General features: G+C 44.9%; 4 protein-coding genes and 1 long non-coding RNA gene across 15 annotated transcripts; 4 read left to right on the top strand and 1 right to left on the bottom strand.

Moving 5' to 3' along the window:
• Positions 1 to 54,415: 54,415 nt before the first annotated feature.
• On the top strand, positions 54,416 to 93,268 carry uevld (UEV and lactate/malate dehyrogenase domains). The gene is made up of 12 exons (XM_068046121.1): positions 54,416 to 54,564; positions 55,760 to 55,844; positions 68,480 to 68,545; positions 72,508 to 72,671; positions 73,363 to 73,498; positions 81,225 to 81,343; positions 85,464 to 85,569; positions 86,180 to 86,350; positions 86,761 to 86,931; positions 88,841 to 88,934; positions 89,544 to 89,667; positions 91,449 to 93,268. Exons 1-12 carry the CDS (start codon positions 54,523 to 54,525, stop codon positions 91,611 to 91,613), a joined length of 1,443 nt encoding a protein of 480 aa, XP_067902222.1. The 5' UTR covers positions 54,416 to 54,522; the 3' UTR covers positions 91,614 to 93,268.
• Positions 93,269 to 101,116: 7,848 nt separating this feature from the next.
• On the top strand, positions 101,117 to 151,933 carry tsg101a (tumor susceptibility 101a). Of its 2 annotated transcripts, XM_068046117.1 has the most exons (11): positions 101,117 to 101,266; positions 103,665 to 103,749; positions 112,819 to 112,884; positions 114,692 to 114,855; positions 115,840 to 115,966; positions 133,449 to 133,512; positions 138,081 to 138,184; positions 140,315 to 140,517; positions 141,217 to 141,456; positions 149,496 to 150,661; positions 151,584 to 151,671. In XM_068046117.1, the coding sequence occupies exons 1-10, from the start codon at positions 101,225 to 101,227 to the stop codon at positions 149,562 to 149,564; spliced, it is 1,164 nt and encodes a 387-aa protein (XP_067902218.1). In that variant the 5' UTR covers positions 101,117 to 101,224; the 3' UTR covers positions 149,565 to 150,661; positions 151,584 to 151,671. The 2 variants fall into 2 exon arrangements, with proteins under 2 accessions (XP_067902218.1, XP_067902217.1); XM_068046116.1 differs by lacking the exon at positions 149,496 to 150,661 and having other exon boundaries at positions 101,119 to 101,266; positions 151,584 to 151,933.
• A 4,383-nt stretch (positions 151,934 to 156,316) lies between these two features.
• On the bottom strand, positions 156,317 to 181,806 carry LOC137377006 (L-lactate dehydrogenase A chain). 2 transcript variants are annotated; one of them, XM_068046120.1, is made up of 8 exons: positions 181,722 to 181,806; positions 164,700 to 164,833; positions 163,142 to 163,259; positions 162,436 to 162,609; positions 160,125 to 160,298; positions 158,139 to 158,256; positions 157,026 to 157,149; positions 156,317 to 156,796 (listed from the first exon to the last, which is right to left on the bottom strand). In XM_068046120.1, exons 2-8 carry the CDS (start codon positions 164,826 to 164,828, stop codon positions 156,632 to 156,634), a joined length of 1,002 nt encoding a protein of 333 aa, XP_067902221.1. In that variant the 5' UTR covers positions 164,829 to 164,833; positions 181,722 to 181,806; the 3' UTR covers positions 156,317 to 156,631. The 2 variants fall into 2 exon arrangements, with proteins under 2 accessions (XP_067902221.1, XP_067902220.1); XM_068046119.1 differs by lacking the exon at positions 181,722 to 181,806 and adding an exon at positions 181,626 to 181,715.
• Positions 181,014 to 194,645, top strand: LOC137377007 (uncharacterized). Of its 2 annotated transcripts, none has more exons than XR_010976341.1 (3): positions 181,014 to 181,308; positions 183,191 to 183,426; positions 194,120 to 194,645. It is a non-coding gene; the product is annotated as an uncharacterized lncRNA (long non-coding RNA). The 2 variants fall into 2 exon arrangements; XR_010976340.1 differs by lacking the exon at positions 181,014 to 181,308 and adding an exon at positions 181,892 to 182,012.
• Positions 194,646 to 197,501: 2,856 nt separating this feature from the next.
• Positions 197,502 to 273,905, top strand: gtf2h1 (general transcription factor IIH, polypeptide 1). 8 transcript variants are annotated; one of them, XM_068046115.1, is made up of 16 exons: positions 197,502 to 197,554; positions 209,898 to 209,972; positions 212,300 to 212,476; positions 218,028 to 218,229; positions 218,719 to 218,881; positions 220,515 to 220,608; positions 221,337 to 221,486; positions 224,613 to 224,692; positions 232,990 to 233,111; positions 237,312 to 237,399; positions 239,303 to 239,391; positions 241,870 to 241,987; positions 260,558 to 260,648; positions 267,371 to 267,486; positions 270,329 to 270,421; positions 273,349 to 273,905. In XM_068046115.1, the coding sequence occupies exons 3-16, from the start codon at positions 212,323 to 212,325 to the stop codon at positions 273,433 to 273,435; spliced, it is 1,647 nt and encodes a 548-aa protein (XP_067902216.1). In that variant the 5' UTR covers positions 197,502 to 197,554; positions 209,898 to 209,972; positions 212,300 to 212,322; the 3' UTR covers positions 273,436 to 273,905. The 8 variants fall into 8 exon arrangements, with proteins under 8 accessions (XP_067902216.1, XP_067902212.1, XP_067902209.1 ...); XM_068046111.1 differs by lacking the exons at positions 197,502 to 197,554; positions 209,898 to 209,972 and adding exons at positions 197,561 to 197,654; positions 210,002 to 210,068; XM_068046108.1 differs by lacking the exon at positions 197,502 to 197,554 and adding an exon at positions 197,561 to 197,654.
• Positions 273,906 to 288,358: the final 14,453 nt, after the last annotated feature.

The raw sequence follows: 288,358 nt of genomic DNA, 5'->3' as shown, positions 1-288,358 counted from the left end.
AAACATGAAAAAAAAGTGGGTAAGTAAACTGAACAAACTAAGATGAAATAAAATAAAATAAACACAAAAAAAAAATTTTTTTAAGGAAAAAGAAAAAAAATAACTAAAAATAAAAGTAAAATGGGGGGTCCGTCATGCTCTGAAATTATTGAACTCAATGTTCAGTCCGGCAGGCTGTAGTGTGCCTAATTGGTAAATGAGATGCTGTTCCTCGAGCTTGCGTTGGTGTTCACTGGAACACTGCAGCAATCCCAGGACAGAGATGTGAGCATGAGAGCAGGGGGAGTGTTGAAATGGCAAGCAACCGGAAGCTCGGGGTCCTGCTTGCGGACCGAGCTACATTGGGGAGACCGAATGCAGACTGGGTGACCGCTTTGCGGAACACCTCCACTCATTCCACAAGCAGGACCCCGAGCTTCCGGTTGCCTGCTATTTCAACGCTCCCCCCTGCTCTCATGCTCACATCTCTGTCCTGGGATTACTGCAGTGTTCCAGTGAACACCAACGCAAGCTCGAGGAACAGCATCTCATTTAACAATTAGGCACACTACAGCCTGTCGGACTGAACATTGAGTTCAATAATTTCAGAGCATGACGGGCCCCCCCATTTTACTTTTACATTTTTTTTTGTGTTTATTTTATTTCATCTTAGTTTGTTCAGTTTGCTTACCCACTGTTTTTTTTTCATGTTTGTACTTGCGGCTGTTCAATTTTCAGTCCGTTAACACCCTAACTGTACTAATGCTTTGTCTTTCAACACACCATTAACATATTGTTTGCCTTTGCTCCACAACCTTCTGGTCAGCTATTCTGTGACCTTGTCCTATCTACACCTTCTCCTTTGTTATCTCTTGCCCCACCCCCACTTTACTTGCTTATAACCTTTTACATTTCTAATATTTGCCAGTTCTGAAGAAGGGTCACTAACCTGAAACGTTAACTCTGTATCTCTCTCCACAGATGCTGCCAGACCTCCTGAGTATTTCCAGCACTTCTTGTTTTTATTTCAGATTTCCTGCATCCACAGTATTTTGCTTTTATTAACATAAAAATAGGAGCAGGAGTGGATCAACAGCCCCTCAAACCTGCTCCACCATTCAATCCAATCATGGCTGATATTCTACCTCAGTTAAACCTTCCCATCTTATCCACATATGCTTTGGTTCCCTTAGTATTCAAAAATCTATCTATCTCAGCTGTGAAAGTACTCAACGATATAGCATCCACAATCCTTTGTGGAAAAAAATTCCAAAGATTCATGACCCTCTGAATGAAGACATTTCTCCTCATAGCATTCCTAAATGATCAACCATTAATCCTGAATCTGTGCCCCCCCCCCCCACCACCACCCACCACCCCCACATTCTCAATTTCCCAGCCAGGGGAAACAACCTCTCATTGTCTACCCTGTCAAGCTCCTTTAGAATCTTGTATGTTCCAGTAAGATCACCTCTCATTCTTCTAAACTCCAGAGAGCACAGGCCCAAGTTGCTCAGCCTCTCATCATAGGACAACCATCTCATGCCAGGAACCAATATAGTGAACCTTCGCTATACCGCCTCCAAGGCAAGTATATCCTACCTTAGATATGGAGACCAAAACTGCATAGAGTACTCCAGGTGTGGTCGCACCAAAGTTCAATACAATTGTCGCAAGACTTCCTTATTGCATATAAATTATTTCATGTAAATACTGTGGCTACAAGAGCAGATCAGAGGCTGGGAATTCTGCTACAAGTATCTCATGTCCTGACTCCTTAAAGCCTGTCCGCCATCTACAGGGCACAAGTCAAGATTATGATGGAATACTGTCCACTTACCTGGATGTTTGCAGCTCCAACAACACTCAAGAAGCTTGACACCATCCAGTACAAAGTAGCACACTTGATCAGCACCTCATCTATCATCTTAAACAGTCAATCCCTCCACCACCAGCACACAGTGGCAACAGTGTGTACCATCTACAAGATGCACTGCAGCAACTCATCAAGCCACCTTTGATAGCAGCTTTCAAACTCATGACCTCTACCACCTAGGACAAGGGCAGCAGATGCATGGGAACATCACCACCTACAAGTTCCCTTCCAAGACACACCCATCTTGACTTGGAACTATATCACAATTTCTTCACTGTCACTGATTAAAAATCCTGGAACTCCCTTCTTAACAGCACTGTGGGTGTGCCTTCACCACATGGACTGCACCAGTTCAAGAAGGCAGCTCACCACCACCTTCACAAGAGCAATTATGGATGGGCAACAAATGCTGGCCTTGCTAGCGACACTGATATCCCATGAACGAATAAAAAAAATCCCTTGCAATAATCTTGATCCCAGGAAAGGCCTTCTGGTGGCCTCTCAAGTGCCTGATTGACTCATCATTCAATGGGCCTTCCCCAAAGGAGGCAACGTGAGTCTCACGCTGGCTGTCTGTAAAATTCCTCTTGATATGGATTTCAGTTGTATTATGATCACTTTTTCCCAGAGGACCTTTTAATATGAGAGTACTAATTAAACCTGCCTCATTACACATTACAAGATCTAAAATAGTTTTATGCCTAGTTGGTTCCACAATGTATTGTTCTAGGAAACTGTCATGAAAGCCATTCGATAAATTCATATTCTGGATTATCTTTGCAAATTTGATTTCTCCAATCTATATGAAGTCCCCCGTGATTATTACATTGACTTTGTTGCAAACTCCAATTATTTTTTGCTTAACATTCTGTCCAAGAGTATAACTACTGTTAGGGGGTCTATAAATTACTCTCACCAGCATTTCCATCCACACTGATACCACTCCCTGATCTTCTGGGCCAAGATCCTTTTTTTACTACAGTCCTCATGTCATCCTTTATTATCATGGCTACTCTTCCATTCTGCTTGTCTTTTCAAAATGCTAAGTACCCTGGAAAATTTGTTTCCCAACCTTGGTCATCTTGCAACCATGTCTCAGTAATGATGATTAGATCAAACCCATTTATCTCTATTTGTGCAGTTAGTTCATCTATCTTGTTATGAATGTTTTGTGATTCAGATAAAGAGCCTTTTAGTTTGTTATCTACCACTATTCTTTACATGGACCTCATTTGTTGATGCACTGTTGCCACTAAACTCTGCCCCTTTCTTTCCCACTTTGCTTGTCTTTACCCAAATCAAGACACTGCTCTATTGTCTCCTTTTCTCCTTATTTCTCTAAGTTTCCCTTCACGTGACGTCTACATCCCCTCTCTTTTAGTTTAAAGCCCTGTCTACTGCACTTCTCCAGCTGAATTTATCTAGCAGTGGGGGTGGGCCTCGCCACAAGGGGAAGTCACCCAGTAAAACAAGGCGACCTTCCTGTGGTATTGGTGGGGAGGGGGGTGCACTCCTCCATGGGCAATCTCTGGTCCCTGGTGGGCTCCTGCCGGGAAAAAGTCTACTCCTGTAAAACCCCCTTCTCCTGCACTGAATGTCCACCCTTTCCCCACTGCCTTGCCAGGACCTGCTGGCCTGGCCCCATTGACCTTGTCTCACCTACCTTGGATCCAGGCTCCAGCGCTAGGCCTGGGTCCAAAGTCGCTTGCAGTACCAGCAGTGGCTACCATTCCGGGTAGCACTGTCGATACTACTGAGCTGCCAACTTTGCTATTGGCCAGCAGCTCTTGGAGGCGAGATCTCCATCTTTAAAGGGTTGGGGATTTCAGTGCCGGGCTGTTAAATGGCCCAGTGCCAAAAAATTGCTCCAGTGGGGCTCCAATTGGCTGAGGCAGGATTCCCCCCTCCTTTTCAGCCCAGTGCTGGGAACTTCACTGTGGGCACACGTTTGTGAAGCACTCAGTTCTGTGATCAGCCTGTGATGCACACATCGCCCCTTTAGCCTAAAAGAGCAGGAAATCACAGTGCAGTATAGACCTCTCAACATCCATGTCACCAAGATTGGGGCCTTCTAGCTGACACTTCTGATCATCCTGGGGGAGTAATAAAATTTAAATTAAAAAATCTCCTTACTGTTTCCAGCCTTCATGTGGAATCCCCTCAGAATATCTATTCAGCGGGGTCTTGGCATGCATATCTTAGCAATAGATTTTCACAGATAACCTGTAGTGAAATACCCAAAAAGTGAAACTCAAGAAAAAAGTAATAGGAGGCTGAGAATGCTTCCACCTGCCTCATACTGTCAATGTTAGTCCTGTGCCTACTACAGGACCATTTGTGTCCCCCAGGAAATCCTGGGCAGCACAATGAGATAGAGAATTGACATAATAGGTCTCTCCCCTTTTTTCATCTGACTTACGCCTGAGAACCGCTGAATCTCAGGCACAGGGCAGAGAAAAATCTGTTTTTAATTCATCTTTAGGATATGGGCACCACTGGCAAGACCAATATTTATTGCCCATTCTTAATTGCCTTTGAGAAGGTGGTAGTGGGCCTTCTTGAACCGCATAATCCATTTAGGATTTTGATCCAGCAGCAATGTTGCTAAATGCCCTAACTCATTTGTCATAATGGTGCAGTTCATGGTGTTGAGACCACACAAACATTGAACAGACTACATCCCTTAAACATTGTTGCCCTGTTTCGATATAAAATTGGTGTAAATCGAAAGTAACAGAAAAAAGAGCACTTTAATCTATCAAACTTAATTCTGAAATTATTATTGCACCAACAATGAATAGCCCATCCCTAACACTATTTCTATTGCTGTCAAATAAACTCTGAAATTGGTGAACAGTTAAAGTATAATTCAGATAATTTTTATACAACCAATGGTGTATACCTAGCAAAAAACAAAAGCAAAGGTTTTTATGATTTTACTAGACCTAGCAGAGAGTAAATCTTCCCACTGGTTTTGTCATACTCCGAGTAAAGCAAATACTTTCAAAGAGAGAAAACAGGTAAAAGTAAAGTTTATGTCGACAATGATATATACAGTCTTTAGCATTCAAATCTTGTCATTAGAAGAATTTTGTTTTCAGTGACTTCCCTCCCTCTGATTTATTATTCCACAAGAAAGTTGAAAAGAAAACAATAATGAAGTTGACAGTCAAGATTAAAAATCATTCCTTACGTTATAACAGGAGACCTGGTTTTCAGAAAAATAATGGATAATTTTTTTTTGTACCGCCACTTCTTCTTGGTCACATTTTGTAATTTTTTATTCCTTTTCAGACTTGCTACATCTCAATTGATGACCTCTTTGAAGCTTTTGATGTTTTCTCTGAATTTCCTTCTCTTGAGTATAAAATCTGGCTGGCACTAGGAATTCGTATTGCTATTACTATCATGATGGAAGATATAACATATCAGGTAACTATATTCTCATTCGTTGGAACTACAGGGTAAATATTCTGAACCTGAACTTCAGGCAAGGAACTCCCCTCAAAGGAAATGTGCATCAGAATTGGGGCAATGACACTAGCATTGATTCTTCAAATTCTCTTCCTTTCATAGAATCAATGAATTTACTCTTATGGGAACTAGGTGAACTCTTCCATTCTCGCATATATCTGGAGCAAGACAGTAAACTTGGCTAAAAAAGAAAAAAAACTACCACCTTAATATTTCAGAAGCAAATTTACAAATGATTGAATTACACTGAAGTACAATTATCCTCTATCACTAACCTATATTGGCTCCTGGTCAAGCAACTTCATGATTCTAAAATTCTCAACCTTGTTTTCAAATACATCTACATAAAGGCCTGCTCAGGTCAGGGAAAAAAAACCCAACCTGAACCCGACAGGACCACATCGGACCCGAGCCCGACCCGACCCGACCCAAGCCCAACCCCGACCCAGCCCGACCTGAGCCCAACCCGACCACCGGAATGTTCCCTTTACCCACCTTACGATCCCGAATCTTCAGGAAGCTGCAGCATGAGCGTGATGACATCGTAAAGACGCCCACTCACTCACTGCGCAGACTCAGAGTTTCCCTCTTTGACGTCCCGGACTCCCAGCTCAGGTAGGTTTTTTACTTTTAACACTTACCTGAAATTCTTGCTGTGTGTGTCTGACCCGGACCTGGCCTGACCCGACCCGAGCCCGAAAGCCAGACCCGGAAGAGCGACCTGACCCAACCCGAACCTGTCACATGTCGTCGGGTCCCGTCGGGCTTGGGTCAGGTAGCAGACCTTTACCTCTATGGCCTCGTCCTTCCATATCTCTGTCATCTCCTCCAGCCCTTCAACCCTGCAAGATATCTACTCTCATCTAATTCTGGCCTCTTGTGCATCCCTGATATTAATTGCTCCAATGTTGGTGGCTGCGCCTTCAGTTGCCTCGGCCCCAAGCTCTGGAATATTGTCCCTGTACCACTCTGCCTCTCCACCTTGCTTTCCCCCTTTAAGATACTCCTTAAAACCTACCTCTTTGACCAAGTTTTTGATCACCTGACCTAATATCTCCTTTTGTGGTTTGGTGTCATACATTGTTTTATAATGTTCCTGTGAATGCCTTGGGACGCTTTATTACATTTAAAGGGGTCAAATAAATATAAGCTGTTGTTGTACAAGTGAACACCATAGTCATTTTATACACAGCAAGATCATGTAACACGTATGAGATGAATGGCCATTAAGTCTGTTTTTTGCTGGTGCTGGTTGAGAGAGGAATGCTGCTTAAGACATCAAGAGAACTTACTGCTTTACTCTGAGTAGCAGCACTCCCTTGGTACTGCAGTACAGGGTCAGTTTAATTTAGGTGCTGAAGTCCTGGAGATTGGCCTGAACCCATAATCTTCTGACTTATGGATAATAGTGCTACCAACTGAGCTAAACTGACATTAAAGTGTGGTAAGGAAGTCTTCTAAGGTATTTGCAATATTAGCCAATAGTTATTTCACAATTGAAAAATATTTGAAATGCCTTTTAACCAGTCTGGCATCTTAGGAGTCGAGAATTTTAAGTACAAGGAACAGCTTGGCAATTTTACTGCAGGGCCTCCTGATTAGCCGCCTGTGGGCCTGCTGTCCAATTAGTGATGGCAGGCGTGTTCCTGATGCTGCTGGCCTAATCAGAGGGCCATCTGCTCTGAAGCCTCAGCAGCACCACCAGGCAAGGTGGGTGCTGCTGAGGCATTTGGAAACCTGGAGGCACCTCAAAATGGAGACGCCCTCCGAGGTATTTGAAAATTAAATTTAAGATGGTCAAGGATGGTAGACCCCGCAGGACAGAGAGGAGACTACTTTGGGGGCATTGTTGGGGCCACAGAGGCTTCCTATCATGCCGGCGGCCCCCTTTTTGTGTTATGGAGCCTCCAGCTCCGATTGCCTCCTGGGCTGCAACAGGAAGGCGCCACCATGAAGCTGGCAGCCTCCCCATGTGGTGGGAGTGGGGAGGGGCACTCCACCATTGGAAAAATGCTGGAAACCCTGTTGAATGGCCCAAAATTGGGCCCTTACATATGTCAATTCGGTGTCTGCCTGCGTGGAGTGGACAGCCGATCCAGCTTGCAATCTGCTTCCTGTCTGCCACTGGGAAACGTCCCCAGCAATGGGACAATGACAGGGAGCTGTCCCACTGTGGCTCCCCACTATTTTACCAACCCTCCCTGTCCCGCCTCTGTTCCTGCCACCCAGGGGCCAGTAAAATTCAGCTCAACTGGTCATACATACAAATTAAAAGTTTCAAAAAGTTTCTTGTCAACAAATAGGACTCAGGGTTATTAGAGATCATATCAAGGGAATATTGTGGACAAGTGGGCTATGTGGACTAAAGGTCTTCTCCTGCTTGAAACTACAACAATCTTACACATTAACATTACAGCTCAAGGCCTATATAACAGCAGTCTCAGCATTCAGGAGAAATGCACAGACTAGGTCAATGCCTTCTTCTAGGAGGACCTCCACTGTAAATGGCCTTGGAGCTGAGCTGAGTCAAGGCACTTGAACCCCATTCGTGTGGATTATTGAATCCACCATGCTAGCTGCCATGTATTGAAGGCTCCCTGGCAAGTTCCCCAATTACTTCAATAATCTCTTATTCTTCAAAAGTATTGTTCTTTTAAAAAGCTGGGTTCTGGGGATCAGGATCACTGCTCAGCTGTAAGAAGAAATCACACCCTTTCGCCAGGTCCTTCCTTGTCCTCCTGGACCACCTCCACCAGCTCCTGCTCACGTGCTCTGTGATTCACCCTTTATGTTCCCTTTAAAATGCTGTATCAATTTCCCAGGATGGATAGATCTGTGCTGGTGCTTGCCAGAGTGTAGTTGAGTGAAGTGGTACCAGGTCAGGTGTTGGATGAGTACTCCACAATACCTTCTGCCATATCTGCAGATAGGAAAAAAAAGTATTAGGAACATCTCTTAACAATGAAGTTGCACAGTAACCTTTGCCAAGCAGCCAGCATAGAGCTGCTGATATATGCAAGTGTGTGTGTGTCAGCTCATATGTGAGTAAATAGAATGGAGTGTAAAAGAAGGATGAGCGTTGCATAAAATTGAGCTGGAGCCATGCTGCCTGTTTCCATCCCTGAATTTGAGGGCCTGTTCCTTAAATGGGGTCAGAGAATGGCATGTTGGTGCTCCCCCTGTAATTGTGGCCATCTGTCTCCTTTACAATTCTGATCTTCTACGGGAACAGAAGCATGTGTTGATTATGTGACACTGTAGGCATGTAATCCCCCAACTTTATGAAGCCAATATGGCATAGTATGCAGGTAGTGGTCATGGAATTGTGATGTCCTTGGGACATCCTTCTGTCCTGCTACCTTAGACGGACTGGCCTGTAATTATTCGGTCTATCCTTCGCTCCCTTTTTAAACAGAGGTACAACGTTAGCAATTCTCCAATCCTCCAGCACCATACCTGTATCCAGTGAAGACTGGAAAATGATGGTCAGACTCTCTGCTATTTCCTCTCTTGCTTCTTTTAACAGCCTCGGATACATTTCATCTGGCCCTAGTGATTTATCAACTTTCAAGGATGCTAATCCTATTAATACTTCCTCTCTCCCTATGTTTATCACATCTAATACTTCACTCTCATCCTCCTTGAAGGTAGCAGGACAGGTTGATAAGGTGGTTAAGAAGGCATATGGAATCCTTTCCTTTATTAGCCGAGATATAGAATATAAGAGCCGGGAGGTTATGCTGGAACTGTATAACTTACTGGTTAGGCCACAACTTGAGTACTGTGCGTAGTTCTGGTCACTTCATTACAGAAAGTATGTAATTGCACTGGAGAGGGTACAAAGGAGATTTACAAGGATTTTGCTAGGACTGGAAAAATACAGCTATGAGGAAAGATTGGATAGGCTGGGGTTGTTCTCCTTGGAACAGAGAAGGCTGAGGGGAGATCTGATTGAAATGTACAAAATTTTGAGGGTGTGGATAGAGTGGAGGTGAAGTGTCTATTCACCTTAGCAGAGAGGCCAGTGACAAGGAAGCATAGGTTTAAAATGATTGGTAGAAAGATTAGAGGGGAGATGAGGAAAAACTTTTTCACCGAGAGGGTAGTGATGGTCTGAAACTCACTGCCTGAAAGGGAAGTTGAAGCAGAGACCCTCAACTCATTCAGAAGGAGTCTGGATATGCACGTCAAGTGCTGTAAGCTGCAGGGCTACTGACCAAATGCTGGAAGGTGGGATTAGAATAGGTGGATCATTTTCCAGTCGGCACAGACACGATGGCCAAGTGGCCTCTTTCTGTGCCTTAAACTTTCTATGATTCTAAGATATGAGGCAAAGATAGAGAGACAAAGACTGCAGCAGCTGAACATAAAGGCTTCTCCATTTATTTTGTCTTAGTTTCACTTTCTCTTTGCTAGAATGTGTTCTCCAGCAGCATCTAGAGTACATAATGCAATTGCAATTTCAAAACATTACAACACTATATCCCTCTCCTTCTTAGTAAATGAGAGACATAGCGTGTTTCAAAGGTTTGTTTCTAAATGATGAACTTACATATAAATTGTTCATTTTGCAACATAGTCACTTAAGTATGGCGTGCATTTTCTCTCATGGGTAGGATATTGTCTGACATCAGATGTAGTCCCATTTGACTCATGTTCTTCATCTGAGGTGTCGATGTCGGAATCAGATTCAATGCTTACGAATGGTATTTTCAGTGTTTTGAAGAATGACGCTTTTCTTGTGATGATTTATGAACTGAACTTAGAGGTGATCACTGATCCTTTTGTGTTGGTCACAACAAATGGTTGGATGTCATTAGAGGTTGTTTGTTTTCCAATGTGACCATCACTTTTCACAAGTACTTTTTCTGTAGCTTAAGTGGTATAGCTCTAAGTTTCATGTTTCACTACGCATGTACTTTAATTCAATCCTTCTGTTCTTGATCGTGTTGTGTCCATGTTGGTCATTAGCTCCGCAGGGTAGCTCAAGTAGACACATGCGCATAGGATGTGCAAAGGTGAGTGTAGCAGGAGGTTTTCCAGTAGTCAAGTGAGGTCTCGCTCTGTAATTACCAAGAAGGTGATACAGCTCTTGCTTCCATGACTTGTTCTCAGCTGTAGCTGTACATATCATTTTTTCCAAGGTTCACATAAATCTCTCAACTTCACCATTAGCTCTTGGCCAACAAGGTGTGATTTTCCTATAAGTGAATCCTGGGTAGTTTGCAAATTTGCTGAACTCATCACAGTTGAATGGGGGTCCATTGTCAGTTCTTACCGTTTAAAGGATTCCAAACAAGGCGAGGATCTGGTCTAGCTTTGGGATGACTGCTTTTGTTGAAGTTGATGTAAGTAATTTCACGATTGGGAATCCACTGTAATCTTCAAATCTGCAAAATCAACGCTGCCTTCAATCCATGGTCCTGGAGGTAGTCTGGACATCTTGAGAGGATCATGAAGATTTGACATTGTAGTTGCTTGACATGGGAAACATTGATTGATTTTGTGCTCTACCATACAGTCGATTCCTGGGAACCATACCTTTTCTCTAAGGAGTTGTTTGGTTTTGACAATTCCCTGGTGTCCTTCATGTGCAACACATTCCTTCAATGAGTGTGGAATGACAATACTGTTGTTGCTTAATGCAAGATCAGATATAGTTGTAATGGTTAACTTATTTAGCACATTCTGAAGACTTTGTAGTATGTGAACGATTTCGTTTACAGACGCCTTCTCGGTCACGTCCTTCTGGTTTCTTGGTTCTATAACTTCCACACATAGTTGCAAAACTTCATCTTGTTTGGTTGCTTCTTTGATGTCGGCTAGTTTTAGCAACTTTGGCACCGCATTTAGGCTTATGTCGTTAAGATGTTATTCAGCAACCTTTTCCTCACAACTAGTCAGACCGACTGTCAGCAATAGATGTTGCGAAAGATAGTCCACTGGGTTGAGCTTGCCTGGCTGATACTCAACCTGGACCTCGAACTCTTGTAGTTTGAGTATCCAACATTCTATTGAGTGGGTGGTTTGCTATGTGGATTGTTGAACAGCCTCACTAGTGGTCTACGATCAGTTATTACTTAAAACTCACTTGCATATAAGTAGAGATGAAAGTGTCAGATACCCATGTGATTGAGTCATAGAGATACAGCACTGAACCAGGCCCTTCAGCCCACCAAGTGTGCCAACCATCAACCACCCATTTATACTAATCCTACATTAATCCCATTTCCCTCTCACATCCCTACCTTCCCTTAATTCTCCTACTACCTACCTACACTAGGGGCAATTTACAATGGCCAATTTACCTATCAACCTGCAAGTCTTTGGCATGTGGGAGGAAACCCATGCAGGTCACAGGGAGAACCTGCAAACTCCACACAGGCAGTACCCAGAACCGAACCCGGGTCGCTGGAGCTGTGAGGCTGTGGTGCTAACCGCTGCGCACTTCTCTCTCTGTTTGTGAATAACGTTACTCTATGAGTGTTAGTGATCTGCTCCCCATCGCAGTGATTGATGGGTAACCTGTCTTGCCTTTCTGTATGAGAACTGCACCTAAGCCAACTGGGCTTCCATCCAATGACTAGCTGGGTGGTTTTCTCAGGGTTGAAACAGGCATTTGAGCAACTTGCTGACAAACGTTGTTTGATCTGGTATACTGCCTGTTTGTGTGATTTAGTCCATTCCCAATTTGTGGTCTGTTTTGTCAGATCCCATATGGAGGCACATAGTGTCATGAGATCAGGAACGAAGTGACTGCCGTACGTGATGAGGCAAACATCTTGCACATTTGTAGGATCTGCAGCGTTTGCAATGGCTGCAACTTTCATGCAATTGGTGATCACATGACTGAAGAATTAAATTTTTCTTTAATTGAACAAGCACTTGTCTTTGTTCGGGGTGAGGTTACATTCTCTGAGATATTGTAAACATGCATGAAGGTGTGTCTCAAGTTCCTTTTCGGTGAGGCCATAGATGAGAATGTCATCACTGAGGTTCAGCGTGCCTTCAAGTCCTTGAAGTGCAGATTGAATAAAGTGCTGAAAGTCCGATGTAAGTAGAGAATACAGTAAGATATCTTGATTCTTCTGCAAGCTTGATTTGATGATAGCTTGCATTGAGGTCACGTTTAGCACCATTCACTTTCTCTATGATATCTTCGATTTTCTGTGTCAAGTATCTTTCCCGTTGTATGGCTTGGTTTTGTGATTGCATAACAACACAGATTCTAATCTGATTCTCGTTCTTGGGTATCTTGGCGACTTGTATGGGTGAGACCCTAGAGGTAGACTCATCCCCAACTTTCTCAATAATGTCAAGGTCAAGTAGGCATTGAAGTTCCTTCTCTGTCTGCTTCCTGACATGAAATGTTATTCGTCGCCATTGATGCACAACTGGGGCACATTAGGGTCTACATGCGGCTTGCATGTGACACCTTTCAGCTTCCCGATACCAGTGAAGTGATCAGTATAGTTCGAGAATGTTTTTGTTATGCGAAGGAATCACGTAAATGACTGCAATCATGTGCAGATCTGTTGCTGTGTGGAAACTGATAAGCGTGTCACATTCTCCAGATATGACATAGAATACAGATTTTGTTATAGTACCTTTGAATGAGTCTGGTGTTTCAAAAGTTCTGAGGATTTTCAGCGGTTTGTCACTTGTTGTAAGAGAAAATTTTCATATTCCCTGGTTTGCAGAAAACGGGGCAATCCTGAAGTTGGTTGTCTCCCATGACATTGACATACGCACCTGTGTCTATGAGAGCATCTACGTTTGAGCAGCCAATGGTCACTGTCACACATGGTTGTTTACTGTGTCTGAGAGAGAGCTCAAAAGTATGTTCAGGATCATTTGCCTCTTCTTTGGCTACATTCTCTTGCCTTTTTGCTGTGGTACGCATATATGGCACCCTTCTGTCAGTATTGGTCTTAGTAGCTGATTTTGCTGAGGAGCGACACGAGCAAAGTGGTTGAGTTTTCCACAGGCTGTTTACCAGTAACAGGACATTCTGTCTGGTGTGGGTAAGCATAGCCACAGTGGAAAAATTCTTTGGAATAAGTCACAAATCTGTTTGTGAGACGGCTGGTGTTGCTTTGCAGGTGGTTTCCTGGCACATGAGCGATGAACAGTGTTCACAGGAGTTGAATTTGGAGTTAAAGGCCAGCTTGGGTCTGCAAATGAAACCCAACCCGAGCCCATCAGAACCACATCCGACCCGAGCCTGACTCGGCCCGAGTCCTTTCATTTTTTCCCACGCCCGACCCGACCCGACCCGACCATCAGTTAACCTACCTTCCGTTTTTCACTTTGTTGCTTATCTGCTCAAGCTTAAAATAACTGTAACAAAACCACCTTTCAAGTCTAAAAAGTACATTAACATTGGAGCCACTTACTGGAGGTGGCGATAGAGCGTGTCCGACCTGGCCCGACCTGACCCGAGCCCGAATGCTGGACCCGGAAGTGCAACCCAACCTGACCCAAATCCGACACATGTCGTCGGGTCCTGTCGGGTTCGGGTCAGGTAGCCGGCCAATACTTGGAGTATGGTAGTTACTGTTATCAGTCTCAACTTCAGGCTCGGAACTCTGAGAGCGACAGTGATTTTGCTAACTCCAGCAGCTCTAACAGCTTTCTATCTATCTCGAGTGCTTTTCGGCATAGTCGACTGGAGAGACAGCCTTTGACTATTTGTGTTTTGATTTCTCATTCGACATGTTCAGCATCACTAAAGTCACATTTGGTTGCTAGTTTCCTGAAATGCATGCAATTTTGGTCAATTGTCTCGCTTGCTTCTTGCTTAGAGCGTTGGAAGGCAATGGTTTCGTACATGGTGTTTTTCTTGGGTGTGAAGTAGGTTGTCAGCACATTTTTTGCTGAGCTGTAGTCATTTTGCTGAGGCGTAAGTGTCTCAAAGATATATTCTAATTCTTCACCTCCATAGTGTTGAAGCAAGGCCTTTATCCTTGTTTTGTCTGTGATTGCGAAACCTATAATCACGCCTTTGAAACGTCGCAGCTGCTTTTGCCAATGTGGGCATACGGATGATGGCTCTGAAAGTACATCAAAAGGTGTTAGACAATGCCATACTGACCAGCAATGCAGTGATGAGGGATTTGGGATCACACTCCTTTCAGAGGAAACTTCTCTATCGTGATCAGAGATGATATATTTTTGTATTGGATGGTTATTTTGGGGAGATCAGTGTGTGAATATACACTGTACAAAGTTCGGGCTGGATTTTAAGCAGGGTGAGCGGCGGCAGGCACAAAATGGCGGCTCAAACATGCCGGCGTGCACCGCTGAGCCACTGCATGGTAGCTCATTAAAATACCTGGGTCGGCCTGCCCTCCCCAATTACATGAATGGGGCGGGCTCTCCAAAGCCAGCAATGGTGTCAGCTGCCTCTGTGCAGGCACGGGCACCATTTTTAAAGGTCAGCCAACCCTGCCAGTTGATTTAAATTTTTAAAGACATACCCCACTTCCCCCCACCCCCCACCGTTGCAATAAAAATTCTATCGCCCCTTTCCCACCCCCCCCCAATAACAATAACATTACGTATATGCCCTTCGCCTCCCCAAACTAAGGGTCCTTAGACAGCATTTTCCAAACCCGCGACCTCTACCAACTAGAAGGACAAGGGTAGCAAATGCCTGGGAACACCGCCATCTGCAAGTTTCCCTCCAAGTCACGCACTATCCTGACTTGGAACTATATCTCCGTTCCATCACTGTGGCTGGGTCAAATTCCTGGAATTCCCTTCCTAACGGCACTGTGGGTGTACCTACCTCACATGGACTGCAGCGGTTCAAGAAGGCAGCTCACCACCACCTTCTCAAGGGCAATTAGGGATGGGCAATAAAGGCCAGCGACCCCCACATGCCATGAATGAATAAAAAAAAACTTGCCTTTGAACTTCCCGCCCACCAGACTGTACAAAGTTCACAGTTTACCCCTTCCCACCATCCCCTATACTGATGACGATAATTTGACCGTGTCTCCCTCCCCAGCACTAAAAATCTTATGTTCCCCCGCTCCCCGATCAGTGTTGCACCTGCTTTCCCCAGACAGGCAAATGAAGGTGCAGGAGTGCCGGCCGCCGCTTTGAATATCAGGCCCGTATGATGACAGTTAAGTCTATTTTAATGTATTCATTTTATTCATTAACATATTTAAATGCAGGTCCCGTCGCCCAGTGGCAGGGGGGCTGCCACAGAGCGTCACTGCCGCCTGGAGGATCGGGCCCGGCCCTCCAGGCATCGGGCTGTGTGGCGGACCACTGCCAGAATGATCTTCCGATGTCGGGGCCCTGTAAAATCCAGCCCTTCCTGTGGGTGTCTAACACAGTCTCTAAGTTAAAATGCTCATGCGAATGTAGATAAAAGCCTTCCAAACTTTTCATAACTGAAAGCAATGTTTCCATTTTTTCATCCTTTTTCTGTTTCCTACTTCACCATTGTGATGTCCTCGGGACTTGGGTGAGGTTTAGCCGCGTTAGTATAAGTTATAAGGCAGAGAACAAAGACTGCAGCTATTGAACATCAAGGCTTCTCCATTTATTCTGTTTTAGTTTCACTTTCTGTTTGCTAGCATGTGTGTTCTACAGCAACCTCTAGAGTACACAATGCACATTGCAGTTGCAATGTCAAAACACTGCAATAATACAGAATGATTTGGCATCAGGTTGCCCTGGACATTCTTGTGCTGAAGGAGATAGTGCTGGGCAAGGGAGGTGCTAAAAAGTGCAACATGTACATCATGGGTATCCATAAGAAAGTGAAAGACTGTGTGACTAGGAGAGAAAAGCTCATGATAGTAATAGTTCATGCACTACATAAATAGAATTTTTTCTTCACCACTGCAGCCACATCTTCTACCTAATGTTGCTGATATTGATGTAAAGAACTACCTCCTGTCACACTCTTTTAGTACTGGTTTTTGAGGGGTTTTTTTCTCCTTTTTAAATTTTTGTTGATTTTAGTTTAGAAATTTTTTGCTATTAGAATTGAAAGAATTCTTAATTTCTAATACCCCCGTGTGAAAAAGTGCTTCTTAATTTCCTTCTTAAAGAGGCTAGTGCTAATTTTAAGATTATGGTCCCTCGTTCTGGATTCCCCCATCAGATGAAATAGTTTCTCTATATTTAACCATTCAAATCTTTTAGATTGCATAAGCAGAAAACATGTGTGCCATCATAATATCAGAATCATCAAAAGATATAGAGGAGAGTTGAAGAGTGATTTTATTTCACCCAGAGGCTGGTGGGGGTCTGGAACTCACTGCCTTAAAGGGTGGTAGAGGCAGAAACTCTCATTGCATTTAAAAACCACTTGGATATGCACCTGAAGTGCCGTAACATACAGGGCTATAGACCAAGCGGTGAAAAGGTGGGATTAGGCTGGATTACTCCTTTTTACCTGGCACTGACACTATGGCTGAATGGCCTCCTTCTGTGCTATAAGTTTTTAAATGTTTTGATTCCTCTATTGCATCATTTTCCCATTGACAGCTTGAATTATCCACTGATGCTTATTCTTTAAATATAGGATGTTTTCATTTGACGAATAATTGACACATTACAAATGGTAAACTATTTCTTTCTAAATCCAATGACTAATTTTATTCTAGGGTTGGTCATACAACAGCATCTGTGCTTATCTGGCTCGTTCTTATGTAGTGGATATAGAAAAAAACAACAGATTTGATCTTTATGATGGGACAGTAGAGGATGCATTTCTTGTTTATGGAAGTGCCGAGGATGTACAGTCACAGAAACAATATGATGCTCCCTGTTATATTTCAAAAACTACACACCAGGTATGAGAGCCACTTTCAAATTGTTGATAAAAATGACAAAAATACTGCTGCATATGTACTGTATACATGCAAATGCATATGAAGAATCTTTACTTTTAGTAACGTTATACAAGTTTTCAGCGAATTCCAAAAAATACATGATCCACAGAGTGGTAAGGAAGTAGCACAATCCTGGACACTTCTGAGGATTCCAGCTGTGTTGCAGTTACTGTTGCTTAGTATGAAACTAGGATACTTTGGCTGCAAAATTCGGCTGCATAGCGCCCATAGCCTTTTTGATTCTGAAATGGTGTCCGTGCTGTGCGTACACACTTTCAGAGTGATCCAGACCAGATGCCATTTTAGGAAGGTCAGTAGCATGAATGTTAGGAGCTTGTGCCAAAAGTATGCAGCGTAGGCAGATCATGACGTCAGTCAGCGTGTAACGCTGATTTGACGCCAGTGCTGCCGTTTTTGATCTCACTGCTCCAGCTACAGTCCTTTCTTAAACACACACAACTGAATACGCATTTGGTAGCAGGAAGGATCCCCCACCAGCGCTGATTAAAGGAATCATCAATCACACTCAGGTTAGTTGTTGATTAAATTCTACTGGCTCTATCTAAGTTTGTAGAAGTGCTTGGTGGTTTCCGGATTTGTTTCAAGTTGGTAAATTCAGCTGGAGTGGTGCTGCATGTGGAGAAGGCCTTGATTCTGACTTCAAGGATTCTGGACAGACCACTTGCTTCCAGTCATGGGTGCTGTTGTTATCATTCCCTTTGACTTGTAACCTGATAGGAAAATTAAGCAGAGGCGGCACAGAAGAGGACAAGCTGTTCACGGAGGGAGGAGGAGGAGAAGGCCTCTCAGCAGGAGGCTTTATCCACCTAGGGTTTTCTGGAAGCATTTCACTTACCTCAACCTAAGTCAGGAACAGTGTGTGCGTCTTCTCCATTTTACGGAAATCTGCCAGCTCTACAGGCGACTTGCAGACTCAGAGCATGGCAAGGATGGCTGTGCCAGCGACTGTGAAGGTGACCATGTCCATGCATTTTTGCAACAGGATCCTTCCAGGCTGGAGCAGGTGACATCTGTAACATCCTGCAGTTCGCTGTCCACTGCTGCATAAGGAAGGTAATTGATGCTCTTTATGCCAGGAAAGGGGAGTACATTGTGTTCTCACTAACCAGAGCGATATGGGCACATGGCTTTTCCAGGATAGCAAGCTTCTCCATGGTGCAGGTATCATCGACTGCACAGACATGTGGCTTCGTGGGCGCCGGATCTAAATGCAGAGATATACCACAACTGCAAAGAGTTCCACTGCCTGAGTGTGCAGTTGGTGTGCTACCATGCTCAGCACATCATACAGATGAATTCTCACTATCCTGACAGCAGTGATAATGCATTTGTTTTGGACCAGTTTGCTGTTCCCTCAGAATTTGAGCCACCACATTAAACCAGAGGATAGCTGCTGGGCAGCAAGGACTATCCGCTTAACACTAAAATAAAAGCAAAATACTGCAGATGCTGGAAATCTGAAATAAAAACAGGAAATGCTGGAAATATTCAGCAGGTCTGGCAGCATCTGTGCAGAGAGAAGCAGAGTTAACGTTTCAGGTCAGAGACCCTTCTTCAGAACTGGCAAATATTAGAAATGTAAAAGGTTTTAAGCAAGTAAAGCAGGGGTGGGGCAATAGATAACAAAGGTGAAGATGTTGATAGGACAAGGTCACAGAGAATAACTGAGCAGAAGGTCATGGAACAAAGGCGAACGGTATGTTAATGCTGTCCTGAAAGACAAAGCGTTAGTACAGATAGGGTGTGAATGACTGTAAAGCACCGAGCACTCCAAGCACAAACATAAAAAAAAATTTTTTTAAACCAAAACTGTGGGTAAGCACTCTGAAAACAAACTGAAAAACCTAAAATAAGCAGGACCCCAAGCTTCCGGTTGCTGGCCATTTCAATACTCCCCGCTGCTCTCATGCTCACATCTCTGTCCTGGGATTGCTGCAGTGTTCCAATGAACATCAACGCAAGCTCGAGGAACAGCAATAATAACAAGAAATGCTGGAACCACTCAGCAAAGGCTGTCATGCTCTGAAATGATTGAACTCAATGTTCAGTCCGGCAGGCTGTAGTGTGCCTAATCGGTAAATGAGATGCTGTTCCTCGAGCTTGCGTTGATGTTCACTGGAACACTGCAGCAATCCCAGGACAGAGATGTGAGCATGAGAGCAGGGGGGAGTGTTGAAATGGCAAGCAACCGGAAGCTCAGGGTCCTGCTTGCGGACTGAGCGGAGATGTTCCGCAAAGCGGTCACCCAGTCTGCGCTTGGTCTCCCCAATGTAGAGCATGACAGCCCCCCAATTTACTTTCATTTTTAGTTATTTTTTCTTCCTTTTTTTTACATTCTTTTTTACATTTTTTACAATCCTTTTTTTTGCATTTATTTCATTTCATCTTAGTTTGTTCAGTTTGCTTACCCACTGTTTTTTTTCAGGTTTGCACTTGCTGCTGTTCAATATTCAGTGTATTTACACCTAATCTGTACTAATGCTTTGTCTTTCAACACACCATTAACATATTGTTTGCCTTTGCTCTGTGACCTTTTGGTCAGCTATGTGGCCTGGTCCAATCTAGACCTCCTTTGTTATCTCTTGCCCCACCCCCACCTCACTTGCTTATTCTTTTTCTTTCTTTTGGGCCTCCTTATCTCGAGAGACAATGGATACGCGCCTGGAGGTGGTCAGTGGTTTGTGAAGCAGCGCCTGGAGTGGCTATAAAGGCCAATTCTGGAGTGACAGGCTCTTCCACAGGTGCTGCAGAGAAATTTGTTTGTTGGGGCTGTTGCACAGTTGGCTCTCCCCTTGCGCCTCTGTCTTTTTTCCTGCCAACTACTAAGTCTCTTCGACTCGCCACAATTTAGCCCTGTCTTTATGGCTGCCCGCCAGCTCTGGCGAATGCTGGCAACTGACTCCCACGACTTGTGATCAATGTCACACGATTTCATGTCGCGTTTGCAGACGTCTTTATAACGGAGACATGGACGGCCGGTGGGTCTGATACCAGTGGCGAGCTCGCTGTACAATGTGTCTTTGGGGATCCTGCCATCTTCCATGCGGCTCACATGGCCAAGCCATCTCAAGCGCCGCTGACTAAGTAGTGTGTATAAGCTGGGGATGTTGGCCGCTTCAAGGACTTCTGTGTTGGAGATATAGTCCTGCCACCTGATGCCAAGTATTCTCCGAAGGCAGCGAAGATGGAATGAATTGAGACGTCGCTCTTGGCTGGCATACGTTGTCCAGGCCTCGCTGCCGTAGAGCAAGGTACTGAGGACACAGGCCTGATACACTCGGACTTTTGTGTTCCGTGTCAGTGCGCCATTTTCCCACACTCTCTTGGCCAGTCTGAACATAGCAGTGGAAGCCTTACCCATGCGCTTGTTGATTTCTGCATCTAGAGACAGGTTACTGGTGATAGTTGAGCCTAGGTAGGTGAACTCTTGAACCACTTCCAGAGCGTGGTCGCCAATATTGATGGATGGAGCATTTCTGACATCCTGCCCCATGATGTTCGTTTTCTTGAGGCTGATGGTTAGGCCAAATTCATTGCAGGCAGACGCAAACCTGTCGATGAGACTCTGCAGGCATTCTTCAGTGTGAGATGTTAAAGCAGCATCGTCAGCAAAGAGGAGTTCTCTGATGAGGACTTTCCGTACTTTGGACTTCGCTCTTAGACGGGCAAGGTTGAACAACCTGCCCCCTGATCTTGTGTGGAGGAAAATTCCTTCTTCAGAGGATTTGAACGCATGTGAAAGCAGCAGGGAGAAGAAAATCCCAAAAAGTGTGGGTGCGAGAACACAGCCCTGTTTCACATCACTCAGGATAGGAAAGGGCTCTGATGAGGAGCCACCATGTTGAATTGTGCCTTTCATATTGTCATGGAATGAGGTGATGATACTTAGTAGCTTTGGTGGAAATCCGATCTTTTCTAGTAGTCTGAAGAGACCACGTCTGCTGACGAGGTCAAAGGCTTTGGTGAGATCAATGAAAGCAATGTAGAGGGGCATCTGTTGTTCACGGCATTTCTCCTGTATCTGACGAAGGGAGAACAGCATGTCAATAGTCGATCTCTCTGCACGAAAGCCACACTGTGCCTCAGGGTAGACGCGCTCGGCCAGCTTCTGGAGCCTGTTCAGAGCGACTCGAGCAAAGACTTTCCCCACTATGCTGAGCAGGGAGATTCCACGGTAGTTGTTGCAGTCACCGCGGTCACCTTTGTTTTTATAGAGGGTGATGATGTTGGCATCGCGCATGTCCTGGGGTACTGCTCCCTCGTCCCAGCACAGGCATAGCAGTTCATGTAGTGCTGAGAGTATAGCAGGCTTGGCACTCTTGATTATTTCAGGCGTAATGCTGTCCTTCCCAGGGGCTTTTCCGCTGGCTAGGGAATCAATGGCATCACTGAGTTCCGATTTGGTTGGCTGTATGTCCAGCTCATCCATGACTGGTAGAGGCTGGGCTGCATTGAGGGCAGTCTCAGTGACAGCATTCTCCCTGGAGTACAGTTCTAGGTAGTGCTCAACCCAGCGGTCCATCTGTTTGCGTTGGTCAGTGATTTTGTCCCCCGATTTAGATTTGAGGGGGGTGATCTTCTTGATGGTTGGCCCAAGAGCTCTCTTCATGCCATCATACATTCCTCTGATGTTTCCGGTGTCTGAGGCCAGCTGAATATGACTGCATAGGTGTTGCCAGTAGTCGTTTGCGCAACGCCTAGCTGTTCTTTGTGCAGTACTTCTGGCTGCTTTAAGTGCTGCGGATGTTAAATCGCTGGGGGCTTTCTTGTAGTTCAAAAGTGCAATGCGCTTAGCGGCTATGACAGGTTCCAGCTCTTCATTATGAGATTGAAACCAGTCTGCATTTCTCTTCGCACTTTTGCCGTAGGTGGTCAAAGCTGACTCATAGATGGCATCTCTGATGTGGGCCCACTTGGTCTCAGCATCCCCTGTGGGAGTGTTTTGAAGGGCTGTTACAAGTGAATTTAGAAATTTTTGTAACAGCTGTGGGTGAGAAATTCTGCTCGTGTTGATGCGCGGGTGGCCCTTCTGCTTGGAATGATGCAACTTCTTTGGTCTGAGTCTAACCTTGCTGCACACCAGGGAGTGGTCGGTGTCGCAGTCCGCACTGTGGAAGCTGCGTGTGATTTGAACACTGTTTAAGGCGGCTCGCCTTGTGACAATGAGGTCTAGCTGGTGCCAACGACGTGATCTTGGGTGCCTCCATGAAACCTGGTGACAGGGTTTAGTGTGAAAGAACGAGTTGGTGATGCAGAGGTTATGATAGGTACACAACTCAAGCAGTCTCTGCCCGTTCTCATTCATCCTTCCAACGCCATAGCGCCCAAGGCAGGAGGGCCATGAGTCATGGTCGGCCCCAACCCTGGCATTAAAGTCCCCCAGCAGGAATAGGTGTTCGGTGTTGGGGATGCTGCTAATGATGTTATGGAGTTGTTCATAGAACTGGTCTTTAGCTTCAGGTGCGGAACAGAGTGTTGGAGCATAGATGCTGAGTAGGTGTACTGGACCAGAGGTGGTGAGCAGTCGGATGGACAGTATGCGTTCCGAGCCATTTGAGGGAGGCTCTATCATGCTGAGCAAGGAGTTTCTGATGGCGAAGCCCACTCCATGCTGTCTTGGTTCTTCAGGATCCCTGCCCTGCCAGAAGAAGGTGTAGTCTTGCTCTGCTAGAGAGCCACTCGCGGGGAGGCGAGTCTCCTGAAGTGCTGCAATGTCCACATTGAGTCTACTGAGCTCGTTGTTAATGATGGCGGTCTTCCGAGAATCGTTGATTTGTGTAAGGTCTTCCGACAGGCCAGGACACATAGTTCTGACGTTCCAGCTTGCAAAGCGAAGGGCTGGTACCTTCTTTCCTTTTTTCATGTTGTTTGGTGCGGTGTATCAGTCCACCTTTCGGGCAATGACCCTGAGCTCCAAGCACCCATTGAAGCAGGCAGACTGTGGCGGGACAGAACCTTATTGACCGGGGGCTGCCCGGTTTGAGGCGGGCGGTAGCTGTCCAGTGAGGTGCAATGACCTCTCCCACCGACAAAGGCAACCCGTGGCGCCCAGTTTCTACGCCAATTTATCTGGACTTATAACCCGTAACTGCTGCCTTCCGTGTTGTTTCAGTCGCTGTGAGGCAACTATGGAGTGACCTCTCCATGGCGCATGCCTGGGCAAATTTATGGAGGTTGAGAGTTGCCCAGTCGTCAAAACCCCCCTCTCGGCCTTTCTGGTGGGGTCCAAAGGAGTGCAGGACACGACGTTTGGCACCAGTATGGCTGCAGGAACTGCCGGAAACATGCCAAAGGTGACACATGACCGCCTACGGGGTTCCGCTCCGGATTTTCTGTTAGGGTTTACTCCCTTAGCCTTGGTCTCTCCCGAGACGCCCACAAGGCAGTGGGGTTGTTGGGGCCCCTACACAGGTGTAGGATGGTGCCGGTGGGAGGAGGGGATGCAAGGGGGAGGGGTAGAGGGAGGGGGTGGGGGTAACCTGTGACTTTTCTAATATTTGTCAGTTCCAATGAAGGGTCACTGACCCGAAACGTTAACTCTGCTTCTCTTTCCACAGATGCTGCCAGACCTGCTGCGTGGTTCCAGCATTTCTTGTTTTTATTTCAGATTTCCAGCATCAGCAGTATTTTGCTTTCACTCGAGGAACAGCATCTCATTTACTGATTAGGCACACTACAGTCTGCCGGACTGAACATTGAGTTCAATAATTTCAGAGCATGACGGGTCCCCCCTTTTCATGCTTAGTTATTTTTTTTCGCATTCCTTTTTTATTTGGTTATTTTATTTTAAGTTTTTCAGTTTGTTTAGTTTGTTTCCATTGTGCTTACCCACTGTTTTGGTTTTTTAAATTTTTTTTATGTTTGTGCTTTTGGGGTGCTCTGTGCTTTACAGTCATTCACACCCTTTCTGTACTAACGCTTTGTCTTTCAGCACAGCATTAACATACCGTTCGCCTTTGTTCCATGACCTTCTGGTCAGTTATTCGCTGTGACCTTGTCCTATCAACACCTTCACCTTTGTTATCTCTTGCCCCACCCCCGCTTTACTTGCTTAAAACCTTTTACATTTCTAATATTTGCTAGTTCTGAAGAAGGGTCTCTGACCTGAGATGTTAACTCTGCTTCTCTCTGCACAGATGCTGCCAGACCTGCTGAGTATTTCCAGCATTTCCTGTTTCTATCCACTTAACACCTGGCTCGTGACTCTGGTGCATAACCCAACCAAATGTGGCCAGCATGCATATAATGACAGCTGTACTGCCAAGCAATAATTCTACTGCCTGGACTGCTCTGAAGGAGCCCTGCAGATCTCAACGGAGTGTGGATCCTGATTTATCATGGTCTGCTGTGTTCTACACAATCTTACCATCATGAGGGCATATCGCTTGCCAACAAGGATACAGCGAGCAGCTCAGGAGCAGGAAGAGGAAGAGAAGGAGGCAACCAACACATCCCTTTCCAGCCGGGCTGTCCGTGATCGCCTCATCCAACTACAGTTCCACTGAATACAACCCCCAAATCCCCACTCTACAGCAGTCATACACCTTACCTCGTCACTGACAATCACAGCGTCCGCTTGGCCACAATGCTGAAATAAAAGCCACCACAAAACAACCATTCCAAACCAACTTTAACAAACAAACCATCCAATATTCCATACAAAAGCCAACTAATCACCCTTGTGCACTCCCTTAGTGCCTGTCTTGCAAATGCCTTTGCCTGACCTAGTGCTCCGATGCAGTGTTGCCCCAGTGACTGCAGCATGGCTGGTAAAGCCTGCTGACTTTCAGTGGGGGAGACTGCAGATGGCCTTGCAGGATGCCCTTGAGCAGTTCTGGGCCTAGAAGTCGCTCTATGTACTGCACCACCTTGGCATGGCAGCAGCACCCTGGCTGAGTGGCAGTGGTGGGAGGATGAATGCTGTCATCCTAAGAAAGCACAGCAGGTTCAGAGCCACTGCCACTCCACCAGGATGGCACCTCAGCAATCCTGGTAATCTGTTGGAGAACAGATCGCTCGACTGCTGTGAGACACTGCAAGCCCCTTTCATCACTGGCATCTGCAGCCATGTTGACAGCAATTTGAGCCTGCATGGCAGCAAGCAGCACTTGCATGGCAACAAGCTGAGATTTCATGATCTCAGTCTGAGCTTTCATGATAGCATTCTGATGTTGGGTGGCTTCTGCTTGTGCTGTAAAGGAAGCTGAGGCAACAGCATCAGCGTCTGACCCATTAGTGCCCCCATGGAGGTGGCCACTTCCATGTTGGAACGAATGGGCGCCAAGCTCTGTGCCAATTTGTTCTGGACTCACCTATGCTCTTTGACAGTGACAGCAGGCTTTCTGGCAGGCCTGCCAATGCACAAAGCATTTCTTTGTGCATGCTCATCAGCTTGTTTCTGTAGGCCACCCCGTCACATTCCTCATCTGAGTTCTCTGCAGCACAACTCATGGGCGATATCACCCTCCAAGAGCTGGCACCTGCACTACCCTTTCCACCTGACTCGGCTGCAGGCCAGTCATGCCTGGTTACTCATTATGTGCAGATTCCCCTTTATGCTACCCTCTAAAGTATGTGCAGCACCAGTATCTAAGCTGGTAGCTGCGAGTATGAAATCGGTGTTGAGTATGAAATCAGTGTCCTGATCCTCTTGGACTTCATGCTCCTTTACCGTTGCTTGACTAGTTCTTGGGTATTTGAAAGGAGAAAGACAGTATAGATTTGCAGTGAGGAAGGTGGGGAAAAGCAAAAGGTGCGTGCTTGCACCATCTGCTGCTTGTGTATCAGAAAACATTGTGGGATGAGGGGGAAGTTGGATGTGAAAAGGTAGGAATATACCATAATATTCTATGGTTTCAGCTTTGCCGATGGTCGTGGCCTTAGTTGTGACCAGACCAATGATGGCTAACACCATTTCCTTCATGGTGGTGAGGACATGCAGCTGTGCCAGCCCTGCATTTAGGTGTTGCTGCTTCTAGTTATGAGACACCTTGACCTGCAAGAGAGAGGGAAATGTGTCATTGAGTGTGGTGTAGTATGTATGGGTGATGTGGCTGTCGTGGTTGACCAGTTGGCAGTGTGTGCAAGCTGTGAGATATCGTTGTGAGGTATGCAGCAGTGCCAATTGTGTGAGGGTGAGATGTGGCTATGAATGTCTTGTATGACTCGTGCTTGATAGAGATTGCTGGTAGGTGAGTGAATGAGCAGTGTGTGAGACTCAGTTTTAAGGATATGGCTTTTGAAGATGCATTCACTGACCTTGACCACTCACGTGAAGTAATTAAACTTCTTCCAGTACTGCATCCAGATCCTCAGCGCAAGACTGCTTTCATTGACAGTGATGGCTATCAGCTCCAGCTGCCTTCTCAGTGTCTGTCTAGAGGGCTTCCTGGCCCTCTGTGGATAGAGGACCTCTCTTGTCCACCTCCTACTCCATGGCTGCATCAGAGGACCTTGAAATATACTCTCTGCCCTATTGTACCATTTTCACTTTTCCTGCCACTTCCAGCACCTGCTGCAGCCAGAACCCTTTAAGAGGTACAGGCTAACTTTAATGGAAGAATAGAAAAGCAGAATATTATTTAAATGGAGAGAAACTGCAGAACTCTGTGGTACAGTGGGATCTGGGTATCCTGATACATGAATCACAAAAAGTTAGTATGCAAGTACAGCAAGTCATTGGGAAGGCAAATGGAATGTTGTTTTTTGCAAGGGCAATAGAATATATAAGTAGGGGAAGTTTTGCTACAGTTGTACAGGGCTTTAGTGAGAACAGATCTGGAGTACTGTACAGTTTTGATCTCCTCACTTAAGAAAGGATAAAATTGCATTGGAAGCAGTTCAGAGAAGGTTCACTCGACTGATTCCTTGGATGAAGGGGTTATCTTATGAGGAAAGGTTGAACAGGTTGGGCCTATACTCATTGGAGTATAGAAAAATGAGATGTGATCCTATTGAAGCATATAAGATTCTGAGGACACTTGAAGAATGTTTCCACATATGGGCAAGACTAGAACTAGGGGACACAGTTTAAAAATAAGGGGTCTCCCATTTAAGGCAGAGATGAGGAAAGACTTTTTCTCTCAGAGGGTTGTTAGTCTGTGGAATTCACTTCCTCAGTAGCAGCAGAGTCTGGGTCATTGAATATATTCAAGGCTGAGTGAGATAGATTCTTAATAGACAAGGGATTCATGTGTTATGGAGTGGGGTGGGGGGGTGGTGGGGGTGGGGACAGAGAGGAAAGTGGAGTTGAGGCCGCACTCAGATCAGCCATGATTTTATCATATGGCAGAGCAGGCTCAAGGGGCCAAATGGTCTACTCCTGCTCCTAATTCGTATATTCGTATGTTTGTAACTCTTAAAGTTACAAAAGCATTCTTACAAGCCAATTTTTGAATATAATGAGGTTTGCTTTTAAAGGTCCCCATTCACAGTATTTAATGATTGTTATAAAATGAGGAAAGGCCTGGCATAGAAATCAGATAGCAAGAGAGCCAGAAAACCCGTATCTATCTTTATAGCATCAACTAAATCTCCAAGTCCTTGCATACCCACCCAGCAATGACTGAGGTCTTTTTTCTCCACAAGCTCCAAGTCACCGTAAAGGCAGTTGCAGAGCTGTGCTGCTCACTGCATGAACACGTGCACACAAGTCCACCATTGGAACAATATTATTAGTATCAGTCAAGGTCAGCAATGGCTCTGCACCTCCCAGAAAAGCAAAGGATCCATGTGCAATTTCAGCCTATTTGCTGCCAATAGATGTAGCAGCAAGTGACTTGAGCATACTTCGACAGGGTTAGCACTTACAGTCACTTTCCTATTGTATAGTAACAGCAGAGGTAACTTTGTTACATGGCTGGATTTCCCAAAATCCTGGGGGGGGGGTCACCACTGTCATTCATGTTACCCACTGGACACAGTATCATGGTCAACATGACTATAGGGGAGGGACATACAACACCCTCCATCCCGAGTCTGTCTGCCATTTAATTAGATCATGGCTGATCTGTACCATGACTGTATTTTCCTGTTTCTGTTCCGTATCACTTGATATATTTACCTAACAAACGTCTATCAGTCTCATTCTTGAAAAAAGGATTTTCACTCCATTAATGTGCAGCTGGTCAGCGATCAGGAAAACAATGGGGAGGATTTTATGTGGGTGACTGGGATCTCGGCCATGGGCTGAAGTGCCACGAGAACCTCGCGTTACCTCCTCTGGCAAAGGTCCGCCGCATTACTTGCCAGTTAGGCACTGAAGTGGATTGTGACAGGCCTTCCCCGGGATTAAAGATGACGGCAACTGAAATCCCACCTGCCGAGAGCTGCCAGCCAATCAGAGGCCGGCAGCTCTTTCACTGAGCAGCGCCACTGCAGAGTTGGTGGCTGCTGCCGGTATTGGGCCCACCAGAGGCAAGGGACCCAGGCCACAGGTGAGTCAGGTTGGGAGGGCTTTCGCAGGGTGGGGGTCATGGGGGAGCAGGGTGTGTAGGGGGTGATCAGTAGCAAGGGCATGGGGGTGGGTCTCAGCGGGGCCCTCCTTCCTGATGCCAGGCCCCTCGATCAGGCACTGTGCCTTTTAACGAGGGACACCCTTCCCCCCACCCCCCACCCCTCGGAGCCAGCAATCAACTTGCACAGGTTTGCTTGGTGTGCTCCCTGTGTGGTGACAGGCCCACCTACCATTGGGCTAATACTGGCGGAAGCAGGATGAGGCCCTTAATTGGGCATTTATTGCCCACTTTAAGGCCTCAGTTGGCGGGGAGGCAGGAAGACCATCCATGGGCCTTCCATGGACTTAATTGGGCTGGAGGTGGGAAGGTGGCGGGGTTCCTCCCCTGCCTCAATGCCACCTGATTAAATGCTGTCCCCGCCTCCAAATTCGCCACAGGGGAGAGCAGAAAATTCCGCCGAAATATCGTTTTTTATTTGTTCATTTATTGCCCATCCCTAAATGCTCTTGAGAAGATGGTGGTGAGCCGCTTCTTGAACTACTGCAGCCCATGTGGTGCAGGTGAACCCCCAGTGGTGTTAAGGAGGGAGTTCCAGGATTTGGACTCAGCCACGGTGAAGAAAGAGCAATATAGTTCCAAGTCAGGACAATACATGACTTAGAGAACAACTTGAAAGTGGTGGTGTTCCCATGTATCTGCTGCCCTTGTTCTTCTAGGTGGTAGAGGTCACGGGTTTGGAAAGAGCTATTGAAGGAGGCTTAGCAAGTTGCTGCAGTGCATCTTGTAGATGGTAACCACTGCAGTTACTGTGCACCGGTGGTCGAAGGAGTAAATGTTTAAGGTGGTGGATGGGGTGCCAATCAGTGGGCTGCTTTGTTCTGGATGGTGGCGATCATCTTGAGTATTGTTGGAGCTACCCTCTTCCAGGCAAGTGGAGTGTATTCCATCACAATCTTGACTTATGCCTTGTCGATGGTGGACAGGCTTTGGGGAGTCAGGAGGTGAGTTACTCGCTGCAGAATTCCCAGCCTCTGACCTGCTCTTGTAGCCACAGTATTTATATGGCTGGTCCAGTTAAGTTCTGGTCAATGGTAACCCCCAGGATGTTGACGTTGGGGGTTTCAGCAATGGTAATGATGTTGAATGTCAAGGGGAGATGGTTAGATTTGCTCTTGTTGGAAATGGTCATTGTGTGGCACAAATGTTACTTGCCACTTCTCAGCCCAAGCCCAAGCCTGAATGTTGTTCAGGTCTTGCTGCATGCGGGCATGGACTGATTCAGTAGCTGCAGAGTTGCGAATGGTACTGAACGTTGTGCGATCATCAGCGGACGTCCCCACTGCTGACCTTATGTTGGAGGGAAAGTCATTGATGAAACAGCTGAATATGGTTGGGCCTAGGACACTACCCTGAGGAACTGCAGTTCCTGGGCTGAGATAATTGGCTTCCAACAATCAAAACAAATCTTCCCTTATGCTGATTATGACATCAACCAGTGGAGAGTTTTTCCGCTGATTCCCATTGACTTCAGTTCTCCTAGGGCTCCTTGATACCACACTCATTCAAATGCTGCCTTGATGACAAGCCTAGTCACTCTCATAAGAACATAAGAACTAGGAACAGGAGTAGGCAATTCAGCCCCTCGAGCCTGCTCCGCCATTCAATAGCTGATGGCTATTCATGGCTGATCTCATCTCAGCCTCAACTCCACTTTCCTGCCCATTCTCCATAACCCTTCAACCCATTACTAATTAAAAATCTGTCTATCTCCTCCTTAAATTTACTCAATGTCCCGGCATCCACTGCACTCTGGGGTAGTGAATTCCACAGACTCATGACCCTTTGAGAGAAGTAATTTCTCCTCATCTCTGTTTTAAATCTGCTACTCCTTATCCTAAAACTATGACCTCTCGTTCTAGATTGCCCCACCAGAGGAAACACCCTCTCTACGTTAACTTTGTTAATCCCCTTAATTATCTTATATACCTCAATTAGATCTCCTCTCATTCTTCTAAACTATAGAGAGTAAAGGCCTAAACTGCTTCATAAGACAAGCCCCTCATCAATCTAGAATCAATCTAGTGAACCTCCTCTGAACTGCCTCCAATGCAACTACATCCCTCCTCAAGTAAGGGGACCAAAACTGTGTGCAATACTCCAGGTGCGGTCTCATTAATGCCTTGTACAGTTGCAGCAACACTTCCCTATGTTTATACTCTATTCCTTTAGCATTTCTGAATGGAGGGCTGTGACTTGTGGTGTTCCGCAGGGATCAGTGCTGGGACCTTTGCTCTTTGTAGTACATATAAATGATTTGGAGGAAAATGTAGCTGGTCTGATTAGTAAGTTTGTGGACGACACAAAGGTTGGTGGAGTTGCGGATAGTGATGGTGATTGTCAGAGGATACAGCAGGATATAGATCGGTTGGAGACTTGGGCGAAGAAATGGCAGATGGAGTTTAATCCGGACAAATGTGAGGTAATGCATTTTGGAAGATCTAATACAGGTGGGAAGTATACAGTAAATGGCAGAACCCTGAGGAGTATTGACAGGCAGAGAGATCTGGGCGTAGACGTCCACAGTTCACTGAAAGTGGCAACGCAGGTGGATAAGGTAGTCAAGAAGGCACACAGCATGCTTGCCTTCATCGGTCGGGGCATAGAGTATAAAAATTGGCAAGTCATGCTGCAGCTGTACAGAACTTTAGTTAGGCCACACTTAGAATATTGCGTGCAATTCTGGTCGCCACACTACCAGAAGGACGTGGAGGCTTTGGAGAGGGTACAGAAGAGGTTTACCAGGATGTTGCCTGGTCTGGAGGGCATTAGCTATGAGGACAGGTTGGATAAACTCAGAAGGAAATAGAAGGATATCGTCCCCGGAAGTACTGAAGGTTTTAGTTTAGACTGGCATCAAGATCGGCGCAGGCTTGGAGGGCCGAATGGCCTGTTCTTGTGCTGTACTGTTCTTTGTTCAATAAATGCCAAAATTCCATTTGTCTTCCTTATTACTTGTTGCACCTGCATACGAGTTTTCTGCCATTCATGCACAAGGACACCCAGATCCCTCTGCACCGAAGCGCTCTGAAGTTTCTCTCCATTTAGATAATAATTTGCCTTTCTATTCTTCCGAACAAAATGGATAACCTCACACTTATCCATGTTAAACTCCATCTGCCAAATTTTGGCCCATTCACCGTATCCATTTGTAAATTTCTTATTTCTTTTTTGCAACTTACTATCCCACCTATATTAGTGTCATCTGCAAATTTGGATATAGAACCTTCTATCCCTGCATCCAAGTCATTAATACAGATTGTAAATAGTTGGGGCCCGAGGACCGAACCCTGTGGCACCCCACTAGTTACACCTTGCCAACCAGAAAAGGACCCATTTCTCCCAACTCTCTGTTTTCTGTTGGTTAAGCAAACCTCTATCCAAGCTAATAAATTGCCCCTAACCCCATGTGATCTTATCTTGTGTATTAACCTTTTGTGCGGCACCTTACCAAATGCCTTCTGGAAGTCCAGATATACTACATCTACAGGATCCCCATTATCCACTTTACTTGTTACATCTTCGAAGAACTCTAGCAAATTAGTCAAACACGATTTACCCTTTATAAAACCATGCTGACTCTGATGGATTGCATTTTGACTTTCTAAATGTCCTGTTATTACTTCCTTAATAATGGATTCTAACAATTTCCCAATGACAGATGTTAAACTAACTGGTCTATAGTTTCCTACTTTCTGCCTCCCTCCCTATTGGAATAAGAGCATTATATCTGCATTTTTCCAATCCACTGGAACCTTCCCCGCATCCAGGGAATTTTGGAATATTATAGCCAATGGATCCACTATCTCCGCTGCCACTTCCTTTAAGACCCTAGGATGTAGGCCATCAGGCCCTGGGGACTTGTCTGCCTTCAATCCCAATAGTTTGCTCAGTACTTTTTCCCTAGTGATGATGGTTATTCTAAGTTCCTCCCTTTCTATAACCTCTGCATTACCTGGTACTATTGAGATGGTACTAGTGTCCTCCACCGTGAAAACTGAGGCAAAATATTGATTTAGTGTCTCCGCCATTTCTGTGTTCCCCACTATTAACTCCCCAGTCACATCCTCCAAGGGACCAACATTCACTTTAGCTACTCTCTTCCCATTTGTATACTTATAGAAGCTTTTGCTATCCGTTTTTATATTTTGCGTTAGTTTTCTTTCATAATTTACCTTTGCTCTTTTTATTACTTTTTTAGTAACCCTTTGTTGATATTTAAAATTTTCCCGATCTTCCAGCCTGCCACTAGCCTTTGCAATATGGTATGCCTTAGTTTTTCTTTATGTTATCCTTAACTTCCTTGCTTAGCCATGGATGTTTTTCCCCCTTCTTACAACCTTTCTTCCTCTCTGGAATATATTTTAGTTGGGAGGAATTGAATATCTCCTTAAACATCTGCCACTGCTCATCAACTGTCCTACCTTTTAGTCTTCCTGCCCAGTCCACTAGTGCCAGATCTGTCCTCATGCCTATGTAATTACCTTTGTTTAACTCCAAAACACAGGACAATGACTCTTTTCCAGGCAGCTGCCATATGCTTTTGTTCTAAGGCCAGGTTTATTTGAAGGCGAAGGATGACTCCCCAGAGATCAAGGTATCCTCAACTCTGATTAATGACACAACAGACAGAAGTCCATGCAGCTAACAGGATGATTATAGTCCATACCATTGGCATCTTGAAACAGAAGCCTTAGTAGATCACTGGGAACCTTACAGTGCAGCTCAACTGCATCTCCAACATCATCATTTTCTGCTGAGTACTGCATGCTATCCTATATTATTGGCTAACAATGGAAGAGCAACCAAGATCTTACCATAATGCAGACAATGTCCAGGAGGATATTGTTGCTGAAACTTCAGCGCAACCAGGAAAGTGAATGCATGCGTTCTGTTAAGTACCTGACCTAACCCATTGAACTAACTCATCTGTCCACATGTACACAATCATGCAACCCAATTATCATTACTAAAGTTGTTATTTTCACTATTTCAGTTATCTTGGATCGTTACTTCATTGTGTAATATCAAGAATAACTGGTCAAAGTTGAAATGAAGTGTCTACATTTTTTTCTTCCTATTTGTGGTATGTGTATTTGAGTTTAGGATTTCTCTGAAGAGGTCTTCCTTATCAGTGCTTAATATGTTTTTATTTTGTGTAAATGTTTTAGGTGGTGGGATTAGCTAATATAAATAAAGTGCTGATTGTTGGTGCAAGCATAAAACAGTTAGAAGAATGCAATGGTGGTCCTTGCCTCCGACATTCACAATCTCGAAAATCTGGTAAGCAAAACTGACTCAGTGCTTGTAATCCAAATTATGTCTGGCATAAACCCTCATATTGCCTTTACAGAACCATAATAGATTTGGATGATCCTCCATCTCTGAACTAGGGAAGAACAAGACAGTAGAGCCTAGAATATGATCCAACAGTTCTATGATGGGACAAGCCTTGTGCTCACCCATCTTTCTGAACAATTATTGTTTGTACCTGTGTGCATCGACAGTTAATCCCTTTGCTCCTCCACAGCTTGCAGTCTCTTTCCATTAAGAAAATATTCCGATTTATCTTACTCAGATCCACAATGGATGACTTCACACTTTTTTCCTAAAGTCTATATAGAATACATCTATATGCACTCCCCTATCCACCATGCCAGTGACCTTCTCAAAATATCCAATTAGATTAAGTAGACATGACCCTTTACTTAACACATCCACACTGACTCTTCTTGATCAGCACACATACTTGTCCAAGCATTCAGTTACTCTGACTCTAATGATAGATTCCAGTAACTTCCTCACCGATGGATCTGTGGTTTCTTGGTTTCGCCTTCCCTCCCTCCGTAAGTAATAGAGTGAGATTTGAAATTTTCCAAACCAAAAGCACACTTCCTGAATTTAGAGAATTTTGAAAAATTATGGCTAACCTATCTGCAATTTTCTTGCATATTTCTTCTAATATGCTGTTGTAGAAACCATATAGCCTTGGAGATATGTCTATCTTAAGTCCCATTACTTTTTCCATTTCTGTTTTTTTGCTTACATTAAATCAACTAATTTCCTACTCTTAAATTATTTTAGGTTCCTTTGTACCATTAGTAATTTGTTCTCTTGCTCTATTTTGAAACAGATGAAAAGTATTCTTTTACCAAGTCTTCCATTTTTCTATTTCCTTGTAGTCCATTATAGTCTCACTTGCCTTTAATAGGTCAACATTCCCCTTTACTGTTCTATTTCTCTTAGTATATTGATAAAAGCTTTGATGATCCTTGCAAGTATTTTTATATTCCTTTTTGCACTCGTTCGCTTTCTTTGTATCCCTTTGTTATTTTGTAGCTCTCTCAGTCCACTGGATTTCCACTTTTCCCTGCTTTTGTGTAAACCTTTTCTTTTATGATATCTCTTACCTCATTTTTGACAATTGTTTCTTAACTACACAAGTGGAGCCTTTGCCTTTAGGGGTATGTACTGATTTTGTATCATACCAAAGACCATTAATACATCCCACTGTTTGTAGGTTTACCCATTAAGAGTTGAACCCAGTTTACTATAGTTCATTCATTTCTCATCCCTTCATACTTAAATCTAAAACCTTGGTTTGTGACTCCCTTTTCCCTCTCAAACTGAATATGATTTGCGATCATATTATGGTCACTATTTGCATGATGTTGCTTACCATTAGATTGTTAACTAATTCTGGTTTATTACTCATTGTTAAATATAGTATATCTTGTTCTCCGGTCAGTTCAAAAATATATTGTCTAAACAAACTGTCCCAAATACATGCTACAAATTCATTGTTTAAAATATTTGAGTTGTTCCACTTTTCCCAGTCTATTTAAAAATTAAAATCTCCCATTATAACCAGATTGTTTTTGCTTCATGCTTCCCTTATTATTTATGCATCCCCCAAATGCAACATTATTATCAGGAGATCTGTAGACAACTCTTGACAGATCTTGCATCCTTTGTTGTTTCTTAACTCTTAATGCTTCCCATAGCATTTCACCCTTACTAAAATACTTTCTCTCTCCTACTGTAACTGTAGGCTTTTTTTTTTAGTCCCCAGTGGGGGCGTGCAGGGAGGCAGGCAGCCATATAAATTTGCGCTGCCATCGCGCGTGCCAGTTCCCTGTCTCCATCCTGCCCTGAACCATTTTCCTGGAGGTGGGATGTTGTGGGGTAGGAGGTGTGGCACAGCAGGGCTACCCATCCATAAGTGGCGGGTAGCCAATTGATCTCATGAAAGGGCTATTGTCGAAGATTAACTGGAATTTTCCAGTCAGCCTCCGAAAGCGTCAGGGAACAATATCGATTCCTGCAAATTCGCCGCCTGGCGTCAGACCAGGGGGCTAGTGCTCCAGGCTGGCTTAGAGGCCTTCCCCGCCTGCCAGGCTTCAGCTGCAGCAGAGACCCTTCATAATGGTGGCCCAGCTGCTCAGCGGATTCTTTTACTTTAAAGTTAAAAAAGTTGAAGTGAGGGTGCCTCCATCTTGGGATGCCCTCTCCTCACTTACCTGAAAAAGCAGCCTGCTGCTGCTTCAGTGCTGCAGGGCCTCCTCTTGGCCCTCCAGCCCACCTTCTGGCCACTAATTGGCCAATTTAGGGAAAATCACAACTGAGTGACTCTGCCCTGCATAGTGCAGGCTTCTGACCCCCATTTGATTATGATGGCAGTTTAGATTAGAGATACAGCACTGAAACAGGCCCTTCGGCCCACCGAGTCTGTGCCGAACATCAACCACCCATTTATACTAATCCTACACTAATCCCATATTCCTACCAAACATCCCCACCTGTCCCTATATTTCCCTACCACCTACCTATACTAGTGACAATTTATAATGGCCAATTTACCTATCAACCTGCAAGTCTTTTGGCTTGTGGGAGGAAACCGGAGCACCCGGAGAAAACCCACGCAGACACAGGGAGAATTTGCAAACTCCACACAGGCAGTACCCGGAATCGAACCCGGGTCCCTGGAGCTGTGAGGCTGCGGTGCTAACCACTGCGCCACTGTGCCGCCCTTTGTTCTGTTCCGGAAAGCAAATTGGTGAAGTCTTGCAGTTTTGGTCCCCTTACCTTAAGAAGGATATTATTGCCACAGAGGAAGTGCAACGAAGGTTCACCAGACTTGTTCCTGGGCTGGTGAGACGATCCTATGAAGAGAGATGGGGAAACTGGGCCTGTATTCTCTAGAGTATCGAGGAATGAGAGGTGATCTCATTGAAACCTAAAAAATACTTAAAGGGATAGACAGGGTAGATACAGGTAAAATGTTTCTCCTGGATGGGGAGTCTAGAACCAGGGGAGACAAATTCAAAATAAAGGGGAAGCCACTTAGCACAGAGATGAGGAGAAATTCCTTAACTCAGAGGGTTGTGAATCTTTGGAATTCTCTACCCCAGAGAACTGTGGAAGCTCAGTCATTGAGTATGTTTAAAGCAGAGATTGAAAGATTTCTAAATACAAATGACATAAGGGGGTATGAGGATAGTGTGGGAAAAAGGCATTGAAGTGGATGATCAGCCATGATCATATTGAATGGTGGGGCAGGTTCGATGGGCCGAATGGCCTACTACTGCTCCTATGTTCCTATGTAATTCTGGAGCAAATCTTTATTTGATCTTACATTTACATACCAAGTAAAACATTACAAGTATACACCTCCTATCCCAACCATATCACAGTTTCAGTAAGTGTCTCTTTATATGTGCTCACGTGAAACCCCAATTAATGCCCTCCACCTGCATATAGTTAAACACAATTGATATACAGTTTATAGGTGGGGTCCTGAAGCCTGAGGAGTTTTTTGAGGAGCTAACAGAGAGAATTGACGATGGCAATGGTGTTGATGTGGTGTACATGGACTTTCAAAAGGCATTTGATACAGTGCCACACAACAGACTAGTGAGCAAGGCTATAGCTCATGGAATAAAAGGGAAGATCAAAACACGGATACAAGAATTGGCTGAGTGACAGGAAACAAAGAATAGTGGTTAATGGTTGTTTTTTAGGCTGGAGGAAGATTTATAGTGGAGTTCCCCAGTGGTCAGTGTTGGGACCCTTGCTTTTCCTGATATATATTAATGACCTTGACCTTGGTGTACAGGACACAATTTCAAAGTTTGTGGATGATACGAAACTTGGAAGCATTGTGAACTGTGAGGAGGATAGTGTAGAACTCCAAAAGGTCATAGACAAATTGGTGGAATGGGCGGCAGGTGGCAGATGAAGTTCAATGCAGAGAAATGTGAAGTGATTCATTTTGGTAGGAAAAACATGGAGAGACAGTATGAAATAAAGGGCACAGTTCTAAAGAGGATGCTGGAGCAGAGGAACCTTGGTTTATATGCGCATAAATCATTGAAGATGGAAGGACAGATTGAGAGAGCAGTTAATAAAGCATACAGTGTCCTGGGCTTTATGAATAGGGGCGTAGAGTACAAGAGCAAGGAGGTTATGTTGAACTTGTGTAAGACTGTTCGGCCATTGAACTGGAGTCCGAGCTGCAGACACTGCGACACATCAGGGAGGAGGAAAGTTACCTGGATGTTTTGTACCAGGAGGCAGTCACATCCCTTAGGATAGGGTTTTCTGATTTGGTCAGTGGTCAGGGACAGGAGAGTGTGGCTGCAGCTGAAGCAGATAATGGGACCCAGAGGGCAGGCGTGCAGGAGCCTTAGTCTTTGCGATTGTCTAACAGGTTTGAGGTTCTTTCAGCTTGTTTGGATTAGAGTGGGGACTGCAGGGTGGATGAGTAACCTGACCATAGCACCATGGTACAGGAAGCCATTCAAGTGTAGGGAGAAAAAAGGAATGTAATGGTGGTAAGGTACAGTATAGTTAGGGGGATTGACACTGTTCTCTCCAGCAAAGAGCGAGAGTCCAGACGGCTGTGTTGCCTGCCCGGTGCCAGGGTTCGGGACATCTGCTCAGGACTGGAGAGGAACTTGGAGTGGGAGGGGGAGGATCCAGTCGTCATGGTCCCTGCAGATACCAACAACATCGGCAGGACAAGGAGAAAGGTTCTGCATAGTCAGTATGAGGAACTATGCACCAAATTAAGAAGCAGAACCTCAATGGTAATGATCTCTGGATTATTACCTGAGCCACGTGCAAATTGGCATAGGGCAAATAAGATCAGAGAAATTAATGCGTGGCTGAAAGACACGTGTGGTAGAAGTGGGTTCCAATTCGTGGGGCACTGGCACCAATACTGGGGAAAGTGGTGGCTGTACCATTGGGACGGTCTACACCTGAACCGTGCTGGGCTGGTGTTCTAGCGAGCCACATAACTAGGGAAGTAGAGAGGGTTTTAAACTGAATAGTGGGGACAAGGGATCAAATTTGGGAAGATATGGTAAATCAAGGAGTAGAGGCAAGTCAAGAGAGAAAGGAAAGATATAGGAAATGATAAACAGACTGTGCAAGGAAGGGACAGAGCGTACAAATCTAAGAGTAAATCAACAGATAAGGCTAGAGGTTACAAATATAATAAAAGGACACAACTAAAGGCTCAGTATCTGAATGCACATAGCATTCGAAACAAAACAGATGAACTGAGAGCGCAAATAGAAATAAATAAGCCATTACAGAGACATGGCTGCAGGACGACATAGATTGGGACCTGAATATTAAAAGGTACATGGCATTTAGGAAGGACAGGGAGCTGGAAAAGGTGGAGGGGTAGCTCTGTTAATTAATGATGGTATTAGCGCAATAGAGAGGGATGACCTAGGTTCAGGAGACCAGGATGTAGAAGCAGTTGTGTAGAGATGAGAAATCATAAAGGCAAGAAGTCACTTGTGGGAGTGGTGTACAGGCCACCTAACATTAACCACACTGTAGGACAGGGTATAAAGGAAGAAATAATGGCAGTTTGTCAGAAAGGCACAGCAATAATTATGGGGGATTTTAACCTATATGTAGACTGGAAAAATCAGATAAGCAGAGGTAGCCTAGATGAGGAGTACATAGAATGTTTTCAGGATAATTTCTTGGAACAATATGTTCTGGAGCCAACCAGAGAGCAGGCTATACTAGACCTGGCATTGTGCAACGAGATAGGATTAATTAATGTATATAGTTTGCTCTGTATTGTGTGTATTAGTTTTAGTAGTTAATAAACCTTCCATAGATCTTAAAGAAACTGGAATCCACATACCTCATTGTGTTGCTTAAATAACACAAAGAAATGCATGATATGGTGGCAGTGATGGGATACAGCAGTGATTGCTTGAAGACTATGAGTAAAACAGCAAACAAGTTTTAAAATAATTACAGAAAACAGAAGAGAAAATTTGAAGCAAGAAGTGAAGAAACTTTAAAACAAGTACCTGAAAAGAGTGAAAGAAACCTACATACCTTAGAAAGCTGAGAAAGGCTCCATAGAATGGAAGCGTGGCTGAAAAGCAAGCAATCGGGTGAGTTATTGTGCTGACGATCGAGAAATCCAAGTTAAAAAAAAAGCCTTTGAAGAGATTAAAAAGTTCATTTTCTAAAGGCTCTGTGTGAGCAAGAGGGGAAAAAAGGGGAAACCCCTGAAAAGTCCGATAGTGGAAAAAAAGCACGGCAAATCCTCCCAACACAGCAGAGTCTCCATTGAACTAGTCAGCTGTGAAGAAGATAAATAAACTCTTAAAAAAAAGCAAAGGGCAAAACCCTTGAACTGCCGATCAAACAGCTGTGTAAACATACAAGCAAAGTGCTGAAAGAGAAAAAAAAGAACACTGTCAAGCACCTGTTACACTCCGTCAAAGCAGCCTGAAAAAAGAATTTCTTAAAGGGGGAACAGTGAAGAATTAATAGAACAAGTTTTAAAACAAGTTTTATGCCACAAATAGAAAAGTCATATTAAGTACAGTGCTGAAGGCACACACAGAGCTGAACAAAGTTAAATATAGTGCAGAAAGCAAAAGAACAGCAGAAGGATGGATATCACATTTCCCAGCATAAATTGGAAGGCCATTGATATCCTATCCGAGTTTAAACTTTTTAAACAAAGAATGCAGTTATGCTTCATAAAGCGGTTGCAGAACCAGAGAAGCAGGCTGTAAAAATACTAACAGCAGTTGGAAATGAGGGGTTATACAGAATCAATACCTCTGGCTTATCACCAGAAAGATCCCACAAACATATGGAAAATCCTAGAAGATCAGCTTTGGGTAAGAGTGAATTTTAGAATTCATCGCCTGGAATTGATGTCCTACAGGCAACAGCCACAGGAATCAATGTATCAATTCATCAGTAGATGCCGTCATAAGGGCAATGAATGCAATTTTTCAGAAACTGAGCTGTCAGAGCTGGTGGTGATTGTCTCAACACCTATTGAAGCATTTCAAAAAGACCTCTTGGGGAAAAAGAAAAGTCATAGCACTGATGCGCTGCTAAAAGATTGCAGGAAATACGAAGCCATTGTAGCTGGACAACAGCATCTGCAAGCACTAGACGCAGCTGACAGTATCGGCACGGTAACCAGGTCACAAAAAGCAAGCAAGCAAGCTGTGTGGTTTGTCCCACTCACCGCGACGTTGTCCTGCATTTCAATATGTGTGCAAGGCATGTGATGCAAAATGACACTGGGCCCACCTATGCAAGAAATCTGGCTCTAAAGACGCAGCCAGAAGTCACAATAGGACACAAACAAACAGAAGATAGGTGCAGCAACATGGCAACAGCAGCAAGGAGAGCACCAGAGACCTGCGGAAATGCAAGCTGATACACGAAGTCCACAGTGAAATAGACCTGAGGCAAGACTCAGAGTGGTGCGATTCTCAGCCAGAGGATGAGCAGGCGTTTCACATTATGAACCTGACACATTAGGCTGGATTATACAGTTCTCCCAGATTTCGAGGGTCATGGCAGGGGAGGGCCGGAAAATGCCTCCAGTAGAGGCCCGCCACGGGCCTCGACACTGGGAAGGCCCAGCCCAATATTGCTGGTGGTGGTGAGGACTCGTGGCAGTCCCCTCCCCGCTGCTCAGTGATGGGAGACAAATTTACATGGGCAAATTTATTTAAATAAAGGAATTAAGTACTTACTTGCTCCCACCATCCGCTCTAGTGCCATATTGGTGCTGGTGCTGGCACTCCTGCGCCTTCCAAGGTGGAACACTGGTGGGGAGGAGGGAGCAGGTATGTTTTCCAGTGCAGGAGGGGAAGAGCAGGGTCAAACTAATCTCATTGTTCTAGGGAGTGGTGGGAAGGGGTAAGTTTTAAGGCTACATTTGCTGACAATACAACCACTAGGTGGTGTTGTACTAGCACATGCACAAATGCAGCCTGTTCCACTGAAACCTCACTGTCTGCGATATTCAGGCAGCTGCCAGGACTAAAGATGGCACTGCTCAATTTATTACAGAAAAACAACTTCTACCCATGGCAGCACACAATGGACATGATTGATACTCGGAGAACATTGCACTGTTTAAAGTCTCATCAGAAGGACAGCATCTCTGACAGTGCTGCACACCCTCCGTAATTCTGTGAGGTTTCAGTGCCATCCAAACTCTCTGGCCACTCCCTCCCCCCCACCCCCCCCCCCCCCCCCCCCCGCTCTCTGGGCTCTCACTTCCCGCCTCCCCCCCACCTCGCATCCCTCCAGATGCTAGCTGTAGGCCGCGGGCTACTTCCTTTCTCTCATCCACTTGCTCCTACATCGCCCCATCAACCCTTGCGGCCCACTTTGCTTCTTCGGGTGGAGCGAGTGGCTGAGAGGAGGGAAGCAGCCCGCGGCCTAGAACTAGCGTTTGGAGGGATGGGGGTGGGGGGGAAGCAGGGAGCAAGTGGCTGGAGAGCGGGGTGGGGGGAGCGAGCGGGGAGTGATCAGCTGGAGAGTGGGGGCGGCAGGGGGAAGCGGGGAGCGAGCGGCCGGAGAGCGGGGGTGGAGGGGTGGGGGGGGGGGGGATCGGGGTGCAAGAAGCCTGGAGTGAGTGGCCGAGGGGCAAGAGCTTTTTCCTGCTCATTCGCCGGTTGGTGTTTTCCTGCATTTGCACCAGTTAGTCCTGGCAAGTCAAGACATAGGCTGCGCATGCGCAGCATCTCAGCGCAGGAGACAGTTTGCGCATATGTGCAGCTTGGAGTGTTCAGATGACGTCAGCAGGTCACTGCGTTGTCAGGAGTCACTTTGAAATTTTAAAATGGATGAACTTTGTGGTAGAAAGGTCGGCAGGACGAGGTAAGTGTTTTGTGGTGGGGAGAGGGCAGGTAATTACTTTTATGCTTATTGGGAGGGGTGGGAGCGGGTTGGGATCACTTTATTTATTTTTTAAAATGAGTAGTCCTTTAAAAATTTAAATTGTACTTTGGGGCTGTAATCCTTTAAAAATGGTGTCGACGCCTGCGTGGTGGTGCCTGATGTCATTGCCGGGGGCGGACTGTCAGTCCGCTCCACGTCATCGGGGGTGGGGGGGGGCCTGCCTGGACATTTAAATGAGCGGCTGCATTTAATATTGTTATTACTCCGTGAAGCTTGACCCACGCGTGCAGGCTGCCATTACTTATGGCCACTGGGGCACAACATAAATTTCAGCCCATTGTGTTGATGAAGTCAAACAACTGGAAGCTTTTGCTGCTATTAATACTATGTGCCAAAGAAAGTTGGCAAACACACACACAGGACTAAGATTGACACAGGAGCTAGTGCAAATATCCTACCAGTTCGAAACCTTAAAGATATGTGCCGGGGTCATTGGAAATTAATGATACAACTGACAACTGCAAAGTTACCTGCATACGATGGGTCACCCATCCCTTGCAGTGGCACACTAACAATGCAATGCAGCTATGGCAAGTTGGCATGGAAACCACAAATATTTTATCTGGTAGACACAAGCGGACCAGCAGTGACAGGACTACCAGCGTGTAAGGATCTCAACATTGTGACTATCCACAAGATCACCCAAGGTACCCATGATAATCCGCATTGAGTCAGTTCAGGACTTGCAATAAATGTACCCGGACAGGTTTGACACCACAGGAGATTTCAAAGGCGATGCCATACTGCACCTCAGAGAGGATGCAATTCCGTCAATCGACCCTCCCAAAAAGTGCAGTGTGCACATACAAGAAAAGCCTAAGCGCGAGTTGGATGACATGGAACGCATTACATCATCCATTGTGTGCATCATCACACAGACTGGTGCAGCTCAATAACGTGTGTGCTAAAGAAGGATATGCAATCAGGGTATGTCTAGATCCGAGTCTAGATCTTCTCCAAGTTAGATGCTAAACATGAATTTGGTCGGTACACATAGCTAAGGAATCTCAGGAAGTCACCACCTTCAGAACACCATTTGGAAAATATTGCTTCCAGAGACTACCCTTTGGCTTATCTGTCAGTCAAGATCTGTTTCAGCAGCATATGAACAGAATTATAGAAAACAAGCCTGGATGTATATGCATCGCCAATGATATTGCAGTAATGGGCAAAACCAAACAAGAGCATGATCGACATCTTCATTCACTGATGGCAGTAGCTCGTCGCGAGGGGCTCATTTTTAACAGCAAGAAGTGCCAGGTGAGTCAGATCCATTTCTTTGGTTCCATCTGTTCAGATTGTGGAATCAATCATGACCCGGGCAAAGTCGTAGATGTAAGGCATATGCCTGCTCCACAAGACAAAGAAGATCTACAGAGATGTCTTGGATTTTCCAGCTTCTTGGCACCATACATTCCAAATTTTTCTGACAAAGCATCATCATTGAGAGAGCTGTTAAAGAAAGACGTACCATATGTATGGCAGGCAGACCATCAACATATGTTTGAGTCTTTCAAACAAGATTGTCAGCAGAAACCTGTACCCTGCAGTACTATGATCCAAGGAAGAAGACAATCCCAGAAGTTGACGCCTCACAGTAAGGGTTAGGAGCATGCATCTTGCAGGATGACAAACCAATTACATTCGGGTCCAAACGTTTATCCTCAGCACCATCCAGTTACTCAAACATAGAGCGTGCTCTGGTGTTTGGGATCACAAAATTCCACACCTACCTCTTCGGTAAGCAGTTCACTGTGGAAACTGACCACAAATCACTGGAGATGATCTGGTGCAAACCATTGACAAATGCACCACAACGACTACACCAACTTTTAGTGAAAGTACAGGGGCATGACTTCGAAGTCTGCTACAAATCAGGTACCAAAATGGTCACCTCAGATACGCTGAGCAGATTGCCAAATCCGAACAAGAATGAAGAAGTCCCACTGGATTTACAAGTGGACAGCGTGGACATCGAGACGGAAGATGTGCTCAAAATCGATTTATTGCATTTTAGTCAGCACAAATGTGACCAACTGCAATCAGAAACAGCCAATGACCCACAACTGAAGGCACTGTGGACAGTCATCATATAAGAATGGCCTGATACGATAAAAGAAACTCTCATATGCTTTTAGCCTTAAATGAGATGAACTTGGTATCTCGAGAGGCGTAACCTTCAAAGGAAAACAAGTGATTGTGCCCAAAGTTCTCTGACAGAACATCTTGTCACAACTTCACCGAGGCCATATGGGTATAGAGCGAATGAGACGACTGGCAAGAGACACTGTTTATTGGCCAGGGATCAACAGTGACATCGAAAAGTTAGTGAGAATGTACGAGGCATTCCAGAGCCACCAGCCACAACAACATAAAGAACCTCTACACTCTCACGAGATTCCATCAGTCCCTTGGTCCATAATCACCACTGATCTATTTACCATGAATGGAGATGACTTCATCTTAGTCACCGATTATTTCTCTAAATTTCCAATTGTAGGACAGATAAAGGACACATCAAGCGCGATTGTTGCAGATACATTGAGTGCCATATTCAGTCTGTTCGGTGCACCTGAAGAAATTATTTCTGACAATGGGCCACAGTATACAGGCAGACCTTTCAGGGATATATGTGCCAAATGGGCTGTAAACCATGTGACGTCCTCACCACATTAGCCTAGATCTAACAATTTTGCTGAGCAAATGGTTTGCATAGTTAAATCGCTTATCCTGAAGTGTAGGACAACAAAACAAAATTTTTGTGTTGCCTTGTTACACCTCAGAGCTACACCTATGGATATGGGCTTACGGTCACCAGCAGAGATCATGTTTGACAGGCAAGTGAAAACGATTCTGCCAAGCCACCATCTATCCAAATCCTCCGAGATACAGGAGACATTGCTTGAAAAACAAGAAAGAATGAAGATGGTGCATGACTGACATGAAGGGGTGGAACTACCTCAACTACAAGGTCAGGGTCATACACCCCACAATGAGAACATAGTTACCTGCAGATGTATCTAAAGTATGCTGTGAGCCTAGATCTTTTGAGGTTACATCTCACAGAGCAGTGTTGAGGAGGAAGCAAAGCCAAAAGAAAGGCTTTGACGATGAGGATGTGACGGAACAACAGGACAGCAACCAATACATTGACAACACGTACGCAAGCCAAGAATAGCCAAGGGTGAAATCCACATCCCTAGTAGGTCATACCGTAACAAGATCTGGAAGAGTTGTCAAACTATCAAAACAATGTATGGACTCTTAAACTTCTGCACTTGTAAATTTCACAATCCCTATTTTTATACTTGTAAATCTCTATCCTTGCATAATTAATTTTGATATTATCCAATTTTATGTATTTTTACTTGTAGCGTACGAGACTTATCTTTGAAAGAAAGGGGATTTGTATGATCGCTTTAAAAACTCATTATGCTAATGAGCTAAGTACCAGGATGTAGTCATGTGACTAGAAGCCATAGTCACTCTGCACTGGAACACCCTGGACAAAGGTTCTGTATATAGTTTGCTCTATACTGTGTGTATTAGTTTTGGCTGTTAATAAACCTTCTAGAGATCTTCAGGAAACTGGGACCCACATACCTCAATCTGTTGCTTAAGATAACACAAAGGAAGCACGTGACAGTTGGAAGCAGGATTGGTGTTGAGTCGGCTGGGAAAATTGTGGAAATAGACATCAGGCCAGGAACCTGATGTCTTTCCGCCTCTCTCCGGATTCCCTAGGGGTGGGTTGACAGTGTGGTCAGGAGCCCCCGTGGGTGAAATGCACAGCAAATAATGGTAATTAAAATGCCAATGTAGTACCATCTTATGGGTGCAATGGCTCTTTCCCAACAGCGCACTGTCACACACCCTGTTGTCAACCAAGTAATGTATGGAAGGCGAGTGCACAGCGGGAAGGCATTGACAGATCAAGCTGCCATCATTGCAGCACTATAAAGGGAGAAAGTGGCAGTAAATGGGCCAGCCATAGTGTAAGACTAGCGCTGATGGGAGCAATTCCTTGAAGCAACTGCTTTAGGTAGTTTACCGTAAGAGGGTCTTGGTGTCATTGCACTGAGGCTAGTTGAAGAGATAAAGGATGGCATTGACCTTTAAAGCTGTGTCTACTTACATAGGGACCTAGGTTCCACGTATTCTGAAATGAGGTGGCCTACTGAGGGGGAGCTGGAGCGTTCTGTATCTGAGCATCCACAGCAACAGAGGTAGCAAGCTCCCAGGACCAGCAGCTGCAGCATCCAACATAGCGAACAGCATCTGGACGCAGCAGAGGGAACGGCTGAAGGGCTGCACCCAGAAGAAGGCGCTACCCTGTGCAAAGGATCTGCAGGCCAAGGGTCAGCTTCCTCAACCTGTTAGAGCAGCAGTGCCTCCAAAGGCTGTATCTATTGCATCAAGTGTTTGCTGATTTGTGCGTCCTGATGGAGGACGACCTAATGCCATTAGGAGCAAGAGTCCACCCATTGCCCAGGGTAGTGAAGATGACCCTCACCTTGAACTTTTATTCATCCATCTTATTTCAGGGCTCAGCCACAGACGTCTGTCAGATTTCAGAATCAGCAGCCCACAATGTATTAGCCAGATTATGGATGCCTTGTATTGGAGAGTATCCCAGTATATCAAGTTCAAAATGGTGCAGCCAGTCAAACCCAGAGGGCTATAGGATTTTCTTCGATGGCAGGCTTTTCTTGGGTCCAGGGTGTCATTGACTGCACTTGTTGGCGATCAAGGTTCCAATGGACTGACCAGGTGTATTTGTATCCATTCATTGTGCAATTGGTATGCGACCACCACAAGAGGATCCTGCAGATGTGTGCATAGCTTCAAGGGAGCTGCCATGATGCCTTTATGCTCCAGCAGTCTCAGGTGCCTTAGCTCTTTAGACCTCCACACAGCCTCAGTGGATGGCTCCTGGATGGCCAGGGGTATCCCTTGAAAACCTGGTTGCTGAACCAGTGAGTCACCCTACCACACAGGCAGATAAGAGATTCATAGATGCCTTCTATATACCAGGGCCACAATACAGCAAGCCATTGGTTTGCTTAAAATGCAATTCAGTGACCTTGACGGCTCTGAAGGCACTGTTCAGTACAGGCCTGCCAGGGTTTCACACATAAGTGCTGCGTCCTGCACAACCTTGCATTTCAAAGAGGAGTGGAGCTGGTGCCGGAGGATGTTGGGGACAGACAGACTTCCTTGGAAGAGGAGGATGAGGAGGAGCATGTGCCAACGGAGCATGAACATTCAGAGCTGGCTATGATGCATTCTAGAGCAGACCTGCATTCCAAAGAAGTCCACAATGCCCTCATCTAGGCATTCTTAGATTAAGGGCTGTACACCCATCATTGCTGTCTTGCTAGCGATTGTCCTGGCACTCACACAGCATCCTCACACACCAACCCCACCCACCACCCCCCCCCCCCGCCCCGCCTTCCTGCAAACAAAGGTCTCCATACTGATAAGGCTTCCCCACATCACGTCCTCTGTCCTGCATTAAGAGCCTACAGGATCATGGCACTCCCATACTTTAACCTACACAAGGTCATTGTGGGATTGGAAATTAGGTAGAACATGACACAGCCCAGGGAACAACAAGACATGGCTCTTTAAAATAAAAGTTTGTTATTCAACAAAAACATGACAAGCTGCACCTAAGAGAATCCCTTTTTGCCACCGAGACTTTTTCAGCGTACTCTTTCTCTTACTTCTATGTGGTTCTACCTCTGAGGCTGCAGCAGAGCTGGAGGCAGCCTGCTTGTTTTCAGGCTCTGACATTTCAGGTGCCCTTGGCAGGTGTCCTCTGGATGGTAAAGCTCTTGAGGGCCCCACCAAAGACTGCCCACCCTCATATGTGTAGGGGCAATGCTTTTCAAAGTAAACACCATCATAAGGAGGCCTTTGTGAGCCAGTATCCACTTTTTTTGGCCTCTGCATCTGACTCTCCATGAGGTTGGGCACTCTTTCAATGGAGGATATGGCCCCAGCACTCCATCAGAATTTAAGTCCATTAGATTCCACCAACTGAATATTTTGAGGAACTGAAGTAATATATAGGGGAATGCCTATGGATGTAGTTTATATGGACTTCAGAAGGCATTTGATGAAGTTCAACATAACAGACTATTAACTAAAATTAAAGCTCATGGAAATAAAGGCAAACTGTTGACCTGGTTAGAAGATTGGCTAGGTGGTAGAAGACAGAGAACAGATATAATGTATAAGTACTTAAACTGGAAGGAAGTGACCAGTGGTATAATACAAGGATCTGTGCTGAGACCTCCTCTATTCACTATATTTCTCCATGACCCAGGTAACACAATTGACAGTTATATATCAAAGTTTGCCAATAACACCAAGATTGGTGATATAATTAGCTGGGCTCTGTTATCATTGAGGATGGGGATATTTGTGGCACTTTTTTAATTGTTTAATTGACCACCACCATTCACGACTGGATGTAACAGGACTGCAGAACTTTGATCTGATCCATTGGTTATGGGATTGATTTGCTCTGCCTACAGCATGCTCCTGCCACTGTTTAGCATACATGTTATTGGGCTAGGTTGGCCCCTCATTTTTAGGAATGCTTGGTGATGCTCCTGGCATGCTTTTCCACGCTTCTCATTGAACCAGGGTTGGTCCCCTGGCTTAATGGTAGTGTTAGAGTGAGGGATATGAAATTATAGATTGTGGTGGCACACCACTGCCGCTGATGGCCTATAATGCCTCATGGTATTGGGTTTTGAGTTGTTGGATCTGGTCTAAATCTATTCCAATTAGCATGGTGGTTGTGCCACAGAACACAGTGGAAGGTATCCTCTGTGTGAAGACAGGATTTTGTCTCCACAAGGACTATGCAGTGGTAATTCCTCCCAATACTGTCATGGACAGATGCATCTGGAGCTGGTAGATTAGTGACGACAAGATCAAGTAGATTATTCCCTCATGTTGGTTCTTTCACACCTGCTACAAGCTCATCCTGGCCGATATATCCTTCAGGACTGGGCCAGTTCAGTCAGTAGTGGTGCTACCAAGCTAGTCTTTGTGATGGACATTGAAGTTCCCCAACCAAAGTACATTCTGTGTCCTTGCTACCCTCAGTGCTTGTTCCAAGTTTCGACATGGAGGAGTAATGATTCATACGCTTAGGGAAGGTGGTAATCAGCAGGAGGTTTCCTTGTCCATGTTTGACCTGATGTCATGAGACTTCATGGGGTCCAGAATCAATGTTGAGAACTCCCAGGGTCACTTTCTCCCAATTGTATACCACTATGCCACCACCTCTGGAGGACATACCCTGGGATGGTGATGGAAGAGTCTGGGATATTAGCTGAAAGGTATGATTCTGTGAGTATAACTATGTCAGGCTGTTGCTTGACTAGTCTGTGGGACAGCTCTCTCAATTTTGGATTAAGTCCCCAGATGTTAGTGAAGAAGACTTTACAGGACCAACTAGGTTGGTTATGCCTCTGCCGTATCCGGTGTTTAGGTGATCTGTCCGGTTTTATTCTTACTTGACTTTTCCCTAGCAGTTCAATATAACTGAGTGACTTTCTAGACTATTATAGAGGGCGCTTAAGAGTCAACCACGATGTTTTGGGTCTGGAGTCACATATAGGCCAGACCAGGTAAGGACGGTAGATTTCCTTCCCTAAAGAACATTAGTGAAGCAGATGGATTTTTTTTTACAACTATCCCATAGCTTCATGGTCCCTATTACTGACAACATGTTTAATTCTGGATTTATTTAATTAATTATATTTAAATTCCACAGCTGCTGTGGTGGGATTTGTACTCTTGTACCTGAAGCATTAGTCCAGGCCTCTGGATTACTAGCCCATTAACATAACCACTATGTTACCATTCTGTTTAGTTGGATGGATCATGCTGCAGACGCTTACTGGGTTACCATGAAAATGCCTCAATACTGAAAATTTGAAGTAATAGTTTAGTGCACATTTTCAGAAGTGTTTTGGTAATTGTGCATTTCCATGGGAAAGCATGAGATCCTAAGGGATTGATGGTAATTTTAATTTTGTTTTTTCTTTAATTGCATTTCAGCATCAAAGGGAAGCCGTTTTCCAGATGCCTACAGTGCCAGTCAAATGGATCTCTACAACATGGTACAGTCTCAGACACAGAACTAAACTTTACTTGCAAGGAGCCACTTGGTTTTCATTGCCTTTACTTGACATGTGGCTTGGCATTTTTCACTTTGACATTCCAGTCTGCAGTTTTCTTCCATTAATTTTAATGGACAGGAATATCATGGATTGAGAAGTTGAAAATCCCAGTCACGGTTTACTTCATAACCTCGCAGCAATGTTACAGTATTATTGACCTTGATATTAACTCCCACCTCAGAAAGGGTGGAAGAGGATTGGGAGAGAAGTTAAAAAGTGAAATGAGTGGAATGCAACCCCACCCTTCCACAAACGTGATGGCTGTCATTTTTATGGCAGATTTTGGGGTGTCCAAGTGTCCTGCTGTGGAAAGGCAGAACCGTTATTAACATATTTAAATACAGCTCCTAGAGTGCCACTAAGAACGTGAGTTTAAATTAACTGCTGTTGCATGGATTTCCTGGAGTTCAGGAAACTCAGCTGTGAAACAGAGCGAGAACTGGCAGCTACCCAAGCTAAGTGGCTGTTTCAACACCTTCAGAAGAAGCAATAGTGCTCCCTGCAGGTCATTCAAGGAAGCCTTTGCCAGCCTCCCCAATTCTCAGCCCCAATCTCCAGCCCTCCCAAATGCGAGCCTCTCCCCCTTTCTGATTGCTTATCTCCTCCCCCTACCAATTGCCAACTTCCTTCCCCCATCACTTACCTCCTACCACTGATTACTGACCTTCTTCCCCCAATTACTGACCTCCACCACCAATTGCCAGCCTCCTCCCCCACAATTACCAACCTATTCCCCCTACTGATTGTTGACCTTCTCCTCCCCCCCCGCCCACTGAAGAAAGGTCGCAGACCTGAAATGTTAACTGTTTTTTATCTCCACAGTTGCCTGACCTGCTGAGTATTTCCAGCATTTTTTGTTTTTATTTCCAGCATCTGCAGTATAGTCATGGAGTGATACAGCACTGAAGCAGACCCTTTGGCCCACCCAAGTCTGTGCCAACCATCAACCACCCATTTATACTAATCCTACATTAATCCCATATTCCCTACCACATCCCCACAATTCTTCTACCACCTACCTACACTAGGGACAACTTACAATGGCCACTTTACCTATCAACCTGCAAGTCTTTGGCTGTGGGAGGAAACCAGAGCACCTGGCAGAAACCCACACAGTCACAGGGAGGACTTGCAAACTCCACACAGGCAGTACCCAGAATCAAACCCAGTTCACTGGAGCTGTGAGGCTGCAGTGCTAACCACTGTGCCGCTGGTTAGCCTGTCTTGCTGCTGTTAATTGATGGATAAATGTTGGCTGGGACACTGGGAGAATTCACTGCTCCTCTTTGATTGGTGCAATGGATCTTTTAAGCCCATCTGAACAGTCAGATAGGGCCTTGATTTAATGCCTCATACAAAAGATGGCAATGCAGCACTCCTTCAGCACTGAAGTGTCAGCCTAGATTAAAGGAGCAAGTTTATGAGATACCCACTTTAATATGTTCCTATTTAATGCATAAGATAAATTAAAAAACAGTGAGAGTATAACTGTAGGCAGTAAATTTGTTTTTCTATTCCCAATAGGAAGGCACTAACAAGTTGACAGCACCACCATCAATGCTGTTTCGCTCACTGACTCCTTCCCGAATGGATGGCCGTCTCCAAGCTTCCACATCAATTGCTAATGTGAAAAAGTTATTTTGACTGAAGAAAGATTTTTTCATTCTGATTCTGCATTATGAGTTCATTCTTATGTCATTTAATTATATTATTGTCTCACAATGTGCCTAAAAATGAACTCGAGTAATAAAAAGTTTATATTCTTACTTATATAAACATTTAGTTGTTTACAGAAACATTTTATCTTTGTGTGGTGATCCGGTAGAGTCAGTGTATGTAAAAGTGTTTATTTATTTGAAGCCTGTGCACTTATACTATATATAAGTCTTTCTAAATGTTTTATGTTAAGTCACTGCATTGCTCTCTACACATATTGCAAAAATGAAAAATAAAAACATTTTCATCTTTTAAATGTCTTTTTTACTTTGTCAAGGTGCATAGGAACACCATCACATCCAGGTTCCCTTGCCAGTCACACACCATCCTGACTTGCAAATATATCACCATTCCTTCATCAACACGGAATCCTGAAAAATCCTAGAACTACCTATTTATCAGCACTGTGGGAGTACTTTCACCTCATGGACCGCAGCGGTTCAGGAAGGCAACTCATCAACACCTTCTTATGGGCACTTAGGGATGGACAATAAATGCTGGGCCTTACCAGTGATACTCACATCCTGTGAAAGGTCTGCCTACATTAAGAGTTTTTGAAGTATCTTTTCCAGGGGTTTTTGGCCAGTCTGTTGGTATCTAAAGCATGTAACTGACATACATGGGCTAGAAAGCACCAGTTTCAATTCCCAGTTTGTGCTGAGTTAGCTAATCTTAGCAGGGATGGCAATTGGGGGGCTAAAACTGGCCTCAGAATCTTGTACTGCTCGTGCTCACTGTTCCCTGCTGGAAATTATGTACCTATGCACATCTGATGAGAATAGGTTCTAGTTCAGCTGCAATGCCTTCTACAGTCAATAAGCTCTTGACATTGAGGCAGCATTCAACCAACAAGCTCCAGCCATATTCAAGTTAATTGAGGGTCAAAGGTATAACTCTCCAATGGGTGAAGTTGAACCTGACAGTTGTTAGCAGTCAGTCATCACAGCCCCAGGACATTATCATAAGAGCAAAATACCGCGGATGCTAGAACTCTGAAATGAGAACGAAGGTGCTGGAAATACTCAGCAGGTCTGGCAGCATCTGTGTAGAGAGAAACAGAGTTAACGTTTCAGGTCAGAGACCCTTCATTGTTAGGGTACCGCAGGGAGGTGCTCTTAGCCCAACCAGCTCTGCTGCTTTATTAAGGGTCTTTCCTCTGGTATTAAGCTAGGAGTGGGGCTGTATACTGATGATTTTACACACAACTCTTGATATGAAGTTTCTTTTATTCATTCAGTACTGAACAGATCGCGGCACGGAGGACCTAGAAACAGAAACATTAACTGTCCTTCCTAAGTCGCTCAATGTCTTCGTCATATTCACTTTCCAATGTGCAGTTTACGCTTTGTTCCGGCAGCTAGAACCCCCCCAGCCCAAACAGTGCTGTTGACTCACAGTCACACGGCTCAAACCCGCCTTTGCAACACAAGATGTCCTCTCACTTCGCCCCGCCCCAGCAGACCCCGCCCACCCGTCTGGCCCCGCCCTGCCCTAGCAGGCTCTGCCCATCCTTTTGGCTCTGCCACTGCTGCGCCTTGCCTTGTGTCTCTGTTGACTTAATTTGTTTGAGGAGTTGGAGCCGGAAGTGGCAGGAATGGGATCGAAATCTCAGTGAGAAAATGGAGTTTAATGAAGCGGCACTGAAAAAACAATTGGGGAAGGTGAGACTCACCCTCGGAGAGACTGAGGGCAAGAGGCAGATATACTCACTGGGGGAGACGCACACACTGGGAGAAAGCAGGAGGGGAAACAGACACACACTGAGGGAGAGGACAGAGACTGAGGGAGAGGACAGACAGACAGACTGACTGACTGAGGGAGAGGGCAGACAGACAGACTGAGGGAGAGGACGGGCAGGAGGGGAGACAGGCAGACTGAGGAAGAGGGCAGACAGACTGAGGGAGAGGACAGGCAGACTGGCAGACTGAGGGAGAGGGCAGGAGGGGAGACAGACAGACACACTGAGGGAGAGGCTTACACTGAGGGAGAGGGCAGGAGGGGAGACAGATAGTCAGGCAGACTGAGGGAGAGGGCAGGAGGGGAGACAGGCAGACTGAGGGAGAGGACAGGCAGACTGAGGGAGAGAGCAGGAGGGGAGACAGACAGTCACACTGAGGGAGAGGGCAGGAGGGGAGACGGACAGTCAGGCACACTGAGGGAGAGGACAGGAGTGGAGACAGGCAGACTGAGGGAGAGGGCAGACAGGCACACTGAGGGAGAGGCTCACACTGAGGGAGAGGGCAGGAGGGGAGACAGACAGACAGGCACACTGAGGGAGAGGGCAGGAGGGGAGACGGACACTCTGAGGGAAAGGGCAGGAGGGGAGACGGACACATTGAGGGAGAGGGCAGGAGGGGAGACGGACACTCTGAGGGAAAGGGCAGGAGGGGAGACGGACACATTGAGGGAGAGGGCAGGAGGGGAGACGGACACACTGAGGGAGAGGGCAGATGGGGAGACGGACACACTGAGGGAGAGGGCAGGAGGGGAGACAGACAGGCACACTGAGGGAGAGGACAAACAGACAGGCACACTGAGGGAGAGGGCAGACAGACAGGCACACTGAGGGAGAGGCTCACACTGAAGTGGTCAGGAGAACTGTGACACTGGTGGAGAGGAAGCAACAGTCACGCACGAGATGTAAAGACAAACTCTGGAGGAGACAGAGAGATGTATGGAGATACTGAAACAGACATGGGGGGGAAGTGAAATAGATATACTGAGACATATAGACGCAAACACACATTGTGGGAGAGATATAGAGATTGAGACACTCACATTGGTGATGGGAGGATGGATAATGTGTAGACTGGACTTGATCTTGTCCGGATTCACCTTGAACGTATCTCTTTTCAGTATAAATTCCGGGACCTGACCATCGAGGAGCTGAAGAATGTGCACAAAAAGTTCCCTGAACTTAAATCTTCGCTGGACACATATAGTAAGCCTTTCAAATCCCAGTTGCAAGTCTGTAATTTTATTCTATTAAACAGATGTGTTTCTATAAGCTCTTAATGTACCAGTGTGATGAATTTTACAACAGCTTGAAGGAGGTGCTGAGGAAAGTATAACTGAAAGTTACATTAGCAGGGTAGCCCTGCAGTGACTTCAAGCAGTAGCTTAGAGAACAACACTGGTAGAAGCCACCAGCCATGGGATGGTACATCACATTGAGGGAAAGAAAATAATGTTTTATTTCTCTGGTTCAGTCTTTGCTGAGTTAGGTGGTTAGTGGTACTGGGCTAGGGAAGAGAAGAATCAGCTCAGGCTCTTTACTTATCATTCTGCATTGATCCCTGCTGCAAAAAGCATGTGTGTGGATGTCAGGCAAGAAAAGGATTGGATTTGTATTTGCCTTTGAAGCTTTCCCACAGTTGAATAGCCTGCCAACACCTATTAACTAGGCTTATGAATGGTAAATAGCTACTAGTTTGAGGTGTCAGAGTAGTGCCTCTAGGAGAGCTGTAAAGCTACAGAGACCACGAAAATGGCATTACTTTAAAGTTCAACAACAAGGGATCCATGGGATTTGTGTGGCCCGCTGTAGTTAAATAACCCCAGAAGGTTTTTATGCCTCCTTGCAGAAAGATCTTGAGAGTCTGACACAATCCAATTGATAATAGTTGAGTACCTTATTTGAAATAAGGACGGAGTCAGGTACAGTATACATCACTGTTTGGAGTACTGAGCTACAGAGATAAAGCTCACTCAGGTGGTGTGTGGGGCACAGTTGAATTCTAGCATCATCAGCGTTACTCCCTGTTGTGCCTTAATCGCTATTTTTCTACCAAAAAGCAGGAGTTTGGGGCTCATCTTTTTCATATGATATGTTGCTTAGCATTAATCTGTACAGGTTGCTTCCCCATTATTTATTAATTAGAAGGGGCCAATGGTGGACCCTAGGGCAGGTGGCATTCCTATCAGTCCAAGTTGGAGACCACTAACCTCTCTGTGTTAACTCCCTTGCCATTTTCGACAAGCTGTCGCACACGTACTCATGCCTTGTCCTAGACATGAGTCTCTGTAGGTTATTGCTTCACCAAGGCCATACTCAGCAACTGCTTGCCTATACTTGGGAAGAAACAACTTGTCTGTATTTTCCCATACATACAAGACTCTGTTTATTTAAGCAATTTAAAAAAAATTCTGCAATACTGAAAACATATTCAAACTACCTTATTGATTGTGTTTCAAGTTATTGTAACTGAATTCAGGTTGACAGGCTGTAACTAACAGAGAATCAGAAGGATCAATGCTTGGGCCTCAGCTATTTGCAATCTATATTTAAAGACTTAGATGGAGGGACTGAGTGTAACGTATCCAAGTTTGCTGACGATACAAAGTTAGGTGCTGTAAGTAGGACGGAAAGAGACTGCAGAGGGATAGAAACAGGTTGGGTGAGTGGGCAAGAACATGGCAGATGGAATACCATGTGGCAAAGTGCGAGAACAATTGAAATAGAATAGAGATACAAGGGAATGCTTGCATTCAGAGGGACCTGGGTGTCCTTCTACATTAATCACAAAGTTAAAATGCAGGTACAACAAGCAGTTCAGAAGGCAAACAGTTTGTTAGCTTTTGTTACAAAGGGATTGGAATAAAAGAGTAAAGAAGTCTCACTACAACTATACAGGGCATTGGTGAGGCTACACCTGGAGTACTGTGTGCAGTTTTGGTCTCCTTACCTAAGGAAGGACATATTTACCCCAGAGGAAGTGCAACAAAGGTTCATTAGACTGATTTCTGGGATGGGCGGATTGTTCTCTGAGGAGAGAGTGAGTAGACTAGGCCTATATTCCCTGGAGTTTAGAAGAATGAGATGTGATCTTAAGGGGCTTGGCAGGCTAGATGCTGAGAAAATGTTTCTCGAGTGGGGAATCTAGAACATGGGGTCACAGTCGCAGGATAATGGGCAGCCATTTGAGACTGAGATGAAATCCTTCACTCAAAGGGTTGTGAATTTTTGGAATTATCTACCCCAGAGAGCTGTGCATTCTCAGTCATTTAGTATATTCAAGATGGAGGTCGATAGGTTAGGGAATTAAAGGGTATGGGGATAATTTGGGAAGGTAGAGTTGAGGTAGAAGATCAGCCATGACCTTGTTGAATGCTGGAGCAGGCTCAATGGGCCAGATGGCCTACTCCCAGCTCCTATTTCTTACATTAATTTAATCTTTTTTGCCAAGTTAACTACACAATACTCTGGTTAACATACTGAATAAATGATTTCATTAGTACAGTTTCGAGATGGTCTTTCCAAGGCAGAGGGAATAGTTTGAAAAGACTGCCGTGATCCACAGGTCAAATCCCTTTAGAGGAGGGGGGAAATTGTGTAAAAATTTATGAACAAGAGTGTTGAACTATCCATGTTTGCAAATTCTGACACATGGGCTAAAGAAGCCTTTATAATTGGGATTGGAACCAGTTACAGCGGTGAGGCATCAGCATCCAAAGATACTTTGTTCAAACACGTATATAATGCTTTGTATTTCATACATCGTACAGATCCTACTCATATCATGTGAACAGGTGGTGCCTTCTCTATGGCAAGCTGGAGCCAGGAATTTATGTTCCCTCTGCATGAAGTTGGCTTACTTTGATCTGCTTCAATTACTTTTGTAAAAACCTCCCTCTGGTGAAGCAGGGTCGAGATGTAACGTGATCACTCATTTCTCTCTTTCTTTCTCTGTAGTCATCATTATGAAGTCCTTGTGAGGAGCTCAACATGTGTGCTTGTATCACTGACATTACGAGACACAGTATAAGTCGCACCTCATGCAGTGATGTCATGTGCCTGAGTATATATGGCATTGACATGGTGCTGATAATGGCTGAAATATTTTAGCAGTTTGTTGTTGCTTCCATCACGTTTTCTAAAACTTTGGTGCCAGCAAACCTCTAAGGTAGCACTGATGGGTAGGCCCAACAAACTTGTCAGATCCCAAAATTGCACTTAGAAACCAAGGTAGATACAGATAACAAGCTCTCAAGTTCAGTGCTTTATGCTGTTAGCTAATATCAGTTCAAATGCGACAATTGGCTTGAATGGCTAATAAAGGCTACACTGAAAGAAATGGAGAGTCAGTGCTGATGTGACACCTCAGCATTGTTCTACCAGGAAAAAAAATTCAACCAGGATTCTTGCCTGTGATCCCAGTTATTTCCACTGTAAAGTCTGAGTATGGATAGCAGCTAAGGACAGGATCATGTTCAAGTGTGAGTCTGTCCATAATGAAATAGTCTGCCACAGATCCATTGTCTTCTCACTTCGGCAAGGTATAAGCCTGTTTCTGCAGGTTACCAGTGTCTAGAACAAAACGAAAGAGAGACTTGTATTTACATAGCGACTTTCATGACCTCAGGCCATCCCTAAACACTTTATAGCTATAGCTAATGGAGGATTGGAGGTCTGCTAACAGGGAGTGAGGGATAGACCGAGTAATTACAGGCCAGTAAGTCTAACTTCAGTAGTGGGCAAATTATTGGAAACAATTCTGAGAGACAGGATAAACTCACTTAGAAAGGCATGGATTAATCAAGGATAGTCAGTATGGATTTGTTTAGGGAAGGTCATGTCTGACCAATTTATTTGTTACTTCCTCAAAAAAATTCAAGGAGAGTGGTGCAATTGATGTGGATTTTAGCAAGGCTTTTGACAAGGTCCCACATGGCAGACTGGTTAAAAAATAAAAGCCCATGGGATCCAGGGGAATGTAGCAAGCTGGATACAAAATTGGGTCAGTGGCAGGAAACAAAGGGTAATTGTTGACAGGCGCTTTTGCAACTGGAGGGCTGTTTCCAGTGAGGTTCTGCAGGGCCAAGTACTAGGTCCCCTTCTATTTGTTGTTTATATTAACGATTTTGACATAAATGTCGGGGGAGTTATCAAGAAGTTTGCAGACGACACAAAAATTGGCCACGTGGTTGATAGCGAGGAGGATAGCTGTAGACTGCAGGAAGATATCAATGGACTGGTCAGGTGGGCAGAAAAGTGGCAAATGGAATTCAACCTGGAGAAGTGTGAGGTGATGCATTTGGGGAGGTCAAATAAGGCAAAGGAATACACAATAAATGGGAGAATTCTGAGAGGTGTAGAGGAAGTGAGGCTCCTCGGAGTGTATATCTACAGATCCCTCAAGGTAGCAGGACAGGTCGATAAGGTGGTTAAAAAGGCATATGGAATCCTTTCCTTTATTAGCTGAGGCACAGAATACAAGAGCAGGGAGGTTATGTTGGAACAATATAAAACACTTTTTGTTTCAGATTTCCAGCATCCGCAGTATTTTGCTTTTATTTTAGTGTTTAATTCACTGCCACTTCTCTTCCAGGAATGCCTACCTTGAAGAAGTTCTGCTCTTCTCTCCGACGGGATTTTCGTTTGTCTCTTTTACCTTGTTCACCTTCATTGCTTTCTATTTCCCTCCTGGTGTTTGATAAGGTATCTACCAAAACTCGTTTTCACAGCCACATCTCCTTCCTCAGTGACTGTCTCCGGCTCCGACTGATTCCACGTGGATTCCAACTGCAGTTTCACCCATCATGCTTTGAAACCACCCAGGATCACAGGTATCTCCGAGAAATACAACGTTCCTCAGACTGCTACTCTCGCCGCATCCTGAGATCCACACTCAGTGCTATGCGCCGCCATATGCACACACTGGACCTCTCTCTCCAGCAGCACCGTCTTACCTTATCTCAAATCTGCTCTACTCTGCAGTTTCATCTCATCTTACGTCTCATCCGACGCATTAACAAAAAACTTTTTTTCTTCCTTTCAGGTGTTAAGGAACGCAAGCTCCAGCAGCTGATGGGGACTAATGCCCCTCAGATCCTCCTTCCGCTTCACTTCCCTCTGACCCCACCCCTTCTGATCTGACCCCTTGCCGTGTATTCACTATACCCTCTGACCTCCCCCTCTCTGATGCTGAGCGTTCTGTACTCAGCAAAGGTCTCAGTTTTATCCCCTTACGCCCCCACCTCAATGAATTTCGCGCTCGGCATGACGTTGAGCTCTTCTTCCGTCGCCTCCGCCTCCGGGCTCACTTCTTCGACCAGGAGTCCTCCCCCCGACCAGCAGACCCATTCACCCGCCTCCAGCATTCTCCCTCTACCTGGACCCCTCCCTCTGGCCTCTTACCCGCTCTTGATCTCTTCATTGAAAACTGTCGGTGAGACATTGGTCGTCTCAATTTCTCTGCCCCCCTCACTCACTCTAACCTGTCCCCCTCTGAACTTGAGGCACTCCATTCTCTCAGGTCTAACCCCGACATGGTCATCAAACCTGCAGACAAGGGTGGTGCTGTTGTTGTATGGCGTACCGACCTCTACCTTGCAGAAGCTCAACGCCAACTCACAGACACCTCTTTCTACCTCCCTCTGGACCATGACCCCACCACCGAACATCAAGCCACCGTCCAAAGGACTGTCACTGACCTCATCTCCTCTGGCGATCTTCCCTCTACAGCTTCCAGCCTCATAGTCCCGCAACCCCGGACAGCACGCTTCTACCTCCTTCCCAAAATCCACAAACGGGACTGTCCCGGCAGACCCATTGTGTCAGCCTGCTCCTGCCCCACTGAACTTATTTCTTCCTATCTAGACTCTATCTTTTCTCCGCTGGTCCAGTCTCTTCCCACCTACATCCGTGACTCTTCTGATGCCCTACGTCATTTTGACAATTTCCAGTTTCCTGGTCCCAACCGCCTCCTCTTCACTATGGACGTCCAATCGCTCTACACCTCCATCCCCCACCAGGATGGTTTGAGGGCACTCCGGTTCTTCCTGGAACAGAGGCCCAACCAGTCCCCATCCACCAACACCCTCCTCCGCCTGGCTGAACTTGTTCTCACATTGAACAACTTCTCCTTCAACTCCATGCATTTCCTTCAAGTAAAAGGTGTCGCTATGGGTACCCGCATGGGTCCTAGTTATGCCTGTCTTTTTGTGGGATATGTCGAGCATTCTTTGTTCCAGTCCTACTCAGGCCCCCTCCCCCAACTCTTTTTCCGGTACATTGATGACTGTATCGGTGCCGTTTCCTGCTCCCGCCCCAAACTAGAAAACTTTATCAACTTTGCTTCCAATTTCCACCCTTCTCTCACCTTTACATGGTCCATCTCTGACACTTCCCTTCCCTTCCTCGACTTCTCTGTCTCCATCTCTGGGGATAGGTTGTCTACCAATATCCATTATAAGCCCACTGACTCCCACAGCTACTTCGACTACACTTCTTCACACCCTACCTCCTGTAAGGACTCCATTCCATTCTCCCAGTTTCTCCGTCTCCGACGCATCTGCTCTGATGATGCTACCTTCCATGACGGTGCTTCTGATATGACCTCCTTTTTCCTCAACCGAGGATTTCCCCCCACTGTGGTTGACAGGGCCCTCAACCGTGTCCGACCCATTCCCCGCACCTCTACCCCTCACCCCTTCCCCTCCCTCCCAGAACCGTGACAGGGTTCCCCTTTTCCTCACTTTTCATCCCACCAGCCTCCATATCCAAAGGATCATCCTCCGCCATTTTCGCCACCTCCAGCGTGATGCCACTACCAGTCGCATCTTCCCCTCCCTTCCCCTGTCAGCATTCCGAAGGGATCGTTCCCTCCGCGACACCCTGGTCCACTCCTCCATTACCCCCACCACCTCATCCCCGTCCCAGGGCACCTTCCCTTGCTATTGCAGGAGGTGTAATACCTGCCCATTTACCTCCTCTCTCCTCACTATCCCAGGCCCCAAACACTCCTTTCAGGTGAAGCAGCGATTTACTTGTACTTCTTTCAATGTAGTATACTGTATTCGCTGCTCACAGTGTGGTCTCCTCTACATTGGGGAGACCAAGCGCAGACTGGGTGACCGCTTTGCGGAACATCTCCGCTCAGTCCGCAAGCAGGACCCTGAGCTTCCGGTTGCTTGCCATTTCAACACTTTCCCCCCCCCCTGCTCTCATGCTCACATCTCTGTCCTGGGATTGCTGCAGTGTTCCAGTGAACATCAACGCAAGCTCGAGGAACAGCATCTCATCTACTGATTAGGCACACTACAGCCTGCTGGACTGAACATTGAGTTCAATAATTTCAGAGCATGACAGCCCCCCCACTTTACTTTCATTTTTAGTTATTTTTTCTTCCTTTTTTTTACATTCCTTTTTACATTTTTTACAATCTTTTTTTGCATTTATTTCATTTCATCTTAGTTTGTTCAGTTTGCTTACCCACTGTTTTTTTCAGGTTGTTTTTCTTCAGGTTTGCATTTGCTGCTGTTCAATATTCAGTATATTCACACCTAATCTGTACTAATGCTTTGTCTTTCAACACACCATTAACATATTGTTTGCCTTTTCTCCGTGACCTTTTGGTCAGCTATGTGGCCTGGTCCAATCTGCACCTTCTCCTTTGTTATCTCTTGCCCAACCCCCACCTCACTTGTTTATAATCTGTGACTTTTCTAATATTTGTCAGTTCCGAAGAAAGGTCACTGACCTGAAACGTTAACTCTGCTTCTCTTTCCACAGATGCTGCCAGACCTGCTGAGTGAATCCAGCATTTCTTGTTTTTGTTTCAGATTTCCAGCATCCGCAGTATTTTGCTTTTATTTAATATAAAACACTAGTTAGGCCACAGTTTGAGCACTGTGTGCAGTTCTGGTCACCTCATGACAGAAAGGATGTAATTGCACTAGGGAGGGTGCAGAGGAGATTTACGAGTATATTGCCAGGACTGGAAAATGCCACCTATGAAGAAAGATTGGATAGTTCTCCTTGGAACAGAAGAGGCTGAAAAAGTATTTGATTGAGATGTACAAGGTTGTGAGGGGCCTGGATAGAGTGGGTGGGAAGGGCCTGTTTACATTAGCTGTGGGGTCAGTGACTAGAGGGCATAGATTTAAAGTGATTGGTAGTAGCATTAGAGGGGAGATGAGGAAAAATGTTTGCACCCAGAGAGTAGTGGGGGTCTGGAACTCACTGCCTGAAAGGGTGGTAGGGACAGAAACCTGCGCAGTGGTTGGGGCGGCGCAGTGGCTAGCACCGCAGCCTCACAGCTCCAGGGACCCGGGTTCGATTCTGGGTACTGCCTGTGCGGAGTTTGCAAGTTCTCCCTGTGACCGCGTGGGTTTTCGCCGGGTGCTCCAGTTTCCTCCCATAGCCAACGACTTGCAGGTGATAGGTAAATTGGCCATTGTAAATTGCCCCTAGTGTAGGTAGGTGGTAGGGAATATGGGATTACTGTAGGGTTAGTATAAATGGGTGGGTGTTGGTCAGCACAGACTCGGTGGGCCGAAGGGCCTGTTTCAGTGCTGTATCTCTAAAATAAAATAAAAATAATATAAAAAATAAAAAAACTCATTTAAAAGGTGCCTGGACATGCACTTGAAGTGCCGTAAACCTGCAGGGCTACAGACCAAATGCTGGAAAGTGGGATTAGGCTGGGTGACCTTTTTCTAGCCGGTACAGACACGATGGGTCAAGTGGCCTCTTTCTGTGCCATAAACTTTCTATTATTCTAAGTACTTTTTGATGCAAAGTTGTAGTGTAGGAAACACAACAGCTGAATTGCACACAGCAAAGTCAATGTGATAATGACCAGCTAACCTATTGTGATGTTGATTGAAAGATAAATATTGGCCAGGACACTGAGGGTATCTCCCCTGTTCCTCTTCAAAATAGTGCTGTAAGATCTGTTACTTCCACCTAACCGGGTAGATGGGGCCTTGGTGTTTACATCTCATCCAAAAGATGGCCCCTCTGACACTGCAGCACTCCATCAGTATTGCACTGGAGTGTCAGTTTCGATTTCTGTGCTCAGATCCCTGCAGTGGAACTCGAACACAGAGCTGAGAGTGCTATCAACTAAATCATGGCTGACAAAATAGCCCTGCAAGAGTATACTAGCCACGGGGGAGGAAAGGAGGAAACAGGGCTAAATAAATTAGAGGCAATGTTGACCCAGACACAAGTGTACTGCTCAAACACCGATGGGACAGCCAGACCTATCAGGCACACTTTTTTAAAAATTCATTCATGGGATGTGGGCGTCGCTGGCTAGGCCAGCATTTCTGGCGCAACCTAATTGCCCTTAAGAACCGCTGCAGTCCATGTGAGTTAGGCATACCCACAGTGCTGTTAGGAAGGGAGTTCCAGGATTTTGACCCAGTGACAGTGAAGGAATGGCGATATAGTTCCAAGTCAGGATGGTGTGTGACTTGGAGGGGAACTTGCAGGTGGTGGTGCTCCCATGCATTTGCTGCCCTTGTCCTGCCAATTGGTAGAGGTCGCAGTTTTGGAAGGTGCTGTCTAAGGAGCCTTGGTGCATTGCATCTTGCAGATGGTATACACTGTGCATCTGTGGTGGAGGGAGTGAATGTTTGTAGATGGGGTGTCAATCAAGTGGACTACTTTGTCCTGGACGGTGTCGAGCTTCTTGAGTGTTGTTGGAGCTGCACTCATCCAGGCAAGTGTTGAGAGTATTTCATCACACTCCTGACTTGTGCCTTGTAGATGGTGGACAGGCTTTGGGGAGTCAGGAGATGAGTTACTCGCCACAGGATTCCTAGCTTTTGACCTGCTCTTTTAGCCACAATGTTTATATGGTCACTCCAGTTCTGGTGAATGGTAGCCCCTGGGATGTTGATAGTGGGGGATTCAGCGATGGTAATGCCGTTGAATGTCAAGGGGAGATGGTTAGATATTCTCTCGTTGGAGATGGTCATTGCCTGGCACTTGTGTGGTGCGAATGTTACTTGCCACTTATCAGCCCAAGCCTGGATATTGTCCAAGTCTTGCTGCATTTCTACATGGACTGCTTCAGTATCTGAGAAGTCGCGAATGGTGCTGAACATTGTGCAATCATCAGCGATCATTCCCGCTTCTGACCTTATGATTGAAGGAAGGTCATTGATGAAGCAGCTGACGATGTTTGGGCCGAGGACACCATCCTGAGGAACTCCTGCAGTGATGTCCTGGAGCTCAGATGATTGACCTCCAACAACCACAACCATCTTCCTTTGTGCTAGGTATGACTCCAACCAGCGGAGATTTTTCCCCTGATTCCCATTGACTTCAGTTTTGCTAGGGCTCCTTGATGCCATACTCGGTCAAATGCTGCCTTGATGTCAAGGGCAGTCACTCTCACCTCACCTCTTGAGTTCAGCTCTTTTGTCCATGTTTGAACCAAGGTTGTAATGAGGTCAGGAGCAGAGTGGCCCTGGCGGAACTCAAATTGAGCATCTCCGAGCAGGTTATTGCTAAGCAAGTGCAGCTTGATGGCACTGTTGATGACTTTACTTTATCATTTTCATCATTTATCCATCACTTTACTGAAGATTGAGAGTAGACTGAGGGGGCGGTAATTGGCTGGTTGGACTTGTTCTGCTTTCTGTGTACAGGACATACCTGGGCAATTTTCCACATTGCAGGGTAGATGCCAGTGTTGTAGTTATACTGGAACAGCTTGGCAATGTGTGCGACAAGTTCTGGAGCACAGGTCTTCAGTACTATTGCTGGAATATTGTCAGGGCCCATAAACTTTGCAGCATTCAGTGGCTTCAGTCGTGTCTTGATATCACGTGGAGTGAATCAAATTGGCTGAAGTCTGGCATCTGTGATGTTGGGGACTTCAGGAGGAGGCCGAGATGGATCATCAACTTGGCACTTCTGGCTGAAGATTGTTGTGAATGCTTCAGCCTTATCTTTTGCACTGATGTACTGGGCTCCCCCATCATTGAGGATGGGGATATTTGTGGAGCCACCTCCTCCAGTTAGTTGTTTAATTGTCCACCACCATTCACGACTGGATGTGGCAGGACTGCAGAGCTTAGATCTGATCCGTTGGTTATGGGATTGTTTAGCTCTGTTTATCGCATGCTGCTTACACAGTTTGGCATACAAGTAGTCCTGTGTTGTAGCTTCACCAGGTTGACACCTCATTTTTTTCAGGTATGCCTGGTGCACTCTTCATTGAACCAGGGTTGGTCTCCTGGCTTGATGGTAATGGTAGAGTGGGGGATATGCCGGGCCATGAGGTTACAGGTTGTGGTTGAGTACAATTCTGCTGCTGCTGATGGCCCACAACGCCTCATGGATTGCCAGTTTTGCATTGCTAGATCTGTTTGAAATTTATCCCATTTAGCGGCACAGTGGCGCAGTGGTTAGCACCGCAGCCTCACAGCTCCAGGGACCCGGGTTCGATTCCGGGTACTGCCTGTGTGGAGTTTGCAAGTTCTCCCTGTGTCTGCGTGGGTTTTCTCCGGGTGCTCCGGTTTCCTCCCACAAGCCAAAAGACTTGCAGGTTGATAGGTAAATTGGCCATTATAAATTGTCACTAGTATAGGTAGGTGGTAGGGAAATATGGGGACAGGTGGGGATGTTTGGTAGGAATATGGGATTAGTGTAGGATTAGTATAAATGGGTGGTTGATGTTCGGCACAGACTCGGTGGGCCGAAGGGCCTGTTTCAGTGCTGTATCTCTAATCTAATCTAAAGCACAGTGGTAGTGCCACACAACACGATGGAGGGTATCCTCAATTTGAAGGCGGGTCTTTGTCTCCTCAAGGACTGTGTGGTGGTCACTCCTACCAATAATGTCATGGACAGATGCATCTGCGGAAGCAGATTTGTGAGGAAAAGGTCGAGTATGGTTTTCCCTCTTGGTTCCCTCACCACGATGCCGCATACCTAGTCGAGCAGCTATGTCCTTTAGGACTTGGCCAGCTTGGTCAGTAGTAGTGCTACGGAATTACTCTTGGTGATCGACATTAAAGTCCCCCACCCAGAGAACGTTCTGCGCCCTTGCCACCCTCAATGCTTCCTCCAGGTGGTGTTCAACACGGAGGAGTACTGACTCATCAGCTGAGGGAGGGTGGTAGGTGGTAATCAGCAGGAGGTTTCCTTGCCCATGTTTGACCTGATGCCATGAGACTTCATGGGGTCCAGAGTCGATGCTGAGGACCCAATGGTCAACTCCCTCCTCACTGTATACCATTGTGCTGAACCTCTGCTGGGTCTGTCCTGCCGATGGGACAGGCCATACCTCCCGTTGCCTGTAAGGTATAATTCCGTGAGTATAACTATGTCAGACTGTTGCTTGATTTGTCTATGGGACAGCTCTCCCAACTTTGGCACAAGCCTCCAGATATTATTAAGGATGACTTTGCAGGGTTGACAGGGCTGGGTTTGCCGTTGTCGTTTCCGGTGCCTAGGTCGATGTCGGATGGTCCGTCCAGTTTCATTCTTTTTTATTGACTTCGTAGCGGTTAGATATAACTGAGAGGCTTGCTTGACCATTTCAGAGGGCATGCAAGAGTCAACCACATTGTTGTGGGTCTGGAGTCAGATGTAGGCCAGACCAGCTAAGGACAGCAGATTTCCTCCCCTAATGGACATTAGTGAACCAGATAGGTTTTTACAACAATCGATAATGGTTTTAATCTCGGTCTCTTTGAATATCATTTGTGAATAAGCCACCATGTCTTGTGATGAAAGCAGAAGAATGAGCCGTTCTTCAGTGAACATTTTACACAATGATCCCGTGGGACTCCAGCAGCCAAGTGGAACTAAAAAGTATTCTGTTTAAATTACAGCTTTCAGCGATGGATCCCAGAAAGATCTGCTGAACCTAATCGGAACCATTCCAATTAGATACCAAGGTAAGCTCCCTTCCCCATCAAAGTAAGCCCCATCCATTCAGAGAGCAAGACTAGTCTTTTATACACTAAGGTAAGCCTTATCCTATCAGCAGGGGATTACTACTGTTGGAGAATCCAATATTGTTACTAGATATATGGTGCAATATGCTGAAGAAAAAAAATGCACTTCAAGCAAATATGCTTTAAGTTGTGCATTACCAATCATGTGTTGCACTCTTAATTCCTCCTCATATTTCTCCCACCATTAGTAACAGAACTGTATCACCATTACTTCAATCCAGTATTCTACAATTCAAAATGTTCTCTTCAAAATCCAAGTTTGGGTGAAAACAATCTGTATCACTGGCTACTTTTCCATATTTAAGAGGATTTAATATGAAAATTTCACATGGCTATATTGTTTTATTAAAATCTTAATACAGCAGCCACTTTGGCAAGGTACTCTGGGGGTAGGGTGTTGCGGTGTGGGGGATGGGTGGGGGGTTGGGTTGGTGGAGGGTGCGCATGTGGTGGATTGACTGCTGATCCCCTGAACCATAACCAGCAAAAAGAACATTCAGGAGCGGAAATTTGAAGGAGAAAAGCAGCTGGTTCAGATAATATGTCATAAATCTGGATGGGTGCAGCTCAAACAACACTCAAGAAGCTCAACATCATCCAGGACAAAGCAGCCCAACTTGATTGGCAATCCATTTACCACCTTAAACATTCACTCCCTTCACCACTGGGGCACAATGGTAACAGTGTGTACCAACTACAAGATGCACTGCAGCAACTTGACAATCTTTCTTCGGTACCTTCCGAACCCATGAGCTCCACCATTTCGAAGGACAAGGGCAGCAGGCACATGGGAACACCACCACCTGCAAGTTCCCCTCCAAGCCACACACCATCCTGACTTGGAACTATGTCGCCATTCCTTCACTGTCGCTGGGTCAAAATCCTAGAATTCCCTTCCTTACAGCACTGTTGGTGTACCTACACCTCAGCGACTACAGCGGTTCAAGAAGGCAGCTCACCACCACCTTCTCCAGGGCAATTAGGGATGGGCAATAAATGCTGGCCTAGCCAGCGACCCCACATCCCATGAATGAATTTTTAAAAAAAATTAGGGTTGGGCAATAAATGCTATCTTTGACAATGGTGCTCCCATCCCATGAATGAAAAAAAAATGATTATCTACCACAATCTGACTGGTGATCTTGTGATATATCATTTTTTTAAAATGCCAATTCAGGATTCACTTCCTTTGTAAAAATCCATTCCCAGTGAGCACCTGAGGATATGGATAGTGCTACATACTTTGTGCATGAATAATTTGCTTGCATTGTCATAACCACATTATAAAGACACGGGAGCATCAGAGATTTGCTTGGCATGAGTTGAACCAGTTGTTTCTTTCCTCCCAACTTCTTCCATCCTTTGCTTTCAGTTTAGCTTTAATTTTGCCTGGTCTACCGCTAGTTGAGCTCAGGTTCAAGGTGCTCAAATCCCTAAAAGTTGTGTTTGCCAAACAGCCAATTATTGACCAAATTAGCATGTGATCTCTATTGAGCTAGAGTCTGGACCAACAAAACTTGTCTATACCCTTCAATTGAGTAGGCCCGTTGCATGATTAGAGTCAATCCTCGCAGCATGGCTGTTCAGTGTAAGAATCATAAGATGGAGCAGTATGTCTAAATCCTCAGGAGATTGTTGGGATTCTTCAACTGAGTCCAAAGGAATTTTGTTGGCATTAATCTTGCCTTCAACATCAGAGTGGCCAATTCTATCAGGGTGGCTTTGGTTCAATTGTGGGGAATGATGGGGATCTTGGTCAGCTGGTGTTTCTAGGTGGAGAATGACATTTATCTTTGCCTTGTCCTATTGAGATATTCTGAACCAAATCACCCAATTAAAATGATCCAAAATTTGTATCGAGTCCTAATTGCAAAGCCTACTGTAGAAGCCATGATATTCCAGCAGGGAAAAAAATCAGTGGTCCCATTCCCATGGCAGGGGTGATGGAACCCTAATTAGTGTAGCTACAGTGCCTTGCAAACATCCAAACAGTAGCTTCACAGCCTCATGGATTGGAAACCACACAATGAACTCTAGCAGAAAATCCTCGCACCTCCCCTGCGACTGCCTGAAAGGACTAAGGGCACAAGGAAGGGTTGATTTACAGCTCAAAAACATCTTCTCAATGGTTTCAAACAGTATTGCCGATGAATAGAGAAGCCATGCAAAGCTTCTGGTTGAAGGTACCTTCAGTATTTCTCAATCATAGAATAACTGGTAGAGGCCATTTAGAGTAATTGTCAGTGATCTTGAATCTTCCTTTCACCCCCATCCCTAACAATATGCTATTAAACAAGGTAGACTTTTTTCTTTTGTACCAATTTTCTCCCCTTTTCTCCTGAAGTGCTAACTCTTGCTGGGTACACTTCTTTGGACAATGCACACTTTCCAGAATCTTGTTCGTGTGATCATTCTTGGTTAGAAAGTCTGAATAGTAAATGTTGCTAGACTATTTGCCATGAGATAGATCATAGGCAAACCCAGTCCTGTTCTTACCCAATGGCTGAGTTTCACTGGGATGGCTGAGGTCCTGCCGCTGGGGCCGAAAGCAGGAGGCGACCCTGCTTAGGCTGGTAACAGGACCCAAAGAGGCATCTTCCTTGTGGTGGCCAATTAAGTAACCGCTGCTGGGGCTACCATCTCCATTAAGGCCAGCGGCCAGTCCCCAAGAACTACCGGCTCAAGCAGAGGGCTGGTAGCTCAGCAGACTCATCGGCGCCACTGCTAGCAGTGGCCATTGTTGGGACTGCGCCTGCAGGATGAGGGTGCATTGATGGTTGATCGCCCTTGACGACAGATAAATGGAGTCTGGGGTGCCGGGGCTAGGCAGGCCGGATACAGTGATTGGTGGAGTGGGAGGGTTTGCTGAGGGCAGGTGCGCCGTTGCCACAGGGGCAGATATTTCCGCCGGGAGGACCCTTTGTGAGCCATGGAGTGCCCAAAAAGGAAGCTCCCCACCCCCCCACCCCCCCCCCCGGAGCTCAGTGGGAGGCCACCAGGTTTCGCTGTACGGTTTCCCCATGCGGCCCTTAATTGGCCCTTAAGTGGCTGCATTGGGCTCTTCATGGGCAGCATGACTGCCAGCTTTCCCGCCTCTGGCAAAATGGCATGGAGGTGGGAAAATGTTGGTCACGCCCCTTGACCCTTCCCATGCCATTTTGCCAGCCTTCCCCCAGCCTGTTGTCAAGGCCTGGTAAATTTCTGGCCAGTATCTACATGTGCATTTTGCAGCAGATGGAACTGGATAGTGATTGGTGCAGGATCCCAAGCTGATTATTCCTTCCTTTCGCAGAATTGACAGAGGAATGAAGCTAAACCTGTCTGGTCCACATCAGTCAGTGAGCCATTGGTGGAGCTACAAGCCAGACCTTTGACACTCGAACTGTGGAGAAGCTAACCAGGCCAGAAGGGTTTCCCAGATGGAAAGTTTCCATTCACCATTTTTAGGGCCAAGAAATGAATATTTTAAACAAAACGTACCCAAGCAGTCATCTTTGGGATTTGAATAAAATCTGACTCATTATAGAACACATTGGACACTTGGTTCTGGTCTGAATTGGTAGATTTTTCGGCTAGATTACATGGCTCAGACCAAATTGCTCAGATACACCTTTCTTCATGTGATATTGGTGTAGAAGGATGTATCTTGGATTGATTTTGTATTACTGTCAGCTTGCATGTCTCCAATTGGTATCACTAGTACAGGCTGTCCTGTAATTGTAGTGTTTGTCTCTATTTGAAACTGCTGTTGCTGTATCCTGTTTAATCCACTTTTAGTCTGCTTTCCATGTCTCAGCTTTGCTTTGACTGTTATGAAAATCTTTAGGTTAAAAAGATTTTTTGTTATTTGTGCAATTTGTGTACTGAAATATAAATTTCAGATCTTTTTTTTGGTTATCCAGGATCTTCCTATAATATTCCCATTCGAATGTGGATTCTTGACTCTCACCCTTTTGGTCCCCCTTTGTGCTTCCTGAGGCCGACCTCGAACATGGTTATTCGTGAGGGGAAGCATGTGGATGTGCAAGGACGTATTTATTTACCATACCTGCAGCACTGGAGTCATGTAAGAAACCAGAGCCAGCAGCAGCATGCTGGCTATTACACCAGAGTGAGAAGTAAAACTAGGAAACTGTGGCACATGATCAGTTTGTGTCAGCGGGAACCAGTGACATGGGCATAGAGCATTAGTCTTCAGATCTGACAACATGGCACTCAACGCAGTGATGGTGGCACAGAGTATGGGGAACACAGTCTGCAGAGACACATGACACAGGAATGCCTTTGGTATGTGAGGAAGGTGCTTGTCTTAAAGGAGCCAATGGCATTTAGTGTTGATCTGCAGGCTTTGGGGTGACAACATGTACAGGCTGCTGATCTGCAGGTGGTGGCAGCATTGTACATTTTGCCCTCATTCTGAAGACTTACCCACAGAGGAGAACCCAGGCTGTGCCTTGGATGGGGGTAAGGTGGAGATTGACGCCATGGCTTCACAGTGAGAACCTGACTGTTCTGTCCAAGATGTTTCCCAATAAGATAGAACATGAGATGGTGAGTCATACTAGGCTGTCATAGCACCCACTGGAAGGTAGCTGGCAACAGTTAGACTGGGCCTGTTTCCCCAGTGACCAAGGCCACTATCTGCCCTTTCTACTGCACACAATATGTGATGTGACCTGAAGAAAAGACAAAAGAGGAATTAGCCATTTTTTCTTTAAAAAATCAATTAATGAACTTTTTTTAATTTAATTTTTTAGCCAAAAACAGATGTTGTTGGTTTGCTAAATGAAATGATGACAAAGTTTGAGGAAATGCCACCTTTATACTCGAAGCCCTCTGCCGATGGACTGTCTCTGGCACAGCTCAACACCTACATTTCTGATATTTCTTCAGGTTTGTGAATTCTCTTCACTTAGACATGAAAACATGTAGAACCAGAAGACACTATTGTGTGTACCATCTGCCCAGTCACAATTCTTTTATTACCTTTAGTTGCCTCTTCCAAAAAAAAATTCTATCCAGTTCCCTCTTGAATTTGTGGACACTGTTCAGCTCCTCTGTCTCCCTGGGCAATCTGTTGCATACATTCACTGCCCTCTGTGTGAGGTAGTTAAATCCAAACTGCCTGGTCACCACCTTTCTTCTGAGTTTGTGTCCATATTCCCTGATTAGAGGTTTTTTTGTTATGGCAAAGAATAAGCATTCAATTTATGTATATTGTTCGGAATCTTGAAAATTTCAATAAGGCCTCCCATGAACTTTCATTCCTAGCCTCCTTATTCTCTCTTCATAGCTCAGGTACTCAATCCCTAACATCTGTGTGGCCCCTCTCTAGTATGATGACCAGAATTGTACAACACACTACTGTCAGGGCTAATGCAGTGCTCTACACTAGCTCCCTGGCTCTTGTATTTTGGCCATCTTCCCATATATCCTAAGATCTTATTTTCCCACTAATGGTTTCAAAGGAATATCCATCAATACCCCTGGACATAAAGACAGGACTAACGGAATGAAGGAGAGCTAAGAACTCTAATAAGCCATTTACTACAGAAACCAGGCAGTATAATTGTTTATCACACTGTCCTTTCATGACTGGACCCCAGGTTTGAACAGGCCAACCAATTTTCCTGCACTCAGCTGGAGCCTTACACAGGATATTATGATCTTCTGCCTAAAAATTCTGATCTCTGGTTTATGGATGCTGCTGTGCTGTCTGTCTGTGCTAGTAAGTTGATGACTTTTCCCTTGTTTCCTCTCACTTGTGGATTTAAGAGAGGGCTTTTACCACCACTACAAATGCTATGATAGCCCAGAGTCTATAGCTGTCTTTCACAGGCATATTCTTAAGTGTGTTGATCATAGGAGCAAAGGAATTTCTAGACACAAAAGGACCAAGGTCCATCTAGTTTGATTTCTACCAACCTGGTAGTCATGTCGTGAAATGATAAGAATTTTTGACTAATTATAGAAATCAATCTATCAGTTAGTCCACAACAGACCCGGAAATGACGCAACAAAAATTCCAATGTGGAGAGCTTTGGGAATCGGGTGTAAAGTTATCCTTTTCGTTCCAAGACTACCGCACTTGCAATTTACTTGATCAATAAATTAATCAGATACCAAAAAGGGAGGAAAAACATTTGCAAAATCTGCAGAGGAAAGGTGGAAGGGAATGTCAGAGCATGTAGAAACATTTAAAAGTAGGTGTTCAGAGGGGCAAAGGGAGTTTTGGAAAAGAATGGAACAAAATAGCAGGAGAATTTCTTCCAGTATTCCAACAGTAATAAGATGGTTAGAGAGGAGTAGTGAACTCTAAACAATGCTAACTGGACTGAAAATGAAGGTGAACATAAGATAGTTAATTTGCTTTCCCCAAGTATTCACTGGAGAGGATATGAGCAACATGTCTTCCCTAAACAGTATGGATCCAAACACTGATCCCTGGAGTACCTGTTCAGTGTTTGTCCCCTCTCTTAATGCCGCCGCTTCCTACCCTTCAGCCGATTTCTTATACATTCCTAGTTTTTACCCTGAATCCTCACAGCTTTAAACTTTAATAATTGTTTTTCGACTTTACTTCGTTCATTTTTTTTCTGTTCATCAAAGTGCACCACATCATAGGGTTTTTTATTGTCCACTTAGCAAGTCATTTGTGAGGTGTTAAGCGATTACGAAGGAGTTGATGAACACTGGGATGTCCCAGTATATTGGAAATCGGCTTATGCGCCTTTTCATAATGATAAAACACCATGGAACCTACATAAGTGGATAAAATAGTGGAATCAATTATCAGGAGTAAGTCTGAGGATTACCTGTATGATAACCTTGTAAACAGCAATCAATGTGGATTCTGAAGGAAATATCCTGCCTGACCAACATCCTCAGTTTTTTCGAGGAGGTGCCTTGCGAAGTGGACTGTGAAAAGCTCTTCGTAGTATACCTTGATGCACAGTACAAATTTGAAAAAGTAAAGGATGAAAGACTATAAAAGCTTAAAGCTGTGGGGATTTAGGGTTAAAACTGGGGATGAATAAGAAATTGGCTGAAGGGTAGCTGGCAAGTGCTTGTTAGAAGGATTGGGGAGCGGGCAAGTACTGAGTGGGCTACCCCAGGGATTAGTGTTTGGACCTCTGCTGTTCTCAACTTATATTAATAATTTGGACTTGGAAGCAGAATGGAAGTTGGTCAGATTTGCAGATGATATAAAACTAGGAGGGCTTCAAAATATGTAAGATAAAATGTGTAAATAGGCAGATGAAATTTAACCCGGACAGATGTGAAATGTTGAATGAAGGGAGAAAAACGCATTGCATGAATACTGTCTGAATGATATTGAATTACTGAGGATGAACTGAAGAGATCTAAGGATTTTAGAAGACACACCATGTCCAGTCACTGCAGAGCTGCAATTAACAAAGCCAATCAAATGTTGAACTATATAATCTGAAGTGTAGACTACAAATCTGAGCAAGTCAGCCGCCATGCACACAATGCTATGTTTGGATCACACTTTGAGTACTGTGTCCATTTTTGATCACCAAGACACATCAACCCTGGAGGTGGTTCAAGTGAAGAACTGAGACTGATCTCTAATGGCAGGTAATTGGGGAATGAGGAATAACTGGAGAAACCTCCATGGCTTGAATGTCTCTGCTGTGGTGTAAAGGCCTGCTTGGGTCTGCAAGAGAAAACCTGACCCAGCCCAAGTGCTTCCATTTTTTTTCCCGCGCCCTACCCGACCATCTTACTTTCCGTTTTTCACTTTGGATGATCTGCACAAGCTTAAAATAACTAACAAAACCACCTTTCTAGTCAAAGAATTACATTAACAGTGGAGCCACTTACCTGTGATAGAGTGTGTCTGACCTGACCCGACCCGAGCCCGAATGCTGGACCCGTAAGTGCAACCCGACCTGACCCAAACTGGACACATGTCATCGGGTCCCGTCGGGTTCGGGTCAGTTAGCAGGCCTTTACTGTGGTGGGCCACAGGCGAGTAAGTTGAGAGTTGCAGACACTGTGACTGAGGGAGCTGGGTGATAGTTTATGCCGGGGATGAAGGATAAAGTTTGAAGGATTAGAAGTGGGTAGGGAGCTATGAATGGTGAAGGAGATGAAGTAGTCAGAAAAGACCCTGTAAGTAATCCTGACTTTAGGAGTGGGACAGTGAGATCAAGGCAATAGCCATGATGTGTTTGGGAGAGCTTATAGTAAATATGAGGTTGAGTGAGGATGGGGGGGGCGGTGGTCAGAGGCAAGGGCAAAGGGGAGTTTAAATGTCAGTTTAAGTCACCAAGAATAAGGAATCGCTCAGTCGAGAAGCTAAATGAGAATTGCAAGGAGGTCATCAGAGTGTTTGGCAACTGTGGGTGATAATGATTTTTTTTTTCCCAAAATATACTTTATTCATAAAAATCTGTAAAAATTACATTGCCAAACAGTTTCCAAACAGCACCAAAAAATACAAACATTGCAAGGGAGATCAGTTTCCTTCAATACTGTCATGAGTTTCTTCCCAACCCTTCCGTTTCACAATTGTCATGTCAATAACAGTTTTACATTTACAGCATTTCAGAATATTAACGATACAGTTCGAGGGGTTTCCCATGGATCCAGCCCCTCAGTCCAGCTTGGTGGGGGAACCTTACACTGTGGTCTTTCCCCATTGAGCCTTTGCTGCGGCTGCCCCAAGCTTTAGTGCGTCCCTCAGCACGTAGTCCTGGACCTTGGAATGTGCCAGTCTGCAACATTCGGCGGTGGACAACTCTTTGCGCTGGAAGACCAGCAAGTTTCGGGCAGACCAAAGGGCGTCTTTCACCGAATTGATAGCCCTCCAGCAGCAGTTGATGTTTGTCTCGGTGTGCGTCCCTGGGAACAGCCCGTAGAGCACAGACTCCTGTGTTACAGAGCTGCTTGGGATGAACCTTGACAAAAACCACTGCATCTCTTTCCACACCTGCTTTGCAAAGGCACATTCCAGGAGGAGGTGGGCGACCGTCTCTTCCCCACCACAGCCAACGCGGGGGCACTGTGCGGAGGGGGCGAGACTTCGGGTGTGCATGAAGGATCTGACGGGGAGGGCCCTTCTCACCACCAGCCAAGCTACGTCTTGGTGCTTGTTTGAAAGTTCTGGTGATGAGGCATTCCGCCAAATGACTTTGACGGTCTGCTCGGGGAACCATCCGACAGGATCCACCGTTTCCTTTTCCCGTAGGGCCTTGAGGACATTCCGTGCAGACCACTGCCTGATGGACCGGTGGTCAAAGGTGTTTTTCCGCAGAAACTGCTCCACGAAGGATAGGTGGTACGGCGCCGCCCAACTGCACGGAGCGTTCCGCGGCAATGTGACCAGGCCCATCCTTCGCAACACCGGGGACAGATAGAACCTCAGCACGTAGTGACACTTGGAGTTTGCGTACTGGGGATCTACGCATAGCTTGATGCAGCCGCACACGAAGGTGGTCATCAGGATGAGGGCCACGTTGGGTACATTTTTCCCGCCCATGTCCAGAGATTTGAACATCGTGTCCCTCCGGACCCGGTCCATTTTAGATCCCCAGACGAAGCGGAAAATGGCTCGGGTGACTGCCACGGCGCAGGAGTGGGGTATGGGCCAGACCTGCGCCACGTAGAGCAACAACGTGAGCGTCTCTCACCTGATGACCAGGTTCTTATCCACAATGGAGAGAGATCGCTGCCCCCACATGCCCAACTTTTGTCGTACCTTGGCTACTCGCTCCTCCCATGTTTTGGTGCACGCCCCGGCCCTTCCGAACCATATCCCCAGCACCTTCAGGTAATCTGACCTGACGGTGAAGGGGACAAAGGATCGGTCAGCCCAGTTCCCAAAGAACATGGCCTCGCTCTTGCCGTGGTTAACTTTGGCTCCCGAGGCCAGTTCGAACTGGTCGCAGATGCTCATCAGTCTGCGCACGGACAGCGGATCCGAGCAGAAGACGGCGACGTCATCCATGTACAGGGAGGTTTTGACCTGAGTGCCTCCGCTGCCTGGGATTGTCACCCCTCTTATGCTCGCATCCTTCCTAATAGACTCAGCAAAGGGTTCAATACAGCAAACAAACAAGACCGGGGACAGAGGACAGCCCTGTCTGACTCCAGATTTGATCGGGAAACTTTCAGATTCCCACCCGTTGATTGACACTGCGCTACTGATGTTTGTGCAGAGCAGTTGGATCCAATTGCAGATTCCCTCCCCAAACCCCATTTTGGAAAGCACGTCCATCATGTAGGTGTGCGATATCCTGTCAAAAGCCTTCTCCTGGTCCAGGCTGATGAGGCAGGTGTCCACCCTCCTTGAAAGAGAGGATCATACGGTGTAAAGGCCTGCTCAGGTCAGGGGAAAAAAACTCGACCCGAACCCGATAGAACCACATCAGACCCAACCCGGCCTGAGTCTCTCCATTGTTTCCCACGCCTGACCCGACCCGAGCCTGACCCAACCACCGGAATGTTCCCTTTATCTACCTTGCGACTCAAAATCTGCAGGAAGCTGCAGCATGATCATGATGACGTCATAGAGACGCTCACTCACTCACTGCGCAGACTCAGAGTTTCCCTCCTTAACGGCCAGACTCCCAGCTCAGGTAGGTTTTTTACTTTTAACACTTAACAGCAATACTCACTTTGTGCGTCTGACCCGGGCCCGACCCGAGCCCGAAGACCGGACCCGGAAGAGCAACCCGACACATGTCAGGTAGCAGGCCTTTAATACAATGTGGATGGTTGAACAAGGGGAAGGTTCTGAAACTAGAGAAAGGTGCTGGAGCAGTAAGCAGACTGACTGAGGTATAGATTTTACTAGCTTGACCACAAGAAAGGGCCAGATAATTTTCAACTCCAATGACACCCAGATATGAATAACCCCCTGACACAGGTGGTGATTTTGTATGGCAAGGCTCCTGGCCACCGTGTGGATAAGACTTCGGCATTGTAGCTCTGATTTTTAAAAAAATAGTTGTTCTTGGGATGTATGCGTCGCTGGTAAGGCTAGCATTTATTACCCTTGACAAAGTGGTGTAGAGCTGCTTTCTTGAACCGCTGTAGTCCATGTGGTGTAGGTACACCCACAGAGCTGTTTGGGATGGAGTTCCAGGATGGCATGTGGCTTAGAGGGGGACTTGCAGATGATGGTGTTCCCATGCATCTGCTGCCCTTGAACTTCTAGGTGGAAGAGGCTGTGAGTTTGGAAAGTGCTATCGAAGGAGCCTTGGTGAGTTGCTGCAGTGTATCTTGTAGATGGTACACATTGCTGCTACTGTGAGCCGATGGTGAAGGGAGTGAATGTTTGTAGATGGGGTGCCAATCAAGCGGATTGCTTTGTCCTGGATGGTGTCGAGCTTCTTCAGGGTTGTTGGAGCTGCACCCATCCAGACAAGTGGAGAGTAGTCCATCACACTTCTGACTTGTGCCTTATAGATCATGGACAGGTTTTTGGGAGTCAGGAGGTGAGCTATTCACTGCAGAATTCCTAGCCTTTGCCCTGATCTTGTAGCCACCATACTTCGATGGTCAATGGTAACCCCCAGGATGTTGATGGTGGGGGATTCAGCGATGGCAATGCTATTGAATGTCAAGGAGAGATGGTTAGATTCTCTCTCGTTGGACATATCATTGTCTGGCATGAATGTCACTTGCCACTTATCAGCCCAAGCATGAATGTTGTCCAGGTCTTGCCACATGTGGGCATGGACTGTTTCAGTATCTGAGGAGTTGCGAATAGTACTGAACGCTGTGCAATCATCAGCGAACATCCCCACTTCTGATCTTATATTGGAGGGATAGTCATTGATGAAGAAGCTGAAGATAATTGGACCTAGTACACTACTCTGAAGAACTCCTGGGGCTGATATGATTGGCCTCCAACAACCACAATTATCTTCCTTTCTGCAAGGTATGACTTCAACCAGTGGAGAGTTTTCCCCCTTATTTCCATTGACTTCCATTTTGCGAAGGCTCCTTGATGCTACAGCTGGTCAAATGCTGCCTTGCTGCTCAGGGCAGTCACTCTCATCTCACCTCTGACATTCAGTTCTTTTGTCCATGTTTGGACCATGGCTGTAATGAGGTCTGGAGATGAGTGGCTCCTGTAGAACCCAAACTGAGTGTCACTGAGCAGGTTATTGCTGAGTAAGTGCTGTTTGATAGCACTGTCGACGATCTCTTTGCTGATGGTTGAGAGTAGACGGATTGGATTTGTCCTGCTTTTTGTGGATAGGACATCTCTGGGTAATTTTTCACATTTTCAGGTAGATGCCTGTGTTGTAGCTGTACTGCCACAGCTTGGCTAGGGGCGCAGCTAGTTCTGGAGCATAGGTGTTTAGTACTACAGCTTTGGTGATTTACCAGTGTACCCTTACCAACAGCGAGGTTTCAGGCTGGGCACCTTGGCTCATTAAATATACCCCCATACTGTCAGTTTTGACATGAAGAATGGTTGCTTGTATCAGAGCTTCTGATACTTTAGCCCAGCATAAGGCAGTACCTTCAGGAGAGGAGAGAATAAAATAGGGAGAGGAGAAAAAGTGTTAATTGTATTTTTTTAAAAAGTAGTAATGTGTGAGAGTGAGACTGATGAGATTCTAATCTACTCGTGCAGGTGTCTCTGATGTCAGCCTTCAGCCAAAAACACAAGCTGGTGACCAACACTCCGGCAAAGTTACAGTACTTGGTGGTGGCGATTTGGGAATGGCATGTGCCATGAGCATCTTGGCAAAGGTAAAGCAGTTAACAAAAATCTGTGTTTGGGTGTAGTCTTCCCAAGACTGAATTACAGTCCTCATATTTGTTGCATAATATTTAGAGCTTGGAAACAGGCCATTCTGCCCAACGGGTCCATGTCGGTGTTTATGCTCCACACTGGCGAATAAACATTTACTGACTGGGGAATACGAAAAGGTTAGGAAGACAGTAAAAGTAACAATTAGGAAGGCAAAGAGAAACTACAAAATGAATTATCAAGGATTAGGAAAAAAAAAAGTACAGTATTCTACAGACATATAAATAACAAAAGAAAAATCAACAAGGACAGGGCCACTAAGGGATACACACAATAATTTCAAAGGTAATAACAGCGAAATGGAAAGAAATATTGAATAATTACTTTGTCTCAGTATCTACCAGGAAGACTAACATGGTGGACATGATATTAGAAGAACAGATCAAAAAAATATAAAGACAGATAAAAAGGTGGGAGGGGAGCAGATAATTAATAACCTAACCAAGCTTAGGATAAATCCCCTGGTCTGGGAAGATTACATCTGCCCATATCAAAAGAAGGTTAGCTAAGAGATAGCTGAGGCAATATTACTTAGATGTAAAAATTCATTAGAATTAATTAGAAAAGAGGATTTGTAGACAACTAATGTGATTCTTATATTTAAAAAGGAATATAAAACAAGCCCAGGGAACGGTTGATCAAATAGTTTAATGTTGTTCATAGGAAAGATAATAGAATCCGTACTCAACATACAATACAAAAACATCTAGAAACTAAAAATATAATATGGAGTAGTCAGCATGAATTTTAACGGGGAAGATCATGCTTGACCAACCTTATTGAATTCTTTGACGAAGTAACGAAAAATAAGGATGATGCAGTAGACAAAATATATTTAGATTTCCACAAGGCCTTTGATAAGGTGCTGCATTGTCGACTGTGTGGAGTCAGATGATGAGTATCAGAATGGATAGCAAGCTGACTATTGAAACAGAAAACAGAGAGTAGGGGTTAAAGATAGTTACTCAGACTGGCAAAAAGTGGGAAGCGGTGTTCAACAAGGGTTGGCGCTGGGACCACTGCTATTCACCATTTACTAAAACAATTTGGATTCAGGAATCTAAGTACAATTTCAAAATTTGCAAGTGACCATAATTGGGGAGGGAGGGGTATAGTTAATACAGAAGAGTCAAAGAGTTATACAGCACAGAAACAGGCCCTTCAGCTCTTCTGGAGGACTGTGATAAAATTCAGGAAGACAGTAAACTTGTAGAATGGCCATGTAATTAGCAAATGAATTTCAATATTGATAAGTATAAAGTGGTACATTTTGTTAGAATAAAGAGGCCATGTACTCCTCAGAAATTAAGTCTCTAAATGGGGCAGAGGAACAGAGGGATCTGGGGGTACAGATACATAAATCAATAAAAGTGGTTTCAACAACTTGCATTTATATAGCAGCTTTAATGTAGCAAAATGACCCAAGGCTGTTCACTAGCATTATCAATTGAAATTTAACACCAAGCCACGGAAGGCAGATGACCAAACGTTTGGTCAGAGAGGTAGGTTTTAAGGAGCATTTTAAAGGGTGATAGAGAGACAGAGGTTTAAGGAGGGAATTCCAGAGTTTGGGGTCATGGCAGCTGAAAGCATGGCTGCCGATGGTGGAGTGATTAAAATCGGGGATGCACGAGATGACAAAGGCTTGCAGGGCCTGCAGGAGGTTTCAGAGATAGGGAATGCCAAGGCCATGCAGTGATTTAAAGGCAAGTTTGACTTGGTTCTAACTAACCAAGTCAAACTTGCCTTTAAATCACTGTTAATCTAACTAACCAATGTTGTTTCTGTTTGATGAATCCACTTTCCTCCTCATTATTAACTGACATCATTATCAGGAAAAAAAAAAGATGGTAAAACACAAAAAAAAAAATAAAGTGGGGCCCTGTCCATCACTGGTGAAAATCAAACATAAAGGGTTAGTTGTGAGATTGGTAATTTAGTCCATTTATTCAGTATTCTCTGGGCAAGTGATGCTAGTTCAGCAGAACCTTGCTTTGATGCAAGTGTTTACAGTGAACCAATTAATAAATGCTACAATTGTATATCATTATAAATAATACTCATTATACTTGGTTGCGAACGGTACAGTTTGACTTACTGACAGACTGTGTGATTTGTCCCAAGCATCTATTAAACGTCACATTGAAGAATATGTAAAATTGCAGGTCCAGGTTTGATGGCAGAGGATTGTCAGCACAAAAACTGTTACTAGATTCTTTTATAACTAGATTCAGTTAAAACTGGAAACGAGGTTGTCATAGGGTCTCTGTTGTCACAGTTCTAAAATTTTCAGCATTTGTTGACTTAGCACGTGAATTAAAAAGAATGGTTTCTGCACATAGCGCAGATTTTCTTCACATCTTTCAGAATTTAACATGGAGGGGTGGTGGTCCCAGGATTGTGTCAATATTTGCAGTGCATGACTTACGTGAAAAGGTTTGAAGACCTCTGAACTAAAGTGAAAATGTTCTTTGGACAACCAGGACAAAGCCACAGTAGCAAGTGGGACGAGATGGTGGGTAGTAAGAGTTAAGAGAGATCAGGACAAGGCTACGGCCAGTGGGTAGTAAGAGTGAGAGAGACTAGGGGTAGGTTACAGGCAGTAGGAGGAATGAGACCATGATCAGTCCATGGTAGCAATAGAGTCTATGGAATCAAGCCCTTGCCCAACAAGCATGACCAGGGTCAGGCTGCGAGCAGCAATTGAGAAGGGGACTTATTAAAGGCTGGAGGCAATGCTGGGAGGTTTACCAAATGTCTGTTCCCATATATGGGTGATTTTGGAACTGTCCAAACTGGCATCAATTTGAAAAACTCAGCTGGTGGAAAATTGGTCAGATGCTAGCCCTAAAAGAGATTTGTGGTAATTATAAAAACAAATGTATTAAGGCTTTTGAAACAAAATTACATAGTTAGATGCAGTGCAGAAACAAGCCATTAGACCCAACAGATCTATGCCAGGGTTTATGTTCAACATGAGTCTCCCCCAACATTACTTCATCTAACACTTTCGACGTAACCTTCTATTCCTTTCTCCCTCATGTTTTTATCTAGCTTCCCCTTGACTGCATCTATGCTATTTTTCTCAACTACACCATGTGATAGCAAATACCACGTTCTAGCCCACTCTCTGGGTAAATAAATTTCTCTTGAATTCCTTATTGTATTTATTAGTGACTACCTTGTACATGGCCTCTAGTTTTGCATTCCCCAGAAGTGGAACATTTTCTCTACGTTTAACCTATCAAAACCCTTCATAATTTTTAAGTCTCTCTCAATTGCTGCATGACGAGGCTGAAACAGTGGCATCGTAACTACAATGCAGAAGGCTGTCAGTTCGCAATTTAAAATTTAAGATGATCCCAGGTTCAATTCCTGACCTTTTGAGTTAGCTGATCTTTCCAGCACAGATTGAGGTATTGCAATTAGACTGAGCTGCTCCAGTCCAGGGGTTCCAGCCGGGTTCCCATTCCCAATCATTACCCAGTGACTCCTGATGGAAAGAACAGGTGTGTGAATACCGCTGAGACTGCATCAGGCTCAGCTGAAATGCCACAGTGAAATGGCTGGCTGAAACTTACTGTCTAAACTTAAATATGAAGAATGAATGAGGTACTGGAGGGTTACCAACACCAGTGGATTTATCCAGTGAAAAGAGGCAAGAATAAGGGAGAACACTGGAAAGACAAAATCATGCAGATCATTTGGCGGCGCAGTGGTTAGCACCGCAGCTCCAGCGACCCGGGTTCAATTCTGGGTACTGCCTGTGTGGAGTTTGCAAGTTCTCCCTGTGTCTGCGTGGGTTTCCTCCGGGTGCTCCGGTTTCCTCCCACGGCCAAAAGACTTGCAGGTTGATAGGTGAATTGACCACTATAAATTGCCACTAGTATAGGTAGGTGGTAGGGGAATATAGGGACAGGTGAGGATGTGGTAGGAACATGGGATTAGTGTAGGATTAGTATAAATGGGTGGTTAATGGTCGGCACAGACTCGGTGGGCTGAAGGGCCTGTTTCAGTGCTGTATATCTAAATCTAAAAAAAAAAATGTTTTCTTTCTAGGATTTTGTAGAAAAATTGGCATTCATTCCGACCTCAGAAAATACCATGAAGGGTGGGACACTGGACATGGAGATCTTCAGTCTGCCTAGAGTTGAAATCAGCAAAGGTTTGTGTCATCTGATTGGGAAATCCAGCACAAAAACTTCAACTGTTTGCTTCTTTTTGATTAAAAAAATTCATGTATTCTCCTCAAACAAGGGTTAACAAGGTGAGGTTTTATCTTACTTCATAGAGGCTTTTGAAATGAAAGGTCACGTGAGCAGACTACAGGGATCTTCGGGCAAGCAATGGTTGTGCAGGAACTCACACAATGATCCATACCCATGACCTCTACCAGCCTTCTCCCATCAAACAAGTTGGCAATGGCAGTTGATCCTAAGGCATTTTCGTTATTTGTGAGGACTGATGTGCATCATAAAATGTCATCCTAATTGCAAAGGAAGCATAGGTGGGGTTTGTCTGGAAATAACTTGCAGCATTAGTATGATGATCTTTGTTTCTCATTCTTGGGACTTCAGTGGCAATAGTGATGCTGACAGGGTTTTCTCCTTCAACCCCAGCAGCATGATTTACAGCAAAGATACACTTGTCCATTGTGTTATGGAGCAAGAGATTACTGCCTATTATTTCTGGGCCCTATTCTTTTCAAAACTATGTATAGGGTGATCATCGGAACTCTTCTCTGAACTGCCACCCTTTCTCTTCTCTTTCCCCAGATCTCTCAGATTCAGCAGGTTCCAGAGTGGTGATCGTCACTACAAACACCTGGGCCAGCGAGGAGTCCTATCTGAAAGCATTGCAAAGTAACGTGGATCTGTTCAGAACAGTCATTCCTAATATGGTGCAATACAGTCCCAACTGTGTACTCATCATTGCCTCGCAACCAGGTACACAGCCCATTGCTGTGATAAGAGTATTTACTGGGAGGTGCAACAAGGATTTATTAGACAGTAGGTGCTGGTTGCAGGGGTTCCAGTTACATGGGAAACCTTATAGAGTGGGGATCCTGGTCACAAGTGTTATAGCAGAAAGGCATTACCAGTTATGCCAAGCCTTTTGAAAGTTCTAGGATAAAGGGTGAGTGTTTAAAGGCTGTTTATTAGTATCAGAGAGTGGTGGTTGCGTGGGAAGCCTCACAGGATTGGGGGTGCAAATCTCACATGCTTTATAGAAAGGAACTTTTTGAATATGATCAGTTTATTGGTTACAGAAGATCCTAGAGGGCACAGATTACATGCAGTGAGTTGGAATATTGCACTATGCCTTAGTGTTTGATGTTTGCTGTCTGGTCTGTTAGTTGATGTGATGACATACGTGGGCTGGAAGCTGAGTGGGTTTCCTTCGCACCGTGTGGTTGGGACTGGCTGTAACCTGGACACTCAACGCTTCCAGTTTATCCTGGGGAAATCCTTAAAAACATCAGCTGAAAAGGAGGCCTGGATCATCGGTGAGCACGGGGACAATGAAGGTACGTGTGTTGCAAGTCACAACATCATTACTGTACCTCTTGATCTCACATAACAAGTTTAAGTAAAATGCTACTTTGCCCTCTCTGCACCCAGTCCTTCCTGTTGCTTTGCCCTCTCTACACTCTTGTCACTGCTGCCTTCACAATGAATTGCCTTTGCTGGCACGTCACAAAAGATTGGGCTCTGAACCTGATGAAAATGGAAGACTGGTTCCTTCAGTTGTACAATCCAAACAGTGGTGTGGCTGAAGCTTTAAATAATGCAGGTGAACATAATGCCTGACGGTGTATAATATTGCTGATGGAGAAGAGAGTGCTCAAACTGCTAATTTTTGTCCAGAATATCGAAGAAGGACTGTGCCCAGTACTTAATGGACGAACACAGCAGATATAGCTACAACCCATGTATTATAATTAGTGGGAAATGTTACTGTTCCAAGGTTTTACCTTTTAAGCCAAATTGTATTTGTGCCTTTTGGGACAGCTTTGTACTTGGGAATGTGGAAATCGGACTGTTCCCTTGGTTTAGGCATTGTTCGTTTTTTGGAATCTGGATTCAAATCTGACCCAGACTGATAGTATATACTTTGATGGGTCTATAATAGACTTGAGCAGAATGGCAGATAGAACATAAGAACTAGGAGCAGGAGTAGGCAATTCAGCCCCTCGAGCTTGCTCCGCCATTCAATACAATCATGGCTGATCTCATGTCGGCTTCAACTCCACTTTCGTGCTCATTCTCCATAACCCTTTAACCCTTTACTAATTAAAAATCTGTCTATCTCCTCAAATTCACTCAATGTCTCGGCATCCACCGCACTATGGGGTAGTGAATTCCACAGACTATCAACCCTTTGAGAGAAATAATTTTTCTTCATCTCTGTTTTAAATCTGCTACCCCTTATCCTAAAACAATGACCTCTTGTTCTAGATTGTCCCACAAGAGGAAACATCCTCTCTACATCTTCTTTGTCAATCCCCTTAACCATCTTATATACCTGAATTAGATCTCCTCTCATTCTTCTAAACTCTAGAGAGTAAAGGTCTAAACTGCTCAATCTCTCTTCATAAGGCAAACCCCTCATCTCTGGAATCAATCTAGTGAACTTCCTCTGAACTGCCTCCAATGCAACTACATCCCTCCTCAAGTAAGGGGACCAAAACTTATGCAATACTCCAGGTGTGGTCTCACTAATGCCTTGTACAGTTGCAGCAACACTACCCTACTGTTATACTCTACTCCTTTAGCAATAAATGCCTAAATTCCATTTGCCTTCCTTATTACCTGCTGTACCTGCATACTAGTTTTCTGCAATTCATGCATGAGAACACCCAGATCCCTCTGCACTGAAGCACTCAAGTTTCTCTCCATTGAGAGAATTTGCCTTTCTATTCTTCCGACCAAAATGGATAACCTCACACCCGAGGACTGAACCCTGTGGCACCCGGCACCCCACTAGTTACATCTTGCCAACCAGAAAAAGACCCATTTATCCCTTCTCTCTGTTTTCTATTGGTTAGCCAATCCTCTATCCAAGCTAATAAATTTTCCCTAACCCTATGTGATCTTAGATGATCACGATCTGTCTTGTTAACCATGAGTTTTTCCACAAAGCTTCACCTAATTGTGTCTCCCAGTGAATTTTTGCTCAGAAGTCCCCTTTAGCGTTTAGTTCCAGATGCTTCCTCCTCTACTAGTTAAGTGTTGAACCATCCATGTGAGAAATTTAAAGGTGCAGGAATTGCTCTGATTTTTCTGCCTACTTGGGTATGCCCGATATGTTGATTGGGATATTTGATTTGAAGTTATGAGGCAAAATAAAAGAATATTTAATAATGGGGCCCAGTATTGACCAGTGATCCTCAGCACTGTGTGCTGATGCTTTGAATTTTTAAATTTGTTTTTCAGTGGCTGTGTGGAGGGGATCAGAGATGGACGGTGGGAAAAATAACGAACCAGATATAATCACAGACCATGAGAAACACAAGCAGCTGGCACACAGGTAGGAAGACTGAGCAACTCAGAAGCTTTGTAGTAATTCTAGCAATTACATGGAAATATTTCAGCTTCTCCTGAGATTCCTCCTTTCCAATTTTATTCTGTCCTCTCCTCTCCAAAGGAGAACAGTTCCACAGGTTAAGAGACTAGTCATTGTGAGTTGCAATGGAGGCTTCACAACTGAGCCTGATCCTGACCTTGGGGAACTTCTACTGACAAGCACTTTCAGTGGTGGTCACTGGATGGTGATCAGGACTGGGAGCTCTGGTAACTTTCCCTCTCCATAGGCCATGGAAAAAAAAGAGATTTTTTATATAGTGCCTTTTATTGTGTCTTTAATGTCCTTCAGACATCTGAAAACCCTTTACAGCCAAAGCAGTTCATTTGAAGTGTAGTCACTGTTGTAATATAGAAAACTGAAGCCAACTGTAGTGTCTGTACTGCACCCCTGGTTTAAATCAAGTAGTTCAGCATAAACTAGCCACTAAACCTTGGACCTTATGGTTTGTACAGTTCCGTCTAGTCTGAAAAGTATCCTTTTAACAGTTTGGAAAAAGTGTCAAAAACGATTTTCCGATAGTTACAGATTCAGACCCATTGTTTTATGTTCCAGGGTTTTTAAAGGGTTAAAGGAAAAAGGCCAGAGGTCATGGTCGGTTGGCTTGTCCGTGGCTGATTTAACTGAGACTATCCTGAGAAATCTGGGACATTCACATTCCGTCTCCACACTGGCGAAGGTGAGTTTCCAGGCCCACAGTGCAATGACGAGGTGTCTGGAAGAACACAGCATTTCCTCAGATGTGAAGGTGATTTTGGGGGCGGGGGGGGGGGGGGGTAAAATGTGTCATGGAAGTGTTTTATTTTCCCTATGTTATAAAAACTAAGGGGGTTCTGTGTGCCTTTAAGACTGAGAGTTGTTTGTCTATCTGAAGACTGTGCGAGAGCTGTAAGTCTGTTTCCTAGGCAACAGTAAGAGAGAGAGAGGTCACATGCCATATTGTATCAGTATCACTGTAAAGACTGGCAAGAACCAGTTGAACAGGCAGACCGGCGAAGCGCGCTCTCTTGAAGGAAGGAAGGAAGGATTTGTGTGTCTCAGCAGAAAATCTATATTGGCCTACAGGCTATGTTTCGCCCAAAGAGGAAAAGACCCCTGGAAAGGAAAATTTGCATTATTGGAGTTAGCACATTCCTTTTTACTTCCATTCTCTAAGAAGTCTCTACCTCTGGAGTGTCTTTCTGTTGCCTTTCGTGTTTCTGGGAGTTCTGGAATTCTCAGTAAAGTTTCTCACTGATAGACTGCTAATTCAAAATCTAAATAGACTGTTATACTCGTTGAAAGACCTGTATGATGCCTTCTGCAGCCAAAGTACCGTGAATGTCTATCCATTACAGACTGTTCATCAAACTCGCCTGGAGACTTCAAGTGGCATCTGACTATTCGACTTTGGGATACCTGACCGAACCAGGAACATAACCAACCAAGACTTACAACCCAGTTGTTTTGTTTTTCCTAAGAAACAGCTCTAATTTTTAAAACATCATTTTAGAACTGGTTTTTGAATGTATGTGTCTGTGCATGAGGGTTAGGAGGAATAAAAAGTTATAAAGTCTTTTTAGACTAGATTTATCTCAATATTGTTTAAGATTTAGTTTATTAATAAATAGGTAATTTGTTCTTGTTTAAAGATCCCTGGTTTGTTGTGTTTTATTCTGGGGGGTTAATAAAGTGTTTAATTTGGCTAATTTCTGGTAGGTGGCAAACTTTAATAATATGCTGTGACCTGTCGAGTAATGGGACTGAATTGACAGTGCATTACTCCCTCCTCGGTCACAACACTTGCTCTGACTGACTGCCTGCTTGCCATGGTCTTGGAGCACATCTGGGTGACTTTGCAGAGGACCATGCAGCAGCTATAGGTAATGTTTGAGGCTTATTGTGACTGATGAACCCTACAGGACATATACTACATATTTGATTATGCACTGCAGCAACACATCAAGGCTCCTTAGGCAGCACCTTCTAAACCCACGACCTCTACCAGCAAATGGTTGGGAACACCACCACCTACAAGTTCCCCTCCAAGCAACACATCATTCTGACTTGGAACTATATCGCCGTTCCTTCACTGTCGCTGGGTCAAAATCCTGGAACTCCCATCCTAACAGCGCTGTGGGTGTACCTACCCCACATGGACTGCAGCGGTTCAAGAAGGCAGATAGCCACCGCCTTCTCAAGGGCAGTTAGGGATGGGCAATAAATGCAGGCCTAGCCAGCAACGCCCATGTCCCATTAATGAATTTTAAAAAAGTTTGAAACAAGTAATTCCTCTGGACTGGTGAACCGTTTTAGGCTGACTTAGCTGTAAGGTCTGGGAGTCCTGAATAACAGTGTATGAGAGTGCTGGAGGAAAAGGTAAAAAAGAGACTTGGTGTCCTTGCTTAGCTTGTCCGTGCTCTGGAACTGGCTTTGCTCTTCATATTGTGAGAATTAACCCAATTTATGTTCTTCCCACAGGGCTGGTACGGAATCAGCAGCGATGTATTCCTCAGCCTGCCATGCACGCTGACCATGGCTGGAGTGGTAAATGTAACAGCACTGAAGTTATCAGAGGATGAAGAAGCAAAGCTGCAGAAGAGTGCAACAACCCTCCAAAACTTTCTTCAGCAGTTGAAGATTTAAGCTGCTGATTGGAACAAAAGTAAATGATGGCAAAGCTGAGGAACTTGCAGCATTCAGTAGTGCCCTGGTCCTGTCCAAAAGGTGCAAACTCTGCGACTGGCAGTCGTATGTCCTTGATATACATTTAACCATGTGCTGTCTACATAATCACAGCTGTGTGTCCTCTACTTAGCTCAACATTAGGGTGTTAGTTTGGCTCAGTTGGTAGCACTTTCTGTTCAGTTGCATGTTAAAGATCCTGTGGATTATTAGAGAAGAAAGTTCTCTCAATGTCCTGGTCGACATTCATCTCTTCAATCCCATCAAGATAAACAAATTAACTGGTAAATTCAGCCCCTTTGTCTTTGTGAATCTTTAGAAGACCACAGTGCTGCCACACGTGCCTACGTAGCAATCACCAAGTAAATTCGCTGCTTTGATGATGGTGAACTGTTAATGCAGCTGTCTTTCCATCCCACAGCCATGTGCCCTGTAGATACACTTCAGCAATGTGCTGCTGTATCACTGCTAGCCCTGTTTGATCTGTGTATGCCTGACCAGCTCAACAGCAAGTGGGTAATGCATGGAGCTGATGGCACTGCGTACAGACAGACACAGGTGGCCTGGGCATCGAGCCACACAGTACCGTGGGTGCAGGCCTGGGATCCACTGCCCCAGCTCCTGGGCAGGACTTACAGGAGGGGATGGTGAAACTGGCTAAAACCAGTCAGGAAGTAAGACTTTTGTACGAGTTGTGCCAGAAATGTTGCAGTAAGATGGCTGTGCTGTCTTTGTCATCTGCAGTCTCAGCAGCAGATTTAAATAATTTGCTGCCTCCTTAGGCCTTCCAGAACTATGTACTCTCTGCCACCCCCCCCCCCCCACCCCCCCCCACCCACAAGTGCTGGGGGCCAAAATAGATATCCCCTACACTTGCAAACACTCTTCTCCCCCATCATCAAAATGGGTGGTGGCAGCTACTTTCTACCAGTTATTTCTATGGAATAACAATGTCCGGAAGTTTGCTGTGCTGCAGGTTCACTTTCTCTTTCAGCCCATGTCCCAGCTGTAGTTCTCAATTCTTCCTACATTGTTTCTACTAGTATGTGTCCCTCCTCCTCCACGATCCAGGACTGAGCCTCCAGCCATAAACCCCTCTACCTTGTTGTATCTCTTCTCCGTCTTCAATAGGTTGCTCAAAACCTACTACTTCAACTAGAGTTTCAATTACCTCCCTAATTATTCTGCCAGGTGTCTGATTCTCCTTTGTGAACTACTGTGGGATATTTTATTGCAATTTGTTGTTGAATTGTTTGAAGTTGCCACTCTCATATATGTTTTGTTTCCGATCCAGGCCTACCTAATTCTGGCTGTCCTGTCAGTGCAGCATGATAAACTGTCCCAAAATACGTTTGGATAATTTTATGAAGCAGGGTATTAGGCTTTCAGCTTGGATATATTGTCCATTGCTGCCAAGTTGCATGGATAGAATGTTACCTGCTCTCAAACTAAAAGCCTTTCCACAGCTAGCTCAAGGACGGGACTGATTTTAGTACCTAAAATGTAGAAACTGATTTCTTATTTTAGTGTCCATTAAATAAGTATTGGGTTTCATATTTGTATCTCAAATAAAAATAATGTAATTTACTGCATTTGAAAGTAAAATACAAAACATAAGGATGCTATGGCTTCAAGGTGCTTGATTTCAATATTTCCCATGCTCTCACCCTGAGCAGTCCCCTCCTGCAACATATCCAGAATGCCCCATCAGCTCATTGAATTCTGGATTATTCTTTGACTCCTGTTGCCCCCACTCCACCAATGGGAGCCAATTGCTGTTACTGGGCTTCAACTTCTTAAAACTGTTTCAAAACCATTTTGCTTTGCTACTTCTCTCCATTCCTCCAAAACTCTGAAAAAAGCTCTGAAAAGCTTTCAGTCCCCAAATTCTCTCATCTCCTGCTCAGTACTCACTTCCCTCCGCTGGTATAATTCTATCTCAGATGTTGTTCTGTACAAAGAAGCAAATTATTTTGTCTATTCAGCAAAGGGACAATGGGTTAGGTGGGGAGCGGGTGTGGGTGGTGGTGATATTGATCGGAAGCAAGATTAGGGTAAATGACTGTTTGTTTGAATTGGAGAAGGTTGGAACTGGTGCAACTCCAAGTTCACTTTTGTTTATTGCTGATCTGAACTTGGGCATATGGAGCACAATTTGGCATTTGCTAGCAATCTAAAAGAAGATTTGGGAAATATCAAGGAGGAATTTAAAAGACTTCAGGAGGACGCCGAACAATTAGATGCATAGACTGATGGGTCAGATGAAATTTCAGGTTGAAAAATGTGAGGAATTCTATTTTGGGAGAAAAAAACAAGGATTGGGAATACACTCCAAAAGGGAAAGATGATGAACAGAGGGTTCAAACACAATTTCAAGCAAGTGGAAGTGCATTTCGTAAAAGCTATTAAAAAGATTTACAGCGTTTTGAGTTTTATAAATAGGGCAGAGCTGGAATGATGATTTGTACTAAATTTTGGTTAGGTCACAGAGTATTGTGTGCCGATTTAGTTGCCCCCTTATAGAAAGTATGGCTGGAATTTTACATTGGGTGGGAGGCCCCGCCCACCGGCCAAAAAGTCGGGGGCGAGCCTGCCTCCACCGGGCCAAGGGAGCCACACCAGGACTTTTCACTCCCCAGGCCCTTAATTGGCCTGGGGCGGGACTTCCACCTCCTTGAGGCAGGAAATCCTGCTAATGGAGTTGCCGGCTAATCAGCAGGCCATCAGCTTTTAGTCCCAGCAGCACCACCAGGAGTGGTGGCCACTGCTGGGACTACATACAGCCATCGCGAGACAAGGGAGTGGGGGGGTTGATCGGGAGGAAAGGGGAGGGGGGGTGTTGTGCGGTGGGGGTGGTTGGGGCTTTGGAGGCAGCCCTCTGTGGGGCAGAGGGTGCCTGATCAGATAGCAACCCCCCCCCCCCCTCCAAGCCTGCAAAAAGGCTACCAGGTTTTACCTAGCGGTACTCTTGGGGCCTTTGACGTCCGCCCACTGCAGGTAAAATACCCGCGGTGGTGGGAGGAGGCCCTCAATAGGCAGTTATTTGGCCACTTAAGGGCCTTGATTGGCACGGGGTTGGCGGGCTGTTTCTCGCCGTCCCGTGTAAAATTGCAACGTGGGCGGGAGGGTGTGGGGAATGGTGCCCGCAGCCCTGCCCCTCACTCAATTTTACAGCCTCACCCACCATCAGCCTGCTCGTTGGGGGGCTGTATAATTCCGGCCAATGTTAGTGTCATAAAGAGCATACAGTGTAGATTTGCTATAGAGAGAAAACATTAGTTACAAGGAAAATGTTGAGATGCTGGAAATATTCCCCTGGAGCAGACAGGGCCCGGAGATTCATTAAAGGTTTTCACAATTGTGAAGGGTTCTGACAGTGAATGGGGAAAAAGTTGACTCCAGCATAACTAGAAATCACAATTGTTTAGAACTCCTACCCACATTCTGAGCCTGGGTTTGGCAGACAGTATAAATGTTGTAAGCCTGTTCAGGTCAGAAGCCGGTCAACCAGCAAAGATTACTTGACTAGCATTGGCCAAAGTCCAAGGAGGAAGGTGTAAGTAAAAGAGCCTGTTAAACCTGTTTCCCCAGTGTCACCAGACAGGAATAGAAACCATTCAGGAAATGCCAGAGGGCACCACAAAATGCTAAACAATAACTATGTATATTACAGGCCAATGCATGATTTGTCAGTGTTTCCATGCCCATTACTGCAAGGGATCAATGAAAGTGCCCATAATTCTTTTCCTATATTCATTCACAGGAAATGGGTGTCGCTGGCATTTATTGCCCATCCCTACTTGCCCGTGAGGTGATGGGTGAGTTACTGCATTGAACTACTGCAGTCTGTGTGGATCAGGGTCAGCCTGAAGGAAGAGGACGGCTTGGTAACGTCATCAATGCAGAGCGCGACTGACTGTCCTTCGGCAGCTCCCACTGCTGCTGGCAACATCCAGGCCGGACATTCTTGGTGGTGACTTCAGCTGCATCATTGATGCAGCTGGACGATCCGGCAGTGATGACAGCAAACTGGACGCTACTTCCAGATTCCTAATGGAAACGGTAAAAGATGCCAAGCTGCACAATGTCTTCAGCAAACCTGCAGACAGAGCACAGCATAGATACACCTGGTCATGACCGGACGGGTCTGCCCGTTCCAGGATTGATTTCCTGTTTGTGTCCCATGCTTTCACGGTCAGATCCACTGATGTCAAGCTGGTGTTCTTCTCTGACCACTGCTCCTACTGGACAACTGTCACAGGATAACCAGTGGGTTGGCAGGGGGACATGGAAGCTGAATGTTACACTGCTAACCCCAGAGAACATTGAGGAACTCAAAAGAGATTACAAAGGTTGGAGAACCATGAAACCCCTCTGAGTCTCCGGTGCACTGGTGGGAGGCAATCAAGGCGAACATCAACAGGTTCTTTATCTTCAAAGGTGTTCAGAGGGTGAGACAGAGTGAAATGTCCCGATACCAGAAAAGAATGCAAAATCTACTCCTGCTGCAGTCGATGGGGGTCGATGTCGAGGAAGATCTCCAAGAGGTGAACACGCTGATGAGCATCTGCGACCAGTTCAAACGGGCCGCGGGAGCCAAAGTAAATCACAGCAAGAGCGAGGCCATGTTCTTCAGGAACTGAGCTGACCGACCCTTTGTCCCCGTTCACAGTCAGGTCAGACTACCTGAAGGTGCTGGGGATATGGTTCGGAGAGGCTGAGGCGTGCACCAAAACCTGGAAGGAGCGAGTAGCCATGGTACACCATAAACTGAGCATGTGGGAGCAGCGTTCTCAATTGCGGGTAAGAACCTAGTTATCAGGTGTGGGGCACTCATGTTACTGTATGTGGCGAAGGTCTGGCCCATACCCCACTCCTGTGCCGTGGCAGTCACCCTAGCCATTTTCTGCTTTATCTGGAGATCCAAAATGGACCATGTCCGTAGAGACATGATGTTCAAACCTCTGGATAAAAACGGGAAAAAACGTAGCCAACGTAGCCCTCATCCTGATGGCCACCTTTGTCGCAGCTGCATCAAGCTGTGCGTAGAACCCCAGTACACAAACACCAAGTGTCACTATGTGCTGAGGTTCTATCTGTCCCTGGTGTTGTGAAGGATGGGTCTGGCCACATTGCCGCGGAACGCTCCATCCAGTTGGACCGTGTCATACCACCTATCCTTCATGGAAAAATTTGTGCAGCAAAACATCTTTGACCACCAATCCATCAGGCAGTGGTCAGCACGGAATGTCCTCAAGGTCCTACGGGAAAAGGAGATGGTGGATACTGTTGGATGGTTCCCCGAGCAGACAGCCAAAGTCATTTCACAGAACGTCTCATCACCAGAAATTTCTAACAAGCACCAAGTCATAGCTTGGCTGGTGGTGAGAAGGGCCCTGCCCGTCAGATCCTTCCTGCACGCCCAGAATCTCTCTGCCTCCGCATGCTGCCCTCGAGGTGACTGTGGTGGGGCAGAGACTGTTGCCCACCTCATTCTGAAATGTGCCTTTACAAAGCAGGTGTGGAAAGAGATGCAATGGTTTTTGTCGAGGTTCATCCTGAGCAGCTATAACACAGGAGTCTGTGCTCTACGGTCTGTTCCCAGGGACGCACACTGAAATAAATATCAACTGCTGCTGGAGGACCATCAACTCGGTGAAAGACGCTCTTTGGTCTGCCCAAAACTTGCTGGTCTTTCAGAACAAAGAGTTGTCCCCGGCCGAGTGTTGCTGATTGGCACATTCCAAGGTCCAGGACTACATGCTCAGGGATGTACTAAAGCTTGGGGCAGCCGCCGCAAAGGGTCAATGGGGAAAGGCCACTGTGCAAGGTCCTCCCACTGTAGTGAATCGAGGGGCTCGAACCTGTGGAAAACCCCTCGGCCTGTACGCACCAAAATATGGTTTTGCTGTGTAATGCAAACGTACATTGCATGTAAGATGGAATGTAAGGGTTCTGAGGCAACTCACGTTCTGTATTGAAGAAAACTGATATCTTTTGCACTTTCTGGAATGTCAACTTGGAACTGTTGTGTAATTTTTTTTTAACAAATTTTTATGAATAAAGTATATTTTTGGAAAAAAAAAATCAGGGTTGTCCAACCTATATGGGCGGAGGGCCACATTAGAATTTTTGCTCGTCCCGGGGGGCCAGTAAGCAAATTTCGAAAGATAAAGGCATTAAAAATTTATCTTAATAAAAACAACAAATGCGCATCTTTGTGAAGAAGCTTTAAATGAGAAGACTAATTTATTGATTTACTTTCTCATCACTATATTGAAAACTGATTTAGTGACACCCGCCATTGTTTTTGCCTGCATAAGTAGTCAATCTCTGCCTGTACACTTGATGTAGCAATGCAGAGTATTCTGGATAGATGTCCATCTGTCAGGAGCGACCGTGATCTCTCTCCCTGCACTCTGTGTGTGTCTCGTTCTCTCTTTTTACCCCCCCCCGCCCCCAGGACTCGGGCAAAAGATGCAGGGGAAATATGAGGAAACACTTTTTTACGTAGCAGGTGTTAATGACCTGGAACTCGCTGCCCACAAGGATAGTGGAAGTGGAGATGATCAATGACTTCAAGAGGAAGTTGGATGGCCACCTGAGAGAAATAGAATTGCAGGGCTATAGGGATTGAGCCGGGGAGTGGGACTGACTGCATCGCTCCATGGAGCGCTGGCATGGGCTGAATGGCCTCCTCCTGTGCTGTAAATAAATGACTCTGACTATCTCCCACTCTCTGTCTTTCTCTCTCTCTCTTACCCCTCCCCTCTCTTGTCTCTGTCACTCTCCCCCTCTCTTCACCCCACCCCGTGTCCCCTGCTCCGTTTCCCACTGCCTGTTCATGTTCCCCGTTCTCTCCCTCCCCCCCTGCTCAGTGTTCCCAGTTCCCTGCAGCAGCCATACCCACAACCGTATACTTATCATGCCTGTATTATTTATGTTGGGGTGCGTGGAGGAGGGAACCTGCCCAGTGTGCAGGATACAGGACATTTGCTGAATTGCGCAAAAGCAATCGGGGCGGTCAATCCCAGGGTGCCTGTGCTGCACTCCACCAATCGGCACTAAAGCTGCCTGGGCAGCCCCTGTCAGTCACAGGGAATGACCAATGACAGACACAGGTCCCACCCACACCCTCTGCCTGAGGTACAGGGAAGCTATCAATCAGAGTTGCCACAGGCAGATTGGCGGCTAGATTCTGGCCTGCAGACCGTATGTTGGACAAGCCTAATGTGGATTATGGTTTTTTTTTTTGTTGCAGTTTTTTGATACAATTGAGTGGTTTCCTAGGCTGTTTAAGAGGGCAGCTAAGCGTTAACCACATTGCTGTGGGTCTGGAGTTACACGTAGGCCAGATTGGGTAAAGATGGAAGATTTCCTTACCTAATTCGTGCGACGCAGTGGTTAGCACCGCAGCCTCACAACTGCAGCGACCCGGGTTCAATTCTGGGTACTGCCCGTGTGGAGTTTGCAAGTTCTCCCTGTGTCTGCGTGGGTTTTCTCCGGGTGCTCCGGTTTCCTCCCACAAGCCAAAAGACTTGCAGGTTGATAGGTAAATTGGCCATTATAAATTGCCCCTAGTGGTAGGGGAATATAGGGACAGGTGGGGATGTGGTAGGAATATGGGATTAGTGTGGGATTAGTATAAATGGGTGATTGATGGTCGGCACGGACTCGGTGGGCCGAAGGGCCTGTTTCAGTGCTGTATCTCTTAAAAAAAAATAAAAAACACAATAGTGAATCAGTTTTATTTTTATGACAATCACTATTACTGATACTAATTTTAAAATTCCAGATTGAATTAATTAACTGAATTTAAATTCCCCCAGCTACCTTGGTGGGATTATGAACTCACATCTCTGGATTATTGGTCCAGGCCGCTGGATTACTAGTCCAACAACAACTACTACTTACCTGTTATTATAATCCTATATATATATTTTCTGTGTATACGCTGAAGGGATAATGCGCAATAGCTAATGTCGCAACTTAAGGGTCATTTAAAATAGAGGACAAACAACTTGAGGCCTGGGTAAGCACCGAGACATGAGGCCAGAAACATAATGAATCGGATCCTGCTGGCGCAGTGCAGCTCACGTCTTGTTAGACCTATTCCCTCACCCTTCAACTTGTAAATATATTGCGTTGTAGCTTACTTGACATGTGAGCTGATATCGGTGGGGCGAGGGCACAGGGCAGCTGGGACCTTAATGAAAGACAACCAGTAGTCTCAAAGAGATTTAAGGACTATGGGGAAGGACAGTGAAAGAGTCAAATCAGGTATAGAGAGGGAAAGAAAATTGGAGTGAGAGAAAAAAAGACAACAGAAAAGAAAAAAATTTAAAATTTTGAAATCTTTGTCAATTGTCTACATTAGATTAGATTAGAGATACAGCACTGAAACAGGCCCTTCGGCCCACCGAGTCTGTGCCGAACATCAACCACCCATTTTTTATACTAATCCTACACTAATCCCATATTCCCAACAAACATCCCCACCTATCCCTATATTTCCCTACCACCTACCTATACTAGTGACAATTTATAATGGCCAATTTACCTATTAACCTGCAAGTCTTTTGGTTTGTGGGAGGAAACCGGAGCACCCGGAGAAAACCCACGCAGACACAGGGAGAACTTGCAAACTCCACACAGGCAGTACCCAGAATCGAACCCGGGTCCCTGGAGCTGTGAGGCTGCGGTGCTAACCACTGCGCCACTGTGCCGTGTGGAAAAGAAATTGAACTGAAATTGTTCTGGAGCTTTGCAACTCACGGAATATCTCTCAATCCCCTGACTCGTACATTTTTAAGATGCTGTTAAAAGCGAGATCTGGTCAACATGGTCCATGAGAAACCCTAACGGTTGGCAATTGTGGTTCATTAAACAGAAGGTGCCGAATGAGATAAATGTCTTCATTCAGAGGGTTGTTGGAGAAGGGAAAACTTTGTCGCAGAGATTGGTTGAGGTAGAGACTGATATAAGGAACAAATGAATAAATATTGGAAGCAGAGGAAAATACAGTTCTATAAGGGGTCAGTATTGGCGCCACCGGCACACGGTTGGCCCATTGAAGGGTTTCCGAGCTACAAACTCTGCCCATCGCTGCACCCAGACGGGCAGCATATGATTTGGAACCGACGAAGTTACACAGGCAGACCTGACTTCGAATCGCCTTCAACTGGCAAAACAAGAGCGTCCACAAAGAAGATCTGCCCGCTTCTCCCGGGTACATCGGTAAGAGCAAACGGCCAGGAACAAGTCCCGCCCACAGTCATAGCTGCACACACAGCACCGCCCACCACTAGAGCCCCGCCCATGACAGGTGGCCTAAGGACAGTAAAGCCCCGCCCATCACAGGAGCCACGCCCACAGGGACTCTTCACCCAGCCCTGGAGTCCCGCCCATCGCTGGTGCTTCGCAGCCGGTTCCACGATCGAAGAATTGCGCATGTTCATGTCTATGTGCACGTGATGATGAATATTTCCGGTTCGACGGAATCCCGGCGGAAAGGGAAGTTAAAACACAACAGAAGTAGAAAACCGTAAACAGAGCGGTTAACAACTAAAACCATGGCGGTAAATGACGGAATGTTGAAAAAAATGGTATCAAAGGTAAGGAGAGTGTCCCGGAGAGAGAGACCGGCCCGGGGAGAGGGGGTGGGGGGAGAGAGAGACCGGCCCGGGGAGAGGGGGTGGGGGAGGAGAGAGACCGGCCCGGGGAGAGGGGGTGGGGGGAGAGAGAGACCGGCCCGGGGAGAGGGGGTGGGGGGAGAGAGAGACCGGCCCGGGGAGAGGGGGTGGGGGAGGAGAGAGACCGGCCTGGGGAGAGGGGGTGGGGGGAGAGAGAGACCGGCCCGGGGAGAGGGGGTGGGGGGAGAGAGAGACCGGCCCGGGAGAGGGGGGTGGGGGGAGAGAGAGACCGGCCCGGGGAGAGGGGGTGGGGGGAGAGAGAGACCGGCCCGGGGAGAGGGGGTGGGGGGAGAGAGAGACCGGCTGGGGAGAGGGGGTGGGGGGGAGAGAGAGACCGGCCCGGGGAGAGGGGGTGGGGGGAGAGAGAGACCGGCCGGGGAGAGGGGGTGGGGGGAGAGAGAGACCGGCCCGGGGAGAGGGGGTGGGGGGTGAGAGAGACCGGCCCGGGGAGAGGGGGTGGGGGGGAGAGAGAGACCGGTCCGGGGAGAGGGGGTGGGGGAGGAGAGAGAGAGAGAGACCGGCCCGGGGAGAGGGGGTGGGGAAGGAGAGAGAGAGAGAGAGAGAGACCGGCCCGGGGAGAGGGGGTGGGGGGAGAGAGAGACCGGCCCGGGGAGAGGGGGTGGGGGGAGAGAGAGACCGGCCCGGGGAGAGGGGGGTGGGGGGGAGAGAGAGACCGGCCCGGGGAGAGGGGGTGGGGGAGGAGAGAGACCGGCCCGGGGAGAGGGGGTGGGGGAGGAGAGAGACCGGCCCGGGGAGAGGGGGTGGGGGAGGAGAGAGACCGGCCCGGGGAGAGGGGGGTGGGGGAGGAGAGAGACCGGCCCGGGGAGAGGGGGTGGGGGAGGAGAGAGACCGGCCCGGGGAGAGGGGGTGGGGGAGGAGAGAGACCGGCCCGGGGAGAGGGGGTGGGGGAGGAGAGAGACCGGCCCGGGGAGAGGGGGTGGGGGAGGAGAGAGACCGGCCCGGGGAGAGGGGGAGGAGAGAGAGAGAGAGACCGGCCCGGGGAGAGGGGGAGGAGAGAGAGAGAGAGAGACCGGCCCGGGGAGAGGGGGAGGAGAGAGAGAGAGAGAGACCGGCCCGGGGAGAGGGGGAGGAGAGAGAGAGAGAGAGACCGGCCCGGGGAGAGGGGGAGGAGAGAGAGAGAGAGAGACCGGCCCGGGGAGAGGGGGAGGAGAGAGAGAGAGAGAGACCGGCCCGGGGAGAGGGGGAGGAGAGAGAGAGAGAGAGACCGGCCCGGGGAGAGGGGGAGGAGAGAGAGAGAGACCGGCCCGGGGAGAGGGGGGAGGAGAGAGAGAGAGAGAGACCGGCCCGGGGAGAGGGGGGAGGAGAGAGAGAGAGAGAGACCGGCCCGGGGAGAGGGGGAGGAGAGAGAGAGAGAGAGAGAGACCGGCCCGGGGAGAGGGGGAGGAGAGAGAGAGAGAGAGAGAGACCGGCCCGGGGAGAGGGGGAGGAGAGAGAGAGAGAGAGAGAGAGAGAGACCGGCCCGGGGAGAGGGGGAGGAGAGAGAGAGAGAGACCGGCCCGGGGAGAGGGGGAGGAGAGAGAGAGAGAGAGAGACCGGCCCGGGGAGAGGGGGTGGGGGAGGAGAGAGAGAGACCGGCCCGGGGAGAGGGGGTGGGGGGAGGAGAGAGAGAGAGAGACCGGCCCGGGGAGAGGGGGTGGAAAGAGAGAGAGAGAGACTGTGACCGGCCCGGGGAGAAGGGGGGAGAGGGAGAGAGAGAGACTGGCCCAGGGAGAAGGGGAGAGAGACCAGCGAGGGGTGGGGGTGTTGAATGGCCCAGGGTTGGGGGGGAGGTGGTGACTGGCCTGGGGCGAGGCGCAGGGGGAGCGGCACAGGGAGGGTAATTGACTCATTGGGAAGGGACTGGCACTGAGGGAGAGTGACGGGATAGTGGAGTGAGGGAGCGACTGGCATGTGGCAGGGGAGTGAGGGGGAGAAGGAGCAAAAGGGAGCGGAGGAATGGAATGGGAGGATGAGTGGGAGAGGGTTTGAGATGTTGTGAGGGCAGTGCGCCGGACTGAGCGAGGGTATGTTGGGCAAAAGAGAGTGAGGGATGTGGGGTTCGGGGGAGACTGGACAAGTGTGTACCACAGGTGAGAGAGTGGAGGGGCGAGAGAAAATGGAGAGGGAGAGTGTGTCTTGGGAGGGAGGATTGGGGAGAGACTGGCAGGGAAGGGGGTGAGAGGGAATGGCAGGGAGAGGGGGTAGAGAGAGTGAGTAAGTGAAGGTGGTGGAGACAGCCAGTGTTTAAGGGAGGGGCAGAGAGAGAGACTTCCATGAAGAGAGGAACTGCTGTGGACAAACTGTTCTTTCTCTTTTGAAGTATAAATACAGGGATCTGACAGTGCGGGAAATCCTGAATGTTACCTCTACCTATAAAGACCTCAAGCCGGTGATGGATGCATTTGGTGAGTGATTTGAAAGTTCATGTGGATAGACGGTATCCTTTGATGGGGCATTTGGACTCCTCTAATGGTTGGCCGTTTATGGCAGTGAGTCGCTGAGCACAGGTACGAGGAAGAAGCCATGTTTGACCTTCTCGTTAATTTTAGCTAATCTCAGCATGGAAGTCATAGTGCAGGACAGTTCAAATCTGCTTTCCTGGATTAGCAAGGGAAATAAGGGACTTCGTTCCTATATTTTTTTTATTCATTCATGGGATATGGGTGCCGCTGGCCAGGCCAGCATTTATTGCCCATCCATAAATGCCCTTTAGAAGGTGGTGGTGAGCTGCCTTCTTGAACCACTGCAGCCCATGTGGGGTAGGTACACCCACAGTGCTGTTAAGAAGGGAGTTCCAGGATTTTGACCCAGCGACAGTGAAGGAACGGCGATATTGTTCCAAGTCAGGATGGTGTGTGACTTGGAGGGGAACTTGCAGGTGGTGGTGTTCCCAGGCATTTGCTGCCCTTGTCCTTCTAGTTGGTAGAGGTCGCGGGTTTGGAAGGTGCTGTCTAAAGAGCTTTGGTGCGTTGCTGCAGTGCATCTTGTAGACAGTACACACTGCTGGAATTGTGCGTCGGTGGTGGAGGGAGTGAATGTTTGTAGATGGGGTGCCACCAAGCAGGCTGCTTTGTCCTGGATGGTGTCGAGCTTCTTGAGTGTTGTTGGAGCTGCACCCATCCAGGCAAGTGAAGAATATTCCATCACACTCCTGAATTGTGCCTTGTTGATGGTGGACAGGCTTTGGGGAGTCAGGAGATGAGTTACTCGCCACAGGATTCCTAGCTTCTGACCTGCTATTGTAGCTCTTGTATTTATATGGCTACTCCTGTTCAGTTTCTGGTCATTGGTAACCCCTAGGATGTTGATAGTGGGGGATTCAGCAATGCTAATGCTGTTGAATGTCAAGGGGAGATGGTTAGATTCTCTCTTGTTGGAGATGGTCATTGCCTGGCACTTGTGTGGCGTGAATGTTACTTGCCACTTATCAGCCCAAGCCTGGATATTGTCCAGGTCTTGCTGCATTTCTACAGAAACTGCTTCAGTATCTGAGAAGTCACGAATGGTGCTGAACATTGTGCAATCATCAGCGAACATCCCCACTTCTGATCTTTACGATTGAAGGAAGGTCATTGATGAAGCAGCTGAAGATGGTTGGGCCTAGGCCTGAGGAACTCCTGCAGTGATGTCCTGGAGCTGAGATACTTGATCTCCAACAACCACAACCATCTTCCTTTGCACTAGGTATGACTCCAGCCAGTGGAGGGTTTTCCCCCTGATTCCCATTGACTCCGGTTTTGCTAGGGCTCCTTGATGTCGTGCTCGGTCAAATGCTGCCTTGATGTCAAAGGCAGTCACTCTCACCTCACTTCTTGAGTTCAGCTCTTTTGTCCATGTTTGAACCAAGGCTGTAATGAGGTCAGGAGCTGAGTGGCCCTGGCGGAACCCAAACTGAGCGTCACTGAACAGGTTATTGCTAAGCAAGTGCTGCTTGATGGCATTGTTGATGACACCTTCCATCACTTTACTGATGATTTAGAGTAGGCTGATGGGGCGTTAATTGGCCGGGTTGGACTTGTCCTGCTTTTTGTGTACAGGACATACCTGGGCAATTTTCCACATTGCAGGGTAGATGCCAGTGTTGTAGCTATAGTGGAACAGCTTGGCTAGGGGCGCGGCAAGTTCTGGAGCACAGTTCTTCAGTATTATTGCTGGAATATTGTCAGGGCCCAGAGCCTTTGCAGCATCCAGTGCCTTCATTCGTTTCTTGATATCACACGGAGTGAATCGAATTGGCTGAAGTCTGGCATCTGTGATGCTGGCGACTTCAGGAGGAGGCCGAGATGGATCATCAACCCGGCACTTCTGGCTGAAGATTGTTGTGAATGCTTCAGCCTTATCTTTCGCACTGATGTGCTGGGCTCCCCCATCATTGAGGATGGGGATATTTGTGGAGCCACCTCCTCCAGTTATTCCGCTCCGTCCGCAAGCAGGACCCTGAGCTTCCGGTTGCTTGCCATTTCAACACTCCCCCCTGCTCTCATGCTCACATCTCTGTCCTGGGATTGCTGCAGTGTTCCAGTGAACATCAATGCAAGCTCGAGGAACAGCATCTCATTTACCGATTAGGCACACTACAGCCTGCCGGACTGAACATTGAGTTCAATAATTTCAGAGCATGACAGCCCCCCATTTTACTTGCATTTTTAGTTATTTTTTCTTCCTTGTTTTTACATTCTTTTTTTACATTTTTTACAATCTTTTTTTGCATTTATTTCATTTCATCTTAGTTTGTTCAGTTTGCTTACCCACTTTTTTTTCAGGTTTGCACTTGCTGCTGTTCAATATTCAGTGTATTAACACCTAATCTGTACTAATGCTTTGTCTTTCAACACACCATTAACATATTGTTTGCCTTTGCTCCGTGACCTTTTGGTCAGCTATGTGGCCTGGTCCAATCTAGACCTCCTTTGTTATCTCTTGCCCCACCCCCACCTCACTTGCTTATGACCTGTGACTTTTCTAATATTTGTCAGTTCCGAAGAAGGGTCACTGACCCGAAACATTAATTCTGCTTATCTTTTCACAGATGCTGCCAGACCTGCTGAGTGGTTCCAGCATTTCTTGTTTTTATTTCAGATTTCCAGCATCCGCAGTATTTTACTTTTATTCCTCCAGTTAGTTGTTTAATTGTCTACCACCATTCACGGCTGGATGTGGCAGGACTGCAGAGCTTCGATCTGATCCGTTGGTTATGGGATCGCTTAGCTCTGACTGTCACATGCTGCTTATGGAGTTTAGCACGCAGATAGTCCTGTGTTGTGGCTTCACCAGGTTGACACCTCATTTTGAGGTATGCCTGGTGCTGCTCCTGGCATGTCCTCCTGCACTCTTCATTGAACCAGGGTTGGTCTCCTGGCTTGATGGTAATGGTAGAGTGGGGGATATGCCGGGCCATGAGGTTACAGATTGTGGTTGAGTACAATTCTGCTGTTGCTGATGGTCCACAGGGCCTCATGGATGCCCAGTTTTGCATTGCTAGATCAGTTCGAAATCTTTCCCATTTAACATGGTGGTGGTGCCACACAACACGAAGGAGGGTCTGCTCAATGGGAAGGCAGGACATCGTCTCCACAAGGACTGTGCGGTAGTCACTCCTACCAATACTGTCATGGACAGATGCATCTGCGGCAGGCAGATTGGTGTGGATGAGGTCAAGTATGTTTTCCCCTCTTGTTGATTCCCTCACCACCTGCCACATACCCAGTCTAGAAGATATGTCCTTTAGGACTCAGCCAGATCGGTCAGTAGTGGTGCTACCGAGTCACTCTTGGTGATGGATATTGAAGTCCCACGCCCAGAGTACATTTTGTGCCCTTGCCACCCTCAGTGCTTCCTCCAAGTGCTGTTCGACATGGAGGAGTACTAACTCATCAGTTGAGGGAGGGTGGTAGGTGGTAATCAGGCGATTTCCTTGTCCACGTTTGACCTGATGCCATGAGACTTCATGGGGTCCAGAGTCGATGTTGAGGACTCCCAGGGCAACTCCCTCCCTACTGTATACCACTGTGCCGCCACATCTGCTGGGTCTGTCCTGCCAGTGGGACGGGACATTCCCTGGGATGGTGATGGCAGTGTCTGGGACATTGTCTGTCAGGTATGATTCCGTGACTGTGACTATGTCAGGGTGTTGCTTGACTTGTCTGTGGGACAGCTCTCCCAACTTTGGCACAAGCCCCCAGATGTTAGTAGACTTTGCATGGTCGACAGGGCTGGGTTTGCTGTTGTCATTTCTGGTGCCTAAGTCGGTGCTGGGTGGTTCGTCCGGTTTCATTCCTTTTTATTGACTTTGTAGCGGTTAGATACAACTGAGTGGCTTGCTAGGCCATTTCAGAGGGTATGTAAGAGTCAACCACATTGCTGTAGGTCTGGAGTCAGATGTAGGCCAGACCAGGTAAGGACAGCAGATTTCCTTCCCTAAAGGACATTAGTGAACCAGATGGGTTTTTACAACAATCGACAGTGGTTTCATGGTCCACATTAGACCAGCTTTAAATTCCAGATTTATTAATTGAATTCGGATTCCACCTTCTGCTGTGGTGGGATTTGAACCCATGTCCCCAGAGCAATACCCTGGGTCTCTGGGTTACTAGTCCAGTGACAATACCACTATGCCACCGCATGTATTTTTGCAGGATTGTTTTGGCTGTGATGGCCCCTGCTGTCAAATAGCCAATATAGGCTGATACTTGGACAAGCTACCAGAAGGTAACTAGAGCCTGTGGAATTGTAGCCCAACAGGGAGTCAACATTTTAGGAGAGGAAAGGTGAAAGTTGACCAAGTCTGGTCACTACATAAAGTAGTGATGCTCTTTACCAAGCATCCAGTTAGCTACTGGTGCACAGAGCGAATCTAACCATCTCCCCTTGACATTCAATAGCATTACGATTGCTGAATCCCGCACTATCAACATCCTAGGGGCTACCATTGACCAGAAACTGAACTGCATTAGCCATATAAATACCGTGGCTACAAGAGCAGATCAGAGGCTAGGAATCCTGTGGCGAGTAACTCATCTCTTGACTCCCCTAAGCCTGTCCACCATCTACAAGGCACAAGTCAGGAGTGTGATGGAATACTCTCCACTTGCCTGGATGGGTGCAGCTCCAACAACACTCAAGAAGCTCGACACCATCCAGGACAAAGCAGCCCGCTTGATTGGCACCCCACCCACAAACATTCACTCCCTCCACCACCGAAGCACAGTGGCAGCAGTGTGTACCGTCTACAAAATGCACTGCAGCAACGCACCAAGGCTCTTTAGATAGCAATTTCCAAACCTGCGACCGCTACCAACTAGATGGGCAAGGGCAGCAATGCATGGGAACACTACCACCTGCAAGTTCCCCTCCAAGTCACACACCATCCTGACTTGGAACTATATCGCCGTTCCTTCACTGTCGCTGAGTCAAAATCCTGGAACTCCCTTCCTAACGGCATTGTGGATGTACCTACCTCACATGGATGGCAGCAGTTTAAGAAGGCAGCTCACCACCACCTTCTCGAGCAATTAGAGATGGGCAATAAATGCTGGCCTAGCCATTGACGCCCACATCCTATGAATGAATTTTTTTTTTAAATCCAAGTTTACTCCACTTTCAGAGGTACTTATTGCAGAGCCTTGGGTCATTGGCGATTCTTTGGTCTGTAGCTTGTGGCAGACTTCTACTGTACCTCTCTGGTACTGAGTTCTTTGGCTTCTCCAGCTGGAATTCAGTGTTGTTCCCTTGGGCTCCCCAGTAGAAAGAAAGACAGACTTGCATGTATATAGCACCTTTCATGACCTCAGGATGTCGCAAGTGCATTACAGCCAATGAAGTACATTTGAAGTGTAGTCACTATTGCAGTAAAGGATAACTACTACAACATCAACATTTTGCATTTATCTTGTGTCGTTAAAATAGAAAAACATCCCAAGGTGGTTTGCAGAGGTGTAAACAGACAAAAACAATGTTGAAGCTAATTTGATATTAGGGAAGGTGACCAAAACCTTGCCTGAAGAGGTTTTTAGGAGGAGAGAGAGGTGCAGAGGTGGACCAGTTTAGAGAAGAAATTCCATACTGTGGAGCCTGGGCAATTGATTTCACAGCCACCAATGATGGGGTGAAGGGAGGGAAATACCAAGTAGAGCGGAATCAGGAGTGGAGACTTGTTGGGGAGTGGGGGGGTGGTGGTGGTTAGTTGTAGTGGTGGATGCAGTTACAGAGATAGGTATTTAAATACAAGGATGAGAATATTTAATTTGAGATATTTGGTGACTGGGCACGAATGTAAGTCAGTGAGGACAGGGCTACTGGCCATATGGAATAGGATTTGGGCAGCTGAATTTTGGATGATAGCAAGTTTATGGAGGGTGGAAAATGGGAGGCCAGGAGAACATTGGAATAGTCAAATTTAGAGATGTCAAAGGCATGAATAAAAGTTGCAGTGGCAGATTGGATGAGGTAAGGACAGTGACAAGTGACATTCGAGATGGAAGTAACTGGTCTTTGTGATGTGGAATATATCGGAAGCTGAGCTCAGAATCAAACAGATCACCGAGATTGTGAACTGTAGTTCAGCCTGACGGTAACAAGGGAAGGTGATGGATTTGGTGGTGAGGGTACAGGAATGTTATTAGGAGGCAGTTAGCCAAGGTTCCACAGCAGTCAAAGGCCTCAATTAAAATAGCCTCCTTGGTCATAGTTTTTTTTCTTCCTGCGGGTCTCCACTTGACAACTGCCGACAATCGTTTGATTGAAATCGAAGTCACAGCTGCAGGCCTGTGTCCCATCTCCTTGGTGCAGAGTGATCCAGAATTCTTGAGAGCGCCCCTTTCAGCAAAGCAGTGTTTGAGATTATAGCCTTAAAAAAGGTGAGAAAAGCTGTCTTTTTAAACACTGATTAGAGATACAGCACTGAAACAGGCCCTTCGGCCCACCGAGTCTGTGCCGAACATCAACCACCCATTTATACTAATCCTACGCTAATCCCATATTCGTACCAAACATCCCCACCTGTCCCTATATTTCCCTACCACCTACCTATACTAGTGACAATTTATAATGGCCAATTTACCTATCAACCTGCAAGTCTTTTGGCTTGTGGGAGGAAACCGGAGCACCCGGAGAAAACCCACGCAGACACAGGGAGAACTTGCAAACTCCACACAGGCAGTACCTGGAATCGAACCCGGGTCCCTGGAGCTGTGAGGCTGCGGTGCTAACCACTGCGCCACTGTGCCGCCTGGTAGGGCAGAAGATTTTAACATAGTTGTAACGTGTCAAAGAATGCATTAGCTTAGAACAGCAAGGTGGAGGGTGTGTGACCTGCATCAAAAGAAAACACTCCATTGTATCTAATTCATATGGAGGGGAATTACACAGCACCCACCCCAACCAATAGGGACTCTTCCATTACCCCCATTCTGAAGCTGCTCCATTCCTTTAAAACAAAAAAAAATTCCTTAAAATTTATTCTTGCTGAAAGTGCAAGTGCTGCTCTGGGACATGGGTTCGCATCCTGCCTACCACCCTTATTCAAGGGGGGGAAGAGTGGGGGAGGGGGTGGGGGGGGGGAGAGTGGGGGTGGGGGGGGACAGTGGGGGTGGTGGTGGGGTGGGGAGAGTGGGGTGGGGAGAGTGGGGTGGGGAGAGTGGGGTGGGGAGAGTGGGGTGGGGAGAGTGGGGTGGGGTGGGGAGAGTGGGGTGGGGTGGGGAGAGTGGGGTGGGGTGGGGAGAGTGGGGTGGGGAGAGTGGGGTGGGGAGAGTGGGGTGGGGAGAGTGGGGTGGGGAGAGTGGGGAGTGGGGTGGGGGTGGGGGGGGAGAGTGGGGTGGGGAGGGTGGGGGTGGGGGGGGAGGGTGGGGGTGGGGGGGGAGAGTGGGGTGGGGGGGGGGAGTGGGGTGGGGAGAGTGGGGTGGGGGTGGGGAGTGGGGTGTGGGGTGGGGTGGGGGTGTGGGGTGGGGTGGGGTAGGGGGGGAGTGGGGTGGGGGTGGGGTGGGGGTGGGGTGGGGGGGGAGTGGGGTGGGGGTGGGGTGGGGTTGGGGGTGGGGTTGGGGGTGGGGGTGGGAGTGGGGTGGGAGTGGGGTGGGGGTGGGGTGGGGGTGGGGGGGGGGGAGTGGGGTGGGAGAGTGGGGTGGGGGAAAGAGAGTGGGGTGGGGGAGAAAGAGAGTGGGGGGGGGGAGAAAGAGAGTGGGGGGGGGGGGAAAGAGAGTGGGGGGGGGGAAGAAAGAGAGTGGGGGGGGGGGGGGAAAGAGAGTGGGGGGGGGGAAAGAGAGTGGGGGGGGGGAAAGAGAGTGTGGGGGGGGGGGAAAGAGAGTGTGGGGGGGGGGAAAGAGAGTGGGGGGGGGGAAAGAGAGTGGGGGGGGGGGGAAAGAGAGTGGGGGGGGGGAAAGAGAGTGGGGGGGGGGAAAGAGAGTGGGGGGGGGGAAAGAGAGTGGGGGGTGGGGTGAGTGGGGGGGGGTGGGGTGAGTGGGGGGGGGGGGAGAGTGGGGGTGGGGGGGGAGAGTGGGGGTGGGGGAGGGGTGTTGGGGGTGGGTGAGGGGTGGGGTGTTGGGGGTGGGTGGGGGGAAGAGTGGGGTTGGGGGGGGAGGGGTGTTGGGGGTGGGTGGGGGGAGGGGTGTTGGGGAAGAGTGGGGTTGGGGTTGGGGGGGGAGGGGTGGTGGGGGTGGGGGGGGGAAGAGTGGGGTTGGGGTTGGGGGGGGAGGGGTGGTGGGGGGAGGGGTGGTGGGGGGGGAGGGGAGGGAAGAGTGGGGGGGAGGGGTGGTGGGGGGGAGGGGAGGGAAGAGTGGGGTTGGGGGTGGGGGGGAGGGTGGTGGAGTGGGGGGGTGGTGGAGTGGGGATGAGGTGGGGGGGTGGTGGAGTGGGGATGAGGTGGGGGGGTGGTGGAGTGGGGATGAGGTGGGGGGGTGGTGGAGTGGGGATGAGGTGGGGGGGTGGTGGAGTGGGGATGAGGTGGGGGGGTGGGGGAGTGGGTATGGGGTGGGGTTGTGGGGGGGGGGAGTGGGTATGGGGTGGGGTTGTGGGGGGGGAGGGAGAGGGGGGTTGGGGGGAGGGGGGGTTGTGGGGGGAGGGGTGGGGTTGGAGAGAGGGGGGAGGAGGTGGGGTGGAGAGGAGAGAGAGATGGGGCCTGTCACATACCTCTCCCATATGGCTATTTGACATTTGTCAGCTCTGACCTTGAGCGTTGATGAGCTGTTTGATCATCGGGGTAACAGTGCTGCACCCAGTGCTTACTTGATGTGCCAATTCAAGCAGGACTCATTGGCTAACAATCATGATGAGAACATTTTCAGCTTTCTTGTATAACCACTGCCTCCCCAACTGCCACCCCAGTTCAGGGATGCTGAACCATTTCATTGCTGCCTGTGTTGATATTCAGGTACTGCACCGGGTGGCGTGTTTCACCTACTAGGTATTGGTGAAACTAAGTTCTTTTTCATACATCCATGTGGTTTCCCATTGATTTTTATCATGTTTTCCCTTTCTGATTTCAGTTTTTAACAATGGTTCATCTCAGGATCTGATGAGTCTCACTGGGACTATCCCAGTCAGCTACAGAGGTAAGGACTGAGTGGTGAAAAGTCCCAAATTGGATATAAGGTACAGTTTGCAGGGGCATTGCAACATAGCCTTTTTGGGATAGGCTGATGGGGTAGGCACAATGTAAAAAAGGCTGTGTGGGGTGTTTGGGGCTGGGGGCAGTGGGTGGGGTGGGTGCGGCAGATGCATATGCGACAAGTGGTGCAAGCTTATTGTAAGAGGTTCATGGAGGCTTTGGGAATATCTGCAAGCAGTGGCCAGGAGACTGAGAGAGAATTTGGATGTGTGCAGCATGTCTAGCATTTTAAAGTAGACTAGTGCAACTTTGGAAAGTCTGTGTTTTTATAGTTAAACTCTGTGCCGCCTGACTTCTAAGTAGCTTGAAACTCTGCCTGATGAGTTGCCTTTAAATATTTCTACTATTAACCATTTTTAATCATAGCCATTAAGTACAAGTAAAATACAAAATCTAGTCTCTAAATATTTTCTGCCACATTGCTACTAAATCAGAAGTGCATGCCTAACTCAAGGGTGATCCCTATTTGCATTACAATTAAATTTTTATTTTATTCATTCATGGGATGTGGGCGTCAGTGGCTAGGCCATCATTTATTGCCCATCCCTAATTGCCTTTGAGAAGGTGGTGGTGAGCTGCCTTCTTGAACCGCTGCAGTCCATGTAAGGTAGGTGAGGATTTTGACCCAGTGTCAGTGAAGGAACGGCGATATAGTTCCAAGTGAGGATGGTGTGCGACTTGGACAGGAACTTGCAGGTGGTGGCATTCCCATGCATTTGCTGCCCTTGTCCTTCTAGTTGGTAGAGGTCGCGGGTTTGGGAAGTGCTGTCGAAGGAGCCTTGGTGCGTTGCTGCAGTGCATCTTGTAGATGGTACACACTTGCCACTGTGCGTCGGTGGTGGAAGGAGTGAATGTTTGTGGATGGGGTGCCAATCAAGCGAGCTGTTTTGTCCTGGATGGTGTTGAGCTTCTTGAGTATTGTTGGAGCTGCACCCATCCAGGCAAATGGAGAGTATTTCATCACACTCCTGATTTGAGCCTTTTAGATGGTGGATAGGCTTTGGGGAGTCAGGAGGTGAGTTACTTGCCACAGGATTCCTCGCTTCTGACTTGCTCTTGTAGCCATGGTATTTATATGGCTACTCCAGTTCAGTTTTTGGTCAATGGTAGACTCTAGGATGTTGATAGTGGGGGATTCAGCGATGGTAATGCTATTGAATGTCAAGGGGAGATGGTTAGATTCTCTATTGTTGGAGATGGTCATTGCTTGGCAGTTGTCATAGAGAGATACAGCACTGAAACAGGCCCTTCGTCCCACCGAGTCTGTGCTGACCAACAAGTCTTGGAGGAAAAATTAATTTTATATTAAATAGATGTTCTTTTCAAAACACAATTTGACGGCACCAAGGAGACCCTATGTTAGTAGACTCTACCAATTATATCACTGAAGGGAAAGCTGCATGCAACCTAGAGATTGGAGAGGGGAGCGGGGGGATGGGGAGGGTAGTGGTGAATGTGTGTCTTGAATAAGGGTGGTAGGCAGGATCAGAGTCCCAGCCTTCACTGACCATAGGTGATGTCACCTGTCTGGCCCAGCTGCATGTTAGTTCTTGGAACTGCCTAAGAAATTTGATTCTTGTCTTAGTTAATTGTTTTTTTCACTACAAAATGCAAGAGTACTTGGAATAAGTAGTGCCCCACTCCACCCCAACCCTGCGATTTGTTTCTTTTTTTTAAAAAAAAAGAGCTTTCACTGTTTTGCAAGCTGTAATCCTTTATTCTCAATCATCTTTTCTTCACTTTCTTTGCAGGCAATATGTATAATATCCCTGTGTGCCTCTGGTTACTGGACACATACCCTTACAACCCTCCAATCTGCTTTGTAAAACCCACCAGCACCATGATGATTAAAACAGGAAAACATGTTGATGCCAATGGGAAGATCTATCTCCCTTATTTGCATGAGTGGAAACACGTGAGTATCATATATTGTTTTAAACAAGATGGTCCTATGTACACCCATGTTCCAGGCAAATACTGGCACCTCTACACTTGGGAAGAGGTGGATGTTGGCAGCCAGTGTCCCCAGGGAGAGGCAGATACTGACAGCCTATGTATTATGAGGTGGAGGGAGAGAGTTGGATATTGGTAGGCTGGGCACTGCCAGGAAAGGGCTCTTAGATAGTGGCAGGCTGGACACTTTTCTCCATATGGACTGAGAAAGTAGATGACAAGAAAAAGCCTTCTGACCCACTAATGCTTGTCTCCTTACTGTTCTAACTCTACCATTGTCTGACTGCATTTTGAATGCATCCAAAATGTATGGAGCAAAAATTCCTGGATCCCTGGAAGTGCAGAGGGTCTGAACCTCAGGTTGCCACTCTCTGAGGGTAGGTAATTTACATAGCAGAGGTAGCTGGCTGACGCCTCCTGAAAGTTCAGCAGAGGCACCCAGCCTGATAATGTGACAAGTCAGAATTCAGGGCTCTGAAGCAGAAAAGTCTCTGTCTCACTTGAAGGACCAGTTTGCTTTTTATTAATCAGTTCTGGTCTCCATGATACAGCTCAGCAGTCTGAATATTGTGGTGCCCAGCCTCAGAATACCTCAGTTAACTTCTATTCACTGTTCTGGCTATGTATTGAAGCATTTATTCACTCTTTAAAAAAAATTCCTCACAATGTAAGCCATTGAACATGATTACTTGCATCTCCTTTTCTGAGTTACTAATTGTATTCCATTCTTTTTATATTATGTTGCACTTTGTTGATGAGCAGTTCCCATTTGTTAGCATTACTTTTATCTGTCACATTTGTATAAATGATCCAACCCTCTATGGCATTTTCTGGTCCTGTCTCCATATGGAAATACAGCTCACACTGCGCCCCATTGTGGAAATGTGAAATGATTAAACAGGAAATTTTATTGAAGCTGTTTCTGTGCATTTCTTTCCTCCTTCAGCCACATTCTGACCTGTATGGGCTGATTCAGGTGATGATAGTCATGTTTGGGGAGGAGCCTCCAGTCTTTTCGAGGCCAGCTGCACCTCCAACATATCCACAGTACCAAGCCACAGGACCTCCAACCGGTAAGTAGTTTTCTGAGAAAGGCTATATGATTAAAGCTCATAACAAGGAGATTAACTTTTGTCCTGCTGAAACCATGAGACATGCAAGACCCTCTTGATAGCTTTGTCCTATTTCTTTTGCTTAATTTTTCTACCCATCTGTTGTGTTGAGGTGTTGCTCCACAGTCATCCTCCAAGACTGTACCTAAATGGGCATTCATGATGTGTCGCCTAGACAGTAAGTATTAGCAGGCTATTTGACAACAGGGGCATTGCAACTAAACCTAATCCTCCCTTTAACCACTACTTCACTATGCCTTTTGAAATAGGGGCCAGTAGGAAGCTTTGAGCAGCAGAAACTTTAGGTGATTGTCTCCATCCTAACCCATGAACACTGAAGCCAATAATGGCACTCTTAGTGCTACATTAAGAAGAACAACAACAGCCTGTATTTCTTTAGCACCTTTAAACTAATAAAACATCCCAAGGTCCTTTTACAGGACCGTTATAAAACACAATTTGACAGAGCTGCCAAAGCAGCTATTGGGGCAGATGACCAAAAGGTTTGGTCAAAGGGGGTTGGATTTAAGGAATGTCTTAAAGGAAGAGCGTCTGAGAGGTTTCGAGAGGGAATTCCAGAGCTTAGGGCCTTGGAAGTTGAAGGCGTGGCCACCAATGATGACGCAATTAAAAGCGGGGAGTCTCGAAGCCAGAATTAGAGGAGTGCAAATATCTGAGGGTTGTAGGGCTGGATGAGATTACAGAGATAGGAAGGAGTGAAGTCATGGAGGCATCTGGAAACAAGGTGAGAATTTTAAAATCGAGGCATTGCTTAACCAGCAGTCAGTGTAGCTGAGTGAACATGAGTTATGGATGAATGGGTCTTGGTGTGATTAAGGACACGGGCAGCATAGTTTTGGATAACCTCAAGTTTAGGGTAGAAGGTGGGAGACAGCCAGAAGTGCATTGGAATAGTCAAGTCTGGAAGTAGCGAAGGCATAGATAAGTGTTTCAGCAGCAGATTAGATGAGGCAGGGGCAGAGTTGGTGGGCAGTGTTACCAAGGGTGGACCTAGGCGATCATCATGATGTGGACATGTGGTCAGAAACACATCTGAGGGTCAAGTATTGACACCCAAGGTTGTGAATGGTATGGTTCAGCCTTAGACAGTTGCCAGGGCGAAGAATGGAGTCGGTGACTAGGGAACAGAGTTTGTAGTGGGGACTGAAGACAATAGCTTCAGTCTTCCCAATATTTAGTTGGAGGAAAATTCTGCTCATCTGTTACTGGATGTAGGACAAGCACAAGTACACAATAAATAGGAGCAGCAGTAGACCATATGGCCCTTCGATCCTGCTCCGCCATGCAGTATGATCATGGCTAATTTTAGGCTTCAAATCCATTTTCCCACCCACTAACCATATCCTTTGATTCCCTGAGAGACCAAAAATCTGCAAATCCCAGCCTTAAATGCATTCAACAATGGACCATTCGCAACCCCCTGGCATAGAGAATTCTAAAAATTCACAAACCTCTTTGAGTGAAGTAATTTCTCCTCATCTCGGCCCTAAATGAATCAGACCCTTATCCTGAGACAGTGCCCCTGTGTTTTCGAGTCCCCGACCAGTGGAAACAATCTCTCAGCATCTACCCTATACAACCCCTTCAGAATCTTGTATTTTCAATGAGACTGCCCCTCATTATTCTTCTGACCAGAGAATATAGTCCCAATTTACTCAACCTCTCATCATAGGATAAACACCTCATCCCAGGGACCAATTTAGTGAACCTTCGCTGTACTACCTCCAATGCAAGTATATACTTTCCTAAATGTGGAGACCCAAACGGTGCACAGTACATCAGACATGGTCTCACCAAAACCCTGTCTAATTGTAGCAAAATTTCTCTATTCCTGTGCCCCTTGCAATAAAGGCCAACATGCCAATTGTCTTGCTAATTGCTTGCTGTACCCGCATGCTGACTTTTGCATTCCAAGTACAAGCACACCCAAGTCTCTTTGAACATCAACAGTTCCAAGTTTCACACCTTTTAACAAATATTCTGCTTTTCTATTCTTAACAACCAAAGTGAATAACTTCACACTTCCCTACATTATACTCCATCTGCCATCTTGTTGCCCACTCACTTTACCTGTCTACATCTCTTTACAGCCTCTTTGTGTCCTCCCCACATCCACAATTTACCTTTCCACCTACCTTTGTGTCATCAGCAAACTTAGATACATTACTCTTTGTATCTTTATCAAAGTCATTGATATAGATTGCAAGTAACTAATCCTTGCGGCACTCCACTATTCAATGCCTGCCAACTTGAAAATGCCCCATTTATGCCCACTCTTAGCTTCCTGTCTGTTAACCAATCCTCTATCCATGCTAATATATTATCCCCAACTTCATGCGCCCTTATCTTACCTGTTAACCTTTTGTGTGGCACCTTATCGAATGCCTTTTGGAAATCCAGGTATACGACAACTACGGGTTCCCCTTTATCTACCCTACTAGTTACATCCTCAAAAAGCTCTAATAAATTTGTCGAACAGGATTTCCCTTTAGAAAAGCCATGCTGACTTGTTCTAATCATGCTATGCTTTTCTAAGTGCATTGTTAAGACTTCCTTAATAACATCCAGAATTTTCCCAATGATGTCAGGCTAACTGGCCTGTAGCTCACTGTTTTCTCTCTCTCCCTTCTTGAAAAGTGGTGTAACATTTGCCAAGTTCAATCTGATGGGACCATTCCCAAGTCTAAGGAGTTTTTGAAAATCATAGCTAGCGCATCCACTATCTCTGCAGCTATCTTCTTTTAGAACCCAAGGGCATAGTCCATCTGGTTTGGGGATTTCAGATTTTAGTCCCTTAAGGTTCTCCAATACTTTTTCTCTGATATTAATTTCCTCATTCTTTATAGTGTCTAGGTTACCGTCTGTTTCTGGTATGAAATTTGTCTTCTAATGTGAAGACAGACACAAAATATTTGTTCAATGCCTCTGTCATTTCATCATTCCACATGATAATTTCTCCTGTCTCTGATTCTAAGAGACCAATTTTTACTTCACTACTCTTTTATATTCATAAAAGCTCTTACAATCTGTTTTTATATTCCTAGCTAGTTTACTTTCATTTTCTATTTTTTTCACTTTTTATCAACTTTTTAGAAGTTGCAGGTGGTGGTGCTCCCGTGCGCCTGGTGCCCTGGTCTTTCTGCTTGGTAGAGGTTGCAGGTTTGGAGGTGCTGCCAAAGAAGAGTTGAAGTTCATCTTGTAGATAGTAAACACGGCAGCCACCGTGTACCTGTGGTGGAGGGGATGGCAGTCAAGCAGGCTGTTTTATCCTGGATGGAGTCGAGCTTCTCCAGTGTTGTTGGTGCTGCAGTCATCCAAGCAAGTGGAGAGGATTCCATCACGCTCCTCTCTTGTACCATGTAGATGGTCGAAAGGCTTTGCGGAGTCTGGAGGTGAGCCACTTCCCACAAAATATCCAATCGCTGACGTTTTGTTTTCTTTTCATTCACATGATGTGAGTGTCACTGGCAAGGCCAGCATTTATTGACCAGCCCTAATTACCCTTGAGAAGGTGGTGGTGAACTGCCTTCTTGAACCGCTGTAGTCCATGTGGTGTAGATGCACCCATGTTACTCTTAGAGGGGGAATTCCAAGATTTTGACCCAGTGACAGTGAAGGGACAGTGATCTAGTTCCAAGTCCGGATGATGTGTATCTTGGAGGGGAACTGTGGAGCTTGCAGGTGGTAGTGTTCCCATACATCTGCTGCCCTTGTCCTTCTAGGTGGGTAGAGGTCACAGGTTTGGAAGGTGCTGTTGAAGGAGTTTGACGAGTTGCTGCAGTGCATATTGTAGATGATATACACTGCTGCCTCTGTGGTGGGGGGAGTGAATGTTTAAGGTGGTTGATGGGGTGCCAATCAAGCAGGCTGCTTTGGTATGGTGTCGAACTTCTTGAGTGTTGTTGGAGCTGCACCCACCCAGACAAGTGGAGAGTATTCCATCACACTCCTGACCTGTGCGTTGTAGATGGTGGACAGGCTTTGGGGAGTCAGCTGGTGAGTTACTGACTGCAGAATTCCCAGCCTGACCTGTTCTTCTAGCCATAGCATTTAAATGGTCGGTCCAGTTAGGTTTCTGGTCAATAGCAACCCCCAGGATGTTAATGATGGGGGATTCAGTGATGGTAATTCCGTTGAACATCATGGGGAGATAGTTAGATCCTCTATTGTTGGAAGTGTCATTGCCTGGCATTTATGTGGTGTGAATCTTACTTACCATTTATCAGCCCAAGCCTGAATTTTGTCCAGGTCTTGCTGCATGCGGGCATGGACTACTTCAGTAACTGAGGAGTTACAAATGGTGAACATTGTGCAATCATCATTGACCTGCACTTGTAGCCACAGTATTTATGTGGCTGGTCCTGTTAGTGCTCTGGTCAATAGTGACCCCCTGAATATTGATGGTGGAGGATTTGACAATGGTCAGGTAATGCTATTAGATGTTAAATATTAGACTGTGCCACCCTGAAGAGTTGCAAAACACTCTTTGTACGGTCAACCTGTTTTCTGTAAAAAAAAAAGTAAGTTTAGTTATAGCACTGTTGGTATTTAATCTACCTTTCCTTAATGTGTAAAGTTTTATCTGTAAATAAAACTCAACTGTAGTTTTAGACTGTGTATACACAGTTGCCTAGAGATGCCATTTCCAGCCTTCCGAGGGAACATGGAAACCTGATGAACAGCCCACATAGTGCCAATCAGGGATTTACAAGGTTAATTGTTAGATCTGAACTGCACAATCCACATCTAGCAGAGAACAGAGAAAGGCATGAGCTTCAGTCTACAAGAGGCTCAGTCTAGTTGTGGAACCATAGTCTACTCAAACAAAGGTGTTGGGGGGTGGAAATCCAATAAAATAACTAGCCAAGAATGGCCTGTTCCTGTGCTGTACTGTTCTTTGTTCTTTGTTGTTTTGATCTTGGAGTACCAGCTGCTCTGTCTGAAGTGGAGAATAAATGTCATTGTAACAGAAAATCAGTTATGTAGTTATGTCGTAAACCTAACATATCTTCATCGATATGCATTATCTATTGCTCCTCCACACTCTTGTGCAATGTTTAAACAGATGAACTCTGATTTTTAAAAAAGCTGTAAAAAGCAACTATTATTCCTTGGTTTTTCTTATGTCATTCCTGTCTGTCATAAGTTGGATCACATGCTCTAAATATATTACTTTTTTAAAAAAAAATACGAGAGGAGCCTACTTAGACTTCTGGTGTGGTCCTCTAAGCAACATGTTGACTGGGATTCACCACCCTAATAGAAGTGACAAACAAAAATGTAGCATTGATCTCTCTTACTCTGCAAAATTCAGGACCAGAATTTCCAACAAACAGCTCCAGAGCACTTACCAACACAACAGGAACTTCATAATTCAGCAGAGATTCACAAGTCCGAGCACAGGGCAACACAATAAATACAAAACAAGCCAAACAGCTGACACAGCTGAATAAGAGAGTACAGGACCACCTCATCTGACTGCTACCTGGGCTGGCAGATATTAGGCACAAGTCCACAAGACCCACTCTGCCCTCATCTGAGAATTCCACCCAGCACTTAGGGAAGCACACAATGCCCAAAGTCATAGCCCATTGGGACTTTTATGGCAATGTTTGACGAAACCACATAATTTCTAGCAGGCATGGCAGATTGCCATATAAACAGAAATGACAAAAGGAAAACTGCATAGAACGGCACAGAATGAAGCAACGCAATGAAAGACTGCCTAGTCAGGCAGAGGCACGAAGCAACACAATGAAAGACTGCCTAGTCAGGCTGGAACACAGACATGGGATTGGCCGAAGTCACTCAGAAACTGGTCTTGACAACAGGACAGAAGTACCACAATACTTTGTATCATTGTTGTCAAGAAAACACTATATGCCAAATGGGAAATATTAATTTCATCGGTTGGAAACTTGCATTAGACTTTTAATGGAGAAAATTTTGCAGTTAGTTTTTGTTTTTAAAGTTAACAGCCAAGATGGCCACCACAATTTGCATCTGAAACACCTTTTCATATTCAAAAGATCCACCAGAAGTTTAAGCAGCATGGACCCAGGACAATGGCTTGCTCGAAGTGATTGTATTACCTAAAATGGCTTCATTAGCGCAACAGTCAAGGCAATCCTATCACATTGACTTTGAAAGAGAGCCCCCTCCAAGTGTAAATTGGCATCCTGGGGCCTCTGGAGCCAATTCCTAACTTTGAATTTCATTAGAAGTTTCTAAAAAACCTGAAGCAGCTATGTAACAGTCTGTCCATCTCAGGGGAAGCTGGTTTTGTTTCTCTTGGACAAAGAGACAAGCAGTAACTTGGTGTGTCCAGCAGAAGGCTGCGTGCTTCCCTTTTTCTCTCGCGCTCTCTGTCTCTCCTTAAAACATCAAGTTGAAAACTGACTGTAACTGTGGACCCTCCATGCTTACAGAGTGCTCCAGCCAGAGACCAGGGGAAGAGAATCAACTACAATCCTGCCTCCAAGAAAACCCTGAACAAAGCGCACTTGGTTGGAGCTTTGATAACCACCATGTCAATGAAGTAGCAGCACCTACACGTCATCTCTTGTCTGCACCCTAACTTTTCATGCTTAATTTTTACTGAAGAAAAAGGTTGCACATAGGTCCAGATAAAGCAGGGTATTTTTTATGTCCACTTGATGTACCATCACCAGCCCTGTGATCTTGATGGACTGTATACTGTCCCTGGTGAAGAATGTTTTGTTTGTATAAGCCTCCATGGTTCATTAGCATTATCCCTTTCCTAGCATTTGGTCTGATTACTGACTCCAGTTTGAGGACATTTCTCCTACAATGAACCACCTGGCTGATGGTTCCCTGTTACTGTGCTGTCAGGCTTGAGAACTGTGGCAGGCGAGGGCTGTAAGATTGTGGTCCAGTGAGTGGATGGTTATCATAGAATCATAGTTTAAGGCAGAGAAAGAGGCCACTTGGCCCATCATGTCTGTGCCGGCTGAAAAACGATCCACCTATTCTACTCACACCTTCCAGCATTTGGTCCGTAGCCCTGCAGATTACGGAACTAGAGGTGCATATCCAAACTCCTTTGAATGAGGTGAGGGTCTCTGCCTCAACTATGCTTTCAGGCAGTGAGTTCCAGACCCCCACCACCCTCTGGGTGAAAACGTTTTTCCTCATCTCCCCTCTAATTTTTCTATCACTCACTTTAAATCTATGCCCCCTCGCCACTGACCTCTCTGCTAAGGTGAATAGACCCTTCCCCTCCATTCTATCCAGGCCCCTCAAAATTTTGTACATTTCAATCAGATCTCCCCTCAGCCTTCTCTGTTTCAAGCAGAACAATCCCAGCCTATCCAATCTTTCCTCATAGCTGCATTTTTCCAGTCCTGGTAACATCCTCGTAAATCTCCTCTGTACCTTCTCTTGTGCAATTACATCCGTTCTTTAATGAGGTGACCAGAACTGCACACAGTACTCAATGTGTGGCCTAACCAATGAGTTATACAGTTCCAGCATAACCTCCCTGCTCTTGTATTCTATACCTCGGCTAATAAAGGAAAGGATTCCATATGCCTTCTTGACCACCTTATCGACCTGTCCTGCTACCTTCAGGGATCTGTGGACATTCACTCCAAGGTCCCTCACTTCCTCTACACTTCTCAGTATTTTCCAATTGATCGTGTTTTTGCCTTGCCTTGTTTAACCTCCCCAAATGCATCACCTGACTTCTCCAGGTTGAATTCCATTTGCCACTTTTCTGCTCATCAATATCTTCCTGCAGCCTACAGCTATCTACCACGCAGCCAATCTTTGTGTCATCTGCAAACATCGTGATCATGCCCCCTACATTTACATAAATAATCATTAATATATACCACAAAAAGCAGGGGACCCAGTGCTGAGCCCCGCGGAACGCCACTGGAAACAGCCCTCCAGTCGCTAAAACACCCTCAACAATTACCCTTTGTTTCCTGCCTCTGAGCCAGTTTTGTATCCACCTTGCTGCATTTCCCTGCATCCCATGGGATCTTATTTTTGTAACCAGTCTGCCATGTGGGACCTTGCTAAAATCCATGTAGACCACATCAAGTGCACTTTTCTTGACAACACTGATACAAAGTATTGTGGTACGTCTATCCTATTCTCAAGACCAGTTTCTGGGTGACTTAGGCCAATCCCATTTCCTGTGTTCCAGCCTGACTAGGCAGGTTTTCATTGTGTTGCTTCATGCCTGTGCCGTTCTATGCAGTTTTCCTTTTATCATTTCTGTTTATATGGCAGTCTGCCATGCCTGCTATAAATTATGTGGTCTCATCAAACATTGCCATAGAAGTCCCAATGGGCTATGAGTTTGAGCATTGTGTGCTTCCCTAAGTGCTGGGTGGAATTCTCAGATGAGGGTCTTGTGAACTTGTGCCTAATATCTGTCAGCCCTCGTAGCAGTCAGATGAGGTGGTCCTGTACACTCTTATTCAGCTGTGTCAGCTGTTTGGCTTGTTTTGTATTTATTGTGTTGCCCTGTGCTCAGATTTGTGAATCACTGCTGAATTATGAAGTCCCTGTTGTGTTGGTAGGTGCGCTGGAGCTGTTTGTTGGAAACTCTGGTCTTGAATTTTGCAGAGTAAGGGAGATCTCTGCTAAATTTTTGTTTGCCACTTATAGAAACATAGAAAATAGGAGCAGGAGTAGGCCATTCGGCCCTTCGAGCCTGCTCCATCATTATGATCATGACTGATCATCCAACTCCATAACCTGTTCCGGCTTTCGCCCCATACCCTTTGCTCTCTTTAGATCCAAGAGCTATATCTAACTCCTTCTTGAAAACATACAATGTTTTGGCCTCAACTGCTTTCTGTGGTAGCGAATTCCACAGGCTCACCACTCTCTAGGTGAAGAAATTTCTCCTCGTCTCAGTCCTGAAAGGGTTATTCCGTATCCTGAGACCATGACCCTTGGTTCTGGACTCTCCCACCATCGGGAACATCCTTCCTGCATCTACCCTGTCAAGTCCTGTTAGAATTTTATAGGTTTCTATGAGCTCCCCCCTCACTCTTCTGAACTCCAGCGAATATAATCCTAACCGACGCAATCTCTCCTCATACGTCAGTCCCGCCATCCCAGGAATCAGTCTGGTAAACCTTCACTGCACTTTTTCTACAGCAAGAACATCCTTCCTCAGATAAGGAGACCAAAACTGCACACATTATTCCAGGTGTGGCCTCACCAAGACCCTGTATAATTGCAGCAAGACATCCCTGCTCCTGTACTCTAATCCTCTCGCTATGAAGGCCAACATACCATTTGCCTTTTTTTACCATCTGTTGCACCTGCATGCTTACCTTCAGTGACTGGTGTATGAGAACACCCAGGTCTCGCTGCATATTCCCCTCTCTCAGTTTATAGCCGTTCAGATAATCTGCCTTCCTGTTTTTGCTACCAAAGTGGATACATCACATTTATCCACATTATACTGCATCTGCCATGCATTAGCCCACTCACTCAACTTGTCCAAATCACCCTGAAGCCCCTCTGCATCCTCCTCACAACTCAGCCTCCCACCCAGTTTTGTGTCATCTGCAAATTTGTAGATATATTTAGTTCCCTCATCTAAATCATTAATATATATTGTGAATAACTGGGGTCCTAGCACTGATCACTGCGGTACCCCACTAGACACTGCCTGACATTCGGAAAAAGACCCATTTATCCCTACTCTTTGTTTCCTATCTGCCAACCAATTTTCTATCTATTGCAATACACTACCACCCTTGTGCTTTAATTTTACATACTAATCTCTTATGTGGAACTTTGTCGAAAACCTTCTGAAAGTCCAAATAAATCACATCCACTGCCTCCCCCTCATCAACTCTACTAGTTACATTCTCAAAGAATTCTAGTAGATTTGTCAAGCATGATTTCCCTTTCGTAAATCCATCCTGACTTGTCCGATTCTACCACTGTTCTTCATGTGCTCTGCTATAAAATCTTTGATAATGGACTCTAGAATTTTCCCCACTACTGATGTCAGGCTGACTGGTCTATAATTCCCTGCTTTCTCTCTACCTCCCTTTTTAAATAGTGGGGTTACATTAGCTACCCTCCAATCTGTGGGAACTGTTCCAGAGTCTCTAGAATCATGAAAGATGACCACCAATGCATCCACTATTTCTAGGGCCACTTCCTTAAGTACTGTGGGATGCATACCATCAGGCCTGGGGATTTATCGGCCTTCAATCCCATCAATTTCCCCAACACCATTTCTCTACTCATACTGATTTCCTTCAGTTCCCCTCTCTCTCACTAAACCCTGTGCTCCCCAACATTTCTGGTATGATATTTGTGTCCTCCTTTGTGAAGACAGAACCAAAGTATGCATTTAGTTGGTCAGCCATTTATTATGGGAAAAAAGAAATTCCCCCGTTTCTGACTGTAAGGGACCTACATTTGTCTTCAATCTTTTTCTCTTCACATACCTATAGAAACTTTTACAGTCAGTTTTTATGTTCCCTGCAAGCTTGCTCTCGTACTCTATTTTCCCCTTCTTAATCAATCCCTTGGTCCTCCTTTGCTGAATTCAAACTGCTCCCAATCGTCAGGTCTGTTGTTTTTTTTCTGGCAAATTTATATGCCTCTTCCTTTGGTTCTAATGCTATCTCTAATTTCCCTTGTAAGCCACGGTTTGGCTACCTTTCCCGTTTTACTTTTGCGCCAGACAGGGATAAACAATCGTTGCAGTTCATCCATGCGCTCTTTAAATGTTTGCCATTGCCTATCCACTGTCATCCCTTTAAGTAACGTTTCCCAATCCGTCATAGCCAACTGGCGCCTCATACCTTTTGTAATTTCCTTTACGAAGATTCAGGACCCTAGTCTCTGAATCAACTACGTCACTCTCCATCTTGATGAAGAATTCTATCATATTACGGTCGCTCATCCCCAAGGGGTCTCGCACCACTGGATTGTCAATTATTCCTCTCTCCTTACACAATACCCAGTCTAGGATGGCCTGTTCTCTCGTTGGTTTCTCGACGTATTGGTCCAGAAAACCATCCCGTATACATTACAAGAATTCCTCCTCTACAGCATTGTGACTAATTTGATTTGCCCAATCTATATGCAGATCAAGGTCACCCATAATTACAGATGTTCCTTTATCGCATGCATCTCCAATTTCCTGTTTAATGCCATTCCCAACATCACCACTACAGTTTGGGGGTTTATATACAACCCCCACTAATGTTTTTTGCCCCTTAGTGTTTCTCCGCTCCACCCATACAGATTCCACATCGTCAGAGCTAATATCCTTCCTCACTATTGCGTTGATTTCCTCTTTAACCAGCAATGCAACTCCACCACTTTTTGCTTTTTGTCTGTCCTTCCTAAATACTGAATACCCCTGGATGCTCATTTCCCATCCCTGGTCACCTTGCAGCCATGTCTCCGTAATCCTGACTATATCATACCTGTTTACCTCTATTTACTTCTATTAGGGTGGTGAATCCCAGCCAACATGTTGCTTCCCCGACCACACCAGAAGTCTAAGTAGGCTCCTCTCTTTTTTTAAAAGGAATGTATTTAGAGCATATGATCCAACTTAGAACAGACAGGAATGACATAAGAAAAACCAAGGAAGAGTACAAGTTGCTTTTTACAGCTTTTTTAAAAATCAGAGTTCATCTGTTTAAACATTGCGCAAGAGTGCGGAGGAGCAATAGATAATGCATATCGATGAAGATACGTTCGGTTTACTACATAGGCTACTGATGTGATTTCTTGATTGGCTAGTTATTTTATTGAACATTTTTCCCCCAGCGCCTTTCTTGTGTTTGAGTAGACTATGGTTCCACAACAAGATTGAGTCTCTTGTGGACTGAAACTTGTGTCTTTCTCTGCTAGATGTGGATTGTGCAGTTCAGATCTAACAATTAACCTTGTAAATCCCTGATTGGCACTATGTGGGCGTTTCATGTTTCCATATTCCCTCCATAAGGCTGGAAATGGCATCTCTAGGCAATTGTGTATACACAGTCTAAAACTACAGTTGCGTTTTATTTACAGATAAAACTTTACACATTAAGGAAAGGTAGATTAAATACCAACAGTGCTATAATTAAACTTTCTACAGAAAACAGGTTGACTGTACAAAGAGTGTTTTGCAACTTTTCACAGTGGCACAGTCTAACCTTTAACATCTAATAGCATTACCTGACCATTGTCAAATCCTCCACCATCAATATTCAGGGGGTCACTATTGACCAGAGCACTAACAGGACCAGCCGCATAAATACTGTGGCTACAAGTGCAGGCCAATGATGATTGCACAATGTTCACCATTTGTAACTCCTCAGTTACTGAAGTAGTCCATGCCTGCATGCAGCAAGACCTGGACAAAATTCAGGCTTGGGCTGATAAATGGTAAGTAAGAGTCACACCACATAAATGCCAGGCAATGACACTTCCAACAATAGAGGATCTAACTATCTCCCCATGATGTTCAACGGAATTACCATCACTGAATCCCCCATCATTAACATCCTGGGGGTTGCTATTGACCAGAAACCTAACTGGACCGACCATTTAAATGCTATGGCTAGAAGAACAGGTCAGGCTGGGAATTCTGCAGTCAGTAACTCACCAGCTGACTCCCCAAAGCCTGTCCACCATCTACAACGCACAGGTCAGGAGTGTGATGGAATACTCTCCACTTGTCTGGGTGGGTGCAGCTCCAACAACACTCAAGAAGTTCGACACCATACAGGACAAAGCAGCCTGCTTGATTGGCACCCCATCAACCACCCTAAACATTCACTCCCCCCACCACAGAGGCAGCAGTGTATATCATCTACAATATGCACTGCAGCAACTCGTCAAACTCCTTCAACAGCACCTTCCAAACCTGTGACCTCTACCCACCTAGAAGGACAAGGGCAGCAGATGTATGGGAACACTACCACCTGCAAGCTCCACAGTTCCCTTCCAAGCTACACATCATCCGGACTTGGAACTAGATCACTGCCCCTTCACTGTCATTGGGTCAAAATCTTGGAATTCCCCCTTTAAGAGTAACATGGGTGTATCTACACTATATGGACTACAGCGGTTCAAGAAGGCGGTTCACCACCACCTTCTCGAGAGCAATTAGGGCTGGACAATAAATGCTGGCCTTGCCAGTGACACACTCATGTGAATGAATAGAAAACAAAACGTCACTGGATATTTTGTGGCAAGTGACTCATCACCTGACTCCACAAAGCCTTTCCACCATCTACATGGTACAAGAGAGGAGCGTGATGGAATCCTCTCCACTTGCTTTGATGACTGCAGCACCAACAACACTGGAGAAGCTCGACTCCATCCAGGATAAAAGCCTGCTTGACTGCCATTCCCTCCACCACAGGTACACGGTGGCTACAGTGTGTACCATCTACAAGATGAACTTCAACTCGTCACGGCTTCTTTGGCAGCACCTCTGAACCTGCAACCTCTACCAAGCAGAAAGACCAGGGCACCAGGCTCATGGGAGCACCACCACCTGCAACTTCCAAAAAGTTGATAAAAAGTGAAAAAATAGAATGAGAGTAAACTGGCTAGGAATATAAAAACTGATTGTAAGAGTTTTTGTAAGTATAAAAAGCGTAGCTGAAGTAAACATTGGTCCCTTAGAATCAGAGACAGGAGAAATTATGTGGAATGATGAAATGGCAGAGGCATTGAACAAACCGTTATTCAAGAAAGGAGGGAGAGAAAAAACAACTACAAGCCAGTCAGCCTGACATCAGTCATCAGGAAAATGCTAGGATCTATGATTAAGGAAGTCTTAACAACACCCGTAGAAAATCATAGGATCAGACAGTCAACATTGTTTTACGAAAGGGAAATCATGTTTGACAAATTTGTTAGAGCTTTTTGAGGGCGTAACTAGAAGGGTAGATAAAGAGAAACTGATAGATGTAGTACACTAGGATTTCCAAAAGGCACTCAATAAGTTGCCACACAAAAGGTTCTTCTTTGGCCTCCTTGTCTCGAGAGACAATGGGTAAGCGCCTGGAGGTGGTCAGTGGTTTGTGGAGCAGCACCTGGAGTGGCTTTAAAGGCCAATTCTAGAATGACAGACTCTTCCACAGGTACTGCAGATAAAATTGGTTGTCGGGGCTGTTACACAGTTGGTTCTCCCCTTGCGCTTCTGTCTTTTTTCCTGCCAATAGCTAAGTCTCTTCGACTCGCCACTCTTTAGCCCCGCCTTTATGGCGATCACTGGCAACTGACTCCCATGACTTGTGATTAATGTCACAGGAATTCATGTTGCGTTTGCAGACGTCTTTAAAGCGGAGAAATGGACGGCTGGTGGGTCTGATACCAGTGACGAGCTCGCTGTACAATGTGTCCTTGGGGATCCTGCCATCTTCCATGCGGCTCAAATGGCCAAGCCATCTCAAGCGCCGCTAGGTCAGTAGTGTGTATAAGCTGGGGATGTTGACTGCCTCGAGGACTTCTGCATTGGAGATACAGTCCTGCCACCTGATGCTAAGGATACTCCAGAGGCAGCGAAGATGGAATGAATGGAGACGTCGCTCTTGGCTGACATACGTTGTCCAGGCCTCGCTGCCGTAGGGCAAGGTACTGAGGACACAGGCTTGAAACACTCGGACTTTTGTGCTCTGTGCGCCATTTTCCCACACTCTCTTGACCAGTCTGGACATAGCAGTGGACACCTTTCCCATGCGCTTGTTGATTTCTGCATCGAGAGACAGGTTACTGGTGATATTTGAGCCTAGGTAGGTGAACTCTTGAACCACTTCCAGAGCGTGGTCGCCAATATTGATGGATGGAGCATTTCTGACGTCCTGTCCCATGATGTTCGTTTTCTTGAGGCTGATGGTTAGGCCAAATTCATTGAAGGCAGCCACAATCCTGTCGATGAGTCTCTGCAGAGCCACAAAAGGTTAGTATGCAAGATAAGGTGTGATCTCATTGATACAATCAAGATTCTGTAGGAGCTTGACAGGGTACACACTGAGAGGATGCTTCCTCTGGCTGGGAATCTAAAACACAGGCACAAGCCTCAGGATAAAGGACTGATCATTTAGGACTCGGATGCGGCAAAATTTCTTCACTCAGGGTTGTGGATCTTTGGAAATCTCCACCCCAGAAGGTTGTGGATGCCTGCTCTTTGAGTATATTTAAGGCTGAGATGGATAAATTTTTGATCTCTCAAAATCAAGGGATATGGGAAGCGGTGGGAAATTATAAAATCATCGAATGGTTACAGCACAGAAGGTGCCATTCAGCCCATCATGCCTGTGCCAGCTCTGAGAACAACTCACCTAATCCCACTCTCCTGCCTTTTCCCCATAGCACTGCAAATTCTTTCTTGTGATTATTGTCCAATTCTCTTCTATTGGAGTTGAGATCAACCATGAATGGCTGAGCAGGCTTGAAGGGCCATATGGCCTACTTCTCCTATTTCTTTTGTTTCTCTCCAAGTCGCACGCCATCCTGACTTGGAAATATTTCACCATTCCTTCATCGTCATTGGGTTAAAATCTTCAAACCTCCTACCTAACTGCACTGTAGGAGTAACTACACAAACTGCAGCAGTTCAAGAAGGCAACTTGCCACCATCTTCTCAAGGGCAGTTAGGGTTGCGCAATAAATGCTGACCTCACCAATGATGCTCACATCCCACAAATAAATAAATAAAACTTCCAAACAAATGCAATAAACAAATATTTCTTGGAAATATTTGATTCCTACTTGTTACACTGTGTCCTTTAATTCCATGAGTGTCTCTTCCATTGAGTTGTGTCGTGTTTCTGCACCTGGTCCAGCTACATCAAAATTATAATTATCCAATTCCTATAGATATAAAACCCTTTGAATTACAGTCTCACCCTTAAGAATTCAATGTGCAAGCCAAGGCAATGCCCACCCAATTCCCAATACATTCACCAATTGCATACAAAAGGGGCTCCAAGATGGCTGTCTGCAGTATTTGATAATTGTCAATAAGCAGCATCTACTGTGTCGATTACTTATGCATTCTGGTGACATTAGTGGTGCAAAGGAAAGGATGGTAAAATTTGTCTCAAAGAAACCATGGTAACTCTTTCAAAATAAGTGCCTGTAAGCATTTAGGAGCACTATTAAAGAACCAAAAACTTGCTCCCACTAGAAAAACAAAGATATGCTTAAATAAAAGCAAACTAAACTGCAGCACAATTGGAAATAAAAATAGGAAGTGCTAGAAATACTCAGCAGCATCTGTAGAGAGAAAAAGAGTTAACTTTTCAGTTTGTCCTGGTTATCCATGGTTTAGTTTTCTGTATTACTGTATTTCTTTGCAGCATTTCTTAGTTTGAAAAGGCCCTCCTAAAAATACTGCACTTAAACTGGAAGCTTTGTATTAAGTATATTGTCTAAAGTACAAATCACTATAGAAACTTTGTGACAAACTGAAGAATGTTAATATTCTGATTGCAGTCATCAAAAACAAACTCCATCCACTTAAACTAATGAAGATAAAGTTTCATTTCAAAATGCCAGGCATGGCCAAAACTGTGCCCCACTAGAAAGATTTTAAAAAACACTGAAAATAAGAATCTTTCTAGTGGGGCACAGTCTTTCTAGCACTTCCTATTTTTATTTCCAATTGTGCTGCAGTTTAGTTTGCTTTTATTTAAGCATATCTTTGTTTTTCTAGTAGGAGCAAGTTTTTGGTTCTTTAATAGTGCTCCTAAATGCTTACAGGCATTTATTTTGAAAGAGTTGCCATGGTTGCTGAGGAGACAGTGTGACCCAGGACATGTATGTCTGATGCTGTGTGCAGTGGAGTAATAGTATTTGTATATATATTTGTGGCTGCAACCTTCACACACGGGAGGCAATTTGCAGAGACTAAAATGCTTTCCCATAGGCAAGTAAAATTCAAAGAAGGACATCTCGGGCATTGTGGTATGTCTTTTGCTGGAAGCTTGTTTTGGAGTGTGTACTGTGAAGGGAGCCTGCGAAAGGGGATAGGAAAGAAAATACCTCAAAAAAGAATTTCACGCTGGACCAAAATACACTAATTATTGTCTAATAATTCTAATCAGATTGATTTCAGGGCTACAGGGAAAAGGCGGAGGAGTAGGTCTAGCTGAGCTATCCTTGCAGCGAGCTGGCATGGACACAACGGGCTGAATGGCCTCCTGTGCTGTAACCATTCTTTGACTCTATGGTAGTTTTTACATGTGATAAATTATATATCCCATATACATGGGGTAAAAACTGGTCTCATCTGGTGTTCTGAGCTGGGGATACTGCATAAATGTCTAATGCACCGCGCATGATGTTTTTGATAAAGTAACCACTGAAAGACTTATTGTGGTGATATTAGAAATGCAGACTGTTGTATTTGCTGTTTTAACACACTATTAATGTGTTCTGTTTTGTTTTCCTTTTTCAGCTTCCTACATGCCTGGAATGCCAGCTGGAGTCGCACCATATCCATCTGGCCACACCAATGCTGGGTACAATTTTTATTTACCAAAGCTGCAACGCAGATTTGTATTTTAAAGCTATTTATATATTTATTTGAGTGCTGTATTTGGGCATATAATCCTGGCTGATACTCTAAAGCCGAATATTGATGGAGTGCGACATTGATGGTTGTTAAACTAAAGTCCCTTCTATCTGTTTAGGTGGATGTAAAAGATCTGTGGTACTATTTTAACAAGTGTTACGACCAGGTGAGAAAGGTGTCTAGGGGTGTGTTACTATCTTCACCTGGTCTTATTGTAATAGGGTTTAACTTTTAACACACTGTTTTGAGCTCCCCCTTTATGAATTCTTGTTCACAGCTTTCCAATTATAAAGCAAAGAAATGAGCACAAACAGGCTTTATTTGGTTTAAAGAAGAAAAGCAAAATTTATTAAACTTAAACTCTAATACAGTTCACACCTATGGATGTACGACGCGCACAAGCTAGCATGCACATGCGATATACACATGCAGATAGGGACCAAAAAAGATAAGATAAAGTGGAACAGTTTGAGGCAGTATCTTGTTACTGTGCTTCAAGCTCGCTGTAGTCTTTGATTGAAGATATGGTCTTGCATTTCGTTGGGGCCCAGTATTATTCTTAAACCTTGTTCACGTAGGAGACTTTTCTCTCTTTTGAGTTTACATGTCTTCAGTGGTTTCCAAAGCTGGTGAGAGCGAGATGAGGGCAGGCAAGAGAGGAGGTAATTCTTGCTTCAGTTCCAGGAGCACAGTGTTCTGAGTTCAAATTCTGTTTTTCCAGTTTAAGACTCCCCTAGTTGGCCAGCAGGTGGTCATGTGACCAGAGTCAGAGACCAGGAAGGAGGTGCATGGTTATTAAGATTGCGTTTTCTTGAGATCCCACAAGCCTGCATTTTCTGCTGTGAAAGTGGGATCTACTCACTGTAACCAGTATTCAAAATGGGAGCATTCATCTCTGCTTTAGGACTCTGATTCTTTCTTCAAAAATGGGTGTCACCAGTACTGTACCATTTGCTATGATACTGCCTGTCCTTATTTTAAATATTCATTATTGGGACATGCGCATCACTGGTAGGGTCAACATTTGTTTCCCCATCCCCAGTTGCTTTTGATTTGCTCTTGAGCTGCTGCAGTCCATCTGGTGAAGGTGTTGCAGCAATGCTGTTGGGTCAGGAGTTCCAGGATTTTGACCTAGTGGCAATGAATAAACAGCTATATGTCCAAGTTAAGATGGTGTGTGATTTGGGGAACTTGGAGGTGGTAGGTGTTCCATTGCACCTGCTGCTCTTGTGCTTCTAGGTGATGGAGGTGGTGGCTTTGGGAAGTGCTGCCAAAGAAATCATGGCGAGTTGCTGCAGTGCATCTTGGAGACGGTACATACTGGAGCCATGGTACACTGGTGGTGGAGGGAATGGATATTTAAGCTGGTGGATGAAATGTCAGTTAAATGGACTGCATTGTCCTGAATAGTATCCAGCTTCTTGAGTATTGTTGGAGCTATATATAACCAGGTAAGTGGAGAGTATTCCATCACACATTTGATGTGCCTTGTAGGTGGTAATGAAACTTTGAGGAGTTGGAGGTAAGCTAGAATACCCAACCTCTGGTCTGCTGTTGTAGCCAGGCCATTTATTTGGCTGGTCCATTTGAGTTTCTGGTCAATTGTGAGCCCCCAGATGTTGATGGTGGGGATTTGGTCATGATAATGTCATAGGGAAGTACTTGTGCTCTTTCTTGTTAGAGATGGTTGTTGCTTAGAACTTGTATTTGTCCTGTTACGACTAACCACCCCAGTCAAAGCCCCCAATCAAAATATACGATTCTGATTGTGGTGGGAGAAACGCACTGTTAATTCAATCCCATCCCTCCACAGATCTAACATATCATTTTCAACTTTTCAAATTAAAGACCCAGCCAAATGTACCATCTATTAACCCCTGAATGAGGCTAACCAAACCAGGTGTCTTTAAATTAACAAATTAACTGTTTAATTAGAAAAACTAAATCCTTAAACACTGCGAAGATATAAACAACATTTAAAATTAGAGTCCTTGCAAATTTACGCTCCTGCCAGATGTGAAACAGTCCAAGGTTACTTGAAGTCCTCACAGCCGTCCAATGGGGAAAGAAGGTTCTTCAACAGTAGAACAGTCCGTAGTCTAATCCAGAAGTTGAAATTGTTGCTTTCCTTCTCCAGCTATGAATTTCTACAATTAACAACTTGCAAACACTTTTAAATGAATCAATTTGGCTTTAGAATTTTTGAGGGATAAAAGATTGTCACAGTCTAACTTCCCTCCCTTCAGTTTAAATTCTCAGAGATCTCTGTTTTGGCTTGACTTTTTAGAACTTTTTGAGAATAATAGACTAAATTCTCTTCCTTCAGTTTAAATGGTCTGTTTCTCCTTTCAGGTGCTAACATGCAGCTGTCTGTCTGTTTCTCTCTCAGAACAGTCTGTTTGCACTATAAGCCAGTTCAAAATGAAATTGTAACAAATGTATCTCTCGATGTCCAGTCTGAGTGGCTGTATCCAAGGTAACGAAAATGCATCCTTTGAATCGCAGTCTCCGAATGGCTGTATCCTGGGGCAGCAAACATGCGTCCTTTGACTCAGCTTCTGGAGCCTGCTGCCTTAAAGCAGTACGGTTCCTTTTCCCAGCCTTAAAGGCACACCACATTCTTCCTGAAAAAAAAAACTACAGGATCATAACAGTTCTAAATGCTGTAAACTAATTTTAATTGTCAGAAGGTTGATTATTGGATAGAAAATCTATATTTGGTAACTATACAGACTATGTGAATCAGGATCTGGGAAATCTATGACTGCGACGTATTTAGGTTGAGCATCAGCCTCAGATAAAACAAATGCTGGAAATACTCAGCTCAGGAAGCATCCGTGGAGAGGGAAAGAGTTAACCTTTCAGGTCAATGACCTCTCATCGGAAATGGTAAGATGAAGATGGAGCAAGTTTTAAGCAAGTACAGAGGCAGGGGAGGGGAGGGAAGAACAAAAGGGACAGTCTGTGACATGGTGAGAAGAGATTAAATGACAAAAGGGATGGTGGTGGAAGGCAAAAGGGGTTGATAATGAGAAGTAAAGCAACAAAAGATACTTCTAGAGGTGTAAATGAGTAATGGCAGAATCATTACCAACAGCTATTGTCTGCAAATATGGGAGTGGAGGTTATGATCTGAAGCTGTTGAAATTTGTGTTGAATCCAAAAGGCTGAAAAGTGTCTAATCAAAAGTATTGGACTTGGTTGTTTCATGAGGTAATGCATTTGGCTGAGCTAATACACATCTTCTCTAGTGTCACATGTCAAATTCCTTGAAGTACGGAGGTTTAATTGAGCAGTTTATAAAAGATGTATTAAGGTGCAACGTGTGGTGCTCATGGTTGATAAGGCCTTAGTTTCTTGTGTTTGAGCATGATGGCCATTCACTGGACATTCACATGACAAACTCCTAATCTTGACCAAGATATCAGTATTACGCTCACAGTTAAAAGGGAAGAAAGGAGGATGAGTTCACAGCTTCTGACTTAATCGAAACGCCTCTTTGCATTGACGCATTTAATTTTAGTTGTAGGTGCTGTGAGAAACGTAGCCCACTTAATAATTTACACCAAGTCAAACTCTGAAGAAGTAAGTTTATTTAACGTTCTTGCAAGATCGGGTGTCCTACAAGCAGGCACACCGATCAACATATTCAGTTCATGTTTATACAATACAAATCCATTTTTCCACACCTTTAGTTTACATTATTGGTTATAACATATTATGACACTAACCTATCCTATAGTTGCTACAGTCTCCTCCTCTGTTTACTTCTCCCCCTAATCTAACTTTCTAGCCCCTAACTCTTGTTGTTTTACCTTATTTGGCTCTCCATTGTGTGTTTTAACTTGCAGCTGTCAGCCTTTATCTTAGTGGGGCAGTTTCTTATTCACTACATCCTTTGTTCTAACTCTTGCTGTTTCTCTTTTCTCTGCCTAAGCACAATTTTTAACTGCTGTACTGTCTCAAGGTCTTTACTTACATACCCTTATCAGTTCTCTTTTTCAGTGATTTCATTATGTTGTGTAGAAATGACTTCTCGGTAATTTTCCACAAGCTGTAGAAACAACATTTCAGTATTTCTTATTCTCACAGTGCTACTTTCAGGCAAGTTCTGTGGCTGATCATGAGTTTACCTGGAATGATACTACAAGCTACAATTAGATTTAACATTTGGAGATGCAGACGTTGCCTGTGGTGACAGCCAACTTATTGCATATATGCTGAAATCTGTGCCTCCATTATTTTCCAGTTACTGAATGCTCATGTGCTTTGATTATACAGTTAGAAGCTGTAATAAAAACAATCCATGTTTATCATGCAACCAAATATTATGTAGCTGTTGCTTCCTTGTATCTAACAGAGTCTTGTATGATGTTTCTTTGACAGCCAGTGCCAGCCTGCTGCTCATGCATTGTACTACTTGTACTCAGTTGTACTTCACTGTAATGTTGTTTTGTCATGTGTTTATGGTGCAATAATAGTTTCATTCTTTCCCTTTTCCTTTCATGTTTCCAGTGGGTTTCCTGGATTTTCATATCCTCATTCAGCCTCATATCCTCAAAGCACAGGCACTGTGCAGCATCCTCCATATCCCAGCCAGTCTCCTGCTGCAGGTGTTGGTAAGAGAAATGAAACCTTTCATAGGTTAAATACTTGGAAATAATTGTATTAACAAAACAGAAATGTGATTAAATCTTAATCAATTTTTGGTTCACGGTTTGATCCTTGTAGAACGGTAGACATGCTCAGGTTGCTTAATCCTGTCCAAAGGTCATGGTGGAGGGGAAATGTGTTTGCAGCTGCATGCAGTCTTAGCAAGTGTTGGAACCTGTCTCAACCAGTGACAGTCAGGTGACTAGTCTGTTCCGACTGCTGCTGGCTGCCAAAAGTTTTTCACCAATTTTCTCGCCTGAAAGCACTTGTTGGAGTTCCATTGACGCAATATCTCCTGGATCTTGGCAAATCGACATTTTTCCCTCGTGAACCCAGACAGTGAGTGTCGGCCGTCTATTTGATCGTGTAAGGCATTACAGCAAAACATGTTCCTGTTCAACACTTAATGTCCACACATGTATTTTCCAGCAAGAATCATTGCAGTAATCAGATGCAAGAACCCTGGCTGATTTTTCTTCTTCTTCCCCTCCTCAGTCCAGGATCCCCGAGTCCTAATGTAATATTGTAGTTCGTAACCTGACTGAAATTAGCTAACTCAGCACAGACTAGGGATCAAATCTGTGACCTTCTGATTTATATAGTGCAGCGTTTAACCACAAGATGGTTGAGGGCGCTTCTTAATGTCACTGCTATATCAGGAACAGGAACCTTAGCTGACCTCTGGCATCCCAACAAATCATGCATCAGAAGCCTTATTAAGTTTAACAGAAGGGAATCTTGTGCATTTTGCTGACTCTAATAAACTTGAGACACTTCTGTACAGCTAGGCAGCAGCAATAGGTCTGCACTGGAAAACTTGTCTCTCATTCTTATACCAAGCACAGTACAATATACAGAAATCCTGCATGAGATTGCCCTAAATGTAAAACCAGAAATTCTAAATCATTTTATTTTGCATATTTCTTAGAATGAGCTGTTTGTTTTAATGGAAAATCATGCAGGTAGGATCATTCCATGAGTTTTGTGTGCTGTAAACTCATTAAAAAATAATGCTATTATTCTTACATCCACCAACCACCCCGCACCACCCCTCCACCATTTCACTACCCTCCCCACAACCTATCACTGTTTAGGAATGCACATGCAATCTTATGAGAAAAGATTGAGCAGGTTGGGCCTCTACTCATTGGTGTTTAGAAGAATGAGAGGTGATCTTATTAAAATATATGATTCTGAAGGGACTTGACAGAGTAGATGTTGCCTCTTGTGGGGGATTCTAGGATTAGGGGGCATAGTTTCAGAATAAGGGGTTGCCCATTTAAGACAGATGAGAAAATTCTTCGGTGAGGATTGTGAATCTTTGGAAATCTCTACCACAGGGTTGTGGATGCTTCATCATTGAATTGTTCAAGGCTGAGTTAGGCAGATTTCTAAACTATAGGAGAGTCGAGGGTTATGGGCAACAGGCAGGAAAGTGGAATTGAGGCCAAGATCAGATCAACCATGATCTTATTGAATGGCAGTGCAGGCTCGAGGGGCTGTTGACCTACTCCTGCTCCTATTTCTTATGATCTCACAAATGTTATTTTTCTGGTCAGAACTGGGATTTCACTGACACCAGTAGGAATAAATTATTTAAATTCCCTTAATTTTCAGTGTTCTTTAATTTAATTCTATCTTGTACCTTTGACTTGGTCAATGGGTATATTTAGCCATTTTTCCCCCCATATATTGATCATTGTGCAGCTTAGAAGCTAAAAGGGCTCCAGTTCATCCCATGGTTTTAATTTTGTTTCATTTCCTGCCATATGCTGTTTTTAGCAGCAGGTGGTCATTCAAAGTCACTATTACTTTTCATAGAAACACAACTTTAAAGCTGATGAATCTTCACTCACTCCTGTGAAGAGTTTATTGAGGAGAAATGCAATATTGGAAAATAATGGGCTTTTTCTGTGCATCTGAATCTTGAAATGACCAGGGAAGAGAGAGATCAAAATGTTTATTTTGGATTTTGCTCTAAATCTCAAGGATAGTACGTTGAGGTTTCCAACAAAGTCAATATTTTTTATAGACTGTTCCTTGAACAATCCGTCAGATCCCATGGTATTTGAGCCAACGTGCTGTTTGTGTTACAGGTCCTGCCAGAGATGCCACCATCAGTGAGGACATGATCCGTGCTTCTTTGATCTCTGCAGTTAGTGATAAACTGCGCTGGCGGATGAAAGAAGAAATGGATCGTGCTCAGGCTGAACTTGATGCCCTCAAACGAACAGAAGAGGACTTGAAGAAAGGCCACCAGAAGCTGGAGAAGATGGTCAGTCAATTGGACCAAGAAACGGTAAGACAGAGCTATGGAACAGGATTGCTAAGCCTTTCAAAACCAGTAATCGAACATAATAGTGGCAGTTCTTGTCACCGACAGCATACCACAGAGACCAGATAGACTATCTCAATCATTGAACTTATTTCTGATCAAGTTTTACTGTGTGTGTATTTGATCAGGGAATGAGAGAAGAGCCTCCTTCTTTGTACAGAGATGCCACATAAATGTAGGATTTAGTATGTACAATAATTAATGTCTTAAGTATGACCTGTGACTTGGTACGTACCACATTACTCAACTCTCAGTTGATTTGCATATATGTCTACTGATGCTGGCACCAGCAAAATATCCTAGCTGAAGACTTATGCAAATTTCCTTAGCTTTCCTTCTTCCTTTCCCGGATTGCCTCATGCTTTGGGATCTGGTCTCATGACTGCTCTGTTAGATTGGTAACCTCTACTCTCCATTCTACATACCATGTATCAAAAAAGATTTCCTCAGAGTTATTGGACTGGTGTGGGCAAGACTTGGGTTAACAGTATCAAAATGTAGTTCTGGCTGATACTCATACTTTTGAAATTGGTCCCATGAATGTCCATCTGTGTGGTTCTTGTAATATAGCATATCTACTTCACAGCATTTTATAAAAATCTGATTACTTCAACTGTTGTATTGCTTGAGATTCCATTGACTCCTTGCCTGTCTTTTACCCAGTCTGATGTAGACAAGAATATTGAAATACTGAGGAAGAAGGATGACGAGTTGAGCATTGCACTGGAGAAAATGGAAAGCCAGTCTGAAAATAACGACATTGATGAGGTGGTCGTGCCAACAGCGCCCCTCTACAAACAGATCCTTAATCTTTATGCAGAGGAGAATGCCATTGAAGATACCATTTTCTACCTGGGTGAAGCGCTGAGACGTGATGTCATTGATCTGGAAGTCTTCTTGAAGGTAATTAAAGTCTGAACTGATGTGGTAATTCTTTCTTTCTCAACCTGTCTTGCAAGGTCTCAGTATATCTAACATTATTAATGTCAAACGTGGTTGTGTTACAAGAAGGAAGGGTAGGGGAGTCCAGACCATAATTACTGAAACCATGTGATCCAGTTTGTTCTGAAACATAAATTTGACTTGAGTCTGAAATTACAAATCAAGGTGAAACAGTCGCATTGCTGCACTGTTGTCCTATTGGATTGTAAACACCAACTCTGAATAAACCCAGTCACTGAGACATCCCTAAATCTCTCCACTGACTCAGTAACTCCAGGATATTTTACTGAGTTGCAAATTAGCCAGCACCTTGTGTGAGTGAAAGGACTGTGTCTGTTGTAATGAGGTCCAACTCCATATCCCTAGTCCAATAATGTGAGCAGCGGCAAGTTTTGTACATTAGCTCCCCGGAACAGTAGTGTAAGCATCTCCAGTGTTTGTCCACTTCCTTCTCTGGTGAGTACTCTGAGTAGATGTTTGCCCAGAGGGTGTGTTGTATGTCTAAGATGGGTGTTTGAGAAATATACATCCATGATTTTCAGTTCTCCCTTAAGCTGTCATTTTCAGGGAGAGATGAGAGACCATGTTCCTCACAAGTTAATGCAACTAAATACTGTGGTATGTAAAGTGCCTGCCAGGTGTTCTGAGGGCAATGATGTCTTGATAATATTTCAGCACAGTAGCTATTAACAAGCTTTGTAAACTGATCTAAAATTTATATCTTGAACTGTTAGTTTGTTGGAAAACTATGTGCCAAAAAAATAACAGTTGAGGGTTAAAGAGATATAATGAAGATAAGCCACTTTTTCCTGGGGCATTTTGCCTTTCATCTTGATGTGTTATCAAATAAATTTTAGCATGTATTGGCTTAACATCTCCATTTTTGCTGTACTCTGCATGTGGCTGATGACCTGTGTGCTTTTTTTTATATTCGTTCATGGGATTTAGGTGTCGCTGGTTAGGCCAGCATTTATTGCCCATCCCTAATTGCCCTTGAGAAGGTGGTGGTGAGCTGCCTTCTTGAACTGCAGCAGTCCGTGTGTGGTGCAGGTACACCCACAGTGCCGTTGGGAAGGTAGTTCCAGGATTTTGACCCAGCGACAGTGAAGGAACGGTGATTATAGTTCCAATTCATGGTGTGTGGCTTGGAGGGGAACTTGCAGGTGGTGGTGTTCCCAAGCATCTGTTGCCCTTGTCCTTCTAGGTGGTAGAGGTCACGGGTTTGGAAGATGCTGTCTAAGGAGTTTTGGTGCAGTGCATCTTGTAGATGGTACACAGTGCTGCCACTGTGCATTGGTGGTGGAGGGAGGGAATGCTGAAGGAGGTGGAAGGGGTGCCAGTCAAGCAGGCTGCTTTGTCCTGGATGGTGTCAAGGTTCTTGAGTGTTGTTGGAGCTGCACCTACTCAGGCAAGTGGAGAGTATTCCATCACAGTCCTGACTTGTGCCTTGTAGATGATGGACAGGCTTTGGGGAGTCAGCAGGTGAGTTACTCGTCACAGGATTCCTAGCCTCTGACTTGCTCTTGTAGCCACGGTATTTATATGGCTACTCCAGTTCAGTTTCTGGTCAATGGTAACCACCAGGATGTTGATAGTGGGGGATTCAGCGATGGTAATGCCATTGAATGTCAAGGGGAGATGGTTAGATTCTCTCTTGTTAGAGATGGTCATTGCCTGGCACTTCGATGGTGCGAATGTTATTTGCCTCTTATCAGCCCAAGCCTGGATATTGTCCAGGCCTTGCTGCATTTCTACACGGACTGCTTTAGTAACTGAGGAGTCACGAATGGTGCTGAACACTGTGCAATCATCAGTGAACATGCCCACTTCTGACCTTTACGATTGAAGGAAGGTCATGGATGAAGCAGCTGAAGATGGTTGGGCCTAGGCCTGAGGAACTCCTGATTCCCATTGACTCCAGTTTTGCTAGGGCTCCTTGATGCCATACTCAGTCAAATGCTGCCTTGATGTCAAGGGCAGTCACTCACCTCACCTCTTGAGTTCAGCTCTTTTGTCCATGTTTGAACCAAGGCTGTAATGAGGTCAGGAGCTGAGTGGCCCTGGTGGAACCCAAACTGAGTGTCGCTGAGCAAGTACCACCTCATAGCACTGTTGGCGACACCTTCCATCACTTTACTGATTGAGAACAGACTGGAGTGGTAATTGGTTGGGTTGGACTTGTCCTGCTTTTTGTGTACAGGACATACCTGGGCAATTTTCCACATTGCCAGTGTTGCAGCTGTACTGAAACAGCTTGGCTAGGGGCACAGCAAGTTCTGGAGCACAGGTCTTCAGTACTGTTGCCGAAATGTTGTCCGAGCCCATAGCCTTTACAGTATCCAGTGCCTTCAGTCGTTTCTTGATATCACGCGGAATGAATCAAATTGGCTGAAGACTGGCATCTGTGATGCTGGGGACTTCAGGAGGAGGCTGAGATGGATCATCCACTCAGCATTTCTGGCTGAAGATTGTTGCAAATGCTTCAGCCTTATCTTTTGCTCTGGTATTCTAGGCTCCCCCATCATCGAGGATGGGGATATTTGTGGAGCCACCACCTCCAGTTAGTTGTTGAATGGCGGTGCACAATTAATGACTGGATGTGGCAGGACTGCAGAGCTTAGTTCTGATCCGTTGGTTATGGGATTGCTTAGCTCTGTCTATCGCATGCTGCTTACGCAGTTTGGCACGCATGTAGTAGCTTCACCAGGCTGGCATCTCATTTTGAGGAATGCCTGGTGCTGCTTCTGGCATGCCCTCCTGCACTCTTCTTTGAACCAGGGTTGGTCCACCAGTTTGATGGTAGTGATAAAGGGTGGGGATATGACAGGCCATGAGGTTACAGATTGTGGTTGAGTACAATTCTGATGCTGCTGATGGCCCACAGCTCCTCATGGATACCCAGTTTTGCATTGCTAGATGAGTTAGTAACGTATCCCATTTAGCATGGTAGTAGTGCAACACTAAACTATGGAGGGTATCCTCAATGTGAAGACGGGACTTTGTCTCCTACCAATACTGTCATGGACAGATGCATCTGCAGCAGGCAGATTGGTGAGGATGAGCAAGTATATTTTTCTCTCTTGGTTCCCTCACCGCCTGCCGCAGACCCAGTCGAGCAGCTGTGTCCTTTAGGACACTTTGGGGCAGCTTTGGGATTAGAATAGTTAGGTGTTTGATGGCCAGCAGGACACAATGGGCCGAAGGGCCTATTTCTCTGCTGTATAACTCTGACTCGGGCAGTAGTTGTGCTACCATGCCACTCTTAGTGATGGACATTGAAGTCTACCACCCAGAGTGCATTCTGCACCCTTGCCAACCTCCGTGCTTTCTCCAAGTGCTGTTCAACATGGAGGAGTACTGATTCATCAGCTGAGCGGGGGGAAGGTAGGTGGTAATCAGCAGGAGGTTTCCTTGCCCATGTTTGACCTGATGCCATGAGACTTCATGTGGGGTCCGGAGTCGATGTTGAGAACTCCCATGGCAACTCCCTCCAGACTGTATACCACTGTGCCGCCACCTCTGCTGGGTCTGTCCTGCCGGTGGGACAGGACATACTTGGTGATGGTGGTGTCTGGGACATTGTAAGGTATGATTCGGTGAGTATAACTATGTCAGGCTGTTGCTTGACTAGTCTGTGGGACAGCTCTCCCAACTTTGGCACAAGCCCCTAGATGTTAGTAAGGAGAGCTTTGCAGGGTCGACAGCTGGGTTTGCCGTTGTCGTTTCTGATGCCCAGGTTGATGCCGGGTGATCCATCTGGCTTCATTCCATATTGACTTCATAGCGGTTAGATACAACTGAGTGGCTTGCTAGGCCATTTCAGATGGCATTTCAGAGTCAAGCAAGCTTTGCTGTGGGTCTGGAGTCACATGTAGGCTGGACCAGGTGAGGACAGCAGATTTCCTTCCCTAAAGGACATTTGTTGGGGGAGATATTTGTGCAACATGAGGACTGTATTGTCCTGTATTCTGTGGTTACTCTCCTTTCTCCATACCCTATCTGAGCTCATGTTAATGAGATCCTCAACCCTATTCTCATTAAATTGCTGACCACCCAACTTCCCTTCCTGGCTCCCATGTTAACTGGTATTTTTGATAGTTGTCTTTCCTCAGTTATTGCCTCTGCCGCCTCCTTCAAATATGCTGTAATCACCTCTCTCCTCAGAATCAAACCCTTGACCCCATCATCCTTGCAAACTACTGCCCCATATCTTGCCTCTCTTTCCTCTCCAAAGTCAGTTGTTGCCTCCCAAAATCATGCCTTTCTTTCCTGTAACTCAATGTTTGAATTCTCTCCAATCAGGTTTCAGCCCCAGTACCAAAATGGCTTTCATTGAAGTTCCAAATGACATCTAGTGTGACTGTGACAATGGTAAACAATCCCACCTCGTCCTTCTCAACCTGTCTACAGCCTTTGACACAGTTGACCATGTCATCCTCCTCCAACGCCTTTTCACCGTCATCCAGCTGGGCACTCGCCTGGTTCATTGTTGCCAATCTAATAGTAGCTGGTGATTCACCTGCAATGGTTCTCTTCCCACTACTGCACCATTACCTCTGGTGTCCCCCAAAGATCTATCATTGGCTCCCTCCTATCTCATATCTACATGCTGCACCACGACGACATCATCCAAAACCACAGTGTTAGTTTCCACAAGTACACTGACGGCACCCAACTGTACCTCCCTGCCATTTCTCTCGACCCCTTCTCCCCCCACCCCCCCACTGTCTAAATTGTCAGATGGCTTGTTTGACATCTAGTACTGGATGTGCAGAAATTTGCTCTAACTAAATATAGAGAGGGCAACAGCCATTGTCTTTGGTCCCTACCACAAACTCTGGTAGCTAGCCCCTGACTGCATCCCTCTCCCTGGCAACTGTTTTGAGGCAGAATCAGACTGTTCAAAACCTTAGTGGCATTATTTGACTGAGATGAGCTTCTGTCCAAATATCCACACCATCAATAAGACTGCCTTCATAATATCACCTGATTCTGCCCCTGTCTCAGCTCTCCTGCTGATGAAACCCTCATTCACGCCTTTGTCATCTTTAGAACCCAGGCGAATGCTCTGGGGACATGGGTTCGAATTCCACCATGGTAGATGGTGAAATTTGAATTCAATTAATAAATCTGGAATTAAAAACTAGTCCAATGATGACCATGAAACCATTGTCAATGGTTGCAAAAACCCATCTGGTCCACTAATGTCCTTACCTGGTCTGGCCTACATATGACTCCAGACACAAAGCAATGTGGTTGATTCTGAAAATGCCCTCTGAAATGGCCAAGCAAGCTACTCAATTCAAGGGCAATTAGGAATGGGCAATAAATGCTGGCCTAGCCAGCGACATCCCACAAACGGATAAAGAAGAGATTTAACTATTCCAATGCACTCCCTGGTTGGCCTCCCACTTTCTACCCTCTGTAAACTTGAGGTCATCCAAAACCTTTCTGCCTGTGTCAAATCCCATTCGCCCATTACCCCTGTGCTCGTTGGCCTACATTGTTCCCAGTTAAACAACACCATAATTTTAAAATTCTCACCCTTGTTTTAAAATCACTGTGGTCAGGCCCCTCCATATCGCTGTAATCTCCTCCAGCCCCACAACCCTCCAAGATATCTGTGCTCATCTAATTGCTGGCTCCTTGAGCATGTGATTTTAATTGCTCCATCATTGGTGGCCATGTCTTCAGCTGCCAAGGCCCTAAGCTGTAAGCCCTTCCTAAATTTCTGCCTTTCAGTCTTTCCCCTCTGTTAAGATGCTATATAAAATCTACCTCTTCAACCAAGCTTTTGCTCATCTGTCCTAATGTCACTTAGTAGCTCAGTGCCAAGTTTTGTTTTCACTCCTGTGAACTACCATGGGTCATTTTTACAACGTTAAAGGCACTATATAAGTATAAGTTTTTGCTGAAGTTGTTGTCAATTTCCCTTGATTATGTTTGTTCAAGAGCAAATGAAAATGACTGTGATATTAGCTGAGATGCCTTAGCACAGAAGGAGGCCATTTGACCCATCATACCTGTTCTGGCTGTTTAGTAGTGCTATCACATTTGTATTACTCCCTGCCCTTTCCCCATAGTCCTGCAATTTTCTCCATTTCAAGTACTTACCAATTCCCTTTTGAAAGTTACTATTGAATCTGCTCCCACCACTTTTTCAGGAATTGCATTCCAGATCATAATAAATCACAACACAAAATTTTATATCTTCATCTCTCTTCTTGGTTCTGTGTTCTCTTGTTACTAACCCTTCTGCCACTGGAAATATGTTTGTTTACTTAATACCCTATGCAAGTCCTTCATGATTTTGAATGCCTCTATTAAATCTCCCTTAACCTCTGCTGTCAGGAGAAAAGTCCCAGCTTCTCTAGTCTCTCCATATGTAGAAACTTTTGTAACAATCTGCAATTGATGCCCTTAATTTAGGGGAGCTTTTGTAGCTCAGCCATTCAGCTTCACAATCACATCTCTGGTATGAATTTCAGATTTTCCAAGTAGACCCAGAAGTGAAATGGTCAGGAAATCTTATTCAGGAAATTATAGATTTGGGAGCCTCTGGGGAGGGAATGTGTACACGGAGCTGTTCATACAGTACATACCAGGGAGGGAATGTGTACACGGAGCTGTTCATACAGTACATACCAGAGAGGGAATGTGTACACAGTGGAGCTGCTCATACAATACTGTTTGGGAGGGAGAGTCTACACAGTCCAGCTGTGCGCTCAGTGCTGATCGGGGAGGGAGTGTGTACACAGTGGAGCTGTGCACACAGTACTGATCAAAGAGGGAATGTGTACACAGTAAAAGGCAGATCGCGCTTGACTAATCTAATTGAATGTTTTGATGAAATAACAGAGAAGGTTGATGAAGGGAATGCAATCTATGTCTATATGGATTTTAAGAAAGCGTTTGACAAAGTACCACACAAAAGGCTGGTTGACAAAATTGAGGCTCATGGGATAAGAGGGTCGGTGTCGGCTTGGATTAAAAATTGCCTTAAGGACAGAAAAAAGCAAATCTTGGTAAATGGTAGTTTTTCATAGTGGAGGATGGTGGACAGTGGTTTTCCCCAAGGGCCATTGCTAGGACTACTGCTTTTTGGTATACATAAATGACTCAGATATTGGAATACAGAGCAAAATTTCAAAATTTGCCAATGATACCGAACTTGGAGGTATAACAAACAGTGAGGATGATGTAATCACCTGCAACAGGGCATAGATAAGCTTGCAGAATGGGCAGAGTGGTTGCATGGAATTTAATACAGAGAAATGTGAGGTGATCCATTTTGGCAGAAGATTAGGGAGAGGCAATATAGTGTGTGTGCATGGGCAGAGGTCTGCATTGCTGACTGCCTTTGTGCTCTGCAGGGGCCGGGCAGTGTTCTGCTATTAGCACCTGTTGCAGCTAGCTTCAACTGTTAAAGGCAGTCTGTCCCGCTTAAAGTGAAACTGCATTGAATAACATTGCTGCAATTTAAAATATAGAAAATGGAACTTCAGGGCAGAGAGAGGGTTTTCAGGTGACAGATGCGGCACTTAAGGCATTCGTGGTGGAGGTGGGCAGGAGCAGACACCATGGTTCTGTGGGGGGCTAGGAGGCCCTCAAGGACCAACCTCAGAAGCAAATGGGAGCAGGTGGGGCCAGGGAGGTCAATTCCCAGCATCTGACCCCAAGGACCTGGCAGGCGTGCCACAAGAAGTCTAATGACCTCATGGATGGACAAGGTCAGCGAATGCATCTTCACATGATATCTTCCACCCATCACACCACTAACCACCCACGCGGCTTAATGCACCACACCCCCATCACTCACCCATCTGCACTCCCTGACTCTTAGGACACCTGCCTAACATCCAGGCACTCCATTGCACCCTCGCACACCTACCAGTGCTTCCAGCCTTACACTCTCCTCTCTCTGCTTCCACAAGCCTCCAGATGTTCAGCTCTGGCAAACTCATCACCCAAAAACTGACGTTCTGTCCTTTCTCTTGCAGGACAAGGTAGTACACAACAGAAGGGACAAAGCAGAACCAGCAGGGAACAAGGACGCCTGCATCTCGTGATCCCTACTGCGGAGGTGACTCTTGGCATCATGGGACTGGCGGCGCCAGAGTCAATGTCATCTGGTGCTGCTCAGAACATTGCGGGTGACAGTATGTTCCTGCCTTATGCCCCTTCTCAACTCCCAGCTAAACCTCATTGTGAGATCTGGCATGATGGTATGAACATGAACTTCTTGCTTTCCACCCCAGCTCAAGGAGGAGAGAGAACAACAGCACAGACCTGATGTGAGGGCAGCAGCTCAGATACTGGCACTGCACATACCTTGGAGGCGACAATACAGTTGAAATCCGCACATGATGAGTCACCAGGCACGTGTGGGCTGCTGCCTCGTCAGGTAAAGGATGATTTGTTTGCCAGCTCACCAGAGGGTGAGGTCGCAGACAACTTCTGCAGAGGACGTGGATGAGGACCTCGAAGAGGCAACATACAGAAGAGTCCTTGATGGGCATGCACACAGAGACCTGGGTGGATTGGCAGAGCTGCCAGACAGCCTCCTGTTACTGGCAAGGGATATGGAGGAGTCCAGCTCCAACTCGGTAGCAGGTAACGTGCACAGCTTCCCCTCTCTGCAGCCTCTGCTGCATCTCCCTGTCATGCTGCAGACTCTGGCACTGCCACTGCTGCCCCCATACCTGTTGCAGCCTTTGTGTGGACAGGTCACTTAATACTCTGCGTCTCTGTGAAGATGCAGCAACCCTCCCTGCCAAATCCAGCAACTCACCACAACACCTCTACAAATACTCCAGATTACTTCCAGGCACTTTGCAATAGGAGAAGTTTTTTCAAAATCACCTTGCTGGAAGTTGGAAGCCTGGCCCTTTAAATAGCATGGTGCGGGGCCCATCTTGAAGCTCAGCCTTTGATCTTCACAAAGTGATGTGCGTATTTGTTCAATGGAGCCGCGTGGTCCAAATTAGGAAGTCTGCAGTCACGCAGCTGGGAGAGCTGTGTGCCGTCAGTATAGCGTCGAAACAGTTGCTTCTGGTGCACACGTGGGATGCCTGAGTGAACACGCTTCTATGAAGGGGCACTAGACTTCTGTGGTGCTATAGAAACCAAATTTGTGCCCATGGTGACTGAGGAATGCCCAAAGGAGGTATAGCAAGCCTGTCAATTCAAATATAACTTTCTTGTGGATTTTATTTGTTTACATGGTTAGCAGCTCTTTGAGCTCAAAAGACACACATTAAATTGAGTAATCCATCAGAAATGAGAATAAACTTGAGAGACTCCATGAATGGTCAGCATCAAACTGCCACATAGAATTCAGGGACCTTGTGTCCAGTCAGTTCTCATTAACAGAACAGATGCAATGTTTTCATGTTCCTAACTTCTGAGGGCATAGCAGCAGTTAACTACTGTGTATCTACAATATGTCAATGCTATTTTACTATTTAAGATATGTTAGTTTATAGCCTAAGTCACAATCTAGCAAATACAAAATCAAAAAGTCACATGAGAGCACGATATAACCAGTAATTCAGAATACAATAACCAGTTTATTGGTCAGTCTCTGGGCTCATTACAATTCAGGGAGTTGCTCTTTGAGAGCTGGTACAGACATTGGGCAAGTAAAAGTTTAATTCTATACTTAACTGCCTTACGAAGCGATGCTTTATTGCTCAAGATTGAGATCCCTCATAGTGTCTAGGAGAAACTTCATAAAAATGCAGAGCAACCCAGTTGAGGAACTTTCAGCTCTGACACGAGGAGCATTTGCGTTCAGTTACCATTCTGGGAATTTAGAAAATTGCTTTATTGCTCAAGATTGAGATCCCTCATAGTGACTAGGAGAAACTTCATAAAAATGCAGAGCAACCCAGTTGAGGAACTTTCAGCTCTGACACGAGGAGCATTTGCGTTCAGTTACCATTCTGGGAATTTAGAAAATAGTCTACACAGCTAACCGAATGCAAAACACGGAGCACCTGCCTTTGAATTGCAGTGCTGTCTGTTTACAAACTTAGGATTTTCTCATTCATTGTAGAAGTCACTAATTTTATTTCCTTTCTCTACAGCATGTGCGTCTCTTGTCTCGCAAACAGTTCCAGCTTCGAGCACTAATGCAGAAAGCAAGAAAGACAGCTGGCCTTAGTGACTTGTACTGAACAATGATTTGTGTGACTCTAGAGTCAGGTCTGACTTACTTTCTCTCATTTGTCTGTCTGCAATTAACCATTCTCATAGAAAGAAGAAAGGATAAGTTATTGCATATTCCAGCTGTAAATTATGTTGATTTTCTGATTGTGTTATTTTCTTTCTTTTCCTTTATACAGTTTTATTTTGTCAAGGCACTTTGTATTTACCTGTAACCTTCAGGAGGGGGAATGTAGGAACTGGAATAAAGATTCTTTAAATTCCAAGCTTATTGACAGCTGCATTGTGTTGGGAAATTTTCTGTTTTTTTAAACTGTTGTACTTTAAAAAAAAAAAGTGAGCCTGACCTCTTACCAAAGACAGTTGCCATGCATTAAGATGCACCTCATCACCCCCAGAAATAGAAGGGATAGATAAGGCAAGTCATTATCAAGAGGTAGAGAAGGAAAACTGGATTTAAAAGGTTTAAAAATCTGCAAGTTGTTTAATACAGTCCCAACCTATTTCAGTGCTGTATCTCTAAACTAAACTAAAAACAGTAGCTCCCAATGTACATGCTTGTCGTTTTCAATGGATGGAAGTGGCAAGTTTGCTTATCTTGCTACGCCACGTGATTCAACAGCAGATCATCCTCCTCCATCACTTCTTGATTGCCCGGCACTGTGAGACGTCCCTTTGCCAGTCCATTTCCAATTATGGCTTTTCCATTGCATCTGCACAGTCCCCTCTAGAATTTCTTAAGGATTTTTATCCATGGTCCCTGTCACAGAACCGTTAACAGCGCAAACAGAGGCCATTCGGCCCATCGTGTCTGTACCGGCTCTCAGAGCAACTCCCTCAGTTCATTCCCTGCCTTCTCCCCATACCCCTGTACATTCTTATTTTTCATATAACTGTCTAATTCCCTTTTGAATGCTTCAGTTGAACCTGCCTCCATCACGTTCTCAGGCAGCGCATTCCAGACCTTAACCACTCGCTGCTTGAGAAGAGTTTTTCCTCTCGTCACTTTTGCTTCTCTTACCAAATACTTTAAATCTGTGCCCTCTCGTTCTCTATGCTTTCATGAATGTGAACAGTTTCTCTCTATCTACTCTGTCCAGACCCCTCGTGATTTTGAATACCTCTATCAAATCACCTCTCAGCCTTCTCTTCAAGGAAAACAGTCCTAACTTCCCCAATCTATCTTCATAACTGAAATTCCTCATCCCTGGAGCCATTCTCATGAATCTTTTCTGTACTCTCTCCAATGCCCTCACGTCTTTCCTCAAGTGCAGTGTCCAGAATTGGACGCAATACTCCAGCTGAGGCCGAACTAGTGTCTTATACAAGTTCAACATAACTTCCTTGCTCTTGTACGCTATACCCCTATTAATAAAGCCCAGGATACTGTATGCTTTATTAACCGCACTCTCAACCTGTCCTGCCACATCAATGACTTATGCACATATACACCCAGGTCCCTCTGCTCCTGCACCCCTTTAGAATTGTACCCTTTATTCTACATTGTCTCTCCATGTTCTTCCTACCAAAATGAATCACTTCACATTTCTCTGCATTGAACTTCATCTGCCACCTGTCTGCCCATTCCACCACGTTGTGGTCCTTTTGGAGTTCTACACTATCCTCCTCACTGTTCACAATGCTCCCAAGTGTCATATTATCTGAAAACTTTGAAATTGTGCCCTGCACACCAAGGTCTTGGTCATCAATATATATCAGGAAAAGCAAGGGTCCCAACACTGATCTCTGGGGAACTCCACTGCAAACCTTTCTCCAGCCCAAAAAACATCCATTAACCACTACTTTGTTTCCTGTCACTCAGCCAATTTCTTATTCATGATGTTACTGTCCCTTTTAAGTTTGCTCACAAGTCTGTTGTGTGACACTGTATCAAATGCCTTTAAGTCCATGTACACATCAACAGCATTTCCCTCAACAACCCTCTCTGTTACCTCTTCAAAAAAAACTCCAGCAAGTTAGTTAAACATGATTTTCTCTGTCATCTACATGCTATTGCCTGTTGACAATATCTGCAGTCACAGAGGCAGCTTCTGTGATGTCAGAGTCCCTGCACATTGTTCTGGATCTGCTGAAATGTCTTCCAATTGAATGTTGAGAAAAGCAAAATAATTTCAGGCCCCTGCCCACCATAACTCTACTCCCTTGCCACTTGCACCATCAGCCTCCCTGATTACTCACTCAGGCTAAATCTTGAACCATGCAAAACGTTGCATCCTCTTTGACCGTGATACGAGCTTCAAACACCACATTGTACTGATTAACAGAACTTCCATTTCTGCAGCATAGCTCATCACTGCCTAACCACTGCAAAAACCCTATTGTCATTCTAGACTCAATTTCTGCAATGTGTTCCATAAACTCCAACTTGTCCAAAATCCTTATTGTCTACATTCTGTGCCACATAAGTTTCACTTTCTTATCATTTCCTTAACTTTATAATCCTCCATATTCAATTACCATGGCCTCGCCACACCCTACCACTCCAGAATTGTGTTCTCCCACCTCTGCGCATTGATTTTCTGATTTTGGCCTGTAAATCAACCCCTCCACTTTTGCCCACCATAGATAGTAAAACCCACCACTGCCTCAGCCTTGCATTCTAGAACATTCACTCTAAATCTTTTACCTTTGTCCCTTAGTTTTGTCTCTCTAAATATATTTGGTTTTTAATGTGGCTGTAACTGGTCCTTGCTCTAATTTCACTGTTCCAACAGTCATGAGAACACGCAGGAAAACATCACATGCAAAATCAACATCATTCCAAATTGGGACCTGGACTGCTTGCCTTCCCTTACTGCTGATGCTGGGAATAGGTGAAATCTAACATACCCGTAAGCAGTGACATTCAGGAGTCCACACCATGGGATTGCTGTCTCAATTGTTATACACAGTACTTGTATGGAGATTTTAGTTATCTTTGTACCCATTGGTAGGGAGGTGAATCTATTCTATAAGATTATCAACAATAATTTAAGTTACAATGCAAATTTGAATACTGCAGTAACCAATCTCTACCTATTTGACAGCTGGAAGGTCAATTCTATATGACCAGTTGATACTTTGTGATAGGAACTACATTTCCAGCCTATTGGCTACATACCCACTTCAGATGATGGCAGCAGCAGCATCCATTTACTGTTCAACAAATAACTTACATTTATATTGCACTCATTGTTTCAAAGCACTTTCTAAGGGAGCTGAAGAAATGTGGGGAAGATGAGGGTGAACTGATGGGGCAATCAGATGTAGGTTAAGGGAAGAACCAGTGGTTTCAAAATGGAATTCCAGTGGCTAGGATGAAGTTGAGATCTGAATATTGGAGTAATGAACTGAAACCTGGACGCACTGGAATGGAATGTGCAAACTGGAAAAGGTTTCCAAAACAGGATAGTAAGGGGGGAGGGGGGATGAGTTCCAACAAACAGTCCTAGATCTGAAACGTTAAGTTTCTCTCTCCATAGATGCTACCAGACCTGCTGAGTACTTCAAGCATTTTGTATTTTTTAAAAGTAAGAGGGAGATTTGAAGAGGAAAACAAATTTCCTGTGGTCCATAAAGTTCACATCAAACTCAGAATATATCAAGACTGCATTGTATTGAAATTATTTTGTTCAACTGTCTGTCAGGAGCAGGGTGCAGCATAAATTGATTAGTGAGCACATGAAAGGTTGTTGGGTCTCAACCATAATTATTGAACAACTATTTGAATTTAATGTTTATTCCTCCATTTCATGTGTTAAGATTCAACCAGATACTAACGCAAAGGCAGATCAGAGATTCATGAAAGTAGAGGTGAAAATTAATTCCCATTCCAGCTGGAGAGTCCATACATAAGTCATAGTTGCCATATGTCCTTCTGTAAGGCAGAGTCTGTGTTAAGAGTCCCAGCAGTGAGATCACTGTAGACTGCAATATCTTGAATATTCCACAGACATTTAGCAAACACTGAGTTAATCTGTCAAGATAGCAGATATTTACTCTTGCAAGTTTATTTGGGAACGATGCAGGGCATATTAGAACTAGACTGTGTTGCCATGACACACAGTCTCAACGCAACACACACCAGAGGAAATTGCACAAACTGCGAATGTATGAAACCTTCAGATCATCTTGATCATACTAGCACTGGTTGAAGTCCAACCATAATCCTTGAAACTCAGTTTAATAACAGACAGTATGGCTCCAGGACCAGGTACTGCAATGGAGCATCCCCACAGACATTTCTAAAGAATTGGTAGGAATTGTGCTGATTCTGACCCAGGCCCTCTAAACTGAGGCACTCCTTGTCCCCCACCATTTTCCCCCTCTCCCTGCAATTCTTATGACTTTGAAAAAGTGTTTAACTATCACAATTTGATTTACAAGCATCTTGTCTCGCACTCTTCAATAGTTGATAATGTGCACACACAGGTTTGGCCTTTCCTTGGGTTTCTCAATTTAGAGGCAGAGTTCCCACAACAGAGAGAGAGAGACTACAGTTTGGTGAATGAACACTGACCCTTTTTTTAAAAAAAACTTCTGAATTTTAGGAGTTGTTGCAGATTACTAGAGAGTTGGTTGGGATTTGAAACTGGATTCTGTACTGCAAACTTTAAAAAATATGAACAGTCATAAAAGACAGCTTCAGAAAACAAACAGTTCATCAAACTTTATTTCTTTTTAAACAGGATATGGTTTTACTCAAATACATAAATACTTAAGACATTAGCAGTAGTGAGGGAGACGAAACGATTACACAAAATACAGATAAGCTCCCTCCCAGTAATACTTGTAGCTGTTGAACAATTCATGATCGGGAAAACAAGTCACTAATTCACTGAAAGCAAATGATCACAGAAAAGGAAGAAGACAAAGGTGACCATCTATTTCCTAAAATGGGCTACACACAAAATCACCAGTGTATGATCGTTGCAGTTACTGTTGTATAGGAAGGCTAGGGAGGAGAGGTTCAGAACTGCAGATCCTTCTGAATGTCCCATAAGGTTGTGGCACTCTTCTGCAGCTGCTTTTCTTCTTCTGGCTTCAGCACCATCTTCACAATAGTACAGATTCCTTGGTTACTCAGAGCACAAGGGAGGCTCAGGAAAACATTATTTTTAATGTCATAGAAATCCTAGATGAAGGAAAGGATAGGATTGTCAGGGTACTTCTCAGTTGATATTTCAACTCTCCTCTCCCCTCTTAGGTCACTCATAAAAAATTTACCTTGCCAAACCAGATAACATCTCCCACCCTCTTAATCTGGGAAGGCAAGGTTGGAAGTTGTGAAATCTGCTGTTTTAACTCTTAGAACTGCTCATACTAGTCTCACTGTGCATTTCACCCACTATAGCTCCTCTTACCTTAACCATTGTAGATACAGGGTGCACCTTACACAGGTTTTTCATAATAGTCTCTGCCAGGTCTGCCACAGACATCCCAATAGCCCAGGAGGTATATCCTTTCAATTTTATCACCTCGTAAGCACTGTGGAGAAAGCGCAACAAGGATAACACACTAAATCCCCAGTCAACAGTTCTTAAAGAAAAGCCATTAATCATTATCAATTTCCAGCCAGTGATATTGTTTGATAATGACTTACAACACTAGCAGCACAAGAAACAGGACATCATTTTACCCTCAACTTTCTTTCCTCCTCCCCTGATGGCACTGATCTTGCTGTTTTATAGTTCCATGATCGCACTCTGATGTCTTGTCCAAATAATGCTTCATGCATGAGCTAATATGGTTGGTTATTTGACTGCTGCCTAACATACAGTGTGAATATGGAATACTGGACTGTTCTCCATAAAACAAGAAACTCATTTATAGCATGACAGTAGACCTGAAATGGTATTTAAGAATATTAGAACTGGCTGCTTTGACTAAAGACATTTTCCCAAGCTTTGCATTGAAAGAATAACCCTTCGTGGTCTTTATAAGTTGAGTGATCTGATATACTGAGATAATAGGATTTTTTTTTTTAAAAAGTAGATATCACAAAAATGAAGGCTGCACCTATCCAATCCTCCACACATCTTCCATTTTCAGAAATGCTTTGGATGGTGAGACTCCTAATTTCTAGATCTAGGCAAGACTCTGCAAAGGTGTAGCAATATTTTCCATCAATAAATAATCATTCTCCAATTCACTTTCCAAACCTTACTGTACCCTCCCCACCCCCATCATTTGTCATATCCTCCAAACTGTCTTTTAAACCAATAAGTTCCCAGCTCCACTTCTTTAAAAGGTGTTTAAAAGGTATTCAAGTGCAATTTGTAAGCAGATCTTGACTGAGGAAGTGTTAACAGTATCTTAAAAACCTGAATCAAACTGGAACTACATCATGAGTTTCTCACAAGTTCCATTTAAAGACCTCAAGGCAATGTGGAAGCCAGAACATCCAAATGAAGAAAGACAATACACAGAGGGGCTGCTTAGAGTTTTCAGATGGGTCAGATCGCTCCAGTTCTCACCTGTCCACTACATCCTTGTGCATCTTCTTCCAGTTCTCTTTGTCTTTGTCAGTTCCTATCTCAGGATGGAGTCCTTGCAGGCTCACACCTGCAACATTCATGCCACTCCACACAGGCACTGTGATTAAAACCAAGAAATAAATGCAGCAGGGTTAATACAAAACCAGCGCAAAGATGATCCAGCATTCATTACCCTGTGTTATACAATTCAAAATACTGTCTGCGAGCACAAATAAAGTTTGGAAAGAGTCTAAAACACACCAAGCAGCGTACTTCATTGAAATCTTAGCAACAGCACTTCAGTTTGCATGTGTCGTCGCTGATGTACAATGGAAAACTTATTTCAAACAGTCCCTGAACAACAGAAAAGGTCATTTGTCCCAACAGGGCTGCTCCTTCCATCAGCTGTGTATATTCTACACCATCATACAATCTCCCCAACCCTTTCCACCAAGAAGGGCAATTATTCACAGTTAAACAGGCAAGAGTATAGACTGCCCCTTATCCAGAGTTCTTTCAAGACTTGCAGGTTGATAGGTAAATTGGCCATTATAAATTGCCACTAGTATAGGTAGGTGGTAGGGGAATATAGGGACAGGTGGGGATGTGGTAGGAATATGGGATTAGTGTAGGATTAGTATAAATGGGTGGTTGATGGTCGGCACAGACTCGGTGGGCCGAAGGGCCTGTTTCAGTGCTGTATCTCTAAATAAATAAAAATAAATAGTTCCCAGGGCATTTTTTTTTTTTTAGATTAGAGATACAGCACTGAAACAGGCCCTTCGGCCCACCGAGTCTGTGCCGAACATCAACCACCCATTTATACTAATCCTACACTAATCCCATATTCCTACCAAACATCCCCACCTGTCCCTATATTTCCCTACCACCTACCTATACTAGGGGCAATTTATAATGGCCAATTTACCTATCAACCTGCAAGTCTTTTGGCTTGTGGGAGGAAACCGGAGCACCCGGAGAAAACCCACGCAGACACAGGGAGAACTTGCAAACTCCACACAGACAGTACCCGGAATCGAACCCGGGTCCCTGGAGCTGTGAGGCTGCGGTGCTAACCACTGCGCCACTGTGCCGCCCTTTTGAAGCAGTATTATAGTTTCTCCATATAGACAGATATTACTGCATATAAATGGATTGTTGGGTAAAGTACCTAATGATCACTATCATCTCCTGAAGTTCAGTTTTGTTCACCTTCGAGAGGGCAAAGAGGAATTTCCAACAATTTTTCCTCTTGAATTAGTCTAGGGTTTTGATTTTTTTTAAAAATCCTTTCCAAGGAGATTACATCTGGCAGCATCTGTGGAGATAGAAACAGAGTTGACGTTTCAGGTTGACGATATTGACCTGAAATGTTAACTCTTTTTCTCTCTCCACAGATGCTGCCAGACCTACTGCGTATATCCAGCATTATCTGTTTTTATTTCAGATTTCCAGCATCTACAGTGGTTTGCTTTTGAGATTACATGGCTGCTGGTGGGAGAGGAGCATTGGGAGTCATGATGCTTAATTGCACCATAATTGAATGGAATGGACTTGACGGATGATCTGGTCTTTTACTGTCCATCATTCCTGCATGTTCATATAATCTTAGTTTGCAGGACTCCATGAAGTAAATTACAAAAGACCCTTCTGCCCCTCCCACGTCATCAGTAATTTAACAGTTTCAAACTGTTTAACTGCAGGTTTCTTGTAGGAGTGAAATCATTGTAATACATGATACAAACTGATCATCCGTAGACTCCAGAGTCACATTGTTTCATTACATAGAGAGCTGTAAGAATATCTGATAGCACTATTCAAAGGTGACAAATATCCAGGCTGCAAATGTCTTTTGGGAACAAACTGAGGGAAGCAGTCACAGAGCTATGTGGTTCCATGACAACTGAATGCAACATGACGTTTGGCCTACTTCAATTTCAACTGTAACCTCTGAAGCATAAATTGGAGTATCTCCTGCAGACATACCACTCGAGTCTCCATGCTCGCCAATCACCCAGGCATGACAGCTGGAGCTGTGGATTCCCAGTCTCTCCCCCATTAGGTATCGGAACCTAGCAGAGTCCAAGTTACAGCCGCTGCCGATAACACGGTGCACGGGAAGGCCACTCAGCTTCCACGCTACATAGGTCAGGATGTCCACTAGCGGGAAAAGAAAATGTATAATGTATACAGAATAATCCTCAAAAACAACTCCTTAGCCCATCACTACCCCATAATATAATCCAAACTCTGAACAGAAAAGCTCATCCTCTCAACCTGCAGCTGAATGGACAGACTGCCTCCAATTTTCTATTAAACTGATACTTTTGGCTAATAGATGACACCATGATAAACAAGGGCCAGCTCGTGCGCTTCACCTGATGAGTGTTGTCTGAAAGGAACCTATGAGCTATGATTGCATTGAATGGTGCAGCAGGCTTGAAGGACCGACTGGCCTACCCCTGCACCTATTTCACATGTTCTCACTGCTAAGTCATTCCTTCACATTTTTGTTTCAGCACTTAAAAACAGTTAACAGCACAGAATTACTCAGTAGGATTACTGGGAAGGCTCATTTCTAAATTCCTTCTAATCTCTGAATAGCAAACTCCAAGGGCACTAGGTAGCTTTTCTGTGGAGGCCAGCTGCTGGGTCGTATGTAGTTTCCATAGTGATAGTGCTCTTTGCTATGAATAGCTTGTGCTGTCTCAGAAGAGACTTCTGCTTGAGGGAGCTCCTACAGCATGCTCAGCACATTTTACTAGCCATCCATTCAGGCAAATTCTTTCCCTGCCAGCTCATTTTCACATACTGCTCATTCATATTCCTTTAGCAGTTAGCCCCCCATTCTACATGTTTTTTCACCTTATGCTGAGACTCTGCAAGCAAACCCTAAGCCTGCAGATTGAGCAGTCCTCTACGTCCTCCCCCAACTATAGGCCAGCAGCCTGACACCACTGTACATAGGGAGACTGAGCCACAGCACCCGTTGCAGACTGATGGCTCTGCCACTGAAGCTAAAGTGGAAGCAAAAATAAAAGGTCAGAGCTGGTGTTAGTAGGAAGTAGTCCTGGAGAAGGTGCACAGGCAAGGCAGCACCTATAGACCAGAACAAAGATCTTGAAATAAATGCACTGGGAAAAGTGAGCCAATTGGGATCTTGGGGCCAGATACAAAATAGTGTTTGAAGCTCAGGACTTAACCCAAGAACCACAAGGCTACTTTCAGATTCAGACTGACAAAATAACTGGGGAGGGAAAACAGATTGCAGACTTCTTGATGAAACTGAGCAGGATGGCTTTCTTTGTCAATATTAACTTGCCAAATTGTGGAGACGCCAGGACTTTTTTCATCAGACAGCAAACTGGTGGTCACAGCATACAGAGTGATGGCAGGTCAGTCGAGACTGGCATCATTAGCCTGCACATAAAAAATTGTGTCCTAACAGATGTCATCACCAAGGGGAGGCATACCAACAAACATTGGGAATGGGGTGGGGCCATGGGTTGGAGAAGAAGCCATCCTAGGGATGGAACTTGGAGGTGGCCATGCAAGGAAAAGCCATTGCAGGAAACTTACTGACAACAGTGAAACATGGAGGAGTGGAACAAAGCAAAGTAGTGCCAGAGGCACATCAAGGGGAAAAACGGAGGAAGATAATGGGGTTGGTCTGTCATGATAAATGACGCTATTAAGGAGGATGATAAAAGATAATGTGCACTGTCACAAAGGATGTCAATGATTTAAACCACATCAGTTGCTGTGAACAGGGTAGGTCAGATTGAAGGGTTTTAAACAGGGAGTGATAAAACGAGCATGGAGCAGGCTGGCAACAGCATGCTCAAGAACTAGAGAGATTAGATATGGAGCAGTGAGGATAATTGGGCCAAGGATGGGCTCCTGGTGCAGCAATGTCCTTTAGTTTTTAATCTTAAAACAAAATCCCAATTTAACCAAATTTGTTAGAATTTGTTTTAAAAGTCACTTTTTATAAAAAGAAAAATCACTTCATGGTAGGTTATAAAAATCATAATTTGTCAGGCATTTGCCTTACTTAGGATATGGAGGATTACTTCAGAATAGAATTTGTGTCAACAGCAAAGCAGAGCTTAAATCATGATCCCACCCCAACAGGCTTGATAAAATGGCAACCCTTTTTCCAACTGTGTGCCTCTTTGACTGAACACAGCACCTTTTTAAAATAGGTGTTTGACCACAAGAGCTCATTCTCCTAGCCGCACCTCCACAGTCAACCCCCAAGTTCCTGATCCCTCCTTAAAAGATGGGAAATACCTACCTGGGTTGGACACAACCAGTATGATGCACTCGGGGCTGTACTTGACAATGTTGGGGATGATGAATTTGAAGATGTTCACATTACGCTGAACAAGGTTCAGGCGGCTCTCTCCCTCCTGCTGCCGAGCACCAGCTGTGACCACAACTAACTTAGATCCAGCGGTCACAGAATAATCTGTCAAATGAACAAGAGTATGGTTACACTAACGAGATGGGGTTACTCCCATCCCCCATAGACACCATTACACATCTCACTGCTATCCTACAAATTCAATAGCTGGTCTGAAACAACTGTATCACTTTTACCTCTCCATTATACAATAAGTGCACATGAATTAGCATTCGTGCCCTAACCCCTCAGGCCTAGGCCTATACACTAAAGACCCTGCTTCATCACCACAGAAAGCTGGAAAACACAGAAACTACAAGCCCTTACATAGAATCTACAGCACAGAAACAGGCCATTCAATCAACTGTCTCTGCCAGTGTTTATGCTTCACATCAGCCTCCTCCACCACTCCTTCATCTTGCCTTCTGCCTCCCTGCTCCTGGAACTTTGCACATGGATTGATATTTATTGTCACCTCTCTATTTCAGAGCCATGTGCAAATCTCAAAGCCTGGTAACAAGAGGTCCATACATGCCATTTCCAGCATGAACCCAGGCTAATTCTGTAGTCTCATTCTCCTCACCAACCTTGTACTCACCCTTGCCGGACACAATCTTGGCCGTGTGAAGAAAGAGGCTACCATGTTGCAAGTCCATCATCTCGCCCTTCAATTTGTCCTCCATTACATCCACCAGAGCTACTTCATCTGCCAGGTCCTGAAACAGTGAACAAGATGAGTCACAACCACATTCAAGCAGATGCAGCTCCAAAGGCCCTAAAACACACAGTCCAGTAGTTTTAGGGTTCGAATGTCATGCTGTTTTAAGTAAGTGGATGCTAGTCAATCTAGGCCACATGGACAAGGTTAGCAGGACACGCCACCTGCAAAAGTCAGCCATGGCTCAGTTGGTAGCACCCTCACCTCCAATTCAGAAGGTTGTGCGTTTTAAGTCCCACTGCAGAGACGTGAGCACAAAGATCTAGGCTGACATTCCAGTGCAGTACTGCATTGTCAGATGTGCTATCTTGTGGATGTGACATTAAATTGAGGTCCTATCTGCTCTCAGATGGACATAAAAGATCCCATAGCACTATTTCAAAGAACTATACTCCTTGGAGCAAAGGAGCTGTACAAGATTATGACAGGTTTAGATAAGGTAGACAAAGGAAAAACTGTTCATTAGTTAATGGTACAAGGACTAGGGGATTCAGATTTAAGGTTTTAGGCAAGAGATATGCAGGACTGTGAGGAAGAACTTTTTTTATGCAGCAAGTGGTAATGACCTGCAACTCGCTGCCTACAAGGGTGGTGGAAGTGGAGACTATGAATGATTTTAAAATGAATTTGGATAGGCACTTGAGGGAAATAAACTTGCAGGGCTAGAGAGATAGAGCAGGGCAATGGGATTGACTGGTTTTCTCTACAAAGAGCTGGCATGGGCTGACTGGCTTCCCTCTACGCCATGTTGACTCTATGACTCAAAGTACAGGGGAGTTAGCACTGGTGTCCTGGCCAATATTTATCCTCAATCAACATCGCTAAAACAGATTATCTGATCATTGTCACACTGATGTTTGTGGGAGCTTGCTGTGTGCAAATTGGCTACTGCATTTCCTATATTACAACTGTGACTACATTTAAAGAGCACTTTAATGGCTGTAAAACACTTTGGGATATTCTGAGGTGTGAAAGGCACTATATAAATGTAATTCTTTCAGCCAGGGAAACAGTATAAGCACTGCAATGTTCCTTAGCAGACCTGGAAATAGGATGGAGTAAAATTAACCCAAGTTTCTGTTCTTGATGACTCTTTTGGCAAGAACACATGTAATTGTACAACCTGGCAAAACACTCCATCTAAGTCACATAAACAAGATTTGGGGGGGCACTCCACCTGCAAGAGTCAATGTCTTAGAGAGAGGAGAGTAGAAAATGGAGAGGTGGCATTTCGGAGGAAATCAAAGTTGTCAATGCCATTTAACCATGTTTGCCTCATGATAGGGCACACTAGATTGTCCATCCTATGCGGTCCCAAAACTGCAGAAACCCCACCCCCTCTCTAAACCTGATCCCTAAAGGTCCGTCTTAAATAAATCAGAATCTTAACTTGCAGCCTAGTTGAATCTACTACATTATCACCTGAACCCCATTTTACCTTCATTAAGATACTGATGGCACACGCCATTCCTACTGCACCCACACCAACAATTGTTATCTTGTTGTGCGACTGACTCTGCTGTGATGTCACCAAATGTCCGATCAGCTTGTCCTTGAGGTTTGCCATTTTTGCTGCCAAAGGAAACAAGAATTCTGATCAGTCGCTTTAAACACATTCCCAGAAGCTCACCGACATGCAGGCCCTCACCTGCCAAGAATGAGGCACATTAATTTCACCACATTGACATTTAAATTTCAATTTGTTGCTGGGAAGAAGAGAAGGCCTGTTACAAGGAATTGCCAGGCCCCTGGTCGGAAAGACATTTTTGCTTATTAGCAGTGTTGGAAGAAAGGAGCTATCCCCTGCTCCCATACAATACACAGAGAAGACCTGGTCAAACAAGTTCGGTCACGTGCCCACTCTGCTGGCCAACTTGGCGAGTTTTAAATTGTAGGGACAGTTTTTGAATTAGAGAAAGTTCTTTGCTCCCGGATAGAAAAGATCTCTCCTGGCTGGCTTGCCACGGCCTCTCCTGTCTGCTCCCATCTCTTTCTCACCAGCTTCGAGATCCACTGAAGACGCATGTACTCCAACAGAAAAAAGTCTCCTACAGTGAACAAGGTTTAAGAATAATACTGGGCCCCAACGAAAAGCAAGATCTACCTACAAGCAAGGACTATACAGTGAGCTCGAAGACCCGTAACCAAAAACTCTTGATATTGCCTCAAACTTTTCCACTTATTTCTAATTCTGCTCTTTACTGTCCCTATCTGCATGTGTGTATCACGTATGCATGCTAGCGTGGGCGCGTCGTGCATCATTAGGCGTTAACCGAATTAGAGGTTAAATTTTAATAAATTTCACTTTTCTCCTGTAAACCTGTTTGTGCTCGTTGCTTTGCCTTATAATTGGAAAGCGATGAACAAGGATTCACCAAGGAGGAGCTCAAAACACAGCGTGTTTAAAGTTAAACCCTGTTACAGGAAGACCAGGTGAAGGCTGAGAGGGACCTCTAGACACCTTTCTCACCTGGTTGTAACACTCACCATCACAAATTAGCTAGGAGAACTGATTAGTATCGCAGCCCAACCATCACCGCAAAGTGTACAAGTGCTTTCACTCTAATATTAGCTGATGGATTAGATAATGAAAAAAAAGAATGTTTTCTAACATAGTGTGATTTTCACCATTTTAAAGTTATATCCTTTGGTCCTACTAACCTGACTTGGTGCAACACCTCAGCTCAATTCATGCCTCTATTCCATTTAATCTTTTATATACCTCGACATGGTTCCCACAGAAACTTCTTTAAAAGAATACTTAACTCAAATTGTACTCAACTTTCCCAACAGGTCATTCCTCATTATACGAGCTTTCAGCAAGGCTCTGAAATTGTGCCACAAAATGATTAGTCCATAAGGTGGGAAGGCACATAAAAAGCCAGAAGCTCCCGAAATGAACTGCTGTTTGTAGTATATATATATATATATACACATATAAAAATGGAGGAAAATGTAGCTGGTCTGATTAGTAAGTTTGCGGACGACACAAAGGTTGGTGGAATTGCGGATAATGATTGTCAGAGGATACAGCAGGATATAGATCGGTTGGAGACTTGGGCGGAGAAATGGCAGATGGAGTTTAATCCGGACAAATGTGAGGTAATGCATTTTGGAAGGTCTAATGCAGGTGGGAGGTATACAGTAAATGGCAGAACCCTGAGGAGTATTGACAGGCAGAGAGATCTGGGCGTACAGGTCCACAGGTCACTGAAAGTGGCAACGCAGGTGGATAAGGTAGTCAAGAAGGCATACGGCATGCTTGCCTTCATCGGTCTGGGCATAGAGTATAAAAATTGGCAAGTCATGTTGCAGCTGTACAGAACCTTAGTTAGGCCACACTTAGAATATTGCATGCAATTCTGGTCGCCACACTACCAGAAGGACGTGGAGGCTTTGGGAGAGGGTACAGAGGAGGTTTACCAGGCTGTTGCCTGGTCTGGAGGGCATTAGCTATGAGGACAGGTTGGATAAACTCGGATTGTTTTCACTGGAACGACGGAGGTGGAGGGGTGACATGATAGAGGTTTACAAAGTTATGAGCGGCATGGACAGAGTGGATAGTCAGAAGCTTTTTCCCAGGGTGGAAGAATCAGTTACGAGGGGACATAGGTTTAATGTGCGAGGCAAGTTTTTTTTTATACACAGAGGGTGGTGAGTGCCTGGAACTTGCTGCCAGGGGAGGTGGTGGAAGCAGATACGATAGCGACGTTTAAGAGACATCTTGACAAATACATGAATAGGAAGGGAATAGAGGGATATGGGCCCCGGAAGTGCAGAAGGTTTTAGTTTAGGCAGGCATCAAGATCAGCGCAGGCTTGGAGGGCCGAATGGCCTGTTCCTGTGCTGTACTGTTCTTTTTGTTCTTTGAAAGTTTGCAAAGATTGGTTATGTTTGAATCTGTGCCAATGTGTTATAATAGATGCTGTAGGAATCAGTTCCAGGATCATGACTTGAAGAATAGTTTCCCTGAGCCTTCCTTTTTCCAGAGTAAACAGTCCTCAGCTTCTCTACACCTCAAAACTCTGATGTCATAAACTAGATATTTGTTTGGTTGTCTTTTTCGGCATTACATTCAGTATCTAGGTATCCTTATAATCAATGACCAGAATTGTTTGCAGTTGTAAGGTGTGGCAGTACAAAGTACTATTTACAGACTTACCACCTGAGATTGGTGTTCTGTCCTTCTGGTAATACATCCCAAGATCAGATTGGATTTCCTTGCTGCTGCCACACACTGTACTGTTGGTTTTGGTGAGCTATCCACCAATACCCCCAGATCCCTCTCCTACGTTGTTCTGTAGCTTAGAGCAACTTAATATATATTGGTACTGTTTATTTCACTTCCCTTGTCTCATTAAATTACATTCGTCCATATTAAATAACACTTGCCAGTCAACAGCCATCTTCCCAACCTATCTAGATCACTTTTGATATTTGGTTTCTCACTTCCTTATTCTTTGAAAGCCCCGGCATCTTATTCCACCCCAAAATTTGTTATGTACAAAATGTTTTCTGTCCCTTGCTGCCACCCTGCACTTGCCTGTGTGTCCAGTATTTCATGTTGTAAAAGGATTTGGTGAATTGAAGGCTTTTCGTAATTCATAATTTGCAAGTGTCTGTAGTTTCAAAGGGCAGTTTGTACCTATTATAATGCAAGTTATTTGGGACTGTCAGTAAGTGTCCATTTATTGCAGGTGTATTTTTTGTGGTGTGTCCATTTGTACAGGTTTCATTGTATATCCAGTTCCCCTTTGAAAGTCACTGTTGAATTTGCTTCCACCACCCTTTCAGGCAGTGCATTCCAGGTCATAACTTGCTCCATATTTGTTCTTTCCTCATCTCCACCCTTGTTCTTTTGCCAATTATCTTAAATCTGTGTCCTCTGGTTACTGACCCTCCTGCCAGTGGAAACAGGTTCCCCTCATTCAGTCAAAACCCCTCATAATTTTTAACACATCTATTAAATTCCCTCTTAACATTCTTTGCTCTATGGCACACAATCCCAGCTTCTCTTGTCTCTCCACATAACTGGGAAAATATTATTCAAGTTTCTTAAGGGAATAGATAATTTAACCATGATTTAAAAAAATTGCAGGGCTATGGAGAAAAGACAAGGGAGTGGGTCTAGGAGTGTTGCTGTCGTAGAGATGCGGCACAGACACGACGGGCTGAATGGCCTCCTTCTGTGCTGTAACCGCTCTATGATTCTATAATATGCTCAATTGCTATGTACTCCAGAACCAGGGACACATGTTGAAGGTTAGAGTGGAAAATTGCAGTTTAAACATAGCTCCTTCAGGCAGAGGCTGGAAAATATGTGGAATGGACTGTCTGGGAGGAAGACTATGTGGAAAAATTTAGTGAGAATTATATATCAAGAGGGAGTGAAAAAGACGACTGGTGTTAATTTTCTAACCAGTCAAATGCACTACAGAGATTACTCTGGTTGCTTTTCTCTGCAGCCTTTTTGATGCAGATGTTTCTTTTGAAGTGTGGTGACTAAGTGCGTTATAAGTGGTTCAGCATTACCTGCAGACTTGTACTTCATTGTTTTAGCTATATATCCTAAATTTCTATTGTTTTTTTCTAATTGGTTTTCCATATTTTCTCATCTCACTGTTTATTGTTACTTATTCCCAGGTCCCTTTTAAGATTGTCTTACGTTAATTCAGTTTCTTTCATCATATAGCTGCATTGCTAATTTGTTTGGTACAATAGCTGCGTCAGCCATGGCTCAGTTGGTAGCACTCATGCCTCTAAGTCAGAAAGTTGTGGATTCAAGTCCCACCCCAGGATCCAGGCTGACACTCCAGTGCAGTATTGAGAGAATTTTGCACTGTTGGAGGTGCTATCTTTCAGATGAAACGGTAAACTGAGGCCCCGTCTGCTCCCTCAGGTGGATGTAAAAGATCCCATAGAACTATTTTGAAGGGGAGTTATCCCAGTGTCGTGGCAAATATTTATCTCTCAAGCAACATCACAAAAACAGATTAATGGTCATTATCACATTGCTGTTTGTGGGAGCTTGCAGTGTGTAAATTGGCTAGCACATTTCTACATTACAACAGTGACCACACTTCAAAAAGTATTCTATTGCCTGTAAAGCACTGAGATATCCAGTGGCTATATAAGTGCAAGTCTTTCTTTTTTTATGGAAGGGTGTGCATTCGTCAATATTACATTCCATTTACTGTTGATCTGCCTGGTTTCACAACTGGCTTAAATCCTTTTATATTGCATTAACTGTATCTATGCTCCACTGTTCTCAATTTAACAAGTTCATAATTGCTTTCTGAATCCAGGTCATTTATGGGAGATAATGTCAGCTTGATTCAGTGGTGCAAATCTTGCCTAAGTTGGAAGGCCATGGACTCCAGGCCCACCAAGACTGCGAGCACATAAATCAGTACACTACCAAAGAGTGTAATCTTTTGGATGAGACTTTAAACTGAGTTCCCAACTGCCTGTTCAGGTGGGTGCAAAAAGGTCCAACAGCAGTATTCAAACAAGAGCAGCGGAATTCAAAACAGATCAACTGAATATTCATCTCATGGGACCTTGATGTGAACAAGTTGACTCCCGCATTTTCTGACATAAAAGGGACTACGCTTCAAAGAGTAATTAATTTGCTGTGAAGCACTTTGGGACCCAGTAAGATATGTAAGATGCTATATAAATCCAAGTTTTCTTTGTAAGAAAGGGTTCACACACTGACCCCTTAGCCTCTCACCTACCCCCACTTAGATCCTATCCTACTAAACAATGGAACCCTCCATACTTCAACTAATGTTGTGCACTTCCTGCTTTTGCAAACAGTTACTATAGACGAGAGCTTCTCTCCAGCCCCCTTGAGGTAAAAATTAACATTCATTGTCTTTGATTGTTTATGATCTTTGCCCTCCAGAAAAGAAAAAAGGCTTGCATTTATATAGCATCTCTCACAACCTTAGGTCATCCCAAAGCACTTTACAGCCAATGAAGTACTTTTGAAGTGTAGTCACTGTTATAATGTAATCAACATTATAGAAACAGGATGATTCTAAAATAGTCGGTGGCTTTGGCCAAGACACTGTAATGCTTGATGTGATCAAGCCAGGTCTGGTGGTTAATGATGAGCCCACTAGAGCAGATTGTGGCATGATCCAAGTTTTATTTGCAGCCATGGATAGTGATACATGTCTATCGATATACACAAGTCCTGAACATCTCATCCCCCATGGCTGACAAATCCTCCAATGTACCCCAATACTGCAAGGTGTAGTGGACTATGATATTCCTATTGACCTTGCCCTCAAAAGAATGCAGATCCAGATTAGTACCAAATATATAGGATAGAAATAATAGCATATTTCCTCCCCTTGTGATGTGCTCACAGTCGACATTTCACTTCCCACCAACCCCCCACACCAACCCCCCCCCCCCCCCCTTCCCCGCCCCTTCACACGAAGAGCATCAAGGAAATTTCCTGGCCACACTTGCACATTTCATTCACCAGGACTTGCTGCTAATGTCCCAGTCTCTTGTTTCCTACTTTGTCCCAAAATTCTCCAGTTTGCAAGGAAAACTGCAATCCATTGGCACATTGTCCATCCACATTGAGAGATGACTTCAGATAAAACATCTACATGCCATTAATCAGCACATAAAGCATATTTTGTATGAAGTAGAATCGGAATCCAGATTCTTCTGAGTGTAATTCAACATCAACACCAGCAGACAATCACCTCAAGCTGCAAATACCCCTTTGTATAATCTTCCTCCCCGCTTCTTTATTATTTTGGCAGCAAGGTTCCTCACATCATTCCCTCTTTCCTAGGACCATAAGATTTTGGAACACCTTACCTCCCTCAGTCTTCCTCATTTCAACCTACTGGTTTACAAAACCCAAACTTGCCATTACCAAACCACTATTCCTGATTTACTCCTCTTCAATTCTTTAAAACAGTTGCTGGATCTGGCCCTTGGACCTTCATGTTGGTTTCTCAGACATGAAAACACAAAAAGAAAATGATTACATTACATGAAATCCAATTCGAAAGTGGCTTTGAACAGTACAGGCATGTGCACCCAGCAAAGCCCACTTTCCTCTACCCTCTAAACAGTTCACTCCCAGGCGGTCAGCTCTATGCAAGAAGCCCTTAGTAAGAAACTTCCAGGGACTCCAAGTAAATTGCCCAAATCTGTAATAGTTACTAGATGTAACACCACCAGCTTTCAGAATGCTAACTGCCCTCAGCCATGCAGGCCCACTCCAGCCTCCTAAATGATGCCCTCCATCCCCCACTGTGACACTACCACTTCATTGTTCTACTCTACCAAACCCAACATGGCCAGCACACCTCCAACTATAGTTCAGTTGCCCCTACAATGCTTGTTCCTCCTCTACATGCTACTTTCGCATGCAACATCCACAAGCAAGGTGAGTCAGGTTCCATATACTAGCCAACATCCAGCTACCAAGATCCAATACCATCACACTGGATTTCACAGTTTGTAGTGCTATACCATATCAATTCATGGATAAATCAAAGCTTTCTCCAGCTCAATAATGAACAGATTGATTCTTTTCAATTCTACTAGAAACTCCACATTTTAGCCACTACTCCACTCCACCAACATTCATCCCTGCCCCCCCACCCCCACCCTTACCAGCATCCCTCTTCCCAGCTGCTTGCCAAGGCTCAATCCAAATGCCATTTTGCTCCAAGTTGGGCTTCATACCTCAGAAATAGCCCATTGCCAAGATTGTGTAATTCCATCTTCCATCTTCATCCTTACTTTAACTCCACACCCCTCAAATATGACAGGCACAACTTACCTAATGCTCTACTGACATGCTAAATCCCAAATTATGCAAATTGTACCTAAATTAGCACTTTAGGGGGTAGGTGATCTCAGTTGGCTCGACGCCTAGTGCATAATGCAGAAAGATGTCAACAGCAGGGGTTCAATCCCCGTACCAGCTGTGGTAGTTCATGGAGGCCTGCCTCCTCACCTTGCCCCATGCTTGAGGAGTGATGACCCTGAAGCTATACATCACAAACTGTCTCTCTAATGGGGAGAGATTCCTTTGGGACTATGGCTAGAGCAAGTACCATTTATCCATCTCCCATTCTGCAAACTCCCTTCACCCCCCCAACATATGTTTTTCAAAATCTTCATGCTGGTTGAGAAATCCATCCAGTCTTACCTCAGGTAGCCAACAAACCACCCAGCAACTTTTGTCCAAGCACACACCTCTCCTTCTAACCCTAACCTTATGTTCAATTCATCTCCTCTTTCCCTCCCTGCCCGCAAACTGTCAGTGACAGACGTTCATCCTTTTGGAACTATCTTCACAAAGACCTTGGCACATCTATTCCCACTTTCACAAGGCCCCTCAAAACTTAACTTTTCAAGTGCATTTTTCGTCACTTTAAGTAACACTTTTCCCGAACTCCAGTGGTGCTTTGCAAAGCACCTTGGGACCTTTCACTACATTAAAAATGCACTACATATGGGCAGGTTGTGGTTGTTCAGAAATTGTGTGGAAACTAAAAGATTTCTGGAAGAATATGCAACAGCAAACAGTGCCACTGTATTCACTTCCCATCTGCAATGAACTGTTGCAAATAATCCCATACAACACAAAAACCACAAGCAATGTTGAATAATAACATTCACAAGCTTCTCCTTTATTGCGCTCACCCAAAAAGAAAGGTTAATGGCATTAAAAAGCAGAGGAAGATGCCAGCGGTCCTACTTGCAGATATCAATTATGTAATGTGCAGCTCCAGGATGATCATACCTGCATAGTCTACCTTCTGATACCCCAATATTACAATCTAAATACAGCAGCTGAGGATGGGGAGGGAGGAAGAGGTGGGATAAAACAGGAGGGAAACATGGAGAAGCATTTAGCTGTTTCACAGACGATCTAAACAGAGATATATTTCTAGATAGAGGTACTGGCGGCACAGTGGTTAGCACCGCAGCCTCACAGCTCCAGGGACCCGGGTTCAATTCTGGGTACTGCCTGTGCGGAGTTTGCAAGTTCTCCCTGTGACCGCGTGGGTTTTCACCGGGTGCTCGGGTTTCCTACCACCGCCAAAGACTTGCAGGTGATAGGTAAATTGGCCATTGTAAATTGCCCCTAGTGTAGGTAGGGAATATGGGATTACTGTAGGGTTAGTATAAATGGGTGGTTCTTGGTCAGCACAGACTCAGTGGGCCGAAGGGCCTGTTTCAGTGCTGTATCTCTAAATAAATAAAAATGTGGTAACCTTTCACAGTTGCCAATTGGCACCAGCCCAGTGATAAGGAGGAAGAACATTTCAGAGAACAGATAGTTACGCAAGGCAAAGAAGTTCATTATTGCAAAAGATTATCTCCAGGTTACATTCAAATGTGTTCCTTAAAACATTTTGGTTAACCGACAAACCAGCTGAGGTGCCATTCCTAGTCTTCTGAAAGAAGCAGCAAACCTAATTTGTCATGGAATGTTACCTATATTAGGAATTGACCTTCCCACCACTCACAATGATTTCCAAATAGTTACAAAGTGGCAGCAGTGAAGTTCACATTGAAAGATTTAACATAAGCACCTGGTGTGTCACACCTACTTTGCTCCTCTGATGAACTGGTTGAGTACAGGAAGACAAAAGTTCAGCACAGTAACAAAGCTACAGTAAAACGAACAGTTGAAGCAGTCATTAAAATTCTGCTGATGCCATTTGCACATTGGAAGTGAAAGATGTAGAGAAAACTTCCTCAGCAGGATGTTGCTGAATCATCAGCTCCATGTACTGAATTTCATGGTGGTTTTACATTGATAATTTGCCAAGGGCAATGACTGTAATAATTTCACTACTTTTACTTTATAAAAGGTTAACTGCACACCACCAACAGAATCCAGGACCATAATTTTGATAGCCCTGATAGCAACTGAAGTCAGCACAAAATGAAGTCTTGTAGCATAGAAACAAACATAGAAAATAGGAGCAGGAGTAGACCCTTCGGCCTTTCGAGCCTGCTCCACCATTTATTATGATCATGGCTGATCATCCAACTTAGTAACCTGTTCCGGCTTTCCCCCATATCCTTTGATCCCTTTCGCCCCAAGAGCTATATCGAACTCCTTCTTGAAAACATACAATGTTTTGGCTTCAACTGCTTTCTGTGGTAGCAATTTCACAGGCTCACCACTCTCTGGGTGAAGAAATTTCTCCTCATCTCAGTCCTGAAAAGTTTACCCTGAATCCTTTGACTATGACCCCTGACCATTGGAAACATCCTTCCTGCATCTACCCTGTCAAGTCCTGCTAGAATTTTATAGGTTTCTAATGAGATCCCCCCTCACTCTTCTGAACTCCAGCGAATATAATCCTAACTGACTCAATGTCTCCTCATACATCAGTCACGCCATCCCGGGAATCAGTCTGGTAAACTTTCGCTGCACTCCCTCTATAGCAAGAACATCCTTTGGGACATCCAATTAACTTGTCCAAATCACCCTGAAGCCTCTCTGCATCCTCCTCACAACTCACCCTCCCACCCAGTTTTGTGTCATCTGCAAATCTGGAGATATTACATTTAGTTCCCTCATCTAAATCATTAATATATATTGTGAATAGCTGGGGTCCTAGCACCAATCCCTGCGGTACCCCACTAGTCACTGCCTACCATTCGGAAAAAGACCTGTTTATTCCTACTCTTTTGTTTCCTGCCTGCCAACCACCATCGCAATACACTACCCCCAATCCCATGCACTTTAATTTTATGTGGGACTTTGTCGAAAGCCTTCTGAAAGTCCAAATAAACCACATCCATTCCCCCCCACCCCTCATCAACTCTACTATTTACATCCTCGAAGAATTCTAGTAGATTTGTCAAGCATGATTTCCCTTTTGTAAATCCATGCTGACTCTGTCGGATTCTACCACTGTTCTCCAAGTGCTTTGATAATGGACTCTAGAATTTTCCCCACTACTGACATCAGGCTGACTAATTCCCTGCTTTCTCTCTACCTTCCTTTTTAAATCGTGGGGTTACATTAGCTACCCTCCGATCTGTAGGAACTGTTCCAAAGTCTATAGAATCTTGGAAGACGACCACCAATGCATCCAGTATTTCTAGGGCCACTTTCTTGAGTACTCTGGGATGCATACCATCAGGCCCTGGGGATTTATCGGCCTTCAATCCCATCAATTTCCCCAATACCATTTCTCTACTAATACTGATTTCCTTCAGTTCCTCCCTCACTAAACCCTGTGTTCACCAACATTTCTGGTATAATATTTGTGTCCTCCTTTGTGAAGATAGTACCAAAGTAAACGCAGCGGGTGAGAAACCGCCGAGTACAGGAGAGGAAAGGAGCCAGCAGGTGGGCGGGGAGGCCTGAGAAACACCCGGTGTAGGCCTCAACACCCCCAATAAGAAGCTCCCAGTGCCGCGTCTGTACCGAGCGGGGCGGCAGCTGCGGGGCTTCTCCCGGTGACAGGCCCGGGGTTAACGGCCGCCAGATTTCCAGCTCTTTTGGAGGAATTATAGATGAATAAACTGTAACATCAAAGGACAAAACTTTAAAGGAAACTGAGCTCAGTTATGAAGGGGCCGAGGGGAGGGAGGGAGGAACCATTTGGGACACAGCACAGGGCAGGAGGTCCCCCCTCCCCCACTTCTTTGGAGGCGGCACAGTGGCGCAGTGGTTAGCACCGCAGCCTCACAGCTCCAGTGACCCGGGTTCAGTTCTGGGTACTGCCTGTGCAGAGTTTGCAAGTTCTCCCTGTGACCGTAAGGGTTTTCACCAGGTGCTCCGGTTTCCTCCCACAGCCAAAGACTTGCAGGTTGATAGGTAAATTGGCCATTGTAAATTGCCCCTAGTATAGGTAAGTGGTAGGGGAATTGAGGGAAGGTGGGGATGTGAGAGGGCAATGGGATTAATGTAGGATTAGTATAAATGGGTGGTTGATTGTCGGCACAGACTCTGTGGGCCGAAGGGCCTGTTTCAGTGCTGTATCTCTAAATAAAATAAATATACCTATAGAAACTTTTACAGTCAGTTTTTATGTTCCCTGCAAGCTTGCTCTCGTACTCTATTTTCCCCTTCTTAATCAATCCCTTGGTCCTCCTTTGCTGAATTCAAACTGCTCCCAATCGTCAGGTCTGTTGTTTTTTTTCTGGCAAATTTATATTCCTTGGATCTAATGCTATCTCTAATTTCCCTTGTAAGCCACAGTTTGGCTACCTTACCCATTTTACTTTTGCACCAAACAGGAATAAACAATTGTTGCAGTTCATCCATGCACTCTTTAAATGTTTGCCATTGCCAATCCACCGTCATCCCTTTAAGTAACGTTTCCCAATCCATCATAGCCAACTCGCGCCTCATACCTTCGTAATTTCCTTTATTAAGATTCAGGATGCGAGTCTCAGAATCAACTATGTCACTCTCCATCTTAATGAAGAATTCTATCATATTATGGTCGCTCATCCTCAAGGGGTCTCGCACAACTAGATTATCAATTATTCCTCTCTCATTACACAATACACAGTCTAGGATGGCCTGTTCTCTCGTTGGTTCCTCAACGTATTGGTCCAGATAGCCATCCCGTATACACTCCATGAATTCCTCCTCTACGGTATTGTGACTAATTTGATTTGACAATCTATATGCAGATTAACGTCACCCATAATTACAGATGTTCCTTTATCGCATGCGTCTCTAATTTCCTGTTTAATGCCATTCCCAACATCACCATTACAGTTTGGGGGTCTATATACAACCCCCACTAACATTTTTTGCCCCTTAGTGTTTCTCAGCTCTACCCATACAGATTCCACATCGTCAGAGCGAATATCTTTCCTCACTATTGCGTTAATTTCCTCTTTAACCAGCAATGCAACTCCACAGCCTTTTACTTTTTGTCTGTCCCTCCTAAATACTGAATACCCCTGGACGTTCATTTCCCATCCCTGGTCACCCTGCAGCCACATCTCCGTAATCCCGACTGTATCATACTCATTTACATCTATTTGCGCAATTAATTCATCCTCTTTATTGCGAATGCGCTGCGCATTAAGGCACAAAGCCTTAAGGCTGGTCTTTTTAACATTACGTGTCCCCCTTCCCACTATTTTTCACTGTAGCCCTGTTTGATTCTGACCCTTGATTTCTCTGCCTATCACCTTTCCTATTCCCCTTGCTGTCTTTTGTTCTGGTCTTTGATTCCCCCCCTCCCCTGACTCCTTGCAAAGGTTCCCATCCCCCTGCCATTTTAGTTTAAACCCTTCCCCAACCACTCTAGCAAATACTCCCCCAGGACATCAGTCCCAGTCCTGCCCTGGTGTAACCCGTCCAGTATGTACTCGTCCCACCTCCCCCAGATCCAGTCCCAATGTCCCAGGAATCTAAAACCCTCCACCTCACACCATCTCTTCAGTCATGTATTCATCTGATATATCCTGCTATTTCTACTCTGACTAGCACGTGGCACTGGTAGTAATCCTGAGATCACTACCTTTGAGGTCCTACTTTTCAACTTACTTCCTAACTCCCTATATTCTGCTTTTAGGACCGCATCCTTTTTTTTTTTTAAAACCTACATAGTTTGCACCAATGTGTACCACGACCACTGGCTGTTCACCCTCCCCCTTCAGAATGTCCTGTAACCGCTCTGAGACATCCTTGACCCTAGCACCAGGCAGGCAACATACCATCCTGGTGTCTCGTTTGAGGCCACAGAAATGCCTGCCTATTCCCCTTACAATTGAATCGCCTGTAACTAATGCATTCCCACACTTTTTACTCCTCCCCTGTGCAGCAGAGCCAACCGTGGTGCAAAGAATTGGGCTGTTGCTGCTTTCCCCTGAGAGGCCATTCCCCCAACAGTATCCAAAGCAGTATATCTGTTTTGCAGGGGAATAGCCACTGGAGATTCCTGCACTGCCTGCCTAGTCCTCTTGCTCTGCCTGGTGGTCACCCATTCCCTTCCTGCCTGTGGAGTTTGAGCCTGTGGCGTGATCACCTCTCTATACGTGCTATCCACGATACTCTCCACCTCGCAGATGCTCCACAGTGTTCCCAGCCACCGCTCCAGCTCTGAAACCCGGGCTTCCAGGAGCTGCAGCTGGAGACACTCCCTGCACACATGCTGGTCCCGGGCACTGAAATTGTTCCCGGCTTCCCACAGAGCAAGAGGAGCGCACCACAGCTTTGAGCTCTCCTGCCAAGACTTAACCCTTTAAGTTAAACCTTTTGGAAGATGCTTAATATCAAATAATATCAATTACTCTAGGGCCCTTCTTCCCTGGTCCTCATTACTGCAGAACTCCCTAAAAAACACTACTTCCTATATATGAAAATTAACTGTAGACCTTTCTTACCTTAGTTACTAATCTTTACTAAACTAACAAGTGCAAGACAAGACTTGAATAGCGTGACAAGAATAAAAACAGGGACATGGTATTGGAGAAGAGGAAAGGAAGTCTGACCTTTCCTCTGCTTCTATTGGAATGCTTTCATACAGTGACACAAATAAATGAGAGAAAGATAAATGTTAGTACTAAGAACTAGATTAAGTTTCCCAATTATTTTAGACATTTATAGCATTTTTAATATTTAAAATGAAATTATGTGACTATGCAAGTATATATAAAGGGACAGAGGACAAAAGCAAGGAAATGAGATTACAGTAGATGGCTTCAATAGGCCAATTGATCCCCTCCAATGTTGTAATTTCTGTGATTGTAGGAGTTTCTAGTTAGGTGGTGTCCTGACTCTACAGGGCAGCAGTAACCAATGATACCTACACTGAGCTGACTTTTCTCCATTCAAAACCCCACTATAACTTTTGTCCTACCCAATTATGACAAGTATGTACCAAAGCTTTGCATAAGAGGTAACTGTTGTGAAGAGATTCCAACTTTTACATCCAAAACTGGGGCAAGGGGGAAGCATGTCTTAAGTCCTAAGATTTGACATTATTGAACATTTTCAATACAGGGCATTTAAGAAATGGATAAAGGAAGGGCATTCAGTATATTGTCATGCAGACCCCCACCTGCCAAGAATGAAGCATATTAATTTTGTCATATGAACATTGATTTTAATCTGTTGCTGGAGCGAGGAAATGACTTGTTAAACAGATCAGTCGTGGCTGGAAAAAATTTACATACTAACAGACAGTGCTTGTGGAGACAGAGGACCATTCCCTGACAAATTCAACCCACAATGGACTTTGATCACCAGACATTGAAGGTGAGGAAACTCACATTCCAGGATGACTGCTAAGATGACCAAATCCACAAACAGATGTGGTTAAACCAGCTGGTCACATGACTAACTGGCTGGTCCAGGTTTTTTTTTGAACTACTCAGACAATTTGAACTCAAAGACTGTTCGCTCCTGAACTGAGAAGGTCTCTCCTGTCTGCTCCCACCTCTTTTTCACAGAACTCCAAACCCACTGAAGACACATGAACCTCAAGAGAGAAAAGTCTCCTACATCAAACAAGGTTTAAGAGTATTGGGCCCCAACGAAAAGCAAAACCTACCTACAATCAAGGACTCACAGCGAGCTCGAAGAACAGTAACCAAAACCATCTCCAGATATTGCCTCAAACTTTTCCACTTTACTTCTTCTGCTCTTTTCTGTCTCAATCTGCATGTGTGTATCGCGTGTGCATGCTAGCGTGGGTGCGTCACTTATCCATTGGCGTTAACCAAATTAGAGTTTAAGTTTAATAAAGTTCAAACTTCTTTAAAGCTAAGAAAACCTGTTTGGCTGGCTTCTTTGCCTTATACTTGGAAAGCAGTGAACAAGGATTCATCAAGGGGGAGCTAAAAACACTATAAAATTAAACCCTGTTACGGTAAGACCAGGTGAAGACTGAAAGGGAACCCTAGACCTCTTTCTTACCTGGTCGTAACATTATCCATCCATAAAGAGGTCATAACAGTAGCTAACTTATGTAATTCTAACATTTTGCTTCAAGTATCCACAAACCACTGACCACCTGCAGGCGCTTACCCATTGTCTCCCGAGACAAGGAGGCCAAAGAAGAAAAAGATCTGACCAAAAAGTCCATTTTATTTATTGATCAATCCATGTGGTGAAAAACTTTCCATCAGTCCTGAATTTGAATCTCAGTAATTTAAATCTATGCTTCTGCGCTGTGTAGTATTCTAAATTTAGCAATCCTGTGCTAATTGCTACCCTGAATACCTCTAAGGCCACTTGCTTAGAAAGCTAAAACCCCAATTCCTCAAAGCAGTCCTCTGACACGAAGAATCCGTTCCAAGGCTCTTTATCTTGAATTCCCCACCAAAGTAATTGTAGTAGTAAACTTTCACACACAACTACACCAAAGGTTTTTTGGAAGTCTACCGAGTCAGTAACATAAGCCTCATCAGGCAACAGCTACCCTTTTTGGTCTACAAAGCCGTGCAAGTTACCTTCAAGTTTACTCCCAATAATCAATTCTATTATTTCATCTGTAGATGCCCAAATTTTTCTGGCACCATATTCACTCATTTTTAACCTATTGAGTTCTCCCAGTATTCATCACCTCCCTCATAAAATAGTCAAAACTGCACAAACCCCATTCCTTGTTTCACTTTGTATTCTGGATTATATCTAATGATGTCATATTGAGTTTTTGAAAACAAAAACGCTTTAACATCGGAATTTCCTGTTAACAAATGCACTAATGGTTTAGGACCGGCAGGTGCCCACGTGCGAGAGCCAACACGTTGCTTTGGCCTCGGGCACCTTACAACAAGCACGTGTGTGGATACTGCACCCAGAAGACCTCGCATGCATTCTGCCGATGCTGCTGGAACCGGAGAGAAATGATTCGTCCAGAGACTAGACTCGAGACGAGAGCAATACCAGAGCATCACTGTCCTGCAGCTCCACTTAAAGTCAGCAACAAAGGTCGCGGCGAGGCTCAGCTTAATTCATTTGTAAATCCTCACACCCAACGCGACTCGCAGCAACCCGCTATTCAATAGTGCACAGAGTACGATTACTGTATAACGAACTGCGCCATCACACCAGGAACTGGGTATGACAACAATTTCACTAATTTCCTATTTTAAAAAGTTATATAAACCTGCACTATAAATGCACGAACTAGAGTACTGGCAAAAGAACAGTATGATACATTCATTATTTAGCAGTAGTGCAATATAATATAATTTATCTACAAAGATTTTTTCCTACACAGTACCAATTTATATCTATATTCAACCTTATTATAAGACGTGATACAGTACTTTACATATAACTAAGTTATACTATATGTGACAAGTACAATTTTATACAAATAAAACGGTCTTATATTGAACAGGAATGCCACACGTAACAGGCAAAATCTAATACCTCGCATATGTAGCGGTAAAATCAAATGCAATTGCTTAGCTTTAGCAACAGAATTTTAGCAACAGCAACATTTCTTGACACATGTTAATTTGTTACCTTCTTCCACTGATCAAATTCTGCAGTAACACACTCCTTTGAATGATGGTCTCTCTTTATAAATTGCGTCATAATGCGTCACGTACTCATCTACATATCACGCAAAGAAGGCGTGTCGTAGTGGGCAGCCGCTGTGGTGAAGTCAGAATATGATTGACAGGGCAGGCGATCGTGTCCGGAGGCACGTAGTGCGGGCACGCGAGAGATTCATCATTGGGAGGAAGTGGTTAGAGTGAAGTATATTAATAAATACATTGGAAACATACTTGTGCGGAAAATTGAGTAGATCAGGTAACATTTGCTGTGTATGTTATTGCATATTTATGAGGAGCCTCCATAGAAATATGCTCCATATATCACTGATTGTGAGGATTACCCTTTTATTAAATGCACGTCCAGTCGGATTGTGAATGAAAGTTCTGGTGCCGGAGAGTCACCAACACATATACATTGCCGTAAGTGTAACTTCATAAGTGGTAGGCAGGGGTATTCCTGATACAAAGGAAGTTGGTACTTTGTGCAGTGTCTTGTGGACATGTTAATTCAGCCTGGTCCCAAACATTTTTATTTACTTTGTATCAGTGCATGTGCATCACTTGGTCCTAACAATCTACATTTATAGTAGTAAAATGTTTCAAGGTGTTTCACAAAATTTGACACCGAGTCACATCTGGAAGATTAAAGGGGTTTAGGAGGGCAGTGATGCAGAGGAGAGAGTGTGATGAGTTAAGATGGGGGTTGAGATTAAGAAATCAGTCACTCAATGCAGAGGCTGAGTGAGGGAAGCAGTGAAGGTATCTCAGTGAAAAACTTGACGTTGTACATTAATGGACAGTGTTATCAACCAACCGCTCCAGTCAAAGCCCTCAATCAAAATATATGATTCTGATTGTGGTGGGAGAAACGCGCTCTTAATTCAATTTCGGACCTCCACAGATCGTTTAAACTTTCCGAATTAAAGAAAGACCCAGCCAAATTGTACCATCTATTAACCCCAGAATGAGGCTAACCAAACCAGGTGTCTTTAAATCAACAAATTAACTGTTTAATTAGAAAAACTAGATTCTTAAACACTACTAAGACATAAACAACATTTAAAATAGAAAAATTAGAGTCCTTGCAAATTTACAATCCGATGTTGCTTGAAGTCCTCATAGCCAGCTGATGGGGAAAAAAGGTTCTTCAACAGTAGAACAGTCCATAGTCTAATTCCAGCAGTAAGTGATGCTTTCCTTCTCCAGTGATGAATTTCAACAATTAACGACTTGCAAACACTTTTTAAATGAATCAATCTGGCTTTAGAATTTTTGAGGGATAAAAGATTGTCACAGTCTAACTTCCCTTCCTTCAGTTTAAATTATCAGAGGTCTCTGTTTTGGCTTAACTTTTTTTGGAATTTTGAGAGATAATAATAAATAAACAGACTAAATTCTCTTCTTTCAGTTTAAATGGTCTGTTTCTCCTTTCAGGTGCTAACACAGAGCTGTCTCTCTGTTTCTCCAGCTAGAACAGAACTAAAAAGCCAGTTCAAAAGATAATTGCAGCTCGAGGCCTGCTACCCGACCCGAACCTGACTGGACCCAACGACGTGTCGGGTTGAGGTCGGGCCGGGCCCATCTTCCGGGCTCGGGTTGGGTCAGGTCGGGCCGAGTCCAGGTCGAGTCGGGTCGGGTCAGGCCGGCCACACACAGTAAGCGCTCGGTTGGTAAGTATTAAAAATAAAAACTTACCTGAGCTGGGAGTCTGGGAGGAAACTGAGTCTGCGCAGTGAGCGAGTGACGTCACTATGATGTCATTGCGCATGCGCTGCAGCTTCTTGCAGGTTCGATGTCAGGAAGGTAAGTAAAGGGATGGTCAGGTCAGGTCGGGTCGAGTAGTGGCGGGTTCGGCTCGGGTCAGGCTCGGGGCAAAATCGGAGGGACTCGGGCCGGGTTGAGCTCGGGTCTGCTGTGGTTTGGTCAGGTTCGGGTCGTGTTCTTTTTCCCGACCTAAAGCTGGCCTCTAATCGCAACATTGTTTATCCAGTCCTTGGTCCCTGAATGGCTGTTGTCGGGTAAACAGGATGCATTCTTTGAAGCTGGGTGCTTCCCTCTCCATATGCTTTTATCTAACGGCAACCAAAATGCACTTTCTCTGACTCCTGAGGCTTGCTGCTTCTTAAAGCTCCTTTGCTGTCTTAAAGACACACCACATATATCCTGGAGAAAAAAAAATACAGGATTATGACAACAGTAGAAAATTAGGATTTTAAATAAGAGACAAGAGGAGTTGAACATGAGATACTCAAAGGAGGAGAAGGTGCCAGAGGAGTAGAGGAACAGAGCAAAGTGTGGTTTGATGATAAGAGCCACACTGCCAGTGTGGCAGCTTGGGCATGGCAAGTGGTGGAAGATGAGGCAGGAGGGGAGGCATCAATAAAGGAGAGGATGTCATGGCCCATCACGCTCCCTCGACGGTTTGGTTGGTTGAACTTTCGTTGACATATTGGTACTCCCGCCCCAGGTGTAGCTGGTCATTCTGTGAAAATTGTTCCTGTGAGGAGACCTTAATTTTCTTCTCTGACAAGCAGACTGACCAAAGGCTTGGTCAAAAAGATGGGTTTTGAGGAGGTTTTAAAGGTGCAGAGAGAGCTATAGGTAAGGAAATTCAGGGAAAGGTCTCAGAATATTCTGATCACCAGTTTAGCATGAAGTGGATGATAGGATTGGTTTTATATCTTAGCTGATTTATTCAGAAATTAATTTTGCTTTGATCATAATCCACATAACCTGTTATTGACAAGTCTCAGTCAAAGAGATTGAAAGAAACTTCTCTCAGGATGTGTGGAACAGACTCATACTGCATCAAGGCAGCTGCATTAAAATCTTCTAAGAATAGTAGGCAAATATGAGATTAATAATGCTGCTTGATTGTAGTGGTGTTTCAATAATGAAGGAATATCAACAAGTAATGAGGAAAGGGCAATGTTAATGGTGGGATGATTATATATGGACCCTTGGCCAAATGGCCTTTTTCTGTGTTGGACTTTGTTGTTAAATATTGCACATTATTTTATTGTCAGTTATGTCATCCTATATTGATAGTGATTTAAAGAGCTTGTACTTTCCCTGGATATTGATATTACATTTTTGCTAAATAAAAATGTAAAGAAATCTGTGGGAATTTTCATTTAGGGCAGATATAAAGCCCCATTTATGCATGAGTTGGAGTACACAAAGCTAAACTATCAGTGATTAAATGTATATGAAACTATCTAGAATTTAGAGTTTATACAAAGGCTTATACTCTGTTGCTTTAAGAGATTCATAAAGCTGAGTAATGTAGATATAACCAACCTATCACTGTGATGCAGCAGCACGTAAGCAGCACAGCAGCTGTAACCCAGAAGCATTGCCAGAACCAGTCAGAATTTAGAAACTAATATTTTCTGATCTCCCAGCTGTCATCTTGGTTCAGTTTTTTTTTGAAGCAGTTAGATTGGCCACTGTAATTGGTCACATGTCCTGTTGCTTACTGTTTGGATTGGACAGTGATGATAGTAGCACATTGGAGCTAAAACAGTGTGATGCTGATTCACAAAGCTCATTTACTTTGTAAAGCCTTTCCTGAATTTAAGGTCACAGCCTAAGCTCATAATGTGAGCTGAATAGCCGGTGCAGTACTGAATTGTCAGAGGTTCCATCTTTTCAACAATATATGAAACAAAGGCTCTGAGTGCCTGTTCTGGTTCTGGTGGCATTGTTCAAAGAAGGGCAGGAAGTCTCCCAATATCCCAACCAAAAGTACTTCTCAACCAGTACCACTAAAAAAGATAATTCATTTAATTAGTATTTGTGAAATCTTGCTGTGAGCAAAATTGCTGCCATGTTTATTTACATAACACTACACTCGTCAAAGCAATTTATTGTATGTAAAGCATTTTGAGACAGTTCTGAAGCTCATCAGGTTTTGAAAATTATAACATATTGGTATTACAATACTAATTTTGTTAGAGCGCTAATATTAAGGTTGTAACATAGTAATCAATGAACATACAGCTTTCACATACTGTCAGTTTGTTGTTTGGAGAATGGTGCCATAAAATGTTTGTGTCTTTTTTAGACTTTTCAGCTCTTGTATCTTAAATCATTTTCTTTGTGAGTCCTAACTATGTGCTCAACAGTACCTTCGCAGCCTTGGTATATAGGTGAGCTTTTTTGGGGGGGGGCACCCAAGGATTCGCCGGACAGCCATAGCTCATAACATCAGTGGGATAAACCAGGAAAAGAGGCCAGAAGAGATATGATGCTGTGCACAACTACCACCATTGCCGTGATCAATTAGCAATGCCGTTGCTTGGACTAGTCGGGGAGTGTTATGGATAGCTCAGTCAAGGTTATTGTTGCCTACTATGTCCTTCACAACACTGCCCTCCAAAGAGGCCTAATGATGGAGCAAGCAGCAAAAGCAAACAGCAAGAAGCTGCAGAATTTTAATTGTCCTCTCATGATAAGAAGTCCAGGATCATAATTTTGTTGACCCATACCTGTATTGAAGCACTGCTTCCCCCTATGTGTAGCTTTCTCCTTCAAGTATATATAACAGGGTCAAATGGAATATAAAGGGAATAAAGGGATACAGAGGCAGGGTGGAATGAGGTAAATAGAGTGAAAGGAGACTTGTGTAAATACTGGCATAGACCAGTTGGGGCAAATAGCATTATTCTGTACTGTAGATTTAATATAATTTTATGTAAAGATTGGAGGAGATGAGTTCTATCAAACCGTTCAAGATAACAGCCACAATTTATGTGAGTGTGTATTTGCAACTGTGAGGAACCTTGTGAGGACTAGTGATCAGTTACTGATACTAACCAATTTACTGACCAACATGAGCATGCCTGTATTATGCTGTGTAGCACAGTGGAAAACAAGAGCATGCCTCTGCATTGACAAAGATCAGCTGTTGCCTGCATTCTCCAATTCTGATGATGTGCCAATTTTATGGTGTGCAGGAAAAATAAAGAGCAACCTTTTACATGTTTGCACATGCTTGACAACCTTGTTTCGATTAAAAATTATTTCTTCTCCTATATATTGGCCGAATGGCCTCCTTCTGTGCCGTAAATGACTCTATATGCCTAAAGCATGGTAGTAATCTGAATTCACGGTACTGGCTGAAGCCAGCCTCTTGGGATGTAGGCATGATTATCATCCAAAGCACAAAGCTCCTGGTGCTTTTATATTATTGGCTTCACGGAGTAAGATAGAGAATTGGACATTAAAGGGGGAATTTTCCCAGGCAGGAGGACATGGGTCTGTGTGTGTCTAGGGAGTTAAATCCCTTGAAATTGACATCGGGTTGGGATCCCGACATCACGCTGCCCTCTTCCATAGATTCTGCAGGGCGGGATTAAAGGCAGGCGGGGAACCCACTTGGAGCTGTCAGGTAAGTAATTAAAAAGCCAATTAAGAACTGTTTTAAAGCTCAATTCTGGATTTCCCAGCCAGGGCACCTGTTTCCCGACTTGTCAGCAACACATCAGGGTCACTGAGGCAAGTGCACAGCGTGAAGAGCTTCCAATGAAACTGATAAGTTGGGAAGGCTTTGATCAGTGAAACTGAAGAACTCCAGCAGTGGATGCTCACTGGTTGAGTATATACAGAGATCGACCGATTTTTGGATACTAAAGGAATCAAGGGATATGGGGATAGGGTGGTTAGATACGAGTTGAGGGAGAAGATCATAGAGTCATTTATGGCATAAAAGGAGGCCATTCAGTCTATTGAGTCCATGCCAGCTCTCTGGAGCAATCCTGACAGTCCCACTCCCCCACTTGATACCATTAGCCCTATAAGTTTATTTCCATCAAGTGCCTATCCAATTTCCTTTTGAAATCATTGTTTATCGCCACCTCCGCCACCCTCGAGGGCAGCAAGTTCCAGGTCATTACCACTCGCTGCATAAAAAAGTTTCTCCTCACATTCCCCCTGCATCTCTTGCCCAAAACCTTCCAATCTATGTCCCCTAGTCCTCTTACCATCAGTTAACCATTTTTCCTTGTTTTATCTAAGCCTGTCATAATCTTGTACACCTCTGTCAAATCGCCCCTCAATCTCCTTTGCTCCAGGGAGAACAGCTGTAGCTTTTCCAACCTAACCTTGTAACTAAAATCCCACATCCCTGGAACCATTCTGGTAAATCTCCTCTGCACCCTCTCAAGGACTCTCACCTCCTTCCTGAAGTGTGGTGACCAGAACTGAACGCAGTACTCTAGTTGGGGCCTAAGTAGAGGTTTGTAGAGGTTCAGCATCACTTCCCTGCTTTTGTACTCTATGCTTCTATTTATGAAGTCCAAAATCCCATATGCTTTGCTAACCAGTATATCCTGCTATCTTCAAAGATAGTTTACAACAAAAAAATATTCCTTTCATGCACAAAAAATCCAGCAAGGGAAGTGTTCCAACCATGACTAACGAAAGAAACCAAGGATTGCATTAAAGCAAAGGAAGAGGCGTATAAAGTTGCACATAAAAATGGTATGCCTGAGGATTGAGAGCACTTCAGAATTCTGCAAAGGAGGACCCAAGAAAAAGATTAAGAAAGGGAAAATAGAGTGAGAAATAATGGTAGGATTGGGCAGAGTCAACGTGGATTTATGAAAGGGAAATCATGTTTAACAAACCTGGTGGAGCTTTTTGAGGATGTAATTAGCAGAATAGATAAGGGAACCAGTATATTTAGATGTTCAGAAAACTTTTGTAAGATCCCATACAAGAGGTTAGGAAACAAAATTAGAGCACATGGGATTGGAGGGAATATACTGGCATGGATTGAGAACTGGTTAACGGACAGAAAACAGAGTAGGAATAAATGGGTCATTTTCGGATTGGCGGGCTGTGACTAGTGGGGTACTGCAAGGATCATTGCTTGGGCCCCAGCTATTCACAATCTATATCAATGATTTGGAAGTTGGGATTAAATGTAATAATTCAAAGTTTGCAGATGACACAAAACAAGGTGGAAGTGTGAGTTGCAAGGAGGTTGCAAAGACACTTCAAGGGGATTTGGAGAGGCTAAGTGAGTGGGCAAAAAATTGGCAGATGGAATATAATGTGGAGAAAAGTGAATTATCCACTTTGACAGAAAAAAACGAAACACGGAGTATTTCTTAAATGGTGAGAGCTGGGAAGTGTTGATTTTCAAAGGGACTTGGGTGTCCTCGTTCATGAGTCACTGAAAACTAACATGCAGGTACAGCAAGCAATTAAGAAGGCAAATAGTGTGTTGGCCTTCATTACAAGAGGATTTTAGTATAGGAGTAAAGATGTCTTATTGCAGTTATATAGAGCCTTGTATAGAGATCACAACTGGGGTAGTGTGTGCAGTTTTGGTCCCCTTACCTTAGGAAAGATATATGAAGGTTCACCAAACTAATTCCTGGGATGGAGGGATTGTCCTATGAGGAAAGATTAAATAGACTGGGCCTTTATTCTCTGGACTTCAGAAGAATGAGAGGTGATCTCATTCAAACATACAAAATTCTTACAGGGCTTGACAAGGTTAATGCTGGAAAGATGTTTCCCCTGGCTGGAGAGTCCAGAACCAGGGGACACAGTCTCAGAATAAGAGGCAGGTCATTTAGGACTGAGATGAGGAGGAACCTCTTCACTCAGAGGAAGGAGAATCTTTAGAAGTCTGTGCCCCAGGGGGTGGTGGAGGCTCAGTCGATGAGCATGTTCAAGACATTAACATATTGTTTGCCTTTGCTCCATGACCTTTTGGTCAGCTATGTGGCCTTGTCCAATCTGCACCTTCTCCTTTGTTATCTCTTGCCCCATCCCCACCTCAGTTGCTTATAACCTGTGACATTATTAATATTTGTCAGTTCCGAAGAAGGGTCACTGACCCGAAATGTTAACTCTGCTTCTCTTTCCACAGATGCTGCCAGACCTGCTGAGTGGTTCCAGCATTTCTTGTTTTTATGTTCAAGACTGTGTTTGATAGATTTCTAGATATTAAAAACATCAAGGGATATGGAGATAGTGCAGAAAAAGTTGTTGAAGTAGATTAGCCATGATCTCATTGAATAGCAGAGCGGGCTCGAAGGGCTGAATAGCCTATTCCTGCTCCTATTTCTTAAGTTCTGGGATCTCCAGGTCCCTCTGTTCCAACACACTTTCTATATTGCCTCACCCTACCCCTTCTGGCAAAATGCATCATCTCACACTTGTCTATGTTAAATTCCATCAGCCACATGTCTGCCCATCCTGTTAACTGTTCATACTATCCTCAATATTTGCAACTCCTCCAAGTTTGGTATCATTGGCAAATTTTGAAATTCTACTCTGTATTCCAATATCCAAGTTATTTAAATATAGCCAAAAAATGCAGTGGTCCTAGTACTGACCCTTGAGAAACACCACTGTCTACAATCCTCCAATCTGAAAACCATTTACCACAACTCATTGTTTTCTGTCCTTAAGCCATTTTAAAAATCCAATTGAACATTGACCCTCCTATTCCATGGGTCTCAATTTTGTTAACCAGCCTTTTATGTGGTACTTTATCAAACTCTTAAAATCTATATAAACAACATCCACTGCATTCCCTTCATCAACCTCTTTTGTTACTTCATCAAAAATTCAATTTTTTTTTTGAGATACAGCACTGAAACAGGCCCTTCGGCCCACCAAGTCTGTGCCGACCATCAACCACCCATTTTATACTAATCCCATATTCCTACCACATCCCCACCTGTCCCTATATTTCCCTACCACCTACCTATACTAGGGGCAATTTATAATGGCCAATTTACCTACCAACCTGCAAGTCTTTTGGCTGTGGGAGGAAACTGGAGCACCTGGAGAAAACCCACGCAGACACAGGGAGAACTTGCAAACTCCACACAGGCAGTACCCAGAATTGAATCCGGGTCACTGGAGCTGTGAGGCTGCGGTGCTAACCACTGCGCCACTGTGTCAAGCATGATCTGCCTTTCACAAATCCATGCTGGCTATCCTTAATTAACTCAGCCATGATCTTATTGAATGGCAGAGCAGGCTTGAAGGCCTAGTGACCTACTGCTGTTCCTATTTCTTAAGTTTTTTTATGAGCCCTGTTCTGTAAAGATGATCTGAGTGATAGAATCCAATTGTGATTTTTCTTCACAGGATATGCGTGCTGCAATGTACAGGATCCTTTTCCTGGAATATTGATTTATATATAAGCAGGATTCTCGTCATATAATGGCAATGATCTATCTTCACAGGATCCTTGTTGCATAATGGTAAACTGAGTCCAGACAATATTGTCTGTCAAAGAAGGTGTAACAGTAATCTATCTGTATCGGATGTCTTTTCTACAGTGATGATCTATTTGTACAGGATCCCTGATCTGTAATAGTGATTTCTCCAAATTGCACCCTGTTCTTTTAATAATGATCTGTCTATACAGGATCCCTATCCTACAATAATCACCTCTCTGTACTGAATCCCTGTTTGAACAAATGTTCTCTCTGAACAGTATTTCCTTCTAGCAATATATCCACATAGGGTGCCCTGCCCAGTAATTTGTAATACTCTTCTATATAAAACAGAATCTCTATCCTGCAATGATCAATCTGTATGGGTCCCTATCCTTTGAGGATCTGTAGGTACCAGCCTTTCCATCTCTTGAAGCCAAACTACAATTTTCTCTAGTTGGTTTTCTATTCATGGAGATCAAGTTTATGTCCTGTTTTGAATCACACAGGTAGTATACCTAAGATGGGTGGGGTAAAATCATGGAATTTAACACACTGAAAGTGGCCATTTGGCTCATCATGCCTGTTCCAGGTCCCTGAAAAAGCTATCCATTTGCTCTCATTACTCAGACATTTTTTATGTTTGAAGTATTTAGCTAGTTCCCTTCTAAAAGCTATTATTTACAACCTCAGCTTACAACTTTACTCACAAAGATACCTACCTTTAACTCCATTACATTGCTCATCTCCATCCCTACCTCAGTCTGTCTGCCGCTAAAACCCTCATCCACACCCTTCTCACCTCCATATTCAACTATTGAAATTCTCTCCTGTCCAATCTCCCATCCTTCACACTGTGTAAACTTCAGCTCATCCGAAACTCTGCTGCCCATATCCTATCCTGCACCAAGTCCTGTTCGTCCATCACCCCTGTCTTCACCGACCTACATTGGCTCCCAGTCCCCCAGCATCTCAAATTTTAAATCCTAGAGTTTAAATCGCTTCATGTCCTCCTCCCTCCCTATCTCTTCAGCCTCCTTCACCTTTGCATCATAGTCAAACTCTCCATTCCTCTGACTCTGGCCTTTTGCACATCCAACCACCATTTGCCCCACCATTGATGGCCATAATTCAGCCACCTAAACCCCACACTCTGAAATTCCCTCCCTAAACCCATCCAGTTCGCTCTCTTCCATTAACACTTTCCTTAATACCCATCTGTTTGACCAAGTTTCTGGTCACAGCTCTTAAATCTCTTTCTTTGGATCGATTACACCTCTGTGAGGTGTCATGAAATAGTTTTCTACATTAAAAGCGCTACATAAATGAAAATAACTGCTCTTATTCTTATGGATTCTGCTTCCACCATTGTTTCTAGTAAGAAATTCCATATCCTAACAACCCTTCTTAAGTTTGTCAGAAATTAAAGGTATGCAGGAACAGAGGCTTGGGGGTTCTCAAATCTTTTGATAGTTGCAGGATAAGTTGATAAGGCTGTTAAAAAAAAAAGCATACGGGATCCTGGGCTTTATAAATAGAGACATTGGCTGGAATTTTACATCCCCCAAAAACAGCGAGCTGGTGGTGGGGGGAGGGGGGAGTGTAAAATGGAGTGGGAGGCTTGTGGGGGGGGGGGGCCTTTTCCAACCTGCTCCTGCCTCTGCTGCCAGTTTGCGCGGGGCAGTGGCGACGAGAAACGGCCTGCCTGCTCAAAGCCAATCAAGACCCTGAAGTGGCCATTTAATGGTCACCGAAGGGCCTCCACCCACCGCCACAGGGATTTTACGGTTGGTTCGCAGGCAGCTGAGGCCTCAGAAAAGCCACCTGATAAAAACTAGACGGCCTTGGGGGAGGTGGGACCCTCCTGATCGGGCACCCTGTGCCCTACGGAGGGCCACCCCCAATGCCCAACATGCCCCCCGTCCCTCTAACCGACCCCTCCTTGCCTCACCGGGGCCCGACCAATTGACCCCAGCGAGGCCCCAAAAACTTACCTCTTTTCATTCTTGTCAACTTCACCCTGAAGCTAGGTTGCAGCCCCAGCAGTGGCCACCGCTCCCGGTGATGCTTCTGGGACTAAGAGCTGTCGGCCCGCTGATTGGCTGACTGTTCCATTAGGCGGGACTTACTGCCTCAATGAGGTGGAAGTCCTGCCCAAGACCAATTAAGGGTCTGGGGACCGTAAAATCCTGTCTGCATCTGCAGGCCCGGCAGAGGACGGATTGCGACGGACTTTTCGGCCGGTGGACATTTGAGGAACAAAAAAAGGGGGCAGTCACACTGCTGGGACTATTGAAAAACAAAAAAGAGGCAACCATAAGAGCAGGTCAGAGGCTGGGAATTCTGCAGTGAGTAAATCACCTCCTGAGCTCCCCAAAGCCTGTCCACCATCTACAAGACAGGAGTGTGATGGAATACTCTCCACTGCCTGAATGAGTACAGCTTCAACAACAATCAAGAAGCTTGACACCATGGAGGACAAAGTAGCCAGCTTGATCAGCACCCTATCCACCACCTTAAACATTCAATCCCCTCACCTTTGGCGCACAGTGGCAGCAGGGTGTACCATCTACAAAGTGCACTGCAGCAGCTCGCCAAGGCACCTTCCAAACATGTGATCTCTACCTCCTAGAGGGATAAGGGCAGCAGATGCTTGGGAACAGCACCACCTGCAAATTTCCCTCCAAGCCACACACTTTCCTGACTTGGTGCTGTATCATGATTCCTTCATTGTTGCTGGGTTAAAAACCTGGAAATCTCTCCCTCACAGTACTGTTGGTGTACCTACACCAGATGGACTGCAGCAGTTCAAGAAGGTGGCTCACTTCTGTTGGCCTGAGGCTTGTAGCCACTACTTTTTGCACTTTTATATTTTTGCATATTACTTCTGCTTTGCTCTTGATTTAAAAAACCTGTATTGAATTGTTAAAGGTTACTTTGTAGACATTGATTTAAAACTAAGCATGATTGTGCTCTGATTAAGTCAAGTAATTAATAATTATGTAATCAATGGTAATCAGTAGTAATATTATTAACTGTGAACTTGTTTTTCCCAAGAACTCCTTCATTTTGTTCTCATGCTGGCCAAAGCAGGACATGTTCGCAGCCAGTTTTGTCTAAACTACTGTTTTTCTAGATTGTTAAAAATAAAGGTTGTTTCCTATTGTTTAAACAGGAGTCAGTTCTTAAAGTATTCGTGACCCTTGAACTACAAGCCAGGACAATGGATAGCCTAGCACATGCGGTGGTCCACTATGTATCAGAAGATGAAGTTTAATTGATGGACAGTATAACCTAATTGATGGCAGGTGAGAGACACCATTAAAGGATGTGTAAACAACCTTGTAGATCCTGTGAGAAGAATTTGAAAAAGACTCCTGGTTGTCAGACTCTTGTTTTGATAAAGTCTGGATGGAGGCCTCGGAAGGCTGGAATGGAGCCAGAGGTTGGACTTAAAGGGGGCACAGCATCCAACGTTTAGTGCTGCAGCCAGAGTGGACTAGTCAACCACTGAAGACTATGGAGGAAGGGACGTTGACGGAGTGACTGATCGGAGAGTCCACCCCGTGCAAGGTTATTCAGAGACTTGGTGATGCATGTATCAAGGGGAACTGTACCATTCTAGGAAATTGTCTTGAGAGTAATTTGGGGTTATAGCATTTGTGCTATAAGAAAGTTGTCTTTCTATACAAACTGTTTCTTTTCCTTTTAAAAATAAAGTTATCTTTCTTTATTAGTAATTATTTAATAAAAATAGTTGTTTTAACACATTATTTGGTATTGAGTCACTCATTCCTGTGTCGTACAGAGTACAGCTCCAACCCCAAGTGAAACTTTGCAAGGGATTCTCAAGGGAAACTAGGGATGGGCAACAAATGCTGGCCTTGCCAGTGATGAAATGAAATTTAAAAAAAAACACTTCCAGGAGTTTTGAGGATCAAAAAACAGTTAATTACACTGCTGGGAGTATTGAGGAACATTAAAAAGGGGCAATCACACTGCTGGGAATATACTAAAAACACTCAGTCAGAGGGAGATAGAAGAGCAAACATGTAAGCAAAATGCTACAAAGTGCAGAAACAATAGGGCAGTAATAGGGAATTTTAACAACCCTAAATTCAGTGTGAAAGGTATAGAGGGCACAGAATTCTTCAAATGCATTCCGGAGAATTTTTATTGTCAGTACGTAGCAAGCCCAACAAGAGAAGGGGCAATTCTGAATTTAGTTTTAGGAAATGATGCTGATCAGGTGGAAGGGGTATCAGTAGGAGAGCATAGAGATCCTTAATTCAGTTAGATTTAGCGTAGTTACGGAAAAGGACAAAGATAGACTAAAAATAAAAGTTTTAAATTGGGGAAAGACCAGTTTTAGTAAGTTTAGATGTGATTTGGCAAAAGTGGACTGGAAACAACTACTTGAAGGTAAATCAGTGTCAGAGCATTGGCATTCTAGGAGGTAGAGGAGGTTCAGGACAAATATGTTGCCAGAAAGAAAAAAGGTGGGATTTACAAATCTAGACTCCCCTGGATGCCACTGTAGGATAAGGCAAAAAAAGAAAAGCTTGTCAAATGCCGATTGCTCAATACTGCAGAAAGCCTATAGGCGTAGAGAAGGTACAGGAGTGAAATTCTAAAGGAAATTAAGAAAGCAAAGAAAGGGTATGAAAAAATCTTGGCAAGTATAATCAAGGAAATCCCAAAGATGTTTTCTAAATACATAAACAGCAACGGGATAACTAAGGAAAGAGAAGGGCCAATTAGAGACTGAAAAGGTAATTTGTGTGTGGAGGTGAAAGATGTGGGCGTTGTTTTTAATACTTTGTGTTTGCCTTCACAAAAAAGGATGATACAGACATTGTAGTTTAGGAGTGTGAAATATTGGATGGTATAAACATAGGAAATAGGAGCGGGAGTAGGCCATTCGGCTCCTCAAGCCTGCCCCACTATTCAATTAGATCATGGCTGATCTGCCCCAGACCTCAACTCCTCTTTCATGCCAGCTCCTCACAGCCCTCAATTCCCCGATATTTCAAAAATCTATCTACCTCCTCTTTAATACTTTGTGATCCAGCCTCCACAACTCTCTGGGGTAGAGAATTCCAGACATTCACTACCCTCAGAGAAGAAATTTCTTTGCATCTCAGTTTTAAATGAGCATCCCCTTATTCTGTAACTAAGTTCCCTAGTTTGAGATTCCCCCACTAGTGGAAACATCTTCTCAATATCTACCCTGTCATGCCCCCTCAGAATCTTGTACTTTCAGATTTCAGCAAGATCACCCCTCATTCTTCTAAACTCTAATGAATAAAGGCCTAACCTGTTTAGCAGTTCTTGATAAGTCAACCCCTTCATCCCAGGAATCAGCCTAGTGAATCTCTTTTGAATTGCCTCTAATACCAGTATATCCTTTCTTAAATACAGGGACCAAAACTGTACACAGTACTCCAATGAGAGGAAATATATCCTTGGCATAGTATCCTTGAAAGTTGATGAATTGCCAGACCCGAATGAAATATATCCCAGGCTGCTAAGAGAAGCAAGGGAGGAAATGGCAGAGGTTCTGACCATCATTTTCCAATCCTCTCTGGCTACAAGTGTGGTTCCAGAGGACTGCAGATTTGATTTGATTTAGAGATACAACACTGAAACAAGTCCTTCGGCCCACCGAGTCTGTGCCGACCATTAACCACCCATTTATACTAATCCTACACTAATCCCATATTCCTACCAAACATCCCCACCTGTCCCTATATTTCCCTACCACCTACCTATACTAGTGACAATTTATAATGGCCAATTTACCTATCAACCTGCAAGTCTTTTGGCTTGTGGGAGGAAACCGGAGCACCCGGAGAAAAACCACGCAGACACAGGGAGAACTTGCAAACTCCACACAGGCAGTACCCGGAATTGAACCCGGGTCCCTGGAGCTGTGAGGCTGCGGTGCTAACCACTGCGCCGCAATTTAAGAAAGGATAGACCAAGTAATTATAAAGCCAGTCAACCTAACCTCAGTGGTAGGCAACTTATTGGAAATAGTTCTGAGAGATAGTATTGTCATTTTGAGGTAACGAGGATTGTGAGGCCAGCATCTTTGATGTAGTCTTGATAGAAATGAGCATGGCTTTTAACAAGATCCCACATGGCAAACAGGTCAGCAAAGAAAAAGACCATGCGATCCAAGGGCAAGTGGTAAGCTGGATCCAAAATTAGCTCAAAATTGATACAGGAAGCAAACGAGTTTGTGTGACTGGAAGAATGTTTCCAGTAGGGTTTCACAGAGCTCAGTACTAGATCTGTTGCTTTTCATGGTATATGTCAATGATTTAGACTCGTATTATTTCTGGTCGAACCCTGAATCTAGCATGCATTGTATGAATTGCTTCTGCACCCGCCACTCCCTCCGGAGCACTTTAAGCTGCCTGCGGCCTCGGGGACGTGCGCAGCCGACAGGCCCACCCCAGTACTGAGGCTGCCCACACCCGCGCTCCTGTTTGGCTAATGTTGCATCAGAACCAGCCCGGCGCCTGCGCCTGCGCGTCACTGCCAGTCACGTGCCATCTGCCGGCTTCCTCCGCTAGGAACCTTTGTCCACGGCCCAGTTGTGCGGGTGAGCTGTTCCGGGGGGTGATTGGAGAGGCGGGAGGGTGCTGTTGATGGTGGATGTTGGAGAAGTTGGAATCGAGTTTAGAGCTGGAGCCTAAGAGAAGGTAGAGTTAACAAGTACCTGGGAACGGGACAGGGACAGGTATGGGAATAATAGATCTTGAGTAGAGCGTACGTTCAACAGTGTGCCAGTATACCCGGAATAGTGTATTACATAAAATGTGCCTATTTACCCTCAATAGACATCTAATAATGTGTTAGGGATAATGCGCACAGCTAACAGTGTACCAGGATACTGTGTTACATATAGTGTACCTGTATGCCTAACAGTGTGCCACTAAACCTGGAATAGATTATATACATATAATAACATGCCAATATATCCAGGATAGTGTGTACCTCTAATAATGTGCCAGTATACCATGGACATATAATATTCCAGTATATCTAGCATAGTGTACTAGTATACCTGGGATAGATTGTACATATAATAGTGTGATATTATAGAGTGTACATTTATCGAAGTGGCACTTTACCCTGGGGAGAGGATCAGCCATGGATCAATGGTAACACTTTCTTCTCTGAAGAAGTTCAAGTCCCACACCAGAATCTTGGGCATAAAATCTAGGTTGACACTCCAGTGCAGTACCGGTGGAGTGCTGCACTATCGGAGGTATGATCTTTCAGATAAGATGTTAGACTGAGTCCCCCATCTGCCTTCTTAGATGGATGTTAAAGAGCCTGTGGTACTAGTTTGAATAAAGGTAGTTTGCCCTTTCCAATATTTATCCCTCAAGTAACATCACTAAAACTATCTCATTACTGTTTGTAGGACTTTGCAGTGTGCAAATTGGCTGCTGCATTTCCTACGATACCATCATGACTTTGCTTCAGAAGTACCTGTTATAGTTGTAAAGCACATCTTGTGATTGTGAAAGATGCTGTGTAGATGCAAGTCCTTCTTTCTTGTTACATCTAACAGTGTGCCAGTATACTCAGGATAGAGCATGCATCCAGCAGTGTACCAGTGTATCTGACATAGTGTCCATCTGTTGGAGTAGAACTATATCCTGGACAGAATGTATGCCTGTGTGTATGTTGATAAATTTTGGAAGAGTGTACATCTAATAGTAATATACCTAGGATAGAACATAATGTTGAACAATATGCCATTTTGTAATGGGAAAGAGTGCAGACTATTATGTTAATATACCATATTAATGTACAGTTACCGGTCTGCCAGTATATTTGGAATGGAGTGTACATCTAATACATAAGTACAAAACGTCATGTGTAGACCACTGTATTTTACTGACATTTTATTGACAACAGTGCATCAGTGTAATAGAATACCCACTGAAAGGGGGAGGAGAAACAGAGGCACATAGACATAGTAGGTTCCTGCATTTGATCCCATTTTCTCTGGGCAGCTGTTGTAGAAGTACAAGGGTATCACAACAAGAACTATACTTCAGTTATATCTACCCATGTCCACACTGTGAAATGGTTAAACCCGATAGTCATCAATGAGATTGCTTTGAGATCTTGCACCAAGCAGTCATAGTGAATGTTGAAACTGCACAGCGAAGTGGAATAGTGCCAAACTGCCTGTTGCTATGGTTTAGATGCCAGCCTTTCAGCCCTGGAACCCGAACTCAAATTCAGTCCAAAATGATGAGATTAAAACCTCTTCTATCTGCTGATTCTAAGGACCCTATGTGAAATGAGTTTGGACCATCTCAGTCTACTTCCTACCACGCATAAGCCCACAGTGCAGAACTGACGCTAATTGGCAATCTCACTCATTGAGGCTACGAGCTGTCTGGTATGGAAAACATTGGGAAGAATGTCATACTGGTGTTCATGAGGTTGGGGTTGAGGCATGTTGTGACAGTAGACTAGAGGGAACTTTACTATGTATCTGCTTGGGTGTTTGAAAGGAATGAGTTCAATTCTTCAGCACCAGCATCCCTCATGTTGATGAACACAAAAGAAAATTAAAAATTAGGGCAAGTGAATAAGATAGAAATACAGCTGCTGTTGGAGATTTTTATACCTCTACTGCAGTAGATGCATGGAGACAATTGGTTTCAGGCAGGAATATCACCAGTAACAACAGCTTGCATTTATGTAGTGTCTCACGTTTTAGAAAGATGTGATAACCATATAGTATAAAGAATGAAGGCAAAGTGGACTCTGAGCAGAGAAGGAAGTTTAGTCAGCTGGAATTACGAGTTTAGGCCAAACAAAGTGAAGGAAAAGTTTTGAAAGGAGACTTTTAAAAGCAGGTAGGGAGATAGTTAGGCAGAAGGATTTAAAGTGAATATTAGAGGGCAGGGTGACTGAAGGAGCAGCTGGTAATGAGAAACAAGGAAGAGGTCAGTAAAAGTATAGAATTACAGCATGGAACCAGGCCATTCGGTCTAACCAGTCCATGTTGGTGTTTATTCTCCTCCTGAATAATTGCCCTAATCCCATGTACCCACCCTGTTCCCATACCCCTCTCTCACCTTTTCCTGCAACCATCTATGTGACCTATTATTAAATGCTGACACGGTCTCTGCTTCAGTCACTAACTCCGGTAGTGCATTCCAGAACTTGCAGCCTTGGTATAAAAAAAGTCACCTGCTCTTTGCCTTAAATTTCTCACATTTAATCACATCTGTTTCCTCATTCTAGATTCCTCAACTACTGTTTATGTCTACCATATCCCATCCTCTCAGTTTTAAAGGTCCCTATGTAATCACTTTGTAATCTCTTCAGTTATAATTAAAACAGCCTTAATTTTTCATGTCTTCCTTGGTATTTGTATTTCCATATACCAGGTGGCATTTTAATGAATCCATGCTATACTCTTTCTGGTGCCTCAAAATCCTTTGTATTGAGTGGAGTCTAAAATTGTACATAGTACTCCAACTGTGGTCTTACTAAGTTTTATATTGTCTTACCTTTACAGCTCAACCTGTCTGTTTTATACCTCTTGCTTAGTTCTATCTCTAGTTGTAGAACTGTAATACAGATGCCACTGTTAACCTTTAACACAGAATGTTGAATATTTTCCCATGGTACATTAATGAAGATCCAGGTATTTTTCTTTGCTCATATTCAACATCAGTGTTCGCCAGCTTCTTCCTGTTGAAGTAGCTGCTAATCTTCATTGCAAGTAGGAGCTGATGGGAGTTAAAAAGGATGGCTTCAGTTTACTTGCATTGATTTCATGGAAAATATGATTCATCTTGGTGTTGGGTATTAGGAGGGTCGATTTAATAGCTTTAAAATCAAAACAGGAGGTGTACTGATAAAGCTGCATGTCATCACCAGACATACAGAATCTGAAGCTGTGCTTCTGGACGACATCATTAAGGGACAACATATAGCCGATGAACACTGGGAGGGGGGATTAAGGACCATGTGAGTAGGTGAGGAGAAACCACTGTAAAATATGTTGTGTTGATGAGGATGAATGGGATCAGGAGAAGCAGTACACTGACTGGGAGGAATGAGGGTTTTCAGCAATGGCACGAGAAGACTTTGGAGGTGGTGAAATACCAGGTGGCAAAGGTGAGATGGGGAGAGGGTTAGGGAGATGGAGAAAGGACAAGGTTGGCAGAAAAAGAACAAGGCAAGACATGGAGGTGAAAAGTATGCAGATATGTGTGCATGTGTTTGAAGTGACTACCATTTTTTGTACTCAGAGCAGCAGCTGGAATAGATAAATTAGTGTTCACTTAGGAAAATGGAAAAAAGGAAGCAACGTAAAACAATAATAGGAGACTGTAACTAACAATGAGGGCAGTTAAGGATTTAGTGGCAAAGAAAGGCAAAACTAAATATTTGCTGTAAGTTTGCTAGGAGTAATAATAGTATGGCGATGTGTTCATGGAATGTATACAAGATAGTTTTCTAGATCAGTATGTGGAGGAACCAATGAGGGAACAGCCTATTTTGGATCAAGTATTGTGCAATGAGAAAGAGTTAGAGGCTCTAAAGAAGAGTACCCATAATACAATTGAATTTCATATTGAGTTTGAAAGTGATTTAGTTAAGTCAAAAACTTGGGTCTTGAATCCAAACAAAGCAAAATATATAGGTTTGAGGAGCGATTTGGCTGGTTGGTTGGGGAGTTTGTTGGTGAAGTAGATTATGCAACTACATTAAAAGATATGACAGTAAATAAGCAACGGCTAACATTTAAAGAATTAATTCATAATTTGCAACAAATAAACATTTCTTTAAGGCACAAAAATCCAACAGAAAAAGTGGTCCAACTGTATTTAATTTTCACAAGGAATTAAAAATAGTATTAGATCAAAGGAAGAGGTTTATAATGTTACCAAAAAGAATAGTAAGTATGAGGATCGGGAGAATTTTAGAATTCAGCAAATCAAGGAATTGGTAAGGAAAGAGAATATGAGTAGACTAGCAAGAGATAAAAGCAGATTGTAAATATTTCTATAGGTATGTAAATAGGAAGAGATTAGTAAAAGTAAACGTGGGTCCAGAGACAGGTGAAATTATAATGGAGAATAAGGAAATGGCAGAGACATTAAACAAATACTTTGTAATTGTCTTCATGGTAGAAGACACAAAAAATGTTCCGGAAATAATGGGGAACCAAGGGTCCAGCGGGAAAGAGGAACTTAAAGTGTAACATATCCAAATTTGCTAATGGTACAAAGTTAGATGGAAAAGTAAGCGGTGAGGAGGCTGCAGAAGGATAGAAACAGTTTTTTTAAAAATTCATTCCTGGGATGTGAGCGTCACTGGCTAGGCCAGCATTAGTTGCCCATCCCTGTTCACCCTTGAGAAGGTGGTGGTGGTGAGCTGCCTTCTTGAACTGCTGCAGTCCATCTGGTGTAGGTGCACCCACAGCTCTGTTTGGAAGGAACTTCCACATTTTTGACCCAGCGACAGTTGAAGGAATGGCGATATATTTCCAAGTCAGAATGGTGTGTGGCTTGGAGGGGAACTTGCAGGTGGTGGTATTCCCACGCCTCTGCTGTCGTCGTCCTATTTGGTGGTAGACATTGCAGGTTTGGAAGGTGCTGGCGCAGGAACCTTGGCAAGTTGCTGCAGTGCATATTGGTGGTACACATTGCTGCCGCCATGTGCTGATGGTGGAGGGAGTGAATGTTTAAAGTGGTGGATGGGGTTATGATTAAGCAGGCAACTTTTTCCTGGATGGTGTTGAGCTTCTAGAGTGTTGTTGGAGCTGCACTCATCCTGACTTGTAGATGGTGGACAGGCTCTAAGGAGTTAGGAGATGAATTACCTGCTGCAGAATTCCCAGCCTCTGACCTCATGTAGCCACAGTGTTTATATGGTTGGTCAGTGGTAACACCCAGGATGTTGGTGGGGTATTCAACGATGATATTACCATTGAATGTCAAGGGGACATGGTTAAATTCTCTCTTGTTGGAGATGGTCATTGCCTGCCACTTGTGTGGCGCCAATGTTACTTTCCACTTATCAGCCCAATCCTGAATGTTGCCCAGATCTTGCTGCAGGCAGGCAAAGATTGCTTCAGTATCTGAGGAGTTCCAAATGAACACTGTGCAATCATCAGCAAATGTCCCCACTTCTGAGGGAAGGTTCTCTTTGGGCCTAGGACACTACCCTGAGGGACACCTGGACTAATGTCCTGGGCCAGAGATAATTGGCCTCCAACAACCAAAATCATCATCCTCTTTGCTAGGTAAGACTCCAACCAGTGGAGAGTTTTCCACTGATTCTCATTGACTTCAATTTTGAGAGGGCACCTTGATGGCATACTTAATCAAATGCTGCCTTGATGTCAAGGGCAGTCACTCTCTCCTCACCTCTTGAGTTCAGCTCTTTTGTTCATGTTTGGACCAAAACTGGAATGAGACCTGGAGCTGAGTGACCCTTGTGATTCCCGAACTGAACATTGGTGAGCAGGTTGTTATTGAACAAGTGGTGCTTGCTTGCACTGTCAACAACACCTTCCATCACTTTGCTGATGATTGAGTAGACTGATGAGATGGTAATTGGCCAGATTGGATTTGTCCTGCTTTTTGGGAACAGGATATACCTGGGCAATTTTCCACATTGCCGGCTACATTGTGGACAAGAACATGGTAAATGGAATACAAAGTGACGTAGTGTGTAGTTATTCACTTTGGTAAGAAAAAATAAAAAAGCAGAATATTTTTTGAATGGTGAGAGGCTGAGAAATGTGTGCATTCAGAGGGACCTGGGTGTCTTTGTACATGTATCACAAGGTTAACATGCAAGTTCAGATCAAGAATGCTACAGCAAAATTAAAATCACACAAAGCTCCTAGAATAGATGGGATTCCAGCTAAGGTCTATAAACAGGGAGGAGATGTGATCCTTGTTTACAGCATATTGGGAGAAAGGGACAGTGTCTCAGGACCTTTGAGTTGCAGTGATTGTTTCCCTCTACAAAAACAAGCGAGAGAAGTCAGACTGTTCAAACTACAGAGGCATCACTTTACTTTCCATTGCAGGCAAAATCTTGGCCAGAGTGTTTCCAATAGACTTGTTCTGACAGTAACTGAAGAAAGCCTTCCTGAAATTCAGTGCGGACTCAGACCCAATAGGAGAACTACAGACATGATTTTTATGCTGAGACAGAAGCAGGGGAAATGGAGAGAGCAAAACATGGCCCTGTATGCTACTTTTGTATATCTCATCAAGGCATTCATTACAGTCAGCAGGGTTGGACTTTGGAAGATGCTATCTAGATAGTGCCCTCCAAAGTTCTCCGCCAACTGCATGAAGGCCAGAAAGGTCAAGTCAAGCAGAATGGAGATCTCTCAGACAGCTTCCCGATCTCCAGTGGATTTAAGCAAGGGTTCTGGCATGGACCCTTTTCTCTATTTTCTTCAGTATGATGCTTCAAGAGGAAAAGGCAGGCTTGACAGAGGACATATACATCCGCTTCCAAACAGACGGCAGTCACTTCAACCTGCGATGACTACTCCTCCATAGCAGAACCACAGAAGAGCTTATCGTGGAACTTCTGTTTGCTGACGATTGCACCCTTCTGGCACACATGGAGGAGGCAATGCAGCTCATTGTAAACTGTTCCTGTGAAGCAGCAAATGCTTTTGGCCTTCCTGTTAACCTAAAGAAAACAGAAATGCTTTACCAACCATGGCCTTGAGGAAATTACAATCCACTGCAAATTAGTGTTGACAGCAGCAACTTCAATGTAGTAGAGCAGTTTCTCTATCTAGGTAGCATTATCTCAAATGAAGCTGCTGTCAACAAGGTCATAGACAATCAACTGTCCAAGCCCAACAGCAAATTTGGCCACCCCTCGAAGAGTGGCTAGCGAAACTATTCACTACACGTTTCTACCAAACTTCAAGTGTACAGAGCAGTTGTCATCATCGCCCTCTCTTGTATGGGTTAGAATCGTGGGTTCTGTACAGAAAACAAATGTGACTGCTGAAGCACTTCAATCAACACTGTCTTTGACCCATCATGAACATCAGATGGCAGCACTAGATCACAAACATTGAACTCCTCAACAGAACCAATATGCCCAGCATTGAATGCATTCTCTTACAACACCAATTGCACTGGGCAGGACATGTGTGATGCATGGAAGATTCCAGAATGCTAAAAGCAGTTCTTTAAGGCGAACTATGCTCTAGTAAGCGAGATCGAGGTGCACCTCACAGCCGCTTCAGAGGCCAGCTGAAAAGACAGTTCTTTGTGGCTGACATTACCCAATGGGTGTAGGAGCAGGAGGCTGCCAACAGAGACAGCTGGCGCACAACAACCAGGAAAGCAGCCTACAAGTTCAAAACAAACAGGCACGAATCTGCTGAAAGAAGGCGCAGATGACAGAAGGAGTCTGCTTATATCAGAGCCCTTCCAAACCAGGAGTTCGTGTGCCCCAACTGCTCAAGAGCCCTTGATCAAGAATTGGCCTCTTCAATCGCCAACGATCATGCCAGCTACCACAGAGACAAGCTTTCCCATGATCTTTGCCTGTGAAGAATCTGCTAACATCATCACAGCAAGCAATTAGGAAGGCAACTGGTATGTTAACTTTTGTTGCAAAGGGATTGGAGTATAAGAGTAAAGAAGTCTTACTACAATTATACGGGCATAGGTGTGGCCACAGCTGGAGTACTGCATGCAGTTTTGTCCTCCTTACCTAAGGAAGGACATATTTGCCACAGGGGGAGTGCAACTAGACTTCCTCCTGGGATGAAAGGATTGTCCTATGATGAGAAATTGAGTAGACTAGGCCTATATTCCCTGGAGGTTAGAAGAATGAGGTGATGTGATTGAAACACACAAAATTCTTAAAGGGCTTCACAGCAGATACTAAGGAAATATTTTCCCTGGCAGGGGAATCTTAGAACACAAGGTCACAGTCTCAGAATAAGGGGTCAGACATTTAGGACTGAGATGAGGAGAAATTTCTTCACTCAAAGGGTTGTGAATCTTTGGAATTCTCTACCCCAGATGCTCGTTTGTTGATATGGGCATAGTGGGGGAGTATGGAGTTGAACTGGAAGGTCAGCCGTGACCTTGTTGAATGGTGGAGCAGGCTCGATGGGCCAAATGGCTGACTGCTGCTCCTAATCTTTTGTTCTTATCTTCTAACTCCAAGAAAAGAACCTATTGGGGACTGCAAAAAGATGAACCTCAGAGGATCAATCTGGAGAGTGTTGAGCGTGTTAGTTGAGAAGATAACATAAGGTGTCAAACTCCAGGAAGATGTCCAGAAGGCCAAAGTTAAAAAGCTGAAAAGGGAATCTGGGTTGACCTGTGGACAGTAGCCTAGTCAGTCTTTAGAATCAGTGTGAATTTAGATAGGTCAGGAGCTGATTGATAGTGGGAAGTTGGGGCTGCCTAGCGTTCGAGGACAATGGGTGGATTTACATTTTATAAAAACTTCACTGGTTTTCAACAGCTATTCTGACTTTGTCTCTGATCTTTTACCCTTTTTATTTCACAAGGTTTCAATTTTTTCATCTTTCTTTGACTTATTTATTCTTTCACTTCTAGTTTTTAATTTTCTCTTCTCTCTTTCATTTCTGTTTTATATGTGACAGTTTTTTCAGTGAATGCCTCTGTTACTGTGCTGTCCCACTTTGTGGTAGTTTTTCATCCTGCAATATTGAGCAACAACCTTCCTGAAAAGGTGATAACTGTCAGTCTCTTAAACTGCATAGCACCATTGAGGAACTGGGTACACATCCCTCCCTTTGTAGCCTTTTTATAAACTGGAGAGGTTTTAACTTCACGATATTTGGAAACATACAGACCTTTCACCCAGGATTATCCCTGCATTGATCTCCACAGGCAAGCTGAAAATACAGCTTTGCCTTTCTCTCTTTGCCCATGTTGTCCTCATCTCTCTTGGGGTATGGGTCCACCAGTAGTTCCTGTTCTCCAGTATCATACCCAGGTAGCCATTCTTCATGCCTTGACCTTGATGGTGAGCGTATGGAACCATAGCAGGCATCACAGCCTAGTCCACTTCAGAGACCACAAACAGTCACATTGGTAGCTAAGTTTATGTGTTGTGTGCAATTTTTGGGTTTCAATTCATTTTGTTTAAATTAATCTCTATGCTGCTGATGGTCTCCCTCCACCCCTACACTGTGTGGCAGAACTGTAAGCCAGAGCAAATGCACATCACCAGGGAGTTTATTGCTCTTTATATCAGAGATAGCCTAATTACCAGCCTAAGATAAGTCTGAAACCAAAGTACTAGAATCTTTTATTCCAGGTCTGCTGTTAACAATGGCCTCGGCACTCTGGCTGGGGTGGGGTAGTCGGGAGGCAGTGGGCAGGGATGTACCTTCCAGATGTCCTGCTTCTGGTGCTGACGTTTGAGGACGGAATCTGACTGGGTTGTGTCATACTTCATGCATGAATTGCCTACTGACACTCATTGTGCCTCTTGTTTGATACTCATTAACTGTATAAAGACTTCTTTTCTCACTGTCTTAGTGACAATTGTAAATTGACTGACCCTGATCAGTGACTCCTGTACCAAAGGAAATAACATTTTCCTATTCATTCTGTCAAAGCCTTGCGTAATTTTAAAAGCTTCTATTACATCTTTGCTGAACCATCTCTGCTTCAGTAGAAATAGTTGCTGTGTCTCAAGGCTTGTCTCAAAACCATAGCTTTCCATTCCTGACATATTGCTGAGCCTACACTTTAATGTGCTTTCTATAAGGGGGCACCCAAAACTGCACATTGCCCTTTAACTGTACCCAAATAATGGTTTGTCCAAATTTATCATAACTACTTTATTATTGTACTCTTTTGCACCTTCATAATAAAACTTGGCATTTTTTAATGGCTTTTTCTACCTGTACCTACATTCTCAAGGCATTGGATCAGAATTTAATGGCTTAACTGCTGAAGGTGCCCTTGCCAGTTTAATTTCTGTGAGATCTTGCACTTTTGAAAATCCATGTAGACTACATCTACATCCTTCATCCAATCAGTCACTTCAGAAAAAAACTATTAAATTTGTGAAACATGACTGGCCGATAACACATCTGGATATTCTGGGTTAAATATTTCCTAACCTTATCTCAAATTGTGAATTCCAAAAGTTTGCCTACAACTGATGTTAGACTATTTTATGGTTGTCTTGTGAATCCTTTTCAATCTTGAACAGAGTTGTTACACTGGGTATTTTTCACTTCCACTGTATATTTGCATATCTGAGGAGGATTGGAAAACTGGCCAGAGCCTAGGCCATCACCTTTCTGACTTTTTTAAACAGCCAAGAGTATGTGTTATCAGAAGGTTGTGGATTCAATTCCTTCTCCATGACTTGAGGACAAAAATCTAGGCTGACACTTCAGTGCAGTACTGAGGTGAGAAACACAGGGTGTCATTTGTGAACCTGGAGCTGTGTAATACTTGGGTAGTTGCAGGTCTGTCACTGGTGGTGGAAGGACAGCTTTTGTATTAATATTGCATATTAATACTGCGCGATTCATAGTAAAACTTCCCAAGATGCTTCACAGGAATGTTATCAAACCAAATGTGATGCTAAACCATGTAAGGAGATATTAGGACAGGTGACTGCATCACTTTCTCGTCTGAATTTGTCTTGTTATGTTAAACAACAGACTACATACACATGCAGTTGTAACAGTACAGGATCAGGTCTTTATTAAGACACCATACTCACAATTCTTGTACGAGTGCTGCTATACAGTGATTCACTCCCACTTCTTTACTATTTTTACCTTTGATCACTGTATTCCATGCATACCATCAATATTTCATAGTGAAGTAAAGATACATGAAAGTTGCAACAGAATAACAAACATGGACGTGGCCCTTCTGATCTTTTCCATTCATTTTGTTGCCCTCTTTATTTGTGGAGATACATTTGGCTTAACCCTCTAAAATAGTACATAGCATACAATCTCATGCTCAACAGAAAACTGTTTTAACTCATCATGTGCTGGTCTCACAGACTTTCCAGGACATTGAGGTTCTTCGGTAGCGTGAACTTTTGTTTCCACAGTGACCAAAAGCTTGGTCAAAAAGATAGATCTTAAGGCGCGTCTTAAAGGAGTGAGAGGCAGGGAAGGAATTCCTGAACTTATGGCCTAGAAAACTGAAGGCATAGCCACCAATGGTGGAGGGACTAAAATCGGGGATGCGCAAGAGGCCAAATTGGAGGAGCCTGTAGATTTTGGAGAAATGTAGGACTGGAAGGGGTTACAGGAGGAGGGAAGGGCATAACCATGGAGAGATTTGAAAACAAGAATGAAGATTTTAAAATTGAGGCATTGCCAGACTAGAATAGTACATAAGAACTGTATCACATGCATTAAAGAGTGATCTTTTGTGTCCTATTGTATAGTAGTATTATTGCATTAAATAATCTTGATCAACAAATAGCCTGTGCTAGTTGCCTGGTGTTATGAAGTATTTCTTAGTTCAGAGGTTTCAGAGCATTGGAAGATGTGTTGAGGTTCTGGAAGAAAAAGGTTATATTCATTATATGTACTACCCTTGCCTTATACTCAAGCCACTTGGCAGATCCTATATCTTTCTCACCCCGCCCCCCCATCCATCCCCGTATCTGTCATTGAGGCAGTCCTAGATCTATCTTGTGTTATTTCTACATCACTGAGATTGTCCTATAACAATTATTCGTATATCCATGTTTTTTTCTCTTTTCTAATTGTCAGTGTCTTATCAGGCCTGAAAGAGTTGTTTATTCTGGTCCAGAGTGCAGAATCCTATTAGATTTCACTGAAAGTGTTTGATATAAGTGACATTGTCTCAGTTGGGCATTGAGCAGAAGTGCCTAAAATCTTTTCCTCATACAAACAATTTTGTTTTCCTCCCCAGTTCCCTTCATCGCACCTGAAGACGTTGCTGATGTTGAAGGTCAAAGGTTGTCTGCCCTTTGGTATCTCACTTCTGGTAAATGTCCATTCTTTACTTTATTTCAGCAGGCTGCTCATCTAAACCTGTTGCTGTACGTATATATTTTCCAGTGAAAGTCCCTGGATAGCAATTGTGAGTATTTTTTTTGTCTCTGGTCTGGAGATGTGCTGAGGCCAATTGTACTACCTCCATTGTTGTACCCAGTTCAGGTAATTCCATTTTCCTCCCTTTATTGGCAGTGCAGAATCTGCAGGGAGCACTGTATGTTGGTGCTCAGTGCCTCTAGGTCCAGAGTGTGGGACACCAACAAAGTTGTAAAGAGAAAACAACTTTGAACAAGAAGTGGTGATTAGGTAATTTCAAGCTTTGGATTCATAAGCCTGAAAATTGTAGTGGGGAGGGAAGACTGGGAGCAAAGAAATTCTAGGGTTTTAAGTACTTGAGAAAGAGTGAGTCAACATAGGACACTGTGTGGTGAATCATGTTTTCAATGCAGGGAGATGGAAGAGTGTATTTGCAGCTTATGATGAACAACAGAAAAAGGATCAGAAGAGCAATGATCTCTGTAGTAGAGGAGAAAGATTAGAATGGATGGAACACATTAGGGGCTGGTGTGAGAGGGATTACCAATCTCAGGGTAAACCTTTTCCTGATGCTGTAAACACTGTACATTTGTACCATTTCAGCTCGACCTGTTATTTTTCATTCAGGCCTTTGCACCATTAAACCAAACGAGATCTTTCATATTGTCAGCACTTAACAAAAATATTTTTTAAAAACCAAGGGTTGCATGAGAAAAATGAAAGAGCTATCCAGTTAATGGTTATTTTCCAAATTTTAAAAGAGCTGCTCTAGATGCCACCAGATTACTAAACCCATCAACTTTCCACTGTAGCATCTAGCTGTTTCTTAAATGGATCCAGTGATCTACTTTTAATCAGTTTTCCTAGCAGGATTATCTTTGGGTATACTTGAGAAGTAAAGACTTGTCCTAGCAGCGTTCTTTGATCTGCTCTAGGATGCTTCACTGTTGGAAGAAAGAGTATTGGTAATGAGGTTAGGACCAGGTTAAATAGTTTAGCAGCTGTTGGTATCCTGAAACAATTAGACTGGCTTACATTAGGCGTGTAAAACATTGGGAGCTATTTGAAGTCTGTACTTAGTTGGTCATAGAGTTATACAGCACAGAAACAGGCCCATCGTGTCCGTGCCGGCCATCAAGCATCTAACTATTCTAATCCCATTTTCCAGCACTTGGCCCGTAACATTGTGTGCTATGGCATTTCAAGTGCTCATCTAAATACTTCTTAAATGTTGTGAGGGTTCCTGCCTCTACCACCTCTTCAGGCAGTGCGTTCCAGACTCCAGCCACCCTCTGGGTGAAATTTTTTTTCCTCAAATCCCCTCTAACCCTCCTGCCCCTTATCTTAAATCTATGCCCCCTGGTTATTGACCCCTCTGCTTAAGGGAGAAAGTTTCTTCCTATCTAACCTATCAATGCCCCTCATAATTTTGTATACCTCAATCATGTCCCCCCTCAGCCTTCTCTGTTCGAAGGAAAACAACCCTAGCCTTTTCAGTCTCTTCATAGCTGAAATGCTCCAGCCCAGGCAACATCCTGGTGAATCTCCTCTGCACCCTCTCCGGTGCAATCACATCCTTCCTATAGTGTGGTGACCAGAACTGTATACCGTATTCCAGCTGTGGCCTAACTAGCATTTTATACAGCTCCATCATAACCTCCCTGCTCTTATATTCTGTGCCTTGGCTGATAAAGGCAAGTATCCCATATTCTTTCCTAACCACCTTATCTACCTGTGCTGCTGCCTTCAGTGATCTATGGACAAGTACACCAAGATCCCTCTGACCCTCTGTACTTCCTAGGGTCCTACCATCCATTGTATATTCCCTTGCCTTGTTAGTCCTCCCAAAATGCATCACCTCACACTTCTCAGGATTAAATTTCGTTTGCCACTGCTGTGCCCATCTTACCAGCCCATCTATATCATCCTGTAATCTAAGGCTTTCCTCCTCACTATTTATGACACCACCAACTTCCGTGTCATCTGCAAACTTACTTATCATACCTCCTATATTCACGTCTAAATCATTAATGTACGCTACAAACAGCAAGGGTCCCAGCACCGATCCCTGCGGTACACTACTGGTCACAGGTTTCCAAAAACAACCCTCGACCATCACCCTCTGCCTCCTGCCACAAAGTCAATTTTGGATCCACTTTGCCAAATTGCCCTGGATCCCATGGGCTCCTACCTTCTTAACCAATCTCCCAGACAAAATTGTTTTGTAGCCTCGAATGTATCATGTAAACTGAGTGCCATTAGTTTGCGTGTTCTTTGCAGAATCCACTCACAAACTGTTCGCTATGGCCACTTCATCAGAAGAGGTTCTGCTAATCGTGAAGAAGGTGCGGCACAAAAAACAGGATGGGGCCCTATACCTGATGGCAGAGCGTGTAGCATGGACACCAGAGGGGAAGGATCGCTTTGTCATTAGCCACATGTATGCAGATATCCGCTGTAAGTATTTTGGTCAGGGGAAGCCTGAAGCTGCTTGACATTGGCCTCTATTTTGGATCTGGATGCAAATCCAGTCCAATCTGATGGTATAAAAATCTCCTCTTCTGGCTGTAAGGATCTTGTGTTAAGTCAACGTTATAATATGAGTCCAATTCCTAGAAGCATTGGCCCATAGTACAGAACTGCCCCTAATTCTGCAGCAATTGCTGCTAAACTGGTTATCTTGCTTGGAGAGGCAACAGGATGGGAGACGTGTGGAATGGAAAATATCACACTGGAGCTGGACAATGCAGAAGGAGCTTTACTCTTTATATAATTCAGGTTGCAAATTTGTGAAAGGGACAATATTCGAAAGAATTTTTGCTGTGGGATGATTGCAGCATTACACATGTATTGAACAATGTAGTAGGTAATTTGTCTTTGTATCCTTTTGTATTATATATTTCTACCCAAAGAGACTTGAATTTCATATGAGCCTAAATGGAATTGTCTCAGTTTTTAGACTCTTCCTTACTAACAATACCACCATTCCTCCCCTGTTTATTTCTCTGACCCAGCTTGTAGTCATGCACTATAAGCTTTTTTTTGGTCTACAATTCTGAACATTTAAAAAAAAACTTCAGTATCTCCAGTATATTGTTGCAAACACTTCAATTTGTCTATTATATTGTGGGCGTCCAAGGGGAGGTGTCAGAGCTCTGGTGAACATCTGAGTGTTGAGCCCTGGTTGGCGTTCAGGGAAGGAGGTGTGGGAGTGGCAGAACCCTTGGAGGCAGGACTCCAGTGAAGTATTGAAAGGGATGCTACATTGTTGATGAGATGTTACTTGGAGGTCCTGTCTGTCTGCTGGATAAAGCATCAATAGAATTGCTGGGAAACTGGGAAGTGCATTGGTTTGGACATGCCTGGGACATAGTTTCAAATCCAGTCCAAACTACGTTAATGGGATGAAAATCTCCTCTCTCTGCTGGCTGTCCTATAAGAGCTGGGTTTTGGCACTCGTTTCAATTCAGAGTGATCAGGGAGCAGATTGATGGTGCAGGAAGCCATTCAAGTGCGGGGGAGGGGGGGGGGGGTGGTGCGAGTGGTGGTTGGGAGTGAAAATGAATGTGGTAGTGATAAGAGGACAGTATAGTCAGGGGAATAGATACTGTTTTCTGCAGCTACCTACCTGGTGCTAGGGTTAAAGACATCTCCTCGCGGCTGGAGATGAACTTGGAGTGGGAAAGGGAAGATTAGTTGTCGTAGTCCATGTGGGAACCAACCACATAGGTAGGACTAAGAATGGTGTTTTGAGACAGTTTGAGGAGTTAGGGTCCAAATTAAAATGCAGACCATCAAAGGAAATAATTGGCATAGGGCCAAGCAGATTAGAGAATTAAACGCGTGGCTCAAAGAGTGATGTGGAAGAAGGGGTTTCTAATGCAATTGTATCCTTTTTCAAATAAGGAGTCCAAAACTGTACCCAGAACTCCAGATCTGAAGCATTCAAAAAGGAATTAGCCAGTTATATGAAAAGGAAAAATGTGCAGGGTTATGGGGAGAAGGTAAGGGAATGGAACTGAGGGAGTTATTCTTTCAAAGAGCTGGTGTGGACATGATGGGCCAAATGGCCTCCTTCTACACTGTAACAATTCTGTGATTCATGGGGCACCACCGGTACTGGGGAAAGAGGGAGCTGTTCTCGTGGGATGGGCTCCACTTAAACCGGGGTGGGATCAGTGTCCTGATGAATCATATAACTAGGACTGTGGCTAGGACTTTAACCTAAAAGTTGGTTGGGGGGGATGTTGGGGGGGAAGTGGTAAGGTGAAGGGAGATGCAGAAATCTAAAGACAAAAGTCAAGGCAATAGAGCGGTGCAGCAATTTGGGTAATGACAAGTAGAGTGGGGCAGGAAGGGGCAGAGAGTTTAATGGTAATAGTGCATCAGCGAATAAGATCCATGCAAAGAATGGCAGTAAAAAACAATTAAAGGTTCTTTATCTGTGCACGAAGCATTTGCAGTAAGAGAGATGAACTAGCGACACAAACAGATAAATAGTTTATGTCTAATCACCATTACAGAGACGTGGTTACAAGGTGACATAGGTTGGGAAATAAATATTCCAGGGTACACAACATTTCAAAAAGACAGACAGAATGGAAAAGGAAGAGAAGTAGCCTCATAGTATAGGATGACGTAAGGACAATCATGAGAAAAGATCTTGGTTCAGAAGATCAGGAAGTAGGATCAGTATGGGTGGAGATTAGGAATAACCAGGGTCAGAGAATGCTGGTGGGAGTAGTTTATAGGCCCCTTAACAGTAGTTATACTGTTGGACAGAGCATTAAGCAAGAAATAATTGGAGCTTGTAACAAAGGCAATGAAATAATTGTTGGAGGCCTTAATCTTCATATAGACTGGACCAATCAAATTGGCAAAAGTAGTCTAGAAGATGAAATTGTAGAATGCTTTCGCGACAGCTTCCTGGAATAAAATGTTGTGGAACCAACTAGGGGCAGAGCTATTTTAGATTTAATATTGTGCAATGAGGCCATATTTAAGATCCTCTGGGAAAAAGTGATCTTAATACAGTTGAATTCCATGTTAAGTTTGAGAATGACATACTCCAGTCCCATAAAAGAATCTTGAACTTCAACAAAGCCAATTACATAGGTATGAGAGACAAGCTGGCTACAATTGATGGGGTAAATAGACTAAAAGGTATAGCGGTAAATAAACAGTGGGAAACATTTAAAGAGACAATTCAAGATGTCAAACAAAATACATTCCATGAAAAAAAAACTCAGCAAGACAGACCCTGGCTTACTAGGGAAGTTAAGAATAGTATTAGATTGAAAGAAGAGGCATATAATGTTGCAAAGAATAGTAGAAAGCCTGAGGATCATGAGTATTTTGGAAGCCAGCAAAGGGTCACCAAAAGTTGATTTTTTAAAAAAGGAAAAAAATAATATGTCAGTAAACTACCCAGGAATATAAAAACGGATTGTCAGAGCTATTACCAGTAAATAAAATGGAGAATAGCTAAAGTAAATGTTGATCCCTTAGAGGCAGACAGGAGAAATTATCATGAGGAACGAGGAAATGGCAGAGATGTTGAACAAATACTTTGTGTCTGTCTTCACAATAGAAGACGCAAATTACGTACCAGAAATAAAGGGTAACCAAGGGGCTAATAAGAGTGAGGAACTTAAGATAATTCATACCAGCTGCGAAAAAGTATTGGAGCAACTTAAGGGATTAATAACAGACAAATCCCTAGGACATGATGGCCTACATCCTAGGGTTCTAAAAGTGGTAGCTGCAGAGGTAGTAAATGCACTGGTTATGATTTTCCAAAATTCCCCAGATTCTACAACTATACTGGCATATTGGAAGTTAGCAAATGTGACACCGCTATTCAAGAAAGGACGAGAGCAAAAGGGAACCACAGGCCAGTTACCCTGTCATCAGTCATCTGGAAAATGCTGGAACATATTGTAAAGCAAGTCTTAACAATGCACTTAAAAAATCATGGTATGATCAGACAGAGCCAGCATGGTTTTACTAAAGGGAAATCCTCTTTGACAAATTGATTAGAGTTTTTTGAGGATATAACTAGTAGGGTAGATAAAGGGGAAACAGTAGATGTAGTATACCTGGATTTCCAAAAGACACTCAATAAGGTGCCACACAAAAGGCTAATACACAAGATAAGGGTGCATGGAATTGGGGGTAATGTATTAGCATGGATAGAGGATTGGTTAATGGACAGGAAGCAGAGAGTAGGGATGAAGGGGCCATTTTCAAGTTGGCATGCTGTAACATACCAGAGTGCCACAAGGATCAGTTCTGGGCCTCAGCTATTTACAATCTATACTAATGATTTAGATGAAGAGACCAAGAGTAATGTATCTAGGTTTGCTGACTATATAAAGCTAGGTGGAATGTAAGCTTTGAGGATGACACAGAGGCTGCAAAGAGATATAGACATGTTAAGTGAGTGGGCAACAAGATGGCAGATGGATTATAAAGTGTGGAAGTGTGAGGTTATTCACTTTGGTTCTAAGAAGGGAAAGGCAGAATATTTTTTAAAAGGTGTGAAACTTATAAATATTGATGTTCAGAGAGACTTGGTGTACTCATACAAGGAACACAAAATTAACATGCAGATACAGCAAGCGATTAGGAAGGCAAATGGCACGTTGGCCTTCATTGCAAGGGCATTGGAGTACAAAAATAAGGAAGTCTTGCTACAGTTGTACAGGGCTTTGGTGAGACCACACTTGGCGTACCGTGTGTAATTTTACCCTCCATGTTTAAGGAAGGATATACTTGTGTTGGAGGCAGTACATAGAAGGTTCACTAGATTGGTTCCTGGGAGGATAGAGTTGTCCTATGATGAGAGGCTGAGTAGATTGGGCCTATACTGTCTGGAGTTTGGAAGAATGAAAGATGATTTCATTGAAACATACAAGGTTCTGAAGGATTTGACAGGGTAGACACTGAGCGGTTGTTTCCCCTGGCTGGAGAATCCAGAACATCGGTCACAGTCTCAGGATAAAGGGTTGATCATTTAGGATTGAGATGAGGAGAAACATCTTCACTGAAAGGGTTGTGAATCTTTGGAATTTTCTACCCCCAGAGGGTTGTGGATGTCCATTGTTGAGTATATTTAAGGTTAAGATAGACAGACTTTTGGTCTCTCAGGAAATCAAGGGATGTGGGGAACGGAAGGGAAAGTGAAGTTGAGGAAGATAATCGACCATAATCATATTGAATGGTGGATCAGACTTAAGGGGCCTTATGGTCTACTCTTATTTCTTATGTTCTTAATTCCTACTGAGCATGCAGCTGCAGCACAGAACTATACTTAATACAGCTCCAAATGTCAGCCTCACTCAGGGAGGTCACAGGATGAGGAAGGTGTAGGAAATGGGAAGACTGTAGGTCAGTAGGTTATTGCTTTGCTGCAGTTGTGGCTGAGGCACCTGGCTGGGGCGGAGTAGAGAGAACTTTGCTTTGCATCTGGCTGAGCTTTACCTGCTCTGTGATATTCTGATATAAATTCTTTAAGATCACTATTTGTTTTCCATTTCTGGGACTTGAAATTCAGCCAAGATTGTGGATGTTCACTTTCTGCTGCTCTCGGGCTGAAATAATTTGGTTTCAATCTAGTTTGTGGTGAATATGGGGCCTTTTATACAATTCAGTCTTCAAATCAGCACCTATTGGTGCTAGACTGGCAGTCTCATTCAGTCCAAAGGGTACCTGGTTTGGGAATTGGAAACTGGTACATTGCTGCAACAGGGGATGTTCTAACTTGCCTGGGAGCCTTTGATGCTGACATTGAACACTTCAATGGCACGTGTTTCATTCCCCAGCTTTCAAACTCCTAACCTTGATGAACAGAAAATTCATTAAAAATTAGTTGTAGAAGTTTCTCAATGCTAGTTAATCTTTTGTCCCATTATGTGCTCTACATTAGCTCTACATGAGATCAATAAATTGAAATGTCCTCTTGTAGGAATATAATCAATCTGAATTCACAATGTTGGTTGAATTCCAGGTCAGAAGATCAGCCCTGAAGGGAAAGCAAAAGTTCAGCTTCAGCTGATTTTACATACAGGTGACACTACGATCTTCCATTTCACCAATGATAACAGTGCTAGTGCAGCAGCCAAAGACCGTGATGCTGCAAAGGAATTGCTCCAACAGCTGCTTCCCAAGTTCAAGAAAAAAGCAAACAAGGAACTGGAAGAAAAAAACAGGTACAGGGAGGAAAAATACAGAACATTTTTGAAACTTCTTCAAACATAAGTATAGATTCAGCTGTCCAGTGTGGAGACATTCAGTAAATTCCATTGTACTGATCTAGTTGAGGGCTTCATAGAATATAGGTTTGACCCCAAAACTGGATTACTATTTAAAATTCGTTGACAAGAAATTTTATTCGTCCTGCTGGTGAATTTTCTTGCTGTGCGTGATACTGTGTTTCTGCTTGAAGATCAGCGCAGGTGGCTCAGGTTTTTAAGGTGTTATGTGACTGAACCATACAAGTCAGATGATCCCAGGTTGAGTTCCCATTCAATTAGGCAGTCTTAGCCAGGAGAGCAGTTGCTGAGGGTGCTTTCACTGCCCTTGTGCTAAGTAGGCACTAGGTAACAAAGAAACCCAAAGAAAGAGCCATCTTTCCAGTGTTGCATTCAAACACTGCCATCCATTGATTAACCTGAACTCTAGTGTTTCTCTATTTTTAGGATGCTTCAGGAGGACCCAGTTCTCTTTCAACTCTATAAAGACTTGGTTGTGAGCCAAGTAATCAGTGCCGAGGAATTCTGGGTCAACCGTCTGACTGGAAATTCCATGGATAACTCTGTGTCCAGTAACAAGCAGGATATTGGAATCTCTGCTGCATTCCTGGTGAGGGTTTATTGTGGGCCTAGTGTGAGACAGCCCATTGCAAGCTTTCAGTCTGTTACCTTTGCATGTTTGTGTTGCAGTATATGCTGTTTGCACAGCTTGTTTTCTACTTGGCGCATATGTTTGGTTTATGTTCTTGACGAATGGAAGATTAACTGGGTTCTTATTAATGTTCTTAATTCAACATTGAATGATAAAAGAAAAGCTATATTTATTAGTCAACAGCTATATATGTATGTGTGCTTGGTTTGCATGTGTGTTTGTCCCCTCCTGTTGATCAGTTTTATACCTGTACTTTATTTACCCACCTTTGATCCATATCAATGATATCCTTACCTTAAAAAAAACTGTCAATCTCAGTGGTTAATTTTTTTTATTATCCCTGCATCCACAGGCTTTTGGGGGAGAGAGAGTTCCAGATTTCCACTGGAATATTAGTTCCTCATTTCACTCCTGAATAGCCTAGCTCAAATTTTACAGTTATGCCCCATGTTCTGGAATCACACACCAGAAGAAATAGCTCCACTGTATCTACCCTATTGAATCTCTATTATTTGAAACAACTCAGATTCACCTTCAACTTTCTAAACTCTACAAAATACAAACCAATTTTATGCAACCTTTAATCCTTTGCATAAAATATGGGGAAATGGTGGCGCAGTTGTCATATCACTGAACCCGTAATCCAGAGGCCCAGTCTGATGCCCTGGGGACATGGGTTCAAATTCCACCAAGGCAACTGGTGAAATTTAAATTTAATTAATAAATTCAAGTAATTAATTTTAAAAATCTGGAATTGAAAGCTAGTCTCAACAATGGTGCCATGAAACTATCATCACTTGTAAAAGCCCATCTGGTCACTAATGTCCTTTCGGGAAGGAAATATGTCCTTACCTGGTCTGGCCTACATGTGACTTCAGACCTGCAGCAATGTGGTTGACTCTTAACTGCCCTCTGAAATGGCCTAGTAAGCCACTCCGTTGTCAAAGACAGTTAAGGATGGGCAACCAATGCTGGCCTTGTCAGCAAGGCCCACATCCCATGAAAGAATAAGAAATGCAAAGTGACTGAATATCCATTGTACTCCATCCAAGGCCAAACTATCCCTCCTGAAGTGTGCTGCCCAGATGTGAATGCAGTACTCCAGATGGGTGTCACCCAACCTAGAGCCTTGGAGTGTGTGGGAGTGGCATGGCTGGGAGGAGGGGTGAGGATTGTGGGAATGTCAGGGCGGAGGGTATAGGAGTGTCGGGGCTGGGGGTCAGAGAGTGTGGGAGTGTCGGGGCCAGGCAGGAGGGAAGTGTGGGAGTGTCGGTGCTTGTACTGGGTCAGGGAGTGTGTGAGTGTTGGGGCTGGGGCAAGGGGAGGGAAGTGAGTGTCGGTGCTCGTGCAGGGGCAGGGAGGGTGGGAGTGTCGGGGTGGGTGGGGTGATAGTGCTACTTGGAATGTAGAAGTATCGAGGCAGGAATTTGGGTTTGAGTGTGAGCATATGTCAGTGTCTGCAAAGTCTCACTATTTTATAGAAATAAATTTATTTTTCATAACCCTGAATATTTCAATCCAGTTTGAAATAACCATTTGAGAATGCATACTGTAAGATCAGTTGTGTAAGTGTGTCCTGCTTTCCTCACAGGCAGACATCCGACCACAGACTGATGGCTGTAATGGCCTCAGGTATAATCTGACCTCTGACATCATCGAGTCAATTTTTAGGACCTATCCTGCAGGTGAGTATGACATCAACAGAAAGCTTATGAATATGGGTCGGGCACATCAGGGGTTTTGAGGAGCATGTCTGCTAAAGTTAAATAATCAGGGGCAGAGCAGTCACTGTATCTGATCCAGACAATTGTGTGAACCTTTTATTTTATTTGACACCCCACACTTCAGAATGTAAAGCTCAGCTGTCTGATTCTGTCAGATAGGAAGATGGGCAAAGAACGTTAACTGGGGCATCTGTACCTCCGAGTACAGATATTTTATGCTAAAATTGCTGTTGTAAAAACCTGGATGCTCTGTAACTGAAAGGGCATATCAATGGCACCTACTCACAGACTATTAATTCAGAGGTGCTGATCAATAATACATAATGCTTTTTACTAAACTACATACAGCGTATTTTCCTGTCATTCATAATATATAAAGTAAGCTAATTGCAAGTCACGTGGTTCTATGTGGAGTTTATTTGTTGCAATTCCACAGACACCAGCTACTCTTTGGTACTTTGCCCAAGTGCCTTTGATTAGGTGTGAGTCTGTATTGTGGGAAGCGTCACAGCCTAGCCTAAGGCTGACATGCATAACATCTACATATGCGCACTTTCCACCAAGCATCACCAGATAGCTGTTAAGGAGCAAGAACTCTGGCTAATTTCCCCCTACTTAAGTGATCAGGTGCAGAGCAGTCACCGTGTCAGATCCAGGCGATTGTATGAACCTCTTATTTTGTTTGACAGTGAAACAGAAGTATGCAGAGAACGTTCCTCACAATATGACTGAGAAGGAATTCTGGACCCGCTTCTTTCAGTCTCACTACTTCCATAGGGACAGGATCAATGCTGGCTCCAAGGATCTCTTCTCTGAGTGTGCCAGGATCGATGAAAAAGGTGAGCCTTAAACTTAAAGCAGAAACTTAACAAGATGGATAAACAGGGCTGAGTATATGCATCTGCACATAGATTAAATGCTGTCCGTATTTTTTAATTCATTCATGGGATGTCGGCGTCACTGGCAGAGCCAGCATTTATTGCCCAGACTTAATTGCCCTTGAGAAGGTGGTGGTGAGCTTTTGCCTTGAACAGCTGCAGCCCATGTGATATAGGTACACTCACAATGCCACTAGCAAGGGAGTTCTAGGAGTTTGATCCTACGACAATGAAGGAATGGCGGTGTAACTTGGAGGGGAACTTGCAGGTGGTGTTCCCATGAGTCTGCTGCCCTTGTTTGTCTTAGTGGTAGAGGTCGCGAGTTTTGAAGATGCTGTCGAATGAGCCTTGGCGAGTTGCTGCGGTGCATCTTGTAGATGGTACACGCTGCTGTCACTGTGCGTCGGTAGTGGAGGGAGTAAATGTTTAAGGTGGTAGATGGAGTGCCAATCAAGTGGGCTGTTTTGTCCTGGATGCTGTCAAGCTTCTTGAATGTCGTTGAAGCTACACTCATCTGGGTAAGTGGGGAGTATTCCATCACAAACTTGACTTGTGACTTGTAGATGGTGGACAGGCTTTGGGGAGTCAGGAGATGAGTTATCCCTCACCTGCTGTTGTCACCACAGTATTTATGTGGCTGGTCCAGCTAAGTTTCTGGTCAATGGTAATCCCAAGGACATTGATGGTGGGGATTCAGCGATGGTAATATCATTGAAGGAGAGATGGTTAGATTCTCTCTTGTTGGAGATGATCATTGCCTGGCACTTGTGTGGTGCGAATGTTACCTGCCACTTATCAGCCTCAGTCTGAATATTGTCCAGGTCTTGTTGCAGCGGATGGGATACTTCATTATTTGTGGAGTTAGAATGGGACTGAATACTGTGCAATCACCAGTGAACATCCCCATACCAGACCTTATGATGAAGGGAAAGTCATTGATGAAGCAGCTAAAGATGGTTGGACCTAGGATACTGCCCTGAAGAACTCCTGCAGTACTGTTCTGGGGCTGAGATGATTGGCCTCCAATAACCACAATCATCTTTTGTACTAGGTATGACTCCAGCCAGTGGAGAATTTTCCCTCTGATTCCCATTGACTTCAATTTTACTAGGGTCCACACCAGGTCAAATGCAGCCTTGATGTCAAGGGCGGTCACTCTTACCTTACCTCTGGAATTCAGCTGTTTTATCCATGTTTGGACCAGGGCAGGAATGAGATCTGGAGCTGAGTTATCCTGGAAGAAATCAAACTGAGCATCAGTTATTGCTGCGTAAGTGTCACTTAGTAGCACAGTCAATGACACCTTCTATTGCTTTGATTGAGAATAGACTGATGGGTTGGTAATTGGCCAGGTTGGATTTGTCTTTCTTTTTAAAAACAGGTCAAATTGGGCAATTTTCCGCATTGTCAGTGCTGTAGCTATATTAGCTTGGCTAGGGCCGCTGCTCGTTCTGGAGTACAAGTCTTTGGCAATGCAGACGGGATGTATCAGGACCCGTAGCCTTTGCTGTATCCAGTGCGCTCAGTCATTTGATAATACATGGAGGGGTAGCTGCCAGGCCAGGAAATCTGTTTGACTCTTTTGATTAGTAAATATTGATTCTCCTTAATGTACGCGATGATTATTTAACCAGGAAGGCATGACAGATCAGTGGAGTCTGATCTGTCCATATCAGTCATGCTTACATATGTACAATTACTGGATATTGATCATTCACAGGAACCGTGGGCGATTGATCCCAACCTGGGCTGAATCGAATTGTAGTTGATTGAAATTAGTAGACCCTTGCTCTGAGCTGTTTTGTTCTGTCAGAGAGTCTGAAGTTTCTCCTAGCAAGGTTTTTGATGGTTTGGTGTTCTCATCCGCAAATGCATGAGAGTTTGAATTATAAATCAGATGTTACCAGGATATGTATTGCTGGGCCCCTTGTGGCTACTCCCATATAACAACCTCTCATTTTTGTTATTTGTATTGTGACGGAAAATCCACATGCCAAATGGAAAATATTAGTTTCATCATATGGAACTCTGCCTGAGACTTTTTTTTACTAGACATTATTACAAATAACTTTTAAAAACCAGAACAGAACAGCTAAAGATGGCCACGCACAATTTGCATATGAGAAGCCAAAGGCCGGTTGGGAGACAGAGGTGATTGCCCAGTCTAGCCAGAACAATAGGGGTGCTCTCTGATTCAATCACCTGGAATGGTTTTGTCAATGTTGATTGTCAAAAGCCATCGGCACCCATTGAATTTGAAAGAGCCAACTCCCCCACCACCCCCCCCCACCCCCAACCACGTATGTCTGAATAACCTTCAAAGGTCATTCCAGAAAGTTCTGTTGCAAAGAGGTGGTCACATGACATGCTACCTGTGTAACTCTGAGAGTTTGTGATTTATGCCTCAGAAAGCAGACAGTAACTGAACTCCAAGGAAGAAAGCACCTCTCTCTCTCTCTCTCTCCCTCTCCAGCAAAGTCGCAGAGGAGCCTCAACTGCAGCTAAACCTCAAATCTACAGATCCTCACAGTCATCAACAAAGAGGACAGATAAAGCCTCTCTTCAGCCTTCCGGAACCAGAGAAGCAAACCCAAATTGTACATGTGGCCCAGCGAGGACTTCAAGACTTCAATTTCAACTAAGAACACTGGGACTATACTTTCGTATTTAAATTCCATTTTATTAAGGACTCTATTCCAACCTCCCAACTCTGCCTTTTCCCCTTTGTAGCTATTTGTGTATGTATGTGCCTCTCGTATGAATGTGAGCATGGCTGCGTTGCGTATTTTAGTAATTTTAACCGGTTTAGAGTGATAAGGTTAATAAAACTTACATCTTGTTTAAACTCAAGAAATTCTGTCTGGTTCATTTGCAAGTATATATTAGAGTAACAGGAGCAAGTGCTCACTGAGCTGGTAAGCTAAATCACTGTATTTAAAAGATAAACCCTGTTGCGGTCAAACCAGAGAAGGGGCAAAAGGACAGCCTGAAACCTCTTCCTCACCTGGTCATAACAGTATTGTGCTCTTCAGTATTGGTGCTACTGTGTCTGAGAGAAAATGCTCTGATATTTTTCTCTTTGGTTAGGTTTGAAGACTCTGGTTAGTCAGGGGGTGAGGAACCCTCTAGTGGATTTGACATCGTTGGAGGACAAATCACTGGGTGAGGTGAGCATTACTTTGTGTCAATGGTGCAACAGGACATGTGAATAATGTGTACTGTCTGACATGCAATGCACTGCATATAGCAGGTGCTTTAGTGTTTAAGGGATTTGGTGGCGAATGGTATAACAAGTAGTGGGAAAGGCAGGAGGCAGCTGTGCAGCTAACTATACCAGTCCTGTTGATAACAACTTGGAAAATAGTGAGATCAATCTGCGTGTGCAGTTCCAAATCGTGATTCCGTTTTTTCCCTTTCAAGGTTCCAGCTATTCACCTTGCTCAGAGAGTACTCTTGGGAGTATCCGTTATTTCCTCCCTGACTTCATTTAACTGCCTGGAATACAATCCGTCCGGTCCTGGTGATTTATCCACTTTCAAGGATGTCAGACCCTCTGGTACTTCCTCTCTCATTATGCTTATCGTATCTGATTTTTCACACTCCTCCTCTTTAACTACAATGTCTGCATCGTCCCTCCCCTTTGTGAAGACAGAGACAAAGTACTCATTAAGAACCCTGCCCACATCTTCTGCATCCACGCATAAGTTACCTTGTACATCTCTGATAGGGCCTACCCTTCCCTTAGTTACCCTCTTGCTCTTAATGTACTGATAAAACATCTTTGGGTTTTCCTTGATTTTATCTGCCAATATTTTTTCATGTCCTCTCTTTACTTTCCTAATTTCCTTTTTTACTTCACCCCTGCACTTTTTATACTCCTCTATGCTTTCTAAAGTTTTAAGTTTTTTGTGACTGTCATAAGCTTTTTTTTTCTGCTTAATCTTATCCTGTATGCTTTTAGATAACCAGGGGGCTCTAGATTTGGCAGTACCACCCTTTTTCTTTGTGGGGACATGTCTACACTGTGCCCATAGAATCTTGCTTTTGAATGCCTCCCACTGATTTTCCTTCAAGTAGCTGTATCCAGTCCACTTTCGCTAGATCATCTCTCAGCTTCGTAAAATTTGCCTTTCCAAAATTTAGAACTTTTACTCCTGTTCTATCCTTGTCCTTTTCCATAATATACTAAATCTAACTCTATTATGGTCACCCACTGCTACTTCATCCACTTGTCCAGCTTCATTTCCTAAGGGTAATTCTAGAATTGTGCTCCCTCTCGTTGGGCTTGTTATATGCTGGCCAAAAAAGTTCTCTTGAATGCAGTTCATGAATTTTGTGTCCTCTGTGCCCTTCACACTGTTTGTATCCCAGTTGATATTAGGGTAGTTGAAATCCCCAACTATTATTATAAAAGCAAAATACTGCACATGCTGGAAATCTGAAATAAAAACAAGAAATGCTGGAAATACTCAGCAGGTCTGGCAACATCTGTGGAGAGAGAAGCAGAGTTAACATTTCAGGTCAGTGACCCATATGGCCTCTTTTGATGGTTTATTTACCATATTGTCCCTCCTCACAGCTGTTATTGTTTCTTTAACCAATAATGCTACACCCCCTCCTTTTTTATCCTCCTCTCTATCCTACCCAGGACCCTTTGGACATCAACACTTCACATTCTCTCCCCATTTAAGAAATACTCTATTTCTGTTTGTCCTATCAAAATTGGATAATTTCGCATTTTTTCACATTATATTCCATCTGCCATGTTCTTGCCCACTCACCTAGCCTATCTAAATCTCCTTGAAGCCTTTTTGCATCCTCCTCATAACTCTCATTCCCACCTAGTTTTGTGTCATCTGCAATCTTGGCAATATTACATTTGGTCCCCACATCCAAATCATTAATATATTGTGAATAACTGGGGCCCAAGCACTGATCCTTGCGGTACCCCACTAGTCACAGTCTGCCAACCTGAAAATGACTTGTTTATTCCTACTCTCTGTTTTCTGTCCATTAACAAATTCTCAATCCATGCCAGTATATTACCCCCAATTCCATGTGCTCTAATTTTATTTGCTAACCTCTTGTGTGGGACCTTTATCAAAGTCTGCCATGAGGGACCTTGTCAAAGGCTTTACTGAAGTCCATGTAGACAACATCCGCTGCCCTTCCTTCATCAATCATCTTCATCACTTCCTCAAAAAACTCGATCAAGTTAGTGAGACACGATCTCCCCTTCACAAAACCATGCTGCCTCTCGCTAATAAGTCCATTTGTTTCCAAATGGGAATAAATCCTGTCCCGAAGAATCCTCTCCAATAATTTCCCTACCACCTTCTGAAAGCCTTCTGAAAAACCAAATGCACCACATCCACTGGTTCCCCCTTATCTGTTCTGCTAGTTACATCCTCAGTTACATCAGGTTTGACAAAGAACAGTACAGCACAGGAACAGGCCATTCGGCCCTCCAAGCCTGTGCCGATCTTGATGCCTGCCTAAACTAAAACCTTCTGCAATTCCGGGGACTGCTTCCCTCTATTGCCATCCTATTCATGTATTTGTCAAGATGCCTCTTAAATGTCACTATCGTATCTGCTTCCACCACCTCCCCCGGCAGCAGTTTCCAGGCACTCACCACCCTCTGTGTAAAGAACTTGCCTCACACATCCCCTCTAAACTTTGCCTCTTGCGCCTTAAACCTATGTCCCCTAGTAACTGACTCTTCCACCCTGGGAAAAAGCTTCTGACTATCCACTCTGTCCATGCCGCTCATAACTTTGTAAACCACGATCATGTCGCCCCTCCACCTCCATCGTTCCAGTGAAAACAATCCGAGTTTATCCAACCTCTCCTCATAGCTAATGCCCTCCAGACCAGGCAACATCCTGGTAAACCTCTTCTGTACCCTCTCCAAAGCCTCCACGTCCTTCTGGTAGTGTGGCGACCAGAATTGCACGTAATATTCTAAGTGTGGCCTAACTAAAGTTCTGTACAGCTGCAGCATGACTTGCCAATTTTTATACTCTATGCCCAGACCGATGAAGGCAAGCATGCCGTGTGCCTTCTTGACTACCTCATCCACATGCGTTGCCACTTTCAGTGACCTGTGGACCAGTACTCCCAGATCTCTCTGCCTGTCAATACTCCTCAGGGTTCTGCCATTTACTGTATACTTCCCACCTACATGAGATCTTCCAAAATGCATTACCTCACATTTGTCCAGATTAAACTCCATCAGCCATTTCTCCGCCCAAGTCTCCAACCGATCTATATCCTGCTGTATCCTCTGACAATCCTCATCACTATCCGCAACTCCACCAACCTTTGTGTCATCTGCAAACTTACTAATCAGACCAGCTACATTTTCCTCCAAATCATTTATATATACTACAAACAGCAAAGATTCCAGCACTGATCCCTGCGGAACAACACTAGTCACAGCCCTCCATTCAGAAAAGCACCCTTCCACTGCTACCCTCTGTCTTCTATGACCGAGCCAGTTCTGTATCCATCTTGCCAGCTCACCTCTGATCCCATGTGACTTCACCTTTTGTACCAGTCTGCCATGAGGGACCTTGTCAGAGGCTTTACTGAAGTCCACATAGACAACATCCACTGCCCTTCCTTCATCAATCATCTTCGTCACTTCCTCAAAAAACTCAATCAACTTAGTGAGATACGACCTCCCCTTCACAAAACCATGCTGCCTCTCGCTAATAAGTTCATTTGTTTCCAAATGGGAGTAAATCCTTTCCCGAAGAATCCTCTCTAATAATTTCCCTACCACTGACGTAAGGCTCACCGGCCTATAATTTCCTGGATTATCCTTGCCATCCTTCTTAAACAAAGGAACAACATTGGCTATTATCCAGTCCTCTGGGACCTCACCTGTAGCCAATGAGGATACCAAGATTTCTGTCAAGGCCCCAGCAATTTCTTCCCTTGCCTCCCTCAGTTTTCTGGGGTAGATCCCATCAGGCCCTGGGGACTTACCTACCTTAATGCTTTGCAAGACTCCCAACACCACCTCCTTTTTGATAACGACATGACCGGGACTATCTACACTCCCTTCCCTAGACTCATCATCCACCAAGTCCTTTTCTTTGGTGAATACTGATGCAAAGTACTCATTTAGTACATCACCCATTTCCTCTGGCTCCACACATAGATTCCCTCCTCTGTCCTTGAGTGGGCCAACCCTTTCCCTGGTTACCCTCTTGCTCTTTATATACGTATAAAAAAACCTTGGGATTTTCTTTAATCCTGTTTGCCAATGACTTTTCATGACCCCTTTTAGCCCTACTGACTCCTTGCTTAAGTTCTTTCCTACTGTCTTTATATTCCTCAAGGGCTTCGTCTGTTCCCAGCCTTCCAGCCCTTACGAATGCTTCCTTTTTCTTTTTGACGAGGCTCACAATATCCCGCGTTATCCAAGGTTCCCAAAACTTACCAAACTTATCCTTCTTCCTCACAGGAACATGCTGGTCCTGGATTCTAATCAACTGACGTTTGAAAGACTCCCACATGTCAGATGTTGATTTACCCTCAAACAGCTGCCCCCAATCTAAATTCTTCAGTTCCTGCCTAATATTGTTATAATTAGCCTTCCCCCAATTTAGCACCTTCACCCGAGGACTAATCTTATCCTTATCCACAAGTACCTTAAACTTATGGAATTATGGTCACTGTTCCCGAAATGCTCTCCTACTGAAACTTCGATCACCTGGCCGGGCTCATTCCCCAATACCGGGTCCAGTACGGCCCCATCCCTAGTTGGACTATCTACATATTGTTTCAAGAAGCCCTCCTGGATGCTCCTTACAAATTCTGCCCCATCCAAGCCCCTAGCACTAAGTGAGTCCCAGTCAATACAGGGGAAGTTAAAATCACCCACCACTATAACCCTGTTACCTTTACATCTTTCCACAATCTGTCTGCATATCTGCTCCTCTACCTCCTGCTGGCTGTTGGGAGGCCTGTAGAAAACCCCCAACATCGTGACTGCACCCTTCCTATTCCTGAGCTCCACCCATATTGCCTCGCTGCATGACCCCTCCAAGGTGTCCTCCCGCAGTGCAGCTGTGATATTCTCCTTAACTAGTAATGCAACTCCCTCACCCCTTTTACATCCCCCTCTATCCCGCCTGAAACTTCTAAATCCCGGAACATTTAGCTGCCAATCTTGTCCTTCCCTCAACCAAGTCTCTGTAATAGCAACAACATCATAGTTCCAAGTACTAATCCAAGCTGTAAGTTCATCTGCCTTACCTGTTATACTTCTTGCATTGAAACAAATGCACTTCAGACCACCAGTCCCGCTGTGCTCAGCAACATCTCCCTGCCTGCTCTTCCTCTTAGTCTTACTGGCCTTATTTACTAGTTTCCCCTCATTTATTTCTCCTGCTGTCCTACTGCTCTGGTTCCCACCCCCCTGCCACACTAGTTTAAACCCTCCCGAGTGACGCTAAGAAACCTCGCAGCCAGGATATTTGTGCCCCTCCAATTTAGATGCAACCCGTCCATCTTGTACAGGTCCCACCTGTCCCTGAAGAGATCCCAGTGATCCAGATATCTGAAACCCTCCCTCCTACACCAGCTGTAGAGCCACGTGTTTAGCTGCACTATCTTCCAATTTCTAGCCTCACTGGCATGTGGCACAGGGAGTAATCGTGAGATTACAACCCTAGAGGTCCTGTCTTTTAACTTTCTACCTAACTCCCTAAACTTCCCCTGCAGGACCTCGTCACTCTTCCTGCCTATGTCGTTGGTACCGATGTGTACCATAACCTCTGGCTGTTCACCCTCCCCCTTCAGAATGCCCCCTGTCCGTTCAGAGACATCCTTGACCCTGGCACCAGGGAGGCAACATATCATCCTGGAGTCTTTTTCACGTCCACAGAATCGCCTATCTGTGCCCCTGACTATAGAGTCCCCTATAACTATTGCTCTTCTGCGCTTTGTCCCTCCCTGCTGAACAACAGTGCCAGCCGTGGTGCCACTGCTCTGGCTGCTGCTGTTGTTTTCCCCTGATAGGCCATCCCCCCCAACAGTATCCAAAACGGTATACTTGTTAGAGAGGGGGATAGCCACAGGTGATTCCTGCACTGACTACCTGCCCCTTCTAGCAGTCACCCATCTATCTGCCTGCACCTTGGGTGTAACCACTTCTCTAAAACTCCTGTCTATGACGCTTTCTGCCACCTACATGCTCCTAAGTGCATCCAGTTGCTGCTCCAACCGATCCATGCGGTCTGTGAGGAGCTGCAACTGGGTACACTTCCTGCAGATGTAGTCGTCCGGAATGCTGGAAGCGTCACGGACATCCCACATCTCACAGGTGAAGCACTTTATCCCTCTAACTGACATTTCTTGCACTAATTAATAAATTAATTTAAAATAAATAAATACTTATTAAATCCTTACTAAATTATGTTACAATTAACTATATGGTCCCTCGTGCTAGATTTCTGCTATAAATATTAAATGCTAACTAAATACAGTAATCTCCTCCCTCTGGTTTAGTTACTCTACTTATTAATTAGTTAATTAGGGTTTCCCTTTCATAAATCCATGTTGACTTTGCCCAATCCTACCATTATTTTCCCAGTGTCCATTTAACACATCCTTTATAATAGATTCTAACAATTTCTCTGCTACTGATGTCAGGCTAACAGGTCTGTAGTTCCCTGTTTTCTCTCTCTCCCTTTTTTCTTAAATAGTGGGGTTACATTTGCTACGTTCCAATCTTCAGGAACTGCTCCAGAATCTATAGAATTTTGGAAGATGGCCACCAGTGCATCCGCTATCTATACAGCCACCTCTTTCAACACTCTGGATGTAAAAAAGGAAAATGCACAATGTATGCCCAAAATAGCCAGCACGCTTACTATTTGTTTGGGGGATGTGGGCATCGCTGGCTTGCCAGCATTTATTGACTATCCCTAATTGCCCTTGAGAAGGTGGTGGTGAGCTGCCATCTTGAACTGATGTAGTCCTTGGGGTGTAGGTACACCAACAGTGCTGTTAGGAAGGGAGTTCCAGGATTTTGACCCAGCGACAGTGAAGGAACGGTGATATAGTTCCAAGTCAGGATGGTGTGTGGCTTGGAGGAGAACTTGCAGGCGCTGGTGTTCCCATGCATCTGCTGCTCTTGTCCTTCTTGGTGGTAGAGATCGCGGGTTTGGAATGTGCTGTTGAAGGAGCCTTGGTGAGTTGCAGCAGTACATCTTGTAGATGGTACACACTGCTGCCACTCTGCGTCAGTGGTGGAGGGAGTGAATGTTGAAGGTGGTGAATTGAGTGCCAGGGCTGCTTTGTCCTGGATGGTGTCAAGCTTCTTGTGTGTTGTTGGAGCTGTACCAGGCAAGTGCAGAGTATTCCATCACACTCCGGTTAGTTATTTAATTGTTCACTACTATTCACTACTGAATGTGGCAGGACTTCAGGGATCTGATCTGTTGGTTGTAGGATCGCTTAGCACTGTTTATCGCATGCTGCATCTGCTGTTTAGCATGCATGTAACCCTGTGTTGTAGCTTCACCAGGTTGGCACTTCATCTTTAGGTATGTCCTGCTTGCTCTTCTCCAGGTTTGGTCCCCTAGCTTGATGGCAGTGATAAAGTGCGGAAAACCCTGGACCTTGAGGGTACAGGTTGTGGTGGAATACAGTTCACTTCCTGATGGCTCAATCTACCTCGTGGATGCCCAATTGTAACCTGCTAGATTGATTGTGAATCTATCCCTTTGAGCACAGTGATAGGTGGTAGTAATCAGCAGGAGATTTCCTTGCCCAAGTTTGACCTGATGTCATGAGACTTCACGGGCTCCACAGTCCATGTTGAGGACTCGCAGGGCAATCCCTCCCATCTGTATACCACTGTGCTGCCACCTCTGGTGGGTCGGTCCTGCTAATGGGACAGGACATACCCAGGGATGTTGATGGAGGCATATGGAACATTGGCTGTAAGGTATGATCCTGTGAGTATGACTGTGTCAGGCTGTTGCTTGACGAGTCTATGGAACAACTCTCCCAGTTTTGGCACAAGTCCCCAGATCTTATTGAAGAGGATTTTTCAGGGTTGAATGGGCTGACTGTGTATTTGTCGTGTCCAAATTTGGTCAATGTTGGGTTGTCTGTCTTCTTTATTCCTGTTTTTTGTAGTGATTTTGATAGAACTGAGTGACATGCTGGGCCATTTCAAAGGGCAGTTAAGAGTCAACCACGTTGTGGGTCTGGAGTCACTTATTGGCCAGACCGGGTAGCAGCTGCAGTTTTTCTTTCCTGAAGGATGTCTGTGAACCAGATCGTTTTTTATGACAATCTGGTATTTTCATGGTCATCATTAGTGATAGTAGCATTTTATTCAAGTTTTTTTGTTTACTTAATAATTAACTGAATTTAAATTATAATTATAAGTCAGTTGTTTATCTCATGGCCTTACTGCAGAAAAAACTATTGTCCACAGGGTTATGGAACTTCATCAGCATTGTCGTCCTCTAAATCCAACAAGGAGAGCAGCAATGCTGCTATAATCCGTCGCTTCAATCATCACAGTGCCATGGTGCTGGCAGCCGTCCTTCGCAAACAGTATGTGTCAATACAGTTTCCTCTGGCTCACTTTGCAAGATGTCTTTTAGTTTACTCACAACTTTTAGTTATTTTTTATATTCATTCACGGGTTGTGGGTGTCATTGGCAAGGCCAGCATTTGTTGCCCATCCCTTGAGAAGGTGGCCTTCTTGAATACAACTGAGTGCCTTGTTAGGCCCTATCAGCAGGCAGTTAAGAGTCAACCACATTGCTGTGGTTGTGGAATTATATAGGCTAGACTGGGTAAGGACAGCAGAGTTTCTTCCCATAAGGACATGAGTGAACCAGATGGGTTTTCACAACAATCCGGTAGTTTCATGGTCACTATTGCTGATACTAGTTTTTAATTCCAGATTTATTTAATTAACTGAATTTAAATTCCCAGCTGCTGTGGTGAGGTTTGAACTCATGTCATGTCATTAATGCAGTAGCATAACCACTTTACTACCTTACCATAATTATTTTGTGATGAATTGATGACAAATAATTAGTTCAATGAGTAATCAGTTAAACCGCATCCTTCTCCCTGCCAGCTGAATGTAGATTGATTGAGATCATAGCCAAGCCATCCATGTACACTTCTTAATGGGGGTTTTGGGCAGTGATCAGGGGCTGGAACCCAGGCTGAGTTTTCCTCTCCATAGCCCAGAATGACAAGGACCTTCAGCTAAACTACTGTTCTGGTTTAAAAAAAAAATTAATCCTGTAGCAGAACCCAGCACAGTCTGGGAATATATCCTGGGAACTTCCTGTCTGTGTGGCCTACTACTGCACTAATTTTTTTTTACCACCTATTGCTAAGTTCATCAGAGCATCACTTTCTTATGCATTATGCATGTCCTATGTTGAAACCTGCCACGTTAACATGTCCTATAGGAACAGCAAATTTGAAAGGCCAACACTTTCCTGTTAGCTGTCATAGCACTGGTGATGCTTTAATGGGGAATTCCTGTTGCTATTTCCTGTCATGCCACTAGATGATGCACTAAGGGGAATTCCAGTGTGAATCTGATCGCTGACTGAGAGCAGTCCTTCCCACTCCACCACTTGATGTATTATCTTTCCCCATACATAACTCAAAATACATCCTAGAAAGACATGTCTGTCATTTTTCTCATTAAGTAAAATTTATGGTTTTTAAAATTTTGCTTAAAATATTTTTTGAGCAATACATTTCACAATAACATTTAAATTTATCCATTAAATTGTCCTTTTGTCTTTACAAGCCCTTAAAATTTGAAGGCCTCAGCTTCTCCCAAAAGCATGAGCTTGGATTTGATGATGTTTTCTCCGAGTTGAATTTGAACTGTACTGTATGAACTGATGCAGTTTACCTAATTTCCTGGGATATTTCAGTGTCATTCAGTCAGAGACATTTTCTGTTCAGTAACTTTTCTTTAAATAATTTTCAAACTGAAGAGGACACATTTCAAAAGGCTTACTGAGGTAACATTTATAATCTCTTTTTTTAAAAAAGCACAACAACCTGTGTGTGGCTGAGAGTGTGTGGAAAAGTTACTAATTACCTGATTTATTTTTTTCTATAAATTTAAAATATAGTTGCAAGTTTTTTCTTTCTATTAAGTTGAGTGGGGTAGATAAGAGAGAACATCTTTTAATACTCATTGAGTTTTTAAAAAAAAAGCACCAGTTGAAGCCAACTAATTGTATCCTGTTTTGAGAGAGCAGGTTGATGCTAATGGCGTACTTATGTGAAAGAGATTCTGATTTCTGACACTGAACGAGAGAGAGAGAGAGATAAGGGGGTTAGTTGACAGTTTCTTAATCTTTCAGTTAGATTTCTGTTTTTCAAAATCATGTTTCTTAAAGTTGAATTTTAAAAGGAAAGCTTGAAATTAGATCCATCACCAACAGAGGGCATAATATTGTGACAAGTTTACAAAGGCAGTTTTCATTGAGTGTGGACATAGGAATTTATAATGGAAATATCTAAAATTTGATTGCATGAGTTTAAAATGGTGACTGAGTTATGTCTGCATGTCTTGCTTCAATTATCCCTGTTTCACTGATCTTGACTTCCTGTGTGTAATATATTAGAAGTCTTGTGTATAGCATGCATTTCCTTTTTAGTGTCTCACAACCTGTTCCAGTCCCCATCACATTTTCCCTGTCACATTTAGTTGATAGCATACTAATATAAAACATTGTGTCTTCCAACTCATCATAGATCTACTTCTATATACAACAGCATGCATTCATGTCACATCTTTTGACTAGAAGGATATCCCAAGATGCTCCATCGAGGCAAGAGGAAAATGGGGCATGAGGCCAATGAAGAGGAGATTGGTAGAACTTGGAATATAGGAAATAGGAGCAGGAGTAGGCCATTCAGCCCCTCCAGCCTGCTCTGCCATTCAACTAGATCATGGCTGATCTACCTCAACACCATTTTCGTGTACTATCTCCATATCCCTTGATATCTTTAATATCTAGAAATCTATTGATCTCTGCCTTGAATATACTCAATGGCTGAGCCTCCACAGCCCTCTGGAGTAGACAATTCCAAAGATTCACCACCCATAGAGCGAAGAAATTTGTCCTCATATCAGTCTTAAATGGCCTACCTCTTATTCTGAGACTGTGTCTTAAATGTGGGAGGCTTGATTGGGAAATTTGCTGATGACACAAAAATTGGCTGTGTAGTTAATCGTGAAGAGGATAGCTGTAGACTCCAGAATGATATCAATGGTTTGGTTGAGTGGGCGGAAAAGTGGCAAATTGAATTCAATCCAGAGAAGTGTGAGGTAATGCATTTGGGGAGGGTGAACAAAGTGAGGGAATACACAATAAGCGGGAGGATATTGAGAGGGGTAGAAGAAATGAGAGACCTTGGAGTGCATGTCCACAGGTCCCTGAAGCTGGCAGGACAGGTAGTTAGAATGGTGATGAAAGCATATGGAATGCTTTCCTTTATTGGCTGAGATACAGAATACAAAAGCAGGGATGTAATGCTGGAACTGTATAAAATGCTGGTTAGGCCGCAGCTGGAATATTGCATACAATTCTGGTCACCACGTTACAGGAAGGACATAATTGCTCTGGAGAGAGTACAGAGGAGATTTACAAGAATGTTGCCAGGGCTTGAAAGTTGCAGCTATGAATAAAGATTGGATAGGCTAGGGTTGTTTTCCTTAGAACAGAGGAGGCTGAGGGGTGACTTAATTGAGGGGCCTAGATAGAGTAGACAGGAAGGAGCTGTTTCCCCAAGCGGAGAGGTCAATTACGAGGGCGCACAGATTTAAGCTGATTGGTAGAAGGATTAGAGGGGACATGAGGAAAAGTGTTTTCAGCCAGAGGGTGGTGGGTGGCTGGAATTCACTGCTTGGAATGGTGATGGAGGCAGAAACACTCAATTCATTAAAAGGTATCTGGACATGCACCTGAAGTGCTGTAACCTGCTATGGACCAGGTGCTGGAAGGTGGGATTAGATTGGGCGGCTAGTTTTTTTTGGCTGGCACAGATAGGATGGGGCTAAATGGCCTCCTTCTGTGCCATTACTTTTCTGTGGTTTCTATAGTGTCCCCTGGTTCTAGACCCCCCAGCCAGGGAAACATCCTTCCTGCATCTACCCTGTCAAGCCCTGTAAGAATTTTGTATGCTTCAATGAGATCACCTCTCATTCTTCTACACCCTAGAGAATATAGGCCCAGACTCCTCAATCTCTCCTCATAGGACAATCCCGCCATCCCAGGGATCAGTTTGTGAACCTTCGTTGCACTCCAACTATGGCAAGTATCTCCTTCCTTAGGTAAGGAGACTGGAATTATACACAATATTCCAGGTGCGGTCTCACCAAGGCTCTATACAATTACAGCAAAACTTCTTTACACCTATACAGAAATCCTCTTGTAATAAAGGCTAACATACCATTTGCCTTCCTAATTGCATGTTGGCTTTCAGTGACTTATGAACAAGGACTCCCAGGTCCCTTTGGACATCAACACTTCCCAATCTCTCACCATTTAAGATGGCCAAAAGACTAGTTAGAGCTAAGTTTTAAGGAGAATCTTAAGGTAGAGAGGTGGAGTGGTTTAGGAAGGCATCCCTGATTGGTATGCGGGTCGATACAGCTGCTAATGGTCTGGAGGGACAAGGGATGACAAAAAGGCCAGAGTCAGAAGAATGGAGATTTTGGAGGGCAATTGTGTAATGTAATCCTTGGTGTCTCCTTTACAGAGAAACTCAAAATGATCAAAACAGTGAGAACAGCAGCACAGATGGTAATTCCCGTGACTCAGACTGCTTCCAGCCACCAGTCAAAAAGGTAAGGATAGAGCAAGACCAAGACTGAATGCTGCAAAAGAAAAACTGGGAACTGCATCATTCTCCAGTATGGAAAAAATGATTAAACAGGATGGATATCAGACTTCTCGTGTGCAGTAAACAGTCTTGGGACAGCAATCAACAGGAGTCAAAACACAGGCAGACTCAGAGCAAGGCCTTAAATAATTAAGATGATTATCTATCTGAGATTTACTTGCATTTCACCTAAGGATTCTGTTCCATTGTGCTTGGTCACTAACTTAAGTCAAGTTATACTTCCCCAATGGCTCAGTAGATTTATACTATGAGATTCTTATTAAGGCAAACAAGGAAGGTCCATGGTTTGATTCCCAGTCTGCTGAGTTAGCTGATTTCAGCTGGGACAGTGATAGGGATACTGCAGTTAGCTTCCGTACCTCAGTTAGAGAAGATAAAAACGGCATAGGGTTCGTTCTTCTGATTGCTGGTCATTCAGCTCAGAGCCCTTGTCAGCTCCACATGATCAAATAGTTCTAATCACAATTGGCCACCCTCTTTCCATATTCCTTCAACCTTCATTTCTCCACCTATCCAATATGATCTTGAATTTTGACCTCGTTTCTGCCTAACCACTTCCCTTGGAAGTGAATTTCACAGCCTCACAACTCTAAAGAATTTTCTCCTGCCTTTGTTCTAAATTTCTTGCATTGAGCCTTGTATCTATGGCCCCTTGTTTTTGACCCGTCAATCACTGGTAGCAGTCTACTATCTACTCTGTCCCATCCTTTCAGAATTTGGAATACATCTGTCATCTGTGTTGTTCTAATGAAACAGATCCAGTTGTTTTAGTTTTCCTTCATATTAGTATTTCCTCCTAACCATTCTAGTGAACCTGTTATATCCTCTTCAGAGCCTCAATATTCTCCTTTAATGTGGAACCCAGTACTTCTCACAGTACTCTAACAGGTATTAAGGTTTTATATAGGCTCATCGTTGCCTCTTGCCTTTTATTTTCTGTAGCTCGGGGAAAAAAATCTAGAATTCCATTAAGGTCATCAACCTGATAAGTTAACTCTGTTCCTCTCTCCACTGATGCTGCCTGACCTACTGAGTATTTCCAGCATTTTCTGTTTTTATTTTAGAATTCCATGAGCTTGTTTATAGCCTTAACAACTTAAGGTGCTGCCTTTAATATCCTGTGAGCCAGTATTCCCAAATTCCTCTGCTCTTACGTATTTACCATTGTTTTTTTAAAAATGTTTTTATGTGTGGTCATCATGGCCATGTCTTCTTTCCCAGCCCTGTTCAACATAGTACTTGCCCTGAACTGGGTATCCTGCTGTCCCTGCTTATTCTTGTGATGTGCAGGAAAAGCCACTTTTTGCCCATTTAATCATTATTTCTACACTTTGAAATGGTGTAGTTCCCCAGTATTTTTCTTTTGCAGAAGTCCACGTTCTGCAAGAAAGTTCTGATTTTCTGACCTTGTGGTTGCATTTCCTGGACTTCGATACTTTTCACCTTTTTAAGTCCCATTTGACTGAGGCCTTGGTCAAGAATGAAACTTCATTGGTTGAATTACGTCTTAAAACTAGACCACTTTCCCAAGTGAAAATATTTTTCTTCTAATTTTTCTCAGTTATGTGGTTTCACCGTGTCGTGGGAGCTGACAACAGGATCGAAGGTTTAAGTTCAGCTAATCAAATTTGAAATGAAAACTGAAGTTTAATTCAATTAAAAACTCTTTGAGAGGGAAAAAGAAAATGGGATAGCAAGCCCACTAAATCTATCATGGTACATTTGGTGAGGGGAAGGGGAGAACCTGTGAATCAGAATGGCAAGGTTGGGTGGGTTAGTTGTGGTCTAGGAGAGTGTGATAAAGTTTATAATACAGTTTGATTGTTGGAGATTTTCTTTCTGTGAAGGTGAAGTTACAAGAAGCAATAGAATACGAAGACTTGGGAGAGAAGAACTCAAAGAAGACAGTTGCACTAAATTTGAAGAAGGCTGACAGGTAGGTTTGTGATTATGGAATAGGATTGTGTGACCCAAACTGGTAGACGAATCATACTCATTCATACACAAACTTGCGTGCTGACATTTAAACTGATTCAGTAACCCCCATATTGCATTCTATGGCCTTCCACTGTTTTGTGATATTTCCAATATTCTTACTGTTACTTGGGATTTGAATACTTCTCTTCTAGGCAAAGAACCAAGGCTGCGCCTGGAATAAGGAATTAATAGAGTGGAGCTTTAAGGTTGCCTAACTACAATTTTCCTACATGGACAGTGACCATATTTTATTATTTCTGGATTGATGATAGTGTCTTCTTTGTACAGGAAGGCTGAACTTTCTATGAATGAGTTAAATTATACCCAAGATGCATAATTGGATATTTTTCCTCAAGGTACACTTGTGGTAGCTTTTTGAGGAATGCACAATCTGTTCTTTCTTTCTCCCTTGTTCCATGAGTATAGTAACCTCAATCAGTTATCCCTTCTTTTTCCTTGTGGTTAGTAGCAGTGCTGGACTGTCATTTTTCATACAGAAGAAATCCACCAAGCCCGTTGTACACCTTGCAGAAATAATTGTTCAAGTAGTGATAGCTATTTCTTCTTCTAGAGATCCTTAAATTGGTTTTGTGCATTTCCACTTTCTGTTCCTATTTGTCTGTTAATATTTTGCACACAAAGCACACTTCCTATAAATGCACGGGTTTTTGTGTTTTTCTGTCCAGCTTCTATTTGGCTCCTTCTTCCTAAACCAGCCTACTAAGTTTCTTCCAGCTGATTGGCTGGTATGCAAATTTATTCATTAGAATGGTGTCCTTTGTCAATTTTTTCTCCGTAATTGAAATACCTAATGAACAAAATAAGGTTTTAAACAAAATAAAATCAGTTCATGATTACCAATAAAGTTCAATTATCTTAACTGATATGTAATTATCATCGGGCCTGAAATCCATGGAGAAGATGCCCCACCAGCTTCAAACAGCAGTATATTGTTAATGTGCACTGACTTTTGACATAGTGTTGCCATTGCGGCACAGTGGCGCAGTGATTATCACCGCAGCCTCACAGCTCCAGGGACCCGGGTTCAATTCTGGGTACTGCCTGTGCGGACTTTGCAAGTTCTCCCTGTGACCGCGTGGGTTTTCGCCGGGTGCTCCGGTTTCCTGCCACCGCCAAAGACTTGCAGGTTGATAGGTAAATTGGCCATTGTAAATTGCCCCTAGTGTAGGTAGGTGGTAGGGAATATGGGATTACTGTAGGGTTAGTGTAAATGGTTCTTGGTCGGCACAGACTTGGTGGGCCGAAGGGCCTGTTTCAGTGCTGTATCTCTAAATAAATAAAAATAAATTGCCTGAAAATGAGGAGAAAGGAGCTTAAGAGATGGGAGTTGATGAAACAGGGATCTAGAGAGAACTGAGCTGGAGACCAGGAACCTGAGAAAGATGAAATAAGCCAGAAAGTCCAGAATAGAGGAGGTTGTGGGCATGGGCCAGGAACAGGTGTGTGCACTCCCCAGAACAAGCGAGTTATAGTACCATTCCCTACAATAACTAGTGTATAAGACAACTTTTAACCCCAAAGAATGATCTGTCTAAACTTACAGTTGTGTTTATACAGTAGAAAAATGAAGCTACAATCCTTTTTGAATTTCTATCTGTCCTCAAGGATCTATTGATTTTTTTTTGCTGCACTGGAATGGGTTCAAGTTCCCCATGTTTTTGCAGTGGAGAGTAGCAACTGTTGCTTGGGTTATTAGGCTAATTACCATTAGTGTAAAACCACATGTCGGTATTCTTGTCATTCATGCAGTGAATGGAATTGTTGCAGTTAAACTGAAGATAACTGACTCTGCTGTGTGGACTATTCACATGATCTCAATAAATTGATAAATCTGTACTGATAACTCCTGAAATTACTCAACTGGCATTACAACAGTGACTACATTTCAAAAAGTAATTCATTGTCTGGTGGTCGTGAAAGTCGCTATATAAATGCAAGTCTTTTTTTTGATGTTCGCAGCCAAGTTTTGAGGCAGCAACTAATTCCAACCATGCTATTGATCAAACTCTCCTACCATGCTATACTGAAATACAAATATAACAAGATATTGTAAGCTTATCTAGCCAGCAATAAAAGGTCTTTCCTGCACTGTAAGATGGGTCGCTGTCACAAAATTTGTTGATCAATGTAGTTGGGGCTATTGCAGCCTAGTGTGTAATTGATGCATTCTATTTTGCTTGTAGCGGTAACATTCCAGATAGGGACGAATGAGTGGAGCCTGGTTTCCGATCTTTGTAGTGAGCTGCATTGAGTTGAAGTATGAAAAGAGGAAGGTTCAGTAAATTCTAGAGACCTCTGCATATTGCTGCTTAATGTTTGGCAACAGCTCTTTCTTATGCAACTAAAGTAAAGCACAGCTAACAGAACAAAGTTCTTATTTTTAAGTGAATGTCAATCTTTTTTCTGTTTCTTTTAGATATTTTCATGGTCCAACTCCTGTTCAGTCTCAACATTACACATCTAGCCAGGATATCATTAACTCAGTCCACTGTATTCGACAAGAAATGGCTAATTATAGTCCCAGTCTTGCTCAGGTATGATCAATAAAATAAGCTGAAATATTTTGTGCCTGTGCTAAGCACAGGAGTCATCTTGTCTCTGTTTGCAGTTTCAACAGGCCAGAAAAAGGAGCAGCACAGAATGAAGCTTTGTGGATGAAAAATGAACTACATTGAGGGAATGAGGCACATCTATACCCATGCTAGGCAATCCAATATCCTTGTTCATTATGTCAGTCTCCCATTTGACTAGTCAATATACAATGAAGGGTAACATATGAGTACCATGAAAATGTGAAGCATTGCCAAAGATACAATAGCTTGCATGGGCAGCAATTCACATATTATGTTTATCATTTGTTATCCTTCTATTGAATGTCCAAACTGGAGATTAATGTAATAAGGACATTGTATTTGCTATCATGAGCATTGATCTTCCTCACTCTTCATCCACAGAACTTTGTTCCAACCAGCTCTTTCTGAACTGGTGAAAATTTGGACTTTTATTTTAAGTCTCCCAATGGTATGCTGGGTGAAGGCACCGCCTCTTCCAGAAATAAGCTGTACAGATCAGAACATCATCTGCTTTATTGGAGTTAGGGGTACAGCTGGGGTACAACAATTGAGTTCAGCACCCCTGAGCTAGAGAAGAGAAATGAACTTGATTTTCTGCTCCTGATTGCTATCTGAAGATCTCTGATGGAAAATATCTGGATGTTGTGTGAGGGCAGAATTGGATTCTGTTATGATGCACCCGACAATTGAAATATCCTACCAACACTCACTGTCCAGACTCTCTCAAAAAATGATCACTTGGGAAAGTACCTGAATACTTTTAGAATCTATGGAACTGAACTACAGTATCGAGACAGGAGGGGAGAAATTTGGAAAGCAAAAAGAACTGAGATAGGTGTCCAGAACAAAGCCCAGTATTAGAGTGAGATTGGGAGAAGACCATGAGATCTGGTTGACTCCTATGTGATGCCAATGTCTTAAAGGGATAGTTTTCTGTATTCTTTCAAATGATGATAGCCTGGTCTTTTATATGAGAAGTTAAAACGGTTCAAAAAACCCAGGGATTATATTTAATGCTTTTCAAACCACATCTGAAATTCTTCCAACAAATTGTTTTAGAATTTCATTTCTCTTGGAATGTCACTACGCAGACTTATGTCTGCCTCTGCTTTGGTCAGAAATGGAATGCAGATCCTACTGTGTGAAGGTAGAGAGAGAGGGAGAACACATGCATTGAACTTGATAACTCTATCAGAACAGAAAACAAAACACACGCTGGAAATCCAAATCAAAAGCAGAAAATACGAGAAATGCACAGCTGGTTCTTTAACAGTAACAACAACAACTTGCATTTATATAATGTCTTTGACATAGAAAAACAGCCCACGGTGCTTGACAATTACATAATAAAAAAAAATACCGAGGCATAGGAGGATTTGCCAAAAGGTAGGTTATAAAGAGGGTCTTAAAGGTGAGACACAAATGGGTTTAGGGAGGAAATTTCAGAATGTGGAACTTAGGCAGCTCAAGGCAAGGGCAGCAATCGTGATGCAAAGTGAAGAAGGGGAGATGCATAAACCGTTAGTTTGAGAGACAGATTTTGGGGGTTGGTAGCGGATGGGAGGAATAGGCCTGGAGATTAGAGAAATGGGAATGCCAAGGCTATGAAGGGATTTAAACACAAAGATTATTATTTTAAATTGAGGCATTTGGGGGATTTGGAGTCTGTATAGGTTAGGGAGGATAGTGACATCAAGCAGGACTTGAGAGCATAAGAAATAGGAGCAGTAGACCATATGGCCCCTCGAGCTTGCTCCACCATCCAATAAGATCATGGCTGATCTATGATCTCCATTTCAATTTGTCACCTGATCCCCATACCCTCTGATTCCCCTGGAGTCCAAAAATCTATCTATCTCAGCCTTGAATATACTCAACAATTGAGCATTCACTCTGGGGTAGAAAATTCCAAAGATTCACAACCCTCTAAGTGGAAAACATTCCTCTTCATCTCAGTCTTAAATGATCGGAACCTTATCCCTAAGACTATGCCCCCTAGTTCTAGACTCTCCAGTCAGGAAAAAAAACCTCTCAGCATCTACCCTGTCAAGGCCCCTCAGAATCTTATAAGTTTCAATGAGATCATCTCTCATTTTTCTAAACTCCAGTGAGTATAAACCCACTCTACTCAACCTCTCATCATTGGACAATCCTGTCATCCCAGGAGTCAATCTAGTGAACCTTCGCTGCCTCCAAGGTAAATATATCCTTCCTTAGATAGGGAGATGAAAATGTGCACAGTACTGCATGTGTTATGTCACCAAAGCCTTGTACAACTGTAGCAAGACTTTGTACTCTAGCCCTCTTACAATAAACACCAACGTGTCATGTCTTCCTAATTGCGTGCAGTACCTGCGAGCTAACTTTCTATATTTCTTGTATGAGGGCATCCAAATCTCTCTCAATGCCAACATTTAAAAATTTCTCACCATTTGAAAAATATTCTGCTTTTCTATTTTTCCTACCAAAGTGAATAACCTCACATTTCTCCACATTAAATTCCATCTGCCACCTTATTGCCTGCTCACTTAACCTGACTGTATCCCTTTGCAGCCTCTGTGTCCTCTTCACAGCTCACTGTACCACCTAGCTATGTAGTGCCAGCAAACTTGGATATGTCGGCAGCTTCATCTAAATCATTTTTGTAGATTGTAAATAGTTGAGGCCCCAGCACCCTTCCATTGATCAGTCACTGTTCCACTGACCTGCTGTGAGTTAGGATACAAACCGCCAAGTTTTAGATGAGCTGAAGTTTATGGAAGGTGAATGTGAGGCTTGTCAGGAAAGCATTGGAATAGTCGGTTCTGGTGATGACAAAGAAATGATGAGGATTTCAACGGCAGATGGACTGAGGTAGGAGCAGGGGTTGGCAAGGTCATCTTTCAGTCTGAAGTGAGAAAGATCGCTTATCATATTAGGTATAAACCCTTTTATCAAAACATTTTGATATGTCTACACCCAAAAGAAAAATGGTTTTTGTTAAAATGCTGTGTATTTGCAGTATTTTCTAGACGGTTGTGTTATCTCTTGTGATATACCTGTTCCAGAGGAATCCATTGGCAAGTCACTTTTACTAGTTAGCAGGGATAGTATCCTCTGCTTTAAAGGCCATGTCACACTTTCTCTGATCATCTTTAGTTGTTGTGCTCAAATGCTGAGGTTCCTCCTGAAGTAATCCTTGGGGGGGATGGGAGAGAGAGATGGGGGGGCGCTACGGGAGAGGGAGAGAGATGGGGGTGGGTTACGGGAGAGAGATTGGGGGGGTACGGGAGAGAGATTGGGGGGGTACGGGAGAGAGATTGGGGGGGGTACGGGAGAGAGATTGGGGGGGGTACGGGAGAGAGATTGGGGGTGGGGTACGGGAGAGAGATTGGGGGTGGGGTACGGGAGAGAGATTGGGGGTGGGGTACGGGAGAGAGATTGGGGGTGGGGTACGGGAGAGAGATTGGGGGTGGGGTACGGGAGAGAGATTGGGGGTGGGGTACGGGAGAGAGATTGGGGGTGGGGTACGGGAGAGAGATTGGGGGTGGGGTACGGGAGAGAGATTGGGGGTGGGGTACGGGAGAGAGATTGGGGGTGGGGTACGGGAGAGAGATTGGGGGTGGGGTACGGGAGAGAGATTGGGGGTGGGGTACGGGAGAGAGATTGGGGGTGGGGTACGGGAGAGAGATTGGGGGTGGGGTACGGGAGAGAGATTGGGGGTGGGGTACGGGAGAGAGATTGGGGGTGGGGTACGGGAGAGAGATTGGGGGTGGGGTACGGGAGAGAGATTGGGGGTGGGGTACGGGAGAGAGATTGGGGGTGGGGTACGGGAGAGAGATTGGGGGTGGGGTACGGGAGAGAGATTGGGGGTGGGGTACGGGAGAGAGATTGGGGGTGGGGTACGGGAGAGAGATTGGGGGTGGGGTACGGGAGAGAGATTGGGGGTGGGGTACGGGAGAGAGATTGGGGGTGGGGTACGGGAGAGAGATTGGGGGTGGGGTACGGGAGAGAGATTGGGGGTGGGGTACGGGAGAGAGATTGGGGGTGGGGTACGGGAGAGAGATTGGGGGTGGGGTACGGGAGAGAGATTGGGGGTGGGGTACGGGAGAGAGATTGGGGGTGGGGTACGGGAGAGAGATTGGGGGTGGGGTACGGGAGAGAGATTGGGGGTGGGGTACGGGAGAGAGATTGGGGGTGGGGTACGGGAGAGAGATTGGGGGTGGGGTACGGGAGAGAGATTGGGGGTGGGGTACGGGAGAGAGATTGGGGGTGGGGTACGGGAGAGAGATGGGGGTGGGGTGACGGGGGAGAGAGAGGGGGGGAGGGTGACGGGGGAGAGAGAGGGGGGGAGGGTGACGGGAGAGAGAGGGGGGGAGGGTGACGGGAGAGAGGGGGGGGGAGGGTGACGGGAGAGGGGGGGGGGAGGGTGACGGGAGAGAGGGGGGGGAGGGTGACGGGAGAGAGAGGGGGGGAGGGTGACGGGAGAGAGAGGGGGGGAGGGTGACGGGAGAGAGAGGGGGGGAGGGTGACGGGAGAGAGAGGGGGGGAGGGTGACGGGAGAGAGAGGGGGGGAGGGTGACGGGAGAGAGAGAGGGGGGGGAGGGTGACGGGAGGGGAGAGAGAGAGGGGGGGGAGGGTGACGGGAGGGGAGAGAGAGAGGGGGGGGAGGGTGACGGGAGGGGAGAGAGAGAGGGGGGGGAGGGTGACGGGAGGGGAGAGAGAGAGGGGGGGGAGGGTGACGGGAGGGGAGAGAGAGAGGGGGGGGAGGGTGACGGGAGGGGAGAGAGAGAGGGGGGGGAGGGTGACGGGAGGGGAGAGAGAGAGGGGGGGGAGGGTGACGGGAGGGGAGAGAGAGAGGGGGGGGAGGGTGACGGGAGGGGAGAGAGAGAGGGGGGGGAGGGTGACGGGAGGGGAGAGAGAGAGGGGGGGGAGGGTGACGGGAGGGGAGAGAGAGAGGGGGGGGAGGGTGACGGGAGGGGAGAGAGAGAGGGGGGGGAGGGTGACGGGAGGGGAGAGAGAGGGGGGGGAGGGTGACGGGAGGGGAGAGAGAGGGGGGGGAGGGGGACGGGAGGGGAGAGAGAGGGGGGGGAGGGGGACGGGAGGGGAGAGAGAGGGGGGGGGAGGGGGACGGGAGGGGAAGAGAGAGGGGGGGGGAGGGGAGAGAGAGGGGGGGGGGAGGGGGACGGGAGGGGAGAGAGAGGGGGGGGAGGGGGACGGGAGGGGAGAGAGAGGGGGGGGGAGGGGGACGGGAGGGGAGAGAGAGGGGGGGGGAGGGGGACGGGAGGGGAGAGAGAGGTGGGGGGAGGGGGACGGGAGGGGAGAGAGAGGGGGGGGAGGGGGACGGGAGGGGAGAGAGAGGGGGGGGAGGGGGACGGGAGGGGAGAGAGAGGGGGGGGAGGGGGACGGGAGGGGAGAGAGAGGGGGGGAGGGGGACGGGAGGGGAGGGGGACGGGGACGGGAGGGGAGAGGGACGGGGGGGGGGAGAGAGAGGGGGAGGGGGACGGGAGGGGAGAGAGGGGGAGGGGGACGGGAGGGGAGAGAGGGGGAGGGGGAGGGGGACGGGAGGGGAGAGAGGGGGAGGGGGACGGGAGGGGAGAGAGGGGGAGGGGGACGGGAGAGGGAGGGGGACGGGAGAGGGAGGGGGACGGGGGAGAGAGGGGGAGGGGGAGGGGAGAGAGAGGGGGAGGGGGGAGGGGAGAGAGAGGGGGAGGGGGGAGGGAGGGGGGAGGGGAGAGAGAGGGGGAGGGGGGAGGGGAGAGAGAGGGGGAGGGGGGAGGGGAGAGAGAGGGGGAGGGGGGAGGGGAGAGAGAGGGGGAGGGGGGAGGGGAGAGAGAGGGGGAGGGGAGAGGGGAGAGAGAGGGGGAGGGGGGAGGGGAGAGAGAGGGGGAGGGGGGAGGGGAGAGAGAGGGGGAGGGGGGAGGGGAGAGAGAGGGGGAGGAGAGAGGGGGAGGTGGGAGGGGAGAGAGAGGGGGAGGGGGGAGGGGAGAGAGAGGGGGAGGGGAGAGGGGAGAGAGAGGGGGAGGGGGGAGGGGAGAGAGAGGGGAGAGAGAGGGGAGAGGGGAGAGAGAGGGGAGAGGGGAGAGAGAGGGGGAGGGGAGAGAGAGGGGGAGGGGAGAGAGAGGGGGGAGGGGAGAGAGAGGGGGGAGGGGAGAGAGAGGGGGGAGGGGAGAGAGAGGGGGGAGGGGAGAGAGAGGGGGGAGGGGAGAGAGAGGGGGGAGGGGAGAGAGAGGGGGGAGGGGAGAGAGAGGGGGGAGGGGAGAGAGAGGGGGGGGAGGGTGACGGGAGGGGAGAGAGAGGGGGGGGAGGGTGACGGGAGGGGAGAGAGAGGGGGGGGAGGGTGACGGGAGGGGAGAGAGAGGGGGGGGAGGGTGACGGGAGGGGAGAGAGAGGGGGGGGAGGGTGACGGGAGGGGAGAGAGAGGGGGGGGAGGGTGACGGGAGGGGAGAGAGAGGGGGGGGAGGGGGACGGGAGGGGAGAGAGAGGGGGGGGAGGGGGACGGGAGGGGAGAGAGAGGGGGGGGAGGGGGACGGGAGGGGAGAGAGAGGGGGGGGGAGGGGGACGGGAGGGGAGAGAGAGGTGGGGGGAGGGGGACGGGAGGGGAGAGAGAGGGGGGGAGGGGGACGGGAGGGGAGAGAGAGGGGGGGGAGGGGGACGGGAGGGGAGAGAGAGGGGGGGGAGGGGGACGGGAGGGGAGAGAGAGGGGGGGGAGGGGGACGGGAGGGGAGAGAGAGGGGGGGAGGGGGACGGGGACGGGAGGGGAGAGGGACGGGGGGGGGGAGAGAGAGGGGGAGGGGGACGGGAGGGGAGAGAGGGGGAGGGGGACGGGAGGGGAGAGAGGGGGAGGGGGACGGGAGGGGGAGGGGGACGGGAGGGGAGAGAGGGGAGGGGGACGGGAGGGGAGAGGGGGAGGGGGACGGGAGAGGGAGGGGGACGGGAGAGGGAGGGGGACGGGGGAGAGAGGGGGAGGGGGGAGGGGGGAGAGAGGGGAGGGGGGAGGGGAGAGAGAGGGGGAGGGGGGAGGGGAGAGAGAGGGGGAGGGGAGAGAGAGGGGGAGGGGGGAGGGAGAGAGAGGGGGAGGGGGGAGGGGAGAGAGAGGGGGAGGGGAGAGGGGAGAGAGAGGGGGAGGGGGGAGGGGAGAGAGAGGGGGAGGGGGGAGGGGAGAGAGAGGGGGAGGGGGGAGGGGAGAGAGAGGGAGAGGGGAGAGAGAGGGGGAGGGGGGAGGGGGGAGAGGGGAGAGAGAGGGGGAGGGGAGAGAGAGGGGGGAGGGGAGAGAGAGGGGGGAGGGGAGAGAGAGGGGGGAGGGGAGAGAGAGGGGGGAGGGGAGAGAGAGGGGGGAGGGGAGAGAGAGGGGGGAGGGGAGAGAGAGAGGGGAGGGGAGAGAGAGAGGGGAGGGGAGAGAGAGAGGGGAGGGGGAGAGAGAGGGGAGGGGAGAGAGAGGGGGAGGGGAGAGAGAGGGGGAGGGGAGAGAGAGAGGGGGAGGGGAGAGAGAGAGGGGGAGGGGAGAGAGAGAGGGGGAGGGGAGAGAGAGAGGGGGAGGGGAGAGGGAGAGGGAGAGGGGGAGGGGAGAGGGAGAGGGGGAGGGGAGAGGGAGAGGGGGAGGGGAGAGGGAGAGGGGGAGGGGAGGGGAGAGGGAGAGGGGGAGGGGAGAGGGAGAGGGGGAGGGGAGAGGGAGAGGGGGAGGGGGAGAGAGGAGAGAGAGGGGGACGGGAGGGGAGAGAGAGGGGGAGGGGGACGGGAGGGGGAGGGGGACGGGAGGGGGAGGGGGACGGGAGGGGGACGGGAGGGGGAGGGGGACGGGAGGGGGAGGGGAGAGAGAGGGGGAGGGGGAGGGGAGAGAGAGGGGGAGGGGGGAGGGGAGAGAGAGGGGGAGGGGGGAGGGGAGAGAGAGGGGGAGGGGGGAGGGGAGAGGAGAGGGGGAGGGGGGAGGGGAGAGAGAGGGGGAGGGGGGAGGGGAGAGAGAGGGGGAGGGGGGAGGGGAGAGAGAGGGGGAGGGGGGAGGGGAGAGAGAGGGGGAGGGGGGAGGGGAGAGAGAGGGGGAGGGGGAGGGGAGAGAGAGGGGGAGGGGGGAGGGGAGAGAGAAGGGGAGGGGGGAGGGGAGAGAGAAGGGGAGGGGAGAGGGGAGAGAGAAGGGGAGGGGAGTGGGGAGAGAGAAGGGGAGGGGAGAGGGGAGAGAGAAGGGGAGAGAGAGGGGAGAGAGAAGGGGAGGGGAGAGGGGGAGGGGAGAGGGGGAGGGGAGAGGGGAGGGGAGAGGGGAGGGAGAGGGGGAGGGAGAGGGGGAGAGAGAGGGGGAGAGAGAGGGGGAGAGAGAGGGGGAGAGAGAGGGGGAGAGAGAGGGGGAGAGAGAGGGGGAGAGAGAGGGGGAGAGAGAGGGGGAGAGAGAGGGGGAGAGAGAGGGGGAGGGGAGAGAGAGGGGGAGGGGAGAGAGAGGGGGAGGGGAGAGAGAGGGGGAGGGGAGAGAGAGGGGGAGGGGAGAGAGAGGGGGAGGGGAGAGAGAGGGGGAGGGGAGAGGGAGGGGAGAGGGAGGGGGAGGGGAGAGGGAGGGGGAGGGGAGAGGGAGGGGGAGGGGAGAGGGAGGGGGAGGGGAGAGGGAGGGGGAGGGGAGAGGGAGGGGGAGGGGAGAGGGAGGGGGAGGGGAGAGGGAGGGGGAGGGGAGAGGGAGGGGGAGGGGAGAGGGAGGGGGAGGGGAGAGGGAGGGGGAGGGGAGAGGGAGGGGGAGGGGAGAGGGAGGGGGAGGGGGAGAGGGAGGGGGAGGGGAGAGAGAGAGGGGGAGGGGTGAGAGAGAGGGGGAGGGGAGAGAGAGAGGGGGAGGGGAGAGAGAGAGGGGGAGGGGAGAGAGAGAGGGGGAGGGGAGAGAGAGAGGGGGAGGGGAGAGGAGAGGGAGAGGGAGAGGGGAGGGAGAGGGAGAGGGGAGGGAGAGGGAGAGGGGAGGGAGAGGGAGAGGGAGGGAGAGGGAGAGGGGAGGGAGAGGGAGAGGGGAGGAGAGGGAGAGGGGAGGGAGAGGGAGAGGGGAGGGAGAGGGAGAGGGGAGGGAGAGGGAGAGGGGAGGGAGAGGGAGAGGGGAGGGAGAGGGAGAGGGAGAGGGGAGAGAGAGGGGAGGGAGAGGGAGAGGGAGAGAGAGGGAGAGGGGAGAGAGAGGGAGAGGGGAGAGAGAGGGAGAGGGGAGAGAGAGGGAGAGGGGAGAGAGAGGGAGAGGGGAGAGAGAGGGAGAGGGGAGAGAGAGGGAGAGGGGAGAGAGAGGGAGAGGGAGAGGGAGAGGGGAGAGAGAGGGAGAGGGGAGAGAGAGGGAGAGGGAGAGAGAGGGAGAGGGGAGAGGGAGAGAGAGGGAGAGGGGAGAGAGAGGGAGAGGGGAGAGAGAGGGAGAGGGGAGAGAGAGAGGGAGAGGGGAGAGAGAGGGAGAGGGGAGAGAGAGGGAGAGGGGAGAGAGAGGGAGAGGGGAGAGAGAGGGAGAGGGGAGAGAGAGAGAGGGAGAGGGAGAGAGAGGGAGAGGGGAGAGAGAGGGAGAGGGGAGAGAGAGGGAGAGGGGAGAGAGAGGAGAGGGGAGAGAGAGGGAGAGGGGAGAGAGAGGGAGAGGGGAGAGAGAGGGAGAGGGGAGAGAGAGGGAGAGGGGAGAGAGAGGGAGAGGGGAGAGAGAGGGAGAGGGGAGAGAGGGGGAGAGGGGAGAGAGGGGGAGAGGGGAGAGAGGGGGAGAGGGGAGAGAGGGGGAGAGGGAGAGAGGGGGAGAGGGGAGAGGGGAGAGAGGGAGAGAGGGGGAGAGGGGAGAGAGGGGAGAGGGGAGAGGGAGAGAGGGGAGAGAGGGGGAGAGTGGAAGAGGGGGGAGTGAGAGGGGGGAGTGGAAGAGGGGGGAGTGGAAGAGGGGGGAGGGAAGAGGGGGAGGGGAGAGGGGGTGGGGGGAGAGGGGGAGGGGAAGAGGGGGAGGGGAGAGGGGTGGGGAGGAGTGGGAGGGGGAGGAGGGAGAGGGGGGGGGAGGGGAAGGGGGAGGGGGAGAGGAGGGAGGGGGGAGAGAGGGGGGGGAGGGGAGAGGGAGGGAGAGGGGGAGGGAGAGGGGGGAGGGAGAGAGATGGAGAGGGGGGAGGGAGAGGGGGTGGGGGGGAGGGAGGGGGGAGGGGGTGAGAGATGGAGGGGGAGGGGGGGTGGGAGGGGGAGAGAGATGGAGGGGGGAGAGGTAGAGAAGAAGGGAGGAGGGAGAGGGAGAGAGAGAGAGAGAGGGTGGGAGGGAGAAAGAAAGGGAGGGGGAGAGCGAGGGGGAGAGAGATGGAGGGGGGAGAGGTAGAGAAGAGGGGGGGGGGAGGGAGAGAGGGGGGGAGGGAGGGGGAGGGAGGGGGGGGGAGGGAGGGGGGGGGAGGGAGGGGGAGGGAGAGAGGGGGGGGGAGGGAGAGGGAGAGAGAGAGAGAGAGGGGGGGGGAGGGAGAGAGAGAGAGAGAGAGGGGGGGAGGGAGAGAGAGAGAGAGAGAGGGGGGGAGGGAGAGAGAGAGAGAGAGAGGGGGGGAGGGAGAGAGTGAGGGTTTGATGGACAGAGAATAGTGGGAGAGCTGGGGGTGGGGACAGAGACAGAGTGAGAGATGGAGGGGAGGGACGGAGGGCGATATGACGGAGGGTGAGGTGCTTTTGTCTTTCCAAAATTGTCTGACCAGCCCCCTATGTCAGACAAAAATTGTAATGTGACCCCTACGCAATAATTTGGACACCTCTGTTTCAAGCCTTTACCCTTGTGTTTTAAAATAACCTAGCAGCTAAGTCACCGAGGTTTCTGTTATTTATTGAGCTTAAGGCATGTGCCATCTAGTAAAGGTTTGTTTTCAAACAAGACCTCTCAGTGATGCTTATCAAAAAAAACACATCCATGGGATCTTTTCAGTGTTCCCAAATAAATCAATGTCCATACTTGTAAGATACGGGAGCTCCATCCTTAGAGGAATGAAACACAATTTTTAAATGTGTTTCATTACAAAGTGTGGAAAAAACAGAAGATGAAAAATATTAAAACATATTTACACACTCATTCTCGTTCACTCTTTAGCTGTAACTACTACAGTTCTGCTTTGTACCATCTTTGCACTCCGATAACTCAAAGCAAGGTTAAATTCCAGACAAAGCATCAGCCATTATATTGTTTTTCCCCGCAATGTGATAAGGTTGCAATAGTAAACTCCATCGTAATAGTCTGGCATTCTAGTTTTTGAATTTTTCCACAAAGGCTATGGGGTTATGATCAGTATATACCCGTGTCTCTCTCTCTAGTCGTGGCGGACATATACTCCAAAGTGCTTAAGAGCTAGTAATAAGCCCGGGGTTTATTTTGCCACTTTTGAGTATTTCTTTTGGTGTCGATTTAGCTTTTTGGAAAAGTAGCCCACTGGCCTTTCTATGCCCGATTCATCATGTAATAGGACTGCACCAACCCCCCCAGGTCACTAGCATCAATTGCTACTGGTTCATTAATCAAAATGGCTTTCAGCCTTTCAAAAGATGCTTGGCACTCCCCTGACCACACTACCTTGGTTTTGATTTTTTGAAGCAAATTCGTCAGTGGAGCAGTTATTGTACTAAATTTTGATGTAAACTTGCGGTAGAAGCCACATATCCCCAAAACCTCATGATTTCTTGTTTAGTCGTAGAGGTAGGGAACTTCACCAATGCCTATACTTTTGCTGTTCCCGGCAACACTTGTCCTTGCCCTACTATATGCCCAAGGTAGGTTACCTTCGCTTTTGCAAATTCACTTTTGGCAAGGTTTATCACTAAATCAGCCGACTGCAATTTTCTAAACATAGCTTCTAATTGTTCCAAGTGTCACTGTATACCAGCACATCATCAAGGTAAACCACACAGTTAGGAACACTGGCTACCACTTGGTTCATTAATCTCTGAAAAATGGCTGGGGCATGTTTTAGCCCAAATGGCATCACTTGGCATTGGAAAAGATCATCTGGTGTGACAAAGGCCAATGTTTCTTGAGCTCGAGTTGCTAAAGGAACCTGCTAGTTTCCCTTTAACAAATCTATTTTTGTAAGAAATGTGGCACTGCCCACTCTGTCAATGCAGTCTTCCAAGCGAGGAATTAGGTAAGAGTCTGCCTTTGTTACTGCTTTAACTTTTTTGTAGTCTATGCAGAATCTAGTTGAACTGCCAGACAGGGTCAAGAATTAATTTGGAAGACCTTCCAGGAGCATCTCAGGAGAAATGCGGCATCAGGGGTTTTAGCTCTCACACACTGGATTCCAGGGTTTTTTCAAAGAGGTAGAGAACGAGGAGCTGGGTGTTTTTCAGCAGGCTACAAACCCAACTACTTTCAACACAGTCCACACCCCAACTGAACCAAAACAGTATCCCAAAAGCGAAACCTCCTTACCACCATAAATCTTGACTTGTCACTTCTCGGTAAACATCTTCCCCAGTTCCCCAAGGTTTCTGTTATTTATTGAGCTGAAGGCATGTGACATCTAGTAAAGGTTTGTTTTACATACAAGATCTCTCAGTAACGCTTGTTTAAAAAAAAACACATCACTGGAACCATTTCAGTTTTCCCAAATAAACCAATGTCCATAATTCCAAAATATAAGTCCTCAAAAAACTTTTTTAAAAAAGAAGCACTTTCATAACAGTATCATGTAATTACATAATGTTAAAAGTGCACCTTTGCTAACAGGTAATAGATTTGGCTTGGACATAAATTGGTTAGTCTGCAGTACGATTTTGTAGAGAGTGACTAAACATTTTGTAACTGAATAATACGCGCAGTAACAACTGCTCAACGTTTTCCAGGAAATCTTTTTGTTAATTATCGTTTCAGAGCTGAATCAGAATCGAAGGTGATAGACTGAGATATAGACATAAGTGAATTTAAGAGAATCGCTTTATTGGAGGAACTGAAGGGCGTTCTTTATTTGTAATTGTGTTTATCTAATTATCTAATCTAACACTAGCTTTGGTGAGTAAATGACATTTTGTGAGAGATGCTGTTGTTTCTGTATTTTAGAATCCAGCTCCTGGTTTCACAGCTTGTCAAGACGAATAAACTAGTCTTGGCTACCTACCATTAGTCTCCTTTCTACGTTTAGGGCTGTCAGCCTTTTAGGTACTTTCTCTTTTTCTATTTTTATCCTGTTCAATTTCGCTACTACCTCTTCCTTTGCTGCTACATTGTTAGTGTCCTATTTAGTGAAGACAGATGCAAAGTACTTATTAGTATCTCAGCCTCCTCAAGAGTATTTTTTTTGGTAATGGGCCCCATCCTTATTTTAGCTGCCTTTTTACTATTATGCTTCTAAATGACTTTTGGGTTCCTTTTTGTCAGAGGCCAATCTATTCTCATACTGTCTGTTTGCCCCTGAGTATTTTCTGTATTCAGCTTTGTTCTCTACTGTACCCTATGTTTGTCGTAAGCCTCCTTTTATCTGTCTCATTTTAATCTCATTGGCCCAGATGTTGTGGTTGGCAGAGCTTGCAGCTGACATCGAATCAATCTCCGCATGAACCTACCATGATCCCAGTAGCGAGAATTTTGGCTGCCTCGAGGAAGGAGTCCCTCTTGGCGTGGGCTGCAGTGAGGCCCAGCAGTGCAGGCTAGTGCAGGTGAAAATGACAGGCAGTTCTGGGCCTTGCTTACAGTCATTGCAGCACAAAAACAGTATAAAGCAGGCTGCTGCAGTAAAAAGGCAGTGGAAAATCACATTTCTAGTAGACACAAATTTACAAAATTAAAAAAGAAAACAATTTTCAAAATTAAAATATAAACTTTTTAAAGTGACAATTTTGATCAATCATTTTAGATTAGATTAGAGATACAGCACTGAAACAGGCCCTTCGGCCCACCGAGTCTGTGCCGAACATCAACCACCCATTTATACTAATCCTACACTAATCCCATATTCCTACCAAACATCCCCACCTGTCCCTGTATTTCCCTACCACCTACCTATACTAGTGACAATTTATAATGGCCAATTTACCTATCAACCTGCAAGTCTTTTGGCTTGTGGGAGGAAACCGGAGCACCCGGAGAAAACCCACGCAGACACAGGGAGAACTTGCAAACTCCACACAGGCAGTACCCGGAATCGAACCCGGGTCCCTGGAGCTGTGAGGCTGCGGTGCTAACCACTGCGCCGCCCCAAATTATTTTAAACAATGATATTTAAAAGTCTGATAAATCATGCTTAAAAAATACTCATGTTTTTAAAAAAAAAAAATCCATTTTAAATTTTAAAATGGTGTCGGTCTCTTCATTAAGTATTTGTGAATTGAAAGGGGCCCCTTGCTCCTGGAAATGCAGGTGTAAAATTTTAAAGTCTAATTAATGGCCAATTAGCCCAAATTTGCATTAGTTCCATACTTACTGTTTGAAGTAGCAAACCCTCGGGACTAGCGCTGGTTAGTCCATTGCAACTTTCTGATTAGTGCACTCCACATGTTGTGGTCCTCTCCAACATCCGGTAGCGGTGAAAGCTGTATCTGTTGTCATCCAGGGAGCTCTTGTTTTGGATGCCCTTCCTTTCTTCCTTATGGGAATGTGTCTATGCTGTATTCAAACCATCTCCTCTTTGAAGGCCTCCCATTGCTCAATTAGTGTTTTGACGACCAGTTTTTGATTCCAATCCACCTGGGCTAGATCCATTTTCAACTCACTGAAGTTAGCCCTCCTCCAGTTAAGTAGTTTTACACTTAATTGTTCCTTGACCTTTACCATAATTATTCTAAATCTGATGATGTTGTGCTCCTGCACTGAAGCATGCTCCACTTTTCCCACTTCATTCCCCAGAACTGGATCCAGCATTTATTTCTTCCTTTTTGGCCTGGAAACACATTGGTCAACAAAACTTTTTGTAGACATTTTAGGACTTCCCCCTCTTTGTCCTTTACTGTATTATTAGGGTAACTGAAGTCCCCCATTGTCACTACTCTATAGTTCTTGTAATTTGCCTGCAGATCTGCTCCTCTATTCCCTTTCCACTACTTTGTGGCCTATAATATACACCCTGTAGCATAATAGCTCCTCCATTGTTCCTTAATTTTAACCCAATAGATTCTGTCCATTTGCCTTGCATACATCATTCCTGTCTAGTGCTATAATTGTTTCTTTGATCAATACTACCAACCACAACCCCCTGTCCTTTTCTCCTTTCACTGTCTTATCTGAATCTTTCCTCAATTCTTTTCCTTATAGTCGGGAATATTCAAGTTCCCCATCATCCCCTTTGGGTCAGGTCTCTGATATTGCCACTATATCATAGTTTCATGTGATGAGTTATGTCCTGCAACTCAACAACCTTATTTACCATGGCTATGTGCCTTTACGAATATGCAATCCAAATCATGTTATCCCATCTGAATAAAGTTCCGAAATAAGAGTAATCATTCATGGGATCTGAGCGTCACTGGCAGTTCTAGCATTTATTGCCGATCACTAAGTGTCTGTGAGAAGGTGGTGGTGAGTCACCTTCTAGACCTGCAGCCATCCACATGGTGTAGGTACACCCACAATGCTGTTAGGGATGGAGTTCCAGGATTTTGAATGAGCAACAGTGAAGACACAGCAATACAATTCCAAGTCAGGATGGTGTGTGCCTTGGAGTGGAACTTGCTAGTGGTGATGTTCCCATGTACATGCTGCCCTTATTCTTCTAGGTGGTAGAGTTCGCGGGTTTGGAGGGTGCTGTTAAAGGAACCTTGTTGAGTTGCTGCAGTGCATTTTGTGGATGGTACACACTGCTGCCACTGTGCAACAGTAGTGGAGGGAGTAAATATTGAAGGTGGTGAATGGGGTACTGATCAAGCAGGTTGTTTTGTCCTGGATGGTGTTGGGCGTCTTGAGTATTGTTGGATCTGCACTATTCCAGGCAAGTTGAGAGTATCCCGCCACACTCCTGACTTGTAGATGATGGACAGGCTTTGGGGAGTCAGGAGGTGAGTTACTCGCTCCAAAGTTCCTAACCTCTGACCTGCTCTTGTAGCCACAGTATTTATCTGGTTGGTCCAGCTTAAGTTTCTGGTCAGTAGTAACCTCCATGATGTTGATGGTGAGGGATTCAACGATGGTAATGCCGTTGAACATCCAGGGCATATGGTTAGATTCTGTCTTGATGGAGATGGTCATTGCCTGACAATTGTGTGGCACGAATGTTACTTGCCACTTATCAGCCCAAGCGTGAATGTTGTCCAGGTCTTGCTGCATGCGGGCATGGACTACTTCAGTATCTGAGGTGTTGCGAATGGTATTAGCACTGTTCAATCATCAGCGAGCATCCCCACTTCAGACATGATGGAAGGAAGGTCATTGATGAAGCAGCTGAAGGTGTTTGGGCCTAGGACTCTATCCTGAGGAACTCCTGCAGTGATGTCCTGGGGCTGAGATGATTGGTCTCCAACAACCACAACCATCTTCTTTTGTGCTCGGTATGAACGCAACCAGTGGAGAATTTTCCCTCTGATTCCCATTGACTTCATTTTTGCTAGGGCTGCTTGATGTTACATTCAGTCAAATGCTGCCTCAATGTCAAGGGCAGTTACTCTCACCTTGTGTCTGGAATTCAGCTCTTTTGTCCATGGTTGGACCAAGGCTGCAATGAGGTCTGGAGCCGAGTGGCCCTGGCGGGACCTAAACTGAGCATCTGTGAGTCAGGGCTGCTTGATAGCACCGTCGATGACACCTTCCATCATTTTGCTGATTAGACTGATGGAGTGGTAATTGGCCGGATTGTATTTGTCCTGCTTTTTGTAGACAGGACATACCTGGGCAATTTTCTACATTGTCAGGTAGATGCCAGTGTTGTAGCTGTACTGGAACAGCTTGGCTAGGGGCACGGCTAGCTCTGGAGCACAAGTCTTCAGTACTACAGCTGGGATGTTATTGGGGCTGAGGCTGATAACCTTTGCTGTATCCAGTGTGCTGAGCCGTTATAGACAGAGTGAAGTGATCCCATAATTAATGGATCACATCAAAGCTGTGCTCTCCTGCCACATCTCGTCATAAATGGTGGTGGACAATTAAACAACTAACAGCCATTTCTTGATATCACATGGACTGAATCAAATTGGCTTTAGACTGGCATTTGTGATGCTGGGGATCTCGGGGAGGCTGAGATGGATCATGCCGAAGATGGTTGCAAATGCTTCAGCTTTGTCTTTTGCATGGACATGCTGAGCATCACCATCATTGAGGATGGGGGTGTTTATGAAGCCTCCTCCTCCGGTTAGTTGTTTAATTGTCCACCACCATTCTCAACTGGATGTGGCAGAACTGCAGAGCTTTGATAGTTGTGGGGTTTGCTTAGTTCAGTATATAACATGCGGCTTCCACTGTATATCATGTATATGGTCCTGTATCGTAGCTTCATCATGTTGACACCTCTTTTTTAGGTATGCCTGATGCTTCTCCTGGCATGCTCTCCTATACTCTTCATTGAAACAGGGTTGGTCCCCTGGCTTGATGGTAATGGTAGAGTGAGAGATGTGCCAGACTATTCTTTATTCTAGTGCTACTTGTCTCTCTCAGTTCTCTGTGCACCTTGTTTCTCCTCTGTAATGTTTCATCCTGATGTCCATCCCCCTGCCAAATTAGGTTGAACACTCCCCTGCAGGACTAGCTACCTTCCCATGCGGACATTGATTCCAACTGCATGGAAGTGCAACTCATCCACCTTGAACAGATCTCTCTTGCCTCACATGTAGTCTCAATGCCCCAGGAATATGAAGACCTCCCTTCTACTCCATTTCTTCAGTCACACATTAATCTCTCTTATCCTACTATTCCTATACTCACTAGTGGGTGGCACTGGGAGTAATCTAGAGATTGCTACCTTTTGAAGTCCTCCTCTTCAATTTTTTCCTAAGCTCTTGAAACTCTGTCTACAGGACCTCAATCCTTTTTCCTTCCTATGTCATTAGTTCCCACATGAGCCATGACCTCTTATCCTCTTAAAAATATTTGGAACCTGTTCAGTGAGGTCTTTTACTCTGGCATCAGGGAGGCAACAGACCATGTACAAGGCAGATTGGAGGTTACAGAGGTGTCATTGCTGGGAGTGTTTCCTCCTACTGAATTTTCCTCTGCACCTGGAGCCATTGACTCGCTCGCTGGGATAGGGTTCTGTAGGCAGCAGTTTCCCTCTTTTACCTTGCCCAATTGATCATTCGTACATGAGCTTTGACAGTGAATATCAGCAAGCTAGATAACTTCCGGTTGCCTTACCGCAGGAATGATGTTTTCCACCCGCCCCACCCCCACCCCCACACCTGGGGCATGGCATGGTTATCAGTTAGTCTTAGTGCAGCAGTGGCAACAACAGAACACAGGTCAGTCTTGGCTATTTTTCACAATTCAAGAGGAAATAGTCTGAAACTTTAACATACCTACTATTATACTTTATTGGTATTACTGTAACAGTTCTGGACTGTATAGTACATTCTAAATGTAGTGTAACTGAGCATTTTTAAAAAAATCTGACTTTATAATTATATATACAGATTTTCTCCTCGCTCCACTGACTCTAGAGCGTAGTTGAAAATCCAAGGTCATTTCACTGACATCATCTTTGCACATCCCTTGGTCAGGTTCTGTCCAGCAGTTTGGCCAGCAGTGCAATTACTGACCTGTCACCTGGCGGAGTGCTCATGCAGGGAGGGACATCCCAAGCTATAAACCGTGAGTATCTACCCTCACGCACATTGTTGCCATAGGTTTGTGAAATCGTCACTAATATTACATGTTTGTGTGACTATATTATAAGTCATCCTCTCTGTTCCCACCATCTGTATCTGTAAAACATGGTTTGATGTAGCATCTCTGTTCTTATGATCCTTTCTGTTTTCTGGGCTGCAGAGAAACAGGTCCTCCGATGGTCCGGCGATATGGTGTGCACAATTGTACAGTATTGAGCCATATAGAGCAGCAAGGACCCAGGCTGCATCATAGTTCTGGGCTGATCATAGCTGGAGTGGCCATGGGTGGGGAGGTGCTAATGTCGAAGGGAAAATTCAGCTTTGGTTCCTGCTCTTGATGACTATTTTGTGGCTGTAGCTGGAAAGTGTGTGCACATCTGCGTTTTGCATAGGTACAGGTTTATTCCTGGATTTGGTACACTTTCTCACTTCCACCCTCAATATTTATCTGCCAAAACCTGCTGTCTGAGGCTTATAAGGAAAGAGTGGCTACTAGGGTGGCATACTGGAGGACTGTGGATGTCTGTGCAGCTGTACCCAGGTGTGGGTTAGCACCTACAAGTAAGAGGGCAAAAGTATGAGTTTGGTGAGGGAGAGGGAGTAGAATTCTGTGCTATATCACTTACAGGTCTTGCAGAGGCAGCATTTTATAGTGAATTCAGACCTTGGCATTGAATAAAGTTAAAATTATTAACGAGCATTACTAGCAGTATGAACAAGCTGTCTGTCTTTGGTGTATCTGTGCAGAGAAAATGTGAATTAGACAGACTAGAAACAGGAAGTTAAAAGCCAGGAGAGGATGTGATCTTTAACTGTTGACCCACTGATGTACTGAAAATTCAGGGATTTGTTGCTGAAGTAAATGTCCAGGCCCCATTATTTAAATGAAATAGCTGCCAAATTTTGTGCTTTCAAGATATTTAGATTCATGGCCTCAGTTAGGGTTGCTGACTTTGGTTGGCTATACAATTCCTACCACCTCAACTATCCATGTTTAAAGTGGGCAGTTGCTCATCAGCCAAAAAGCAATAACCATTATCCATTTGCATTATTGTGAATTAGAAAGTTGACTGTTATAGCTCAGTTTATTTCGGACAGAAACAGCTGTGTTTACACACTAGTTTGCAGACTCACTTCCTCTAGGCTTCCATTTCCCCTACAATTTAAAATGCAGATTTAGTATCATAGAATAATATTCTATAACCCTTGAGATAGTGGATTGGAGGAAGACAGAAACTCCATTGACTGATGGTTTGTTATACTGTTGGGTTGCTCAGCAGCCAATCAAGGACAACTAACTAAAATAATTTTTAATTATATTAATGCTACTGCATTATACTGGTGTGTAGTGGGAAAATTGTGATTACTCAAACATGCCCATTACATTTAGGGCTTGTATTCCTGGAGGTTTCTTCACTATGAAAACCTGGTATGCTCCAATGGCCCAGGAGTCTGGTGGAAGGAAAGAGCAATAAAAACAGATAATGCTGGAAATACACAGTAGGTCTGGCAGCATCTGCGAGTGAAAAAGTTAACATTTCAGGTTGATGACCTTTCATCAGAACTGGAAGAAGTTAGAGATTTTTTTTTAATATGTTCATGGGATGTGGGTGTCACTGGCTAGGCCAGCATTTATTGCCCATCCCTAATTGCCCTTGAGAAGGTGGGCTGCCTTCTTGAACTGCTGCAGTCCATGTGGGGTAGGTACACCAACAGTGCTGTTAGGAAGGGAGTTCCAGATTTTGACCCAGTGACAGTGAAGGATCAGCGATATAGTTCCAAGTCAGGATGATGTGTGGCTTGGAGGGGAACTTGCAGGTGGTGGTATTCCCATGCATCTGCTGCCCTTGTCCTTCTAGGTGGTAGAGGTTGCAGGTTTGGAAGGTGCTGTCAAAGGAGCCTTGGTGCGTTGCTGCAATGCACCTTGTAGATGGTACACACTGCTGCCGCTGTACGTCGGTGGTGGAGGGAGTGAATGTTTGTGGATGGGGTGCCAATCAAGTGGGCTGCTTTGTCCTGGACGGTGTCAAGCTTCTTGAGTTTTGTTGGAGCTGCACCCATCCAGGCAAGTGGAGAGTATTCCATCACACTCCTGACTTGTGCCTTGTAGATGGTGGACAGGCTTTGGGAAGTCAGGAGATGAATTACTCGCCACAGGATTCCTAACCTCTGACCTGCTCTTGTAGCCACAGTATTTGTATGGCTACTTCAGTTCAGTTTCTGGTCAATGGTAACCCCCAGGATGTTGATAATGGAGGATTCAGCGATCGTAATGCCATTGAATGTCAAGGGGAAATGGTTAGATTCTCTCTTGTTGGAGATGGTCATTGTCTAGCACTTGTGTGGTGCAGATGTTACTTGCCCTTATCAGCCCAAGCCTGGATATTGTCCAGGTCTTGCTGCATTTCTGCAAAGACTGCTTCGGTATCTGTGGAGTCGCGAATGGTGCTGAACATTGTGCAATTATCAGCGAACATCCCCACTTCTGACCTTATGATTGAAGGAAGGTCACTTATGAAGCAGCTGAAGATGGTTGGGCCTAGGACACCGAGCAGGTTATTGCTAAGCAGGTGCTGCTTGATAGCACTGTTGACAACACCTTCCATCACTTCACTGATGATTGAGAGTAGACTGATGGGACGGTAATTGGCCAGGTTGGAATTGTCCTGCTTTTTGTGTATAGGACATACCTAAACAATATTCCACATTGCCAGGTAGATGCCAGTGTTGTAGCTGTACTGGAACAGCTTGGCTAGGGGTGTGGCAAGGTCTGGAGCACAAGTCTTCAGTACTATTGCCGGAATATTGTCAGGGCCCATCGCCTTTGCGGTGTCCAGTGCCTTCAGTCGTTTCTTCATATCACGTGGAGTGAACTGAATTGGCTGAAGACTGGCATCTGTGATACTGGAGACTTCAGGAGGAGGCTGAGATGTAATAGAGTCATATAGTTATACAGCACAGAAACATACCCTTCGGCCCATCGTGTCCGTGCCAGCCATCTATTCTAATCCCATTTTCCTGCACTTGGCCCATAGCCTTGGATGCTCTGGCGTTTCAAGTGCTCATCTCAATACTTCTTAAATGTTGTGAGGGTTCCTGCCTCTACCACCCCTTAAGGCAGTGTGTTCCAGATTGCAACCACCCTCTAGGTGAAATTTTTTTTCCTCAAATCCCCTCTAAACCTCCTGCCCCTTACCTTAAATCTATGCCTGATGGTTATTGACACCTCTGCTAAGGGAAAAAGTTTCTTCCTATCTCCTATCTGTGGATCATCCACTCGGCACTTCTGCTGAAGATTGTTGCAAATGCTTCAGTCTTATTTTTCGCACTGATGAGCTGGGCTCCCCCATCATTGAGGATAGGGATATTTGTGGAGCCACACCCTCCAGTTAATTGTTTAATTGTCCACCACCATTCACGACTGGATGTGGCAGGACTGCAGAGCTTAGATCTGATCCGTTGGTTATGTGATTGCTTAGCTCTGTCTATCGAATGCTGCTTACGCTGTTTGAGACACAAGTGGTCCTGAATTGTAGCTTCACCGGGTTGACACCTCATTTTGAGGTATGCCTGGTGCTGCTCCTGGCATGCCCTCCTGCACTCTTATTGAACCAGGGTTGGTCCCCCAACTTGATGGTAATGGTCGAGTTGGGGATATGCTGGACCATGAGGTTACACATTGTGGTTGAGTGCAATTCTGCTGCTGCTGATGGCCCACAGCGCCTCATGGATGCCCAGTTTTGCATTACTACATCTGTTCGAAATCTATCCCATTTAGCACAGTGGTAGTGTCACACAATACAATGGAGGATATCCTCAATGTGAAGTCAGGACTTTGTCTCCACAAGGACTGTGTGGTGGTTACTCCTACCAATACTGTCATGGACAGACGCATCTGCGGCAGGCAGGTTGGTGAGGACGAGGTCAAGTATATTTTTCCCTCTTATTGGTTCCCTCACTACCTGCCGCATACCCAGTCTAGCAGCTATTGTCCTTTAGGACTCGGCCAGCTCGGTCAGTAGAGGTGCTACCGAGCAACTCTTTGTGATGGACATTGAAGTCTCCCACCCAGAGTGCATTCTGCGCCCTTGCCACTCGGTGCTTCCTCCAAGTGCTGTTCAACATGGAGGAGTACTGATTCATCAGCTGAGGGGAGAGCGATAGGTGATAATCAGCAGAAGGTTTCCTTGCCCACGTTTGACCTGATACCATGAGACTTCATGAGGTCTGGAGTCAATGTTGAGGACTCCCAGGTCAACTCCCTCCCAACTGTGTACCACTGTGCCGCCACCTCTGCTGGGTCTATCCTGCCAGTGGGGCAGGTCATACCTGGAGATAGTGATGGCGGTGTCTGGGACGTTGTAAAGTATGATTCAGCAAGTATGACTTTGTCAGGCTGTTGCTTGACTAGTCTGTGGGACAGCTCTCCCAACTTTAGCACAAGCCACCAGATATTCGTAAGGAGGACTTTGCAGGGTCGACAGGGCTGGGTTTGCCTTTGTCGTTTCCGGTGCCTAGGTCGATGCCGGGTGGCCCGTCCGGTTTCATTCCTTATTGAATTCGTAGCGGTTAGGTACAACTGAGTGGCTTGCTGGGCCATTTCAGAGGGCATTTAAGAGTCAACTACATTGCTGTGGGTCTGGAGTCACATGTAGGCCAGACCAGGTAAGGAAGGCAGATTTCCTTCTCTAAAGGACATTAGGTTTAATAGGTTTTAAGCAAGTACAGAGGCAGGGAAAGGTTTGGGGGGTAGGGGAGAACAAAAGGGAAGGCCTGTGTGGGGTGCAAGGCAGGAGAGATTATGACAAAAGGGTTCATGGTGCAAGACAAAAAGGGGTGGTGATATGATAAAGAAACAAAAGTTAGGTCCAGTGCAGTTGTAAATAGTAACAACAGAACCATTACCAGCACCTGCTGTCCTAGAAAATGGCAATGGTCTGAAGTTGTTGAACTCATTGTTGAAGCCAGAAGGTTATAAAGTGCCTAATTGAAAGATGAGATGCTGTTCTTTGAGCTTGCATCAAGCTTCATTAGTGCAGTGTAGGAAGCTGAGGTCAGAATAGGATGGAGAATTGAAGTGGCGAAGAATAAGGCAGGTCAACACCAGTCTACTGAAGGCAGCTCTCACCTCCAATTTAGCGAACTGGCTCTAACAATTCACACATTCTCTGTATCTCGTATGTGTTTCTTTCTCATATTTCTCTCATCATTATCTTTCGTTATTATCTTACACCATTATCAGTTCTGACAGTTCCTCTCAATCACTTTAACAGCTCATTCCTATTCTTGTATATGTGGTGCCCTTCTTTACCTACATCTTTCCCTCACTCATTTCCTCCTTATATGCTGCTCAATCGTAATATCTTCATGTTTTGATGAAGGCCATATTATGCCCTGCCTGTAAAGTTAATATTTTCCTTTCTTTACAGTTTTGTCTGACTTGCTGAGTGCTTCCAACTCAGTATAATTGAGTTTTTTTTTAAAAATTCATTTCATTCACCCATTGCAGGAAGGAGTTGGAATTCTTATTAAGTAGGCAGGGAATTTCCTCGTGTTGGACAGGCAATGAGAAAATTCTAGGCCACTTCTTGAAAGGGGAGGCAGGGAATGGTTGGGAGCCTGTCAACAGTAGGAAGGCAGCTATAACAAGTGCCAGGGGAACAGGTGTGATGGTTGGGGGTGGGAGCTTAATGTACAGAGGTGTGAAACGCAAATGCAAAGTATTTTTCTCTCGGACAGTCAGCAGTACCTTGGTGATTAATCTTCAATTCCTGGTGACTCCAGGCTTATTTGGGCAGGTTGGCAACCCTTACTATTATGCAAAGTGGAAAATCGCCATTGCTTACATTTTAAATTTAATGCTGCCCCCGTACTCCCCACTCCTGAAAATTTCCCCTCCATTCAATTTATCAAATCCAGAATGATAGTAAACCTGAGCATGCCCATTAACTCAGGATTGCTCCATTATAAAATTGTTATAGCAATATTGGGTCATTGCTAATTTTAACAACGGTGCACTTAAAAGACAGTAAATCATAGATGCTAGAATTCATGATTTAATGTGGCCACAAAAGCATCCTTATTCCTCCTGCATTGCTGATTTCAGCTATGCGTTGCTCATTGCTGATTTCAGCAATGCGTTGCTCATTTCACTATTTTAAAATGTCTATAGACTAGATTGTGAGCTCAGAATTATACAGAAGGTTCCAGAATTTAAACATTAGTAATTGTACAATACTAACAAAGTGAAGACATCCAGGAGGATTCCTTTGTTTTACTGTTTACTTTCACTTACCAGTCACAGGCTGCTGGTAGAGAAGACAAGAGTTTTGAAATTCTCAAAGTAGGCAAGAAATTTCCTCATGGCTGGTCCACACTTTACTTTTACCACTAGTGCAGCAAGCCGCATTTCCAGCAATGAGACAAGGTGGAACCAGCTGCAGGGAAATTTCAGGTTGCTCATAGAAATGGGAGGCTAGGAATAGTTGAGAATGAAGACAGAGCACCAAGGAGGCTGGATCATGGAGCCAGGAAATGCAAGTACAGACTTCAGGGAGGCGCAGGCACAAAACACCAGAGCCCAGGAGATTGATCCTCAGTTCGCAAGAATCATGGCCAATCTGGGAGGATTCACACTGGTTAAAGGTGTGAGACCCTGGAAACCTTAAGTTCTGCTTTGCTCACTTTGTGTTGCTTTTGTTACAGAGATGATGCCAAGTGATGTCCAGATGGAACTCAAACACTTGTATGTGGCTATTGCAGAGTTACTGAGACACTTCTGGTCCTGCTTTCCTGTTAATACACCATTCCTTGAGGAGAAGGTGAGCAATTGAGTCTGGTCAGATCCTCTATGCTATAAAGAGTTAAAGCCAGCAGTGTACAACAACTTCAACACAGCACAATCTATGCATTGTTTTGGGAACTAAAAGCATCACGGGCTTTAAAAACCAAATTGTTCAATTTTCAAATTCTGAAACTGGAACAATAAAACCAGTCAAATTTTACACTGGATCCATTACTAGTTCATAACTATATGAAAATGGCTACTCAACTTAAAAATTTTCTTTTTGATACTTTTCATTTGGACAAAATGTTGCCCTGGACTCAACCTTGAGAAACACTCAAAACAAGGTTTTGTTTTCAGATTCTCACTCCTATTCTTCCTGTTTTAAAATTTAACTTCTCGGTACACTACATTATTACCGTATGTACCCATGTGCGTAATCTCCTTTAAACCAGTCTGTATTGTGCACCCACCATAACTTGTTTCATAGCATTCATGTTGCACCAAAATCTGTCTTTAGAACACAAGAACACAACTAATCCTATCTAAGGGTCGCATTTTCTTATCAGATTTATTGTTTTAATTATGAGCAGTATCAAGCCAGGCTCCTTATGGGCATGGACCCATATTTCAAAACTGCCCTTACTTGGCACTAAATTTGCAGTCTCACTTGGAAAGGCCACAGGATGACTAGTGTGGTAAATAAAATTAAAATTTGCACAGTTGTTATAGAAGGTGCTCTTCTGATGTGGGGCTTAGGCTCAATGTTGAGGCAAAATAGAGGGGATTTACTTTGCATCTAACTATGCTGTACCTGACCTAGACAAAGTGTTTAACCCTGACACTAAATGTAAAAATTATTCATGTTTCTCTGTATTGGGATCTCTCTCCTTTGTCTATTGCAAAAATGTAACAGGGAAGAATATAGGGGCAGTGTTACAGATTATGATTAATACCATTTGTGCTGCTGATGTGGTTAGGTGTCTGAGTCCCCAAAGAGTTTAACCTCTCAAAGTGAAAATTATTTCTATCATAACTTCTGCAACAATACTTTTCTGTGCACTTTCTTAATTTTCTGCCCTCTCCTGAAGAGACTGATTCTTTCACTGTGATGCAGCTTCATTGGCTGTAGCAGCTGTCTTGTCTGTCACTCTAGAATTGGCCTTTATAGCCACTCCAGGCGCTGCTGTACAAACCACTGAGCACCTCCAGGCGCTTACCCATTGTCTCAGTTAAATGACCATTTGTCATGTGTGAGTCTAGGCAGCAATTGTCGACAGTCTATTTGACAGTGGAGGGTTGAGTTTAGTCCTGACCTCAAGTAATATCTGCAGACAGATTTTAAGATGCAGGTCATTGGATAGTGATCAGGAGCATGTATCCTTATGAATGTCCCCAACCTGCATCCTAGGAGTATTGGGCCCATTTATAGTGCGTCTTGGCTGAGATCAAATAATGATGCAGTCTGTGGTGAAATCTGGTACCTTCTGATTTGTATGGTTACCTATTCATTTCTATTGTTAAATATCATAAAATACTATATTAACCTTCATGTAGAGCGTACTGTCTTCAAGTAAATTAAAAGTATGTTGGGGTATTCTTGGTAGCCTGTTTGAGCATCAATACATTCCTCTTCTTCTTCTTTGGCCTTCTTGTCTCGAGAGACAATGGGTAAGTGCCTGGAGGTGCTCAGTGGTTTGTACAGCAGTGCCTGGAGTGGCTATAAAGGCCAATTCTAGAGTGACAGACTCTTCCACAGGTGCTGCAGATCAAATTGGTTGTCGGGGCTGTTACACAGTTGGCTCTCTCCTTGCACTTGTCTTTTTTCCTGCCAACTGCTAAGTCTCTTCGACTCGCCACGCTTTAGCCCCGCCTTTATGGTTGCCCGCCAGCTCTGGCGATTGCTGGCAACTGACTCCCACGACTCGTGATCAATGTCACAGGACTTCATGTCGCGTTTGCAGACGTCTTTAAAGCGGAGCCATGGATGGCCGGTGGGTCTGGTACCAGTGACGAGCTCGCTGTACAATGTGTCCTTGGGGATCCTGCCATCTTCCATGCGGCTCACATGGCCAAGCCATCTCAGGCGCCGCTGGCTTAGTAGGGTGTATATGCTGGGGATGTTGGCTACCTTGAGGACTTCTGTGTTGGAGATACGGCCCTGCCACCTGATGCCAAGGATTCTCCGGAGGCAGCGAAGATGGAATGAATGGAGACGTCGCTCTTGGCTGACGTACGTTGTCCAGGCCTCGCTGCAGTAGAGCAAGGTACTGAGGACACAGGCTTGATACACTTCGACTTTTGTGTTCTGTGTCAGTGCACCATTTTCCCACACTCTCTTGGCCAGTCTGGACATAGCAGAGGAAGCCTTTCCCATGCGCTTGTTTAATTCTGCATCGAGAGACAGGTTACTGGTGATAGTTGAGCCTAGGTAGGTGAACTCTTGAACCACTTCCAGAGTGTGGTCGCCGATATTGATAGATGGGGCATTTCTGACGTCCTGTCCCATGATGTTCATTTTCTTGAGGCTGATGGTTATGCCAAATTCTTGGAAGCCTGTTTGAGCATCAATACAGTAAACGGTATCAAAATGTCCAGGCTGAAAAACATTAGTTAAAGTATTGGAAGAAATACTACTTTTTGATCTGGTTATGGTGGCCCCCAGCGATGTTGGTGTGGGAAGGTGTAGCTGAGGTAGATGATCAGCCTTGGTCTTATTGAATGGCGGAGCAGGCTTGAAGGGCTGAATGACCTACTCCTGCTCCTATTTCTTATGTTCAGTGCTCAGAGAATTCCTGTTGTGTGCAGTAATCCTTGCTGACCATTAGCAGGAATTTACTGATAGAAGGTGTATAACTCTTTTATGTCTGCTGTGGCAGGTTGGGAAGATGATGAATAACCTGGAGAGGTTTCAAATGACAAAACTACGGCCATTCCGAGAGAAGCTGCAGAAGCTATACATCAGTACGAACGTGAGTCTCAGCCACTGAGCACACTAGACATGGTTACGCTGGTGGGAGAGAGGGGGAAATGGGTGCTGAAGGGAAAGTGAGAAACAAGCTGTGCTGCAAATTTGATTCATAAGTTGTCTCAGATATCGGGGCAAGGGAGGATGTTTCACCTACCAACATCTTTAATGTTGTAGGCTGCTTCTAGCTCAGCATAAAATACAAGGTTTCTAACTTTGGTCTATCAGCTCTTTAGGTATTCACCCATAGTGCTTTTCTGTAGTTGCAGTTGTTACAGTAATGCTGTTACACTGATGGTATATGAGTAACAGACACGCACTAATCCTGTCACCGGTAGCATGTTGCCAATATAATGAGGGCAGTTGCGCCTCCGATGGTATCTATTTTCCTGTTTGTTCTCGGGGCAGCTTCCAAAGCCATTGTAAAATGCAGGCCTCCATTCTGTTGGCTGTCCAGAGAGTCCATCGGGACCATTACCACACAAGAGAAAAAGGGGAGAGTGGCCCTCATTGATCATGGATTTCTGCCACCCCGCCATTTTCTTGGCACCCTAAAAGCACCTTAAGGTTGGACCACTCTTGTATCTTGTGACTCTTGGGTGACATGAGGTGTCACACAGGAAGGTAATGAATTTGAAGTCCAGGTCCTGACCATGTTTATGGAACTGGTGCAACTAAACAAAAACTTGAAAAATTCTCATTAGTTCCACCTCCTTAATAACATGCTTTTGAAAGCTTCCTACTGAATTAAATTAGGACTTTTTAACAATTACATCGCAGCAATACATTATGTGGAAGTACAAAGCCTTATTGTACTTTTAATTTTATCATAGAATGACACAGCACATAGGAGTCCATTTGGTTCCTTGCATCTGTGCCGACAAGCTATCCAATTAGCCCTACTCCCCTGTTGTTTTCCTATAGCCCAGCAATTTTTTTTTCAAGTATTCCCTTTGAAAGTTATTGAATCTTCTTCCATCGCTCTTTCAGACAGTGTATTCCAGATCATCATTACTCACCACGTTAAAAAAGTTTCCTCATGTTGCCACTGATTCTTCTGCCAATTAACTTTAATCTGTGTCCTCTAGTTACCATCCCTTCTGCCACTGGAAACAGTTTCTCCTTATTTACCCTATCAAGACTGTTAATGATTTGAACACCTCTATCAAATCTCCTCTTAACTTTCTCTGTTCTAAGGAGAACAACTTCAGCTTCTCCAGTAAAATAAAAGCAAAATCCTGTGGATGCTAGAAATCTGAGACAAAAACAGAAAGTGCTGGAAATGCTCAGCAGGTCTGGCAGCAACTGTGGAGAGAGATACAGAGTTAACATTTCAGGCTGATAACCTTTCATCAGAATTGGCAAAGGTTAGAAATGTAACAGGTTTTGAGCAAGTGAAGGTGGGGGGGGGGGGGCAAGAAGAATTAACAGGAAGGTCTGTAATAGGACAGAGGGCAGGAGAGATTAACTGACAAGGATGTCATGGAATAAAAGGCAAAGGGAATGGTAATAGTTGTAGTAAAAGACAAAGCATTTGTCCAGAGTGATAATGGCAGAATAATAAACATGTCTGAAAGCAAAAACATGAAAAACATGTTCATTATTCTGCCGTTAACACACTCTCTGGACAAATGCTTTGTGTTTTACTACAACTATTACCACTCCATTTGCCTTTTATTCCATGGCATCCTTGTCATTTAATCTCTCCCACCCTCCACCCTATCACAGACCTTCCCTTTTGTTGTTCTTCTTCCCCCACCCCCCGCCCCCCACCTCGCCACTTTCACTTGCTCAAAACCTTTGCCAGTTCTGATGAAAGGTCACAGAACTGAAACGTTAACACTGTTCCTCTCGCCACAGATGCTGCCAGGCCTGCTGACTATTTCAAGCACTTTCTGTTTTTGTTTCAGCTTCTCCAGCCTCTTCATGTAACTGAAGTCTTTCATTCCTGGTCAGTTACACAATACCTTTCTCTGTTGAGTTATTTGGAAAGTTGTTACAAGCTGGGTTTATTGGGTGGACTAAGAATAACAACGACTTGCATTTATGTAGTGCCTTTTATGTAGTGCATCATCCCAAGGCACTTCACAGGAGTGTTATGAAACAGATGTGACACCGAGCCACAGAAAGAGATATTAAAACAGGTGACCAAAAGCTTAGTCAAAGAGGTAGATTTAAAGAAGCATCATAAAGGAGGAGACAGAGTTAGAGAGGCAGCGAGATTTAGGGAGGGAATTGCAGAGCTTATGGCCGAGACAGCTGAAGGCTTGGCTGGCAATGGTAAGAGTGATTAAAACACTGGTTAGGCCCCATCTGGAATATTGTGGCCAATTCTGAGCACCATATTTCTGTAAGGAAATTAAGGCCCTAGGGAGAGTGCAGGGTGAGGTTTACTGAAATCGTACCAAAGATAAAAGACTTCAGTTATGAGGAGAGACGAAATAAATTGGTGTGGTTCTTCTTAAAGCAGCAATGGTTAAGGGGAAATTTGATAAAGGTGTTCAAAAGGGTTTTGATGGAGTAAATAAGGACAAAGTGTTTCACTGTGACAGGAGGGTCAGCAACCAGAAGATGCAGATTTCAGGTAATTAGGCGACATGAGGAAATAAATTATAAAGTGAGTTATGATCTGGAATGCACTGCCTGAAAGGGTGGCAGAAGCAGATTAAATAATAACTTTCAAAAGGGAATTGGAAAACAGGCAAAAGGATCTGGAGATGACTTTGTGAATTATTGGTATCTTAAGCAGGTTTTAGTATTGTCTGCTTCTTTCAGGCTTGGAACAGCTGAGAGTCTGCAGTGGACATTTCAGATTGTACTGCTCTTTCTCAAGCAGGTCAACTGTGTGACAGGTGGTATAATTTAATTCTAGCCTGGCTTGGATTGTGAAGTTTGCTCCATGTTTTATATCCTTTTTTGGTTGTCTTACAGTTGACTGGTCATTTAGAAGATATGTTACAGGTAGCCTTCAGTAAGTTCCATGCCTGGCAGTCAAAACGAATGCTGAAGAAGACGTGATGCTGCATTGTTTTGAGATGTTTGCGAGCGAGAAATTGTTGTACCTGCAAAGTCCCAGCAGAACATGCTACCAGCTCACCTACCTGCTATGCTGGACAGGGAGGTGGGAGCCCTGCGATATTGAAGAGCTGCATATTGGGAGAAAGCAATTCAATAAGATGGACCACTCGGGGGTGACTCACCAACTGACCAAAATGGGAGAGAGCTACAGGACTAATTCCTATATAACACAGCTTGGGGAGGCAGTGCTTCTTCTGTGCACAAAGATTCTGTCAAGTGATAACCGAGTATATTTAGAAATGGTCTTTCTAGCATAAATATTTTTCATTTTTGGGTACAGTTTTAAACAAGAATGGCACAATGTAAATGTGAAACTTTTTCAAAGTGTAGCCCTCTGTTTTTGGATCCTGTTTGTAACTGAGGGGATGGAAGATGTGGATATTTTAAATAAAGAATAAATGTGAAATTAATTTGAACTTTCTCAAATAATTCATCTTTCATGTTAATAAATGTATTGCATTTTCTGGAACAGTGTACTTGCTGGAATGAGAAGTGATTTTCCCCTACTCGATATAACTCAGGATTCCCTGGGTCATGCACATTGTTGGACCCACGATTTTATACGATGCGTACCAGTTACCTTTGCACCTGCATAGTGCCTATCCAGAGTCCTGTTCCAATGCATACTTGTGTATCTTATACCTATAAACTTAATCTGATTCCATAACTTGCACAAATGTACCCAGGATTCTGTCTGAAAAGTGCCCCTATTCAGTGGTTTTTTTCTCATTTTGTTCTGCACTATTTCCCTTAGAGCTATTTCATTTCTGTAATGAATCTTTACAGTTGAATTGCTCTTTGTAAAGTTGTATGAATTTGCTTTGCCTGTACAAATTACATTGTCCGCTACTTTACATTGTATTGACTGCAGAGTCCCCCCTCTTTCATCTCCAGTTGATGCTATCTCGATCTTTGTTCAGTGCTAGTTCCATTTAATGGATCCTTCGGAGTGTCCAACTCATGTACCCCATCTGTTTTTGTTTTTATATTGAGAAAAAAAATCCATACATTGAAGTTCCTGTAGTTTTATTGTAGTATATTTGTATAATACCTCAGTATATTGAGACAGTTGGCATGAGGGGGAAAAAAACAGAATAAAGGAAGAACTTGCTTTTGTATAGTGCCTTTGTCATCTTCAGGATGTCCCAAAGCATTTCACAACCATTACTGTTATAAGCAAAATTGGCAGCCAATTTGCACATAGTAAGCTTTCATGAACAGAAAATATTAGTGTTAAGTGCTTTGGGGAATCCCAAGGATATGAAGTGCATATGAATGCAAATTGCTATCTTCCAATATTACTAACTCTCTTGTGGCATTGGTCATGGTGAGTCAGAGGAAGTGCACAGTTTTATAACAATAGGGGTCTTATTCCATGCAGTGTTTAACATCAGAGCTACAAATGTACAGTAACTAAGTCCAATTCCATTTTACTTTCATGATATTCTGGGATTTTACCAATGCTTTGGGAATTGAATTTGCAACTGTGCGCAACATTCAGTGGAAGTCATAAATGGGTGGGTCGTGATCTTCAATATTTCTTGTTATGTATTTAATTTTTATCCTATGCTATTTTTTAAAGGGTAGGATAAACAGCAAGTTGAGGGAAGCATCTGCTGTATAACAATGCCAAGAATTAGATTGAAGCTTAACAACACTGGGATGCAGTCCTTGCTTTGGCAGCACTGGAGAAATGGTCCTGAAGTTTGGGAGATCTTGGATGTAAGACCTGGAGTTTGACATAAGATGCAAACTATTTGGTTAATGTTTGCCATTTTCTTGTTCCCCATTATCATTTCTCGTGTCTCTGCATCTAAGTGACATATGTTTACTCTCGTCAATGTCTTCCTTTTTACATACCTATAGAAGCTCTTGCAACCTTTTTTTGCGTCTTTAGTTTTTTCTCATAGCCTATTTTTTTCATCAATTTCTTGGTGATCCTTTGCTGAATTTTAAAATCCTTCAGATGCTGAGGCTTACTACTCTTTGTGGAAACATTACAAACCTCTTCCTTTAACCTATTACAATCTCTATCTTGTTAGTCACAATTAGACGATTATTCCCCTGGTTTTTTTTTATTCCTCAAGGGAATGTATAATCTTGCAAATTATGAATTAATTCTTTAAATATTTGCCATTGCCTATCTACTGTCATATCTTTTAATCTCTTTCCAATCTACTTTAGCCAACTCGCCCCTCATACTTACATAGATGGCTTTGTTCAAATTTAAAACCCTAGTTTTAGACTTAACTAAATCACTCTCAAACTCCATATAAAGTTCATCATATTATGATAATCCTTCCCTCGTAGTTTCTTTACTACAAGGTTATTAATTTACCCTTTGTCATTAGACAATTCTAGAGCCAAAATAGCTTGTTACCTAGATGCTTCCTTGACATAAATAAAAGCAATTTACTGCGGATGCTGGAAATCATAAATAAAGACAGAAAGTGCTGGAAAAACTCAGCAGGTTTGGCAACATCTGTGGAGAGAGAAGTAGAGTTAATGTTTCAGGTCAGTGACTGGTCAGGTCTGAAGAAGGGTTATGTGCACCTCTAATTTCTAGATTTGTGCTCTGCCAGATACTATATCTACTGTTGGGCAGTTTATAAAGCACCCCCACAATTGTTTTCGACTCATTGTTGATTTTTAGCTCCACCCAAACTAATTCTACATCTTGGTTTTCTGAGCCAGGATCCTCTCTACAATCTATCCCTTTTATTCTTAGAGCAACCCCTTCCTCTTTTATTTTGCCTATCTCTCTTAAAAGTAAGTATCCTGGAATATTTCATTCCCAACCTTGGTCACTCTGCAGTCATGTCTCTGCAATGGCTATTAAATCAAACCCATTAATTTCTACCTGTGCTATTAATTCATCTATTTTGTTGTGAATGTTTAATGTTCATGCATTCAAGTATAGTGCCTTTAGGTTTTGTTTTCTAATGTCACTAATGTCCAATTAACTTTGTTAAGCCCTTCTTGACACATTCTGCATATTTTTATCCAAATCACCACTCTGTTCTACAGCCTTGACATTTTTCTTAACACTTTTGAATTTACCCTTTCCTGAATCCTCCCATCCCCTTTATTAGCTTAAAGCCTTATATACTGCCCCAGTTATTCAACTTGCCAGGACACCGATCTCAGCCTGGTTTAAGTGGAGCCCATCCCAACAGAACAGCTCCCCTTTTCCTGAGTACTGGTGCCAGTGCCCCATGAATTGAAACCCCTGCCTCCCAAACCACCCTTTCAGCCATACATGTAACCTTCTAATCAGTTTGTTCCTATACCAATTTGCATGTGGCTCAGGTAACAACCGAGAAATTATTACCTGTGAAGTTCTGCATTTTAATTTCGACCTCACTCCTCAAACTCTCAGCAGAACCAATTTTACCTATGTCGTTGATTCCTATGTGGGCCATCATAATTGGATCCTATCCCTCCCACTCCAAGTTCTTCTCCAGTCACGAGGAGATGTCCTTAACCCTGGTACTGGGCAGGCAATGGACCTTCTGAGCTCCTGGTCGCAGCTGCAGAGAATGGTATCTAGCCCCCTGACTATACTCTCCCCCATCACTCACCCACTTGAACGGCCTCCTGTACTATAGTGCCATCGACAGTTTGCTCATCTACCCTGGAGACATTGCCCTCATCCACACAGGCAGCAAGAACCTTGCACCTGTTGGATAAGGGCAAAGGCCAAGGTGTCTCCAGCATTGCACCTTGAATCCCCTTACCTGCCTGACTCAGTCATACCTTCATCTCCCTTGCCACTAGCCAAACCTACAAAAGCAAAATATTGCAGATGAAGGGTCATTGACCTGAAATGTTAACGCTGTTTCTCTATCCACAGACCTGCTAAGTATTTCCAGCACTTTGTTTTTACTGCAGCATTCCCTAGCCTGGATCAAAGTGTCCAGGTAACACTGTCCCTCCCCAATTCAGCACAATGTGTGTTCCTTGGACTCCAGCTCAATGACTGAGCGAAAGATCCTCAAAAACCAGACACTGCTGCTGCTGTTGGCCGGGATCATGATACTGTCCACAAACTCCTGCATTGCCATCCCTATCTAGCCTTGTTTTGTTTTTTATTTATTTCATTAAAGTTTATGTATTTAATCAACTTAGAACAAAGAACAGTATAGCACAGGAACAGGCCATTCGGCCCTCCAAGCCTGCGCCGATCTTGATGCCTGTCTAAACTAAAATCTTCTGCACTTCCAGGGTCCGTATCCATCTATTCCCATCCTATTCATGTATTTGTCAAGATGCCTCTTAAATGTTGCTAACGTACCTGCTTCCACCACCTCCCCCGGCAGCAAGTTCCAGGCACTCGCCACCCTCTGTGTAAAAAAAACTTGCCTCGCACATCCCCTCTAAACTTTGCCTCTTGCACCTTAAACCTATGTCCCCTAGTAACTGACTCTTCCACCCTGGGAAAAAGCTTCTGACTATCCATTCTGTCCATGCCACTCATAACTTTGTAAACCTCTATCATGTCGCCCCTCCACCTCCATCGTTCCAGTGACAGCAATCTGAGTTTATCCAACCTCTCCTCATAGCTAACACCCTCCAGACCATTAGTTTTAAACTAATTACTTGACCTAGTTTAAATTTTAGTCAGGTTAACTTGCAAGTTTACCTGTAACTTACCCCTGCCCACCCTCCTTGTGTTGCGACATCTCCTGGCATTTTTTTCTCCTTTGCCATTCACCTCTCTCTACTGCTGTTCTGCGCTTCTTGGGGCAACTCCCATGGTTACTCCTCAATCTCCTGACTTCGCTACTGCTCTGCTGTGCTTCTGTTTAAATTCTTGGGGCCACTCTTTAGTGCTCCTCGCTCTTCTGACTCTGCTGCTGCTCTGTAGGACTTCTGTTTAAATTCTTGGGGCCGGTCCCATGGTGCTCCTCCTCCCGTCAGCTGTGGGATGGTGTTCCTGGAGTTGGGAAGTGCTGGGTTGAGAGTCTGGTGCATATTCTTTGTCTATCTGTCTGTCTCTCTCTTATATAGCTGTTACTAGTTATTGTGTTTACATATTTTGACTTCCAAATAAAAATGGCTGATGATCTGGGCCTTTTCTGCTGGCCTGATGAATTTTCAAATTTTCAATTCATTTAAGAAAAGGGAAAACAAACTCAAACACTTCTTGTAACTTTTTTGCCTGTCTTTCTCCCCTCGCACGTTATCAGTTTGACATGGTTGAAAAAAATTGTAGATTTGGTCAACAGTTTGAATCCATGGTTCAAATCTGACTCTTCCCTTCCTTTCCTTGACTTCTCTAAATCCATTTCTTGGGATAGGCTGTCAACCAATATCTACTATGAGTCCAGTAACTCCTGCAGCTACTTTGATCACATTTCCTCACATCCCGCTTCCTGTGAGAACTCTATTCTTCCACTTTGTCTCGTTCACATCTGTTCTGATGATGTCAACTTCCAGTATGTCTTCCTTTCTCCTCAACCAAGGATTCCCCTCCACCGTGGTTGACAAGCCCCTTGAAAGTGTCTGTCCCATTTCCTGTACTTCTAGTCTTATCCCTTTCCATCCTTCCCAGAACTATGATTCCCCAGTCCTCACTTTCCAACACACCAGTCTCTGCATTCAATTAACCTCTGCCATTTCTGCCACATCTAGAATATTACCACTACCAAATACATCTTTCCCTCCCCTCGCCTCTCCTTTCACTAGTCAGAAGGGACCATTCCCTCTCGGACACCCTGGTCCATTCTTCAATCACCAACCGCCCCCCCCCCCCCCCCCCCCACAACACACCTTCCCCTTCCTATAGCACCTTCGCCTGCAAACACAGGAGATGCAGCACCTGCCTTTATACCTCCTCCCTACCAGTTTTGATAAAAGGTCATCAACCTGAAATGTTGACTGTCTCCCTCTTTCATATAGGGCGGCACAGTGGTGCAGTGGTTAGCACCGCAGCCTCACAGCTCCAGCGACCCGGGTTCAATCCTGGGTACTGCCTGTGTGGAGTTTGCAAGTTCTCCCTGTGTCTGCGTGGGTTTCCTCCGGGTGCTCCGGTTTCCTCCCACATGCCCAAAGACTTGCTGTTGATAGGTTAATTGGCCATTATAAATTGCCACTAGTGTAGGTAGGTGGTAGGGAAATATAGGGACATGTGGGGACGTGGTAAGAATATGGAAGTAGTGTAGGATTAGTATAAATGGGTGGTTGATGGTCGGCACAGACTCGGTGGGCCGAAGGGCCTGTTTCAGTGCTGTATCTCTAAACTATCTAAACTCTCCACTGATGCTGCCTGACCGGCTGAGTAGTTCCAGCATTTTCCGTTTTTATTCCCATCTTTTGTTTTTTTACTTGTCCCATTAACATCTCCTTTTGCATTGCACCATCATTCCTTTTGTCACTTTATCTCTCCTACCTTTCACCTGATTACAGACCTTCCATTTTGTTCATTCCTCTTCTCACCCCTTTCCCTGCCTCTGTACTTGCTTAAAACCTGTTACATGTCTAACTTTTCTAGTTCTGACGAGAGGTCATCAACCTGAAAGGTTAACTCTTCCTCTCTCCACAAGTGCTGCCAGACCTGCTGAGTATTTCCAGCATTTTCTATTTTTGTTTGGTTTCATTAATCAAGCACAGCAGGAGTTTAAGCTAAACAGGCAATGTAATTACAATGGCTGTCATACTTTGGGGCGCTGGCAGCCTTGACTGGCAGCTCAGCTGGACAATCCTAAAAACAGCAAGTTGTGGGTTGGGTTAGAGATTTAGCTTTTAGCACTTTGTGAATAAAAAGTCCGTCTTCAATAAATTTTGTGTCTGGAATAGAGAGGCAGAGAAGTGTCTAGTTTTCTAAATTTAACACCAATCAGTTCCAAGATATTTAGGAATCAGGAATTTAATCCATTATGTCTGTGCTATCTCTGAAAGAGCAATTGTACTGGTAAAGTGAAGATAGGCCCATATCACAGGCAAAATTTGGGTTGTTTATTATTTTTGATGTTACAAGTAGTGAAAGGAAATTGAAAAAACTCATTGTGAAAATGGTATTCTGTTCATTTGTGTATTACATGTAAAATAAAACAGTTTGCTTGTTTACATTGGGCCTTGTCTCACTGGAGTACTCATCCATCCACCTTCTGATAGGAGAAACTCACACTGGAAACACAGGCAAGATCCCAGTATCCAGTAAGGGGTCTTATTTTACAGCCAATAGATCATGCTATTGTTTGGCTAGATCGTAGGAGATAAAAGTAATCTCCAGACTAAAGTGGCTGCAAGATTTGCTTATTTGTAACACCATGTTTACTCAATGATGACCAACTCCGTTCCTGCCTTCACTGTAATAACATTCCCATAGTCCATTTAAAGAAGTGTGCAGATTCCAGTGTCATCTCCAACAACTTGATTTTATAAAACGGGCTGGTTTTGCCGTGAGCAGTGAACAAAAGGTGCCAGCTGTTCATTAGACTGTAGATTTTCTATGGAGTTTTGCATAGCAAGTTCGTGTCAGCCAAATATCCAAACTGTGCGGCACCCCCCTACAGAATATCTGGGACTTGTGTGAACAGGGCAAGCAACTGTATATCTCCTCAACCAAACAGATTTAAGAATCCTTAATGTATGCAGAGTCTGAAACAGGAAATGAGTTAGAATAGTGAATTCAAAGTCAAAACAGGTACAGAAAGCAAAATAAAGAGAGGGAAAGAAACACTGGATTAAGAGATAAGGTTCAAAAAAACATTTTTCGAAAACTCTAACAATTTAAATCAGAAAGAATGAGACTCCACATTGGTTAAAGTTGATTTTCCATGCCAGAGAGGTTGTTTGGCAGTAATTATGATTTACTACACTGTTAAACTGATATTTAGGCTGCAATGACTAGACATAATATTTTGTGGTGAGTTTAGTCCATATTTACGACGTCAGTACAAGAACTTCATGCCAGACAGTGAGATGCCATTTTTACATAGCTGACGGGTGGTAATGCATCTTGACCAGCAACTTCCAGATTTTTGCATTTAACTGCCAGAAGTTGCTGTCTGATTTGTGCATAAATAAGTGCATGCTGTTTGCCTCTTTTTTTTCACAGCAAAATCTCGCCCAATATTTCATTACATAAAATAAGCAACTCAGTACATTTCATAGCTAGAAAAAAATGAAATGTACAATAGTCAAGGGAGAGGTTTGCATAGGCTGATCAAAGAAGTGGGTTTTTTGATAAGATGGAAAGCTTTAGGGAGGAAATTCCAGAAGTGGAGGAGCTGAGGTAGAGGAGAGCTGATCAATGTTGCAGAGGGAGACCTAAACAGTCTCTGCAATAGACAGGATGTGTGTTTAAATCTCATCTCAGGGTTGAATGGAATACAACAAATGTATTTGGTCTGTTTCAGTTTGAGAGAGAGACCAGGGAAGGGGATGAAGTTCGTGACAAGGTAAAGGAATTTACAGTGGGGGACAAAGAAAAAGTATTCAAACTTCCAATGTTGAACTAGAGGAAGTCATGATTAATCTAAGACTTTATATCAGACAGCCTAATGGGGGTTGGAACACATTTTGCTGAGGTCTGTTCCCCATCAATGTATAATAATGCCATAAGTATTATAATGCATTATATTTGCAGCCCCTCTTGGAACTGTCGTAACCAAGCCACCCACAGTTATCCAAGATTTCACAATTTTTGAAATAATTTACTCTAAAAGGTTAGGACCATGCTCTCAGAGCCCAAGTTACCCTTGCATTGCTCCCAAACCCATGAGTGATGCTCCTGAATGGGCCAAGACCTTGGCAACATCTCTGCTACTCTGATCCTGAAATCATTGCCTCCTGGGGCTCACTTTCCAGATGCTTCAAGATTATTTGCTTTGTTTTTGGCTTACAGAATTAATAAACTGAAAGCCCTAATGTTGATCAAGCATGTTTGCTTTGGTATTTAGACCAAACAGTTGCCATGCAGGCCCCCACCTGCCAAGAATGAGGCACATTAATTTTGCCACATGGACATTAAATTTCAAATTGTTGCTGGGAAGAGGAGAAGGCCTGTTCCAAGGAATTGCCAGCCAATGGCCAGAAAGACATTTTTGCATATTAACAGACAGTGTTGGAACAAAGGAGTACACAGAACAGACTTGGTCAACCAGTCAGTCACGTGACCACCCTGCTGGCCAACTTGAGGAGTTTTAAATTGTAGAGACAGTATTTGAACTGGCAGAAAGCTGTTTGCTGCTGGATTTAAAAGACCTGCTCTCCTCCTGTTTGCTCCCATCTCTGTCTTATGGAACTCCAAAAGTTCCTGAAGACACATGAACCCCAAGACAGAAAAGTGTCCTACAGTGAACAAGGTTTAAGAAGAATACTGGGCCCTAATGAAAAGCCAGATCTACCTACATTCAAGGATTCTACAGTGAGCTCGAAGCACAGTAACAAAAAACTCTTTAGAGATTGCCTCAAACCTTTCCACTTTATTTTTCTTCTGCTCTTGTCTGTCTCTATTTGCATGTGTGTATCGTGTATCCGTAGGCATTAACCGAATTAGAGTTTTAAGTTTAAGTTTAATGAAATTTCACCTTCTTTAAACTTAAGAAAGCCAGCTTGTGCTTGTTTCTTTGCCTTATAATTGGAAAGTGGTGAATAAGGATTCACCAAGAGGGAGCTCAAAACACTGTGTTGTTAAAAATAAAACCCTGTTATAGTAAGACCAGGTGAAGGCTGAAAGGGAACCCTAGACCTCTTTCTCACCTGGTCAAAATACAGTCCTTAGGATACACTTGGCATTTCTGCCAAAGAAAGAAAGAACTCGCAGTCATGTAGCACAACCTCAAGATGTCCCAAAGCACTTTACAGGCAATTAAGTACTTTTCAAATATAGGGTGAGATTTTACCTCATTCAAAAACCATCCACCTACACAGAGTTAAAATCAGGCCCTATCATTGTTATAATGTAGGGAAATGTTGTTGCCAATTAACACACAGCAAAGTGCCACAAATAATAGTGAGGTAGTTGATGGTTTTGGCAGCATTGGTAGTGGGTTAAATGTTATCCAGGACACTGAAAAACTCCTCTGCTTTTCTTCAAAAGTATCATGGAATCTTTAACATCCACCTGAAAGAGCTGGCAGGGCCTCTATTTAACATCTCATCCAAAAGATGGCATGTCTGATGGTGCAGAACTCCCTCAGTACTGCATTTAAGTGTCAGCCTAGATTACATGCTTATGTCTCTGGAGTGGGCTTTGAACTCACAACTTTTTGATCCAGAAGTGAGAATGCTCCACTCAGCCAATGGTGATACTCGACAAAAAATATTTCCCAATTTAGTTTGAGTTAAGAAGTTTTTTTTCTCTAGTCAGAGGTGTAGCACTGGTACCACAAAGTAAATATTTGTAAAAGGGCTAAGCTAATACATCATCCAAATCACGTGTCTGAACGTTAGGAAAATTATTTGTTTTTTATGGCTTAAAGACCAAAGGCAAATCAGTCACCAAACAATGGAAACAAAGTGAAAGTGCAGAATACTTTCTACTAATCAACTTGTGGGAAAAATATGTAGAGGTCAATTTAAATATTGTTGCACTTGACCCACTTGTTCTACAGCAGCTTCCTGCACATCAATCAAATAAATCATGATTTACAGTATTTACAAAGCATCCACATGGAGCTTTATTCATACATTTACTATGTATTACCAGCTAAACTTGGACTGCTGCACATAAAGACTTGACCTAGTAATTGTCAAGACTCCTCTGCAGGGGCCTTCAGTTTGCAAATACTTTGGTAGATTGCTATGGTACATGGAGGATACTCAATGAAGAAGATAATTTTGTAGGGTCATCTTCATTTTGCAAACAATATGAATGCTTTCCACACCACAACCCTACTCAACTATCCCTTCAGGCACTTCAAAAACAACTTACATTGCCTTCAAGGTAACAAAATGTCCCAAGACACCGCTCAAAAGACAGCAGGAATTTGGTCACCAAACAAGGATTGTGAGAAAGTAAGGATAGTGACCAAAGGTGAGATTGAAGAGGTAGATTTTGAGGAGTTTTTTGAAGTTAGACAGTGTTCAAGTAAGATGGAGAACATTTGAAAGAGAATTTCAGAAAATGGGGCTGTGATTCTCAAAGTGCAACCATTAGTGGTGGGGAAGAAGAAAGTAGTCAGTAGATAGTTGTCGAGACTCAAAAAAGTAGAGGGTATGAGTTGGGATGTAGTGCTAAATGAGGTTGCATGTGAGCAGCAAGGCCAAAGAGGGATTTGTAGCTGTATATGGGGAATTTGAAGTCAATATGTTTGGAGATTGGGAACCAGTGGAGGTTGGCAATGACAAATGTGATAGGTGAGTGGGACTTAGTACGGGATAGGAGGGAAGCAGTGGAGTTCTGGATAAGTTGGAGTTTTTGTTGTGTTTTAATTTATTCGTTCGTGGGATGTGGGCATTGCTGGCTAGGCCAGCATTTATTGCCCATCCCTAATTGCCCTTGAGAAGTTGGTGGTGAACTGCCTTCTTGAACCACTGCAGTCCTTGGGGTGTAGGTACACCAACAGTGCTGTTAGCAAGAGAGTTCCAGGAATTTGACCCAGCAACAGTGAAGGAACGGTGAGATAGTTCCAGGTCAGTATGGTCTGTGGTTTGGAGGGGAACTTGCAGGTGGTGGTGTTCCCCTGCAGGTGCTGCTCTTGTCCTTCTAGGTTGTAGAGGTCATGGGTTTGGAACGTGATGTCAAAGGCGCCTTGGTGAGTTGCTGCAGTGCATCTTGTATATTGTACACACTACTGCCACTGTGCATCGGTAGTAGAGGGAGTGAATGTTGAAGGTGGTGCATGGGGTGCCAATCAAGCGGGCTGCTTGGTCCTGGATGGTGATGAGCTTCTTGAATGTTGGAGTTGCACCCATCTAGGCAAGTAGAGAGTATTCTATCACACTCTTGACTGTGCCTTGTAGATGATGGACAGGTACTGGGGAGACAGGAGGTGAGTTACTCACTGCAGAATTCCCAGCCTCTGACTTGCTCTTGTAGCCAAAGCATTTATATGGCTGGTCCACTTCAGTTTCTGGTCAATGGTGACCCCCAGGATGTTGATAGTGGGGGATTCAGCAATGGTAATGCCATTGAATGTCAAGGGGAGATGGTTAGATTCTCTCTTGTTGGAGATGGTCATTGCCTGGCACTTGTGTGGCACGAATGTTACTTGCCACTTAACACCCCAAGCCTGGATATTGTCCAGGTCTTGCTGCATTTCTGCACGGACTGCTTCAGTATCTGAGGAGTCATGAATGGGGCTGAACATTGTGCAATCATCAGCGAACATCCCCACTTCTGACCTTATAACTGAAGGAAGGTCATTGATGAAGCAGCTGAAGATGGCCTAGGACACTACCCTGAGGGACTCCTGCAGTGATGTCCTGGAGCTCAGATGATTGACCTCCAACAACGATAACCATCTTCCTTTGTGCTAGGTATGACTCCAGCCAGCGGAGCATTTACCCCCGATTCCCATTGACCTCAGTTTTGCTAGGGCTCCTTGATGCCATACTCGGTCAAATGCTGCCTTGATGTCAAGGGCAGTCACTCTCACCTCACCTCTTGAGTTCAGATCTTTTGTTCATGTTTGAACCAAGGCTGTAATGAGGTCAGAAGCTGAGTGGCCCTGGTGAAACCCAAACTGAACATCACTGAGCAGGTTATTGCTAAGCAAGTGCCGCTTGATAGCACTGTTGATGACACCTTTCATCAATTTACTGATGATTGAGAGTAGACTGATGGGGCGGTAATTGGCCGGGTTGGATTTGTCCTGCTTTTTATGTACAGGACATACCTGGGCAATTTTCCACATTGCAGGGTAGATGCCAGTGTTGTAGCTGTACTGGAACAGCTTGGCTAGGGGCACGGCAAGTTCTGGAGCACAGATCTTCAGTACTATTGCTGGAATATTGTCAGGACCCATAGCCTTTGCAGTATCCAGTGCCTTCAGTCATTTCCTGATATCACGCGGAGTGAATTGAATTGAAGTCTGGCATCTGTGATACACGGGACTTCAGGAGGAGGCCGAGATGGGTCATCAACTTGGCACTTCTGGCTGAAGATTGATGAAGCAGCTGAAGATGGTTGGCCCAGGGCACTACCCGGAGGAACTCCTGCGTTGATGACCTGGGGCTGAGATGATTGACCTCCAAGAACCACACTATCTTCCTTTGTGCTAGGTATAACTCCAACCAGCGGAGAGTTTTACCCTGATTCCCATTGACTCCAGTTTTGCTAGGGCTTCTTGATGCCATACTTGGTCAAATGCTGCCTTGATGTCAAGGGCAGTAACTCTCACCTCAACTCTGGAGTTCAGTTCTTTTGTCCATGTTTGGACAAAGGCTGTAATGAGGTCAGGAGCTGAGTGGCCCTGACAGGTCCCAAACTGAGCGTCAGTGAGCAGGTTATTGCTGAGCAAGTGCCGCTTGATCTTTTCCATCACTCTGCTGATGATTGAGAGTAGACTGATAGAGCAGTAACTAGCCGGGTTGATTTGTCCTGCTTTTTGTGCACAGGACATACCTGGGCAATTTTCCACATTGCCGGGTAGATGCCAATGTTGTAGCTGTACTGGAATAGCTTGGCTAGGGGAGCAGCAAGTTCTGGAGCACGTCTTCAGTACTATTGTCGGAATGTTGTCAGGGCCCATAGCCTTTGCAGGATCGTGTCTTCAGCCGTTTCATGATATCACATGGAGTGAATCGGATTGGCTGAAGACTGGCATCTGTGATGCTGGGGACCTCAGAAGGATGGAGATGGATCATCCACTCGCCACTCCTGGCTGAAGATGGATGCAAATGCTTCAGCCTTGTCTTTTGCACTGATGTGCTGGGCTCCCCTATCATTGAGGATGGAGATGTTTATGGAGCCTCCTCCTCCCATCAGTTAATTGTCCGCCACCATTCACGACTGGATGTGGCAGGACTGCAGAGCTTAAATCTGATCCGTTGGTTTTGGGATCACTGAACCCTATCTATTGCATGCTGCTTTCGCTGTTTGGCACGTAAGTAGTCCTGTGTTGTAGCTTAACCAGGGTGGTACCTCATTTTTAGGTATGCCTGGTGCTGCTCCTGGCTTGCCCTCCTGCACTCTTCATTGAGCCAGGGTTGGTCTCCTGCTTGATGGTAATGGTAGAGTGGGGTAAATGCTGGGCCATGAGGTTACAGATTGTGGTTGAATACAATTCTGCTGCTGCTGATGGCCCACAGCGCCTCATGGATGCCCAGATTTGAGTTGCTAGATCTGTTTGAAATCTATCACATTTAGCACAGTGGTAGTGCCACATAACAAAATGTTGGGTACCCATAGTATGAAGACGGGACTTTGTCTCCACAAGTGGCGATCAGGTCATTTAGAAGAGTGTAAGAGAGAATTAGCTTGGAAATAATGAAGGTATGAATAAGGACCAGTGATGGTGAGGAAGAGGTAGAGACAGAGGTGGACAATATTGTGGAAGTGCAATTAGACAGTCTTCGTAATGGACTGGATGTAGGGTTTGAATCTCAGCTTTGGATTGAATAGGACCTGATGTTACCGATTGCTGGGTGTTGTTGAGCAAGCAGTTGGAATGGAACAGGGACGGTGGGCAAGAGTATAGAGGTCTGTGGAAATCTCTGTGGCCCTTGTTTTTATAATGTTTAGTTAGAGTTAGCTTTAGATCAAATTAGATTAGTGCTAAAGTACTAGAGCTTTTTTGGAGACTAGAAACAGCATTATCCATCTCAGATTCGGCATAACTCAATGGCATATGGAGGATGTATATCATAAAAATTAAGAATATAAAGTACTTAATACCCTTATGGCCAATTAAGCCCTTTCTCCTCCTACATATCTATAATATGACCAATCTATTGAGGGAAGGAACCAACC

The sequence above is a fragment of the Heterodontus francisci genome, chromosome 14 (genome assembly GCF_036365525.1).
Source record: "Heterodontus francisci isolate sHetFra1 chromosome 14, sHetFra1.hap1, whole genome shotgun sequence".
Classification (NCBI taxonomy): Eukaryota; Metazoa; Chordata; class Chondrichthyes; order Heterodontiformes; family Heterodontidae; genus Heterodontus; species Heterodontus francisci.
The sequence above is the reverse complement of the archived record's forward strand: the minus strand, read 5'-3'. Positions and strand labels throughout refer to the sequence as shown.

What these genes read in the sequence shown, in the direction of transcription:
- uevld (XM_068046121.1), top strand. Translation starts at nt 54,523, where the DNA reads ATGGAGTTTAATGAAGCGGCACTGAAAAAACAATTGGGGAAG. An exon ending in TGAAAAAACAATTGGGGAAG is followed by an intron (nt 54,565 to 55,759) that starts GTGAGACTCACC and finishes ATCTCTTTTCAG; the next exon opens with TATAAATTCCGGGACCTGAC. An exon ending in ATCTTCGCTGGACACATATA is followed by an intron (nt 55,845 to 68,479) that starts GTAAGCCTTTCA and finishes TTTAAATTACAG; the next exon opens with CTTTCAGCGATGGATCCCAG.
- tsg101a (XM_068046116.1), top strand. Translation starts at nt 101,225, where the DNA reads ATGGCGGTAAATGACGGAATGTTGAAAAAAATGGTATCAAAG. An exon ending in TGAAAAAAATGGTATCAAAG is followed by an intron (nt 101,267 to 103,664) that starts GTAAGGAGAGTG and finishes TCTCTTTTGAAG; the next exon opens with TATAAATACAGGGATCTGAC. An exon ending in GCCGGTGATGGATGCATTTG is followed by an intron (nt 103,750 to 112,818) that starts GTGAGTGATTTG and finishes TTCTGATTTCAG; the next exon opens with TTTTTAACAATGGTTCATCT.
- LOC137377006 (XM_068046119.1), bottom strand. An exon ending in CAAGATTGTGTCCGGCAAGG is followed by an intron (nt 162,610 to 163,141) that starts GTGAGTACAAGG and finishes TTCATTTGACAG; the next exon opens with ATTATTCTGTGACCGCTGGA. An exon ending in ACTGGTTGTGTCCAACCCAG is followed by an intron (nt 160,299 to 162,435) that starts GTAGGTATTTCC and finishes TTTTCCCGCTAG; the next exon opens with TGGACATCCTGACCTATGTA.
- gtf2h1 (XM_068046115.1), top strand. Translation starts at nt 212,323, where the DNA reads ATGGCCACTTCATCAGAAGAGGTTCTGCTAATCGTGAAGAAGGTGCGG. An exon ending in GAATCTCTGCTGCATTCCTG is followed by an intron (nt 218,882 to 220,514) that starts GTGAGGGTTTAT and finishes CTTTCCTCACAG; the next exon opens with GCAGACATCCGACCACAGAC. An exon ending in ATAGTCCCAGTCTTGCTCAG is followed by an intron (nt 241,988 to 260,557) that starts GTATGATCAATA and finishes TCCCTTGGTCAG; the next exon opens with GTTCTGTCCAGCAGTTTGGC.